We start from the raw sequence: 288,358 nt of genomic DNA, 5'->3' as shown, positions 1-288,358 counted from the left end.
ACAGGTTTTATTGGCACATGAATAGAAAGAGAGGCCAATGTAACAGAACAGAATTGCCAGAAATAGATCCAATATATATGAGAATTCGATATATGATAAAGGTAACATTTCAAGAATAAATGGTGTTGAAATAAACTATGTACCATCTGGAAAAAGATAAAGTTGGATCCAACTTTGTCCTTTCAAGTTTTCCAGTGAAATGCTCTGATGAAGAAAAAAAAAAGTTCTGAAAAAAACATGGGTAAATTCCCTTATAAACTGGGGATGGAGAAAATTTTGCTAATCATGACTCGAATTCCAGAAGCCACATAAAAGATTAATAAATTAAACAAAAATTTAATAAATTGGTATTTCACAAGATAAATGATAAATTGGAAAATATGCAAGTAATGAATCATGGAACTTTACATCAAAATCTAGGGATGTACTGTATGGTGACTAACATAATAAAAAATTATTTAAAAAAAGGAAAAGATATTTGCAATACACATCACAGAGCACTAATTCCCTAATACAATTACAAATTGGAACAAAAATGACAATAACAAAAAAGTAACAAAATATAGAAATAGAATTCCACAGAAAAAGAGATATTAATAGCCCTTAAATGTATGACAAGATACTTACTCATGAAAAGGAAAATAGAAATTACGACGACACTGAAACGTCATTTATGACCCGGCAGAAGGGCAGCAATGCAGGAACTTAACAATATCCCCTACTGGTGACTCTACAGGATAGCAATCGTCGCCATACTCTGCTGGTGAGGGTACACAGTAAATGTCCATGGAGGACAACCTGGGAATATTTATCAAAATTACAAATGCTTTGTATTAGTTTTCTAGGACTTCCATGACAAAGAACCACAAACTGAGTAGCTAAAAACAATGCTTCCCCCCCCCCCCCACCGGGGACGGTGCAGGGCATAATTCTGGAAACTAGAGGCCCGAAATCAAGGTGTTGGCAGAGCCATGGAGTAGGCTCTGGGGAAGAATGCTTCATTGCCTCTCCTCAGCTTCCAGTAGTTGCTGGCAATCGTTGGCATACTTGACTTTTAGATGCATCACTCACCAATCTCTGCCTCCATGCTCACACAGCTTTCTTCCCAGCATGTTTCTAAAATTCCCTCTCATAAGGACAACAGTCATTGGATTAATTTGGGCCCTCATTTTAACTTAACCTCAATTTAACTGAAGTATGACCTCATCTCAACATTGTTACATCTAGAAAGATCCTATTTCCAGATAAGGTCACGTTTACAGGTTCAAAAGGTTAGGACTTAAACATATTTTTCTAGGTGACAGTATTCAACCCACAACATACATTTTCCCTTTGACCCAGCAACTTTTCTGGGGGGAATTTATCTTACACGTTTATATCTATATGAAATCATGTGTGTGTGAAGTTATTCACTTCATTATTGTTTGTAACAACAAATGACTGAAAATAAGCCAGGGGACTACCAATAAGGGCCAGTTAAACAAACCATGATATATTTGCACAATGGAATATATGTAACTGCACATATGTTTGAGAAAACTCTATGAACTAATATGTACTGATCTGTAATATCTATTGTTAGGTGGAAAAAAAGCAAGGTGAAAAGAGAGGTATTTTTTTTTACGCTTTTGGGTAATGAAAGAATAAAATAAGAATACATGTTTATTTTGGCTCATATTTGTAGAAAGAATCATCGGAAATATATCTAAGAATTAAATAAAATAGGTTATCTGTTTCAGGGGGAGAAAAACCAGAAGGATGGGACAGAGATAGAAGCAAGCTTTTAAATTGTTTCATTTCTGAACCATGCAAATATATTATTCAAAATATTTTGTTAAGATTTCTGTGAAAACAATTAAAGAATGGGAGAAGACTGAAGAGTGTGAACATAAATACCCTTTCTGCAAGTTTGATGTTGGTGATTTTCTATCAGAAAACATTAATGTAAGGTTTTCAAACCAGAAGCAGGATTTATAATTTTTCTTCAAATGATCCTTAAAGCGTTTCTTTACTAAAAAGTAGACAAATCACTTTTCAGTTGAGTCTTAACCCCAGGAATGCAACCATGTTCTAACATCACAACTGCCATCTTGATGACAGAGATTGACAATGACTGTAAACTGCATCTTGATTGAATGTGGAAAACTGTGAGTCTTACAATAGGTTAAATATGATAACATAATTACAGAGCTGCACCAAGATCTCATTTGAAGTTTAAGATGCTGAGATGCCCTTCAACAGATGACTGGATTAAGAAGACGTGGTCCATACATACAATGGAATATTACTCAGCCATCAAAAAGAACGATTTCTCAACGTTTGCTGCAACATGGATGGGACCAGAGGAGATTATGCTAAGTTAAATAAGCAGAGAAAGACAATTATCATATGATTTCACTCATTTATGGAACATAAGAAGTAGGAAGATCGGTAGGAGAAGAAAGGGAAGAAGAAAGGGGGGGTTTACAGAAGGGGGAATGAACCACAAGAGACTAAGGACTCTGGGAAACAAACTGAGGGCTTCAGAGGGGAGGGAGGTGGGGGAATGGGATAGACTGGTGATGGGTAGTAAGGAGGGCACATATTGCATGGTGCACTGGGTGTTATACGCAAGTAAAGAATCATGGAACTTTACATCCAAAACTAGGGATGTACTGTATGGTGACTAACATAACATAATAAAAAAATTATTCAAAAAAAAGGATGGTGGATTCAAAGTAGAACTGGCTAGCATGATTATGTGTTTCTCTCCACCCATGTTCAAAGGCTAAGAGTAGGTGGACAATTGCATGTGGCCAGAACTGGAGCGTTACCAGGGGATGATGGCTCAAAGGAGAAGGAAGGTAAAGGAGCTGAAGGGTGTGCGAGTGGAGAGGATCATAGTAATGGAATCTAGGCCAGTAAGGAGGGAAGTGAGGGCATGTGACACGTCAGGGACAGATTTCTCTTGGTATGTAGCATATTTGCATTTCCTGAATGTATTTATTTATTCATTTTCCAAGCATTTATTGAATGCTTCCATATGTGCCACACACCATTTTAAGCACTGAGAATAAGATACTGAGCAAGACAGAAAGTGCTCTCATTTCACTGAGTTACATTCCAGTCAGGGAAAAACAGATCACAGATAACAAAGGAATGAAAACAAATAGTAAAAACAAGAATACTGCTCACAACTATGCAAAGAATTAAAATTGGGTACTGTGAGACAGATTAATTAGATAGCTAGTACATTTAGGATAGTCAAGAAAAGCTCCTGTGATGAGGGTGACATATAAGCTGAGATTTGAATGTCAAGAATGACCCAGCTGCACAAACAGCAGAGACAATAAGGGCTTGGGCTTGGGGATGGCTATATGCAGAGTTCCTAATACGGAAGCCCACTGAGTTTGTTAGAAACACATAAAGGAGACCAGTGAGGCTGGAGCGTGGTGGCTGGAGGGCAAAGTGAAAAGAGATGGGAGAGGCAAATGGGGAACAGATCATATTGAGCTTTGAAAACCAGGGTAAAGTGTTTAGATTTTATTCTATATATACATGTCACGATAGGATCTGTTTTGTGTTCATAAATTCTCAATCTACAAGCTGCAGAATGAATTACAGAACTAGTGACAACAGAATCAGGGAGACCAGTTAGGAAGTTACTGCAAGAACACAGGCAAGAAATCATGGTGTTTTGGTTATGGAGACTGACAGAAACATGGGTTTAAGATGAGTATTCAATATTGTACACATTTAGAGTGGTCAGTGCTTTATCCCTAAAATGGATCATATATGATCCGTCAGAAAAAAAGCATTCAGGGAGATGAATGAATACTTTACTCCAACATTTGAATATTGCCCCTTATTATATTCACCCTCTGTAGCTATGGGCCGCGGGGGTAACTTTAGGCATATTCATGTCTAACAAATGTTTCCAATCTACCAAAGCTTATCAAACTGCCAACAGGATATTCACTCACTTGTCTTGGAGGGCAAGAGGGAAGGTACGAGGGAGGGAAAGGAAAGAAGGAAAGGAAGAAAGGGAAGGAGAAAGGGAAGGAAAAAGACAAGGAAAGAAGGGACATTGAAAAGATGTCAAGATCCCCATGAATGAAACATTTTAGGGGAAAGGATACAGCGGATATGCAGCTAAGGTTTCATTTGGTAATTAGATTCTGTATTTTTAACATTCACTATGTCCTTTGTGTCTTTCTCAGAGGCACATTTGAAAAGGTAGCATTTCTTTTTCTCTGGGAAATGATTAAGCATGGACTTGTCCTGATTTTCTCAGCCTGCATGCAATAGGGAGCAAACCTGTCCCTGCTGTCCTCTGTAAACAATGCAGGTATCAATGCTCATGAAAATCACGGCACTGCCTTTGAGATTATGGAATTTCTCCATCTGTATTAACCTTTAAGATGAGGGACAACATCTGCCTTTGCATGAGGTGGAGGGAGGGGGAAAGAAAAAACCCCAAAGATATGAGGGGCACCAGCAAGTTGTCAATGACATAAATAGTGACTGTGTCTTGGTCTGGAATGACACTGAAGCAAAAGTTTTTGTCATAATGGACTGAAAGGAAAAAAAAAAAGGAAAAAAAAAAAGCTCAAGTTGAAAACCACAAGTATGTCCAAAGGAGTAAAGACACAGATCAGCTCAGGGGATTCCAGAGGAAGTAATGGCAATAGTCAGGGTTGGGGAATATGCCTTTAAACAAGTCCCAGCAGGACAGCCAACTCAGGAACATTGGTCCCAATACCCACCTGCATCATTTCAAAGAGGGGTCTGGGAGGAAACAGAGATATTTGAACCTGGGGACTAATCTTTACATAATTTAAATGTGCTGTGGACAGCCACACCTGTGCAATTGGCAATTGCTCTTCACAGCTCCATTTTTAGTAATTAGAATTAACTCTAACCTCAGCAAGTTGTGGCTGGTATACAGCAATTTTATTTCCCATGCCTTTAGCATGAGTTTGAAAAATTCCTGCATTTTGACCTCAGTTACTCACAAGTTACAGAAAGAGTGATACTCACACCTTTATAAAAAGTATCAAACTGGAGAAAGGATACCCTGAAACTTAGATGTTTCTCACTTGCAAAAAGGACGTTAGGGAGGTTCCTAAGAATGGATCATGGTGGGTTATCATGGACATTTTCTAAAGAGGATATACTTTGATGACAAATTGGAAATACAAGTTAATCATTAAGCAAAATTGAAATGCCAGTGAATTAATTAAATCTCTATGCATATTTGTTTCAGAAACTTAACAAGCCTGTCGAAGTGCCCCCAAAACGATGACCAGAGTTGTTTTACCTGGCACTTAATCATGTGACTCTGTATAAAATGTACCATCCGTTTTAGAGATGGTGATGCCAACTAGCAAAGATCATGAGCTGAGAAATGTTACCGGAACATGCTGTGATGAGATTAAAGCAGGCAGGATTGAGGGGTATTCTAGACCAAATTTAAAAAGCACTAGTGGAGGCAGGACTATGCTGGGAAAAGCAGAACATTCTTTCTTTTCAGTGCAAGAAAGTACAGAGGAAAAGCAAAATCTGGCATGTTTGGGCTACAACACAGCAAATCCATTTCCCAAGGAAAAGACAGAGTATGGAAATAGCAATTTTCAAATAGTTGACCATTACTTAATTTTCTTCTCAATATTCCAGAAGATCCAGCACAGTGCTGGATGCATGGGTACACAGCAAGGCCTCCATGCTGGGCTTCTGATCAAAAAATTATGATCTCAAGTTTGAGAAAGCAGACACTATATACCTTTTGTAAATACACTACCACCATGCTGCACTAAGGATGGGGTTTACCTTGTTGGTTTTCTACACTTTTTTTTTTTTAGAAAACATTTATTTATTTATTTGAGAGAAAGGGTGTGGGGAGAGGGGGAGAGGGAAAGAAAGAATCTTAAGCAGAGCCTGAGTGCAGAGCCCATCGCAGGGCTCAGTCTCACAACCCTGAGATCATGACCTGAGCCAAAATCAGGAGGTGGACCCTTAACCAACTGAGCCACCCCGGCGCCCCTAGGCTTTTGTAAATGATGGAGATAACAGTAATAATGCTCATTAAGTTTAGGTGCATTGTTCTGAAGTTGTCGCATTACAAATGCACAAAACATTGAAGAAATATTTTTCTGGTATTCAAAAGCCATTATCTGACTACAAATGTCCTTGTGTCCTTGATGAATGAATACATTTCTGACATATACCTTCACTGTGTTACTATCACCTTTCTCTCTAATGTAAAGAAAGTTTCAACCAGTATTCGTGTTAAAGCTACTGTTGTTCATCAATTACAGCAATAGGTTGTCTACAGAAAAGAGAATTCTTTAAAAAATCGACAGAATATTCTGTGAGAATCAATTGGCTGTATGGAATTTACAATAAAGAATATTGTTTATGTTACTATGACTTTTAAATTGGGTATGACGCATTCTTATATCACTAAAATTCATAAAAATCACATATATGTGCGCACGTGGGCACATGCAAGGAGAACCAATTGTTAGACCCTTACCACTGAGGATAGGGCAGATAACACCAAAAGAAAAATACTCACAGACAAAGAAAATGAGGCCTGAAATGACCAAACTTCCATATTTAAAATGTAAAAGTGCAGATGGAAATCTGGGTTGCAAGAAATCTAAAAATGAAAGGATTAACAGGTGCTGGTCAAAGCAGGAAGAACTGACCCGTCTTCTACATTTTTGAGAACACCTGTAGGCTTTGCTTACACTTTTTCTGTCTTCAAAGAAACTAGTAACTAAATAAGTACTATTAGGTAATTACCATACATCAGAAGCTACACTAAACCTATTACATGGAACATCCATTTCATGACCACAGTAACCCAAAGAGTCAATCTGGCCATTCTCATTTGCTCAGATGGGAAAACAGAGGAGCACTGTGATGTGAGGTACTTGCTGGTAGTACTGGTAGTTGTTCTGGGAAAGTTTTTTTAGACTAGAAAGAAGTGCTTATCATTTCCACTGGAAAAAAATAAATAAATGAAAGCCTCCTCCATTTGAGTAAATATTCCAGAATTTCAATCTACTTTCCAGCCCTGATCCACCACAACAGATCCACCGTACTAATAGTTCAACAATTTTTCTGTCCACCTCACCTAATATTTCACGTACATATGTTTTGTTTTCAACTCGTTTGCCTTTTTTCAAGTAGCCTTGTTTTCAATAACTTGTCCTCACATATCCCAATTCCAAAATCTACCTACCCTTTAGGGTACACTGTAAATGCAGTCTCCTCTGTGGATTCCTTGATTTTCCCAGTTTAAAAAAAATCCTTGGGGCGCCTGGGTAGTGCAGTCGTTAAGCGTCTGCCTTCAGCTCAGGGCGTGATCCCAGTGTTATGGGATCGAGCCCCACATCAGGCTCCTCCGCTGGAGGCCTCCTTCTTCCTCTCCCACTCTCCCTGCTTGTGTTCCCTCTCTCACTGGCTGTCTCTGTTAAATAAATAAAAATCTTTTAAAAAATAAATAAAATAAAATAAAATAAAATAAAATAAAATAAAATAAAATAAAATAAAATAAAATAAAATAAATCCTTTATTCTTCTCACTCAAGCCACTTTCACTGTATCTCCCATAGTACTCAACCACTTTCCGCATTGAATTAGGCAGTCTTTCCCAAGATAGAATCTGGGAAAACGCTACTCAATTGGTTTTACCATCTCCAACATCTATTAGCATATCAAAGACTTTGAGAAGTCCTTGCGGTATAAAAACATTCTGTAACTTCACTTTTCCCCATGTTATCCCATTTATTTTACCCTGGAATCCTCTTTTCCCCAGACACCCACTAATGACACATGGCTCCGGTGTTCCAAGGGATCACAATTTAGGGAATACTAACATATGTCATCACTCCTACTAAATGAAGGACAGAGACTTGGATAGCCATGGAGGCGAGGTCACAAGACCAGATTCTGTCTCTTTATCATTCAGTGTAACTTACCATTGCTTTGCATATATGAACTAAAAAAAATAATAAAATTGAATGAATGAGTAAATGAATCGGATTAACTTGTTTTATACTTGAGTAAAGAAAATCTAACAAGTATCTAACTGGGTGGCATCTCTATGACAAAGTTACTCCAAAAAACAGTCTAAAGAGCAACTGACAGAAGAGATCACAAGGCATATGGCTGGCAGCTCCACAGTTTACTGCACAAGTAGGGAAAAATAGCAGCAAAGACTTGGGAAGTATCAATATGGCCTGTCATTATCCCAAAAGTGTCTCCCACACTGGCATGCCAGAAGACTGTTTATAGAAGATCTTTCCTTAGGTTTAGACCTCCTGCCTGCACCTCTCTTAATTGCAATCTTTCCTGTAGGAGTCTCTGATGTATAACTAGCAATTTTATCCCATGATCCTCTTTTTCCAGATTGGAGAGAGAGAGGGCCACAGGAGACAATAGGTACCGTCCATGGAGAGACTCCTAGGGGTAGAGGGGAAAGGATTTATAGAAAGACCACCAAGGGACTAACTTATCTAATATAACAAGGTTCCCAAATGTGCATGTAGCTATTCATATTTGTGTGGACCTATATGTAAAAGGGTTTCCTCTTTTTGAAAGCTATTTTTCCAGCTACTAACAACCATAAAAACATTGAAAAACTAGAATGAAGTTTTTATTTATATCAAGATTATTCTCCTTTTACCTTTACCCAGAACTGCCAGGAGAAAAGCTCAGTGGAAACGTATGAAGACTGTAGACAGAGTGAACCAACGTTCAGTACAGTCTAGCAAACATGATGGAAAGATGTATCTTTATTACCTATTACAAGCTGCCTGCTGTGTTCTCTGAAAAATGATCAAATCTGTTACCCCCTGAAAGCCAGTCACTGGGACATGCTCCTCCCCTGTCCACCTACCTGGGGCTGCATCTCTCCTGCCCGGGGTCCTCACACAATCTTCCATGCCATGATTTATGGTTAGAAAGATAAGGACTGCTGGGCAGTTTGGACACTAGAGCAGAAGGGAACCTAGACAAACCAATAAAGAGAAGAAAGCAAGGGGAAGGAGTGGACAGGAGAAAAAAAATTGAATGACTATTAAATAATTCAGGACAATTGCCCAAAGGAAAACACACACTGAATGGGAATGGAGGAAATAAACAGATCAAGGTATACAGCAGAAGGAAAAAATAGAGAGGAAAGGGGGAGGAGATAAAAGAGCTCACCCAAGGGAGAAAAGCAGGAGGGCATTGCTGGGTCTTGGCAGGAATATTAATAACTGGATAAAGAATTGATAAAAACAGCTCATAATCTCTGAACACCTTCTGAAGAGGCCCTAGGCAGTGGGTATGTATGTGTATGTGTGTGTGTGTGTGTGTGTGTGTGTGTGTGTGTGTGTGTGTGTGTGTGTGTGTATAAAATAAAACACAGGTTTATAATGCCCTCAGAAAGCCTATTTAGAATATTAAATATTTTATATTTAATTTAATTTAATTTTTATTAAAAAGAAATATTAAATATTTCTCTGGCCCAGTTTTAAAGGCCCTTTGGGGTAAGGTCAATTTGGGTAGGGGGCAGACAAGGACTTCTGGAAGGAGTGACCTGAGGACAGTGGCTGAGGATGGAAAGAAAGGAATTTTAATTTCATCCTAGAACTGAGATACCCCACATTCTGAAATTAACAGTGAGGGCTAACCCACCTGAACATTTTCATCCAGCCAAATGATTTATCCTATGCCATGGATGTTATTCCACTGGGCTATTCTGTGTTCCAATGGACAGTGACAATTTTCCTTGAGTGACAAATGCAATGAATATGGGAGTCGGTGGGAATGCAAAACTTACCTGACAGAAAGTTACCTATACAGAAAAGATGTCCTGTGGCTGTACCCAAAATGGGAATTTAGGAGAGCAAACACTATTCGGCAGTCACTTACGGAGACTAGGACCCTCACTGGAGGAAAAGGGAGAACTAATAACCACGTGTCAGATTAAGAGACACAAAAAAGGCATCCGGGGATGTACAGTCACCCTATTAGAACGGTCAGTAGAATATCTGTGCTTACCAAATTTATTCCGGGCAACTTCTTGCTGTTAATGTTAAGCTAAGCTTCCCTAAGGAAACTTAAGAGTCTGTGCTTAACAAACCTCCCAGGTGAATGTCAAACACCGTGAATCAGACACTTTATCTGACCTCTCAGAGCCTCAGTTTAGTCATTAATAAAGTGGTTCTAATAACCTGCCTTATGGATTACCCATCGTTTAAAGGAGGTGCTTTAAAATGTTTGCTACCCATGTAAGTCTATATGTCCTTTCAGAGTTACAAATGGCACACTCTAAATATTAAATTACTAAATTTTTAAAAAGTCCAATAAAGACTTAAATGTGGACAGGGTTGACAAATCCCACTCCCAAGGCTGGGGTCATCCTCCGCGCTGCCCAAGACGAGGCAGGTGGGATGGAGGTTGGAGAGATATCTAGCACACGCACTATTTGTGTGCTAATAGCACCTCCAAGTATTTTAATTGATATGTATCTATATCCTTCATTAGACTGTGAGTTCCTCAAAGGCAGAGACCATGTCATCCAAATTTATTTTTCTATACCCAGCTACACAGTAAGTACTCAATTTGTGTTTGAATAAATGATCACAAAAGTTAAAAAGCCGTTACTGAGTTGTCTTGACACATAAGAAACTAGGAGAGCACTGACAGTGAGATCACTCCTCTTGCCATGTACCAGCCCACAGGATTTGTCACCAGCCCAGAGCAAATTGTTCCAGTTCCTTGCTTAGATTTCTGCATCTTTTAAAACAAAGGCATAATGCATGAGGCTAAAGATGGAGTCTCAGCGGTACATCTTTTCTGGATATTGCTATTTCAAGTTTCCTTCTGCTGGGCACATAGCTCCAATGCAATATATATATGCCTCATCGGAAACAAACTTTGTTCTGGGTTTGGTCAGTTTGAGAATTACCATCCCTTAGTCAGGTCAGTGGAAAGATGGGAAAATAAATGGTTTCCTATGACTCACTGGGTAAATTACCCCTCAATTTACAGTGAGTACGCCGAGGCTCCAAGAATTCATTCGTTGGTCCAAAGCAACATTGTACTTGAGGGTGCACTAGAATGTATGAGAGAGAGCTTTAAGCCCTCTTCTCTCTCTACATTACACTGCAAGTCTGAACACAGGTAGGGCTGTGGTCAGCTAAAGAGATGACTATTTGTCATCTATTTGTTCTGCCTTGTGACAAGAAGTTTTGACCCACGGACTTCCTCAGCTGCCCCAAATCTTTCTTCAATATATACATTCTTTCCTCTCCTGAAATACCTGCTCTGACCCAGCTTTCAGTTCCTCTCTATTTAATGAGTAATGCCTAGCATATGTTCAGGAAATATTTAATCCAGTTCTAGCCCCTGCTTGACTCCTATTTGGTTCTATCCATCTGTTTGGCACCTCAACCCAAATGATACCAGTTGTGGTTCTGCTGCTCTCCTTGGGCTACTTAATGGTCTACCCACCGCCACCCCCCAGTCTTTTTATGGTATGAAGAATTCATAAATCTCTCAGGATCTGCTCCTTACTTGATTTGTCAAAAATCACACTCCCAGTGGTGCACAAGCCAGTTCATTTTCTGCTGTCCCCTCTGCTTCTTGTCAACAGTACCTTCCTGGGAGTATTCACTCAGAGCCTTGTGTTGTTCAGGACACCATTCCCAGCTCTAACTTGCACTAACCAATGTTACTGATAATATTAATATCATCAAATCCAACAACCATTTGTCTTTCGTTATTTTTATCGACCGCTCAATAGCATTTGACACAGTTAACCACCCCCCTTATCTCCAAAAATCATGTTTTATCCTCCTGTGACCATGCCTTTCTGGTTTTCTTCCTTTCTCACTGTCCTTTACTAACTCTTTCTCCTCTATTTGAAATCTGAATGATGGGGCATTCCAGAGTTCTACTTCTCCCCTCTTCTCTCTCTCTCAGAGCTTGGATTTAGGATTTTAGAGTAGGAAAAATTCTAGTAACATTGGGATCTAAATAGATCTGAGTAAGGATGTCACTATGATTGACTAGATTAAGAAACCAAGAATCCAAGGCTTGGAAACAGTTTCCCACATAGAACTTGGAATCATCCCCAAAATGGCAAACGGTGGGGTAAGATGGCGAAGAGCCACATTTCAGATCGTTTGATGAATCTGAAGGCAAGACTGGAGGAATGGATGAGAAAGCCTAATACTAGGAATGAAAAAGGGCCTGGAGAGCTGAGAGTGTCCTTGAGACCTAAAGAGTATAACAATTTCACTTCTCAATTTCTAATAACATCAGTCATGACCTTTCTCCTTTGGACCACTCCCAGCAACTTACTGAATATACATTTATGACATGTGATTTTATATACATTTTTAATAAATATGTATAACAGATATGTACTTTTCTCTGTCTGTGACCATACTGTAACTTCTAGACCCTACGAGAGAAGGAACTGGCTCACACGATCTTTGCCACTGTTCATCGGATAACCTCATGCAAATGATAGAACGGCACCCAGCACAGGTCTGGACAAGCAGCTGTTAATACAGCTTGTGGAAACAGTATTACCTTTTCCCTCAGGATTAGAAAAGATTTGGGGTCTGTGAGATTCACTGTACCTTCTTTTCCCATGAATGACAATTACCCCATCTGGACAGATCTAGTGCAGCCATATACCCACGCTGGAAGAGGGAAATGAAAACCCAAGAATTCTGCCTTCCCCCTTTATGGTGGATCTGGTCTCAGTATCTGTGCACAGACAAATCTGTGGGAGTATGCTCAGATGTCTGTCTCTATGCTTAAGAAAGTGATAAGAGTCATCCTATTATTTTCAGGGGAATAATTTGTGGAAAGGAGGACGACATCAAGCTCATCCTCCCAGTGACTGGAAAACTCAGGCCTACCACCTCTGACCCAGGATTTTAGTTGAATTTACAAATTACATCAACCCGAGAAATACCTGAAACAGTCTGTCCAGCCCTCATCTCCTTCTACCATGTTTTTCTTTGTTTAATCGTATTGGATAATTTCTTCAGAATAGCCTCACTCAATTATTCAAAAATATGTATTGCATCCCTAATATATGCCAGATATTGTGCTGGGTAAAGAGACAACACAGATGAATAAAACTCAGGAGTGCCCTTCTTTAAGAAGTTCATGATTTAGTGTGTGTGTGTGTGTGTGTGTGTGGAGGGGAAACTGAAGTCAGCGGCCCAAGACAGTGAAACAAGTAGTAGAGTTGGTGAACATACAGGGATTTGTGGGAGCCCAAGGGAAGGACCCTATCCCAGACTGGAATGCAGAAAAATCTTCCCAGCTGGCATGACCCTTGGGCTGAGTGTTGTGGAACCAACACTAGAGTTCCAAGCAGAGCCTATGCAGAGGCAAAGCGGTGAAAAAGCATGATGCACTATGGAAAATATCTCAGTCTGGCATAGTTTCCCCCTCTCACTTATATCTGAATGTTCTGGACATGAACATTATAAATTCAACTTCATTGATGTCAACTTAGGATTTTTTAAGATGGCCTGGGACAGGATTTCAGTGAATGAATTAAGAATCACGGCTAGAAAAGACCACAAAAATAAAGTTAAAAATTAAAATATTAAAAGCACTTTAGAAAGGCAATGGCATTTTTAAAGATCTGAAATCCACTAGGACTCCAATAAAGCTCTGGTAGAGAAAACAAAGAGAAAATCCCCTCTTCTTTCTACTTCTAGCCACTTTAGAGAGGAAGGGAAGTTATTCATGTGGTCTATGCCTATTTAGTAAACTCACAGAGGAAAAGTCACAGCAGCCCATAACAGGCATTAAAAGACCTACTCAGTTCAACAAACACATGCTACGGGCCTCCTTTGTTCCAGGCACAGTTCTAGATACTGTAGATACAGTGGAAAACAAGACATGTTGTGAGCTTCTGGGCAGAATGACTCCCCTTTGAAGTTCACAGTCACTGCCATAGCCACCATCACTGAGGAGAGCCGCCTGGGACTATAGACTGGGAAGACCGCAGCAGCCAGGTTATCGTAGTCGTACCAAAGGTAGGAATACTCCCTGGGCACTCCTGGTGCTGAAGCTTCGTAAGTCACCAGTACGAAGCTCACCTAATAATTGTTGTAGGCCCAAGAAACTGAATGGAATTAGTCCTAAAATTCCCCGACATTGTGCACTTCAGTAAATACTTGTTATATATTGTTCTCTCTTTTCACTGGGACACGTGGGTGCTGCTAAGTCTAAGTGACACGCACAGATCTCCCTTCGCCCCCAGCCCCCATCCAGCACTTTCGTGCATTTTGAATTTATGGCTTTATTTCTATTAGTCACAAAAGTCCTCACTTAGATTAAAGCTGCCATCGGAAATTAGATTTTTTTTTCTACTTTTGCCCCTGAAAAGTGTAGTAAAAAATAACAAAATAAATTTGGCAAATGAGCAACACGATCTCAAACTTTAGGGCACACACGCCTATGCTGTTGGGGAAGAAAGGTAAAATTACTGACGGCCGAACCAATCAGATTACATATCACTATTTACCAGCAGGAAGGATGAGGGACAATTCTTCCATCTAAACTGAACCAAGTACACCACAACAAACAAAAAAATCTAGGGCTGGAGAACTGTTTTATTTCATATGCAGCTACCATAATCTTATATGAAGTAAGAACATTTTGAAAGGTTAAGTTTTTTTTTTTTTTTTTCACTCCAAAGGTAGAAACTTGGACAGATATGGGTTTTAGACCATTTCCCCTCATAGACTCATCGGCTGTGGTACTGAAATTGAGCTGAAGAAATCGACTTGTCCTGATTTACAGCCCCATGATTATAATGAAAGAAATATTAATTCTAAGTCCATGAGGAAAAGGCAAAGCAAGGATGATACTCACTGAAAAGCTTAGGAGCATCTAGACTGCCCAGCTTTATTTTATTTGATGGGAGAACTAGAGAGCCCTGGCCATAAGCTGGCTTCTTGTTTGGGGGCTATCATCAATAAGTTACGAGTAATCAGCATCCCTGTCTCCACCACCCATCCCTCCCTAAAACAATTCTCTTTTCAGAGAGTGGCTCATAACATCTGTCTACAGTGACTGTCATAGACGTAAAAAGCAAAGCAAAGCAAAACAAATAAGACACCTTGTTCCATAAATCTTCCTTATCAAAATACACAGGCTCGAGAAGAGGGGCTACGTGCGGACATCCTCGTGGCTTTCTTTGGAAATTCACCCTTGCACACAGCATTCATTCAGCATGTACCACGTGCTCCAAGGCTCCGGGCCCTCTGCTGGACCCTTAGTAGTAAAAGGCGTAGTCTCTGCTCTGAAGAAGTCACCAGCAGATCTTCCCCAATGGGAAGAAGCTTTGTAAATACTCTGCGTTATACCTGCAATGCATTCTTTTACCTTATTTCCATTGATCTCAGGCCTGCATTTTCATAAAAGCTGTTACGGTCCTGCCACTTCTGTGAAACCACCCCTCAGCTCTCACTCTTTCCCTTCTCTGAACATCTGGTCTGTATTGCCCTTTTGGCATTTAGTGGTAGATACCCTAACGTGTGACATAAATCGTACTGCTATCATTATATAACAGTTAACATGTCCTGTGCATTTATTTCCCATATTACGACATCCTAGAGAGCAAAGACATCTTCATTTATGCTTTTTGGAACCCTTCACAAAACTTAGATAGTACTGCATGTGTAGTAGGAATTCAATGACTTTTTTAAAAGAAGGGAAAGAAGCGAGAGGAAGAGAAAGGAGGAGGGAGGGAGGGAGAAATTGACTAAACACTTGTAAATTCTCATCTGCCAAATAAACTCCTCATTCATATTAGTCTCACAAAAGGCTACATATCTAATGCAAATCAGCACGGATGCCAGGTAAGTAAGGAAGAACGTCATAATACTTAATTTGCTCTGCAAACTAGGGCTTGGTTTAGTGGTCTTATATAATGACCGGACTTATTATTTGTATTTAGCTGTGTGTATGTGCATGAGAGAGAGGAAACACATGAATACAACAAATACATTGAAAATATAATCCAAAAATTAAAGGCCTGGCTCTTAGGTGTTCAGTCATTTCTAATTAGTGTTTTTATTTATACTTTTAGAGTCACAATTTTTTCTTCACTTGTGCATCCCTAGTCACCCTCTTTTCCCAAGACCCGCTACCACTTAACCGAAGAGGCAAAGCTTCTATGACGACTGGCAGTGGGAGTTACGAGCTGTGGGTACACGGACGCTAGCTGGCGTAAGTGCACTGGGAGTTTGTCCAGGATTCCATCTCAGCTGGTAAGAAAGGATCTTGGAAGTTACAGAAACAGCTGTAACATGTTAGGGAAGACAATGTGAGCCCCTTCCAATCGGTATGCCCTGAGCAAGGAACACGTTGACAGAAACGTACTGGCAATTCCATTGTTATTTGGATAATCTGATCAACATATACAGCTAGCATGCTTATGGACTTCCAGGCTTAGGGAAGAACTTGGGCCAGGCAGGGCACCAGAAAACCACTTCCCCATTTCATCTTCAGGCTCCAGAATTTGGAGTGAGGGGTGCGGAGAGACAGAATAGGAATAATGTGACTTTGGCTGTAAGAGGTCAACATGTTCTATACATTTTTGGGGGTGTGGGATAGGGAGGTTGTATGCATAGGGTAGGGAAGGAAAAAAAATCAAATGGAAACTTATGAGAAGTTTTCAAAAATTTAAATAGTTGAAGATCAGTAGTAATGGATTTATGGACACACATACTCTTTGTGTGGAGAAATTTCCCAAATTTGAGGGGAATTGTTACTTCCAACTTCTAAAAACTTACAGGTGTCATCAACATATCAATAATTGCCTATAGTTGATAGGTAAATAGTTGTGAATATTTTGAACTTTTGGGCAACTGCAAATGGCAAGATGTAGAATTCTCTGCATAATGGGGTATACAGCAAAGACCGAGCCTTAACCATTATTTACAGAACAGGAAAACCCTCTATTTTAAAAGATGTAAGTCATCTGTGTTTCTGGGGTTTGCCTCTGGGGCAAGGAGTCTCTTTGTTCTAGGAGCGAATGCTCTGCAAAGCCCATTAGATTGCACAGAGGTAAAGCAAGGGTTAACCATGTTTCTTAGGGGCAGCCACAGCTCTTTTTCTGGATCAGAGGATTTCTGCTGAGTCTGGATTCTCAAGTGGAGAGAACTCTGGAGATTTTCAGGAACTGGTGGAAAACAGGGATTATATAAGCTTGTTCATGTCATGTGGTGACCACCAGGGAGCCAGAGAGGGAACCTGTCCACCAAGGAACTCTGAAATCTGATTTGGGTAGATGGTCTTTAGGAATGGCCTCTTTTTGTAGCAGTTGGAGGGCCTAGTAATGTGTCCTAAGAAGTAACTCAGGAGAAAGCCAGGGCCCCTCTGTAGGCCAGAAGAGAGGTAACTGGCAATATCTACTTCCCTGGAGAGGGCGGTACAGAAGGAACAGGTGAACCTAAAGGAAGCTGGACTTAAAAAAGCAAGCAGTGACAGGCTGAGAGAGGCAGTCGGGAGCCAGAGGCTGGCTGGGACAGAAGAGAACGTCGAGCTGATTTGTGGAGGAAGTACAAGCAGACTCTGGGGAAGAACAATGTGGCAAAAAAGAGTGGACTTCCTGAACTTCTTGAACTATTGTAGACAATTATTTGGGTATCTACAATAATTTGGGATCAATGTAATTGTGTCAGTATTTTATAGGCTTACGTTTTTCAGGCCCGTGACATGTGAATTATATCTGTAATTACAGTATCAGCCCTAATATCAGGATATTCCTACCTTTACCCACTAATATAAGATACGAACAATACATCTAAAAGAATTATATAAAAGGGGAGAACAGAGACGTTTCTCTGGGTCACATAGAAATGACAGTTTCACCAGTATTGCATTACAAAAGAGATGTTAGTACTGTAACACAGTGTAGAATAATCTAGCTTGTTAGTTATAATCATGCTTAACCTATTTAGCTAATGAGATATAATTCACCCCGTAGCACAGAATCCATAGAAGAACCCTTGCTGGTTAACTTGACAATGGTTTTACTAAACTGAGAATAGTTTCTAAGGGGTTTGGAAAATCAACACAAAAAATGCCCAACTAAAATCGCTACCTCTTCTTCACAGATTACACACCCCTAAAGAGCGTACCTCTCTAAGAACAACGTAGTGGGGTCATATGATGTCTCCTTATTTTAATCACATACCAATCCTTTGGAGGCTCAACAGCCATTTGCCCAAATCAAGGGCCAAGCAGAGATACAGAAATCGGATAAGCCCAAGACAGACAAGGTGCCTATGTCAAGTAACCCTCATTGGTCATAATTGGATACTTTCCCTTACATCATTTTTTTTTTTTTTAGGTGACATTGACGTTTAGAAGTAGGACAGAATTTGAACTATCTCCTGATTTTGAGAGCTGGACCAATAAATGGATAGATGCCCTCTAGGCATCCTTAGGAAAGAAACTTAAAATAAAATCAAGAGAATTGCACAAGTCCAGAGAGCTAGTTCAGGCCCATTTTTCTCTGGCCAAGGGCAACATAAGATTTGGAGTCAAAACCCAAGTTTTGAGCCTGCTACTTAATATATGCATATGACCCTTAATAAGCCATTTAACCTCTCCAAGCCTTAACGTCTCCAACTTCAAAATGAAAATATTTATGGTAACCAGCACTTAAACTGGTTCTGAATATTAGATGAAAGTGTATTTGAAAAGTACTTGGTAAACTATATTTACTATCCGTAACAAATTATAATCTGAAAGGGGCTTGATTTGGAAAGTCAGCTGTAGACCCCAGAATAAAACCATCATGCTTTTATGGGTGTGGGCAAGACAAGAATGGTGCAATATTTTGTTGGAGGGAAAAAGACTAAGCAGCATGTGAAAAATAGGAGTCTGACAAAATACCTCTACGTCGAACCCCTACACTTGCGCTGACGATGGTGCCGGAAGAGCTTACCAGTCCAACCACCTCACACCTACACGTTTCTCAGAACTTCAGGATCTAACCTGTCCCACATCTTGTAGCCCGTCAAGGGTCAAAAACATTGGACAGATGAGGAATTGAGCTCTTGGGAAATCTATTCAACCAAATGTAAGTTTGAAAAGAGGGAAAGAAAAAAAAAGTCTTATATAAAAACTCTTTATCGGCGACCAAGGGCATAAGCTGCGGAGGTGAGATATTTTATTTTGCTGTACACTGTCTGTAAAGCAATTTCTTCTCTTAGAAAATGACGTTTCTATTGGTCTCTGAGCTATTTGTCATTCTGGGCCCCAAACAAAATATTTTTCATAAAAATATCAGAAATGCCGTGCTGGATCAAACCGGTGGTTCCTCTAGCCCTGTGTTTTGCCTTTCAAAGTGGAACCAGGAGAGGGTTCACACGAGGACACAGATACTCTATTTAACAGCTTTAAGAACATTTTGACTTGGCTCACGTTAAGAATATTCGAGTTTGAACTGTAATACAGTACTCACACACACATGCGAAAAACACATCTATTCATATTTACGTGTGTTATGTGTAACTGATACTTCGCATTCCTTTCAATTTCCTTTCGTTTTTAACTACTGGCCCCAGCCCGCTAAACTGATTTCATGATCCACTAATAGGTCACAACTTAGGGCTTGAAAAACCTTGCTCTATGAGCCGTCAGCCTCAAAGGCTAGGGACATATCTCTAACACTCCCAGTTTTCTTTAACCCAGTGAGGATCTATTACTCATGAATTTACCGAAAGCCACCTTTTGGGGAAATGTGAAACTGTCAATAGACAAGTTTCTCAGCATCTTGCACAGGAGTACATCATTCACGGGGAAATTTATTCTACAAGAATAAATACAATATGAAGTGGAACTTCCTCTCACTTGTGATTATGTAGGACATGAGATAAGATAAATGTGATCGAAAGACCTAGATGAGGATAATAGGTTGGGTTCCCCTTCCTCAGAGATTCCCTCTCTATGGCAGAGACTACAAAAAGAAGCTTGCAATGAATTAAACCTTATTGCAGTAAGAGTCACTGAGCATTTCTAGAGGGTTATTTGATTTTTATGACCAGATCCCATGGACACTGATTTATCAAATGTATACTAATTATGTGATAGGTTACATTCCCAAAAGATGGCTGCAAAAACATGCTCCACCTCACATGCTTTTCTTCTGTGCAATCTTGTCACATCTCACTACGAGGTAGTGTCCCTTTCTCCATCCCACTGAATCTGGCTGGCCTCCATGTCTGCTTTGACCACTGAAGTATCAAGGAGGTGACCAGTGTCAATTCTAGGGATAGTCCTTGACTGGCCTGGGAGCATCCCCTTCCTAACTCTGGGAGGCAGCCATCAGGTAAGGAGTTCAACTATTCATAGAACATCAGGTGAGAAGTACAAGCCAGGTGAAAAAGCCTGGAAAGTTGAGTGGTCACATGGAGAGACAGAGAGGCCAAAGAGCCACCAAACTGCCCATGTAGAAAGCAACTATCTTAGAGGAGATTCTCCAACTGTAGGAACCAACCATCCAGTCAAATCCTTCCTGAGTTCTTAACCCACAAAATTTTGAATGACATAATTAATTTTCATCTTAAGACTCTAGGTTTCAGAGTAGCTTGTAATGTAGGAACAGATAACCAAAATAAGTATCCATCTCATGTAAATCTGAAGTTCTTCTATGGACAATAAAGAGTAGACTTGGAGATTTTCTTTTGAATTTAAATTTGTATTTTCCAGTGACAAAGTAAATATGGATAACGTAATTGCATGTATTAAATATGAATTACATGTTCAAAAATACATATGTAATTTTTAATGTAGTTTTTTAAAAATAAATATTTGTATTCCACTACTATCTATCCATTATTTCCACATTTTTCCCCCTACTGGGTGCTTAGTATGTGTTAGAATTCTGCTGGGCCGTAAGGAACACAGGGGCTGAGAAACCATCCTCAACCTTGAGTGAGCCAGTTTATTAGAAAAGAAACAAGTAAATGGATTATTTCACAACAGTATCAGAAGAGTCATTTAGGAAGACTTCACAGAGGTAACTTTTAAGCTGGATCTTTGAAAATGAGTAGGTCAGGAAGACTTGGAAATGGCATGTGATAAAGACAGCAACATAATGGCATTCCAAGCAAAGAAGGCAGAATATTTAAAAGCAAGGAGAAATGAAGGTGTGCTGGGCTGGAGGTGATGCCAGGGATGAGTGATCAGTGGACAGAAAGGTATGGTAAGGCTTAGCAATGGTTGGGGCCATATCATGAAGGACTTTGGATACCATGGTAAGAAATCTAGACTCCAACCAGCAAGCGGTAAGGAAGCAAAGAAATATTTTTGAGTAGAGATCTATTCTAAACACCCTCATACTGAAGAACTCCAGTAGAAGGGTACACAAGAATGTACAATGGGAGCATGAGCCCAGGGGTCCTGGTTCTCCTCCCCCAGAAACTCCAGACTAACCCACAATAGATAAAATCATATACCATTGGGAATCACTTTCTTTCCTCATTTCCTTTATGACAATCGAGGGAGGGCAGCTACTTCTTACCATCACTGTTGACCTATGAGTGTCACATAGTAACAGGAAGCATTTTTCAAGAATAAAAGAAAGGAAACAGTTAACCAAGATCACAGCAACTCAAAGTGGGGAAATTTTGCACTGGGGATATATATTTCTAACACTAGGATATTACACTTTATCCTTATATCTAGGACCATATTTCTATCACAGTTTACAAAGCAGAAAACATCAATCACTAGCAGAGATAGAACTTTCTGAGGTGCACTTAGGGTTTTTTTCCCTCCCTTACACCACAGGATTCAGCTTCAGAATGTACACTCCCCTAACATTTAGAGAATAAGTTTTAGCAAAGACAGGGGTCAAGATGTTTGGTTTTTTTGGAGCTAATCTTATTATTACTTCAATGGAGCATCCAAGCAAAGAAAAAAGTAACCAGACCAGATTGCCTGTGGCTAAATACTGTAACACAAATGGACATCATAGCCCAAGGAATCTTGCTGCTAGAAACAAAGAGGCAGGCAAGAATCTTAACTTCCTCTTCGCATGCAAACCTCAGGGGAGTAACACAGGAAAATGAAATTCTCCTTGGTGGTGTATAATGCTTTATTATGATGACCCAGTCTTCAGGGCTATTTAAAATTCTGAACTCAGATTCCCTGAGTTCTGATTCCCTTCTCATCAAAATCGCTATCCCAATCTTAACTGCACTTCCCTGAGGGCAGAAAACATCAACTCACCATATTTATAGCCGGTGCATAATTACTATATGCAATATTTATCCGGCTATTCATCTGTTTGCGTGTCTTCTGTCTAGCTGGTGAAACTGTCAATAGACAAGTTTCTCAGCATCTTGCACAGGAGTACATCATTCACGGGGTATTTTACTCACTTGGTCCGCTTGGCTTGTTCCTTAGGTTTCCTAAAAGGGTGATCCACCTTTACTAGCCTTTTTTTGAAGTTTCTCTTGCTTCTTGGTAAGGTTAGACCCCTCCCTTTAGATCTTTATTTCTAAGTATTATCACCATTAATGTACACCAAAGCCCCAAGTATCTTTTCAGTTATTCTGTTACCTCACTTACTCAGAGCCCCTTACCTCATATAATCACGGTGCAATTTCAAGCTATGGAATTGATAAATTGGGTATCTAAGTATCCTTTTAAATTCACCGTTAAACTGTATGCATTTTGGCACTTTAATCCGTAAGAGTGCCATCACCATACTTCCTAGAGATTCTCACCTATGTGTGTATGGTGAGGAACCAGAGAAGATCTCTGTAGATTCCACTCACCTTCCACACTGAGCTAAGGAGAACATCTAGTTGGTGAGGGCAACTTTAAGTGGTCCAGCGTGGCCATCAGCCTCTTCTTAGCTCTTCCATTCTGTCACCTCTTGATACTGATAAGTCAGATTCCAACTAAGCATTAGAGCAAGTATTTGGTCCAAAACTGGGAAACTGGTATGACTGCTAAAGCTAACATGGTGACCTCATTACCATACCAGAATAGGAACCATTTTCTTCAACTTTATTTTCCAAAGCATTTGACCACAGAACATTTTGACATCTTAGACTGATACTGGCTCAGAACTAATCTCCAGCAACAAGAGAGAGGCTGTAGTTTCTGGGACTGTTTGGCTTTGTCCAAAGTATGACTTTCCACCTACCACTATTTCAGCTTTAACTCTTTCTTCCTCAACAGAAAAGACCTATGGGATCAGAAAAGCAAACTTTGTTTTGACAGTCAAATTTTCCTTCATCTATTATAAATTTTCCAAGGAAGAAATTTCGACTTTCATTTTTTCCCCCACTGTACCTGGCAGAATGCTGGAAAAAATGGTAGATAGATAATCCCTGATTTTTTGGTTAGTTGATCTTAAAATATTTACCATTAGAATTTATTGATTTATTTTTCTCCTTCAACATAGTCTTGAATTCTATTCCTCTATCTCTATGCCTCTCTATGTATCACCATTCCTATCTTCTTCCACCGTTACTCCTTTTCCTCTTTTAGTTCTTAAGAATCTCAGCCTTCCTTACATTCTCCCATCTAAATTAAACCTGAGCAATAGGGAATGGTGTCTACGCATCATGGTTTTGAAGGTGGGGGTGGAAAAGGAATAGGAGGTACACTTATCTGAACGGAGGAAACCCTTTGAGCCAGCCCGTCCTTGGGGTCCCAGCTCTCCTGCTCTGCCTCCTCTGTTGTGGATTCTATGGCAACCGTCCCCTGCAACGCAGAGATTGCCTCCAACCCTTGGCATCCATCTGTTGAAGCTCTCAGCAACCACCACTTCCCTGATCCATGTACCCCCTTCATTATCAGTGAAAAGGACAAAACCCCTAGCTCTTTCTTCCCTGCTGTTTTCAATCATTTTAGGAGCCATACTTGTCCTAGCTGTCCTGAGGAGATTGAGTACTAAGAGCTGGGGGTGGGCCAGATGCCAACTAATGACCCATAGGTTCTTTTGAAAATTCCCACTTCTCCTTAGACAGGCCACAACTTCCATTATAATACACAAAAAGGTAGGGATTGGCAAGCCTTCACCTGCCTCCTATCACTCACATCCAGGAAAAAGAAAAAAGTCTAGTGTTCTTTAAATTATGATTGTAAACTTGATTTGCTAAGTGGTAAGTAGACAGGTGGAAGATGGTCAGTCCAGAGCACTCTTGCTATTTATAGCCCACATCAGGGCTTTATTTATTACTACTGCCTCTTCTCAGAGCCACTTAAATAACCTATAAATTGCCAATGGTGTCCATGGAAGCAAATTGGCAAACGGACAGTGCATTTGAAAAAAAAAAAAAAAAGAGAGTGAGAACACAAAGGACATAAAGAACCTTGTCAAAAAATAAAACCAGTTTCCTTTATAAAATCACACCCATGTCACTTGTCGTTACACTTATGACTTCAAAAGACAGAAACCAGGAACAATTTTTTCCTCCAGCACATACATGACACTTTCTTCAAGCAAGCTAGGCAAGGCTGGCCAAGAGGAAGTAGGGCAGGAACTGCAGGCAAATCCCCAAGATGTGGAACTTTTGTCCTGAGTGTCTCCTCTTTCCATCTTCTCTGCCCACCCCCCACCCCCACCTCTTTTAGGTCCTCTCTTACTGCCACTCTGGCATCCAGTGTCCACATTCTCCCCAAAGAGAAGTTTCTTGATTACCTATTTTTAAGTAAAGCTTAAATGACTGACCACTGCTCAGGGATGTTGAGAAGCGATGCCCTAACAGAATGAAACTCTACTCTTTGAGCTTGAGGTTTTATTCCGGCAACCTTTGATTCCGTTAGCAATCACACAAATGTATAAAGGATTTAATGTACCTTCTCCTAATATTCGTGTAATTTTAGAAATCCTTAGAGGCCAATACTTTGAAAAAAAAAATCATTCGAACAGCACTATGCCATGAGTGCTTTATGTCCAAATGTAGGCGAAGCCCAAAGGAGATACCAAGAAAAGAGCCTTGCTATAAAACCAGTTGAGGAGAGGGGAGGGAAATTCATTCATTTATCCCTTACAGTACGTCTTCATCGAGCTCCTTCATATCATGCAAGGGCAAGTGGCTGGGTGATGGAAGAGTGGCAGTATATAAAAAATAAATATAAATAAGAGCTATTCTTATCATCATAGGGGAAAAACATATTTAATTATAGTAATAATAGCTAAAATTTATCGAGCATTTTTCACATGCCAGACACTGTTCTCAGTGCTCTGCAGTATAAACTCATCTCATACCCGCAACACCCTGTGCCTCTTTTCAGACCCACTTAAACAAGCTGTAAATTTTCAGTGGTTTCTATGGTAACAAATTGGCAAAGTGGACAGTACACTTTAAAAAAAAATAAAGAGATGCACAGAACAAAAAAGATCTTGTCAAAAATAAAACCAGTTTCATTTCTAGAATTGCATACAGTTCCTAGTCAATGCAGTTATGTTTGCAAAGATGGAAAGCAGGACCAATTTTCTCTCTTACATGTATATTCATCTCTTCTCCAGGGAAAGTGGACAAAGCTGGTCAAGGAGAAGGAGGGTAGAACTGCAGGCAAACAACAAACTGAAAATTTCATCTTGGGTGTCCCCTGCTTCTACATCCCCTGCACGTCCCCCCTTCTCTTCTGAGCTCCCGCTCACTTACGCTCGAGCAGATCAGTTTTATCACTCCCATTTTAGAAAGAAGGAAACTGGGACACATATAGATTAAGGAACTGGTCCAAGGTGACACAGTTGGGAAATGACAAAGCTACAGTTTGACTCAGGGAGCCTGACACCAGAGTCCATACTTGCAACCACTCAGGTAACTCCTTGCTAAAAAAAAAAAAAAAAAAAAAAAAATTCACAATCCCCCCATGCCAGAGGAGCACAGACACAAGAAAAACCTTTTGCCTGTACAGTTAAACAGGGTAGTAGAGAATAAGTGGCTTTTCAGTTGAGTCTTACGAGGTGAGGAGAAGTTCACCAAAGAGGAGGGGACACTTCACAGAGCACCAACAGCTTGTGCATCATAAAGTAGCAGGACATGTCAGACCAAGTGTCCCAATGCAAGGGCATCTCCACCCATGCATGTTTGGAGGCAGGGACACTGTGACAAGTGGTAACGCTAGGAAATTTAGCAGTGGTGAACTTACAAAGAACTTTTACTATAGTATCCCTCTCACATTCGTTTAGACTTAAATAAACCCTTTAAGATTCAGCTTAAGTGTAATTTCTTTGAGAAAGACTTCACCGTTTCCAAGAGTTCCTTAGGAGCTCTGTCGTGGAGTACTCCATGCATTCCTGTATATTAACAGCATGCGATGCTGTGATTGTTAGTTTACTCGTCTCTCTCCCTTCTGCTCTGTGCTGTCCTTGAAAGCAGAACATGAATTTTTATGCTGAATACCTATAGTTCCTTGAACAATGCCTGCCACATAATGGGTGCTCAATAAAACCCATAACCTCTTTTCTGCTCGAGGACCTCAGCCTTGCAAGTATTCCATCTTTCCTCTGCACTATCATTTTCCTTTCACTGAATTATTCTTATCAACCTAGAAATGGGTCCTCGTTTCTTCCTTATTAAGAAAATGGTTTTGACCCCATGTCTCTGCCTAGCTGCTACACTATTTTATCCTGTTTATTTTCACACAAAATGTCTTAAGAGTTGTCAGTTCTTGCCCTCTTGACTTCCTCACTTCCATTGTCCCTTTGACTCACTTCAAACAGGCTTGTATTCCTATCACCATCTCCACCAAAAATGCTCTTACCACAACTACTGATAATCTTCATCTTGCCTAATTCAAAAGTCATTTCTCTGTCGTCACCTTGCTTGACTAATTTCTCCTTCTTGAAACACTCTTTTCTCTTTCTTTCCACGACACCGCATTCTCCTGTGTGCCCTGAGATTTGGTCCTGGTCTCCGCTGCCTTTTTTCTGTATAAACTCCAAAAATGAAATCATGGTTTCTCCCTTCAAGACTGTTCCTTCATGTTCTTCTCCATCTCAGTGCCCCATCAGGTGTCCAGTTAATCAGTCTAAAAACAGAAATGCTATTCTTCACGCCTTCCTTTTGGAGAAAGTAAGACACGCTCTTAACACATACATTCCATTAATGAGTTTCATTAGCTCTACCTCGACATTATAACTGGAATCCATCCACTTAGCTCTGTTTCCCTGGCCATGATCCTGGTGCATACCACCACCCTCTGTCACACAGACTATGGCAAATTCCTCCTATCTCTGTTTCCATTCCAAACTCTTCAAGTCCATTTGCCATATAGCAACCAGAGTGATTATTTCTTTCTCATTTTTGAGACTTTTTGTCTTGAAATAAAACGCATATACAGAAAGCACATAAAATATAAATATTTAGCTCAATGAATTATAAGGCAAATATCCATGGAACCCCTCCCAGTTCAAGGTCTAGGCTCTTACGAGCACACAAATGTTAAGTAAGCTCCTGTTAAACTCTAACCATCTCCTTCCCTCCTACAAATACATGTACAGTAATAAATTACTTTTATTTATACTTTTACCACTTAATTAGGTATCTGTCAACTAAAACAGAATCAGACAGTATGCATTATTTTTAATTCTGGCTTCTTTCATTCAATATTATATTTGTGAGAATCATGAAAAATATTGTCTATAACTGTAGTTAATTTACTTCCATTGCTGTATAGTATTCTACTGTGTGATTATGTCATAAATTACCCATTCTATTGTTAATAGAAATTTAAGTGTTTCCAATTTTGGATCATTGCAAACACTACTACTCTGACCCTTCCTGTATGTGTCTATTAGTAGACATGCACACACATTTTCCCTGGATACATATCTAGCAGTGGAATTGTTGTGATATAGATTATGTGTATTTTCAAACCTAATAGAACTTTTTTTCCAAACTGATTATTCCGAATTGCAAAAATAGCACAACAAACACTTGTCTCTTCACCTAGATTCACTAATTATAAATACTTTACCGTACACTTTGCACTCTCCCTCACAGTAATAATACATATTTATATATTATTGTCGCTATACATGTTTTCTTATCATTGGCCATTTTAAAGAAGCACTTCGAATTAATTACAAACATCACAACTCCTTAACCCTAAATACTTCAGCACATATCTTAAGAGAACAATGACCTTTTCTGAAATATCACATTGTCTTACATTTATCAAATTCAGAAAATTTAACATAAATAAGATACGATTAACTAATACAGTGCTTCTCAAACTTTAGTGTGCATACAAATCATGTGGATATCTTGTTAAAATGTGAATCTAATCCATTAGGTCTGGATGGTGCCTATGATTATGCATTTTTAATAAACTCACAGACGCGGCTAATGCAGCTGATCCACAGATGATACTTTGTTAAGTATCTACTGTATACATTCAAATATTTCTGACGGTGTCAATAATATCCTTCAGAGTATTATCTTTTCTAACGCAGAAACAATCCTAGACCAAATGTTTTATTTAGTTGTCATGATCACCTTTATTTTTAAAGGACATTTCACTGGGCTAAAACTAAGGTTGCCAATTACTTCCTTTCATCACACTGAATGTACTGTTTCATTGCCCTTTGCTAATTTTTTTTTTTTAAGTAGCCTCCATGCCAAATGCAGAGCCCAATGTGGAACTTGAACTCACAACGCTGAGATGGAGACCTGAGCCGAGATCAAGAATCAGATGTCCAACCAACTGAGCTACCCAGGCACTCCTGCCCTTTTTTAACTTTTAAAAGATATAAGGCTTTTGAGAAACCAGCTTTTAATCTCAATACACTCTTTCCCCATCATCTATTTCTTTTTTAAGACAATGGTTTTGTTTTCTGTGGTTTTGCTGTGATTTGTCTAGGTATTGATTAGTTTTACTTTGTTATAGTTTTATCGGATTTCTTGAATCTATGATTCATCGGTTTTAGAAAATCATTAGCCATTAACACTTCAAATGTGATGGCCCCGTTCTCCTCTCTCCGTGGTAAGGGTATATGAGATTTTGCTTTGTCATCTTTCTCTTGCCAACTTCCCTACATCTCCTATTCTTTTGTTTCTCCATGCTTTTTTATAGATAATTTTCTCATCTATGCATAATATGGTATTTAACATATCCAATGAGTTCGTAATTTTGTTTATTGTATTTGTAGTCTGAGAATTTATATTGGTTCCTTTCAAAACTATTGTGTCACTTTTTAGAATGTCATGTTTTCTACCAACATTTTGTATCTTGTCTTCTATCTCTTTGAAGAAAGTAAGTAAAATCTTAATATTTAAATTACAGTATCTGCTGTCTTTGGGAGCGTGTTTTCTATTCTTGATGTTTCTACTATTTCTCATTAACGTTTTTTTTAATCTGCATATATCTGGTTCTTTGTTTCTGTGCCAGACACTGTATTTTTAAAAAAATATTTATGGGATTAACTGGGGCCTAGAGTGATGTTCATTTCCTTGACAGGGGACTTCACTTGGTTTCACCCAGGTGCCTGTGGGAACTACAATCAGGAATTATATTAATAAATTTACAGAACTTGAGAATTGCCAAGTCACTGAGAGGACTCAAAGTTCTGCAGTGATTGCAATAGCTGGTTTGCAAGTTTGTCCTTTCACGAAGAGGGTAGCTCTTTATGATTATCAGAGAAACTCCTATACTTCCAATCTGTTCTGCTGGCCCTTCTAAGCTGTCAAAAGGGCTGCTCCTTTTCCGAGATGTCTCTTTTGATCGGCAAATGCCTCTTGGGCAAAAGTGGTCCCCAAATGCTAGGATCTCCAAGATGCTGTTGTAATAATTCTTCACTGATTTCTCAGTTCTCCAAGGCCTTCCAGCAGATTAGAACACAAAAATTGGTTTATGTTTTGTCCTTGATGGTATAGTCTCAACTACCTAATCTACCAGTTCCAAAGGTAGGATTCTAAGTAATATTTTTAAAATATACATAATAGAATTAAATTTGAAGCATCCAACAATAGATATTAAATACAAAAGCATGAAAACAAAGAGGCAGATTTTTCAACATAAGTTTCAGAGAGCCAGTTAGACAACTGGCCTACAAGAAAGACAAAGAATGTGTTGATAGGAATGCAACAGAAGTGTGGATTTTCTCAAGCCCAGAGAAAGGATTTATGAGTTTGACAAACATTCTCTGCAGTTGGAAAACATGGAAGAACAATGCTGACTCTACATAAAAGAATCCAAAGATGAGATGCCAGCTAAAGCATCTCATAGCGGCAGAGTAAAATTCTTTATCTGGGGAGTAACCATTCTCAGTGACAGACGCATGAAGGGACCAGATATGGAACCTATGGTAAAAATATGAGCTGAGGATCATGTTAAAAATGATCCTACATCAAAAGGGTTGCTTTCAGGGCCAAGGAAATTCCAATAGAGGGTCTATGTGAAGTGGACAGCCAGAAACCCAGAAGTTCAGGGGCATAAGGAACTGCAAGTCAAAGAAGAGGTAATTCCCAAATGAAAGGAGCTACAGTCTGAGGGCCCAGGGAATCTCTGAAGAACCCACAAAGGCCAAGGGAGAGTCACTTTATGTATCGTTCAGGCATCAGGAAGCCAAAACTGTCTTCTAATATTAGCCAAATAAAAACTCTCTGTCCCACTACCCCTCTTCTTTCGTGCACTATAATCCTTGAAATGTCAGTAAGAGCATCTAGCAAGTAGAGAGCGAGCCAGAAGGATGAATCTTATTTTTTTTTATTCACTGATGATTTATTACCTTCTTTATTTGGTGGTGGCAGCATTTTTTAGCATTAAAATATTTAAACTTTGCCAATATATGGCTGTCATCATACAGTACATCCCTGGTTTCTGATGTAAAGTTCAATGATTCATTAGTTGCGTATAACACCCAGTGCACCATGCAATACGTGCCCTCCTTACTACCCATCACCAGTCTATCCCATTCCCCCACCCCCCTCCCCTCTGAAGCCCTCAGTTTCTCAGAGTCCATAGTCTCTCAAGCTTCATTCCCCCTTCCGATTACCCCCCCTTTCTTTATCCCTTTCTTCCCCTACCGATCTTCCTAGATCTTATGTTCCATAGATGAGAGAAATCATATGATAATTATCTTTCTCTGCTTGACTTATTTCACTTAGCATTATCTCCTCCAGTGCCGTCCATGTTGCAGCAAATGTCGAGAACTCATTCTTTCTGATAGCTGAGTAATATTGCATTGTATGTATGGACCACAACTTCTTAATCCAGTCATCTGTTGAAGGGCATCTCGGTTCCTTCCACGATTTAGCTATTGTGGACAATGCTGCTATGAACATTGGGGTGCATATGACCCTTCTGTTCACTACATCTGTCTCTTTGGGGTAAATACCCAGTAGTGCAATGGCTGGGTCATAGGGTAGCTCAATTTTTAACTTTTTAAGGGACCTCCACACTGTTTTCCAGAGTGGCTGATGAATCTGATTGCATTCTGCTCCCTTAAGATAGGATAAGTCTTTCCTTCCGATGAAGGTTAAAGTCTTGCTTAATATATTGGAATGGATATCCAGCTTTCTTTATTGAGTTTATATTTGTGGCTTAAGGAAACCACAGTGCTTTCTATTACCTATGAGTCCCTGGAAAATTCATGGGGGAGAGGGAGAAAAATTTTCAGTGAATAAATTTTTAAGGGTCAATGGGAGATAAAAGTAAGTTGAGTTTTTAATGAGATCCTACTTTTCTAAGAAAAAAAAATGACAGAGTTTTAGTAAACTGACTGCAAAAGGGGAAATTATAGTATAGACAACTTGGAGAAGAGGTTGAAGTCAAGAAGGCCAGCTAAGCCACTATGATAATAACCCTACATGAGATAGTGAGAGAATGGGAAAGCTTTTCAGGCTGTGGGGCACCAGGAGGTAACAGGTATTTCTGTCACCCCCAGAATTGTAGGGATGTAAAAAAAAAAAAAAAAGTCAAATCCTCTATTTCACCTCTAGTTTATTTTAGTACTGCCTTCAACTAGTTGTTAACTTTGCTAAATCTTCACTCACCTCATCTGTAACATGGGAAAAATAATACTTGAGACATGTGATAAAATATGATAAAATGTGATAAAATATATAATGATATATGAACTCACCATAAGTCAATGAACGAAATTGAGTTATCAAAAAGAATGAATAAATGAATGCCCAGCTGTGGTGTTAAAAGGAGAAGAGAAGAGACGAGCTCTACATCTCAAAAGCACAAACCAGATGCTACATTGGAGCTGAAGCTCCCATGTAAACATTTCTTCGTGTGTGTTTTCTTTTAATAATCCAAGTCATGTTTAAATATTAAACAGATGGCTTTACTGCCTCAAGGACCAGTCTGGAGAATCTACCTAGACTGGCACAAACCGGGTGGGGAAAATGATACTACTTGCTCTTCAGTTCAGCGTTTACCAGCAAGCACGCGGTCAGAGCCCCGTGCTAACGGCTGCTGGCAAACCTTCCCATGATGGCTGAGCCGAAATGCATACCGAGGCAGTGTCAGCTGCTGGCTTTCGTTAGATTCTCTTTGAGTCAAATATTAAAACAAGGCCACCTGACAGAGTCATCCTGGATTCCAGCAGGAAGGGACTGGAGGTGCCGGAAGCAAAATGAGGTGCAGGTGGGATAGCATAATAAGTTCCACAATTTACAAGTGTTAATATGAAAAATCAGAACATGAACCTCATTGGAAAGGATCTATAGGCTATTTATCTACTCAAAGTGACCTTGTAATCTATCAGTCATTAAAGTGATAGCAAAGAACATGAATGCCACCCTGTGGCTACCAGCAGAAATTAGACTTAATATAACATAATTTTACATAATTAGAGGGTAATGGGAATGTGATTAAAAGAAAGCATGCAGATGCCAGAGAAAAGAGAATCAGCCAGGATAAACAGTTATTACTACTAACGTATGACTCAAGGAACCATTACCCAAAATATTAAGGAAAAACCTCCCCAGTCTCTCTAAATGATGTAAGCATAAATAAATAAATTAATTAATTAATTAATTCTGATTATAGACATACAAAGCATTAGACAAAGACACAAATAAATTACTAGTAATAGAGAAAAGAACAGCCAAGGAAAGGTATGTCTCTGGCATCCTTATCACTCAAGCATACTAAGATTATGTGAGATCCTCACATACACACAAAGGTGATTACTCCTTCGGGTCCACATGCATCTTCCTACACACACATGTGCATTTTCCGATTCATAGACACATACATATATCCCTTTTTTTCTTCTGTGAGTTTTTCCTACATTTGACTACCGCAGAGACAATTGCTAATTTCATTCGTTTATTCACCAGATTTTCACAGAGCCAGACACTGTCTTGAGTTCTGGGGCTAAAACAGTACAGGTCCCTGCCCTCACTGAGCCTACATTCTATGCAGACCAACCGGGACAAAAAACAAACAAGTAAACACATGTCAGGTGGTAAACAATTCCATGAGACAAATTAAACAATGTAAAGGGAATAGTGAGTGCTGGAGGATAAAGGCAGGGAGGGCGGGCTGCGTGGGGGGATCTTCTTCAAGACATTGAAAAGCCTAAAGGACATAATGAGGGAGGAGGTCATGTGTATGAGGCAAGGAAATTTTCTGGCAAAGTAGAATGCCGTGCAAAGGCTCTGAGGTCAAGTTTGCTTCATGTGTTTGTGGAAAAACGAGGAGGTGAGTGTGCATAGAGCAAGTGGAGAAAGTAGGGATGAGCAGGGAGAGGTTATAGCAATGGGAGGGCAGCTGGGCTCACAGGGCTTTGGGACAGTTTTGAGCACTTCGGCTTTTACTCAAAATTAGAGTTTTCTGACATGCTATGACTTTTAAAGAATCAGTCTGACTGCAGTGTGGGAAAGGAATTATAGGAGCAAAAGGAAGGTAGCTATTTGAATAGCCCAGCAGATGATGGTTGTGACTTGGTCCAAGACAGTAACAAACGATGTGGTAATGGTAGCCAGCTTTGGACAGACACTAAATATTACAGTCAGAATCATTTACTACCGGATTCAGTACAGGTGTGCTGAAAAGAGAAGAGTTGAAGGTTTTGGCCTGAATCATCAGCAGTAGTCATTCACTGATGTGAAAAAGACTGAGGGAAGTATGTTAGGTGAGGAAATCGTGGAGTTTTGCTCGGGACATGATAAGCCTGAGGCATTTTTTAGCTGTCTAACTACAGGTCTTGGATTGAGGAGTAGGTTACCGGATTTAGCAAGTAAAACACAGACACCCAGTTTAAATCTGAATTTCAGGGGAAAAAAAAAAAACAACTTTTAATATGTCCTGAATATTGTATCTACTTATGCTAAAATGTTATTTATTGTTTATAGGAAATTCAAATTTAACTGTATGTCCTGCATCTTATCTGTCAATGCTGGTCAAGAAGGCATTTGAGTTTCAAGTATGGACTTCGAGGAAGTTCTAGATGGGGATATAAATTTAGAAATCATTATTTATAGAGATGGTATTTAAAAACTGAGACTAAATGACATTACCTAGGAATAAGCATGTCTAGAACTGAGATGAAACTTAAGAATATGCTTTGGGCCACATTCATAAATAAATAGCACAGTGTGGTTTTATCAGGTTTTAAAACATTAAAGACTTCATTAGGCTTTGAACATAAGCCACGGAATTATCCACATCTGAACCTCTCAAAAGCAGACAGAGGCCGGTGACAAAGTTGTATTTCTCTCAACGTGTCTCTAATAACACTTCTTCCCATACATTACCCCTCTCTCACATCATGAGCTTCTGTAAAAGACAGTGACAAATAAGCAGACTTCTCAGTGTCAAGATTTGAAGGGAAGAATCTCACACACTCCATCCCAGGTCACCATAGTAACAAAGGTTCTGAAATTATTTAATCTACTTTCAAATTCCATCTCCAAGGTGAGCAAAACCAATGTAAGAGAAGAAATATTAGGCCAGTGAAGGGCAGGGGAATATTTAAGTTTTAATGCCAGTGTTTTGAACTTTAAGACAAAGAGCATGAAGGTTTGTGTAGATCTCCATTTTATTTCACTTAAAAATACTTCAGGTTTCTAAATGGAAGAACAGAGGGTCACCTGGAAAATAATGGGCAGTCAATCTGGAATAAATGAAGCAGACTAGCTGATAATACGGCTACAGGAATGAGGAGCTTTATTCTCGTATACAGACGCCAGGGGTGCCTGGCTGTTTCACCGCCTGACACGCCCTTGCTCTCCTTCCTCCTTCAGACTCACTTCAGGGTCCAGCTGGATGCACCCTCTTGTCCTTGCGTAAGCTCATCCACGTGGCAGAACAGAGTTCAGAAAAGAACCTGCCTTTGCTGCCGGACAAATCACAGTTTGTGTTTTGGTTCTGCTCTTCCTGACTGTATAACCTGAGGCTTGTTAATCAACCTCTTAAACTTTGGATTTCTCCAACGGCAAACTGGGGGTACTGATAATACCTGGCATTTAAGAATTCTGTGTGGATTAAATGAGATAAGCATGTTATCTTCTAGCAGAGAACCCACCGCATGAAGAATGCTCAATAGATGTCTGATATATTCTTATAATCATTAATGCTATCGAGGCAGTAAACACATCTGTGAGTGAAAAACAGCACAAGAGTACCGAAAGCATAATGAAATGGAAAGAAAAATAACAAGAAAGTATCACCCCAGTCTTCTACGTCTCATTGTCTCCAGAGCTGCCTGCTTTGCAATATGTGGTGAATTCCGCTTTAATGGAATGACTACTGGGGGTAAAACACTGCTGCCATCCTAGGCCTCGTCCACGGCTTCAGAAATATGCCACTTTTTTCACGTGGCTTCACTGAACATAGTCCCTGGACATTGTAATACGAACATGAATTTGGAAAACTAATTTACAGAAAGCAATATAATTAATGGAAAAAAAACGTATATGAACTTTAAATAGGGAGATTTCAAGTCACCATTAAAGCCATCACCATATTCTGTTTTCATCATGAGAAGATACATAACATTTGGCGGTAAAGTGGGACTTGGGGCCAAAGACTCTGTACCCCCCAGTGTTTAGGCTTCCCTACTCTCAGCGGGTATCTTCTCAACAGTCAGAGGCTCCTCTCTAAAACACAGGGATTGCTCAGAGAAAAGGCTTTGGGACTTTCCCATACCCCTTCTTGCACTGCTACCTGGCCTGGGCCACAGTGTCATTCCTGCCCTCCTTGTCCTTTCCTCTTTACAGCCAGCAACTGCTACCCAGCTTCCCATCTCCCCAAGCACTGAAATGCTGCAAACCTGCCCGCTGCGAAATAACAATACTGTATTTCCTCCTGACTGTATCACCTGTGTCAAGTTCGTGAGCTGCATCTCTGATGAGTCACTCTAGACTGCAGAAGAAGAGGAAAACTTAATTACTTCGTACTATCTATTGATAGGAACACATGATGATATTTCTTTTTAGGGAAGCGGGATAGATAATGAATTAGTCCACATGTTAAAAGGTGAACATGTATGCAGAAAAATAATCATTTGAGATACCAGGTTGAACTATATGAAATTACTAGTATTTGACTATTTTTCCCTACAAATACAGCAGTCTCACACAGTTCAACCTAATAGACATATTACATTATTTTACAAAGTGCATATTGCCTCAGGAGGAAAGAAAGTGCTGGAACACTGAACCAGTATTTGCCATCACGAATAGACACTGGAGGCAATCAGTGTGATTCTGAGGAACCACAGAGTTCTCCAAACACCTTCTCAATATTCAGAATGAAGAGACCTGAACAAACACCATATCCCCATTTTGCAGGTGTGAAGTTTAAAGGACCACTATTAATAAATTGACCAACCATGACGTAAATCGACAGCCAATATGTTCCTCATCGGTTAGTGCCACTTTTTGGCGCGCGCGCGCACACACATACACACACACACACACACACACACACACACACACACAATTAGTAAGAAAAAAGGAGGGACCCTGTTGCAGAAAGAAAAGAAGAAAAGGTAAGGTGCCTAAGTGCTCAGAGCACAGAAGAAGGGGTTGACCCACCAAACCCGCACACACAAGTTGGAAATTGCAATCACTGACTCAAAGAAATAGTTCACTCTAAGTTTAGAAATCAGCCAATTCATCTCAATTCTCTCACCAGATTCAAAGTATGTGTTCTTAAGGCACCACTCCTGTACGGTTGTCACTCTCTCTCCCTTCAAAGACTGCTCTTGGTGAGTAGACCTCAGCCCTGTTACATAAGAAAAAAACTCCCAAGGACTTCTTTGAGGCAGGAAGAACAGAAAATCAATGAGTCACCATGAAACAGAAAACCAGGAGATTCAGTTCAAAGGGACAATCTAAAGAGTCCTTTTTCTTACTCATGAGGATGGCCAAGATGCTTATAAACCGTAAAATGGGCCAGTCATTAGATTATTTACACTCATTCAGAATCTTGAGCTTACATCAATGTATTTCTACAAAATATTTCTATATTTCTATATAATATTCCCATTTTTAATATATGACCCCAACCATTATCATATCACCCCATGAGACACGTGTAGGAAAAGTAGTGTTATCCCTATGAATAGGTAAGAAAAGTAGAAATTTTTTTGCTAATAAGGAAACTGAGGCTCATGTATTTTCACAAGCATTCCAAGAACAATGACCAGAATTTATGCCTTCTGACTGTTCCATTTCAGAAATAACATGCTTTGGATCGAGAGACTAGCATCTGAGCGCCAGTTCTAAACCAATTTCTCTGTAATCATCTGAGGCTGTTTTGTTGGCTGTGAAATGTGAACAACTGGGTCTATTTCATGGGGTCACAGGCTGTGCTTAATTACTACTGGTTCTGTTTCCCCTACCTCCCAAAGAGGGAGAATGCTATGATGGAGAAGTAAAGTGAAGCAGTGAAGAAAAGAGTTTTTGTGGGTCAATGTTTGAAACTACAAGAATGTCTTTTGCAGATTTGGGGCCTCCTACACAGTGTTGTTACCCAAATTGCTTAGAACAGTCGTTTCTATCTGAAGCTGACATCCTTAAGGTTGTTCATTTTCTCCATTAAACATGAATAATATGCTTTAACCTGGGGATTAAATATACTTTAAAACCTAATTAAAAATGAAGATTACAATCTCCTCTCCTTATCCAAAGAAAACAAAATACAAAAGAAGTTGCCCTAGAGGTTAATACGAAAAAGAACTTGTTATCTTGATTCTTCTACCTTTCTAAAATATTTAAATTCAAACCTAAATTGAATACTGGATTAGCTCTAATGAAGGATGGCAATTTCTTGAAAAATACGATGTGGTCATCTCTGAATTATCCTTATTCACAGAACAAATAGAAGAAACAAAAACCCTGAAACAGCAATCACCTCAAAGAATTTTCTCGTCATAAAGATCAGAATATGGGTGAGGTCAGATGATTTTAGAAAATACAAACTATTTCTTCATGAACATACACATCTTTGAGGATGAGAAACACAGTAAGCTATCAATTTGGTACAAATGCACCCGCTAGTTGTCACCTATATTCTAAGGGGGACATTAAAAAGAATGAGACACTGAAGTAATAATCCTAACAACAATAAATAACAATTTTTATGTGTTACCACTGAATTCAAAGGAAACAGGTCTTCCGGATGGCATGAAATTCTGAGGGAGAGGAAGAGAGATCACCAACACCAACATATCCCCATTACCTTTTGCATGGCTTGGACCCTGTATTAAAATGTGTAGGATGTTAACTGCTACTTTAAAATTTTGTAAAACAGGGGTACCTGGGTGGCTCAGTCAGTAAGGTGACTGCCTTCGGCTTGGGTCATGATCTCAGGTCCTGGAGTGAAGCCCCTGCATCGGGCTTCTGTTCAGCGGGGAGCCTGCTTCTGCCTCTCCCTCTACCGCTCCCCCTGCTTGTGCTCTGTCAAATAAATAAATAAAATCTTTAGAAAAATAAAATAAAATTTTATAAAATATATCTATTTATTTGTTTTTTTTCATTCACTAAATATTTTGGGCACCAACTTTTGCCATGTACAGTGCAAAGGCTTAGGGGGCAAAACAGGCTAATTCGTAGCTACCATTCTCAAATAGTTTAAAATATAGTGATATATAAACTTGTTTCAAAATAAGTTTATATTCCCTGAACCGCAGACAGAAGAAGCATTTGGGAGTCACCAACTGAGCATTAAAAATTAATTGTAAGCACCTCAAACTATCAGGCATTAGGTGAATGGTATATAGCACATGTTGTAATGGAATATGATGAAATAATTTAAAAATTGCGTTGAGTTTTAAGAACATAAGAAATTGTTCACAATATATTAAATGAAAAATCAGGCTTAAAATACAGTTATCAGTTATACCCCAACACTTAGTGAGTTAAAATAACAATGTGGTAGATTTCATAATCATTTGGTCAGCTAAGAAGTCCTTCTGTAACAATCTTCTGGGATCACTGATGCAGGAACCATGAAATGGAGCTACAGGCTCACCTGGGACCTGGCTTATATGGGACATCTAGATGACTGGACTTCCCTGTAAATGTGGTCTTATATCCTCATGAAGATTAGACCAGGTGGCTATCAAGCCTTCCGCTTGCATCGTACTTCCTGATATCCCACTGGCTGATAAAAGTCATAGGGCTAATCCCAAAGTCAATGTGGGAGGGATATGCATACATGGAGGGATGACCCATTGGCAGCCATATACAATCCACCACAAATTACATGCCATTATGATCACATTATAACATCACACATTTTCATATACACAGTCTGAAGGAGAGACACCAAAATATTAATTTACCTTTGGGAGGGTGGACAGTGAGTTTATAAGTATTTTTTTCAATGTGCACTTAAAAATATTTCTATAATTAGCACATGTAGATGCACTGTTTCTATTAAATATTCTATCAAAGATTCAACGAGTAGTTGAAATAAAATTTTCTGTAGATATTTCCCATCCAACAATGTAGAATTGGTTCAACCATTAAAATATCTGAGTGATGCATATTTCATAGCAAAAATACCACTTAGAGACAATGTTGCCCTTCTCTCCCTCATTCTTTTGAAAGAAATTTGCAACACTCCCATGGCTATTTTTTCACAACTTTGCTAGACATCACCCATCCATTTAGTTTTGAAGGTTTGAAAATTACATGAGTCATGTGTTATTCATCAAAGATTATAGTACTATTAGCATGCTTTCAGGCAGTGATATAAATATACACACATACTGGTAGCCAAATCAAGTTATACTTCTGAGGGTCACCTCATTCTTCAGTAACACTCCCACCACTAAAGCTAATGTGCTTTCTGTCTTCTCTGACTGTCCTCACCCTTTTTGTGGTCAATCATTTCCTCAAGGCCCCCTTTGTTCCAAAGCCTTACCTAACTAGCTTAGCCCAGGCTGATGTCTTCTTTTTGCAGCTCGTTCAATCACCTGGTTTGTATTGTTCTGCGGTGGCTTTACCTTGTGTATGTGAAGGCCCTCTGTGACCACTGTGGTTACTCGCATATTCGAAACCTCTCAGAAGCTCTGAGCTCTGTGTGTGGCACTTGAACATAAGCTTTGATTATCTAAGTGCCTTGAAATTTCAATTAGCTGAGCCTTTGGATTTTCAGAGGTAAGAAGCAATCCCACTTTCCATCTTTTCCCTTGCAGCAGGAGAGACGGGGATACACAGACCTCCTGCTTATGAGCACTCACCATTTTTCCTGAGCAGTGACACCACTTTTTGGTAAGGGAAGTTCCTTATAAGTAGAAGTTTTAGCAGGTGCGCTCTCATTTTGGAAATCTGTGAAGGGCATTTGGCAAGAAGGCAATTTAGTAAATGAAGAAACATCTCTGCAGTGGCAGATTTTGCTCATCACAAGTAGAACAAACTCATTTTGAAGACCCCTTCTCCTTCCCTTCTATCCTCCTCCTGAGTGTCCTCTCTATCACCTGGAGATGAGAGACGATGGTTTTGGCAAAGAGAAGACTCACAGTAATATTTCCTGGAGCCAGAGGGGAGGCAGGCGGATCTGGGTGCATTATGGAGATGTAAGGAAATGGAGTTGTTTCAAAAGCAGCAAAAAGTTTCCTTTATATAGTCTCCTCTTTTTTACACTGGTTGTTTAAATCTGAGTACTTCCTAGCTTTTTGCAGATGATAAAATGGGTGGAATGTTTATCTAATAAAGTGCATGCTACTAAACAAGCAATTTTGTCTTGAAAACAGTGCATCATCACTTTTCTTCCACCAGCATCCAAAGTAGGATTGACAAGCCCCTTTTCTTTTTTCATTCTTTCTTTTGTTGTCTTTTTTTTTTTTTTTCATCTCTGCCACTCCTTCAGGGTTCAGTGTGCATGTTTGTGCCCTGACACTGTCAAAGGAACATGGTGGTGGTCCTCAGTGGTTCCTCCTTCCTTATCATGATCCTCTCTTTATGGGACTTGAATAGAGTGAAGACTGCTTGGTTCAAAGCCTGGTTCCACCGTTTCTTAGGTAGGCAAACCTGGGCAGCTTAGTTTACTTCAATGTGCTTGAATTTGTTTTCATCTATAACCAAACCTACCTCGTAAGTTTGTTGTGAAATTAAATGAGTTAATACATGAAAAGTACTCTGAACACTGTTTATCACATGACAAGCACTCAATGACTGTTATCATTATATTTGTATTCATTTCTTAAACTACTTCAGAGTGGCTTCCATGTCTAATGTCTCCCTTACAGTATCTGACTGAGAGGAGCTTATTGCCTCCACGACTAAGGATGCTTGGACCAACCTAAGAAATAAAAAAGATCCATAAAAGGAAAATAAGATGACTTAAAGAACTCAATGCTGTAAAATTTTATAGAATCATGGAACTAAAAGGGAATCAGCGATGGTCCGACCAAATGTTTATCAAAGTTGGAAATGTCAATCAGAGTAACATGGGGAGATTAAATTTGCATTTTATCACCACTAACACACATATATACACCCTCAACTCTTCCACCTCCACCCTGACATCTACCAAACCTCAACCCCAGATTCTGTTAAGATTCATTGAAAGCCCCAACTATGTGTATCTTGAAAAAGGCAATGAGATGACCGGAGATATCTCCCCCCACTCCTTGCCCACTGGAGTCTATATCCTAACTCTCTCAGTTTACAGAGGAGAAAAACGATGTCAGAATAGGAGCAATGACTCTGCCAAAAACATGCAGCTAATTATTGTGGACTAGTGCTTCCCTGGCTCTTGTCCCACCCCTGCTGGTTGAAGGTATCCAGCTTCTTGTGAACTGTGCTTGTCCCCAAATAAAATAATTTCTGGGAGTCCTCAGGGGATATCCCATGGATATCCCACATATGCTCAAAATCAAACTGTCCTAACAGCCACTGTATGGTTTCTCTGCTCCTTTTCTGCCTCTCTTGGTCAGCTCTTTGAATTACTAACTCATGTTTCACGTAATGCTGGGTCCATGGCACCTGCAGGTCCTATGGCATCTTTCAGTTCCCACTGCTGCTTCTGCTGAGCATGCATGCTGCCACTGCCATCGGTGTGGCTATCTTCCATTTGGCACCACTGCCTCTCACTGGGCACTGTACCCCCACCAATGCCTGGGACCTATAAGGTACCAAAAGTATGTGCTGTGTAGTATGTCTTGCCATACAGAAGAACAAGGTAGTGCAACCTGAGTTGCAGTCTGCCCCCAGATTGCAGAATAACTCTTCCTTTCAAGTTCTGGCTTATAGCTCCTGTTTTCCACGCTTGTGTCTCTTGCTCGACTTGTGTATGAAATGAGTAGATAAAAAAACACAGTAGAGAATACAGACAACTAAGAATTAAAGGTCCTAACCACTCCGCTTTACTGCCTATGGCTAGATAGTTTGCAAGCTGACTAAAATTATATGTAAAAATGTTGCACGTATGTGAATTTTTCTTTCTGGTGAGAAGTATGAGATACTCAAAGGGCCAAAGGAGGCCATAACTTTTAAGTTGAGGTTTCCTTTACAAAGCTCTACAATCTCTTACAAAAACAGACACTTGCTACATCTACCCCATTGGGTCGCCAAGACATGTCTGAACCTCAGTAGTGGATGCAGCTTAGGCTTCCATGCCATTAGCTATATGTAGCAGAACCAGGACCACGTGTTTAGCTGTGCTGAGCTGATTTAAGCAAGAAGATCATGTGCCTCTCATTTTCCTAACTGAAGTCTTTCTGGGTACCTGAAGACCCTATGAAATTGGGAGGCTGGAGAGATGTAAACTGAAAAAATCCAATCCATGGGAACGTCAAAAAGACTATAAGCCCAGTTGGTGGAAGCCACCTTTCTGGGGGCTGATGACAAGTGCATCCCTCCCCACCTGCGTCTGCTCAGGCAGCCCCATGGGGTGGTTTAGCATGCTGCAGCTGTGCAGATTTCCATCTCTGATAAAACTTTGCCTGAGAGCTATTTGCTGATGATTGTCAACAATCAAATGAATTATAGATGATGTTGGTAAACAAAATGCTGCCTTGATGAATGATGAGTTGGCTCTATTCTGACATGACTGCTAAGTCATTCAAAGCGCTGATTAAACCCATTACGGTAAAATAATCACCATCCATTACCTTTAATGTCGTGAACTGACAACCTAGTTAAGGCAGCTGATGGTGTCAGCAAAGTGATTTGTTGTACTGCATGTCCATTGACAATAAATCACTCCGATAAATCAATGAACAGTAGCAATAAAACAATATATTTTCATATTTCTTGACATTCAATTACAGAGTGTGTATACTGACTTATTCTTAAACACAAACACCGATATGGAAGGATTCAGCATTCACCAGCAATGAACACAGGATTAATTCTATTTTAGCCTAGACTGGAGGAGGCTTGTATAATTGTGTGTGTGTGTGTGTGTGTGTGTGTGTGTGTGTGTGTGTGTGCGCGCGCGCGCCTTCTTCAGCTACTTACAATAGTTGCTGCTGCCAAGATAACACATTACAGAAGCATAATGATGATACTAAAGATGTTTCTGGTCCTTAACTTAGATAAGGAAGGCAATAACATAGAATAATGACCAATGGACAAAGGATTAAGAGACCCAAGAACCCATTTTAAACCAGCTGTTTGACCTTGCACAAGTTGCTTAACCTTTCTGGGATTTAGTTTCTTCATATCTAAAGTAGGGATAATACCTGCCTACTTTAGAGAGTGATTCTATCAACCAAATGATGAGATAACAGACATGAGAATCCTTTGCAAAAATGGGACACCTTCTTCAAAATTTAGTTTTCATTTTCCTTATTCAGAAGCCATTGTTAGCTTTAAAACTGTCAACTTATATTTTGAGGGCTCTTTCCAGGTCTAGAGGTCTTGTATGCAATTAAATCTTTGCTAACTCAATTTTTAATACAGTAATACTTTGGTTACTTAATCTTTATTTATTCACTGACACAATCTAGCACTTAATTTTTGCCAAGCAATGTCCTAGGTCTTCAGAGGAGAGTAATGAAAAAAAAAGTTCACCATTTAATGATGGAAATAGAAAAGAAAGAGGAAAATAACAGAACTTATATTAAAAAATCATTATATAAAAGTCAATTCCCCAAATACCCAAAAACCTATTTTATTTTAGCCATTATGGTAGAAATTTTGAAAATGATAATGCATACTTCTCAGTCTTCAACTCAGCTTCACAAATAGTTTTCAGACAACTATGAGATACAAGGGGGTTCACAGGTTGTACATACACATATGATTTAGACCCTCACAGGGCCTTCCTTCTAGTTGAGAGAAAAGTACTTATACCAGTAACTACAACAGGAAACAGAATTCGTGGAGAACAAAATGGTAACCACGAAGCTTCTTTATGATTAGAAGAGAAATTACACCTGATCTGGCAAATAAAGAGAAGCAAATGGCACTTAAGATGGTTCTATAAGAAGGAGTAAAACTTAAGTAAGTAGAGCAATGTGATGAGGGCTAGAGGAATGGATCATTCAAAGAAAGAAGTTCTCAATGGACAGATACACAAAGGGTAGCGTAAGAATACAGGAAAACACAAAGCGATATGCAAGTCCGTGAGTTCCCCTACTTTGGTTATGCATTAGTTTAGAGAGGCTACGTTGTGTTGTGGTAACGAATTAACCCCCAGAATCCCAATAGGTCAAGAACACACCAGTACTTGGAAGGTTTATTTCTTGCTCATAACGCATACCCATCAGAGATCAGTGGGGATTCAGATTCCACCATTTTGTAGCTGCATGATCTGAAATGTGCAGCTTTCATTGTTGCTTCAGGAGAATAAAGAAGCATGGAGAATTCATACCTGTTCCTCTGTGTTCTGGCACAGAAGAGACACATGTCTTTTCTGCTAACAGCCAATTAACCAGAACCAGCCATATGTCCTACTTAATTTCAAGGAGCTGAGAAATGTAGAGAAAGGTTCTTTGGTGAGCATTACTATCTGCATCAGGGCTGACTATAAAACATGCACAAATGAAAGTAAAAAATGAGAAATGTCAATCACTTCTAGCCATGAATGACAGGATAAATAATTTGCACTTACCTTAATAGGAAATGGCATGTCCGTTGAAAGTGTTCGATCAGAGGAATGACCTGATTGGGTTTGGTTAAATTCAGCTATAATCTTGAGGGTGGTGTCCTGGAGAGAGAAAGAGTTAAAGCCTAAATTTGGTGCCATAGCCATGAAAATGGAAAGAAGAGAACATACATAAAGAAATTATGAAGGTAAAACCTATTGGATTTGGCCATTAATTGAATGTGGGACTGGAGACGTGTGGAGAACAAAAAAAAAAAAAAAAATAAAGGAGAGATCCAGTGGCTTGAATAATGGTGATGCCATTGTACGGGTTGTCTGGAAGAGAACACACTTTAGAGATGCCACGTCTAGGAACTAAAGGTTATCATTATGAGAATCACAGTGTTGAACTGAAGCACAATCACTACAGCAGAAGCCAGAGAAGTGAGTCAGGTCTAGTGTACTTTCATATCCATTCAAAAATTGCCCAAGATTTCTAATAGGCTACTCTTCTAGTTCTTTACCAATGTTGTGGTCACACAAATCATCACTAAAAGACACCATGTGTCTCATACATCAGCAAACACGATTTTTTTTTACAAAATTAACATGTCTCACCACCCATAAATAATTACTATTATAATGGCAAATACAACTCTGAAGTTTTTATTTATAGCATAATGGAATCAGGGTGCTTCTGTTCTGCCTCTTATAGTAACTAGGTGTCATACCTCAAGGAAATTACTTCATGACTCTGTATTTCAATTTCCTCATGGGATATGTGCTGTTTGCTAAAAAGTCATCTTCTCTGTGAAGTGTTTTCTGGTCATCCGACCTAAATTTCCATTGTCACCCTCCTACCAACATTGCATATGCTATATTTTTTTTCTTTTTACACTCTAATATGCTCTGTGTTTTTCTTTTCATTCTTGTGACTAGTCTGTCTTCCCCACTAGAATTTAAGTTCCATGAAAATGGAGATATTTGTCTATTTTGGTCATGAATACCAGTACATAGAGGGCTGTCTATAAATGTAATAATAAGAAGAGTATCATTACCATAAAAGGGCTTGAAATTGGACTTGGCAGCAAATTGAATATAGCCTGTTGTACTCGGCTTTTTGAACTTAAATAAAGCATATTTCCCTGGCCCTAAATAGATTTCTACATGATCATTTTTAATATATGCTTAATATTCCAATATAGATGTCCCTTAAATTTACTTTGCCACTTCCTGTATCTTCGATAATTGAATTGTCACCTTACTATGAACCATACTGTAATAAATACCATCAAACATATAATTTTGCATTCTTCTCACATCATTTATCATATTCCTAAAAGAGGAATGTTTAGGGAAAAGCATATAAACATTTTGCAATTTAAGTGTTTTTTTGCCAAATTATCTTCCAGAAAGGCATTTTTAATTTATATTCTCCTTAAATAGAGATAGCCTCACAATGATGAATGGCCTCTTAGGTAGATGCTGGTTTCAAATCTTAGCTTAATGACCTCTGTTCGAAGGTGATGGGCAACTTACTGAACCCCTGGAGGTCTTAATTTCTGCAACTGAAAAATAGGTAACATAATGATATGTATTTCATAGGATTATTCTGAAGATTAAATGTGAAAATATACATAGAAATGTAAAATGGGGTCTGATACATATAGTATGTATTTAATAAAATTTAGCCATCGTTCTTTCAGTGTATAAGATTGTCTCTTCCCCATAAACTTATCAACACTGGATGTTTCTCTTTTATAATCTCAAAGCCGAAACATCTTTTTTATTGTTCATCAAATTAGCATTTATTTGATCACTAGTAATGATGAACGTGCTTTCTGATGGTTATTTCATTTCTCTTTTGGGGTTGTCATCTCTCACCGACCTGTAAAATTTCTCTCAGTATTAAGAACGTTGAACCTTTATCTGTCAAATGCATTATAAATGCTTTTCCAGATTGTGATTTGCCTTTTAGTTGGGTCTATGGGTTTAATTGCCTTACCAAATCTAACATTTTTTTATTATCAGACCTATCAATATTTCCCTTTTGAGTTCTAGGCAGTTCTCTTTTACCAAGTGTAATTATTCACTTATTTCTTCAAATCGTCTCAAGCTTCTGTTATTTATATTTAAAATGTCAGTCCATCTGGAATTTATTTTGGTTTAAGGCATGCAGTAAGCATCTAGATTTTTTTTCACATGCTAATTCAATTCACTTTGTTGTCTGCTCATAATTTCTGTTCTTTTTTCTGATAAGCTAAGACAGAACCAAAGGTACCAAGAATAAAAGGTTAACAAGATTAATTAAATCCACATCATTATTTTATGCAACAATCTAATTCACAGACTCTGGCCTGACTTCTCTAAACTTGTTAGTATAATTTATTAAGGTGAATGGCCTTTGTAACAACTAGTTTCCTGATTATTTTCCCCTTTTTGCATCTACCGAAACTGGTCCTCAGGCGGAGGTTGCTACAATACCACAGACACTATAACCATTATCTTTTCAACAGTGGGCACTGATATTCCACGTAGGAATGTTGGTGTCTTTGGAGAAAGTTGCCAAGAGAGTTCCTAAATCTTTAAGAGACTATGCTGTAGATACTTGTTTCAGAGGACTTCGCTTTAAAAAGTCAGTTTTACCTACCTTTCTCCCATTATCTCAAAGAGTAAAGATGAACATCCTAACTATTGGAAGTCAGAATTTGATGTTGCAAAACATAATTGATTTTAAAGATTTTTTTTTTCTTCCAGCCTACAGAGTCAATTTTCCCCCAAAGAGTCCTCCAAATTTATTAGTATTGGCAATTGATCTGAAAGAAAATAAGCAGGCCTCCTTAAGACCTCTTTCAGGCTCTGTGGTTCTTCGGGCTCAGTAAGATTTTCTCCCTATGATTAGGATCTTAGAGGAGCAGGACTGTAACACAGAATTACTGAGAGTTCTTATCTATCTAGTGGCCTCCCATCCATGCCCCATCCCGGCCTTTAAGTCAGATTCTTGGATGTCTTCCACAGGCTCATAAAAGCAAGTGTTCGTGACTAGCTGGCCCTGGAAGTTAAGGTCAGGGCCCTCTTTTCTTAGCCCTCTCTCTCTAGAGGTTCTGCTGTTGTTTGGCCTCATGTCCTTGATTTCAAACTCTGGATTCTCTATTTTGAATTTAACACCTGATTCTGGCCCTTATTAAATTTGGTCCTTCTATTTTCATGTGTTCTTTTGCATTTGTTCTCACCATTTTCAGTTTAGGCTTGTTTACCCACAGTCCCTGCTGTCTTTCAGGAAGAACCAGACCTTTCTGAGTTACAGGAGTTACTGTTTGGTGTGGGCTTTAGATGCCTGGTGCCTTTCCGGTGAGTGACTAACATATCTGCTTACACAGGAGCTGGGACAAGGTTGATGAGTCACATTTTACTTAACATAGCCACCTCTCTTTTCATCGTCCTTAGTTCCTCCTCTGTCCTTTTATTTGTGATGTTCCCCGCTCCTGAAACATCTATTTTCTTTTCCCAATTTTCTAGCCCCTCTTTTAGGCCCTGCTTAAATCCATGAAGCCTTTTCAAACGGTTATTTTTTCTTTCCTTCCTTTTGGGACTTCACACTGCCCTTAAAAATATGTATTCAACAACTTCTAGGTATATATTTTCTTGTCCAATTCCCATGATACCTGGGTCTTCAGCTGGGTTATGGTCCCCTTAAGGACAGAGACTAGAATGTTGTGTAACTCCAACAATGGTTGGCTTAGTGTCAAATGCACTGTAAGAGCTCAAGAGATGTCATTTGGTGTACGAGTATCTCCCTTCCCTAATGGAAACATGGGGTTGCCTATTATTGTAGCCAATGGAAACATGGGGTTGCCTATTCTGATTAGAATTAGCTCAAGGAGGTGAAATGGCCAATGTGCTCTTTTTGTTCATAATGTTGTCTTCCACAAAACTCATGCTTTTTCTTCCTCCAGCCTTCCTCCCAACTTTATAGATGGCTGTGGTTGTTAAACATCTATTTATTTTACTAGAAATACTTCCTGGAAATATTCACTAGTTACATCTTAATATAAGGCTTTAAATTCAACACTTCACAGTTTTAGAGATATTTTATCCATCAATCCTAAAAAAATCGATAACTGAAATATTTTCTTATCCTTAATATGTTGATGAGAAAATGGAGATACAGCAATTTTGAGTGGCTTCTTCAAGTACATATATTTAGTAACTAGCACAGGTAAGACCCAAAGCATTCATCTGGCCTAAAGCTAGCAATCTCCAGAATGAAACCAGTGCTGATTCCACTAAGCCTCACTGCCCCTCAATTACTTCAAGGCCAAATTCCAATTAAAATCCATTTCACTTGAAAATGTATATAAACATTACATAGTAGCAATGTCTCAAATCTTATAATTTAAGACATTATTAATGTCTCAAATCTTAACCATTCCTCTACATTGCTTTCATAAAAAAATAGGATTCTAGACTTCAAGGCTATGATTGTCCATCTATTTTACCCCCCAAACTAGCTATTCCCTTAATTGAGCCAATCTTTATAAAATACTTTCATTTTTCTGTCAGAGGTATTTCAGTTCCTTTTTACTGAATTGGATATGAGAACTGTGTCTGAAATTAGTTAAGGAGATAGAGTGGCAAGAGTACTACGGCTACTTGCAAAATGCAATTAAGCCCTGGGATGGTGGCCAAGAGCCCTGGCAGGCAGAGACTTGAAACCACGGGAAGGATTACACTGGAGCCACATTAGTACCGTCTAAATGCTGTTTCAACTTTCTCCTTTCAGCCATACTGGTTGTCCTGGCAGGAACTGGATGCTTCCAACACAAGAGCAAGAGCCAAAGCGAATTTATCATCAGACTGGATTTGTTTGTGTTTGAATTAGTCTGAGATCTGGCCACGAGAAATTATTTCCTTTACACCTTTGCTGTTGTTCCAGATGTTCCAGGGCTTGTGGGGTGTTACGCTGCTGATTCAACCCTGGCCCTAACACTGGGAAATGACAGCCAACCAACCTTTGAAAGTCCACCCCCAAGTCAACTGTTAATAGTTTGTATATGTTCCAGACATTGGGGCTTTAGGGGAAAAAAAAACAAAAAAAACAAAAAACCACAACATGTTGCCATTACACTGAGAGAGAAATGAGCATTTAAATTCCTCTTCATGCTAAGGGGGACGGGAACACCAGAGTATAAAATGTGGTGGTTAGTTGTAGGAGGAAATCCCTTTTTTCCGAGTATCTCCTCCATTTTTACCTGCAATTCTGTATTAGTTATAGTAGAAAGTATCATTCCCTTCAGACTCTTTTTAAAAGCAAATTCTCTGGAAATGGGGATTCCAGCTGCACCAACATGCCAGTGTGGGTGCCCAGGAGAGCCTGCGCTGGCTTGGACGAGGTAAACATGCAAGGGACGGGTTACGCAGGCTGACGCAGATCTTATGCTGAAAAAGCAGCGATTTTTTTTCCAGAGGGTAAAGTGTTAACATGTAACATCTTGAGATTTAAATACATATTGTTAAGCCAACATTCCTCAAGAGTTGGCGTCTTAAACTAGTTCATTAAATGTGTATACCAAGATATTAAATGCAATTAAGCAGACAGCCAACTCAAAGAATACCTCTTATAGTTAACTATTGTAAAATTCTCTCACTGAAGATATTTATTTCATTCAGGTTACTCTGCAAGTGCATACTATTTATTTATTTATTTATTTGTATTTGCATCTCTATTTGCAAGATGCTAAAGTTACACCTGTATCTTTGCTCTGAATGCTAGATAGAGTAGCCTCAAAAAAATCAGCATTTACTTATATAAGATAAATAAGTTCTGGATATCTACTGCATACCATAACGCCCATAGCTAACAATACTGTATTTTAGACTTAAAATTTGCTAAGAATGTAGATCTTATGTTGAGTGTTCTACTACCACTACTACTACTACTACTACTACTACTACTACTACTACTACTACTACAAATAGTAATGATAGGAAAGGGAGGAAACTTTGGGAAGTGATAAATATGTTTATGGCTTTGATAGTAATGATGGTTTCATGGGTGTATACTTATCCCCAAACTCACCAAACTGTACACATTAAATGCATATAATTCAATAGGTAAATTATTTCCCATTGTAATAACACACAACACCAACCCAGAAAAAATTCCGACAGAAATTTCTCAGTAATTCCCAACTTGGCATAAGATATGGTAATCAGACCACTTTTTACATGTCAACCATACTTTAATAAAGTGGTTTTTTAAACTTCAGCATTCTGCATTCTGCCCGTGCTGCAGAACTGGGAAGGGAAGAGTAACACCAAATTTAGAGACCAGCTCTCAAAGGTCTTACTCACATGGACATGCGGAGACCATGATACCTCCAGTATAACAATCTGAAGCAGTCTCTGTGAGGTAGCAACTCTGTCTCCCCCTTTAACCATCTGACTTCTAAGTCATGTGATCAACACAAGCAGAATCTGAGGGGAGAAAAAATGCACTGCCTGTCCTCCCCCATCTCTAGCCTTTCCTCCCAAGCACCCATACTGTGGGCCACCACCATAGACTGATCTCGCCTTGAAGAGGGAAAAGGGACAAAGAGGAGATCATGGAAGCGGGGCCCTATTTAAAGGTGAAGCATGGAAAGAAATCCGGTGCTCCACTGACTCCCCACTCAGAACTGAGGGCCTCTCTGCAGCTTTTTTTTTTTTTCTTTCCTAGCTGACACCCCTTTTCCCTCCATGGTCTTCGGAAACGTTCCTCCATTTCAGTGAGTCATATGGGAAGGGGCAATGGAATGAGATTCGTTCAACCACAGATGTAGTTTCCGTCCTTCAACCCATTTGCACTGAAAACCCGGATAATCAGATCAAGTAGCTGGATGCCACCTCTACACCACCTAGAAAACTGGTGTGCTCATTTCAACTGGAGGGACTCCAGGCCTACCCTGTCCTGCTATCTGACCATGTCTCCACTCATAGCACTCCAATGGGATTGAAGAGGTTCACAGAAAGGATGTTTGATTACCACACTCTTATCCTTAGTGAGGAACTGCCAAGAAATTTCTGTGGTAATTTTTCCTAGGTTGATGTTTTGCGTTAATACAATGGGAAATTATTTACCTATTGAATTTTGAAAAATGCTGTAGGTGCCTGCAATCTCACCATCAGACATTTCTCCTTTGTGTTAAACATTACTTTCTGTCTTTCCTTAAAATGAAATACCAATAGTATGGATCCAAGAAAATCAGTCTTTACCTCCCTCTCCCCAGCCCTTGGTAGCTGCAGGTCCTGTACACCACCACCACTGTGGTGAACTGAATAATGGCCCCCCAAAAATGTTCATGAACTAATCCTGAGAAAAGATGTATGTTTCCTCATCTGTCAAAAGGGACTTTTGATTAAGTGCAAGATCTTCACGTGGGGAAACTATCTTGGATTAACTAGACAGGATTAATCATGAGGGTCTCTGTAAGAGAGAGTTATAAGAGTCAGAGACAAAGACTGGAAGATGCCATAATAGTGACTGTGAAGATGGAAGAAGAGAGCATGCAAATGAATGCTGGCAGCATGCAAAAACTGGAAAGGACAAGGAAAAAGATTCTCTCCTAGAGACTCTAGAAGAATGCGGCCCTCCAAAACCATGATTTTAGGACTTTTGACTTCCAGAGCTGTAGGATTATAAAGTTGTGTTGTTTTAAGCCGCTAAATTTGTCGTAATTACTTGCGGCAGCCATAGGAAACTAATACAGCCACCCAGTTTACACGCTTTAATATGGATCTGTGTTGTGCTGTTTGTTCCTTGTCATTATTTTTCATCGGGATAGCTTCATTCAAATTATTCTCATTAACGCATTATCTCATAACTAGCAGGTGATACTCCTAAAGCTGGAGATTCCGACAGGTGGGTCAAAACTCTGGCTCTGGAGCCAGACATATTCTGGGCTTGAGTCCCTTCTTCGAAATATCATAGATCCGTGACCTTGAACAAGATACTCTATCACTCAGATACTAGCTTCTCATCTATCATAGTGTTATACTAATTTCACAAGGTCAATGAGAGATTAAATAAGATAATTTATATGTAAGAATTTAACAGAAGTTGCTATATAGTAAGCACTCAACAAATGGTAGCTATTTTTGTTATTAAAAAGGATGATTAAAAAATTTTTTTAATTAAAAAAAATTTTTTTAAAAAGGGATGATTCAATCAACTGAAGTGTTTAGCAAAGAGATATAGGAAAAGCACAATCCCAGTTAAGCCTTGAAGATTTAGGTAAATTTGGGCAGAGCTGTTCAAAAGTGAAGGTATCCCATTGGGAATTACAGGCTTTGGGATAGGGACTTGAGTTTGCCACTTATTAGCCAGGTCATTTTAGGCAAGTGATTTCACTTCTCTGATCCCCAGTCTCTTCAGCTACAATTTGTAAAACAACACCCACCTCAAAGGATCATTGAGAATTACATAGGATTAAGTATATGAAGCCTTGGGAAAAGCTCAGCACAGAATTCAGCCAATGTGGTTAGGAAGGCAGCAGGGACCAAGTTGCAGGGCATGTTTGTGAAACAAACAGCCAACAGACTGTGGAGCCAACAGACTGAAGGAGAGGAAGCAACAAAACTAGAGGGTCGTTTGGAACCAGATTATAAGGAGTCCTAGGTTCCTAGCTAGGATTTCCTGGCCCAAAGCACTGAAAGTTATTTTTGTAATAAAAGCTATAAAAATAAACCACAGAAGGTTTTATGTAACACTATAAATTTCTGTCAGTTTCCCCATAATGCAAATGATAGAGGACTTTATAGAGAGGCACTCAGGTAATTCTATAGGCCAATGTTTTCAAAGTTTCTTAGCATGCATTACATGTATTATAATATATTCCATCGTAGAAAGTGAAATATTGCAGAATCCCAAAATATAAATCACAAAATGATGTTTAAATAGAAATTTATACTATATTTCAAATGTAAACATATTCATTAGGTAGATATGTGTTGGCTACCTACCATTTAAACAGAGATAAAATAATGAGCAAAGGACTCAGTCACTGTGTTTATGTGTATATGTTAATTATGGAGTCTGGTCTCATCAGATAGACATGAACAGTTATACATATACTTTATATCATGTAATACATAATCACATAATATATTTGCATATTTTGTACATGCTACGAAAGGGAAGTATTAAAGGCTGTGATAACATATTCCTGGAAGACCTCATACACACTGCTATGAACCTGTGTTCCCTAAAATTTATATGTTGACGATCTAACACCACCCAGTGTGACGGTATTTGCAAGTGGGGCTGACGGGAGGTAATTAGCTTTAGATGAGGTCATGCCGGGGTGGCCCTCATGATGGAATTAGTATCAGTATAAGAGGAGATACCAGAGAGCTTGCTCGCTCTCTCTGCTATGTTCGGACACTGTGAAAAGGTGGCCATCTGCAAAGCTAGGTAGAGAGGCCAGAAACTGACCATGGTGACATCCTGATCTTGGACTTCTTTGGAAATTCCACAACTGTGAGAGAATGTCTAGTTTAAGCCACCCCGTTTATGGTGTTTTGTTATGGCAGCCAAAAAATACTAGTACAGTCTAGGGAGTTTGTATCCTTGAGATCCATTCCCTTCTCTCTCTCCTGTTAGGTAAACTCTGAAGGAAAGGCAGGATTCACTCCACCTAGAGGCTCTGGAATGGACCCCTGGTTGTGGTAAGCCAATTCAAGGCAAACTCTCCTCCAGCCTGGAACAACTGCCTCCTTCTATGACTTTCTAGCATGTCACCTCCTCATCAGCCACTGACTTCACACGCCCTTGGCAATCATAATTCTCATCACTTAGCTCTCTCCTGATGTATTTTGTTAAATGATGAGCATGACACAATCTCCTTGATTGTATAAGAACCATTTTTTCTCCTACTCTCTACAAAGTACATACTGTGGTCAGTATGTACCTTTCGACTTGACTAACATGAGAAGCTTCTTCTTTGAGCTGTACTGTGGGAGAGTGGGTGTGGCATGAAATAACAAATATTGCCTAGAGGAATCAAGGAGAGCGGGAAAGTAATAGCAATAAGAGCAGTAACAACAATAACAGAAAGAAGGAAAAGAAGAGGGAGCTCAACAGCTAGAAAAAAAGACCCCATTTTGAGTTAAACTAGACCTGGGCTTCAATAGTCTACTGAGTCAGAGCAGTCCCCAGAGTAAGGTCATGTGCCACTGTAGAGTTGAGTCAATGTCTCTAAACCAAAAGAAGAGTAAGTGCTTCAGACCAAAGAAAGCAAGTTAGTGCTACTGACTCTAGGTTTATGATCTGCTACTTTTGCCAAGCACAAAGCCCACAGATGATGTTTCCACCTGGTCTATAGCTGAAGCCTCCTCATATTCTCTCACCCTCTCTTCTCCAAGTCATTCTCCACAAAGCAGCCAAAAATGACATTTATAAACATAAATGGAATCACCTCCTGCTTAAAACCAATCCGTGCTTCCTTTGGGTTTAGAATAAAACTCAAGCGCTTCACTACGGCTTACAAGGCACTGGAGAGTCTGATTCCTGCCCACTGCTCCCACCCCATATGCTTGCCATCCTCACTCACAATGCATCTGCGATACTAGCCTTGTTTCTGTTCTTAAACATGCCATCTCATCTTCACCTTTGGTCCCTGTGAAGGCTGAATGCTGAGCCACCAATGGTCTTCTTTCACATCTTCAATCGCCTGCCTCTTTCCCATGTGTCAGGTTTCAAGCATGAATGTCATCTCCTAAGAGAGGTCTTTCAATATGTATGCTGTCATATAAGGCTTTATTTTCCTCTATAGCAACATGTAAACCAACACTGCAACATGTAAATCTTCCCAGGAGGGTCAGGGTTTGCCCTTTTTTTGTCATTATATTAACAATACCTAAGCCATTGTCCTATATATAGCAGGCCCTTAAGTATTGGATGGATGGATGGATGGATGGATGGATGGATGGATGGATGGATGGAGGGTGGGTATCAGGCTGGTATCCCTGGGGAGAAAGACGTGTGAACCAGAGAGCAGTTTTAAGAGAGCTCATTATTTAAAATTAAAGTTTAAACCCTTGAGGAAATTAAAATCTGCCTTTATTTGGCCAAGGACAGAGTCCCCAAGCCCTTCTTTTCCATGTTTTCCCTTCTTCCTGGAATCCTATAGTACTAGGGGTATGTATACTATCCTTAGCCTTGTTAAGAAAAAAAATCTTGTTCTCTTAATCTACGTGATCGTGTTCAGTGCTTTGTCTGTAGCCTCTAGACCTCTGCCCAACATCCGGTAGGTCCTTCGTAAATACATGTTAGATAAACAAGAGTGTAAATCCTTGAGGACAAGAATCATGCCAAACACCTCTTAGGCATTTTTTAAAAATTAAGCAACATGTCAAGGAAAGAATTGACATTAACGGATTTAGACACCAAAACTTAGAAAAAAATAAACACATTACAAATCTTTCTGAAATATAGGTTGTATATTTTTGTCTTCTTATATATAGACACTGAATACAATTTGACATTTTCTTGATGTTTCAGGGTTACTAATATGAACATCAATTCTTGTTTGCTTCTGCCTCTGAGAATGTGGTTTGGTCTGACATTTGCAGGAGAGGAAGGAGGCATATAAGCAAATGTAGTCCCTCACAGCTCCCTTCAGCCATCTATGCCAAATGGCCTGAAGCACGCAAGACAGAAATTCTAAGATAACCAAACAAACATCTTCCATGAGAAAGAGAAATGGATCCAAACGTGATCTCCCTCAAGACAGTAACAGGCATCTCATTTCCAGTGTGGAATGGCTCTCACATTCTCTCTTTCACCATACATACACTTAAGAAAGTAAGTTGCCAATTCTATCTTTGGGGCTTCCCACTTTAAATTTTTTGAATTATTCTGAGAAAGTGTGATTAAAAGGGTACTGTATTTAGAGTCAGAGCTGAGGCTGAATCCCAGCTCTGCCACTTCTAACCATGCAAGGGAGATGTGGGGATCGGATTATATAAGGTATATGTCATACTTGATAAGTATCTGACACACAAATAAATACCTGATTCATGGGGTTTTCTCACCCCCTCCAATGTGCCATCCACTCCCAATGACCTAACTGCTCTGTGATGTTCACTCTCCATCTACTTGCCTGGGGAAGGTACTCAGATTCCTTTCCTCTACCTTCTGCCATCTATCAAGAACAGTCCCATGGAAAGAAGCTAATTAATTTATCCAGAGGTACTGGGTTCTGAAAAGTAATTACATGTTTTTCTTTCCAGGGGCATTTGCATTTGGAAAGGCGACAATGAATTCATCCATAGCAGTGGCTCTTAAATAATAGAATAGCAGGCATCAGAGTCCAACTGGATGTAGAGTCTGTCTAGGGTCTTGGTTTGCCCATTGCTCTTCAAATCTCACCACCTGGGTAATCTGTCTCTGCCTCCATGCAGGGCAAAGCCTTGCACCAAATATTTTAATGTGTATATTTAAAATCTGTGTGCTGATATACTTGATATTTCAGATTTATATAAAAACTTTCTTCTTCAAATGTAATATGGCACAGCATAGCCAATACATTTCCTACCTGGAAAATAAGGTAACTGCTGTGTCTTTATATAGCTGCATCTCATTCTGACTTATTGACGGATTTTGACTTTTCATAGAGAGGGTTTTAATGAAGCCACTTCAAGCCTTTTTTAGATTTGAAATGATAAAAGCATTGGCAGGACTTGTAAGAGATAGCACAGGGTCGCTGTACAGACATATTTAACAGTGGAAACCTGCCCCTATCCAAAGAGAGCACTTTGCTATTTATCAAGATTTAGGGGAGAAACTGAAGTGCAAGCATGATGCAGTTTTGAAAGATCCCATCAAAAGTAGACATTTCCACACCCACTGGAAATGGGGATCATTTTATCTCAAAGTCTGCAGATGGAGTATGTTCCATTTCTGTGGCCATTAGGGGATGATTCCAGAGTGGAGGCTGACCTGAAGATCCTAAGTTCTCTTTGTAACTAGAGAAAAAACCTCTCAGATAAAGTAGTAATAGCTAAGATGATTCATTTATGTGGTGATTTCAGATAATATATAATTAGAAACCAATGTATTAATTGCAATCTCAAGAAATAAATATATATTCCAGGGTGAAAAGACAGGTGGGTTGATTTGTTTGCCTGTTACTACTGCTTGTAAGTTTATATGCATAGTCACTGAAACTAAATAATTCAGCTGTCTCTATACTACCTACAAGCCCAACTATCATAAATATTTTCCCAAGCACTAAGCGGAAATCAAGGAATACACTGTTTCTTTAGGAAAGTGATGTGGTTGGCACCTTCTAAAATGGGTTCCAATGATCCTCATCTCCTAGTATTCATGTGCTTGTGCAGTCCCTCTCCCTTTGTATGTGGGCTGGACGTAGTGAATTGCTTCTACCAAACAGAATACGGAAAAAGTGACAGGATGTCACTGCCGAAATTAGGTTATAAAGACTATGACCCTCTCTCTCTTTCTCCCCCTCCCCCTTTCTTTCTCCCCCCCTCTCTGGGTCTCTGCTTCCTCTCCTTTCTACTTTCCTCTCTTCCCTCCTGTTTGCTAAGATAAGGCCAGGCACCATACCATGCTGTGATTTCCCCTACTGTGAAACCCACATGATGAGGAACGGAGTCCCCAGCTTCTGAGTAATAACCAGTGAGGAATTCAGGCCTTTAGTCCAACAGCCAATGAGGAACTGAATCCTATCAAAAACCACGCTGAAAGCAGATCCTCCAATAGGTGAGCCTTCACACGAGGTCGCACACCAGCTATTAGCATTTTGATTCCGGTCTTGATAGACACCTTGAGGCAGATGACTCAGCTAAGCCACACCAGATTCCTGATCCACAGAAACTGAGATAAACTGTTGTCCTAAGCCACTAGGCTTTGGGGTAATGTGCTATGCTACACTAGATAACTAAATCAAAAACATTTAAATATATAATATTATATTGTATAATAATAGAAGAGTAAATAAATAAAGTGCGGTATAGTCATATAAGCTTGAAGACCATTTGGTTATATGGAAATAACATCTAGATAGTTATATATATTACCTCCAAATAAGACTAAACCAAGTTCCCCAGAAGGCTAAGAGGTAGAGAAACCAGAGCATAAGGCCAACATCTAGAAATCATGGAACTTTACCAAAAGGCATGGGAAAATCCCAATTTTAGTTTTAAGGAATTCTGTTCCTTATCAGCCAGTGGCCAGGAAGGTAAACAGAAACCTCTCGACATAGCCCATGGAGAAGGAGATTTAATCCAAGACATTAGCTAGAAAAGTATGGCAAGTTCTCAGGGAGCAAAAGAGGGACCACGGATCAAGAACCTGCTAGCGCCCTTGCAAGAACCCAAGGGACCACACTTGCTGTTGGTGCCACTGCAAGTACTACACAAGAACCATGACCCCACTTCTCCCACTGCTGGTTCTTACCCCTAAGGTACAGCAGAAGCAAAGAGGGCTTCTACTGCCCTCTTGCCTTCTAATACTCCGTGCAAGTCTCCTATAGACAGAACCTCCCCTGAGCTCAATGGAAAAGAGGGTCTGGGAAATGCACGGCCAGTAGAGAGCTGAGTATATGGCTAAGTAAACTATATCTGCCACACGTACTGAAACAGTTTAAATATTTCCCTTTGAATGACACCATTTTTCAAGACTAAAATTTTCAGGAAATGATACATGGTACAAAATTCCTTGAGTGTTTTACATGAGTTTTATAAATTGAGCCCCAGATTACCACTGTATTCACATGATGACAAGATAACTGGATGAATACATCCATTTCATCACATATGAAACTAAGGGATTCCAGATTTAAAATGTCACTCAAACCTGTTGTAGGAGTGGGTTTTAGTTACTCCAGTCAAAACAGTTTATTCAGAATTGCCTTATATACAATACTTACAAGCCTAGTATGCCTGGGTTTATATCCTTATTGCACTGAGAAAAGAAAACTTAGATATGAGTGCTTTAAGATCCAAATTTTCTTATTCATTCACAGAATTGTTTGGGAGGCCGAATATGTTGTCCTGATATATCCAGTCACTCCAGAAAGTATTCAATGTCTTGCATATTTTGCACAACATTTTCCCGGGCAATTATTTGCTTTCCTCTCAACCTGGTCAAATTTTTCAGGCATGCATGGGAGGGGAGTCAGGTTAGCAATTAATTTTCAGCTGATTATTACTCCAGCTTTCAGACCTACCTGAAGTTTCTTCTGTGTGCTCTCACAAAGTGCCTTCGCCTCGTTCTTTGGAGAACATGCTATTTGAAAGCAATGCCCATATTTTCACTTTAAAAAATATTTATCGAGGGCAATAGTTCCAAGATGTTCCAAGCACTGTGGTAATTGCTACCCCACATCTCTTCTGAGTTCCAACACCACGAGCCTCACACTCTGCCTGGCCTGAAGCTAGTGCTTTGTGAATAGTTATCAAATAACCGGGCAGCGCAAGAAAAAGCACAATTCAAGAGAACTAGGAGTTTTCAAGTTAAACCACAGTCTGCCACCTACTATTGTAACAGATTTATTTCCTATCTGCCTCCAGAATCCCTGGTAACTTGTCGATGGCATGGTTACTGCAGAGGAGAGAAAAACCTGGATGTGTTGCTTTAAGGTTTGGATTTGTACAGGTAATTGGATTCCTTCCTTCTTGAGGGAACACAATCAGAAAGACATGTCTCTGGTCCTTGTCCTTAAAGAGTCTAGAGGGCACTCAACCACAATTTGCACCCTCCTTGTAAGAGCCTTTGCTGAGCTGAGCTGAGCTAAGTGGCAGCATTAGAACTGCTTCTGAAGGCTACTGTTGGGAAGAAAGGGCAGGTGTTGACATTTGCATCTAAAAATCTATACCCAACACCAGTGTACTCCATGAGGCCCTGGAGTAGGTCAATCCCTTGTGTATTGCTCTTACCCTTGATCCTTATTTGCTCATCTGAATGAACAGTTCTAACTGCCAATGTCAACTGAATAGGCCCCGAAAGGACAACACGCCCGGATCAATGATGCAATTGGCGCAGGCACCAGTGAGAGAGAGCAGAAACGCATGAGTGTTTACCTCCGCTCCCTTTCAGGACATACTGAGATGACAGAAAAACAACTTTTCAAAAGTATAATCTCATAAAGACCAAGACAGGAGGCAACAGCCACAACACTATAGAAATTGGAAGGTAGTTGCTCAAGGGCAAACCCAAAACACTGAAACCTAAATGAAGTAGAGAAAGCGGCGGAGCAGCAACTGGATTCACACTGCAGAACCCTACAGAAGTCTTAGGAAGGGCATCCTGCCACCTCTGCGGGTGGCTGTAAAGATGGGGCTCCAAAGGAGACAATCTGATCAACTGCTTACATAGCACTTAAACCCCAAGGTCATCTCTCTGATTCAGGGACATTTGTACTCTAGCAGAAGACTAGAGATTTATTCCCTGGAGAAGAAAACAGAGGGTCTCTGCCCTAGAGGACAGAAAACAGTGGTAAAAATAGGAATGTGATACCAAGAAAAGAGAGAAAATGTGAAAGCCTACATACATAATCTTGAAACACCCACCACTACCACCACTAGATGTTTTCTTTCCTTAGCAAGTCCTCTGAATGCTATTAGTCTTGGAAATCTGACCAGCCCTATAGAAAATGATTCCCCATTATGACACCACCCAAGAAAGCCCAGAATTAACCAGTCCATGCCAACAGAGCTTCCATTATCTTAAATATGAGCAGAAAACCAAAAATCAGCAGAGAGGTAAGAAAAAACTAGCTGAAAAGCAGAAGTCAAAACAGACAGAGAAAACAACTTAGGAGAAAAACCAAAAAATAACAGAATATAAATACATCCTTAGTATCTTCATAGAATTGACAATATGTTGTACAAAAGTAACATTCAGACCAAAAATAAAAGCCTGGAAATTAAAACTGATAGCATGCATTTAAAAACTCAATTAAGAGGATAGAAGAAACAGTTGGGGAAAAAATGCCCAACAAGATAAGCAAAATGACAAGACGGAAAAAATGGGATTTGTTTTAAGAAATGAGGTGAGGCAGATAAGAGAGTTAAATCCTCATCTTCCAAAGGCATGTGTCAATAGACAAGTACTAAAACTGAAAAATCAAGAAATAGTAGTATAAGCATGTTATAGAAAGTTATGAAGGTAAACACAACAATTGGAATCCATTGTCTTTGGGAGATGAAAATGGGAGTGATGTGGGCAGACGATTGTTCTTTTTGGAAACAAGCCACAATATAACTATATACAAGCCACTCTATAACTCCCACAACGTTTTCTTGCATAAACTTCGATAAGCACGTTTTTCTTGTCTACACATCACAGACATCACATCTGGTTTTTAAAAATCTTAGTTCTGCCACTTAGAAGCCCTGGGCTTATCAATGAACTTCTTTAACGTCTCTTTATCTGTATGGTGTGGGAAAGAATATCTATCTCACGGAACTGTTGTGAATATTAAAGACAACACTGTATGTAAAGAGTTAATTAAATAGTCTCATAAATACAAATGACTTGTTAGTTATTATTATTCCCTAAGTTAGCTAGAAGTCAATTTGTCATTTGCTAGAGGATTCTTTCATTCCATCCTTGTGATAGCAGAGAAGGAAGAAGCTTTGAAAAAAGCTATATTTCTGTCTCTGGCCTTTGAGAAGGACAGTGACCAACCAAAGGTTTCTATAAACTACCCCTTGGAACGGTACCTGTTGCTATGCCTGCTAACTACCTCTTCTACATCAGAGCAAGAAGACTGGACTAGAGAGTTGACGAAGATGAAGAAGGCGGTAATGCGGAGAGCTTTGTTCCATGATAAAAACAAAAAACAAAAAACAAAAAAACACAGTTATTCTCATGGTATTGTTTAATTTCTTCTGTTAACCTAATACATTTTCCAGCCACCAAGAAATAAAATAGTGACAATATTTGTAAACAGAATGACACTCCGAAGATGTCCATGCCTTGATCCCTGGACTCTGTGAATATGTTGTATTACACGGAAAGGGGAACTTTACAAATGTAATCCAGGTTACTAACCTTAAAATAGGGAGATTTTTCTCGATTATCTAGGTGGCTAAATCTAATCATCTGAGCCCTCACAAATAGAGAACTTCATCTGGCTGGAGGCAAGAGAGAAGTGGTAAAAGGGGGAGTTAGTGACATTAGAAGGAAAAGGGCTCAACCTGCCACGTTTTCAGCCATTCAGAAAGCATGAAAAGGAATGCAGGCAGCCTCTAGGAGCAAATACCAGTCCCTGACTAACAATCAGCAAGGAAAAAGGAATCTCGGTTCTACAAGTGCAAGGAATTGAATTGAGCCAAAAATATGAATGAACTTGGAAACTGTTTCCATCCCAGAGCCACCAATGAGGGCTATAGCCCTGCTAATATCTTGAGTTTGGCCTTGGTGGACCTCAGCAGAGGATCCAGTAACACTCACCACCAAACTTCTCACCAACTAAGTACTAATTTGGTGGCAAATTCTTACGGCAGCATAGATGACTAATGCTATATTAAAACACGAGTAAAGTCTCAGCTGATTTAGAATGGGTAATCTGATCCACTGGTTCCAGCATATTTTCTAGAGATTTCACATCATAAAAACATTATATTGTAGCAGCTGTACTTAGAAAACGGTACCTTTATGATATAAATATTAAATACTTTTATCCTTAAGACATCGATGAGGCTTGACAGAATCTACATGTTTCTGCATATAAGATGGGTTCCAGTGGCTGGGTGACAACCCAGAAACCCATGATATTTCACAGTATCAACTGCTTTGCAACGGTGATTTGGTCATTCATTAACTTTACAAAGAGCTAAAGACACTAATGTTCACCATAAATTATCACATGGCATTTATTTTCTGTCATTGCTATTAGACTACTTCTTAGCCTTTATTGAAAGGTAGTAAAATACATTATAAGAGACTACCTAATTCATTTTTAAAAGAGAAGGTTTAAGTACAAAATGAATATTAACATAAGGTGTTGAAAATTGTGAATTAAGATCTTACCATCTGTGATACACTATAGCACATTATAAAGTGTCCCCATTATAAAGCAAGTTAACTTGCAAACAGCATAAAATCTCAGCTCTTCAATGTTCTTGGTAATTTGGGAGATGATATTGGATGTTCACAGGGACATAGCTTTCTGGAAAATGAAGTACAAAGGCTCCATGGGCTGGTTTCAAGGATATGGGAAGATTCCCTAAGATCCAGTATTCAATACTCTTGCCCAAGGGCAGTCAGGGTTAAAAATCACAGAAAGAGAAGTATGAAAAAAAGGAACATGTACAGGAATAGGTGAACAGCCTGTTGTGCTGGAAGCAAAGGACTGGAGAGAAGATAAAGGAGTGGAGGTAATGAGGCATCGGGGAGGCAAAGAATGATCAGACTCCGCAGGCCAGGGTATGGCTCGTGGACCAAATCTGGCCAACCATTTATTTTGTACAGCTCATAAGCTAAGAATGGCTTTCACATTTTTAGCTTGTTGAAAAAAAAAAATCAAAAGAAGGATACTGTTTCATTTATCTCTCTTATAAAGGATACTATTACTTGTGAATTATATGAAATTCAATGATCACGGTCTACAAATAAGGTTTTATTGGTACCCAGCAATGCCCAACTCTTTAGGTATCGTCTATGGCTGCTTTTGCACTATAATGGCGAAGGTGAGTAGTTGTGACAGTGACTATACTGTCCACAAAGCCTAAAATATTTACTGACTTTCTACAAAAAAAAAAATTTGCTAGCCCCTGGTGTAGGTCTTTACGTGCCACGCTTACAACATTGAACATTTTTCCTAGGAACACTCAAAGAAATAAAAGTCAAGTAAAATCAGAATTGTAACTCTGACAGCAGGGCAGAGGATGAATTAGATGAAGCAGCAGCTATATACAAATCAATCACTTAGAAATTATTGCAAGAACCCAAATTACAAATGAAAAGAGAATGCGCTTGAGGAAGCGGGGGTGGGGGGAAAGAAGAAAAGGAAAAGCATATGTGGTGAGATGTTATCATATACAGTTGACAAAATCTGGCTGGGAAAGGGGAGGTAAAAGAGGGAAATAAAAGACTGATATTTTAGTTCTGTTGGCTACAATGACATTATCTGAAGACAAGAAGGGGAGCAAAATTAAGAACAGGTAAGAAAAAATAAAAGCAAACAAGTTTGGCACTGTACGTTAAAAATGTGGTAAACCTGAGAAACAGCTATGTAATCCTTGTCTCTGAACATTTATAGTATACTCGTGTCATTGATTGCATATGACATTGTGTTATGTCTTGTTTAAAACTAGTCTTATTGTATTGTGATCACCCAAGGACACATTTAATGCCCTGACACAGTGTGTTGTACATAAGAGGCAATTCATACATATTCTTGAATGCATGGCTCGATTGTAAACCCTTTAAGAGCAAGAATATGTCTTAAATTGCTCCAGTGTCCCTCAGCAGCCAAGACATCGCAGAGAACACCAGGAGACATGAATAAGTGGTTTGTGAACAAACCTTCCAACCCACAATGCATTGCCATTGGCCATCAGAATCCCCCTTCCCTCCCCCCGCCCCACACATATACACCCCTTGCTGTAATTAGTCAGGGTTCTGTCACAGCATTTTAGATGGAGATATGGTCTGGTCAAGAACTCCTCTCTCAGCAGCTGCACACGATAGAAGCAGAAAGCCTATTTTTTAACCTTCCTATCCCCAGGGGACACAGAAAGACAATGGTTGCTATTTTAAAAGACAGGTTATTGGAAAAGTTGATGGTTCAGATGAATGGGAGAACACTTTGGCAGTGAAAGGAATAAATACGGGAGCATTAGGAGAGCCATCAGGAGATGCCATCCCAAGAGGCTAAATAAACCTATCTGCCAGGGACATTGTTCGGAACCACAGTCCAGAGTGCAACTGTTTGGCAAACAGACTCTCACATCATTAGATAAAAAGGATAGGGAGTGACAGGTAAAATTGGATGAAGGCCACCCTGTTATGTATCGTGTATGCCTGAGGGTCATTTTTGAATGTGTAGATTACCATTTGAGATTAAATCACTCACAAGTAGTTGCCAGAATAAAAAGAAAAGAAAATAAAGGGATGCTGGGTGAAGGCCAGATGAATATGGGGCTGCTGCTGAATCAACGGGAGTGATACAGAATGAGACAAATGGCAAAGTCACAAATGTACCCACAGCCACAAAGAGGAAGGTCTGTAAGTGGCACCTTGTAGAGGAGAGAAGGCCATGATGCAAAATAACTTTGGTCTTAGGGTGAACACCCTTACCTTGGAAATCTTCCCCTTATCTCTTCAGCTCACAGCCCTTCTACCTCTTACAAATTCGGGTGCATTTCAATACAGGGTACTCAATGGATACTATGGTAGACCTAAAAGGAATAAAAAATATATACTCCCTCCTTTTCCCCACTTAATAGGATAATACTCAGCCAACAACAACTTTTCCAGTAGCCTTCCGTACCACCAGGAATCCTCAATTACATTCACTCTTTAGGACTAGAAGCATTATGCATCTACTAGCCCTCTTAAAGAATAGATTTACCCTAGAACAGTAGCATTAATACTTTTTTAGGGCTGCCTCAGCATAAGGCGGCATCTCATGAAGCCAGCTGAGTAGGCCCAAAGAAAAAGTGGCTAGGGTCAATAAGAGACTTCCATGAGAGAGAGAAAGAGAAAACTCACAGTGGAAATGAGAGAACCTCTTGATTGTCCAGAGCCCACCGCACCCAGGACATTGGTATCTATGTGCTATCCAGAAGAGTTGCTGTCAACTTCTACCGTTTGGTGATAGGGCAAAAGCAACTCTTTACAGCAGTCTGGGCTGTGACAGCCTCTGACCTCATTTTTGTTCTTGGCAGTCATCATGCAGAATTCACCCATTAAAAAATAAGATGAATTGCCCTATATATTTCACGAGTAACTTTCAACTGAAGAGTCCGAAGCACCAGCCAAATTCTCACTTCTTTAGAAAGCCATTGCATATGAAGTTCTTTTTAACCTGTGATTTCTTTTAATGATTGTGGACCAGTGGAAAATAGTTTGTGGGATGGATCATCCTTGGAAAGTACCCACTGAAAAAGACAATGTTCACAGAGACTTCGCTTGGGGGACTTAGCCATCAGTGAAGCAGAACGTCATGACTGATCATATACTGTGGCCAAAGATGGAATAAATGTTGAGGAAACTAAAAGAAAAAAGAACACACTTCTGCCTCAAAGAACACAGTATAGAGGAAAGAGAAAACATGGGGCGCCTGCGTGGTTTGGTTGGTTGAGCATCTGACTCTTGATCTTGGCTCAGGTCTTGATTTCATGGTTGTGAGTTCCAGCCCCTGTTGAGCTCGTGCTGGGCGTGGAGCTTACTTAAAAGAAAAAAGAAAAAAACAGAGGAAAGAGAAAACACGTAAGCTTTTGAGTTGGGCAGATCTATATTTGTATACCGCCTCTGTTGCTGTGTTTTCTTGGGCAAATGTTTTAACCTCTCTGAGGTTTAGTGTCCTCATTTGTAAAACTAAGTGGCACATATTATCTCACAGAGTATTTGTAACAAATATGCCTGGTACATTGTGGGTGTCACATGATGCTTCCATCCAAATTTTGATTTCCCACCTCACACTGGGCAGATAGCAATTTAGTAGAGGCTGCTTGATATAATGGATAAAGCAGGAAGAAGTCAGAGGATTTGGCTCCTAGATATAACTTTGCCACTATAAGAATAATAACTGCTATTTCTGTACCAATTTTTAGTTTATAAACATGTTAACATATATTCCCAGTTATCTAATGTCAATAATATCATGTCGCTGAACTTCAGTGGTATCATCCGTAAAATCAAATAGAGCTGGTCAGACATACTCTCGAAGAATTCCTTCACCTCTCCGATTCTAAGTACTAAGCTGTGTAAGGTAATTAATATTTGAAAAAGGAGTACAATGAACACAGGAAGATCTGGTGAATTTGAGAACCTGAAAAAGTTTCATAAGCCATCAGACCCTGCATTGTCTCCTGAATCATGGGTAGGAGGCAAACAGATGAAGGAATGATGACAGAATGTCTCTAAGTGATGGTGAAATTCTGGGCAAAGGCAGGGAGTCAGAATTAAGGAAGATGTACAAGGTCAAGGGAGGAGAATAACCTGAATGAAGCAAACGAGAGTGCTGGAATAATATGAAGAAAGGCCAGGGAGAGGACAGCCAACGTTTAGATACATTGCAAAGCCAAACAAAAATGAGATTAGCTATGGCAGGAAATAGTTACGATTGAAGTTTTTCTGTGGTTTAGCCTCTCTCCTGTTGTAATATGAGTTATCCACCAGAGTAAACAACCAACGGAGTAAACAACTAACATCTCTATAAAATTTCCCATCTTTTATCTTCCCAAGTAGATTCCTCCAGGGCTCAAACCACAACTTATATTTGTCTTGTGGAAGGCAGAGAATAGACACCCAACAATCCACATGGATTGGCCAACTGGTTGAACCAAGTATAGAGCTTATAATGCCGTGATTCACACGGTGTGATACCAAAATGGAATTGTAGTCAAAGAACATGGACCATGCAACCAAAATGATATAAAAATAATTCCGTTCCAATTCTTATTTTTTCCCTAACACTTAACACCATGAAAAGAACTTGAGTGAACGTCAATACTTCTTAAAATCTGTTTCCTTCTCCAGGGCGTGAATTACATGCACTGCACCTGCTCTCAGGTCTCTTCTCAAAACCACCTGAAGGTACCCCTCAAAACCTAATTATCACCTTCTGTTCCTCCTCACTCCACTCCCCCAATTCATTATCCCCTAAATCTTAGAATAAATCCTGGGAGGAAACAGAGATACTGAATAAACTTAACCAGAATTTTTTCTTTTCTCAGCACAGAGTCAGACACGGGGCTCGATCTCATGACCCTGAGATCATGACCTGAACTGAAATCAAGAGTCGGATGCCTAACCGACTCAGCCACCCAGGCGCTCCTAAACTTAACTAGAATTCATGATAGTCAGCAGGAGGAAGTGATTTGGTAACTATTTACATATTCCTCATTTTCACATCCATTTCCAACATCTATTCTACATTGTACCAAATGTGATTGAGTGTGTTCAGTATGGTGTGTCTCATCCAGATTATACCAGGGATGGGCTTCAAAGAGCCTAAATGCACAGACAGTGAGAGAGGAGAGGCGGCAACCGCATTTTGTTCAGTGGTCTATCTCCTGGGTCGGCAGGGTCACCACATTTACTGCATCTAGACTGGCCCTGAGGGGCACTTGGGTGGCTCAGTCGGTTAAAGCGTCTGACTCTTCAGCCCAGGTCTGGATCTCAGGGTTATGAGTTCAAGCCTGGCGCTGGGCTCCATGCTGGGCATGGAACCTACTAAAAAAAAATTAGACTATAAGGTCCTGAGCCAGGAAAAAAAAGAATGGCCGAGAGTGAGATCTGAGTCAAAAGGAACAGAAAAAAGGCATTTGGGCAGCCTAGATATCAATATAAACCATAAACTCCAAAGTTTCTCTGTGAAATTTTAAGTTTCTGGTTTGGCTAATTTCAAGAAAACTAGTCTTCATTGAACTCATAAAGTTACCTTTCCCCAGTTCCTAGCTGCTGCTCCTGAAATCCCTTTATCAAAGGTCAAAATACCACTTCCCTCTTTTGTTCCTGCTGAAAATGAGAGTAACTATAATCCCAAGGAGCTAGAGGAGCCTACCTGTGGTGTCTGAGGGCAAAATTCCTGCAACTCTTTGAATAGCCCCCGGGGAAATCGAGAACAAAGCTTATCCCTCCAGGGTATGCACCGATATTCATTCTAGTATCTCTTTCCCTTTCTCCCCACTTGGCTTACGTGTCCCTTCCTATTAGTTGAGGGCAGGCTGAATCCGATTTCCATATTCCCGCATTAACAAATCCTCATCTAGTTTTTCTGAGGAGCCTAGGCCCGCCTACAAACCTCTTCCAAAGTATATGATGAAAAATCTACTTGGGAGCTATGTTTCTGCAAGTCAGAAAGATGCCCTACATATTTTTTTAACTGATCAGTCTAAAAACAGTTTCAGCCAATTTAAACCACTTTTTATAAAACAGCATTTGCATCAGGTTTGACAGCCTGCCTGCCATTTTTCTACCCCATTATGATATAAAACAGCTGAGCTACCAACTCTGGAGAAAACTAACTTTCTGCAGGAAACGACTAGATGGTGGTGGTCAGAGGCCTAGAAGCCGGCCTTAGTCCATGTTATAGAACTCAGCCTGGGAAATTTAGGAGAAATTAAATCAAGCTGAAAAAGGCCAAGAAAGAACTAATTTTCCTGTGTTACATGAGTGGGGAAAGAGATGCTGGTGTCTCTGTGCTCTGTGGGGCCTCAGGTAATTGCACCAACGCTCCTTAGCACCTTCTTATGGGCTCAACAGGGGACAGGGTCTCTGTCACCAAGGAACACTGCAGCCAGTGGCCCAACAAGTACCTGGCCTGTGGGATGAGCTCCCCAGCCCTAGGAAGCAGTAGCTGCTAGAAAACAGTTTAAAAGTTCCCTGTAATGAAAGAACTGCCTGCCTTGGTCTACACTTTGCTTTGCTGAGCTTTGCTTAGCTTTGCTGAGCTATACGAAACCACACGTCCCAACTCTGAAAGTCACAGTGGTTTGTCTACAATGCAGATAATCACACCAAGCACATGAAATATACTCCGTCTATCCCCAGATGAGTTTATAAAATGCTTCTGTTCAAAAACTGGAACTCAAATTTGTGGACAGAAATCCATAATCCTAATTGTTCTGGAATTAAGGGTGTCATGTACTTGGGCACATCCGTGTCTCGCAGGAACAAGAGGACTTTATTTACATTCAGGTAACTAGCTCTTCTTGCTACCTATTAGTGAGCTGACTTATTCAGAGGAACTAAGACCTTGGTAAGGAGCAGTCCTAGACTTTTGGAAAAGGCTAAACTCTCTGAGAGCTGTTCCAGACACTCCTCGTTCACCTCAAGTTCTGCACTTTAGCTGCTCGTCCTCTCCTGGGTGCTATTAACCTGGTTCTCCCAGGATACCTCCCTCAACCTCTCCCTCTCCTCTTGAAAACCCTCTGTTGCTCTTACCTCAATCTCACCCCTAACCCCTACAAAACAGGCTGGGATTCAGATTATCCTCCCGCATCCTAACCACTACCTGGGGGTTTATAATCTCTTCTCACTACTGTCAGCACATTCCAACTCTGCCTCACTTCATGACCTATGTGGAAAACAGTATTCACTCATTCATTCATTCGTTCATTCACTGATTCATTCAACAATGCTTATTGAGAACTCCCTGTGCTAAGCACTGTTCTAGAGCTTGGAATACAGCCCTGAACAAAACAAACAAACCCCTCCCCCTTCCTGAAGTTTATGTTCCAATAAGCAGGAATTAGACACTGATTTAGAACATTTCAAAAAACGCCACTTAAAATATTGTCCTTTAGGGCGCCTGGGTGGTGCAGTCCTTAAGCGTCTGCCTTCGGCTCAGGGCGTGATCCCGGCGTTATGGGATCGAGCCCCACATCAGGCTCCTCCGCTATGAGCCTGCTTCTTCCTCTCCCACTCCCCCTGCTTGTGTTCCCTCTCTCGCTGGCTGTCTCTATCTCTGTCAAATAAATAAATAAAATCTTTAAAATAATATATATATTGTCCTTCATCTCCTGTGATAGTCAGCAACCATCTCTACTCGGTTATTTCTGTTTCCCCATATATAAAAAGAAAATTTGTATTTTACACGAGTATGGTACCCCATACTTTTTAAGGTATTTCCAATTATTTTTGCAGGAGTTCTTTAAATAACTTTGTGAGGTACAGCTTTTAAATTTTTTATTTTGACATAATTACATATTTACAGAAAAGCTGCAAAAATAGTTCTGAGAATTCACGTAGATCCTTTACCCCACTTCTCCCAATGTTAACATTTTACCAAGGTGCATTTGTCAAAACCAAGAAATTAATTTTTGTGCAACAGTCTCAACTATAAACTCTATTCAGATTTCAAAAACTTTCCCCCAATATCTATTAATACTTTTTTTGTTCCAGTATCCAACCCAAGATCCCATAAAGCATTTACTCTCCTTAAACTTTTCCAATCTGCTGTAGGGTCTCAGTTTTTCTTTATTCTTCCTGACTGTGACACATTTGGAGAATACTAGCCAGGTATTTATAGAACACCCCCTCCCCCCACATTTGGGGTTGTCTTTTTTCTCGTGATTGGATTGGGATTATGGGTTGGGGGGGAGAATACCACAGAAGCCAGATGCCCTTTTCATTGTATCCAATTTGAGGTAAATGATATCAATATAACTTGTTACTGGTGGTGTTAACCTCTATCACAGGGTTAAGGTGGGATCTGCCAGGTTTCTCCAATGCAAAGTGGTATTTTTTCCCTTTCCATATTCTTTGGTAGAAGTTGAGCCTGAGCCCAGCCAACATTCAACCAAAGGTGAATTAGCCCCACCTCCTGGAAGGAGGAATAGCAAATAATATGTAGATGTGTTAGAACCAGCACAGCATTTAATAAATATCTGGGGGAGATACTTTGAAGTTATGCAAATACTCTGTTTCTCCTTCAAGTTTTGCCCACTGGTTTTAGCATTCACCCATGGATCTTAACTGCAGCAATCACCTAATGGTGATTTTATTTCTCTAATTCCTTCTACATGTATTTTCAGAATTCTTCTGTTTACTCCTTCTTCCTCATTTATTTATCTGATCTTTTATTTCTATAATGATGGACTTATAGATATTTATTTATGTTCCTGGATCATCTGGTAATCCCCATTCTACAAATATAGAAATTGAGATGTAGAACATTTTCATGACTCGCCAAAGATCATAGGGTCACTCAGTGCAAAACAGTATCTACAATTCGTGTTTACTCACTCTCAACTCTACCCTGCCTCTGATTTCAGCTGATACGCAACTTGCTACATAGCATGAGTTTATGAACGAAAGAAATCATAAACTTACAAACTCACCTGATGATTACAGTTGACTGCCAGTAATCTTATTTTAAGAGCACAGAGAAGCAAGGGATGTGTAGCCGGTGATGTGAATACCAACCCCCACAGAGGAATTTTACTCAACAGTAAAAAGGTTTCATCCTATTCACAAGGTGATTTTGTAGCTTTGGCACTTGCCCAAATGTTCAGAATATATTATAGTTTCCTCTGGCCTCATTTGATTTCAGAAGAGAATGAAAATATAATCCCTGTAAAGGGAAACCCAACAGCTGGTTTTCCTGATAATCCACCATGATCCCACTGTGTTGACTTAACAATGCTCCCAGGAATCTACGAACTGCTCAGAGGCAGAAGTCGTGTCAAATTTGCATGGTGCACACTCAATTAATATTGATGAATATGTATCTTTCTTCTTTGTGGTTCCTCTTAAGGGCAATTCACATCACCAAAACTCCCTTGATGAGCTGCCATAGGTTTAGTTTCTGAGTTATGGTTTTATTTTTTTCTGAGTTATGTTCTTAAATGACAACTTTTTTAAAAAAGATTTTATTTATTTGACAGAGAGAGAGCACACAAGCAGGGGAACCAGCAGGCAGAGGGAGAGGGAGAATCCCCACTGAGCAAGGAGCCCAATGTGGGGCTCGATCCCAGGACATTGGGATCATGACCTGAGCCAAAGGCAGACGTTTAACCAACTGAACCACCCAGGTGCCCCTAAATGACAACTTTAATAAACAAAGTGCATTATTAGGAAATCATGTCCTAGCAACAGTAGGGTCAATAGAAACATCTGGCACCTTGCCCAATTTCTGGCATTCAGTAATTCTAAATAAATATTTGGAGAATTAATACATGAAGAAATGAATCAGTGGACTAGAGAGTTGGGAAAGACTTTGTGCAGGAGGTAGGGGCTTGACGAGGACCAAGAAGGATTCTGATGGCAGGTAGAAAGGCTTATTGGAACACAGAACACCGTTCCTTTTATAGTTTCAGTCACATCAGCTGGCAGTAAGACGTTTCACTTTATGAGAACCCCTTGGGAGCCATAAGAGTAAGCCAACACCTCCTCATATCCCCATATTTGTCTTCCAAGTCCTTAGAGGCCCTGTGCTGGTGTGTACAATTGGTCTATGACCCTAAGAGATGGCAGGAAATCACTTAACCGTCTGCTGCAAGATTACAGAACAGTAATTCCGGTTTCCCAGCCCAGATAACAGCCATTTTATAACCAACCATACCCTCCCTGAAATCAACCAGTTCAGAATTCTGGGGCCGGATATTTGTAACGCTTCACCTCTAATGATTAATCTCTGTTTTTTCAGGAATCTGTACATACATAACAGAAACTGAACACATTCTAGCTTACACTAACAGGAGCTTACTGCCCCGTTTAACTGAGGCTCACAGAAACAAGAGTACAGCTAAAGGAATAAGAGCAGCTCGGGGACCATGGAGAACTAAAACAAGGAGTTAACACTGAGAGTTAACACTGGCATGATCTTTTCCTTGTACGTCAATCTCTCAATTCTGATGGTCTCGGAGTTCATTCTCCCCTCCTATAGACAATGGTTCCCCCTTAGGCAGGAGAGTCAGACCTCAACTCATACTTTTCTATGTTTTCTATGTTTCCCATGTTTTCTATGTTTCCAGGAACATAAGAGGCAGGGTTCCACTCTCTCCAATTCAACCAGGCACTATGGATACTACAAGAAAAGATAAGGAAATTGCTGATCTTGGTCACATGTCCATCCAAACTGTCAGTAAGGCTAGGTGCTATGACAGGAAGTTCTACCTGGGTCACAGATTATGGTAGTAGGGACAGTTTCCTCAGAAAAGAAAGCGTCAGTATGGTCCAACCCCCACCAAAGAACCACAAGTCTCGCTGAGCTGGACGAAGCAGGCATGGACAGACTTATATAGCTCGTGTTCACAACCTTAACTAACACCTGACATGTTTAGCCCTATGGGACTCCCAGTGTCCTCCCTACCTGTCCCTGCAGCTCTCACCCCAAATTCCTTACTGATGAGATAGAGAAGAAAGAGCAATGAAAGTGCACTTTAAAATTACCATTTAGGGGCTAGCAAATAAGGAAAAGAAGCAGTGAGGAATAATGGCCTTTTCTTACTAACACCAACTTCCTGCCCATACTCTACTTGGATGAACAAAATAGAAGCAAACTACAGGCAGGTATATAGTCTGTGTCTTTGAATTGGAGGATAAGAACTAGAGATAATCTGGATAATCTTCCTGGATCACATGGCCCCCACTGTGTGTAAGGCAGGCGGTAGAGTTACCCCTAGTTAAAAAGCAGCCATGACCCACTTCTCGAACCGCTGAGGCTGTATTTCTGAAAGTCAGCTGGAGGCTGTGTTGGGCAAAATGTGTGGCAGATATGTTCAGTTAGGGCTACAGTGGAACTGGAGAAATAAGACTCCACAGCTTTAAAAGCCTCTAAACATATGTGGTGTGCACCTGCACATGGGAATTAGGAAGGAGGGGCGACGGAGGTACAAGAGGGAGTAGACCACCCTGGTCAATGTCAAAGTTTATCTCCGGGAAAACCAGAAGAACCTATAAAGGAAATATGTTCTCTGTGTGTACACAGTGAGACACATTAGAGACGTGCTTTGAGGGGGAAGTGTCAAAACTGGGGAGGAAGGTGGGGACTAGGCTGGCATTGCAGGAGTTGATCTGGCATGGAGGCAGCCCAGCCAGCAGAGTGCCCTTTAAGTGAATAATGTCAAAGGTCATGTTGCCAGTACGGCTTAATACGGGGCCAGGAGCAACAGGCAAAACTCCAAGTCAGATAGTTACAAATCATCAGTCCATCACTATAGGAACTTCATGGGAAAAAAATTCAAAATTCAAGGAGAACGAACTGTAAGCTCCCCAGCAGAGTCCAGAGTAAACAGCATGACGTTCAGACAAGGCTCAATACCCAGCAAAAAGTAGAACAATAAGCAGGGAAACTAAGGCAGAAGCTCAGTCATGTGCAATGAGCCAACACGTTGGGCATTTGGAGATGCACAGGAGATACTGAGAGCTCCTCATTATATAAGTCTTCCTAAACCCTGCAGAGCAGGTTTGGAAGTCACAAAGTCCAGCCCCCTTTTCTAGTACTCCTCAGAGTTTGTGCACTCACCTGTGTACTCCCTCCCTCAGACATAACTCTCTGAAGACAGGGAATCTGTCTTAATCATCTCATTTACGGCATCGGCAAGTGGCCTAGGGATAGAAGGCAGTGAGCGGGCAGGCAGGTGATGAGTAAGTGTGGAGGCAAGATGATGGGTGGGGCTCATCGGTTACTGCAGCGTCCTGACACCGGAGGTAGAAGGCATCACTGCCGCCAGCTAAGAGGGTGTGGGCAAGTGTGGACACATAGAACAATCAAGGCTAGGGCGATCTGGGGGTAGAGCGCCTTCCTTTCTCCCTAAACACCTGTGCTTTTCCGCACTCACTGAAGAGAGAGTTCCCCACTGAACAGAGTATCTCCACTCCATTCCTCTGTGGTGCTCAGGAAAATGGGTTTTCTTCACCTGATCTGTTCTCCAGGATCCTTCCCAGTGGTGCTTGCCTTGCAGGCAGAGTGGCTGACACAACGTCTTTCCATTTGCCCTGTGCTCAGCCAAAGTGTGCCCTAGGGGCCCAGTCCATGCTTGTGCTCAGAGACTGCTCACACCTACTGCAGCTCTCTCTAAATGCTTTGGCTTAAAGGGGAGCTTAAACAACTGCATTTTCTTTCAGCAATAACTCAAATTCAGGGCATGCATCCAAAGATCTTGGGAAGCAGAGAACCCATCTAAAGAGATACAAAGGCATTTGTGTGCATTCTGCCAGTCTCTCAAACAATTACTAAGTCTCTGAAAGACCAGGGCACCTCCCTTGACCTCTCTGGGCCTGAGGTTTTATATGTTAAATGAAAACATTGGCTTTAGTAGCTTCTGGATACTTTAGTATCGTCCAAGTTCACTACCAGCAGTCTATTCCAGAAAACAGAACATAGAGATTCACAGACCAAACTGAATCATGCAGTGAGAAACAATGAGAAAGAGATGCGAGTAATTTAAGACACCTAGGACAGGGCACAAACAGGTGGAGCACCGCACAGCCTCAATCCTGGATGACACAATGATCAAATGCCCTCTCTTTCCCACTCTTCCTTTTCCCTCCCCCTTTCCCCTCCCCTTTCCTCCCCTCTCTCCCCCACTTCCTAGTAACACTAAGTTCATGAGCACTACAGTGGAGGGCGAACAAGGAAGGTCTGCCGACGGAAGGTGTCTAGAGTTGCTTGTATTGCCAAGACAAGGGGCAACCACTCATGACTGTAACAGTAAACGGCCAGTAACAGTCTGAGCAGGAGAACTGCATGCCTTGGGAAAAGGACACACAAGCCAGCACAGATGTCTATCACCAGTTCAGATATGACACAGCTGTCAATTCAGGGGTGATATGATCTGCGCTTTGGGGTGTTTAACATTTACCTGCCCTTCTATTATCTTCTATCAATAAATTACACTCTTGTTTGTGCCATCCTTTTGACCTATGTTTAACACATAAATGTTGTATTTATTCTAGTGAGGTCTGCTAGGCCTCACAGGTTACTGCCAAATAATCCGCAAGTTTCCTCTATTATTCACAAGCTACTTGCTTACTTACTATCTATCATTAGTCTTGCTTCTATCTATCTTACAGATATTTCTGTGTAACGGAATTAAATTTTCATATATAAAACATAAAAACTAAACACATGATAGCCTTTGAGATCTCTTCCTGCAAGGGCACTGTGGCACTGGATGATGGAGGAAGGAGACGCACAGCATACATGAAAGCAAGGCACGGAAGCCAGCGAAAGACAATGCCCTCTCTTCTGTTCTCCTGCCCCCACATGCCAGGCTATCCACCACCAGAATACTCCTCTGAATGCTAAGGTATTTTTGTGACTCAATGAACACCTGACGGTTAACACTTAGGTAAGTTATGAGTGTTTTCCCCCCTTGAGGTCAAAAGCAGCTCTGCAGGTGGACAGAACCTCCCAGTCATAAAGCTCGCTGGTAACTGCTGACAGGACCTCAACTACCTCCTTGTTCCTCACCACATCTGGGAAATAGTTCTTGTATGAGCTCAGTTGTCTCGGGGATTGGGCAGCAGTGATAACCTCTGAGAAAGCAACATCCATGGGCTGCAGCCATATCTGCACGAGGGCGTGACCACACACCTTGTTCCCCACATAGCTTCGTCTCTCTGCCTCGGACAACTGCAATCCTGACTGCCACCACTGTAACCCACCAAGATATATCCGGGAGTCAGGCTGACAAGCAGAGAGTGGAAGGGTAAAAGAAGAAGGTATGCTCCAAAAATCTCACTGTGCATTAACTATGCAAATATTTTTAGCCCCCAGACCTGCCCTTACAGGATGGGCTACTGGGAAAAGCAAACCCACCCATCCATCTACCTTTCAGGAACAAGTTAGTGGACACACAGAGATAACCAGGGGGATGGAAGAGAGGGAGAGGTTTTTACTTTGTAATTTGGATATGCCCAGGATTTCTTGCCAGAGCCAACTGATGGGGACCGGGTGGTTGTCCGACAGCTAGGTCAAATAGAGGCTTCGTGAACAATGCCTCGGATCTGTGGGACCAGAAATACAGTCAGCAGTGCTGCTATGGCACGCGTTTCTGTTGGGCATCTCCTGCAGGCAATGTCAAAGTGCCAGCACGTCATCAGAGCAGTGCTGGTCTCCTGCTGGCTTCCCATTTTGCTCGTGACTCCCACAGCACCCTGTCCAGCTTCTCCTCTCTCCTTGAGCACAGACAAGTTCCTGCTCACTTCGGCAGGGGCGTCCCAAAGAACTCAGCAGGGAAGGCCAGGGAATTAGCATAAAATTTGTCTTAGACCAATAATGCTTCTCAAGTGACAGACACAAACAAATTAAAAACTGCCCCATAGGGATACATCCTCGATTCAAGTCACACAGGATTTCTACAGATAAACACCCTCCAAAATGAGCTCAAATCCCAATTACAGAATAAATAAGTTGACAGTCTATCATAAACGGTCAGCAAAAACAGCAAAATCAGATCCTCCTCAAAACCTCAAACCCTTGGAATATCAAATATATACCCCAAAATGAGTATTTTCAAGTAATTATAGAAATAAAAAGATTCAAAAACATGTAAAAGAATAATACAGATTTGAAAAGAATCAAATCAAGTATAAAATACAGTGACAGAAATTGAAATTGCCCAAGCAAAAGAATTATTACAGTTTTTCTGTGTTTTCCTAAGTTCAATGTCTCATTACATGACTATCTGCCTTACGTGTTATAACTCTTTTATCTTCTTCTATGATCTTCACAGTTGTAAACTTTTTTTGCTATCCTTGATCAGGAAAACTGGAACTGGTCTTTTAAGGAGCTCAGTAAATAAAGCACAATTGATTTTTCTAATACAGAGCTAATAGTTCAACTAAGCTAACCGTTCTTAGTTTGCTTTACTTCACGTGTCTTTTCTAAAGACTCTGGCTTTACCTTGAATATCTGCTCTTAAACACAAGTCTCAGACATCACAGGTAATGGAGTGTGGCTTCTCTGTCACTTTCTGCTTTCTTATGTCTACTGGCTTCTTTCTTATGGTGACTGGTCAGCTCAACCACTATGGCCTTCTGGTCAGTTGGGCCTCGTTGTAACATCCCACCAATCTGGACCCTAGACAGAAACGATGTGATGGCCAGCAGTTGCCAGTGGAAATGCTTACCCACAACTTTGCTAAAACCCCACACCTACATGAAAACTTTTTCTAATGTTAAGATAGAGGAAGAAGACAAGAAAGATAAACTTTAGGACAGCCATCTGTGGAGCAATAAAATATGAATTTTACAACACTGTTTTGATGCTCATGGTATACCCTCTGCTGGGCTATACTCTGTTCAGATGAATAAAGTAGGGACTCAGCCACACATAAGTGAGTCCAACCAAAAAAAATCCAAAGTTCCTAAACTGGAGAGAGGAAGCAACCACCTCCTTTGGTCTCCCATAGTACTACTTTAATATTAAAATGTAGAAAGCCTTTTTTTAAAAAGATTTTATTTATTTATTAGAGAGAGAGAATGAATGGGAGGAGAGGCAGAGGGTGAGGGACAAGCAGACCCTGTGCTGAGTGTGGAGCCCAGTGTGGAGCTAGATCACAGGACCCTGAGGTGATGATCTGAGCCAAAATCATAAGTTGGTTACTTAACCAACTGAGCCACCCAGGCATCCCATGTAATAAGCTTTTTAATCAATAAGAATTACAAAGATCATTGCTTAACTCCAGATACTACATCATGCCTCCTGTGGAGCCACAGAGGGGTGCATTATGTGGAAAAGTGATTGAAGGTTCAGAAGATTCCAAGTCACAGGACTGAGGGAAGACACCAGACAATCTGGTCTGGTCTCCATGATCTCATGGTCACAGAGCACATGGACAGGACTAGTTATCCCACTCCCCTTCTGCCTTGGTAGATGGCAGTAAGTCTCCAGGAGAGCCTTTTGAGAAAGACTGTTCCACAATTTGGTTTCCATCGATCTAACAGATCAGAAATCCTACAATATACTGGTTATAAAAATGTGAAAATGTTAGACAAAATATTGTTAAAGTACCTTTGTAAATCAATGAATAAACCTAGAATAAAGTAAACGAAGTTCAGAAAAAACGGGAACGAGAGTCTGGGGAGATAAGCCAGCACTGCAGCTCTTGCACACCCAAGACGCATCTAGAGATCCATTTGGGTTGGAGCATCAATGGGCAAGGGGAAGGTTAGTGAAGCTTGTGCATCTGCAGAACAGGGCACCAGACCTTAGATCACTCCAGACAAAGCAAGGGCTCAGGAAGGGGTACATGTAGTGAATCAGAAGAAAACCCACCCAGTAGAGGCTAAAAACCAAGGATGTGCCATGTCCTTTGCTGTGGATCCTGAGATCCATGTGAGTTTGGGATTGAATTTGCATTTTTTTTTCAGTTGAAGAAACCACAACCTGAAAATTTCAATTTAAAGTTAACCTGGTTCTGTAGTAGCGCCCTGAGATGCCTGAAGCATCAAAGGCACATCTCTCAGGAGGAAAACGCTTCAGCGTGGGCCCCTTACATTTTACAGATAATGAAAGCCAGTATAAATACAAATAAATAAGAGGCACAAAGCCCTCACATTAAAGAAATAAAAGAGGACACAAGAATAAGAGTAAATATCAGGAGACTATCAAAAATCAACAAACTGGCTTGATAAAGAATCAGATCTCTTAGAATTGAAAGACAGGATCATTGAATAAAAAATGCAATTGGAGGGTTAAACACTAGAAGAGACACAGTTGTAAAGAAGCTGACTGGAAGGGAGAGACAATGAAACTGAATAAAATGACACAGACTGAAAATAGAAAAGAGAGGTTAAGAACATGAACAACAGAGGGACACTTAACCTAAGTGCTATGGCAGAAGGGACTAGGAAAGAAAAGGGAGAATGGATCGTAGTCAAAGAGATAATGCCTGAGCCTCCCAGAATCCATGATAGACATGAACTCCCAGATTTAGGAAGTCATTAAACCCCAAGGAGACTAAATATTAAAAAATCCATTTTAGGTACAGCGCAATCAAATTACAGCAAAGATAAGGAGAGGGTCTTAAATGCAAGGTTAGACCAGGCACAAGGAACAATACTTAGACTGACATCTAACTTTTCGTTGGGAACAAAAACAGCCAGAAAGTGGAGGAAGAGTACCTTCAAATACTTTCCAAGTGTGAGAGAACGGTCAATCTACATTTGTATGCCATTGAAAAAGTATCTTTTAGGACAAGAATAAAATAAAAATATAGTCACATAAAACAACAAAAAAGAAATGAGTCTGCCACCTACAGACCTGCAGTAACGCTTACAAAGGATGCTATTCAAGACGAAAGAGAAGTTACCCTAAGGACGAATAGTGGTTAAAGTAAAATACTAAACGTGTAGATTAAACTAAATAGTTATTGCACAAAATAAGAAAAACAGTAATAAACATTATTTTAAAAATAGGAGTAAAATAATTAGCGAGGTTAAAAACAAGAGCTTTAAAAAGCTAAGCAACAACGTCATGTAAGTTTGGAATGTGTGGCTGCCGTTTAACAATATTTGGTGAGCACTTCCTGAAGCAGGAGCTATTTGAGCCAGGGTACACAGACGAGTCAAAAATGCTTATCCCTGTGAAATTTGCATGTTAGTATAGAAAAAGCAGGCAATAAACAAACGAATAAAGTCAGATGATTATAAATTCTGTGGGGAAAAATGCAGGAGACAGAGTTGAGTACACAAGCTGAGAAGCCTTCTTATCCCTTCATATCTATCATACAGTCCATGTATTATTTCTATAAATTTATCTTATGATAAATAGAAAATTATTCTAGGGCTTTTATATTTTTGAAGGAGAGTAAAGCTCAATTACATTTAGGTTCAAGTATATGAAATCTGGATTTCAAAGAGGTAACATTCTTTGAAATGTTAAAATTTCAAAAATGAAAAATAGAAGTAGACCAAATAGGTATGAAGAGGGGTGGATAATGGAATGATGTGGGGGGGGGGGGGACGCAATCAATTCAAAAGGAACCAAGAAAGGAGGAAAATCTGAGCAAAGAAAGAGTGCCACAAATAGGAAGCTTGAAAATAAGATGGTAAAAATAAATCAAAATAATTTCAGGTATTATGGTAAATGAGAATGGACTGAGCTCTGTGAGTAAATGGCATGAACTGTCAGACTTGATTACAAAAAATCAAGCAATATATGCCCTTTAGATGAAACAAGCCTCACACATAAAGACAGAGAAATACTGAGGCTAAAAAGAAATAAATATACTAGGCAAATATGAGACAAAGAGATCTGGTACACCTATATCATACCAGTCAAAAGAGGCCTTACCACAAATATATATATAAATATATGAGTATATAAATATAAATATATATCTCATAAATCTAAGTCTATATATCTGAAACAGGAATTAATGAAGATCATACCATAATGGGAAAAAAAGTTTAAGTTTCCTGGAAAATGTAATAATTCTAAATTTTTATTGCTCTAAGATAACCCAAAACATGTAGAACTAAAACTGAAAGGACTGTGAGGAAAAACTGGCAAATCTATCAATCTGTGTCCGGTATTAAATCGTCTCTGAGTGATTTACAGATCAAGCAGGCCCAAAATCAGTACCCATAAAGAAGATTTAAATACTACTATTAACAAACTTTGATAATAAATAACATGAAAAACGTTGCACTAACACTTTATTTTCAAGCTTACATGGAATCCTTATAAATGTTAACAGAGATATTGTGGAGCTTATATTCTCCTGGAAGAAGACAGACATTACGTCAGTAAATAAAGTCAATAGTATATTAGGTAACTATAAATAATAAGGAGAAAAACAATAAAATGATAGAACTGGAAATGAGGCAAGAAATTAGAAGAGCTAGAGTATCATTTTCAGGTAGGTAGGTCAGGGCAACCCCCCTGAGAAAGAACATTTGAGTAAAGACCAGAAGGAGGTGATGGAGAGAGGAGCAATGTGGTATCAGGAGGGAAAGCATTCTCAGCAGATGGAACAGAAAATGAAGAAAGTCTGAGGTCAACTTAGGCCTACATTGTTCCAGCAAGGTGGACCATTTGTCCGGGGTCCCAGCGGAATACACCTGAGGGAGAGCGGTAGGAGTGGTAGGAGAGGAGATCAGAGAGGGATGCCAGACCAGGCACAGCTTCTTAGCCACTGTAAGAAATGTTGCCCTTTACTATGATTGAGAAAGGATAATACTGGAAGAGGATTTGATTTGACTTGTATTTTAATAATAACCCTCTATTATGTTGTGAATAGATGGGACAGGCGAAACAGATACAAGGAGACAAGTCAGGAGGCCACTGCAATAACTGAGAAATCACAGTAGCATGGAACTCAGTGGTAGTAGCCAAAGTGATAAGAAATAATGGCCAGATTCTGGATTTGAGGTACGACCAAGGACAAGTATGACAGATTGGATGCAGGGTATTAGAGTCAAGCAAGACTTCAAAATTCTTCAGTCTGAACAACTAGGAGGAGGAAATCTAAAAGGCGAGAGCTGTGGGAGGTGCGGAAGCTCAGTTTAAGTGTGTCAACCTTTGGATGTCCGCTAGAATCTAGGAAAGAGATCATATAAGCAGCTGCGTATATGGGTCTGCAGTTCAGAGGAGTGGCACAGGCACAAGATATCCATCCGACAGTCATCAGTATATGGATGGTTTCTAAAGCTGTGAGACTACAGGAGATCACCAACGGAGTGAGTGTCGTTAGAAAAGGGAAGAATCCAAGGATTGAGTTTGGGAGTCAACCCACACTGAGAGTCAGAAAGCTAAGGAGGAGCTGATGGTGCAGACAGAAGAGTGATCCGGCATGCAGAGGAAAACCAGAGCGGCCAAATGCATCAAATGCAGTTCACAGGTTAGGCAGGATAAGGACTGGATACAGATGGAAAAATCTTCAACACAGTAATAGCAAATGGTATCAACAGTGTTTGAAAATGAAATCTTGTAATGATCCAACTGCATTTAACAACCGGGATGCAAGACTAATACAGCTTTAGAAAATCGATTACAGTATGTGCTATATTAACGTTAAAAGAGGAAAATCAAATGATCATATTAAAAATGCAGAAAAGCACTTAATAAAATTCAACATCCATTTCTAATAAAAGTTTCCAGGAAACTAGCAAAAACTGAGTATCTTTTAGCCTTATTAAGGCTGTCCACCAAAAAACCTACAAAATATCCACCAGATAGTCCAATAGTTGGACTACCTTTTAAAAATAAAAAAATTAAAAAAAAAGGCAAGGATGCTCACTGTTCAACATATTCTATTAAGCATTTTATTGAAGGTCTTAATGATCTTAGAAAGTAAACATAAAAAGTAAGATGGGAAGGACTGGCTGGAAGATACAAAATCTCATTATCCAAGAATTATATAACTACCTATAATGAAACCAAAAAAGAGCATACAAACAAGATATTAGCATTTATAAGAGTTTTGAAATAAAATTAAAGAGTGATAGAAAATTAACTGAATTTTTCTATATCAAAAACGGTTGAAATGTAATGTTTAAAAGACACTCTGTAAATTAACAGTAATATAAACATATGTATTTTACCAAGATTACAATTTATAAATGCATTGTGTAATTAAATAAATGATCTTTGAGGTCAGTGATATACAATGATCTCGGATTAGAATACTAAATATCATGAACACACACAAATTATACCTAAGGTTTGAATGCAGTTTCATCAAAAGCCCAACAAATTTTTTAAAGAAATACAACAAGCTAATTCTAAAATGTCTCTATTAGACCAAAGGCCAAGACGAGCCAATGCTCAAGGAAGAGAGGTTCTGCTCTATCAGAGAAAAAGATTTATCATAAAGCTCTAATAAATAAAACCATGAGAATTAGATCAACGACAGGCAAATACGATAGAACAGAAAAGAGAACCCAGAAACAGTCTTAGGTAGATGTAATTTGCCATATTGATGGATGTAGCATTACAGGTAGGGAAATGAGGAACTGTTTAATAAATGATGCTAGAAAAAATGGTCAGCCATATAGAAAAATTGAAATTCTATCTCTAAGGTCACAACACACACAAATCAATTCCTAATGGATTGAAGACTTACAAGTAAGAGGGAAAACATCAAAACTTATTTCTACGACTTCAAGGTAGTGAAGAAAGGGCTGACCATAAAAAGAAAATATTTTACTAGATCTAAATAACTTTAATGACCACATTAAGAACTTTTATTCATCAAAAAGATTCCAGGAAGAAAATGAAAATAGAAGCCATAACCTGTGAAAAAGATCAGAACAAAAGTTATTTTTTAAAATAGCTTCAAAAAATCAATAAGGAAAAGGCATGCAACCACAAATAAAAATCTTCACAAGATACTAACAAGCATTTCTCAGAAAATAAGTGACTGATATATAGGTCAGAAAATATCCATCGTAAATAGTAATCAGAGAACTGCAAGATAAAGAAACATGATTCACAATCACTAATATGACAAAAATTCAAAAATCTGACCATACCAGTTATGACAAAAAAGTGTAGCAACGATTATACACCAATGATGGAAATTCAGACTTTTTTCCACACTTCCCTTACCTTTTTCCAGGTTCTACTATGAATGGATAACCAGCTCTTACCAATTAAAACTAGTTATCAATCTAGTTGTTTAATAACAGCACACCGACTTAAGTACAACCAACTCAAAATACAAGTGACATCTTGTAAAGCTGATGAATGTAGCCCTATGACTCAGAATTCCACTCCTTAGAATATCCTAATTATACCCTAAAGCAATGCTGTCCAATAAAAATTAAATGCAAGCTACGTATGTAAATTCTTCCAGTAGCCACATTATAGTTTTTAAACAAGGTGAATTTATTCTTAATAAGATATTTAATACATTTTATTTAAAACAATTTATCTAAAACATCAGTTCAATCTGAAATCAATATAAAAAAATGTTAACTTGATATTTCACATTATTTGTATTAAATCTTTAAAATCTGGTGTATATTTTATACTTTGATACTGTTTTATACTTACAGTTTTACTACTTATATTTTAAACTTAGACATCTATCAGTTCAGACAGGCCACATTTCAAGTTCTCTGTAGCCAGAAATGACGAGTGACTACCATACTAGACAGTATAATTTAGGGAATCACAGCAAACACGTATGGCAATGCTTACTTTTATGGCAGCTCTGTTCCTAAGAGAAAAACCCTGAAAACAATTCAAATATCCACTGACAAGTGAAGGATCAATTTAATTGCAGACTGCTCTGCATTTAAATTTAGTGGAAAACTACGTAGCAATAAAAATGAAATAGCCCCACACATCAAGAACGTATCTTAGAAACAAATGCTAAGTGAAGGGCACATGGGTGGCTCACTCAGTTAAGCATCCCACTTTTTTTTTATTATTATGTTATGTTAGTCACCATACACTGCATCATTAGTTTTTGATGTAGTGTTCCATGATTCATTGTTTGCGTATAACACCCAGTGCTCCATGCAATACGTGCCCTCCTTAATACCCATCACCGGCCTATCCCAATCCCCCACCCCCCTCCCCTCTGAAACCCTCAGTTTGTTTCCCAGAGTCCATAGTCTCTCATGGTTCATTCCCCTTTCTGTTTACTCCCCCCCCTTCATTCTTCCCTTCCTTCTTCTACCGATCTCACTGCTATTCTTTATGTTCCATAAATGAGTGAAACCATATGATAATTGTCTTTCTCTGATTGACTTATTTCACTTAGCATAATCTCCTCCAGTCCCGTCCATGTTGCTGCAAATGTTGGGTAATCATTCTTTCTGATGGCTGAGTAATATTCCATTGTATATATGGACCACATCTTCTTTACCCATTCGTCTGTTGAAGGGCATCTAAGCTCCTTCCACAGTTTAGCTATTGTGGGCAATGCTGCTATGAACATTGGGGTGCATATGGCCCTTCTCTTCACTACGCCTGTATCTTTGGGGTAAATACCCAGTAGTGCAATTAGCTGGGTCATAGGGCAGCTCTATTTTTAACTTTTTGAGGGACCTCCACATTGTTTTCCAAAGTGGCTGTACCAACTTGCATTCCCACCCGCAATGTAAGAGGGTTCCCCTTTCTCCACATCCTCTTCAACATTTGTTGTTTCTTGCCTTGTCAATTTTTGCCATTCTAACTGGCGTAAGGTGGTATCTCAATGTGGTTTTGATTTTAATTTCCCTGATGGCTGATGATGTTGAACATTTTTTCATGTGTCTGTTGGCCATTTGTATGTCTTCATTGGAAAAGTATCTGTTCATATATTCTGCCCATTTTTTTATTTGTATTTGTTTCTCGTGTATTGAGTGTGAGAAGTTTTTTTATAGATCTTGGATACTAGCCTTTTATCTGTAGTTTCATTTGCAAATATCTCTTGATTTTGGTTCAGGTCATGATCTTTAAAAAAAAGAATATATACATATGTGGGAATATTGTGAAGAAAAGACAGAATAAAAACAAAGACAGAGATTACCTCTAAGGGAAGGCAGAGAAACAGAATCAGGAAAATTCATAGAAGTTTTAAAGGTTTAGGCAACTTTTTATTCTTCACGGTATTTTCACTGCTGGTTTTTTAGTATTCTAATTCATACCTCATATGTGTTCTGTTTTTATTTTGCATGTATTAAACTCTTCATAATAAAATGAGAAAAAAATAGAGAGGTTGTTCTGGAAAACACCAGATCACCTTGCCCACGGCCATTTCCCTCTTCCCTCAATACTTTTTGCAACCTTGTTTCTAAGCTGTAGAGAAAGTAAAGAATGGCCAGACTTAATGCATGTGAGTTGCAATTTAAAAACAAATATTTATTAACTGTTAAGCCCTGGACTAAATACAATATCTTATTTAGTCATCCCCCCCCTGCAAAAAAATTGGGTTGGCACTTCTATGGTCTCCATTTCACCTATGAGGAAATAAGCTTAGGGGCATGAAATGATTCACAGACGAAATAAATTGCCCAAAGTCACGGGGTCAAGTGGCCAAGACAGGAGTTGAACTCAAATCCGACAAGTATCAGAGCCTGAGCTCCTCTAATACCTGATGAGCGGCAGGGCTGCAACTGCTGGAGCAGGGGCTAAAGGTCACCTACTTAGACCACAGATCGTAAGGACACAACTGCCACTGACTCAAGAAATTATTTACATCATTACTTAAGTACTTTCTCTATGCTAAGTGCTGGGTACGCATTAAGTCTCTAACTTTCACCATGCTGCTAGACAGGCATCCTCTGTTTCCGATGAGGAACCTGAGGCTCAGAAAGTTCCACCGTCAGGGGAAAGTCATTCATTTAGCTGAGGGCAGTGCTGGAATGCAAACCTCAGCGGCGGGTGCTTCCTAAATCTTAATGAACACTAAAGGCATGAGGGTTGGCGGTCCATACCTCTGTCAGTTGAATTTGCGGCTGGGCGGACACTGTGTGAGAGAGAGAGGACATCTTTCCAGTTGTGATCGTGAAAGCCTTTAACATGTAAAGGATGACATTTACATGGAACATGACTACGTGTGTAAACCACAGCCTTGAGCAGGACGTGCCTGACACAGGACAGATTGAGGTCCTGTCCTGTTACCTTATTGAGGTGGGGTGAGTCGGGAAGAGACGTTGCATCAGCGGCAAGCTAGCCAGGAAGGAAGGTGAGTCGTGAGTCTAAAGATGCTGTCCACTTAATGAACTCGAAGGTAGAGGCAAAGCATTGGGTGGTTCAGGCAGTTTTACTTTTTAAAAAGTACACTTTGAAGCCTGATGCTATATACAGTGAATAATTCATGCTTTCTGGGATCACAGAAAGGCTTTGAGATGCTCTAGGAAAAGAAGTGGGGAAAGCTCTCCAGAGGGGTTTTGTAGGTTTGGGAAGAGAGGAATATGTACACTACATACTAATGCAACTCGAGCCAGGTGTCCGGATCAGCAAAGCTCACTGTAGGTCACGTGATAAGGAATCAGCTTGGCTGGCTTTCTGTGGAAGCTCAACCAGCTTTGCAAATGGTTTTTAAAAAAATCATCATACAGTGAACATTCTGGGAGGTGTCAAAGCTGAAACAGCCTGCCTTTTTTCTTCTCTTTCATATCCTTACAGGCTTCTGCCTCCTTTCTCTCCAGATCAGCTTTACCCACTGGTGTCCACTGCCCACCCCTGAATTGCCAGTCAGTAGCTCTCAGACGTCTGGACTAAACTGGAAAAACTTGTGATCTGACAGTTGCACGGGGAACCTAGAGATGACGGAACCCCACTGGATGACCCAGTCAGGACTTCTGTTAGTTCTTTAACTCAGATATATTTCCACAAATCCCCGAACACTAAAGAAGGAGAACAATGGTAGAATATAATTTATACTATGAAATGGCTCATGCTAGCCATCTCATTCCCAGAGAAAATCTTTGGTTTCCCTCATTTGGATTTGGGGGAACCCACAAGGAAGGACAGCCAAAGGAGTCCCAGACAACATAATACAGGAGGCTGGATGTCCCTCGAAAGGCCACAACAGACATAATCTGAGCAAACTCAGAAAACCCGGACCAGCAAAACTATATGAAGGGTCAGATGCAAGGGGGAACTATGAGAGCACAGGGCAGGCAGCCATGCTGAGCATGTCAAGAAATTTCTGGAAGCAACAGTCAAAGACACAACAGAGACTGAACCATGGCCTTTTTTTTCCCTCAAAGGTGACCCATGCTCCAGGGTTGTTAGAAAAGGGTGAGACCTTCAGGTAACGAACTCTTATCAGACTGACAACTTCACCCGCCTCTGGGGACCTGTGTGCTACTTTGGTGAAAGCTGCTCCCTAGGAAAGTTCCTGAGGCTGCTCCAGCCCAGCAATGTCTTAAGAGACGTTATCAGCCTTAACAGTAATAGCTCCCAGCAGCAGCTCCTACACAACTCCCATCCCCTTGACTGGTCCGGCCATCTCCTAGGCCCCTCAAAGTTTAAAGACTGATGATTCGGATGATCATGATAATGACGACGGTGGCGATGACGGCCAACATACCATGTCCCAGAGATCGTGTACGGAGAAGCCATTATTTTATTTATTCCTCACACTAACCCCAAGGTATTTCTCTACCCCCTTTTAATATGTCAGGAAAATGAGACAGAGTTCAGTTAAATAACAGACTTATTTTTACTGTTTAAAGTGCCGAAGCTCGTATTCGAGCCCAGGTCTCTCTGACTTCAAACTCTATGCACTCAGCCCCTATAACAATGTCTCTCAAATTGAATGATGCACAGACCCCTTTAAGACAAAAAAATCCTGTGCACCTCCAGTACTGACTTGTTCACTTTTATTACAGTTTTATTAAAATGTGAAAAATGTAAAACTAGCTATAACTCCCTTAAAATCATGAAACCAAAACCAAACATATATATTAAAAACATTTAATAACTAAATTTTAAGACCAGTAAAATTCAAATTTAAAACATTAATTCTATGTGATGAAGGACGTTGTTCTGCTGAAACTAGACCATCAATGTGGGTTTTAATAGGAGAAAAATGAGCCTCAGGTCAGGTTTTGCATTTAATAATTTTTTACATGTATTTTGGCTTCAGTGATTCAGATAATGCCTGTTAGCATAAGTACATTAATTATTTCAAGGCCTTGCTTGCTGGTTCACAATAAATAGACTTCACGTGTTTCTAAAACGCTGCCAACAAACAGTCAAGTGTCAATTTTAATTAAGTGGCATTTGATAACTCTGTAATGCTGTCTTGTTTGCCTGAAAAGAAGGTTATGATGGCAACATTGAAATTTTCATTAAGTAATTCTGACTGCCAGAAGCAGATCTCGTTTCTTGTGTCTGGCCATGCTTATGGCGAATGAGCGGTGGCAGTTTGGCTTATTCAAAGATGGGTTCTGCAGTGGGTGTCTGTGCAATTTGGGATTGCCTGCCCAGGAGCACATGGTTGTGAGCGCGATATGCATATAGCCCTTGGGCCCTCTGATGGCTCAGTTCTCCCATCGCATTTCTTCCTGTGAAATTCTTATTAGTGCATCACTCCCTGAAGTCATTTGACTTTCCTCTAGTAAAAATAAAATTTTTAAAAACAAATGCAAATGTCCACATAGAAATTGTGTGGCAGTTCCTAGAATGTGTGATTTTAAAATGATTCAGAATGTATCTGTTAATTTATCAGAACATCGCTGAGATGCAACACAAACTTTAAAAAATTCTTTTATGAGACATCTGTCCATGGGTTCTAGCTTGAAAAACCATGACGATGGCTCCTGATTTCCCAGCATCCAGTCGGTAGAGAGTGGTCCAGACCCTTGAAGGATTCTCCGCTATTAAAAAACTGTGGTCCTGAAATCATCTCTCAAATCCACTCAGAAGCTCTATCCTCAGCACCTCTCTCTAGACCCTCAACACATCCCCACATTTCTGTTTCTGTAAGTCCCACCAACATTCACAGACACTCTTGTTTCCCAGCACCTAGGTCTCTCCATGCAAGTGAGGAGACTGATGGACCTGAGCCCTATGTTAGCTTGTTATGTCTGACCTTGTAGCAAAACAAGCGTCATCACCCTCTTTGAATAGATGAAGAAATTGGAACATAAGGAATTGACCCGCTGGACCTCACTGAAAGAAGTTACAGATCCAGAATGCAAACCTATGATTCCTGGGCTCCTGCTTCATGCTGTTCTCATTAAAACATGCTGCCTCATCCAAGTAACACACCTACCCACTTTGTAACAGCAGAAGAGTCCCACATTATTGGGACTACAGAGAAAAGAGGGTGCACAAGAACAAAGGAAGAATCAAGAGCCACTTGGCATTTCTATTAAAATATAACACTGGAACCTCCTATTTTATGAATAGCGACAACATTACTGCCGATGCAGAATTTTATTTATTTTTTTTAAAGATTTTATTTATTTATTTATTTATTTATTTATTTATTTATTTGGCAGAGAGAGAGAGAGTGAGAAAGGGAACACAAGCTGGGGGAGTGGGAGCAGGTGAAGCAGGCTTCCCGCTGAGTGGGGAACCCAATGCGGGGCTTGATCCCAGGACTCTGGGATCATGACCTGAGCCGAAGGCAGGTGCTTAACAACTGACCCATCCAGGTGCCACAGATGATGCGGAATTTTAGATTAACTTCTCTATTGTCATTTGCTCTATTTGCCATTGGTTTAAAATGCAATTATTATAGGTATTTTTTTTAATCACAAGACCCTAAAATTCATTTACTAATTCAACAAATATATAATTTGGCACCAATAAACACAAACTTTAAAAGTTTTCATTTTATTTAAATGGGAAAACTTCTATTTAGAAATTGTTAGAATCTTTTGAAGCCAACTTCCTTTGGTTTGGGAGAAACCAACAGGGCGGACCTTTCCATTACACAAAGAAAATGTAAATACCAAAGCCAATAATCATTCTCAGAGAAAATGGATTTCCCCACAAATGTGGATGGAAACCATGTAGGCCCAAGTTTGCATATTTTCAGTTGGGTAAATTGGGTGCATTCATCGTAAGCCAGACTGGGACCTGAAAGATTCAGACAAATTAGAGCATCTCAGACTTGGGGAAATATATTGCTGACTATTTCAACTGCCTTTCCTAAGGTTCCCCTGAAACAAATGTGTGTTTGTATTACAGAGGGAAATAAATTCCTCCACAGGCCCGGAGACGTGTGCCAAGGGTCCCAGGAGTAGCCAATGCTTGTGACAGTGCATATCACACTTGGAGCTGTCCTTCCACTATTACCCCAGCAATCTATCCATGAGCCTGCTCTTGGCTGTGCTTTTGAAGACCTAATGGAAGAGACGGTGCCCATCCTTAGTGAAGAGATCCCGCAGTCTGCAGAAGTGAACTGTAAGGTAACATGACACTGTGGCATTTGGAAGCAGCAATGGTTTGGAGCTGAGGTTGTGGACAAAGTAACGAGTGACTACCAAGCTGAGTTTGCAGAACATGTAAGCATTCTCTGGGGTCCCACTTCGTCGAGAAACTTGGGAGAAAGATGGACTCCTGAAATTTGGATCAAGAAACATTACTATTTCAGGAGCAAAATAAATGGGATTTCTGGTTACATTTATTATTTATATATGCCAGACACAATGCCTGGAACTGGGGATCCAGGTAAACAAAGCATGGCCTCTGCCTTCAAACCTCTTAAAATCTAGTGGGTGGTCACTGCATGTGTATGTTGGGAGGGTGAAGGGTGGTAGGCCGATTAAGAGGGTCACCTTTCAGCAGTAGGAGGTCAAAGTAGAAATAGTCATTTCCAGGTTTGTAATCTGTATGTGTAAGAGGAAAGGATTTGGTGCCTCCAAGGGTTCCTCCTGTGTCATAAGCCCCTGGCTAACCTGGAACAACGGGCAATGATAGAGCAGAAGCCAAACCTCACTCAGTCACCCCCCCAACGAGGCAGCGGTTGCTTCCTGCCAACTGTGGTTTATGCCACTCTTGCTGAAGTAAATGAAGAGATTTAACAAAAGGAAACAAGTTAACATTTGTTAAGACATCAGGAGAATGCAAATGAAAATATGAATCTCTGTGAACTGAATGCCAAAAAGGAGCGAAGACAGGATCCTAGAATAATTTCATCTACTAATAAGGAAGAGGATGGTTATATTCTGGGTTTCAGCCTCTGTGATCTTTCCCTTCAACACGGCAAAGTGGCTTTAGCTTCCTCCTCGAATCACCTGGGCCTATGGCAGCAGCTAGAATTCCTACAGCAGACATTGATGGAGAATCACCCCCATGCGTTATGTCTCAGGAAGAAAGATGACGGCCCTCTCAGAGAAATTGGAAAACATGATTTTTGACTGAAGAGGCAAAAATAAAACAAGCATCAGATTTAGGAAAAGCCATCTCTCTTCCCACCTCTCTCTCATCATTATTCAAGTTATTCACAAAGTATTGAAAGGTTGTAAATGGTCTAGCACTTGTAAGAGTCAGAATTGACTTCTCTTCAGGGGAAATAAGAGGTGGTGGGGCCTGAGACCTTAATCAGTGTGTTTTCTCGTATGTTTGGATGAAGCAGACTCTGTGCATGAGGGGAAAGGAGCCGATCACCGGGGCTAAGAACGCTTTGTTTCCTTAACTGCAGAAGCTGACGGCACGTACCACAGGATTTTCTCAGGAGCTTGTGTCCTTAAGGCTAGTAATAAAACAAACATAACTGGAATTCCTTTACCTATGGTTACCAATGATATGTACATGGTTAAAAAATAAATAAATAAATAAATAAATAAATAAATAAATAAATAAATAAATAGGTAATTTTCTGTCCTTCAGATTTCATTACACTCTTCACCACTTCTCTCTCTTCATGTCCTCCCTGCCCCTTTCCACCCACTCTCTTCTGATTGTCCCTTAACTTCTCTGACTCCCTCTTCTCAGCTTTTCACAACTCTCTTCCTTCAGCCCGTTCGTTACAGGGTAATGCTCTTCCCCTGCACTAATGAGCTCACATTGTTTTGTTTACATTTTAACTGGGACTGATGCAAAAGCCTCCTTCCGGGTCCTCTCGCCCTTAGTCTTGATTCTTTCCAATTCAGCTTCTACATAATCGCCAGAGAATTTCTACAAAAGAAACCTCATCAATCGTTGCCTCGTTTAAAAGTACTCCAGGGTTCCCCATTATCCATAAAACAGACCCCTTGGCCAGGCATCAAAAGATTTCATGATTTGGCTCCTGTCTCTTTTCTCCAAACTTTCCTCCCACTACACCTTTCAACACATAACTTATGATCTGATCACATAGAATTATTTGCAGCTCCAAAATGTTGTGTGCCATCTCTTCGGAATGCTCTACCATGCTTTACCAGGCCAGCCCATTCAGGTAACCTTCTAGACCATGTCTGTGGCGCCACCCAATGTGGGTGAGATACCATTCCTTTCTCATCTTCCTTTGTGCCCACTACTTGCCCTCATTTAACATCGTCTTGCAATGGTTTGAACAGGAGTCACACAGGAAAGCAGAACCACTCTAAGTACCATGGGTTTATTATATGAGTTAGACTACACAAATATGCAGGGAGCTGGGAAAGAGATGATCTGGAAGGGGAACCTGGAGGGTTAGAACAACAGTCACTAGTCAAATAGTCAAAGTACGAGTGGACCAATGAGAACTTAAAGAGAAATCCAACAGTCACCAAAGTGGAACCACAAAGAGAGAACTCATGGAGAAGTCTCTGGAAACTATCCTCTTCTGAGGAAGAAGTTTGCCTCTGCATAGCTGCAGGCTTGATGGGTCCCCAGCCAAGCACCTGGTGGTGGGCCTACAGCCAGCCACTGCTGAAGACAAGGTGGATGAGGAGGGAAGGGGAAAACTGGAGCCTACCAGGCACCTCTCTATCTGTCCATTGCCATAGTTGACAACAAAGACCTTCTGAGAGCCAAAGGGTCTGCTGCACTTCCGTCAGCCAAATTGCATGCAAGTTTTGGTTTGGGTTTGGGTTTTGTTTTGTTTGTTTTGAAAGAGCAGCCAGACAAAGTTATCTGGGGAAATAAGCTATAGTTCTCAGATTTGGCCAAGTTGACCTAACACAGTCCAGCACACCTTAGCTGTCTTTTTCTACTCCAGACTATGGTATCAGAAGACAAGGAGTGTGTCTCATTCATTTTCAACTATTACACAGCAAGCACAAGGCCTAAAACATAGGAGAGACTCAGGACAGTGGCCAGTGAATAAAGGATATAGGTGATATGGCATTTGAGTTTTCAGTCATCCTCAGAGTAGATAGTGGGAATGGTACAAAGCATTCTTGGGACCAAAATCTCTCATGTGACAAGACTGAATTCCAGTGACTAAATAAATGTAGAAGGAGTCCACTGTGCAAACTAAATTCGATTATCTACATCAACACATTTACTTCAAATTTAAAGGAAATGGAGAAATGTTTCCTAAAATCAATTTTTTTCCTTTAATGTGATCAACATTTTCAGCTTTACTGTGTTTTATGTTGGTTTTGGAGATGTCATTCGTTTTTGTTGTCGCTATTTTCTGTTTCTTGTTGTTACTGTTTTTAGGATGCTGACAGTAATGTTTAGGAAAGGCCTACATTGTGTCTATTAGGAGGGTAACTGTGGTTAACTCTGTTCTTAACATAAAGTCAAAACTGTTTGAAAGTGCGTTGGTTTCTTAAATCTGCTTCAAGCATACCAAAATTCATAGCCACCTCTCTTTACCTCAAAGAAGGAAAAACACATCGTCACCAAGAAGAGAAAAGCAAATTTCAAGTCACATAAAATAGTGTACCTTTATTTTAATCCTACTGTATCTTGAAATCCCAAATTTTAAACCGCCCTTCTCATAAAAGCCAATGAACAAGTAGGGGTGATGGAACCATATGGAAGAAAAGAGCTACTACAGATTGTACTGGGTCAGTATGATTGTGGTAGGAGATTTCTCTCCTTGTTTCTCCGTCCAGCTCTTTGCACATCCATGCTGTGCGCAATTACATCATCAGAGTAACTTCTTTACCTCATACTCTATCTCTGGTCTTCTGAAGTGTTTGGAGGAAAAACAAAAGTTTGAAATAAAGTCCAGGTTTTTATTTGACTTTTACGATCAAAATTCTAGACATAGGACTCCAAAAATAATGAACTGAATTCCTCCCTGCTGTCAGCTGCTGTGGGGTGGTTTTCCATTCCCTCATTCCCAAAATGGAGGATGTGGTGTGATGCCAGAGGTAATGCAATCCTGCCGAATAAAAATGGCGTGTCTCCTTTGCCTCTCACTCTTATTAAAGATATTTGAGAAATGTGAGAGCAAAACCGTGTGAACACAGATATTGTCAAACAGAATGTAAAATTTATATGGATTTAAAATATAAGAGGTCCCAAAGAAATGTTGATTTTATTGGGGATCTTTTTGGAAGACCCACCCCTGTCCCCCAATGAGGGCTGGTTAGAGGGACATTGCTGAGGAGCCTGGCCTCAGATCAAGCATTATCTTTGGCATTAGTAATGAAAAACACTCAGGTTTTAGACTAGGGAAATTTTCTGTCAATCCCAGAAAGATTTAGGATGGGAAGCTACTTTCTAAATTGATACTGTCAAGTTAATCCAAGAAACATTTTTATGTTTCTTTATTACCAGACATAACACAAGACAACATGTCATTTGATCAATGACACTGTCACGAATCAACACTCATTTGTCAGCCCAAAGAGAACAAACGACAAGAAGGTCAGGGATTGAAAGGAGGAGGGGTCTGGGTTACAAGTCCATCCTCACAATGGAAGACATTCCTGGATTTTATTGGCTTAAAGCCACCTGGATGATCTTCTCTCCCTCCCTTCCTCCTTTCTTGACTCCATTTCTTCCTCCCCATTCCTCAGCCCCCTACTTTAGAGGCCCAGACCAGCAATATGTGTTATTTTCCAGATTTACGTAATGTCTTTGGTTAAATTACCTGTTAAGAGAAATTCCATCATCTCTGGTTACAGTCCAGTTTATAAATTTTAAGCAAAAATATTCAAAGGCCTTCAAGAGTAAGTTCTTTAATTGCTTTAAGTTAGAACAGCCCAAATTCACTAACTTTGGCAGTAATCAAGAAGCTTCCACATAATAGTGTCACGCTGACATGGTACATCAGAGCTGCCTTGGCTTAGTAGGGGGTAAGTGAAGGTTGATGGGCAAAGTTCACATTCAGACAGGATAGAACCATTGCTTTGGTAGAGGAAATTCACTTCTGTGTGGCTGTTCCCTGTTCTGAAGATGTTCTTGTCTGAGTAATGCAGATCTTATTTCCTTGTTAACTATACACCTCAATCCCATATTGGTAGGGTGATCATAAGCCTTGGGTGCCCAGGATAGTCCTGGCATAATTACCAACAGAGTGCCTTTTTACTCTCAAATTTGTCCTGGTTTACATGATGAATTATGTGTTTAAAAAAAAAAAACAAAACCTCACTGCAAAAACTGGCCTTAAAACTGAGCTATTCCCAGCTAAAGCAGAGCCACAGAAATGAAAATGTAGCATTAATGCAGGTAATTTGGCCACAAGGGAGTTGGAATGATTAAGCAAGACCATATGGCAGAAACATGTGAGGGACCACGGCCTTCCAGGGTCACCGAGGCAACAGAGGGAGGAGCTCCTCTCCCCTGGAAGGGCAGCTGCGCACAGCCCAGCAGAAGTGACACTGCCAGCTGGCCAGTCAACTAGCCTCAGCCTGCTGCTTCTGGTCCCGTCCTGGACTACCCACCCCCCTTCCAGAGCAGTGCTGCCCCTGAGCAGAGGGGCACTGGCTTTAGAGCCACCGCGCTCGCATTTCAGTTCTGGACTTATCACTTATCAGCTGTGTGATCTCGGGCAGATTCATTTAACTTCTCTAAGCCTCAGTCTTTCCATCCACAAAATGAGAATAATCAGAGCTGCCTTATAGGGTTGGTATGAGGATCAGAGATTATGTAACAATTTAGCCTGGGGTCTAGCTGCAAAGTTAGCACAAAATAAATAGACACTGTTCTCATAGCCTATTTCTGAATTCTGAACAATCTAGTAGATATAAATGGGTCCCTATTTTTATATGCCTCACTCTCATTAATCCTATGAGTCAGCAAATCCCTTAAGGAAATCTCCACCTTATTCCTCAGTTTTCCCCAAGCACCCACCATTCCATGGTGAAAGGCACAAAGCAGCCCCTCAAGACATTCCTGATCAATTACTCGGTTGCCTCCAGAGCCCAGCGAACACTGAGGGCCAAGGCCTGCCTGCTGGCCCTTTCCATTGCCCTAGAAAGCATCAAAATCTCACAGCACCAGGGTTGCTCCAGGTATCCGCAGGGAAGAGGACATCACTGTGAGGCAAAAGCACGAGGCCCTATATGGAGTCAAAATAAATTATTCTTTGAAGGCAGAGAAATTTCACTGCTTCTCTTTTCTTTAACCATGCTCATAAATAATGGAATGTCAGTATTATTTTTCTTCATTCCAAAGAATGAAAATAGAAAATAGGCCTTGGGTTTCTAGCTCGCAGTGCTGGGTTGCTGGCAATCGGCACTGACGCTTTCCTAAACAATAGCCCTACCCTGAGATGCTGTTACATTTCGTGTGTAGAAACTGCACATACGTAAATACAGATATGTAAAATATTTTGTTTAATTAGGGTTTGACTGAGTTGTGTAAGTGGGTGCAGGAAACAGGTTAAGTCAGAAAATTGCCTACTCTGCTGCTATGGAGACTCAGCTTAAAATCAGCGTTTCCTCAAGCACAACAACATACATAGTTTGAAACTGAGCACCGATGCTCCCCTTTAATTCTTGATTACATTCCTGTGCAGTAAAGAACAATTAATATTGCTAAAATGTCCATACTACCCAAAGTAATCCAAGGAGTCAGTGTAATCCCCATCACATTATCAGTAGCATTTTTCACAAAACTAGAGTAAGTAATACTAAAATCTGTATGGAACCACAAAAAACCCTGAATAGCCAAAGTGATCCTGAGAAAGAAAAAGAAAGCTGAAGGATTCACAATTCCAGATTTTAAGACCTACTACAAAGCTGTAGTAATCAAAACAGTATGGTACTGGCATACAACAGACACACAGAACAACAGAACAGAGATCCAGAAATAAACACATACTTACATGATCAGTTATCTATGACAGAGGAAGCAAAAAAAATACACTGGGGAAAAGACAGTCTCTTCCAATAAATGGTCCTGGAAAAACTGGACAGCTACAGGTAAAAGAATGAAACTGGACCACATTGTAACACCATCCACAAAAATAAACTTAAAATGGATTAGAGATCTAAATGTGAAACCTGAAGCCATTAAAATCCTAGAAGACAGCACAGGCATTAACTTCTCTGACATGAGCCAAAGCAACATTTTCTAGATATGCCTCCTCAGGCAAGGGCACCAAAAGCAAAAATAAACTGCTGGGTCTACATCAAAATCAAAAGCTTTTGCAAGAGCAAAGGAAACCATCAACGAAACATAAAGGTAACCTATTGAATGTGAGAAGATATTTGCACATGATATAGCCACTAAGGAGTTAATTAAAATAAAAAACTATATACAGTTGAACACCAAAGAAACAAATCGTCTGTTTTAAAAATGGGCAGAGGACTTGAAAGGTCATTTTCCCCAAGACATGCAGTTGGCCACCAAGTGAAAAGATGCTCACCGTCACTAATCATCAGGGAAATGCAAATCAAAACCGAAATGGGATGCGTCAGAATGGCTAAAATCAACAACAGAAGAAACAACAAGTGTTGATGAGGTTGTGGAGAAAAGGAAACTTCATACACGGTCAGTAGAAATGTAAATTGATGCAAGCAGTGTGGAAAAAACACTGAGGAAAAATAGTCCTCAAAAATTTTAAAAGAGAATTACCATATTATCCAATAATTCCACTACCAGGTATTTACTCAAAGAAAATGAAAGCACTAATTTGAAAATATATATGTATGCCTATGTTTATTTTAGCACTATTTACAATAGCCAAGTTGTGTAAGCAGCCTAAGTGTCCACTAGTAGACAAACAGATAAGGAACATGTGCTGTGCACACACAATGGAATATTATGTCGCCTTTAAAAAGGATGAGATTGTGCAACGTGCAGCAACATGGATGGACCTAGAAGGTATGATGCTAAGTAAGTCAGACCGATAAAGGCAAATACTATATAATTTCACTCACATGTGGAATCTAAAAAAACAAATTAATAAAAAAAAAAAAACAAAAGCAGAATTAGAACTACAAACGCAGAGAACAAACTGGTGGTTTCCAGAGGGAGGGGGGTGGGGAATGGGAAAAATGGATAAAAGAGAGTAGGAGATACAGGCTTCCAGTTAGGGCATTAATAAATCATGAGGAAGAATGGTATAGCCTAGGGAATATAGTCAGTGGTGTTGTAAAAACAGCGTGTGGTGACAGATGGTAGCTATGCTTGTGGTAGGTATAGCGTTACCTATAAATTTGTCAAATCACTATGTCACGTGCATAGACCTAATGTAATGTTGTGTGTCAAGTATATTCAAATTTTAAATTTTTGTAAAAGAATGCTATAGTCCTGTTACCATAACTAGATGTTTCACCTCCACAAGTGAAGGGGCAGCTTATTAGAATGGTATACACCAACCCCTAGGGCTTACCTGGTAGGTATCAGGTGTATATCTCTATTCACACTGGCTTGGCCACCAGCATTCTTGAGAACATTCATTTACCTTAACTTTCTCACGGAACTTCCCACGATCAAACCAGAGACTAGATACAGCCACCACCACCCCCTCTCCTGGGCCTCTGTCTGGGATCTGAATACACGAAGCATCTGGGCTCCATATTCACATGCCCCATTTCCCAAGCATGCTGGCTTTCAACGTCTGCCTTACTGTAAAACCTTAAAAATGTTAGAGGTCAAAACTCTGACGCAAAGACCATTTGCAATAACTAACATGTGATTTGGATTTTCTCCATTTTGTTTTTTAAAAGAGATGAAGGCTCTTTGTCTCTATGAGAAATTAAACTAAAGCAAGGATTTTAAAATCCACTTTCTTCACTCAAAAGCAGCACCAACATGCCCATCCAAGTTACAAAAATGCCTCCCCTCCACCTATCATAGTAACATTTTTGTTGATATTAACTTGACCGTACAGTTCATTTGTTATCCGAAGCAGTCAAGGACAAGTCAGGGAGGGTATGTCATCTCTCTGCCCACATAGTCAGCCTTGAACTCCCCAAGTCCTGACTGACAGAAAGGGTCTGAAGCGGGGGACGGGGGTCAGTGAAGCCCCGTGTTGCCAATGGCATGATTGTGGTGACTGGCTGCGGCAGGGTTTGAAGAGGAGACATGTAGGTTTAAACATTCGTGTGACCAAAGTTGCCCACATGCCACTGCACCACATAAACAAACTGGAAAATTGTCATTAAAAAGATTTGCTCTCCCACTGATAAGCAGTTTACTTTTCTCCCCTTTTACCACAATTGCTATGAAGAGAACAGCACACATTCCCACCAGCTTCCCTCCCAGTGTTCCACATGCATATCGCATTTTGTCCTCAAAAAGCCCTGCAAGTTACAGGTTCATACTCACATTTTAGAGAAGAAACTGACTTCCAAATGATGGAAAACCTCCCAAGATCCCACAGTAGTGACAAAGCTATGACCAGAGCCCAGGCCTCCCAACTGCACTGTACTGCTCCTTCCTTTGCTGGCCTTAGTTATAGGTAATACAGACGATCAGCTGCATAGAATCCTAAAGGGTGTTCCCCTGCACAGCCTCCACTGCCAGTGTCCGATATGCTTATCCTCACTAGGTCAAGCACTCGTCACTGTCACCCACCCAGAGTCCCCAGTGCAGGGCTGCCAGGTGCAGTTGTATAAGTTGTGAACTGCTCAACCCAAGAGGATTCATTAGCATTGTGGCCTATATGTCCTGTCTCAATATGCAAAATGTATGCCATGGCCCATCAGGTCACGTATGACTGCTTGCAGAGCTGGTGTCCTAGGCCCATATGTAATGCCTGTACTTCACTTATGTAATCCCATATAATTCTCACTGCAAACTATATTACAGAACAGCAAAATATCAATAAATAAAGCCTAATGTGTAAAAAAATAAGTATAAGAGAAACTATAATTAATATTATAATATTGACAAAATAGACTCAAGAATGTTGTTAGCAAGATTTAGTGTTCCAAGATTACCATGTTTAGTGAAAATTCACAAGCTATATATTTATGCTCTTTTCCTATCACAAAGAATTTTTATTCCTGCCATGAGTCTCATAGCATACTTCACTAGGGCCTATAATATTATAGCAAGTCTACATTAAAGTCACATCAACAACTGAAATCACAGCACAATAATGTATAAAAAGAAAAAAGGAATTTGTTTTTTAAAAAACAAACAACTACCAAATATAATTTCTGAAGAGGGAACAAATACCTTTGTCATTTTATAACATCATAGTTTTAAAAAGATCGGCCAACATTATTTTCCCTCTTAGGGTAACAGCATGCTTAAAAACTGAACAAACTACTAAAAGCTGAAAATGAATCTGCAATATTATCATTGCCAGTATCCCTATTGGTTGACCTAATTTGTACTTTGGAAAACAGTAAGGGAAAAAATTCCCTAGCATAGACAATAATGTCCTCTCCAAATGCTTAGGTGCCTGTGGTAAATGCTGGCAAACGTGACTGCAATGATTTCCACTCGTGTATACCCATCACTTTGTGTTCCTGTCATTAAGAGGTAAAGTCTGTTTCCCCAGCCCTTGAATCTGATCTGGCCTTGTGAGTTGGTATGACCAACAGACTGTAATAGAAGTTACAGTGTGCCAGTTCTGAGATCCTTGGCATGTCACTATGTGAATACCAGCAAGCTATCCTTCTGGGGGAATGAGTGATTATGTGGACCAGAGCTAAAAGATCCCAGCTGAAGCCATCTTGGACCATTGAGCCCGCACTTGACCCTATAGCTGACCACAGACATATGAAGGAACTGGGCCAAACCCAGAACTACTCAACTGAACCCAGACCAAAGGGCTAACTCCCAGAATCAAGAATAAAACAAATGGTTGTTTTAAGACATGATGATCCGTGGCTGGTAGTTAAGCATCAAATTCTAACTGCATACATAAAAGAGGAAAAAATATCATTTTATATTTATATCTAGTTTCCTTTTAGCAGAAGAGTCTCTAGTACAAATTTTCTACCTCACCTCATTTTACAGTCTTGCTTGTAGGACTTCATTCTTTCTGTGGCTACTGTCTCCACCATTAGGACATCTTTCTGCCCAGACAGCAAGTACACAGGTACTCTCCCACTGACCCCAGACACCGTATCTTCATGTGACCGCCCTGAAAAGAAAATTGGCGTGGCAATTAGTTTTTCCAATTTATTTGTCAGCCATTTCAAATTTCTAACCTGTGACAAAAACCTTCCTTGGTAAAGAATGGTACACAGTTGTGTGAGACCATCAGAGTCCACAGTGTAAACCTGCTTGAAGAAACTGCCCTTAGTCCTCCAGTCTAATGGTGCAAAGACATGCTGCTAACTCATCTTTGAGATTTGAGAAACTTTAGCTTATTAAATTATGAAACTAAAAGGGACCTTGAGTTCCTAAGAGATTCCTAAGAGAATTCCTAAGTCCATCCCAGAGACACATTATAATAATAATTATCATCACCTGATATTTACTTAATTCTTAATTTCTAGGAAATCTACAGGGAAATCTGAGCAACCTGAAGGCAGTGTCAAATATAAGGTGTCCTCTGGTAAAGGAAGAATAGAATGAAATAGAATACATGAAAGAAAAAATGGGGAAGCTAGTGACAGGATTAAAAGGATTACAAAGGTCAAGTGGGAGATTTACTGTGGGAGAAAAAGATCTGTATTCCACACCATTTTTCAGGGCTGAACATTCAGTAATAAGTCATTTAATTCAGGTTTATCACCACTAATCTCCCGGTAAGCTGTTAAAGTCTCATTTTCCATATCTGACTCCATTTGGTATTAGAAAAGCACCTTTCCCTTCTGTCTCCAATACCACTGCCAAACACTGCTGCCACGACTGCTATGCCCAATTCTCTAATTAAGGTGTAAGTAGCCATTTCGCTTCACTTTAGGAGAAGAGTGCAAACCAAATGGCTGCTTCTGAGAGCATGCCATATATATTCACACCCTAAAATGCTTCCTTTCTGCCCAGATTCTCATAGAACCCAAAGAACTCATGATGGTTCTAACGAAACAACCCGAACAGCACTTTCGTCTTCAGCCACTGAGGTAAAGCAGACGATGTCGGAGATTATTCTAAAGAGAAGATTTGGATAAACTGTAGCACGTGCAAAGCTGTGTCAGATAAGGAACGGCTGTAGGAACTGGGGATTACCCCGAGAAGAAGATGATTCAAGATGTATAAAATAGCCAGTGATGTGTTAGGACCAGCTCTTACCAGCTCGTAAGAGCAGATGGATAAATGTTCAGGTATTTTACAAGCTGGCTGACATCACATTGGTAGCTTGATATAATCTATAGTGGGAGAATTTATACCACAGAATTAACAAATACAACAAATAAGGACTTTTTCTCTGGAAAGCTGATTGTTACACATTTGCCAGTTTATCACTGAAAATAGCTGTCTTCCACTATTTTAAGGCTTATCTTTCCAAAGAGATTATATTTGGTCATAAGCAATGCTTCTGAAAGCTTTCTAACACAGTATCCACGAAGGCAAGTGAGAATAAAACAGACTCCTTGGAGCTCCAGTGACATGGTCCAAAGTGGCAGAGAATCTAAGCAAGTGTTAAATGCATAAGATAATGAGGATATACAATACTGACAGAAATACTGGGGAATAATAAGTGCATTTTATCTAGCCTGTGAGTAGGCTTAAACATTTAAAGTTCATGCATTTTTCAGGGAGGTATTAGGAATATTGATAAAATTAAGTTTTTAAGTAAAACTACAGGCATAAAGTAAAACTGTAAGGTACAAATTTGGGAGTAACTATTAAAATTTGTAAGGAGAATATGTAATGTCCCAAACTTTACATGGGACAGAATATAAAAAGCCAATGAAATAAAACAAGAGGAATAAAGAAAGCAAACACAAAAATTCAACAGATAAAAGAGAAAAAATGGAAGATGTAAAATTAGAACAAAATAGAAAGTTACATGGTAGAAAAAAATCCACATATGCTGATCACTAGAAAAATGTTAAATTATTAAGGTCATCTGTAAAAAGGGGTTTTAAGAATGGATTAAAACACAAAATCCAGTTGATAAGTGGTTACAACAGATATGCCTAAAACACTGTGACATAAGGGTTGAAAGCACAAAGGTAGAAAAAATACACTAGAAAAATATTTGTCAAATGAAAAGCTGGTGTATCTATATTAATTTCAGATAAAACTGGCTTTAACCTAAAATATTATGACTATAGTAAGGTGCTATAAAGTGACAGAAGTTTCAACTCATCAGGTATACCACTCTAAACTTATAATCCCCAAACAGGATTTAAATACACAAAGAAAAATTGACAGGGTACCGAGACAAGTTTTGCCATCCTGTGAAATATCAACAGAAATCCCTCAACTAGATAAATTAAAATTTAAATTGTTAGTAAATATATAGAAGATTTTAGAAAAAATAGTAATATGCTGGATTTATGGGACAAATGTTAAACCTGTCAACAAATAAATAGAGAACATTGATTCTTCTGAAGCTCACACTGAATATTTACAAAAATCAACTGTACTAAGCCATAAAACAAGTATCAACATGTTTCAGGGGAAAAAAATCAATACAGACCACATTTTCTATTACGCAATTAAATTAGAGGTAAATAACAAAGAAATAAAATTAAATATTTCTGGTAGTTCATAAATTTAAAAAGAGTACATCTCATTTATTTATGTGCCAAAGAAAAAATCAAATGGAAACCTGGAAAATATTTAGAACTAAGCTAGAATGAAAAACTTATCAATATTTGTGGAATAGAGCTAAGGCAAAGATTATAGGGAAACTTATAGCCCAAGTGTATATATTAGAAGGAAGAAAGACTGGTAAACTACTGAACTGGCAACAAATAAGAGGTTAAAAAAAAGAAGGAAAAAAAAAACAGAGCAAACCAAAAATAGAGGAAAATAAGAGCAAAAATAGTGAAAAGAGAAAATAAAGGCATCAGCAAAAGCAAAAGTAAGTCTTTTGAAAGAATAAAATAGAGAAAATTCTGGCTATATTGGTCAACATAAAGAAAATGGACAGAAATAAGCACTACAAGAAATTGTACACTACAACAAAAACTTATGATGCACTCTTTTGGCTAACTCAATATAATAAAAAAAATAAATCATACGATCATCTCAATAGATGCAGAGAAAGTATTTGACAAAATTTAACATCCAATCATGATACAAATTCTCAACAAAATGGGTTTAGAGGGAACATAACTCAACATAATAAAAGCCACATTTGAAAAACCCCCACTTAGCATCATTCTCAATGGTGAAAAGCTGAGAGCTTTTCTTCAAAGATCAGGAAAAAGACAAGGATGTCCATTCTCACTGCTTCAATTCAAGATTGTACTGGAAGTCTTAGCCACAGCATTCAGACAAAAGAAAGGAAGAACATCCAAATTGATAAGGAAGAAGTAAAACTGTCACTATCTGAAGATGACATAATATATATAGAAAATTCTAAAAACTATTTTAACTAATAAATGAATTCAGTAAATTTGGAGGACACAAAATTAATATATAGAAATCTGTTGTGTTTCTATACACTACTAACGAAGTAGCAGAAAAAGAAAATAATTCTATTCACAGTTGCACCAAAAAGAATAAAGAGGTGAAAGACCTATACACTGAAAAGTAAAACATTAATGACAGAAACTGAAGATGACACAAACAAATGAAAAGACATACCATGATCATGGATTAGAAAAGTCAATGTTATTAAAATGTCCAAAACAATCTACAGATTCATTGCAGTCCCTATCAAAATACCAATAGCATTTTTCACAAAACTAGAAAAAATAATCTAAAAATTTGTACAGAACCCCACAAAAGACTCCAAATAGCCAAAACAATCTTGAGAAAGAAGAACAAAGCTGGAGGTACCACAATTAGGTTTCAAGATATATACAAAGCTATAATAATCAGAACAGTATGATCCTGGCATACAATAGACACATAAAACAATGGAACAGAATAGAGATCCCAGAAATAAACTCACACATGGTCAATTAATCTATGATAAAGGAGGAAAAAATATATAATGGGGGGAAAGACAGTCTCTCCAATAAATGGTGTTGGGAAAACTGGTTACCTACATGCAAAAGAATGAAGCTGGACTACTTTCCAACATAATACACAAAAATAAACTCAAACCATATTAAAGACCAAAACATATGAGACCCAAAACCATAAAATTCCTAGATGAAAGCATAGGCAGTAATCTGTTTGACATCAGCCTTAGCAACATTTTTCTGGGTAAGTCTACTCAGACAAGGGAAACAAAGGCAAAAAGAATATACTGGGACTATGTCAAAATAAAAAGCTTTTGCGCAGCAAACAAAGCCATCAAAAAATGAAAAAATCAAAAATCAAAAAATGAAAAGGCACTGTACTGAATGGGAGAATATATTTGTAAATGATATATTCAATAAGAGGATAATATTCAAAATAGATTTTTAAAAAAACTTCTACAGCTCAACACCAAAGAAACAAATAATCCAATTTAAAAATGGGCAAGGAGCTGAATAGACCTTTTTCCAAAGAAGACATACAACAAATGCATGAAAAGATGCTCAGCATCACTTATAATCATGCAAATCAAAACCACCATGACGTGTCACCTTACACCTGTCAGAATGGCTAGTATCAAAAAGACAAGAGCTAACAGGTGTTGGCAAAGATGTGGAGAAAAAGGAATCTTCTTGCACTGTTGCTAGGAATGTAAATTGGTTCAACCACTGTGGAAAACAGTATGGCGAGTCCTCAAAAAAAAAAAAAAAGAAAAAGAAAAAGAAATATCATACCATCCCATATTTCTATTACCAGGCATTTTTCCAAAGAAATAAAAAGCACTAATTCAAAAAGATAGATGTATCCCTATGTTTATTTTAGCATTATTTACAATAGTGAATATATGGAAGCCACCCAAATATCCATCAATAGATAAGGATAAAGAAATGTGGTATATATGTGTAATGGAGTATTAAACAGCCATAAAAAAGAATGAGATCCTACCACTTGTGAGGATATGGATGGATCTAGAGGGTATTATACTAAGTGAAATAGGTCAGACAGAGAAAGAAAAATACCCTTTGATTTCACTCATGTGTGGAATCTAAAAAGCAAAACAAATGAACAAACAAAAAATTTTAACACACCCGCAAATACAGAGAACAAACTGACGGCTAACAGAGGGGAGGGGTGGGAGAATGGCAAAAATGGGGGAAGGTGAGTGGGAGGCACAGGCTTCCAGTTATGGAATGAATAAGTCCTAAGGATGAAAGATACAAAAAAGGCAATATAGTCAATGGTATTGGGGTAATATTGTATGGTAAAAGATGGTAGCTACAACTCTGGTGAGCATAGCATAACATAGAGGTGTTGAATTACGTTGTGCACCTGAAACTAATGTAACGTTGTGTGTCAACTGTACTTCAATAAAAATAAATGGACGGAAATAAAATTGTTTTAAAAATATTTCTGAGAAAATCCTAAAACTCTTTGACAATAAATTTTAAAACAAATGAAACAGCAAATTTCTAAAAAAAAAAATTATAACAAGAAGTTTAAGAAAAAATATGAAGCCCAAATAGTCCAATAACAATTTTTAAAAAGTGAATTTTTATCTTTAAATACACACACACACACACACACACACACTAAAACCAAGCTTAGATGGTCTTACAGACAAGTAAAGCCATACTTTGAAGGAAGAGATTATTCCAATCTGTAACGGTTTTTCCTAAGAACAAAATAACAGAGATCGTTTCCCAACTCAGTCTATGAGACAAATACATCCTTGGTACCAAACCACATAGGGACAACGTAAGTTAGAAATTACATCGCTCACCAAAAATTACTCATTACTAAATTATAGATACTTAAGCATAGATGCCAAAATCCTAAATGAAACATTGGGAAATCAAATCAATGTATAAAATGACAATTACTCATAACCAAGTTTGTCATTCCTAAGAATATGAGTACTTTAAGTATAAAATTATCAGCATAACTCAACAAATTAATAGGCTGGGAGGGGAAAGAAATGCAGAAAAAGGCATTCAACAATAATGATCTCCATTAATACTAAGAAAGAAATTCTTAGAAAACTTTTCTAAGATCCTTAACCTGATATCTATCCTGGTATGCACCAAAAACCTATAACAAAAAAATCATGTGAGTAGTGAAAAATAAGAAAATATTTTCTTTAAAAGCAGGAACATGACAAGAATGCTCACCATAAACTTCGAATCATCATTGCCCTTAGTATCCTAGCCAGAGAAGAAAAAGAAGAAAAAATAAATAAATAAGAGAGGTGGATAGGAAAAGGAACAAAGAATGAAGAAGGGAGAAAAAAGAGGAGGGAAGGAGAGAGAGAGAAAGAAGAACAGGGAGGTAGGAAGGACTTAAAGAAGAAGAAATAGACTCATATATACATATTACATATATAATATGAATATTATATGATTGTTTAGATGTGAATGATATTCTATATAGGAATGTAATAAGGCATTAAGATACAAATTATAAGATAAATATTCCAAAATCAACTGCATTTTTACCATGTGATAACCAACATAAAGCATTATTTTAAATATTGATATTATTTACAATAGCAAAAAAATGTAAACGTTGTCTAGAAATAAATTTAAGATATTCAGACTTTGATGAAGAAAGTATCAAACTTTATTGAAAGACATCAATGAAGACCCTAGAAAGATGGTGATATACCACAATTAGGAATAGGGAGACTTAGTATCTTCAAGGTGACATTTTTCTCAAAATTAATCTACACAATAAATGTAATTCCAAACAAAACTCTATCAGAGTTTTTTTCAAGAAGTTTAACAAGCTGATTCTAAAATTCATATGGAATAACCAAAGTCCAAAACAGGCAAGATACTACATAAGAAATAAGATAAAGGTATTTTCTTACAATATATCATATATCAAGACTAAGACTTAAATTTCAACTAATTAAGTATAGCATTGGTGCCAGTTAAAATGGACAATGGATGGTAAAAGAGTTTAAACACAAACCCATGCAAAATAGTTACTGAGATAAGAGAAAAACAGTTTTTACAGATGAGGGGGAAAGGGTCTATTCAATAAATGGTTCTGGGACAATTGTTTACTCATGTGATAAAAATCCTAAGTCATTGGGTAACACTGAAACGGTCAAACAGATTAAAGACTTAATGTGCAGGGCAAAACTATAAAATTTTTAGGGAAAAAAAAGAATATTTTCCTGACCCTGGGATAAAGATAGATCACATGAGAATGAAGACATAAATTATAGCATATTTATACTATGGAGTATCACACAGTAATGTAAATTAATTAACTACAGCTACCTATAACATAATAAATGGGTGATTCTTAAAAATATCAAGTTAGAACAAAACAGGATCATAGGGGGAGGGAGGGAAAAATGAAACAAGACGAAATCAAAGAGGGAGACAAATTGTGAGAGACTATTAATTACAGGAAAAAACTGAGGGTTGCCGGAGGGAGTGGCACGTGATGTAATGAGTACTGGGTGTTACATAAGACTGATGAATCACTGAACTCGACCTCTGAAACTAATAATACACTATATGTTAATTAACCTATTTTAAATTTTAAAAATATTAAAAAAGGAAAAGAAAAAAATATCAAGTTAGTCTAAGAGCAAGTAACAAAAGACTAAAGACTCAAGAGATTTGTATAAAATCAGAAAACAAGCAAAATCATGCAATATGTTGTTTGGAGCTGCATACTTTGGTGATAAAATTTTTAAAAATTTAAAACACAAAATTCACATTAGTGGTCACTTCTAGGCATGGGAACATCAGAGGAAATTGGAAGGAGCAACTAAGTAGATGCCGTGGCATTGGTTATGTCCCATTTCTTCAGGCCACAGCTATTTAATTATTTTGCTTAATAAGTTACATTTATTTTATTTATGTGCTATAAGTTGTGAACACGATGTAGTTTTAAAATCAAAATCTCAATTTTAAAAAGATTTGTGCTCATGGCAGAAGGTTTAAGTTAATTACAATTGGAGTTCTACAAGTCGAAGTGGCAATTTGTGGCACAGGGGTATGGGCGGGAGTTTTAACTGGTAATGAGTTTGGGGGGGTTTTGTCACTGGAGTGAGTCAAGCATAGGTAGGTAAATCCCTTTAAATTTTTGTGACTATTTTAGAGTAAACTTAAGCATTAGTTGGCTGATTGCATTAAATCCCTTCCATATCTGAAAGACTATTATTCTGTGGATCAACTGTTGAGTGAAATAATTTAACTATTCATGTTAGCCAAAAGTGGAACCACAGAGAGTCCATATAAATACTGCCCTGATCTTCCAGTACTGCAATCAGAATGAATCAGTTGCTCCCAGAGGAAGCTAGGAAACAGTTTCACCCTAAAAGTCACTTGCTTCTCTTTTCCCCTTAAAGATAATTTAATCCTTTCTTTTTGAAAAAAAAAAAAAAGATTTTATTTACTTGACAGAGAGAGACAGACACAGCGAGAGAGGGAACACAAGCAGGGGGAGTGGGAGAGGGAGAAGCAGGCTCCCCACTGAGCAAGGAGCCCGGCCCTGGGATCATGACCTGAGCCAAAGGCAGACGCTTAATGACTGAGCCACCCAGGAGCCCCTAACCCTTTCATTGCCTTTATTCTTGGTGAGGTAAGGGTAAGGAGGGAGGAGAGGGAAAAATATATACATGTTTAGTATTTTCACCTAACTCAACTTTAGGCAACTAATTACTTAAAGATAGTGCTGAAACTAATTTTAGCAAGTAATAAATTGTAGTCAGTATCTTAGAAAATATTCTGCCTTTTAATCTTCATAGATTCTGGAGTTGGAAGTAGAAGGCCACTTTCCTGAAAGTGTTACCAAATGTTTCCAGATCCCACACCATCAAGATGATTGATGGTGCCAGTCAAAGTGCCAGGACTGTCACCTAAAGGGTCCATTTAAACGCATAGATTAAATAAATTCATTTGTGCCAAGGTCCCAAAGGCAAGGGCAATCTCTGAGCCTGAAAATGAGAGAAACCAGAAAGGATCCACAACAGAGGGTGGAGTGTCCACTAAATCCACAGTGAAAATACAGCCCGTTCCTCAAATCACTCAGATAAGTCAATTATCTCTGTGGACACCCTCTCGCGGTGCCTTCTACCTGCGGTTATCTGCCCAGAACTCACTAGCCCACCTATCTGTCTTCTAAGCAACATCATTTTTGGTTATTAATTACAGCAAGAAGTTCCACTTTTATACTAAGTGGGCTGGAGGAAGATATTGATGCCAAGACTAGAAATAAGTCTACACCCTTCACTGAGTAACGCTCTTATTGATATTTCACATTGTAGATCATGTCTTTTTGGGGGGGGGGAGTCAATCATACCACCTTCTTGAAGAGAGAATAATGATCAGCAGGGACACTTCTACAGTAGAATTAAAGTAAACTATTCCAGACATGCATCCAGGTTCTATTTCCTGTCTTCCTCAGGTCAGGGTGGAAGAAATCCAATAGAGAGGGATAAGGGAGTAGCTTATGTTGCCCTGGAAATCACTACTGACACACAGGAATTTTGCTATTTATCTGGAAGTGACAAAAAAAAAAAAAAAAAAAAAAAAAACGCAGCAGCAGCCCTGGTGGGTCACGTGACCCTGGCAGATCGCTTCTCATAAGGGCACTGTGTGGAGCTTCTGCAGGAAGAAAGCAGGTGGATGGATGAATAAATATGGCCTTGCTCCTAGTCGCTTTGCTGGCATTCCTGAGCTTAGGCTTAGGATGTCATCATCGGATCTGTCACTGCTCTCAAAGGGTTTTCCTCTGCCAAGAGAGCAAGGTGACAGAGATCCCCTCCGACCTCCCCAGGAACGCCGTTGAACTGTGAGTATCAGAGACAGCGGGAACAACGGTGGGGCTGGCATTTGTGTGTTGTATGCTATTACTATTTTCATATTAGCTGATAACTGTTGGGTTAAACTATTTCTGCCCTGACCAAAGGCTTGAGTAAAACAGACTCCCCCAGCCTAACACCCCTGCTTGCAGCTCTCCCAGGATCTTAGAGAGAGTTTGTCTCGGCAGCTGCCAAGAAAGGGCAGTGTGGAAAGCTCAATGCAAAGGCAAAAAGAAGACGTTTGAGTCTTTTCAACACATTTGCTCTTGGGTTCCAAACGGTCTTTGGTGGAACCAGAAAAGTAAAACTAAGAAAAACTAGATACTTTGAAGACCTGGGATTGGTCGTGATCTAAGTGGCATATACAACATATCTCCTAAAGACACTGAATTTCAAGAAGGGACAGGTCACCGCCGCTCTGGAGGCACCAGCAAATAATTCCTGAACTGAGGTTCTGCTTCCTGGGGAAACAGGGAGTTGGAGGAGAGGGGAAAGGGTGTGAAGAATGAGAGAAAGAAAAAGGGAGGCAGAGCGTACAGGAAAAATATAGCATCCTCTCTCATACAGCTGGGAAAATGTGATTCACAACTTCAGAATTTCTCTGAACTATTTTAATAGGAAGTCAATAGACTCAGAGTTGGACAAGATCTTAGACATCATTTCACTCTATCTCTTCATTTTACAAATGAGGAATCTGGGGTCCAGAGAGTCAAGAGATTTATCCAGTCTCTTACAACGAGTCAAGGCACAGCCAAAATGAGAAATCGGGCCTTTGGACTCATAGTCTACTGTTCTTTCCCCCAAACCCTAATCTGACTGTCCAATTTCTACTTCCCCTCAGTACGAGCAAGTTGTGAGGCTCAGAAGTGTAGATACACTCGGTCTATTTACTCCAAGAATTTTAAAAAGAAGCCACGATTCTGGAAGCCTGTTTCGCTCTTGGTCCCATAAAGCTAAGGATGACTCTTATTTGACTGCAGAGTATGGTCATCTTTTCAGTTCACAATTACCAAAGCTACACTCAGATATGGTGGTGCCTTTCAGACTGTCACTCAGGGACAAGTGGTCGCACACCTGGTTCGTTGCACTTGCTACTTTTTCCCCGGACATCTCAAGTCCTCAGTTCCTACCCAGAGGCTGCTGCAGTGGCAGAGAAAATAACTAGTCAGCTCTGTGCTTTGGCTACACGGCTTCCAATAAGACAACTATTCCTGACTATGGGGAAGAACGTGTCTGTGCACAGTTGGGTTTATTAGGTCATTACAAACACAGGGGAAGGCCAGTGTACCTGAGCTCACCTGCTCCTAAGCAACTTCGACTAATTGCTTAACCCCTTCCGAACCTCAGGTTCCTCGCTTCTAAAGTAGTTTTAATACAACCAGTTTGGTTGGATTGTTGTTAACACTGAAAGATATAGTTCCCTCACAAACATAGCCATTTCTACCTCTCTACTTCTTCCAATGTTTCTGGATGAGCCAAGCAGTGCCACCCAACTGCTAGAGCAGACAACCCCTGACAAGGTTTAATTTGAGGGTGATTCTCATCCATCCCATACTCCCTTCTGCACTAGGCCACCTACTTTCTGACAACTCTTTACCAGAAGGTTTTTTTTTTTCATTCTGCATAGAAAACATGAAGAAGGAAAGAAGGGAGGAAAGAAAAGAAGAAAATCCATTCCCAAACCCCAAACCTTAGGGAGTACGTATGGTGTGGGAGGAGCAGGAGTATGATTTTTTAAAAATAATTCATACTAAGATACAAATGACTAAAACATGTCTCTCCCCAAGAGCACTTTGTAACTGAGAAAGAGACTGTGGGAGAGCGTGTTTGTCGCTCTTGACAAAGGCTAGCTCTGGGTGAACCCCTCCCTTAGGTATATATGCTAGAGGACAAAGTCGCAGAAAACTAAGAAGGGGAAAGAAAGTATTTGCCTGTTACTGGCAGCCCCCTCAACCCCCCCAGGACTGAGTATAGTTGCTTGAGAGTTTTGAGGACTAAAGTTTTCCCAGATATCTAATCTTGAGAAGATTCTTTTCTCTGCATGCTCATTAACAGGGTGTGAATTGGGCCAGTCTAGAGTTCAGCTTTGCACTCTTCTGGGCAAGGTGTGTAGAGGGAAAGAAGATAAATGTTGCTTTAGTTGTTAGGTGTATAAAAATTATTTGAGGATATTTTTGAGGTTAGGTTGTTCATCATCGAAGAGCAGATAAAATGCCAAATGAACTAGAACTCAGATGTTGAGTTAGAATGCAAAAACAATTATTTTTATTTGTTTTTCAAAAGGATTGGATTGGGTTTATCTGGAACACAGGCAGAGGAAAGATGAAATGGCTTGTTCAACTACATATTTCTAATTTACCTTGCAGTCTTCTGCATTTGGGTGTGGACTTTAATGGTGATCACATCAGGTGGAAGTGGATGGAATAGCCGGGCTTCAGCGAGGGCAACTGCTTAATCCCTCAACACATCACAGCTTCATTGTTAGTCAGATTCACTCAGGGCAAACCAACTGCTACATCTTACCATGTGCAATTATCCTATCATTCCATCTACCTTGCGGCACTTTCATTTTATATATATATGCCAGCTCTCACGAGAGATTTCTAATTCCCAACCATCTGCCCATGTTAATAGTAACACCAAAGCAACAGGAAAGCACCACCAACAGGCAGGTACATTCCATTTACCGAAGGGCCCGTACCATTTGCCTGAAGCTCTACACAAAATACTTGATTAAAACTTCACAAGAGAACTGCAGGTTTGGTATTGTTGCTCCATTTTTCACATGAGGCAAACCAAAGAGCCCAACAGTTCAATAACTTGGACACCAGCCCTGTGGCTCCCGGATGGCAGAGCTGGAAACCAAACTCGAGCCTGTGTTCCTACCTCTTCTCTAGGCTGTGTATAATGAAAGCCTCTTGACTCCTTTCATTTGTTCCTCTTCAAACAAAGATGTCCCTTCGAACTTGCCCAGAGGTCAGCAGTTTTTCGGTTAAGAGCCAGTAATAAAGACTTTCGGCTTTATGGGCCATGAGTCTCTGCTGTGACTACTCAACTGGCAGAGTTGCAGGAAAGCTGCCACGGACGAAATGTAAACGAGTAAGCATGGCTGTGTTCCAACAACATCTTATTTTTGCCACTGAAATTTGAATTTTATATAATGGTCGCATGTCACAAAATATTCTTCTTTTGATTTTTTTTTCATCACGTAAAAGGTGAAAAATAGTCTTAGCTCATGAGCCACAGAAAAACAGAGGGCAGGCCCGCTTGGACCCACAGGCTATCGATTACCCACTCCTGACTTCGACTATAGCTAAAAGTGGCTACATCTTACTGGCTTGAGTGGGGTTGAGTCAGCCGGAAGCAACATGGCACCGTGGAGAAAGTACTGAACTAGGTGAGCTGGGGCAGGAATGGAGGGAATTCTAAGGCAATATTCACAGGCAGGCCTTTTACTCTTTTTGACAAGTCAGAGATGGTATAGTATTGTCTTTAGAATCCAAGAGACTGAAGTTCGAACCCAGGCTATGACACTCTTTCTTTGCTCTACCACATGGGCTCTTGGCTGTATAATGGAAACTATAATGTGAGCCTTTCTTAGATTGCTGTGAGTCCTACATGGGACAATGGATATTTAACACCTAGGACAATGCCTCTCAGGTGGCGGTGGCAATGGTTGTTGTTGCTGTGATCATCTGTCAAACACTAGGAAGAAAACACCACAGAGGGCGTTCGCGATGACCAAATGAATCAATAGGTCTGAGAATGCTTTCAACAATTTTAACTCTGAGATGGTTTATAATCTCCTACTTACTAAGACCAGTCTCCTCTTCCTCCCAGTGGCTGGAGCACTTACTCTCTGTGCACTTATTTTCTGAGTAAGAAAATGCGATTTTTTTAGGCTTTCGATATTTGCCGAGAACTCAGGGAAGTTCCGTTCTGACCATAGTCAAAGGAATTTTGATTTCTGACCTACCCTAGAAACTCAGTTTCAATTGGAGGCAGTCAGTGAATCTAGAAAGGACACTTTGATCTTGCTTTATTCTTCCTGGACTTAAAATTTCTAAGGAGAATGTGAACACCCATTCAAAATCTGAAATTTTAGCTCTAAGTGACGGCACAGGTACAGCCATGTTTTTCTTCAGCAGGGTCAGATGACCACAATACTAAGAGGAGAAAAGGGTCCACTGGTGGTCCCTGTTGACTCAGGGAGATCTGTATTGAGATTTTATGATAGGCTGCCCGTGTTGACCCCTCTCTTCATATCAAGTTCGGGTATCTCATTGCAATCTCAAATGACCCACTCTTATAAATATCTACTTATTATTATTTTTGTTTGTTTATTTTACTTTCTCCCTTTGCCTTTTATTTCTTGTTTTGCTGCTTTGGTATAGATCATTCACCTTATTCCAGAATCACAGATTATTGTTCAGCTAGGAGGTACTTTAGTCTTTCCTTAGTTCTGAGGGATGTATCAGCACTGTGTGCCAAAAGAGAAGACTTTTCCTGTGCCAGTAAAGTTCTGTGATCTTCAAAAGGGAAATGCAGCTTTAGGTGTTTGTGAACAAATTTAATTGTGCATTTTTTTTCTCTGAAAGTATATTCTGGGATTAATATTCTGCAGAACACACTCTAAGAAAGGTAAGCCAAAGGCTGGTCTATCCAATGCCAGCCACCAGAATGAATCCCTTGTCAAGTCTGAACTGCAGCCTGCACCTCCTGACTCCCAATTCAGTGTCCAGTATCAGCTGGAGGCAATCTGTGGCTGGGCTTTCAGTGCTTTGTGCCTGAGAAGCTGTTTAAGAATGTAGTGTGCTCTCATAAGGAAGATGGTCGTGAAGACTGTAGCCATGTGGAAACTAGGTGTTACTTATACTGAGGTGAAGAAAGGAAAGGTAAGACAATGGATTACGAGACAAGTAAAGCCACTCCTGACTTTTGGATTTGTTGAGTATCGATGGCTCACTTTCTTGATTGTCCATATCCAATCAGTTTTATAAACTCCCTTCATATTGCTACTACCGGTAATTCTTTTTTTTTAATTCTTTTTTTTTTATTTATTTGAGAGAGAGAGAGAGAGTGTGCACATGCAAGTGGGGGAAGGAACAGAGGGAGAGGGAGGGAGAGAATCTCAAGCAGATTCCCCGCTGAGTATGGGGCCCAACAGGGGGCTTGGTCTCACAACCCAGAGATCATGACCTGAGCAGAAACCAAGAGTCAGAAGCTCAAATGACTGAGCCACCGAGGTACCCCAACAGTAATTTTTTCTTTATTGCCATCATCTGTTTGGGCCCTGAACATCTAAAGCCAGGATTGTATAATTATGTCCTACTTTATCTCCTTTCAATCAACTTATCTCTCTCTTCTCCAAACCAGCCTGTATGCTGTCAGTGAATTTTTCTCCATAAAATACCATTGCCACCAAGTTATGATTCCCCCAATCAAAATCACTCAATGGCTCATTTTTCTGACTGCCTCTCACTGCTCTCCAGTAGGAGCCATCTACTCTGCAAGGCTGATGAAGACTCGCTCTTAAGCTCTGTTTGTGCGTTTCTGCTTCCCTGTGTCTTCATGTTATGCCTCCTGTTCATACTATCCTCAGTTTCTTCTTTCTTGCCTCTTGAAATCCAGCCTACTTATCATCTTGCAAAGGTTGCCTCCTTGATGAAGTCTTCCCTGACCACTTCATCTTTATTTAATCTAAATGCTAGTACAGTTCATTTCACACTTAATCTTACTTTGTCCTTATTTTTTCATGTGTGTCCTATTTCCTCCACTACAGCAAAAATTTCTTTTGTATTCTTTATTGTGCCTTGTTCAATGCAATGTATGTTCTGGGCCCTCAATTACATGTAGAACAAATGATACAATAAATCAGGGGGAATTACATCTGTTTATTTGCTCCATTCCTCAGTACTAAGGAAAAGATTCTTATAAAAGATAATTATTGCTCCCCCTGTGGTGAACTACTATAGGATTTGATAGTTTTCTTATTTTCCTTGCCTTTTTTATGTGTTTTAAGAAAATGCCTGTATGTCATTCTAGAATCAATCAATTTATTCAGAAAGATACAAAGATCAGAAACAAAGTCTCCTAAGTTAAAAAGTTTAACATTCTGTATTCTAAGCACGTCATCCGACTCTCCTGACATAAGTAATAATACTTGCCTCTCTATACCTAACAAGAATATTGAAAAGATAAATGACATCGCCTAAACAAAATCACTTTAAGCCAGGCAGAAATGTTCAAAGAAATATAATTTTTTGCCAATTAAGGTCATATTCCAAACCCTGAATGTGAGGTTTCCTGTGTTCCCCAGATGTGCTTTGATTACTGTAGCTCTATCTGGATATCAAAACCAAACATCCCACTGTGAAGATTGCCCCCAGTGCCCATATCCGGAGACTCCCACTGTCTTGTTTAGATATTTCTTTGAAAGAAACAAACAGCACAGTTTCCATGTTAATGCATACATAATCCTTTCTCTCGAAACAAAATCTTGCACCTACTTTAGTGAGAAATGGTATATGTATGTCCAACATTTGGAATTTAATTAGGCTGGGGGTAAGGGAGGTTTATATTCCCTGTGGAGGAATCAGAAAAATGACCAAAGGGAGAGCTATATAATGCAGTACCTTGAAAGGGGAAAAGTCGAAATTACATCACAGGGAAAGAATCCTTTAAAATACAAGATGAACTCTACCCTGAGAATTGGCTGAGAGCTATAATTTACAGAGTCATTATCAGCAATTGAAGAGTAGGGGTTTGAGACAGCAAAATTCCACTAGCTTGCTGATGATAAAATTCCTTGTTTACCCTAAAGGTGAGAGCTGTCCTTCCTCACCCAAGTCCTCTACCAAAGAAGCCTAAGCTTCAGAAGCAAGACATGTCGGCAATAAATAGGAAATTCATTTAACTTTTGATTATCCTTCCCCAAAGCCACTAATTGGGTTATCTGGTCACTATGGTTGATTGGACTATACTTTTTTTTTTAAGCTGTTAGATTTAGACTCTCCAATTTAGCTTCATTTAGACTAGACTCTAGCTTACATATCCCACAAGGTCAGCTAGGAAAGAAAGTAATTATTTTTAATTGCTTAGGATCTGATTATAACGAGATCTGGATGTTTGTTCTTAATCTGACCTCCCCCTGAAATATCTCAGAGCATGTTTTGTGTCTTCGACCTGAACGTGCCATTACCTTGTTCTTTCTTACGGAATATGCCAAGTGATCTGAAAAACTTCAAGTGATGTGCAAAAAAAAAAAAAAAAAAAGAATAAAGTAACCAAACCCTTGCCATAGCCTTGAACTCAATGATATTTTTAGTCTTAGGAGTAGCTTGGGTCCACTGTTTCATCCCTTCTCCCAGACCTTTCCAGCAAGAGCTAACACTGAGCCATCACAGAATGCTATGTCAGAAATAGTGGAAAATAAACAGTATGAGCCAATTTTTGTATCCCCCTAATGCCAAGCTTGATGAAAACCTCTAAAAAATAGGAACCCAAAAAGCTCAGCTAAGTTTAAGTGACACAGAGAGATCAATTAATAAAAGGCGTCAGAACAAAAATTCATCAGTACACTGGTGGAAACTTGAAGTAAAATAATGCCAAAGTTTCATTCAATTCTAAAATGCTCTGATGTGACAAACATCTTCAGGCACCAAACTTCCCAAAGCCAGTAAGCTTTTTCTAGGTCTCAGAGTCCAGAAGGTATATAATTCCTCCACTCCTGTGATTTCAGTTGTGGGATTTTGGGGGGTGGGGGTTGAGCAGGGTTCCTTTAGGCTCAGTAGACAGTTTTGTTTTGAAATGCAGCACGGGAAACCTCACACAGATACCCCTCTCTCTTGTTATTTTCAATTTGGCAAGGGGTTTTAAGCAAAGATTTGTGGGAGAGCCCATCTCCAGCAATAACTGTAACTCAATAAATGAGGGCTGATGGGAGGTCACGGAACATTTCATCCACAGTCCTCCCAGAGTAAGAAGGGCATGAAAAAGAAAGGTCCCTCATAAGGAAGGGCCACAGTCTGGAACACTAGATTTTTCAGGAGTGGCCCCAGTTTAAAATATTCTGTCCCTGGGGCGCCTGGGTGGCTCAGTCGTTAAGCGTCTGCCTTTGGCTCAGGGAGTGATCCTGGCGTTCTGGGATCGAGCGCCACATCAGGTTTCTATGCTGGGAGCCTGCTTCTTCTTCTCCCACTCCCCCTGCTTGTGTTCCCTCTCTCGCTGGCTATTTCTCTCTCTGTGTCAAATAAAAATAAAATCTTTTAAAAAATAAATAAAATAAAATAAAATAAAATATTCTGTCCCTTCTGATAAAGTCTACTAAATTTTGGTTCAGATGATGGATCACATCCCTGGAAGACAGGCTTGCCTCTACTCAAGTGTTCCTTACCATCTCACAGTACAGCTTCTGAACTGGTTTCTGTGCCTTCCATCGTCTGCCCTCCCAGATCCTTGCTCTGAGCTCTTGCTCTCATTTAATTCCCCTGTGGGCTCTAATACCCAGAGTCAGGACAAAAGCCCCAAGTCTTAAGTCGGACATTAAGGTCTTCCATATTTTGGCCTCAGATTAGCTCTCCGGTCCTCTCTTTCATCTTCCATCCCCTTAACTCTTTGCTACATACACTACTTTCTATTCCCAGATAGGTCTTCTATTCCTCTATCCAAATACTATTATCTTCTCTAACCTCAAGTAGGTTACTTCAGTATTATTCAGTTTCTGAGTCCAAAGTAAAGATGCTTATTTTTGATGAAGTTTTCTTTCAATAGCAAATATTTGATTATATTTGTACAAGGCATTATACTAGGCTCTCGGAAAAAAGGAAGCAACAATCAACAGGAGAGACATGGTGCCTGTTCTCATGGAATTGTTCAAAGAGAAGAACATCAAAGAAATAATGACAATACTGTTTTTCCTCACTTTGACTCACAGACATCAAAATCCCCATTGGGAACCCAGAATAGTCATTGTCATATTTGATCATTTGACAATTAATTGCAAGTTGCAATCTGAAATCATAGATTGTGTGAACTGGAAGAAACGGATGCCCAGTAAAAGCCAATGAGAAGATGCTTGCGTGCTTCATGCCGGAGGCAAGTGGGTGAGAAGCTGGGCATCTGCCTGTCCCATCTAGATTTGCCCTTTTGACCACCTAGCGTTGATTTCAGGAGTGAGGCAGGGCCACTTCTGCAACAGCCGAGGTCAGAAAGGTCAGAAAATCCTTGCTTTATGTTTCAAGGAGAACGCAGACCTCAAATAAAAGAGAGTGACAAAAGAACACCAGGAAATTTATGGTAAGGTTTAACTAACTGATGTCCAAATATTTAAATGTGGGACTGGAAGTTTTCAAATTGTGCAAATACAAGGGACCAGGTCCTTTGAATTGAGACAGAAGAGAATAATATAGAAGGTGGAAAACAGCACCAAAAGGGAAAACGTAGACTGCACTGTTTTCTTTGCCAACTTTATAATTTTCCCCAAAGTGGCTGTGTTCATGAGTACTATTATGTGGATGCTAGGAGAGAGTAAGTTAAAGGAATATATGAATCAACAGACTGTGTATGCCAGCTTTTCCCCGGAGAAGCTGAGTGTCATCTCTGAAGTCTGGTAATCATATAGACTTAGTCTCAACAAAGCCCAGATGTCTCTTCTGAAAATGACGCAACTTAAAAATTTCAACTTTGGCAAAAGGGGGAAGCTAAGAAGGAATTCTTCAGTGCTCCTGAACTTGTAAGCGATTTTCTTTTTGTGTAAATTTCAAGCCGCTTTGCATGCCTAGGTTAGCTTTAGAATTGAAAAACAAATTGAATGAAAAAGAATGATCACGCCATCATCAGGTAACACCTGAGCAAGTATCAAGAGTCAGTCCAAACCCTTTCCACTGCCATACACCCACCAAAGCTGATCTCTGGTCAAGCCAGGAACAACAGAAACCTTCATTTAATTGGTGTTTGTTTTTTGAGCAAGCTGTGTAGAATTTCCGTAAGTAAATATGTTGGGGGCAGGGGAGAGGCCACGGACAATGCAACAAGAAACATCTTTTTAATTTAGAAAACAAACTGAAAAAGGCAATGAAAGCACCTATGACAATATGGTGAACAGCAAAGAGGTCATCTGAAATCCTACATACAGTAGCAAAATTGCTTATCAGGACCCTGATTGTGAAAAGCTGTTGAGCTCCTTCCATAAGAACATACAGTCTTGGAATGGCATCTGATTCCCCCAAACAAATACTAAAGACAAGAGAAAAAAGAACAAACAGTTTTGAGAGCCAGATAGGAAACTTACAAAGTAGCTCTGGAAGCAGAGCTCTCCAGTAAGATGCCAGGGGAAGAGCAAAACAGCAAAGGAAGCAGGAAGGAGGGAGGGGGTACAAAGAAGATGGGGAGGGAAGAAGGGAGGGAAGGAGGGGAGAAGGAAGGAAGGGAAAGAAACAAACAAATGGCTGAGCTATTAAGTTGGGAAATCACTGAGTCAGTATCTAAATCTCACCTCTTGGGTTGGTCAAATTCCCTGGATAAGATTTTCCCGAGCTTCTACCCAAAGGGTGAATGCCAGCATTCTGGTAGCTGAGGAAAAGGGCTAGGGCCTCAGCCATCATCAGTATTCTCTGGCGTCCTCCAGTCCAGAAACTATCTATTCTACTCTCTTTAAAGAGTAAACCTTTGCTGTTTTGCTCAGGTGGACAGCACTTGCCTGACTGCTGCAAGTGGGAAGTCTGGCTCCCTCTTCATCTTTCTACCAATCCTCTTTATTTTAGCCACCTGCACCTATTTCCTCCCCACTCCCACTTCCAGGGACACCAGTGTCTCCAGTTCCTGAGAGTTTTAGGGACTGTGCAGTGTGGATCACATCGGTTTAGGATTCCACTTTCTAGATTCTGCCAAGTCAGCACTTCTCAACCTTTAATGTGTAATAAGCAAATCAGAAGAATATATTGGGAAAATTCAGATTCTGGCTCAGTAAGGTTGGGGTGGGGCCTGAAAGCCTACATTTCTCACCAGCTCCCAGGAGCCTTTGTGGCCTTATAAAAAGCCTTTTTAAAAAATGGCTGTCTCCTCAGTGGGATTTCAAGAGGTAACAGATACTTATTTAGTTATTTGTTTATTATGCAATCTCTTCTCAGGAATCTCCACTCGTTACTCAACCCACTCAGTCTGGCTCTCTTCCCACAGGAACCACTGAAAATTTTCGTGTCATAGGTACCAATGAACTACTCTTTATTTTCTGTATGTTTTATACTGTGGTTATATCATTTTTCAAATAAATAAAAATCTGAATATAAGAGGAATGCCACACAATTCAGGTGCCAGACGTAATCCATGGTCACTCCCCTACCCACATGTTACATGCCTCTCAGGAACACTCCACACAGTTGACCATCCTCTTGCTTGAAACAGTTTTCCCTTTGAACTTCCAGCTTCTGGGACACCACACCAGCCTTCCTCCTCCATCTCATGCCAGACCTGGGACTGTGCTGAGTTCTTTACCGCTACCCCGTCTTTAAATGCTGGAGTTCCCCAGACCTCATCTGGACATTCTTCTCTCATGCATCTGTACTCTCTGCAGGGATCTCATCCAGTCCATGGCTTTCAATATCACCTCACCTACAATCGAAATATATATGCTGTCCCTGACCTCTCCATTAAGCACCAGGCCAGTAATATCCAGCTGAAACCTTGACATCTCCGCTTGGATCTCTCTTACTGGCATCTCAAAACCAAACAAGTAGAAAATACTACAATTAATCACCCTCCCCTAAACCTCTCAAAATCTCCTCTCACAAGCTTCATCATCTAAGAAATGCACATATCACCAACCCCCACAAATCCAATCCAACACCAAGTGCTGGAGATCTGACCCCTAAAATATAGCACAAATGTCTCCACTTCTTACCTTCCCTACTACCACTCTAGCTCAAACCACCATTGGCTCTTGCCTGGACTACTGCAATAGTCCCCACCTCTTCTGTCCCCTGGTTCCACTCGAAGCTACAATCCAGCCCTCACACAGCAGCTAGATAAAGTTTTACAGAGCATGGCATATAATTACTTAGAATTGCACTTGGAATAATATTTATTCAACCTGTGTTTCATGTCACCTCCTATGGCAGGCACTGTTCTAGGTACAAGAGATCCAATATTGAGTAAAACAAACAAAATCCCTTCTTTGTTGGAGCTTCTATGCTTTGCCATGGCTACAAGGCACTCCATGATCTGACCTCTACCTGTCATTTCTATAGGCATCGTGCATATCATGTACCACTTGCCCATCATCACTCATCTTACTACCCTGGGCCCCTTTCTGCTCTTCCAATACACCAAGCTCTTTCCCACCTAAAGTCTTTTTTCACTTGCATTTTTGTTGTCTATAATGTCTTTTCTTTTCCCCTTTCTCATTGCCTTTCATCTTTCTAGTGTCTACCAAAATGCTACCTCCTTAGAGAGGTCTTCTTTGACCACTATGCTATAGAAGCAATCCTCTAGCATAGTACCCTTTTCTTTTATAAGGTTACTTCAATTTGAGTGTTTTTACTTACCTATTTATTTTCACCCACTAGAAAGTAGAAGTAAAGTTTCATGATGGCAAGGATTCCAGCATGTAGAATAGTTCCTGGTACAGAGCAGATGCTCAATACACACATGAATGAGTCGGGGCACCTGGGTGGCTCAGTCAGTTAAGTGACTGACTCTTGCTTTTGGCTCAGGTCATGATCTCAAGGTCCTGGGATCGATCCCTATGTCTGGCTCCATGCTCAGCAGGGAGTCTGCTTGAGATTCTCTTTCTCCCTTTCCCACTGCCTCTGCCCCTCCCTGCTCAAGCTTGCACTCTCTCTAAAATAAATCTTTAAAAAAAATACATACATGAATGAATAAATGACAGTCCTTTCAAGCAAATAAAAACTAGAAGGAAACACCAAATTTAACAAACATCTAGGAAGTCCTACTACATCACCACGCTGTTTATTTCTCATAATATCTCAGCTAACAATCTTGTAGTATAGCTATTACTGTTCCCATTTTTGGAAATAAAGAATATGTAATTGAAGAACTAACCCAAAGTTATTTAGCTTCGAAGTGTCAGAACTGAAATTAATATTCCTGATAAACCTAATTTAAAGATGCCTAGTCTTTGTACCAACCATGAAAAAAGACAAAGATGACCCCCTGTGCTCTGAACTTCTAAAGCAAAACAGTCTAAACTCTTCATCTTATGCTTAAATGTTTACAATTCTGGAGTTATCCATAATGTAAACCTTACATATTATCTTATCTCTCAAATACAGTAAGCTCTCTGAGGGCCAGCATTCCACCCCTCTCCTGCAGCCACCCAGGGTTGGGTACTCAGTAACTACTCAATAGGGAGGACACACACACAGACAGAAGATGAATGAACAAGGTCATGAATAAATAGAAGGAGGACTGAAAAGTGAATGTCAATGGCCATTTCCAGTGATAGATTGCAAAATAACCAGAAGTTGTCTGATAATGCTCAAGAGCCATTTGAGCAGTTCGTGCGTGACTGTGGGAGAGGTGACTGGCGGGGCTAACTCCACTCTCTGTTGCCCCTTACACATTTCCTATGAAGACAGTCCCTCAGAAATAATTAACTGTCAGCAGGTCGAGTAGCTCATCTCCTGTAGGCGTAAAGGCTTAACAAAAGTGAATGCTATGTGAAAATGGAACGCTTGATGAAGGCTTGGAGAGCTCTGTAGATCCTCCCCAAATTGTCTTCATGTAATGAGGATGAACCTTGCTGATGATGTTACCAAAGCTTCGCAGAGTTCCAAAAAAAAAAAAAAAAATTCCTTAGTGATCTCCTATGACCTCACAGCCTCTTTTCTAAGATTTCTTCTAGATCTGAGGAACTGTACTTGCATTATCTCATCTCTAGTCCACATCTTATGTAATATGATTTGAGAAGCACCAAGCTGTTTCAATTCACACAAAATATCTCCCCTGCTACTTGTCGCAATGTCACCATTAATAAAGTAATTCTGGGAGCCTTCAAGATTTCCTTAATTTCTAAGACTCTGCAGTTGAAATATAAAATCCTCTTGGAAGAGAAATATCTTAAGCTTTTGAAGGCTATACCTTTGCTCTAGCATTTTTCAAAATATATTCCTCATACCACTACTTTTTTAAGACACTCAAGAAAAAGCAAATTTTAAAAAGTCTTCAATGATCAAATAGGTTTAGAAAATCTACATGCTATATCCCCATTCTAAAGATTCACAATGCACATAACATGTTACAGGCTCTCAGAAGCATTCCAATTTTATATAACCTGTAAGTGTTCCACAGAATACACTTTAGGAAACTCTGATTTAGTGAGATGCAGCTAACCAAGATTATGCTTTGGCAAATGGGCCTCCATATATACCCAGAGGAGCTGGAGAGTTGAGAAAGGTAGTATATACAACCCAATATTTGTGGTAGACACCAAAAACTATTTCCCCTCTTTTTAAAATTCGATGTCAAGTCTTCATCTGTGCAAATCTGCTTTGCTCTTCAAATCAGAGAATTTTTATGCTCGAAGAACTTTAGAGAGCATACGCTCCCTCTCTCCCCTTGTTTTAGGAATGAAAAATAAGGCTGAGCAAGACGAATGACTTGCCTAAGGTCATGCAGGTAACTAAAGGTATTGTCTAGCCTCTATTTCCAAAGCCAAAAACCTTAAACCCACAATTTATAAGTTTCTATGTCTGGCTCCCTGATAAAACATACCTCTCTACTCCCACAAAGAACAGACACCCCTCCACTACCACCTCTGCCTCTCCCCACACCCAAGGCAACACCTTCCAGATATTATGAGCATCAGAATCCTACTGCTATTCTCCTTTTACCTTCACCCGCTTTTGAAAAACACCTTTATTAAGATAGAACATAAGCACACAAGTCATTCGAAGTATACATTTCAGTGGTTTTTAGTATATTCACAGGTATGTGCAACCGTCACCATAGTCGATTTCCAAACATTTTTATTACCTCAGAGAAAATCCTTTATCCTTCAGCTATCACTCTCCTCCCTAACTTCTTCGACCCAGGCCTGAGGAACCACTAATCTACTTTTCGTCTCTAAATTTCTCTGTTGTGGACATTCATATGGATGGAATTATACAAGGTCTTTGTGACCAGCCTCTTTCCCTTAGCATAATATGTTCATGGTTCATTCAAGTTATAACAGGTATCAATACTCCATTCTTGTTGTGGCTGAAAAATATTCCTTTGTATAGATACATCACATTTCCTTTGACCATTTGTCATAATGCTACTCTAAACATTTGTAAGTTTTTGCGTGGATATGTGTTTTCATTTTTCTTGGTATCTACCTAGAAGTGGAATAGTTGAGTCATATGGTAACTGGATGTTTAATACATTGGGGAATCACCAAACTGTTTTCCAAGGTGGCTGAGCCATTTTACGTTTCCATGAACAGCGTGCGAGGTGCCTACTTCTCCACGTTCTCATCAATCCTTGCCGTTACCTGACATTTTTTATTCTAGCCATCCTAGTGAGTAGGAAGTGATATTCCATTGTGGTTCTGATTTGTATTTCTCTTATGAGCAGTGACCTTGTGCATATTTGTATGTGTTTATTGGCCATTTGTATCTCTTCTTTTTTGAATATCTATTCAGATTCTTTGCCCATTTTTTAATTGGGTTGTCTTTTTATTATTGAGTTGTGAGAGTTCCTTGTACATTCCAGAAACAAGTCCCTAATCAGATGTATAATTTGCACATTTGGCCCATTCCTTGGGCCCAAACCTTTGAAGTACAAAGGTTTTAATTTTTATAAAATCCAATATATATTTTTAAAACTTTGTTATCTGTGCTTTTTTGGTGTCATATCCATATCCAAATATCCCTTGCCAAATTTAGGGTCATAAAGATTTACCTCTCTATTTCTTCCAAAATTTTATAGTAATAGCTCTTACATGCAGACTTTGATCCATTTGGAATTAATTTTTATATATGATATTAGGTAAGTGTCCAACTTCATTCTTTTGCAAGTAGATATCCAGTTGTCCCAACACCATTTGTTGAAAAGACTACTCTTTCCCTATTGAACGGTCTTGGTACCTTTGTTGAAAATTAGCTGACCATAAATGTATGGATTTATTTCCAGACACTCAGGAAGTATGAATCCTCCAACTTTGTTCCCTTGCCAGATTGTTTGGTTTGCATTTCCATATGAACTTCAGAATCAACATGTCGATTTCTACAAAGCAATGAGCCATTTCTAAGGGATTGTACTGAACCTATAACTCAGTTTGAGGATTACTGCCGTCTTGATGTGAAGTCTTCTGATTCAAAAACATGATGATTTTCCATTTATTTTGATCTTCTATAATTTCTTTCAATGTTTTATAGTTTCAGATTTACATTTTATACTTCTTTTATTAAATTTACTGTTTTTTTCTTTTTGATACTTCAATTAATGAAATTGTTTTAATTTTATTTTCAGTTTGTTCATTGCAAGTATATAAAAATACAACTGAATTTTATATATTGATCTTGTAACCTGCAACCTTCCTGAACTCATTTGTTAGATCTAACAGGTTTCTAGTTGATTCTATAGGATTTTCTATATACAAGAACATGTCATCTGTGAGTGGGAATATTTTTCACTTCTTCCTTTCTACTCTGTATGTCTCTATTACTTTTTATTGCCTACTTGCCCCACCTACAATCTTCAATACAATTTAAAGTAGAGGTAGCAAGAGTACACATCCTTGTCTTGCTCCTTATCTTGGGGAAAAGCATCTAGTTTTTTACCGATAAGTATGATATTAACTGTAGATTTTTCATTGATACCCTCTATTGTGTTGAGGAGGTTCCCTTCTATTCTTAGTTTGTTGAATATTTTTTTTTATCAAAAAAGGATGTTGGATTTTATCACAACTTTTTATGTATCAGTTGAAGTGTATAATTTTTCTTATCCTATTGGTATTATGTACGACATTATAACACTGGGATGTTAAACCAACTGTGCATCCTTGGGATGAACCCTACTTAATCATCGTGTATAATTCTTTTTACATGGATTTTGTTTGCTAGTATGTTGTTCAGGATTTTTTACATCCATATTCCTTCGAGATATTGGTCTGTAGTCCTCTTGTGCTGTCTGGTGTTGACATGAAGGTAACCTGACTCATAGCATGAGTTGGGAAATGCTCTCTTCAAGTTTTTTAGTAGATTTTGTGATTAATTGGTATTAATCCTTCCTTAAGTATTTGGTAGAACTCAGTAGTGAAGCCATCTGGGTATGGAATATTCTTTGGGGTTCTTTTTTTTTTAATTACTAACTCAGTCTCTTTACTTGATATAGATCTGTTTGGATTTTCTATTTTCTACTGAGTCAGTTTCAGGAGTTACATCTTTCTAACAAACTTCTCAATTATTCTAAGTTACCTAATTTGTTGATGTACACTTATTCATAGCATTCCTTATTGTTACCATAAAGTCAATGGTAATGTCCCTTCCTTCATTTCTGATTGTAGTACTTGGAGTGCCTTCTCTATTTCTTGGTCATTCTAACTGAAGTTTGCCCATTTTTTAAAAAAATCTTTTCAAAGAAGCAGCTTTAGGTTTCATTTTTTTCTATTCTCCCTTTTATTAACTTCTGCTGTATTCTTTATTATTTTCTTCTCACTTTAGGTTTAGGTTGCTCTTCTTTTTCTTATTATCTCAAGGTGGGAAGTTATTGATTTAATGTCTTTTTTTTAATATAGGCATTTATAGCTATAAATTTCCCTAGAAGCATTGCCTTAGCTACATTTCACAAGTTTTACTATGCTATGTCTTGATTTTCATTCATCTCAAAGTATTTTCACAAGTTTTACTATGCTATGTCTTGATTTTCATTCATCTCAAAGTATTTTCTTTTTACTTATGATACTTTGGTTATTTAGTAATACATTCTTCAATTTTGGCATATTTGTGAGGTCCCCTTTTTTTTTTCCTGCTACTGATTTCATATTTCATTCCACTGTGGTTGGACAACATACTTTATTTCTAACTTATCAAATTTATTGAGGATGTTTTCTATGGCCTAGCATATGACCTACTCCGGAGAATGTTCTATGTGCTCTGGAGAAGAATCTGTACCTGCTGGTGTTGAGTGTTCTGTACATGTCTATCAGATCTAATTTTTAATAGTGGTGTTTGAGTGTCCTATACAGTTGTTGATCTGTCTAGTTTTTCTATTCGTTATTGAGAGTAGGGTGTTGAAGTCTTCAACAATTATCATTGAATCTTCTATTTCTCCCTTAATTTCTGTCAGTTTCCGCTTCAGGTATTTTGGCGCCATGTTATTAAGTGCCTATATGTTTATAATTGTTATATCTTCCTCAGGACTGAAACTGTTTTCCTCATAAAATATCCCTCTTGATGTCTACTAACATCTTTTGTTTGTTTTAAAGTCTCTTGTCTGATATTAGGATAGCCACTCCAACTTTCCTGTGGCTGCTCTTTACAAGATCTATCTTTTCCAATTTTTTTACTTTTAATCTATTTTTGTCCTTGAATGTAATCTGTGTCCTTTAGAATATATAGTTAGATCACGTTTTTTATATCCAATGTGACAATCTCTGTCTTGTAATTAGGTTAATTCATTCACATTTAATATTATTGATATAGTTGGATTTACATCTGCCATTTGACTTTTTGTTTTCTATGTCTTTTTTTTCCTCTATTCATCCTTTACAACTGTCTTTCACATTAAGTGGATCTTTTCTAAGGAGACTATTAATTTCTTTAATGATCTCTTTTACCGTTTTTGAGATTTTTTTAAAGCAGTTGCTCTAATGTTTACCATCTATCCCTTATCAGAATCAGCTTTGGGTTTACGCTAGATTCATTCCAGAGTGAGAGCAAGAATGAGAGAGATAATGTTACACCTATAAAGCTCTATTCCTATCAGTTAAAAACAAAAAAGAAAAAAAATATGCATTCATGGAATCTTTTATAATCACATAATTACCTTTACTAGTGCTTTGTTTGTGCGGATTTGAATTACCATCCGGGGCCACTTGCTGCAGCCTGAGTCAATTCCTTTAGTATTTCTTGTAAGGCAGGTCTGCTACCAACAAATTCTCTCAGTTTTTACTTACCTTGGAAAATCTTTATTTTGCCTTCATTTTTGCAAGATAGCTTTTCTAGATATAGTACTCTTGGTTGACAGGTTTTCTCCCTCTGAGCACTTTAAATGTGTTATCCCACAATCCCAGGCCTCCATGAGGAGTGAGCTGCTAGTTTTATTGAGGTTCTGTTGCAAGAAATGTCATTTTTCTTTTGTTTTCAAGATTTTTCTCCTTTTCTTTGACTTTAAGCATTTTTACTGTAACGTATCTGTTTATAGGCCTCTGTGTGTATATCCTACTGGAGTTTATTGATCTTACTAATTGTGTAGGATATTGTTTTTCAATATATTTGGAAAGTTCTCACCCATTATTTCTTTAAATATTTCTTCTTCTTTCTCTCTCTCCTCTCCTGTACTCTCATTACACATATATTGGTGTCCCTTCTTTGGCTCATATTTCTCTAAGGCTCTCTTCATTTTTCTTCATTCTTCTTTCTCTCTGTTCTTTGGCTTGAATAATTTCTATTGATCTAATTTTTCTAGTTCTTCTGCAGATTTAAATCTACTGTGGAGACCCTCCAATTTAAAAAAAAAAATTTTCAACTGTACTGTTGAACTCTAAAATTCATATATTTTTAAATAATTTCTCTTTATTAATAGTCTCAATTTGATGCAATATTGTCATTGTACTTTATTGCTTTAATCACGCTTTCTTTTACCTTTTTGAACATATTTACTATAGTCATTATAAATGACTTTGAAATATTTTTCTGTTAAATTTGGCATCTTGTTACTCTGAGTCAATTTCTATTGCTTGCCTTATTTTCCAGTCTATGGGTCATACTTTCCTATTTATTTGTATACCTCATAATTTGAGGCTGGGAAGTTGATATTTTAGAAAAGATATTGTAGCATTCTGGGTACTGACTTTCCCTCCCTGGCTTGCTGTTTATTTATTTAGTGACTGGCTGGGTTATTTTAGTGAAAGACTCTAGTGTTCTCAGGGAAGCACAGCTTTGCATATACCTACAGCCACCCTGGGAGGACAGTGGGACTGGGAGGGCTCTCTTTCACTTTTCCCTGACCACACCAGGATGTTAACCTGTACTACTTGGACGCAGACAATGTTATGATTTTTAGCAATCCCCTGGAGACCTAAGTTTCTTTACAGACTAATCAAATTATGGCTCCTTCATTGAAATCATTTTTGAGGTCAGTGTTTGATATTTGTTCTGCCCTGAGAGGCCTTCTTCCAGCTGTCTTATTTTCCTAGTTCTTTCCTGCAAACTAGCCAGCCTACATTAGATACTTATTAGATCCATCAATCTCCCTTTTACCACACCTCTGCTGGTGTTGAGAATGCTCTTAGGCTTAAACTTCTCCATGCTCCATTGCAAATGAAGTCCATTCCTTTGGGAAGAAAATACCAGATATCTGTTTTGTAGTATGCTTTCCCCCTACCTCCCTAGACAAAACCTCGGTCATGGCACTGGAACTAGGGGTGGATTCAGCGGCAACTTCTCTCTGAGATCCTCCTCCTAGGAGCTAAGCACTTGCTGGAAGGTAGGGCAGCCACCTAAGATCCTCTCAGTCTGATTCTTCTGCCATGGAACCAGCACCTCATGCGCCCAGGCAAGAGCTATTGGGGCCCCAGGATTCTCAGCAGGCTACACCCAAGACAGATCTCTGATGCACAAGTGTGGCTTGACAAGAAGAAAAAAGCCCCACTTTCTAACTTCACTTGCCCAGGACATAGCCTCAGCAACAGGCAGCTTGAGGCAGAGTAAGATAAGCTGAAGTTCTGCTCCTCTGGGGAAGAGGGCCCTCCAGCCGGAGCGGGAAGGAGAAGGAACCCATGTTCTTGGCTGCAACAGTCTGGCGTAGAGTCTCTACCTTTCTGAGATGGGAGAGAAGAGAGGAGGAGAGAGAAGCAATGATTTTGGTTTAAATGCTACAAACTCTTGCCTTTTTCATAGGTTTTCTTAAATAGATGTTTCCTTCTTTGCTCTTTGCCCTTAGGAGCATTTCCAAAGGCTCTGAATAGTTTTTGTTGTTGTTTTCCATTGTTTTTATAATTTTCACCAGTTTCACTAGAGAGCAGGTCAGCACAGCTCCCCACACTATCATGCCCAAAGTCAATCTCACCACTGTGTTCCTGACCAGGCAAAACAGAGGGGGAGTGGGTTGTCAGAGAAAAGCAAGAAAGCAGTCTGGTACCCAGGATTATCATCTCTGAGGTTCTTTGTGTGCCCTTGAACAAAGGGAACAGTTGGACAAGCCAGGAGGAAATAAATGTTATCACAGTGAAGTTTTTCATCCCATTTTTTACTTTAATGTTTTCCATGTGCATTATTAGTTTTAAATAATTCAGTACGCATGTTCTAAATATCGGTCTGGTGAATGGTAATGGCTCTGTCACCTGCAAAGTAAGGCCACTAACAACTGCTCTTCCTGTCGGGCCTGTTTCTTAAAAACTGTGATACGGTGTGCAAAACAGGTGGAAATACAATTACAACCGAAACGGTGCTTTCCAGGTTTGCTTCAGTTTGGTAGATCCCAGGAAAAGAACAGATTTATTTTCTCCTGAGCAGAATAGAGACAAAATGACCTTCTCCCTGTGTATTTACAGTCCTGACCATTTGACTTAAGTAATTTCAGCAACGGAGAGCGTTCAGCGGTACCCAATGAAAAACAAGCCAAGAGAGTATCAAAACCCTGAGTTCAGCACCTTCGCAGAAAAATCATTGTGACCCTAAACCAAACAGTACATCACGCACGACCTGCTACTCCAGCAACACACCTTTACGGAACACTTACTGTGTATACAGCCATTTGCTGGGATAGAAGAGCCAAAGATACCGCCCTGACACATGATCTCTTAACGTAGCTGAAGAGAGTACACGCACACACATACACGTGCACAGAAAAAGAGACGGCTTTTCAGTTTATCTTGTGATGACATAAGGATAGGATAAGCAGAACAAAATTGGAGCACTGCGTAAGTTCTTTGAAGGGACACATCCCTATGCTTGGGATTAAACACAGGACCCTTCCTTGAAAAGGTGACACCTGTGTTAGATATATTTCGAAGCTGTAAGTATAGGCACACTAAAGGAGAATGCACGGTAGGCAGGAAGAGCACCTGGAGAGCTAGGCACACAGCAGCAAATTAAAGAAAGAGTTTCTTCTCCTGAAGGAAATACTACTGCTGCTAAATCAATTTCATGTCTAGAAACGTGCCAGGTATACACTCAGGTGAGGGTGGAGGGAAATTGGAGCATTTCCATTTCACATCTTCAAATTCAAGAAATATTATCTAATAGGAAGAAAATGAAGTTCTCTTTTAACAATCTGTGGAAGTTTGGGTAAAAAGGATCAAGGTATAGTTCATAGAAACTGATTGGGTGGCAATGAAAGGTTTCAAAAATCTCTATAACTGAATGTAGAACAGATGAGACCCTGCCTTAGTTTGTAGTTAAGAAATACAAATTATTTAAGTCACTTGAAGTCTTTTCAAACAGAATTAGTTTTTTATTCACTTATTTGTTTCAAGTGCCTGGAGTGGGGAACAGCTGAGATCATATTATGCCTGGAAGATCTTTGGATCTAAAGCCACATGTTTCTAAAATAAATAATTTCTTCGGAGAAACTTATTTAAACATTAGCTTAATTTATTCTTCTATACAATAAGCAAACAGGCTCCAGTTAGATCTAGACAACTTTTCCTAGAATTAAGCTGAATTTACCATTTTGTTTGTTGATCCCCAACTTTAAAAAAAGAGATGAAATGAATGAAAGATTATAGAAAAATAAATTCAAAGATGTTTCAGACATCCTGCCTCCCCATTTACTGTACTTTTCTAACTTTGACTTCAAAACGAGCAGTCAAAACCAGCTACTGATCTGCAACCCATCTAATTTCGTCTTTGTCTTACTCTAAGTTGTCTCCTTTCCAATAATCATTATGGTCTAAGTGACAGTCCAGGGAAAATCAGTTCCTTCTGACGAAATAGAAAAGCCCAGTCTTTGTTTACTTTGCTGTTGTTTGAGCCCTGCAACAGCCACCCTCTTGTTTCCAGCAAAGTTGAATAACTTGTCTGTTACAGCCTCCAGGGAAGATTTGTCAGTCTTTAGGAACCGTCCCCCACCCCTTGAGTAGGAATAATTAGAACCACTTAGATATCAGAACTGCATTTCCCAGCAACTGGAATTGGCTAGATGTTGTTTACTTCAAGACTGCTTAAAGGAAAAGTCCTTTAAACAAACCCATAAGGGGATAGGGTCTTTCTTATTTTCTCTCCTCAAAGAAAGATGTGAAGCTATAGAAAGCATTCACATTTGTAAAACCCGCAGAAACAAGGATTCCCATGCCTTGTTTCTGACTTAGGTATGGCAAGTATTATGCATGACTTAGACTTCAGGAGATATTTTTGAATAAATGAAATGAACGAGTTGCTCTAAATTCAATTGACAAGATGAACTGAATTGGATTAGATCGGATTGGAATGAACTGAATTGAGCTTCTCTGGACTGACAGAGTAGTGATCATGAAAGTAGAAGGAAGGTCAAGGTGTCCCAATCACCAGCTAATCAAAGCCAGAACTTGGAACGAGCAGGAGTCCTCCTGGCTTTTGAGAAGAATGAAGTTAAACGATTTCACAAAGGCAATAGCGCAGTGGGAGACAGCTGAGATTCCAGACGTAATAACAACATACTCAAATAACTGGGCTTACACGTTTGAGTATGTACTACATGCGCCAAGTGTTTCACTGTATTATCTCATTTATTCCTCAGAGTAACAGGCAGGCAAGGCCATATTATTATGCTCACTTGCAGATGAAGCAAGTAGGCATAAAGCAATTAAACAACTTGCCCAAGGAGGACATCCAGGATTGGACCCCAGAAGTAAGACCCCAAGACTCTTAATCATTTCAAGAATCATGGGAAGTGGAGGAAGAGAGTTTATAATATAGTTTAAATAAGAATTTTTTAAAAGGAAATACCATTTTAAGAAAATGGAAAAAGAGAAGGATGATTTTTTCTTCTCCTGAGGACTTGAAGTTATAAACCTGTTCCAGTCTCCTTTTTTAAAACACTTTTTAAAAGCCCAAATTTCACATCCCTTGGGTTACCTGAAGTTAGACTTTGGTAGATATGCCAGATATACGTACAGAGCCTTGTAGGTATGTCAACGTTCTAATTTCTGGGAATGTCATTATGTAAAGCCTTCTTAAAAACAGTACATAGTTTCATATTTATATTTTTCTACGCTTTACATTCCAAAACATAGCCCCATAATGTTGACAATATTCAACTAGGGTGCCTGGGTGGTTCAGTCGTTTAAGCGATTGCCTTCAGCTCAGGTTATGATCCCCAAGTCCTGGGATCGAGTCCCACATCAGGCTCCCTGCTCAGCAGGGAGTCTGCTTCTCCCTCTGCCCCTCACCCCACTCTCATGTTCTCTCTCGCTCTCTCTCTCAAATGAACAAACAAAATCTTTTTTTAAAAAAAAGAAAATGTTACATCACAAACTAACGATGTACTGTATGGTGATTAACATAATATAATAAAATTTTTTAAAAAGAAAGAAAATGTTCAACTAATATCTTAGGACTCAGAGACCCTAGTCAATGCTCGATGCCATCCTATGCCCTCACCTCCAGATGGACCGGGAACCCTGACATGGCACTATCTCCCTGCCCTACATACTGAAGTCCTGTTCACCTCTGAATTTTCTGTTACCATCAGTGAAGAGTAACCAAATGCTTCCACTGAGCCTGGCACATAGAGGCATTCTAATCATCCTACTAGAATCAGAACTACCCAAGTGATTCTAATTATTCACTACTCTAGTTCCAACCATCTGAGCTCTTTAGATCCTGAACAAATAGAACTCATTACATACGGTTTTATAGGCCACTTAGCAATCTCTGATCACTAAGAATCAAACGGGAATCAAGCCGTCGGGATGGCTATCGATGCAGATAGGCAAATGATGACTCAGAATCCTCAGATGTGAATGATGGATTTGATGTGAGGTGTGAGGCCGAGGGCAGTTGCAGAATAATGCCCGAGTCTAGCATTTGCCATCTAAAGGACGGCCGTGTCATTTACTGAGTTACGTGAGGAGCAGACTGGCAGAGGATGGGGAGGGTAAGAACAAAAGTAAAGTTTGGGACATGAATTTGACATGAGTTTGAAACACGTGAGTGAAGATAAGCAAGCAGATGAATTTTCTAGAAGATTCAGGTGCTTTAACCAACATGTGGGATGAGAACATGAAATTAGGATTGGTCATGTCACGTTCTTAACGAATCCAAGCTATTTTCCAGTAATTTTTAGTTTTGTTTATCTGTTTATTTTTAAGCACCTCACCAACCACAAATGGCCAATCCTAGAAGAAACTACTACTGAAATTGATGTTTTCTGGTCTATAGTTTCTACAACCTGTTTTCCATCTTTCTGAAAAAAATGGATCGTTACTTTTACTCTCCAGGCTTCTGATACCACTCTTGTTCATAATTCTTCAAAGATCAAGGAGTTTCCTCTTCATTTAACCAAGTCTTTCCAGAGCCTTGAGATCCTACCCTTCTCTGTCAGGAAGTAGAAACTCAACGGAAGCAGCTCGCTCTTCCCTTTCTCTCCTCTCATTTACTGAACTTCACTTCCAATATGACAAAAGACTATTCAGCACTTTCCAGGACTCTTCTCCATGATTAAGAAGGTAGAAGTCAAATAGGAGTCAGTTACGTCTGTGTTCTCTTGTTATCTCTGAGTGTTACAGTAGCAGCAGGTTGGCCAGTAGCTCTTGTCCTGAATGCAGATGGAAAGTCTTTTTAGGTCTTAACATTTTTCCCAAGCCCCAACATACGCTAGGATTTAGGTTCCTGTCATTCTTTCATCTTTACTTGTGATTTAGGGTTCCTTTCTTTTGTATAGTATAACCTTTAGTGCAATGTTTTTCAAGATGTTTTCTCAGCCATTTTCCATCTGTTCATGTGTGTGTGTTTAATATCCTCTATAAATACTTATCATTTTATTATTATTACTTAACAAAGTGCTTCCATTAATTCATTTAACAAGTACCTTTTGATCAGGCGCTGAAGTAGTTACTGCGAAGCACAGAAAGACTAACCAGACACAGATCTGAGTTTAGGAACTTAACACACCAGCACGGGAGTACGCCATGTACAAATCACAGATACCACAAGAGAGAGAAGTCTTGTGGGAATTCAGAGAAGGAAGACACTACAGGCAGTATTTGTGGATGACATGGTGGATCAGAGAAGGAAGGCTTCACAGTGTAGATGGCAGTAGACCTGCACCTTGAATAATTTAGATAAGGGAAGATGAAGTATGCATGCGTGTGTGTGCGTGTGCGTGTGTGTGTGTGTGTGGCCTTTGTCGAGGGAGAAACAGGGTATTGCAGAAATAAGAAAGAGAACATCATTGAAAATCCGTTTTTAATTAACACGGGAAACTTAAATGTAGATACTCACTCCATTTCTTATTCCTTCTTTTTTTCCGTGGTGCACATTTCTTACAATTTCTTACCTATATTCTCTTAAATGCTCAGATATTTCAATTATTTTTGCCACCTTAGGACTCTTATTCACCCAAGATCATTACTTTCCACCTTTCCCCACCTCTCTCTTCTTCGAGTTTACCCAGACCATCCTTGTTTGCTCACCGTTTCCCTGCCAGCTTGACAGAGGTAGACAATCTCTCTCTCTCTCTGGTGATTACAGAAAGCAGAGACAAAGGATGGATACCTCCCTGTAGGGCAGGCTTGTAGGCCCTCCCTGCAACCCTCAAGTTCCACCTGCTGAGAGGTATGTCATAGGACAAGGAAACCAAAAAGTAGTAAAATGACCCCAGGGCTTGCAAGGAAGAGGCCTGGGTTCTGGTTCTAGTCCCAAGAGCACTTCATTATATAATGTAGGAAAATCATCTAAAATTTCTGGAACTCAGTTTACTCCTCTATAATGTAAAAAAACTAAACCCAGTGATTGCCAAAGTCATGTCCAACTCCACAAAACAGAAAGAAAACTTGAGCCCTGGGAATGAATTGTGACTGAAGTTATTCAACCATTTAATAATCAAACCAGCTTCATGTCTGGTTCACTGTCCTCCTCAGACTGCTGCTTCCAGAGACCCTTTACAGCTTTGTCATTTGTGATTCTAGAAAACTCACATATGCAGTGAAAATTCTTTTTTTTTTTTTTTTGGCAAGCCACTTTTTTCTAGTTTGTCATGATTAAGTGGCAGCAGGAATAAGCTACAGGACCAGGGTCTTTTTAGTGACAATTTGCCCTCTAGACCCTGCCCCGGAGGAGAGGTAGCAGAGGTTAACAGGCTCACCAGCCATCTGCAGTTTTCTAGTCTTTAGGTCTGTTAGCAGCTGACATTTTGTCCACACCACTATAGCCAGTGGCAAGACTGGGAGTGAGGACCACTTCAAATGCCTGTGTGTGATTGTTCCTGGCTTTCTTTGTCTAAGCCTAATATTCAAAACTAACGGTCCTGAAAATTCAAGGTAGCAGATGACCTTAAATTCCTCCAGTAACTAAATATCATTTCCTAAAGAAAGAAGGAAGCAAAGTTTGGTGACCACCAGTCCATTCATTCATTCAACAAAACCCACTGATTGCCTACGGCGTGTCAGACAATGCTCTATAGAGACAGAGCAGATAACAAAACGGACTGCAGAAAGAGATAAAAAGCTCTTGTGGAGCTTATAGTCTATAGCAGATGATTGATAATGAACATAAAAAATAAGTAAGATGTAAAATATGCTAGATAGTGATGTGTGCTAAGAAAAATAAAACAGGAAAAGGAAGTGGGAAAGGTCAGAAGTGGTAAATACACTGGCTTGAAAGCCCTTCAGAGAAGGAACCAATTGAGTCAAGACCTAAAGAGGGTGATGGACTGAAGTACATGAACATATTAGCGAAGAGGATTGCAGGGGAGAAGCCAGCAGGAACAAGGACTCTGAGGCAGGGACACACTAGCACATACAAGGGAGGGCAAAAAAAAAAGTCAGAGTGACTGGAATGGACGAGTTAAGAAGGTGTGGTGTAAGATAAGGTCACAGAGTCACAGAGAAGTTTGCATGTAATGAAGGATGTGTAGACCCTTGTAAGGACACTGGCTCTTGTTTGGGGTGAGATGGGAAGCCAGGGGAGGTATGTGATCGGATTCAAGCTCTCACAGGATTACTGTTAAGAAGAGACTGAAGGATGTCTCAGCAGAAGCAGGAAGACCAGTTAGGAGGCTATTACAATAATCCACGTGAGAGGGCATGACGGCTCCGATGAAGGTAGGGACAGTAGAGATAATGAGAAGGAGTCGGATTCTGGGCCTAGTTTGAAGGCAGAGACAATAAGATCACTGACAAACTGAATAGAGGGTATAAGAGAAAACAGTGTCAAAGATGGCTACACGGTTATGAACCGGAACAATCAGAAAAATGAAGTTGCTTCCCAGGATGAGGAAGAATGCAGGAGAAACAGGGCTTGTTGGGGGGAGGGCTGGAGGTAAAGACTATGAGATAGACCCAACTAAAGGAAGACCGATCTTTATCCACTTAAAAATAATTCCATAGTCTAAAGACTTGATTTGGATATTATATTCTTATTGTCTGATGCTGTCCAGGCTAAACTTCTGTCTATCCTTTGCCCTTAGAATGTTAACACGAAAACCTTACGCTTAAAAAACAAAACTGAAGAGCTTCTAGATTACATTATACTTCAAGACTAGCTTTTAAAAATGCCTCCAAATAGCTAATAAGTTCTCTCAAGCTTCTAATGTAAACCATGTACCCTCTTCTCTAGTGATGATGCAGGGAAGACCCTCTCCTCCCTGAAGATAACTACCAGATCTGTTCCTTTTATCATCAACACTCTGTACCCTTCCTCTTTGCTTTGTCCTCACCCTTGGCAAAGTCCTAGTGCCTCTACAAATTCCCTCTCTCCCTCTCCACCCCCTCCGCCAAAGAGCAATAGGATTATGAACCTTGCTTGGAAGGCATGGCTTCTTTTACAATAGTTTTACAGACACGATATGGAAGACAGAGTCTCTCTATATATTACTCAAGTAAATAAGTCACTGAAATTTGTCATGTTCTGGGTTTGTTTTTTTTTTTAACCACAAATCAAAATGTGAAAAAAAGGAAGAAGGCGGGGAAGAATAGAGGGAGGGAGGAGCTGACAGAAATGAAGAGAGAGAAATACTACAGTTCTTAGAGAATAGGATTATAATGGCCAAGGCATATGGACTCCAGCATATCTACTGTATCCTTCACTTTATAAATGTAGAAGATGAGATCCAGAGAGCTGAGGGGACCTTCCCAAAGAACCAGAGCCAGGATTTGGCAAAGCCAGGAATGGAACCCAAAATTTTGGACCTTCATCTTTAGCAAAAGTGAGCCTTCTTCACCAGAAGGGACATTGAGAGGTGGAGGATTGCAGATTCAACATGACAGGCAATGGGAAGCCATTGTGGGCCCTAAAGCAGGAGCAGGAAGTCATGTTTGCAGAGTGTTTGCTTGAAGGTAAGTGTCCAAGACAAGTTAGAAAAGAGACAAACTGGTGAGAAGGAGACAGAGCAGAGGCTATTCAGTCATGAGGTGAACAAGACTCTTGACCAGAATAAAACTAGAAATGGAGAAGAAAGGGTGAATCCAAGAGAATTTTCCAAGGAAGAAGCAATCAGACTTCTGAGTAATGGGGTTGAAAGCAAGAGACAAGTCAAAGACGACTCCAACTGTCATAACCACGGAGGCTGGATCACTGTTTCAAAAGCTTATAGTAACCCTGTGGATCCATTCCTAGAGGAAGCCAGGGCCATCCCCCATCCCTGCAGTTGGAGGATGACAGTTCTGTCAGCATAATCAGTAAGGCACCAGCTCATTCCTGTGTAAGCCAAGAACATGCCCACATGGGTCTGTCAGTCTATTCTCAGTTCTTTTTTTCCATCTTGAAGGTACAAAGAAAAATGCTCAGAGCATGCTTTAGGCAAAGCATATTTTATCCCCAAGCTGAGAAAGAAAAAAGTTCACTCTCGTACCATCAATACCAGGATTTTTAAAGCACCAAGAAGTGGATAAAGGGAAATAAGCTACAGCAAGGGCTCTGATTCCTTAGTTAGGAGCATTTGCAGTGGCATGAATGTTGCCTGACTAAGCAGGCTGGGGGGGGGGGCAGGGCAGGGAATACGGAAGGAGATTTGATTTAAAAGCTTTGGATGAAAATGTTCTCAAATAAATAAACAACTGGAAAAGAATCAGGTTCAAGAGAAAGGGTATTCATTTTTTTGTCCTGAAGAGACAGATCATGAAAGGATGAGGCAGAGAGGAGATGCTACTTTATGGATATTTTTCTTAAGAAAAAAAATCTTTTTTATTAAAAATGCAAGATTTGCGAATTTTGATGTGGTGGTCCTCAGTCCTCCTGTGATGAACTTCGATGATGGAGTCTGGGTTGCTTTGCATGTACCTCTGCCCCTGAGCTGCTCTTTCCATATGCACTGAGGCATTCAGAATAACTTACGGGCAAAATCCAAATTATGTAGGAGTCTATCACTGATGCCCAGAAACTTCAACCAGGTATGCAAAAGCCCTCAAAGAGTATCTGGAATATAGTAGGTATCCAAAAAATAATTAGTCCCCTTCTAGTGTTGCTCTCAGTGATAGCAATGTTCAGGGCTAGGGACTTTTTAGAGACCTCAGAACAGGCCAGATTTCTGTTCCTGGGAGTTCTTCTACTTCTTCACAATAGCTAACATTTACAGAGCACTTTGACAGGCGTTATCTCACCTGCTTCTAACAATATACAAGCGTCTTTGTCCATTTGGGCTCCTAGAACACAATACCAAAACCAGAGACTGGGGGTTATTAACGACAGACATTTATCTCTTATTTCTGAAGGCTGGGGAGTCCACAATCAATGTGCCAGCAGAGTCAGTGTCTGAGGAGAGCCTGCTCTCTTTCCACAGATGAGATGACAGCACATTCTCACTATATCCTCAAATGGTGGAAGTGGCAAAGGAACTTCCTGGGATCTCTTTTATAAGGGCACTAATTCCATCCACGAGGGCTCCATCCTCATGATCTAATCACATACCAAAGGTCCCACTTCCAAATATCATCACCAGGGGGGTTAGAATTCAACATGCAAATTTGGAGGGGACACAAACATTCGGACCACAGCAGTAAGGTAGGGGTTACCATTCTGAACAGACAAGAAAACTGGAGGTCAGAGAGGTTAAATGATTTGCTCAAAGGTATGCACTTTATAAATGATGAAAATGGAATCCGAACCCAAGGTTGTTGTGAAGAGCAAAGGTAGGTCATGTCAACAGCTCAGTACCACGTCTGACGTACGGATGCCTCTCCGTAGAGTACCTATACCCAAGGACACGAGAACTTCACCAAAATCACTTGTCAGCCACTTGAGCAATTCTTCCTTCAAAGGATGACCAGGAAAAGTAGAATGATTTGGTTCATTATCACTCAGTGTCTCAAAGTCTCACAAGGACTTCCATTCCTGCTAATTTATTAAGCCAAGAAGAAAAACCCCAATTCGCCAATGTCTTCCTGGTACACTGCAATGCATTTTGCTTTCACATTCTAATACCCGATTAATTTATACTGATAGAACACTGGTTTGGAACTTAAAATGTGGAAGCAGAGTAGAAAGAAACCAAGATTTGCCCAACACTTGCTACAGGTCAGCAACTGCCATAACCCTTTCAAAACAACTCCAGTAAGAGAGCTGGAATTACAGTCTCTTGGTACGGAAGTGAGTAAGGCACAAGAAGGCTGTATGATTTGTCCATGGTGTAACTGGTGTGTTACTGAGCCAGGGTTTGACCCCAGAAAGTGTGTCTGGCTCCAAGTCCATCCTATTTCAACAAAAGCACAGTACCTTTTGCTTCCATAGATTGCCAGGATGCTATTGTTACTTAAACCAGCGAATTCTAGCTCTGTCAAGACACAGTATTACATCACTACGTCAATATAATTCAAAGTGCCAGATTCTCTCCTGAGTTATGTTAAAGAGTCAGTTAGCCACAAAAGGCCATCGAGTCCAATGACAGAAACCAGAATCCATCAGTATTCATCCTCAGAGAGCCACAATACATTTTCCCCAAATTTTGATTCATAATAAATTCCACTACCATCCTGACTTAGAAAATGAAATTCGGCACTTAGTGTAACAAGGAATTATAATCATTTCTTTCTTCTCTGAAGAGCTGTCATTTCTGGGCCTCTCCGTGTGCCGGCCACTGCAGTGTGCGGTGACCACGCTCTCTCATATTGACCCTATGGCAGAGAGACTATCTCGTTAGTCCCCGTCTGCAGATGGGGAAACTAAGGCTCAAAGTGTTTGTGCAACATGATGGTCCCCACAGTTCTAAGTATGAGACGAGACATAAACCCTGAGTGTGTGGGCTCTTTGCTCCATTGGTATGCTTTTGTCCACTGGTTTTAGGTTGAAAATCACCTCTTATAATTCTAACAGCAGCGAAAAGAGTACCTAAGGAGAATGTATGGCACTCAGGATTTCAATGAGGATCTATGATAAATGTTCATATAATATTTGCACAAGAATCCTGTAAGATAATTCAATGCTAACAGATTTTTTTACAAACAAAACAAACCTGTAATATTTGCCATTGCAACAAAAACGGACTAAACTGTGCAGATGTGCAGTAATTTGAATTGGTGGGTTTGAAAGGGAAATCAAGGAAAAATTTCAGGTTTCCAGCATGGAACTTTCTAGAGAAGAGAAGGTGATTGGGATGACCAAAAAAAAAAAAAAAATTAATTTTAAAAGGATTTTTTTTTTTTGTGGGGGGGGGGGTCTGGCCAGACTACGTATTATTTGCTTATGGAACATCTTCTAATACAAGTAACCTAAATTTTTTCAAACTTCACCAGCATAGTAGAAACAAATTATACTGTGATCAGAGCAAATTATAAAGTCTCTGACTTCTTGCCCCACTCTCTTACTCCCCAATCACTTCAGCTGGCACTCTGCACACCTGCTCACCAGCTAGGCCCCAACACTGCTAAATCTGTAAGTGTTCAAGTCATCCGGATCCCAACATCCGTATGTCACCCTAGTTCCTAGTCCCGGGTTCAGCAGTATTTGCTAAGTGCCACTTCGTTGTTCTCTAAAACAATCCTCTAACTCCCTTGCACTGGGTTCTCTACCTCTTTGCTGTGATGGGTGAGCCCACATGGCAGTGAATAAAAAAGTTAAGATGAGACCAGGTGAAAAGCTGGGATGAAATATTTTACTTTCAAGAATGGTCAAGCAAAATAAACAGTGAAGACAGAGATAGGGGCACATAAGAAATGTGAACTACAGAAAGACAGCCGGGAATGAAGAGGTTAAAATACCTCTTGGTGCTATACTCCATCTAATTCATTGCTACACATTTATCAGATTGTTAGTATCACTGAGCCTGTCTTCTTCTTCAGCTGCACTGACCTATGCTTCCAATAAAGACATCCTGTGATGTGAAATAAAAACGCTACTCTTTCGAACTCTTATTAGTCTTCAGCATAGGTAAACAGAAGCAACTGCTAATTTCTATTTATCAGATTGAATTCCAGAATATGTAAAAAGACTATCCATGTATAAATTTATTTTTCTTTGCTTCCACTTGGTCATCAATGGACTATTCCGCAGATACTCAGAGACAGAGCAAGTCCTATCAGATTAAAGGTGTCAGGTGGTATGTCCCATTCAGTAAAGTCCCCTTACTGGCATACCAGAGGAGCAAAGGTGTATGTGTGTGTGTGTGTGTGTGTGTGTGTGTGTGTGTGTGTTGTGTGTCTGAGTGAGAGAGAGTGAGATGTGGAGGGAGGGAGTTGCTTTGATCTGGGAAAATCATCCCAGAAGCCTGGAAGGGTGAGGATTAAACACAGAAGCCGCACATTCCCATACTTGTACTCAGTGATTTTTTTCATGTAAAATTAAAGTCAATTTCTCCTGTGAACCATTTTTCTTGTCTGTATTTTGGGCTGGTAGCCTGCAAACTCTGACCTAGCCAATGACAACAACCCCAGCTAGCACTGACTGGGTGCTCACAAAGTGCCAGCCCATGCTTTACACGGTGGCACCTGAAGAAGGGAAAGAAGCTTCCACCTCCCCTGCTCAACTTTTTCATGTGTTTTTCTTCCGCTTAGAGCTAGCTCGATGGAAAATGCTTCCACCCTTATCAATCTCAGGCAGAAATAGAACAGGGCAGGGGGACTGTTCCCTTGTCTGCTTTTTGACTTCTAAGTGAAGCCAACAAAGCAGGTATTAGGCAAAGAGGCCAGAATCTTAAACTAAGAACATTACTCTAACAAGCGCAGTAGCAAAATGTGGATGGATAAAAACCTATCGCTCACAGAATTGGAGGTTATGAAAAACTCCAGCTTCCTTTTTCAGCCATCATTTATCAAGTACTTAACTGTGTGTTAGGTACTGTGCTAAGAATTTTACATGCATTTATTTCATTTAATCCTCATAACAACCTCATTAGAAGCACTATTTTACCCTCATTTTACAGACAGACAAACTCAAGTTCAGAGGACACACAGCATGTAAGTACCGTAGCCAGGACCGAGACCCTGATCTGTCTCACTCTAAAGCCATGCCCTTGATCTCACCATGTTGCTTCTGGGCAACACCCTTGTCAGAGCCTTCAAACTTATCAACCTGTCCTGCCTCGGTCTCATCCCTCCCTCCCTCTCCACAGAGCAATGAAGGGAACTGTGAATCTCAACTTTGATCATCTTACTCCCATGCCTGAAACTTCTCAGGGCTCCCTAAATTCTCCAACATGGCTTAACAAGAGCCTCCTGACTGGACAGTGCGCATTCACAGACTCCATTCCTGCCAACTCCTCACTCTTCTCTGCCCACGAAGATTCGGCCACCATTCCTGGCAAATGCCATATTTTCCCTTATTTGCTGCAACTGATGTAAGATGACTCCCCCTATCAATAAGAGTTTGGGCCCCGATGACCTGTTTCACTGTAATGAAAACACACCTACAGGATTCGACACTGATTTACTGCCTCAGAAGAGTCCCGAAGGCCCCACGAGCCCCTTGAGCTGCCCTTTTTCTGGGGTCATACAGCCACCCCTGCAGCTGTATCATTGCACTGACCCCACCAAATCAGTTTTCTCTCCATCCCCAGATTGGGTTCCTGAGGGCAGCAACTATACCATAGTCATTGTTTGAGCCCTTGAACTTGGCACCACTCCTGGCATAAGCCAGGCCTTCCATCACTCAGCTCAGTGAGTGAAAAAAGCCTTGGTGCTACAAGTGGATTTTTACTAATGGTGCAACATGAGCAGCACATCCTAAGAGTATGGTTTCTTCACCCTTTTCATGATACGATACAGCACGATTTAAGGGGATTGTGTCTCCAGCGGCATGTGGCTCCCTAGTTTCAAATCCCAGCCATTACTAACAATTCCCTAAAGGGAGGCACCTTCAGGAGAAGCTTCACCTCGACACTTCGCTCTTTTCAGTAACAGCACTATGTCTGTTTTCACTGTAGTATTGAACCCAAATTACAATCTTCACTCCACCAGACTGCGCAGTCCGCATAAATCGGGACCATTGCCAGCCTTGCTCTTCCCTCTTTCCACTAACCTAGAATAGTGTCTGGCACACAGAAGGTGCTCGGAAAATCTGTGTTGAGTGACTGAATACTGTACCTCTTTGACCTCGTGTAAGACCGTAGTACCTATCACAGGTGACCATCACGTGGCACAGGCACAGAGTGCCAGGTTCGGAGTTGGTGTTCAGAGCGTATCTAGAGGTAGCAAGGAGCTGCATCTGGCTGCAATGATCTCTCTCTGCTCTCAACCCTCCGGACGTGCTGGTTGGACCCAGTGAAGGGTCATGCTGTGGCCACCCTTCTTCCTGTATGCCAGGTGTTCTCCCCTCACCAGTTTGGGGTTTGAGGAAGCCAGCTGCTTTCCTAGTACATGCTGTCCACCAGAATTGGGCTTACATTGGGTCTTTCCCTAAAGGCAGAAAAGAGGCCAAATAAACTATTCAACCAAATGACTTAAACCAAATTCTAGTCCTTTGTGTTTTGGCATTAGGTAGTAACACCTTTTCTGCACATCTTCTTAACTTTCTAAGGATTCTCAGCACATCACATAGTTTTTTTTACCATGACTTTTTTGATCATTGTAACAATACACAGCTGAGCCTAGTATGTTTTTAATGCTCCCTCCCCACCAAAATTTCTGCTTTCATTAGAATTCAAGATGCATCAGCCTCCCTAAGGCTGAGTGAGAAAGAAACCATCCCAACTTCTTACTTTTTCAACAATATAAAGTACTGTGTTTGTTGCTATTTCCTTAATTCACTTTCTGAGGTATTTTCATATGTATGGTCCATTTTCAGTACCACAGTAACCCTCTGAGGCTTCTTCCTTTGTTCTTTTTTTTTTATAGTTGTGGCTACTGAGACTCAGAAACAGTAACTCGCTTACCTAAGGTCACACAGCTGTTAAGTACTGTAGCCAAAGTTTGAACATGGGACTCCAAATTAATGTGCAAACCTTCTCATTGATTTTTTTTTCTTCTGAGCACGTCCCCCAAAGACCACTGTGATTCATAAACAAAGGAAATTATAGCATGCTTGTTCTGACATGTTATGTCAAAGCAATGCATTAAGAGAATACGGTCTTGGGCTAGAAAGGATGTTTGAGTCCACAGGGGCTCCCCAGGATGCAGAATTGATTACTCCCCCGTCACCACGTTTAGCATTTAGATAGCACTCAGCCCTGTGATGCGAGACTCAGCAAAACTTCCCTGAGTGCAGGTGGTTGTACTGGCAATGGGGTGATGCTGGGGTTCCAAAGTTAGTCATTTGCACAGTGGTCTCTGTGTCACCCTCTGATAACCAAGGAGGGAAGTGAAAAGATGGCTTTGCTGGAGAGCAAGCCTGCCGTGAGAGAGGCATGAGAGCATAACCATCCTGCTGATTGGAAGAGCAGCATGTTTTGCTGATGCGACCTGGAATCTGAAAAGATGAGATCTTAACCAAGTCTGCCATCTCTGTAAGCCTTAACCATCCCTTCTTCTAAATGGGGGTAGTAAGATTTACTTGAGACAACTCACAGGTGACTTGAGAATGACAGAAGATAATGTGTGTGAAACATTAAGGCACTTTGCATATCATCAATGGAAATTCAGGGTTTGCTGCCAACACGTCTGGCCGTGCATCAGGGCCTATGTACCTGGGCTTCTAGGCTTCTCTCAGCGTGTCCTAGAGTCCTTTTCTGCACAGGTTTGGTTCAGAAACCACCTCCCACAAAATATTGTTGTCAAAATAGGAAAACCGGCAGCCATGTCTCCAACAGAACTATTCAATTCAATTAAAACTGGGTGGGGGGGGAGGGGGACAAACTTGTGTTCTCACAGGCCCTATTTAGTTATCCTGGAGTTAAAGGGGAAAAAGGAAAAAAAAAAAAAATATATATATATATATATATATATATATATATATATATATATATGCATGCAAAAGGGAAACAGACAAACAAAAAGGCTTGAACGGTTTTCGATTTAAATCTTGTCTCCTGACCTGCTGAGTTAACATCAGTTTTCTCCCTGTCTGGGTAAATCCACAGCTCCTGGAACATAAGGTAGGGATATTGCTGGATGAACTGTTTTCATAAATAATCATTCTTTTCCATTTTGGCACTGAGGAGACAAGAACTCACAGGGGCTCAGAATGTACTTTTCTCAGGGCTCAGCCTCTCACCTCCCCCCATGCCTTCCAGACTTGCGCAGAGCCACATAAGGCCATCTGCACAGAGATCTCCAACCCATATTTTGCCGGCGGAATAAACAATGTGTTAAAATGGCTTAGCCTTGTCAGGCAGAACTGGCTCTGGGAGCTGCCAGCATCACGTGTCTGGAGGTGTTGGCATCCCCTCAAGGTCACTGGTAGTTAAGGCCGGTGGTGAAGGGCGCCCTTCCAGCGCTGTATCCACCCTCGCCTCTCAGGTCCCAGCTCCCACAGTGCTGTCCTACCTCCCCTCCTTCCTGCTGCTCGAACGTGAGGCACCAACTAGCCTGTTTTCTTTCCCTCTTAACGCTCCTGGAGGCTTTTTTCTACCCCTCTGATTGCCTTCTCCCAACTGGGCATTTGGATTCTGTCTCAGGAATAAAAATTTTCAGGGCTGGATCCCTAATGGCCCATTTTGCATTAATGAGCCTTTCAAACACACAGCATTACTGTCTCATCAAAATACCTTGGTGCAACTTGAAAAACTAAATAAACAAATAAAAACAACAATAATAAAAGCTTATAGGGGCAGGAAGGGTTTACCATCCCCTTTATTTAGTTGAGTATTGGGAAGTTTCTCTCACTGAAATAAAAACCCGGTGCCAGTCAGTATTTGGTTCAAATGGTTGCAGGGGTGATCTTACGCAGCGTTCTCTTTAATATATTCACCAAGCGGTCATCTACTTCTGCTTGAGGATTCCAAAGGCAGGGGCTCCTCCACTATCCATGCATCTTTCTATATTTAGCATTGTTATGAAAATTTCAAAATGTTCAAAAATGTGCACAAAGTAAAATAACCCCTAAGACTCAGCTTCAACAATTACCAATAAAGGGCTGATCTTGCTTCCTCTAGGTCCACCACCTTCCTCCACAACCTCCTCTACCATACTATTTTAAGACAACCCCAGATATAACTATCTGATATCTATAAATATTTTTATGGTTTTTATTAGGAAAAAGTTACATTTCCCTTTCCAATTTCACCTTCTTATTACAATGCATTACTTTATCCTGAAGCACTTTGGGCGTACCTGCTTGCAGCTTTGGGAATGGGAATGTAAGGATTAGAATGGGAGTTTTCTCTTTAACCAGCTTGAGGACTCCAATTAAAGGAAGCACACACACACATCACCAAGGCACTGATCTCGTTTTCTACGAGAAGTGGCACAACGAAGCGGAAAGAATGTGTACAAGATTCTCACTGCTACCCTATCACTTGACAGCTGTGTTACATGAGTAAACGACATGCCCTCACTTTCCTCTTCTATAAATTGGGGGTAATTGTGCCTGCCCCACTTGTTTTACAGAGCTGTTGTGAGAATCCCCCTGGGATGGTCCACATGGAATCACTCGGTAAAGACAATATAGTGTTCAGGTGTAAGAAATAATTACTGAGGGGAAAAAAACCCAAACTGAACTAAACAAGACACATTGCGGAATCAGAGCTCAGCAGGAGTGGAGAGAATATGGAGATTTTTCCCTGCCAATGTTCCCGTAATGGTTTCTGGAGCCTTCTTTGAAAGCTCGTAACGCACCCTTGCCGAGGAGCCGTGGAGAGCACCAGCTGCAGAGCTCTACCAGGAGACGCCTCATCATGTATGATCTCAATCAGTAAACCTGCCTCGTCCTCCACTGTGTGGGATGTTCAGACACAAACGCCACCAGAAAAAGTCTATTTTTCACCTTCTTTTGAGACCTGAACAGAGGAACAGATCACTGCTCTTTCCCCTCAGAGAGAAGAGAAATTGTCTAATAATAATACTTTCCCTGGCTGGCCAGAGAAATAAAGTGACCAGCTGAGCTGCAAGTAGCTGATTATTCTTTCAGCAAAAACTATGATCGGTCGGAATTCAAAGACCAAAGGCGTTTTAAAGGCAAAAACCCCTGGGGAGAAGAATGGTCAGCAGATTAAAACAAAAATTTCCCTCACCTGTTTTCCTCACAGGGCCAGCCAGAAAAGAACAGGAGGCAGAACAGGCACTGGGAAGGAATAAGATAATGGTTGGTTATACAAAGGCCCTTTGTCAGAGAAGTGTTCTGGGGCTGCCTTTCTTGCAGACATTCAGAACATGGGTTCTCACGTGTCCTAAAGCCTGCATGAGAATAAGATGGCAACAGGTAACCAACCAGGACAAAGACAAGTCCCCGGGGGGTGGGGGTTCTGCCTCTGCTTAAGTTCCATGGCCAAAGGCTACACGTGAAACAAGACTCAGGAGGCCATTTTTTTTCTGAATTTAAAGAAATCACTGTGTATTCATAATGGCAAGCCAAACTGCTACTAAAAGCAGCTTAGCCAAATCACAGTGGCTTAACTTGACAAAACTGTATTTCTCCTTCCTGCATCGTCCCTGGCTAGGTGGCTCTTTGCCTAAATTCTGCTGCCAGTACTCTGAACAGCCCCACCAGGACGCAGGGGACTGTAAATGTTGTCCCTGGCTGGGCAGCCATCTCCTGGCAACAACCCCACACACGGAAGGGTAGCAGAAGAAGCAGCTTTTGACTCTGACAAACCCTGGTATGATTACCAACAGTAGAGAACTGCTCAACTGAGGCATTGATGATCACCTGCTTGTCAGAAACCCACCTGGAAAGAAATGACTTACAATTTAAGTGTCACAGAAAGCTATGTGGAGGAATTTAATGATCAGAGGCACATTAAGACATATTAAGTGGTTAAGAGCTGGCATTAGGGCCAGAGTTCCTGTGTTTAGATATTGAGTCTGCTACTTGCCAAAATTCATTTGCTCTGTCCCTCAGTTTGTTTTTTTGTTTTTTTTTTTACCTATGAAGTGATGGAGATTGTTCCTACTTCACAGGTTACTAGAAGGTTTAAATGAGTTATTAAAAGGTAAAGCACCCATAAACATGAGAATTCTTGGGGCGCCTGGGTGGCACAGCGGTTAAGCGTCTGCCTTCAGCTCAGGGCGTGATCCCGGCATTCTGGGATCGAGCCCCACATCAGGCTCCTCCACTGTGAGCCTGCTTCTTCCTCTCCCACTCCCCCTGCTTGTGTTCCCTCTCTCGCTGGCTGTCTCTATCTCTGTTGAATAGATGAATGGAATCTTTAAAAAAAAAAAAAAACATGAGAATTCTTGACTTACTCTGTTTGTAAATGATCAACATGCAAATCCCGCTCCCAAATGCACTCTTCTTAGCCCATTCTTGCACCTGTCCGGGCCTGCCTCTCAGGTGATCTGACGCACCTGTCACCTGTATGGTCCATGCTGTCATCCTAGACAGCTCCTTTCTCTTACTCCTTAACTCTGGACCTAAACAGATTTGTCCTGATTTTCTAGAAGTGGAAAAAATTTAATCTTTTTTTTTTTTAACTGAAGAATACCTTATCCTTTTCCTAATTTTAAATTTTATTTTCATCTTCTTCATGTGGCACAGTTGCCTCTCATCACCCCCCCCCCCATCATGGAGAGAAATGAAGGAGAAAGCAATGACTTTCTGAGGAATCAGAGGGGCTTCTTGGAAAACCTGATATTGAGCTGTGCGGGACTGTGACAGGTGCAGGAACCTTTCCATGGCAGGTGGTTTTCCCTTTAGTGGACCAGCTCTCACTATGTCTGGTCTATACACCTAAGCCTAGATTTGCCCTGTTTCCTCTTCCTCTCCCAACTTCTGTAAATATCGCTTTGTTCCCTTCCTGGAACATACTGGGTTATAGATGTCTACAGAATGAATGCATGCATGACTTTTCAATGCCCCATATCCAGTTAGGTATCTAACCTTTGACTCTCTTAACTATCCCTGGAGTACATGCCCCTCATCACCACTCTCCCCATCACAGTTACCTTCTCCTCCAGGCCACAACTTGCCACTCTATTCCAACCTAGTCTCAATGTTCTCAAATGTCACACATGCCACTAAAAGCACAGGTCTCCTTATTGTTCCTCGTGGTACACCTCACTTTGTTTTGCTTCCATTTCTGAAAACCCCATGCTCAGCTTTCATGTAATGCATTCTTGGCAGGAGAATTATGGACAGGACATTGTCAACATTTAATGATCCCCCCATCCCCAGCCCTTTCCCTGCTTTATAACCAGATCAAAAAATGCCAAAGCTCTAAGGTGGGTTTCACTGGCCAGAAGGAAGCAGAGCAAGGAGAAAGACAAAAGGCATGTGAGACTGGGAAGGCAAATACATTCAGGTACTGATATGAATTGATGTATCCAGGTAAGGAATGTGTACTAAAAATATATCTCAATATGCATTCCAATGGGGGGTGGGGAAGAAAGAGCTCCATCTTTGGAGTTAGAAGTACCTTGCCTAGAACTCAACTCTGCTACTAAATAATTGTGTGAACTTGAACAAGTCACCTAGCCTCTTCCCAATCTCATTTTCCTCACCTGTAAAGTTAGGGTTAATTGTTCTTCCTTTGTAGGCTTATTAAGAGGACTACAAAGTAGGCATATAGAGACCCCCATACAGTTCTTGCCACACAGTAGATTCCCAATAAAAGATAGTGATTATTACTAAGAGTTTTGTGATTAACCATCGTTGATCAGTTTTGCTTTGAAAACTCAATAGTTTCTCTTACACCATCACGGATGGATCAATTATTCTCCAGTAAGTACTCACTAAACACCTATTATTTTTATTTTTTAAAGATTTTATTTATTTATTTGACAGAGAGCACAAGCAGGGAGAGCAGGAGAGAGAAGAAGGCTCCCCACTGAGCAGGGAGCCCCATGTGGGGCTTGATCCCAGGACCCTGGAATCATGACCTGCACCGAAGGCAGACACTTAACCATCTGAGCCACCCAGGCACCCTGAAACACCTATTATTTTTAAAATACAAGATGAATGAAATACAGAGCCTGCCTTCCAGGGGCTAATTATAAAGGGGTAAGCAGCCAGGTCAGCAAATGATCACAGCAGTAAGGAAAGTGCTGTAAGATGGGTATGAGCAAGGCAGCATCTATGCTCCAGAAGAAAAAAAAGGCCTAGAGGAGCCTAAGAAGGCCAGAGGCCAGAGACATCCACGCTGAGCAAGTGATACCAGAGAGGACTTTTAAAGGGAACAAATCCCTTGAGAACTAGCAAGGAAGCACAGGGAAGAGTAGCATGATGCCTTCGGGTAACAGCAGGCAGCTTAAGGTGATCAGAACCGGGGCCTGGGAGACGCAGCAGCAGCCTGATGGTACAAGACTCGTTCACAACTGTCATTCTCAGGAGTCCGAACTTTATACTGTAGGTAATAAGGAGTCATTGAATGGCAATGACAGAGTAGGATTTGTATTTCAAAATCTTTCTTTGGATAATTTTTCTTTCTACAATTAGAAAATGGATTAGAAAAAAAAAGAAAGAAAATGGATTAGAGTAATGCTTTCCTTTTCTTTTTTTTTTTAAACATCATGGCACAACAGACACACCACGGCACACACAGAATAATAAAGGAATGGCTCATTGTCGTCAACGGCAAGACTGCTTTAGGTGAGAGGCTGCCCTGGACCCCACACATTGCTCAGAGAACCGAAAGGGTCACCATTTTACACATACACAGCAGCCTCGTACCCACCAGTATGAGGTGGCCCATGAGTTGGGAAGATACAGATTCAAGGACAGGTGAGATGATCAAGCAAGAAATGTCTCAGAGAATTAACTACATTGAGGTTATTTGTCTGGGTGAGTCCTAATGAGCAAAATGTGAGTAATAGCCAGTGACAAAGATTTAGTGTCAAGAATGTTGCTCAGTGCCAATGGGCCTGGGGTTTGGTAGAGTTTAATAAAATGTCTCTTTCCATGGCGTAAAACCTCCTAAAGAGCAGGATGGGAAAAACCATTTCTTTCTTCTTCCTTGATAATTTCAATCTGTATCTCTGAAGAAAAGCCCTGAGTGGCGGGATCAGCCTCAAGCCAAACTGTAAAATTGGTGACATTTATCCTGGGAATCTTGTCTTCCCTCGTCTCTAACCTTCGCTACGCACCCACGTCCTTATCCTTGAGCCAGCTTCGGGGGCGCTGTCCTTCCCTCCGCCTATCAAGCCTGCCTCTCCAGACATCCCTGATGCAACTACTCATTCCTCAGTGTAAATGTGTCATTGCACATCTTCTCCCTAGAGTATGGGCACTTCGGATAGCATCTTTCTGTTAAACATGAAGACTTGCTTCCCTTTCAAGCTATTTCAGGCTCTAGGGCTCAGGAAAGAGAGGTGGACAGGTAGAGAGCCTTATCTTCACACTCCTGAAATCACACTACACTAGGCAGGTGTCTCTATAAACACCTGCATGGTATTTAATAGCCTTATTTGGTCTTCCTAATAACGTGGTCAGAAGGCAGAGCAGATGATCATATAGCCATTTTACAGAGGAGAAAAATGAGAGCGGGAGGGGTTATGTGATTTGCTCAGGGCCTCACAGTTCTCTTTAGCACTAAGGTCTAGCCTGCCAAATGGTGGTAGGGAGGAGTCCCTCAGCTTGCCATGTAACTCTTTGGAGTTAGTGTTCCCCAACTCCCACTTCCACTTGGGAGATCCAGCCAGCCCCATATGGTGAATCGAGGTCAATCCATCCAGACACACCTCCTCCAGGGTTTTGTCTGTCTGCCTGTGGCCTTGAGTCTGGCAGCTCCCAGCTGGCTGCCAGGGGAGCACAGCTCACAAGGACAGAGATGCTTGGTCCAGAAAGACTGCATGTATCAGTGTTGAGACTAAGATGGGACATGTGGGGACTGGGAACCAACAGGCATTGATGAGAGTCACTTTGCAGGACCTGATCTCTCTGAGAAAGCGGAAACTTCAACTGTTTCTCTTATTTAAATCTTTTCCATTTATTTATTTTTTCTCAGGCTCCTGACTTTTAACATGTAATTTGCCAACGTTTGTTTTTTTTTAAGCACAAAAGGGAAAGTGTCCGGCCTTCTAATGCATGAAGCGAGCTAAAATGAGGTTTCTTGGGACCAAAGCCCTTTCACCGAATTTAGGAAATAGGGCATCCAGTCTCAGGAGTAAGTGGGGGTTGGGGGGGTGCAGCAGGTGGTAGAGGAAGCTAAGGAGGAGTTCGCCAACAAATCATGATTAAGGCACATAAATACCAATAGCACTCCCCCAGCACACCTAGGCGAAGAGGAGGAAACGGCCCCTGCTCCTTCAGTATAGCCTGTTTTTCTTTGGTTTGGTTTGGGGGTTTTGGTTTGTTCTGTTTTTTGCGTTTGGTTCTGTTTTGTTTTTCAAGGCTGTTCTTGATACTCAGATAAAACAGGCTGCACTGGTGAAAATACACTCAATCTTCATGCTTTGTGTTCTTCTTTGATTCTTTGAGAAGCAGAAATTGTGACCGGCCCCAAACCCCCATCTCCTGCCCTTACCCCATCCAGGATTCATGGCTTTTCCCCAACATCTTTGTATCTGTGGATTTTTCTACTCAAAACAGGTATTTCTCTCTGTTATCTGGATTTACCACACTTTAATTCTGCAGTCCCGACTGCTAAGCCCTTCTCACCCTCCACGTGCCCCAAGTAGTTTTTGGAAGGCTGGTCTCTTCTCTGCTACAGATGGATGTATTCTACCTTCTCTTCATCTCCTGCACCCTGACGGGAGGAGCTTCCAGCACCTGGGAGCTAAGCAGAGCTGGACCAGCGGGAGTCCTGGTGACTGCTCCCTCTATACTCTGCTTCTTTGAGGAACACAGTCAGAGGGAGACAGGAGCAAAAAGAAAGACCCAACTGACCCAACTGAAGTTGCTCCAGTCTTCCTCACATTCAAGGAATGCCCCAATCCTGAACCACACCATGGGCCCTTTGGAACACAGTATCTTTCTGCAAACTTTGCAAATTGACTTGCTTCTGTCAAGGTTAAAGCTTAACTAGAAGGCAAAGAAAAGACTGAACAGAAACATTTTCTCTTTCTCAAACATTTCCCCTTTTTCTATGTAAAAGAAAAAGCCTTGATGGATGTGAAAGAGAATGGAAGCAGAATGGCTCTCAGGGCACTTTCCATGGTGACTTTTTTGAACTCTGAGCAGCAATGGAACCTCCATGCTTCTGCCCCTTCCCTCCTTCACAAAGAATGCTGACCCGGGCAGCCTCTCCCCAGCACCACCTGTTCCTACTCAATGCAATTCTCTGTCTTCATGGAAAATTAATGGGACCGGAAAGTCAAAGTGAGCCTGTTAATCTCATCGGCCTGCTGGGACACTAGAGAAATCCAAACCGTTAGCTTCGAGGACCACCCTTTTCTTTGAGTGGTCGTTGGGCATTTTGCAAGCATTAAATCTACTCTAATTTTCCTCCATTTGAGGGTTTGCTTCCTCCACATGAAGATTTGCTCTTTTCTGTTGTCAAAAGAAAATTCAGAGAGCCTTTCTCAACATCACTATTTTATTGAGCAAAGTGCTCACGAACACTGAACACATCTGAAACTGGTATGACTCTTAGAGGTATGACACCACAGGGTGGCTTATAAAATGAAAATGAGGATGTTATTAAACCTTTACAACCATTGGTTATTGCAGTGGAGGTTTCCATATGGCAGGGGATTGGCTAAAAGTGATCACCTTATATCATTTCAAGAAGATGACTTAAGTTTCCTTTATGATTATCAGAAGCACTTGTAAGAAATAACCTAAGTTAATTTTCACTTATGTCCATGAAACATGCTAGATTAGGTTTCATTTATGTGGCTTACTTGGTTTTGTCTGTTTGAGGGATCTTCAAACCTGGTCTCCATTTTATTTTAACATTGTCCTCCTCTCTGGCTGAACTGAAATTGCCATGACAATGCTAAGTTCTTCCAACATATCTTTAAGTAATACGGAAAGTGTAGCTCACCCTACTTAAAATAACCCATGGCATTTGGACTTAGGGGAAAACCAGTGGGTACTCCGTTCACTCTAAAAGAAAAAGACAGCTCTTGGTGTCCCCTACTCACCTAGCTTTAAGTTGACCTGTCTTAATTCCAAATTCCATCCTAAGTAGTGGTGAGTGGTGAGTGTGGGGTTTCTTATGTCTCATCTGGAACATCATGAGTGGGAAACCTCAGCCATTACGTAGATTATTATTTCAGTAACAGTCAGATACACTGGCTTAGAAACTCCTGCTATCCCCCTTTCAACATCGTTTAACCTAACAGGAGCAGAGACTCTCTTGACTGACAAGCCAGCCATTAGGCAGGCCACCAGCTCTGTGGGGACACCATCTCAGAATGTATCCTTTGTCCTGAGATTGTTAGGTACTACTTGGCCCCTGCCCCAAGACCAGTGCTGACATCCATTTCTTGTGACAAGGGGCTTTATAAAGCAGTTTCTGAGTTTGCAACTTTGGAAAGGGTGAGCAGAAGTAGACCTATATGGTCTTATCTGAAGAAGGCATCACCTTTGTTTCTAAATCTCGTCATGGAACCCTGTCATGATAGAATTGCAAGTCCTACTTTTTATGTGAGCCTGAGTTGATGTATGATCTTGTAATTTCTACAGAAGAAAGGACCTGACAAATTATTAGAGAAGCCATGACAACACCTCAGTATCAATCCTTCCATACAAATCCTCAGTGGCCCCCTATTTCCTCTCAAGAAAAGTTCAAACTTATTTACCTTGAACATTTCTTCTCAATGGGATATTACTCCTGAGGAGGCAAAAATGTGTCCTTGGCAGGGCAAAGGGAGTCAGTTTTTACTCCTTCTATGTATAAAGAACAGATACACATATAGTACAAAAACAGATATACAGTGTATCTATGGTATTAAAATTTCATGAGAATGAGAACAGCAAGAGAGGAAGATTAGGAGGAAAAGTGTCTGTCTGACAAGGCTCCTTCAGGAAGCAATAATGAAAGCCAAAGTAGATCCACATTGACCTAGAACAAAAGTTTGACAATCGCCTTTCTGTCCTTTGTCTGTCTGGCCGATGGTTTAGAAGGCAGAGACCCTAACCATCATGGGATTTTTGTGGAAATACTTACATGTTGGAATTAACATGATAGATCTATAATATTCTGTTATATCAGCTAAATTGACATAAGAGTTTGAGCTACACTACTTCATACATCACCTTAGATTTCAAGGTCCATGTAGCTGACTCATTCAACAATTAACCTCCTATTTGCTAGATGACTCTAAGGACTCTCACTGTAGTTCTGCAGCCATTCCCAGGGACACCCTCATTTCACTTATTGTCCAGAAGTATCCACCACAGTCAGCATTTAACCCCACTTGTCATTCTATGACACACAACCTCCTATTTTACCAGCTCTCACCACACTTCTTGATTCTGACCTCTTGGCTCAACTCCCACTACGTGATCCTTTAATTTTCCTCCAGGATGTCACCTGCCTCTTAGCCTTCCTCCCTTTTCTATCCAGACCTGGTTGCACTTTTACTTTATTCTCTCATCAGAACTATTGGTTCTTTGCACCCCTATCCTATCCCGACACCTTCCCAGCAAAGAACCAAAGGGAGAAGCATCCATGAAAGAGAATGGCTCTAGTTAACTGCTACGACACCATCTCTTCACCCCTGCATCCAAGAGACTGTGCCCTAAGAGTAGAAATGCACACACATGGGAAAATGGCCAATGAAACAAAAAAATACAGTCCTGGACTACAGGGCCCCTCTCCACTGAGCATCATGCTTAGCTGTCCGTGGTTAGCCGTTTTGTCCATTCTCTTAATCCAGAACCCAATCCTTATCATTCTCCTCACATGCTTTTCTCAATCCCACTCCCCCACTGAAGCCAGTGCCCTTGACCCCTGTATAATTTATTATATAGAAATTTCAGTGTATCTGCTTAATCTCTCTCCCTCAATAACTCACTCTCTAACCTGGAGAATTAACTATAATCTATCCTTTCTCGACTTAATTTTCTCTAGTCTCACAGGACAAGGGTCTTTCAGACATGTTCAAGATCAGCCCCTCTGCTAACAGCTTTCAACCCCATCCACTCCCACTTTGAAGGGACCCTGCTCTATCACACTTCGTCCCCCACACACACTTGCTCCTTCCCAGCCTACAAATATGTTTGTGTCCCTCACGATGGGGGTAGGGGAGCTCTTCTTTGACTTTCCCTCTTCCTCTAGCTACCCTCCAACATCTCTTCCCTATTTATTCAAAACTGTTGAAAGATTATTTTACACTTGCTCTCTTAGTTTCCTTAACATCTCCACATCTACTCTCGATTCAGTGCAATCTGAATGTTTTCTCTAACAGTCCACAGAAATTGTTCCTTATAAGGTCACCATGACCTCCCAATAATCAAATCCAAAGTATACTTTAGAGTTCTTATCTTACCACATCTCACTGATGTACTGGCCATTTTTTTATCTTTCAGGCTGGGAGACTGGAGAAGGGTGATGGTAGAAATACTACTTTCTACCCTTGAGACTTTTTTTTTTTTTTTCAGAAGGGGAATCCTTAAGAACTTTCACAAGAAATGTCCCACATGGCCACCTCAAGCTGCAAGAATAGCTAAGCAGTAGACTATTTTCGTTTGTAGCCTCTGAAATGAAAGAAATGAAGGAAAAAGGAGGTTGTGAATTTCTGGATTTTGATTAGCTAGGCCTCAATGTCTGCCACACAGTATAATCGCACTTTCTGTCTTGGTGTCAATTAACTTTCACACGCAGAAAAGCAAAGCACCCAGAGCATGGACACTAGACTTGGGAGTCCCTACAACTGAATTCTGGCACTATCACTTTCTAGCTTTGTGACTTTAATCAAGTCACTTAAACGCTCTGTATCTTGGCTTTCTAATTTAAAAATTGGGAGTAGGTGATGGTACTTACCTAATAGGTTTGTTGTGAAGATTACATGAGTTAATTTGTGTAAAAGATAGAACAGAGCCTTCCACAGAGTAAGCACTAAAAAAAGCGGTAGCTATTACCATTTTTATCATTAGTGCTTACACCTCTCTACAACTTCTTTCCCTCCCCTAGCCTTGGATTTGTACGGCTCACTGCCCACTAGACACTGGCTTAGCTGCAACGGGGCTGCCATGACAAAGTACTACAAACTGGCAGATTAAAAGAGGAAAAATTTTTTCTCTCGCAGGTCTGGAAGTTACAAGTCTAAAATTAGGGTGTCTGTGGTATGCGTTCCTCCCAAGGGCTCTCAGGAAGTATCCGTGTCATGCCTCTTTCCTAGCTTCTAGTGATGACAAGCAGTCTTTGGCATTCTTGGCTTATAGGCACATCACTCGAATCTCTGCTTCTGTCTTCGGGCAGCTGTCTTCTGAGTGTCTCTGTGTCTTCACACATCATTCTCCTCCCTTTCTCTCTACTTCCCTTCCCTATAAAGACATCAGTCGTATTTGATGGGGGCCTACCCTAATTAAGTATGATCTCATCTTAACTCGATTACATCTGAAAAAATCCTACTTTCAAAATATTAGGACTTCTATATTTGGGAGGGGGGACACAATTCAACCCACAACAGACAAGCACCAACGGCTCTCACAGAGGTACCTTCTAAACAGTACAGGATATCCATGATTCTTCTCGATCTCACACTCCCCAGAGTCCAATGATACACCAAACACACCAAGTCCTGCTGGTTCTAGTGCGTGCATGTGTGTGCGCACGTGCACAGTAGTAGATATACATGTAGGTATATATGTGTGAGTGCACGCATACACTCACATTATCCCTTCCTCTTAATCCCTTTCCTTCTACTCTATTTTGGGCCCTCCTCCAACATTCAAATGCAAAGATACAATCTCCATAAACTGGCATTTAGGACTTCCAAAGTCTGGCACCTGTTTTTGCTGAAGACCGTGTACTAGCTCCCATCTCCCTGAAACATTTCCCTTTGCCTAATATCTCTCTCTCTCTCCTTTGCTCCCTTCCACCTGGTTACATTCCACTCGCCCTTTAGGACTCCACTGGAGCATCACTTCCTGCAGAAAATCATCTCTCTCCCAACCCTATCCCTCCAAGACTGAATCAAATAGCCGATCTTCGCCTTTTCCTCAATATTCTGTACTTATTTCTATCACTGCATTTATCGCATTCCATTTTAACTATCTTCATGCATGTACTGCATATCGCTAACCTGGAAAAAGATCAAAATTCAAACTTGAAAGTACAATTTCTACTGAATACATATTGCTTTTGCACCATTGTAAAGTTGAAAAATCATTAAATTGAGCCATCCTAAGTCAGGAACTGTCTCTAATGTTATAGGAAGGTTGAAAATAAAAGGATGACAAAAGATATATTATGCAAACACTAATCCAAAGAAAGCTGGAGTGGCTGTATTATTATCAGTCTTCATAGCAAACAAAACTACCAGAAATAAAAGAAGGCATTACATAGTCACAAAGGGTCAAGACTTAATTCTAAATGTATATACACCTAATAGCTTTGCTTCAAAAATGCATGAAGCAAAAGCTGACACGACTGAAATGGGAAACGGACAAATCTAAACTATACATGGAGGCTTCAACACTCTTTAATCAAAAGAACGAGTAGGTAGCACATGAATAAGGATACAAAAGAGTGAACATCATCAGCCAACTGCATCCAAATGACATGTCCAGCTCATTTTATGAAGCCAGCATTACTCTGATATCAACCCACACAAAGACCGTGCAACAGCAGAAAATTATAGACCAATATCCCTCGTGAACACGGATGAAAAATCTTTGACAACATATCAGCAAACCAAATCCAGCAACACAGAGTAAGAATTATACACAATTACCAAGTGGGGTTTATCCCAAGACTGCAAGATGGCTTTAGTGTTTGAAGATCAAACAATGCTATCCACAGGCTCTAATTAAAGGACTAAAGAAGAAAAAGAGGATTATTTTAATTAATACATAAAAAGCATTTGAAAATAATCTCGAATCCACTCACGGATAAAACACTCAGCCAAGTTGGAATAAAAGGAAACTTCCTAACTTGATAAAGGGCATCAACAAAAATACCCACCACCAATATTATACTTAATCATGAAAGACGGAAAGTTTTTTTCCTGAGATTAGGAATAAAGCAAGAATGTCCACTCTCACCACTCCCCTTCAAGCCTACCCAGTGCAACATGGCAAGAAAGAAAAATAAAAAGCATTCAGATTGGAAAAGGAAAAAACTGTCCATGGGGGGGGGGGGGCGCCTGGGTGGCACAGCGGTTAAGCGTCTGCCTTCGGCTCAGGGCGTGATCCCGGCATTCTGGGATCGAGCCCCACATCAGGCTCCTCTGCTGGGAGACTGCTTCTTCCTCTCCCACTCCCCCTGCTTGTGTTCCTTCTCTCGCTGGCTGTCTCTCTCTGTCGAATAAATAAATAAAATCTTTAAAAAAAAAAAAAACTGTCCATGGGACACCTGGGTGGCCCAGTCAGTTAAGCGTCTGCCTTCGGCTCAGGTCATGATCCCAGGGTTCTGGGATCGAGTCCCCACATCAGGCTCCTTGCTCAGCAGGTAGCCTACTTCTCCCTCTGTCTGTGGCTCCCCCTGCTCGTGCCCTCTCTCTCTGCCAAATAAATAAATAAAAATTTTTAAAAACTGTCCCTGTTAGATGACAATTGTATATGTATGTATCAGATCCATGAAATTTCAAAGAAAAAAAAAGATTCTAGAACGAATCAGTGAGTTTAGCGAAGTTGCAGGATGCAAAGTCAACAAGTAAAACTCAGTTTTACTTCTAAATTAACAATGAACTAGAAACGAAAAATAAAGTCCAATGCCATTTACAATCACTTAAAAAAATCTGAAATACTTAGGTATAGACCTAATAAAACAGATTCACAATCTGTATCTTGAAAACCATGAAATGTTGATGAAAGAAATCAGAGACGATCTAAATAAACGGAGACATATACTCTGTTGTGTTTATAATTGGAAAATGTAATACAATCAAGACGTCAGTTCCCCCCAAATTGATCTGTAGGTTAACACAATTCCAATCAAAATCCCAGCAGTATTTTTTGTAGCTACAGATTATCTGATTCTAAAATTTATATGGAATGGCAAAGAAATTAAAACAGCCAAAACAATTTTGAAAAAGTATGAAGCCAGAGAATTCACATTACCCAGTTTCATGACTTACTATAAAACCTACAGTAATCAAGAAAATATGGCATTGTCAAAGATACAGACACACAGACCAATGTCACAGAGTCCAGGAACAGACCCACACCGTGTGATTTTTGACAAAAGTGCAAACTCAACTCAGTGGCACAAGGTGGAGCATATGCAAAATGAAATAATAAAACAAAAAACACCTTGACCTAAACTTTACATCTTATACAGAAATTAACCCAAAACCCAAAATGAATCATAAACCTAAATGCAAAACAAAGAACTATAAAATTCCTAGAAGAAAACACTGAAGAAAATCTCTATGACCGGAAGTGAAGCAAAGAGGTTTCAGACATGACATTAAGCACTATCCATAAAAGAAACAATCACTCGGACTTCATCAAAATTAAAAACGTTTGCTCTCTGTAAGACACTGTCAAGAGAATGAAAGATTGGGAGAAAGCATTTGTAAACCATGTATCTAAGAAACAGCAGGAATTCACAGTATCTTTTTAAAATCTCAGAACTTCACAGAAAGAAAACAACAAAAAGGTTGGGTAAAGATTTCAACAAACACCTCACCAAAGAAGGTATACCAAGGACAAATAAGCACATGCAGAGGGGCTCAACAGCAGGGACCATTAAGGAAATAATTAAACCTCAATATGATAAAACCGCACACTTATTGCAACAGCTAAGAACAAAATAAAACTGATACTACCAAGTGCTTGGAAGGTTCCAGTGTACTTGGAGCTTTCATATGCAGCTAGTGAGAATATAAAATGGTAATGGTGCTCTGGAAAACAGTTGGTAGTTTCGCATACAGTTAAATTTATATTTGCCATGTAATCCAGCAATTCCACTCCTAGGTATTTATCCTAGAAAAATGAAAATGCATATTTATACAAAACCCTGCACATACGTGTTTATAGTAGCTCTATTCATTATCCAAAAAATGGAAACAATTCAAATGCCCTTCAGTAGGTGAATAAGTAAACTGTGGTATATTCCTACAATGAAATATTACTCAGTGATAAAAAGAAACAGCTGACCTACACAGCAAAATAAAGGAATATCCAGGGGCGCCTGGGTAGCGCAGTCGTTAAGCATCTGCCTTCAGCTCAGGGCGTGATCCTGGCGTTCCGGGATCGAGTCCCACATCGGGCTCCTCGGCTGGGAGCCTGCTTCTTCCTCTCCCTCTCCTCTGCTGCGTTCCCTCTCTCGCTGGCTGTCTCTCTGTCACATAAATAAATAAAAAATCTTAAAAAAAAATAAATAAATAAAGGAATATCCAATGAACTATTCTGACCAAAAAAAAAAAAAAAAAAAGCCACTCTCAAAAGATTCTATACTGTATGATGCCATTTATATGACATTTTACAAAAGCAAAAATGTAACAGCAGAACACACATCAGCAGTTACCAGGGCCTAGAAGTCGGGGTGCAGGAAGTCATAAGTGACTTCAAAGGAGAAGCATTTGTGGTGATGGAACAGTTCTGTATCCTGATTGTTGTGTTGATGGTGGGGGGGTTTACATAGATCCAGACATGGAATTGAACACACATACACACTCGCTGTACTACATGTTAGTTTAAAAAAATGAACTTCCTTTGTTACACGGCCGTGAGAAATCAAAGTGAGACGTCATGCGGCGAACAGCCCTGAACAATGGCTGTACCAATCGAGTTCACTGCCCCCCACTCCTTGTTTTTCTTAACTAAGGCTAACCCCCTTTCCAGCAGTCAGTGTCCCCACACCCTAGCAAGAATCGTGTCTTTTGCACAGTTCACAACTAGAAAAGTCTGGTGGGGGCTGTGTGGATCTGAATCTCACCAGCAGAGACCTGGCTTCTCACCACCAAGTTCTGGTCTTCGATTAGTGCAAGGATCCTGTTCTTAACAGGAACATTTGTTGTAAACAGGAACATTTATTTCCTAGATCAATGGGTGTTTTCAAAATAGAAAATGTCAAATGTCAAGATACAGATTTCAGTCTTAGAGTAACATGAAATATACCCTACGTTCCGGAAATTGGAGACAGAGTCCACTTGGTTAAATATAAAGTATCAATACTATAGTGTCATTGTTGCAAAGCTGTTGCTTTGTGACAATCATTCTAGAAATTATCATTTGTAGATTTTGGAATTTTTTAATGAAGGAAAAAGTCCTTGTGTTTCTATTGACCATTGCTACTTATCTCTACCAGTTAAGTATTATAGACAAATAACATTTTGCTTCTTTTACAACGTGTGAACTATTCATCCAGGATCAGCTCTATGCTAGCAGTTAGTATCTAGAGAAGCATAAGGTATATCATTACTTCATATTCTTCTGATGCAAAGAAAAGATATTTCTTGATTTCTGGTAAGATCTCTGATCCACAGTCAAAAGAACTAATGCTAATAATGCTTTATTCTCACCCCCCGCCTGAGGAAATTAAAATTTTCATGAAATCTCTCCCTCTGTCAAAATTCATGTTGCTCTTAAGGATTAGGTATAGTTATTATCAGGTTATCGCCTTAAAGACTAAATAAATTATTCTTCAGAGTTCTATAATAAATAACATTTATTATCTTAGGAGTGATTGGATACAGGGTTACCTTCTGAGTGCTGTCTTGTTTGCTTTTCTCTGAATCTATTTTAAACAGTTTTATGCATTCGTCTCTAACGGAGTTCATTTGAACATTCGACATTTGCACTTTACAGAGTCAGTAAAAGATAATTATTCAACGCATATGCTTTCTGGTTAAATGTGTGAAACTTCTAAATAGAAAATGGAAATTGGTTTAAAGTGTATTACAGAAGACTTAAATTTATCTTTGGTTCATGGAGCAGCGATCAGCTTTTCTCCTGGTGTTCCTGTGATTTCATTCTCAGTCATTGTCAGTCAGTCAGAGCCCATAGATTCCAGAACGGAGTTTATCCCCAGTTAATCCTCCTCTATCTGAGCAGAAGTAGCCCCAAACTGACCTTTATGTGACAGTCACCTTTCATTATTGCATTTTGAGCTAATGTTGTCAATAAAAATCACAGTTAAGTCAGGCTGACATTAACCAAGGGGACCAAAAGAACTGCTTTAGAGGCAAAATATATTTGCCATGTTATCAGATGCTGAGACCCTAGTGAGTCATTAAAGTAGAATTCTGTTTATTAACTTTGACAGAGTAAGGGCAGCTGTGAATTGTATCCAGAGCAAAATCCAGAATCTAGAGTAACAAAAACCCAATTCTGAATTAATTTAGTAAGACTGGCCATCAGAGAAATTTGTGGTAAAATCTCTCCTTTCACTTTTTTGAGGTTTCTCTGTGTTTTTCCCTTATTCCCAGCACAATCTCCCCACTCTGAATTCATTTACCACTTTTACTGCTTTTTAGAGAAATATCTAAGCCCCAGACCGGTTTTGCTCTTATTGGTCCCACTGTAAAACTCATGCCCTCATTAAAACCTTACCAGCCCTGCCAGCATAATCCTGATACCAAAGCCAAAGACACTACAAAAAAAGCCAACTATAGGCAAGTATCTTCAATGAACATGAACACAAAAAAAAAATCCCAATGAAATATTTAGAAACTGAATTCAATAATCATTCAACAATCATTCAACGATCAACTGAATCATTCACCATAATCAAGTGGGATTTACCCTGGGGATGAAAGTGTGGTTCAATATTTGCAAATCAATGTAATATATCACATTAACAAGAAGCATACAACCATATGACCATCTCAATACATGCAGAAAAAATATTTGACAATATATAACATCTGTTCATGATGAAAACTCTCAACAAAGTCAGTTTAGAGGGAATATCCTTCAACATAATAAAGGCCATATATGAAAAACTCACAACTGACATCATACTCAATGGTGAATAACTAAAATCCTTCTAAAACTAAATTCCTCTAAGATAGAAATAAGACAAGGATATCCATTCTCACCATTTTTATTCAACATAGTACTGGAAATCCTAGCTGCAGCAATCACACAAGAAAAAGAAATAAAATGGATCGAAATTGGTAAGGAAGAAGTAAAACTGTCACTATTTGCTGATAACATAATACTACATATAGAAAACTCTGAAGATACCACCAAAACAACTATTAGAGTAAATAAATTCAGTAAAGTGGAAGGATACACAGTTAATATATAGAAATCTGTTGTATTTCTATACACTAATAACAAAGTAGCAGAAGAGAAATTAAGGAAGCAATGCTATTTACAATTGCAACAAAAAGAATAAAATACCTAGGAATAAGTTTAACCAAGGTGGTGAAAGACTCCGTGCTCTGAAAACTGTAAGACACTGATGAGAGAAGTTGAAGATGACACAAATGGAAAAATAGACCGTTTTCATAAATCGAACGAATATTGTTAATACATCTATACTTCCCAAAGCAAACTATGGATTCAATACAATCCCCATAAAAATACCAACAACATTTTTCACTTAACTAGAACGAATAATCCCCAAATTTGCTTGGAACCACAAAAGACCCCAATAGCTAAAGCAATTTTAACAAAGAAGAACAATCTCATATTTCAAGATATACAACAAAGCTGTAGTAATCATACAGTATGGTACTGGCACAGAAGACACATAGATCAACAGAACAGGACAGAAAGCCCAGAAATAAATTCACGTGTATACAGTCAATTCATCTATGACAAAGGAGGCAAGAATATACATTGGGGAAAAGACAGTTTTTTCAATAAATGGTGCTAGGAAATCTGGACAACTACATGCAAAAAGAAGAAAGAAAAGAAAGTTAAGAAAGAAAAAGAAAAGAAAGAAAAAGAAAAGAAAAGAAAAGAAAAGAAAAGAAAAGAAAAGAAAAGAAAGAAAGAAAGAAAGAAAGAAAGAAAGAAAGAAAGAAAGAAAGAGACTGGACCACGTCCTTACACCATACACAAGAATAGATCAAAGTGGATTAAAGATCTCAATGTGAGACCCAAAGCCATAAAACTCTTAAATGAAAGCATAGACAGTAATCTCTCAGACACTAACCTTAGCAACCTATTTATGGATATGTCTCCTCAAAGGAAACAAAAGCGAAAAGAAATTACTGGGACCATACCAAAATAAAAAGCTTTGCACAGCAAAGGAAACCATCAGCAAAATGAAAAAGCGATCTACTGGAAATAGAACAAGATATTTGCAAATGACATATCCAGTAAGGGGTTAACACCAAAAATACATAAAGAACTCCTAGAACTCAACACCAAAAACCTCCAAATAATCCAATTTAAAAATGGGCAGGTAACCTGAATAGTTTTTCCAAAGAAGACATACTGATGGCCAGCAGATACATTAAAAGGTGCTCAGTATCACTAATCATCAGGGAAATGCAAATCAAAACCACAGTGAGATTCACTTTACACCTGTCAGAACGGCTAGAATCAAACTGACAAGAACAAATGTTGGCAAGAATGTAGAGAAAAAGGAACCCTCATGTACTGTTGGTGGGCATGTAAATTGGTGCAGCCACTGTGGAACAGTATAGAGGTTCCTGAAAAAATAAAAAATAGAAATAGCATACAATCCCATAATTCCACTACTAAGTGTTTACCCAAGGGAAAGAAAGGCACTGATTTGAAAAGATATATGCACTCTTTTTTTTTTTTTTTAAGATTTTATTTATTTATTTGACAGAGATAGAGACAGCTAGCGAGAGAGGGAACACAAGCAGGGGGAGTGGGAGAGGAAGAAGCAGGCTCATAGCGGAGGAGCCTGATGTGGGGCTCGATCCCAGAACTCCGAGATCATGCCCTGAGCCGAAGGCAGGCGCTTAACCGCTATGCCACCCAGGCGCCCCTGAAAAGATATATGCACTCTTATGTTTACTGCAGCATTATTTACAACAGCCAAATTATGGAAGCAGCCCAAGTGTCCATCAATATATGAATGGATAAACAAGATGTGGCATAAATATACAATGAAATATTACTCGGCCATGAAAAGGAATGAGATCTTGCCATGGGACAAGAGGGTATGGAACTAGAGGGCATTATGCTAAGTGAAAGAAGTCAGACAAAGACAAATACTATATGATTTTATTTATATGTGAAAGCTAAGAATGAAATATGAATAATAATGAAACAAAAACAGAGAACTAAATACAGAGAACTGATGGTTGCCAGAGGAGAAGTGGGGTGGGGGATGGGCAAAATAGGTTAAAGTGAGTAAGAGGTACAAACTTTTAGTCATAAAATAAGTAAGTCACAGAGATGAAAAGTACAGTCAGTAATATTGCATTAACATTGTATGGTGATAGGTGAGGACTACACTTGTCGGGGTGACCATTGAGTAATACAGAGAACTATAGAATTGGTATGCTATACACCTGAAATATACCTTTGTATGTCAATAGAGAGCTAGTGAACATGGTCTTCAGGGACCAGACTTGAATTCAACAATCAGGTTTGCTACCTACTAGCTACCTGCTTGATCAGTTACTAAACCACTCTTAACTCATGCCCTCATCTCTAAGTAGAGGCAAGTATAATTACTTTTTAAGGTGGTTTTGAGGATATTGGATAATGCAAATGAAATATTTGGCATAGTATCTCACACAGCAAGTACTAAATCTGACCACTGTCATCACCACACACACTGCACTATAATTATTAGATTACATCTGTATCTCTTACAACAGAATTAACATTGGTAGAACAGGAAATGTATCTTTCTTACCACGCTTTTCCTAAAACCTTAATGTGTGTCATGTAGGTGATCAATAATTAATGTATAAAGGAGTAACTGTTCAGACGTCTGTCTCTCCCTCTTCCTTTCCTGCCCCCCTCCTCTCTATCTACCTATGCATAGGTATACATGTAATTTTTAAAGTAATGTTTCTCCTTTATCCTGTGAATTTACACATAACTGACCTTCTTTTCATTTCAAGCAATTGTCCCATGACTGTACCTTTTTTCTAATCGTTTCCCATTCCTTATTTTCCTGGCTAGACTATAAACTCAGTAGGGCAAACACTTTGTCTTTTTTACCATAATGTCATCAGGGCCTAGAACAGTGTCAGACATACACACAGGAACACAATAAATATTTGTCAAAAGAACAAATAGATATTCTCTGCATCTCAGGATCTGCCTTTGGTCCTCCTTTAGATTGGATTCCCCACTCTGGCTTGTCTCATCCCCATTCAATGCTCTCCCCTTCTTTTCTACAATATACATTACTCTTATTCACTGCATTACACACTTCGTGGTAGAGTCCTCTCCACCCTGACAAGTCCTAATACCAAAAACTTAAGTTCCACTGACCCAAGCAGGAAGTCTCCAAAAGAAGGTGCACACATCCTATTTGTGTTGTTATGCCAATGGATCCGGACGATGTGTCAATTTAGATTATAAGGAACCCCTTAGATTATGCCTCAACCTTATACTGAGGGAAGTGGGATTTGGAAAGAAGACGCTTTCTAAAAACCTTTCCCATCATGCCCATAGGTAGTTCCCAACTCCCTCACTACTCCTCAGAGCAACTTGCTGCTGCTGCTGTGCTTTTATCCTCCCTCTAAAGCTGCTGCTCCCAATCTTTAACCATGCATGAGAATAACCTGGGGGGGGGGGCTTTAAAATAAGAATGCCTGACCATGCCTCCCCCCTCCTCCACAAGGGTGGGGTTTAGGAATTTGTATTATGTCAAAATTCCCCTACGGGATTCTAATACGCCTCCAAGGTTGAGAACCACTAGGTTCTAAAGAGTTCAAGCCCATTCAGACTAGTTGTTCAGGTACCAGAAATCCCAAACTCAAAGTCTTCAGGCACAAGATGCAAGACTAGACCAGGAACGAGTTAGCCAACCAGTAACTTATGCCATGTCTAAGCATCAGTCATCACTTAACTGTAGCCAGTTGTAATTATGTGGGAAAGCAGCCCAGTATTGCTACATCTTCTTAATCTTCAAGAGAAGCCATAAATCTGCAATTTTAGATGAACTTTCACAATTTGAAGTGCTGGCAACCAATTCAAATTTCTTTAAAATACTGTGTAGGGTAAACAAAACATGTCTTGAGCTGGATTCCATTCATGGGCCAATAATTTGAAGTTTTTACCAACTGTTCCACAATATCCTGAGAAATCCTTTATATATTCTTCACCAAGTGTCTATTAAGTAAATTCTTAGAAAGCTAGATTCCTTCTCATCATTCATGTATGCTCTACGTGTTGTTGGGAACAAATCTGAATGTGACTGGAATGACTCCAAAGGGCAAATATTGTGTTATTCAGAGTATGTGATGCTCAAATGCCTCAAACTTAAAGTTCTTGGCAGTGTAAACAACACTCCCCAATCTACCGATCGTATTAATACCTGAAATATGCAAAGCACTGACTAGGCTCTTTGGAATAGAGACAAGCGGCATAGTTCCTGTTCTACAGAGCCATTCCATATACTTAGGTAGGATATAGATTCATGAGATTTTAGCAAAAATACAACATACCCATTTACTAATAGTGAGGGCATGGCTAGATCTGAGTTTATCTGCAGGAAAGAGAACATTTCACTGACAAGGAAATGGAGGCAGATAGTGGAATGCCTCAAACGGACGACAAATTAATTAAGATTCCTAGAGGCAATGTCAAGCAACTGAAGGGGCTTTGTGTGTTTTTTCTTTTGTTTTGTCTTACTTTTCAATAGCAGAGTATCATGGCAAGTAGTGTTTAGGAGGACTATTTTGGTCATGGTAGATGAGACAGATTGGACAGCAGAGAACAGAGGAAGACAACCTGTTCTTAGGTCAGAGCCAAGGTTGCAAACATGAGAAGTGGAAGGGAGGATGGTCTGGCCTGGCTGGTGGCAGAGGGATGAGAAGAAAAGGGTAAGCTCAAAGTGATTTTGACCTTTACTAGAGAAAAAGGAGGGCTAGCAATTATTCAGTAAGCCCCTAGGATGGGCTTTATTCCACGTTGAGTGCTTAACATAAAATTATCTCTTTTGCTTTAAAACAGAATATGACTGAAACGGGAGACCGCTTGAAGATTTCACTATATAACCACACTGTAAAATTTATCTTATAGGGCCTTAGAGATCATCCAGTCCAACCCCCTCACTTCACAGAAGGGATCTGACTTTTCCCAGTCGTTTACATACCAGTAGCAGAGCCACAATAGAGCCCAGATTTCTAATTTTTCACCCTAATGATCTCTTCTCTTCACCATGGTGCTTCCTCATCCTGAGCTTTCATACAAATGGGCTATAAATCAGGCATCAGATTCAGGTAAGAAGATGCAAGTGAACAGGTGATAAAATGAAAGTGAACAGGTGATAAAATGCGGTGTAGAAAGTAATTCCATAACCACTCAATGCAAACAAGGGAGGGGGGAGCCAGAAAAAAAGTCTCCACAACCTTGATGCAAAGGTTGCACAGAGGAGGAGATAAAGTCAGCAGTGATATACAGTTAGCAGTAGTGCCTACATCCCTTCTATCAGCCCAGCACAGATGTCGAGATAAGAGGACATAAATGGAAATAAAAGGAAAGCAGATCCAAAATAGCTATTAGAAAGCCTTGTTCGCTGGAAGATGATAAAAGTGAAGAATCGCCACTCTGGAAAGGTTGTTGAGGGGAAATCAGACAGACTCAAGGGACAGGGAGGTGTCACTGGAGCTGCGTTTGGAATGGTGCCTGCCTTGGTGAGTTTCTATCTTGTGAACATAAACTTTTTCGCCTAAAGAAAACGTCATGCATCGTGAGTTGACACAATGGCACATGGCAGGGTCTACACCAGAGAGATTATCTAGGAGTTCAACTGAATAGATGGTCTATGGAAACTGAAGACAACTGGATCTCCCCTCTTGTAGCCAGCCATTCTGGTATTACGTAGACAATTATTATGGCTCGGCCGCTGAGCCAAAAATGTTTCTTGGCTATCATAAACTGTGCCAAAAGGGAGAACCAAATTACCCACTCTGTCCTACATTGCCCATCATCAGCCCATGTAATAAGAGCTAGGTAAGGACAGCAAGTAGGAATAAGAATGTTCTCCAAGGCTTTCCATTCTTTGCCCTATTAAAGTCCCTAGCACTTTTTCTCTCACAAATAAAGCATTACACAGGATGACTTGGGAAAAGTTTTCACCAATTCAGAAATCATATCTATCAAGATGGATTCAGTAAGGTCCAACCAGAAAGTAGCTTTCTTCTTCACTACCACTGCCAGACAAAATCACTCTGTTGACTCCTTTTTCTTCACCACAGATGAAATTTGGGGCAAGCATCATAGATGTTCCAGCCTCATAAATGAAATGCAAGTGCAGGGTCATCCTACAGCCTGCTTCAGACCCAGAAACTCCCAGCTGAGGACGGGGTTTCCTCATTCCTCCTTATTTCCCTTCCTCTCCAGTTGCCACTCTTTCTGGCTTCACCTGGGTTGGGCCTAGGAGGCAGGGAGCCTGGAGGGAAAGCAACTGGGTCCTGATGCTGCAGTGGCCATCTGGCTTTGGAACCCCCTGGTTGTGGGAGATATTCAAATGCCAATTCTTGTTCTCACTGGAGCTCACATGGGCTCCTCACGATCCCTCACGCTGGAGGCCTCCATCTTCAGGAGAACGATTCCTCTTCCCACTGGCTTCCAGCACCCCATACTTGGGGCTCTCTTCTGGGGTCAGTTCACTATTCAGGCAAGCCCATCTTCCTGAGGTGAGCAGTCCAGCTTCCTTCTTCTGGCTCTAGGTCTGGCTCACAAGAAACCCACACCTTTCTCTATAAAACTACAGCTCTCTCCTAAAGCAGCTGGATACTTCCTACCTTTAGAGGTCAGCCTTGAATCATGTCCCAGTCTTTCTAACTCCCCCAAATTGCAGGAAATGCATGTCACCCCCTTAACTGGTTCTATTACTTCCCACATTTGGCTTAAGATGAAGAACAAGCACACCCTCTATACCATGGAATAGGAACACAAAGAACACTGACACATCTATCCCAAGAAATCCTCATGGGAGACTTTGAATGCCAATGAATCCTTGGCATATGCTTATGACGCCTGAAGGTGGGTGAAGGGCTAATGCCAGCTGAACCCATTTCTCTGTATTTACAGTGACAGAGCACCTCACATCTAGGCAGTTAAGACTCATGCCAAAATGTGAAGAGGCTCTAGAAAAACAAAGTAATTTAAAGTCAAACGATATGGAAACCATCCCTTCCTACCTTCCCACCTCTTCCTTCTTGCTATTCCCTACCCCACTGGCTTCCAGACCCACGTGTAACAAAATGAAAAATGCAACCAATTAAATGCACACATGATTTGGACAGTGGTGTAGCCGTCTGCTGGATCATGGTAAACAGCCAAATCAAGTTATTTAAAGTCTATTTTTTCCGGATGATTTGCTCATTTAGTTCAATCCACCTCTTTGGATAGTTTTCCTAAACACATTCCCGGAAAGTTAATTAGGGTAAGAGTTTGATCTAAAGAGTGTGAAGCTCAAAACTCTTGGCATTTTGAGGTCAGGAAGATGATCAATTTCTTTTTGTATATCCTTTGCCAAGCTGTTCTCACTTTAATTTTTAAACTTGTGTGAAATTCAAAGAACACAGAGCCCAGTGTCATTTACACTTGGGCCATCATAAAAAGGCAGCTTTCTCAAAAAGAATATTGGCTGTTTTCCAGGCTGCCAGAAAGCTTTTTATAGGCTCTTTTAAACCATTCTCCTTTAAGCCAAAAAGGGAAATTAAATTTGGCCAAGGGTGAATGGACTGCCCAAGATATGAATTGCTTCTAACAGAGACAGAGTTCAAGGGAATCCTAAAGCTTCCCAATTTCAGGGAAGAAAAAAAGTAAACCCCACCTACTCCATTTATCATGGAAGAGACTTTAAATAACCTGCAATATAGTGAAGAAAATTTTCTTTTCAGAGCCATTTTGATGAATTGTGCATTTTTTTTACAGAAATCATTCAGACATTTTATGCCCCCTTACAGAGGAACGGTGCCATCTGACAAGAACAATATGATGATACTTTCAAATTGTTCCCTCTGTTTAAAAACAAATAAATGATGCTGTGGATATGGCCTGGTGAGAATTTCAATCGTGAAAAATTATGAAATATTTCAAGTATGAAGTGTAGAGAATTATATAATCAACACTCCCAAAACACTCAGCTTTGCTGAATCTTAACATTTGGTCATAATTGTTCAGATCTTTTTTAAAAATATAAAATATTTTAGATATGGCTGTGTCCTACTCCTTTTCCTCTTGTCACAAAGGTAATACTGTGCTTATTATGGTGTTGATCATTCTCAGAAGTTTCCTTTTGACACATATATACGTATCTCTAACCATGTTTTTAAATATAGGTTTTATCATTATTCAGGAATGGCGAGGCCACCATGTTGATCAGGAGATAAATGATACTGAAAAGATACTCTGTTATACTCACAGAGCCCACACTATGGAGGGACACACGGGGAAGCACCAGGAGGCAGAGGGGACAACGTGGCAATAGCTTCTACTGTGGCTTCCGTGGCAGGAACAGATGAAGCAGGATAAGCAATTTCAGGATCATCTACTTTAAATAACTTCCAAGGACTCTGGGGTGTAGGGTCTGCTGTGGGGTGGTCAGGGCAGGGGAAGAGAGTCTAAGGGCTCCTTGAAGGAGGTGGTTGGCCTTAAGGACTCTGGATTAGTTGGTTTGCGTATGAAAGGCACACTCAAAGGCCAGTCCTTTGCCGTCTCTAAGAATTAGCTAGCACTGGCAGGAGTAGGCCACCAGAGCCAGCAAAACCCCAAGATGTCAAAACATCAAAAACATAGAATAAAAAGATGTGATTTACATGCAGCTGTATATTGTTTTAATTTGCATGTTAACCTTTATAAAAAAAAATCACATAGGGTACATATCGTATATATATGGCACCAACTTTCTTTCTCAACATTACACTTTGGAGATTCTTTTTTTTTTTTTTTTTAAGATTTTATTTATTTGACAGAGAGAGACAGTCAGCGAGAGAGGGAACACAAGCAGGGGGAGTGGGAGAGGAAGAAGCAGGCTCCCAGTGGAGCAGGGAGCCCTGATGTGGGGCTAGATCCCAGAACCCTGGGATCACACCCTGGGCGGGAGGCAGATGCTTAACGACTGAGCCACCCAGGTGCCCCTATGCTTGGGAGATTTATCGGGATTGCTTCATGCAGATCTAGTCAGTTCGTTTCTTTTTACTGCTTTATCATTTGGCACTGTGTCAATATACAACACCTTATTAATATTTATTCGTTCTTTTGTTCATGGGCATTCATTTCCAGTTTTTTACTATTATAAATTATGTTGCAGTAATTAATCTTTTACCTATCTCCAGGTACGCAAATGGCAGAGAGATGTGGAATAGCTGAGTTCAAAGGCATTTCTATCTTTGACTGTAACACATATTGCCAATGGCTACTCAAAGAACTTGTAGCAAATTACCCTTCCATCAAGACTGTAGAAAATGCCCTGTTTTTTCCACTGTCTCACCAGCAGTGTTATTGTGAAGTTTTCCTTTTAATGTTTGCCAATATGATGACATGTAATGGTATCCCACTATTGTTTAAATTTGCATTTTCCTGATTACTAATGAAGTTGAGCATCTTTTCATATGTTTATTGGTTGTTTGCATTTCCTCTGCCATAAATTGCCTGTTCACATCTTTTGACAATGTTTTTACTGTGTTTTATTTTTATTATTTTGTAAAGTTCTTCATATTCTAGATGCTAACGCTTTGTTAATTTTATGTGTTACAGATATCTTTCCCCAGTCTATAGCTTATCTTCTCAATTAATTTATGTATCTTTAACAGAAATACTAAGTTTAATATAGTCAAGTTTATCAACTTTCCAATTTTGGTGTGCAGTTTTTTGTGTACTTTTTAAAGCTATTTTGAACAGGGGGCACCTGGGTGGCTCAGTCAGTTAAATGTCTGACTCTTGATCTCGGCTCAGCTCTTGATTTCAGGGTAGTGAGTTCAAGCCCCACATAAAATAATAATAATAAAAATAAAAGTGTTCTGGGGAAAAAAAGTTTTCTGAACAGAGTCTTAAATTTTATTTAAAAGTTTTAAGCTTTTGACTTTTCCCATTTATAAAGATCTTTAATAAGCCTGGAATTGCGATTTTAATATGGTAATAAGCAAAAGTGTTACCTTTTTCTACAAGGATAATCAACAGTTTCGGCACCCCTTGTTGATTAATCCACCTCTTCCTCCACTAATTTTACTGCTACTCTTCCGTTTGCCATTCCCTTTTGTGTATGATCTAGTTCTGTGCTCTTTATTCTCTCCCACTGGCCAATTTCCTAATTTCTGTCAACACCACTGCATCTTAATCACTGTAGCTTTCTAAAAATTGTATTTCCTGGCATGCCAATCGGGGGGATCTTGTTTTACACCTTCAAAACTATTCTGGCTATTCTTTGAAACTTGCTCTTCCATATGAGTATTAATCAGCTAGTCAATTTCCACACACACATACCAAAATAAAAAAACTAGTGCACCTCAGATGTGCCATACATTTAATTTACATATTAATGTGGATTAAAACCGATACCTTCACAATATTGAGATGTGGCATTTCTGTTTGATCAGGGTTTATAATTTGATCAGGATTATAAATGTGGCATTTCTGTTTGATCGGGTTTTTTTTTTTTTCTCACAGTTTGTTTTTTAAAATGTTTTTCAGTTAAGTATTTGATTATTCTCCATATAACCCTAAGTCTTTCTTTCAGATTCCTTTTATTGTGTAAGATTTATGGCCATGATAATTGATATACTTTGAAATAAGAATGTAAATTATTTTTGTGCACTAATTACACTGCCAGCTACCTTACTAGACTTTCTTAGTTCTACTACTGATCTCAGATTCAAGTAGAGTTTTGTTTGTGTAGACAATAATGTTACCTATAGATAATGTTACCTATAGATAATGACAACTTTTCATCAACAATACTGCTATCTTTTTTTTTTCTTCTCTTACTGTCTAGGCTAGTACATCTAGCACAATAATGAATGGAAGAGGCACTGGCAAACATCCTCGCCTCATTCCTAATTTTAAATGGAATATATCTAGTATTTCACCATTGAATGTGCTATTTATTGCAGTGTTTGATAGATTTTTACCCCTTACAGATTGGGAGTATTCCTCCCTTTCTTTCTTTGTCAAAAGATTTTATCATGAGTAAACTTTTATTAAATATATTTTCTATGCCTCTTTTAACTTCTCAATGTGGAAATTTTAATAGATCTAATATTTAGCAACACTTGAATTCTAGGACAAACTCAAACTAGCAACATTATTTAGCCTCTCTTCTGTACATACTGTCACTATATTATTTCAGATTTTTTCCATTTACATTAATAAATGAGATTGGCCTAATCTTTCTACTCTTCCGTTGTCGCTGTCTGGTGTTATTACTGATGCTATAGTAGCCACATAAAATGGATTGGAGAGCATTTTCTCTTAGCTAGTTTCTTTTTTTTTTTTTTTTTTTAAAGATTTTATTTATTTATGTGACAGAGAGACAGCCAGCGAGAGAGGGAACACAGCAGGGGGAGTGGGAGAGGAAGAAGCAGGCTCACAGCGGAAGAGCCTGATGTGGGACTCGATCCCAGATCGCCAGGATCACGCCCTGAGCCGAAGGCAGACGCTTTAACGACTGCGCCACCCAGGCGCCCCTCTCTTAGCTAGTTTCTGGAATAGTTTGTATAAAATTGAGATTTTCTATTATTCTAAAAAGGCATAACTTACTTCTAAAATCATGATGGTGATCTTATTTTTGGGCGGATAGATTTTAAACTACCAACCCAATTTATTAACAGTTTTAGATCTATTCAGTTTTTCTATATCTTCATTAATCAATTTTGGTAAGTGTGTATCTCTAGGAAAATTGTCCATGTTGTCTGATTTTTCGAATTTAATGTTTTGAAATTGTTCCTAGGGCTCTCTAATTTAAAGCCGGCTTATCTGAAGGAAATCATCAACAAAATGAAAAGGCAACCTACTAAGTAGGGGATATTGGCAAATGATATATCCAATAAGGAGTTAATACCCAAAATATATTTAAAAACTTATACAACTCAACACCAAAAACCAAATAAGCAAATTAAAAAATGGGTACAGGACGAGAACAGTTTTTTCCCCAAAGACACACAGATGACCAGCAGACACACAGAAAGATGCTCAGCATCACAAATATCGCGGAAATGCAAATCCAAACCGCAGTGATACACCCCCGCACACCTGTCCGAATAGCTAGACTCAGAATGACAAGCAGTAGTAAGTGTTGGTGAGGATGTGGAGAAAAAGGGACCCTTGTGCACTCTAGGTGAGAATGTAAACTGGTACCGCCACTGTGGAAAACAGTAAATGTGTGTATATGTGTGTGTATGCATGAATTCACATACACACATCACACACATGCACAGACACAATGGAGTATTACTCAGCTATAAAAAATGTGATTTTTGCCGTTCGTGACAGCATGGATGGACCTAGAGAGTATTATGCTAAATGAAGTCAGTCAGAGAAAGTCTAATACCATATAATTTCACTTACATGTGGAATCTAAAAAGCAAAACAAATGAACAAACAAAAAAGTACAAACAGACCCATAAATACTGAGAATAAACTGATGGTTGCCAGAGGGGAGCAGAGTAGGGGATGGGAAAAATTAGTAAAGGAGAGTAGGAGATACAGGCTTCCAGTTATGGAATGAATAAGTCATGGGGATGAAAGGTACAGCACAGGGAATATAGTCAGTGGTACAATAATAGTGCTTTATGGTGACAGATGGAAGCTACACTTCTGGTATGTATAGCAAAACATACAGAGTTGTTGAATCACTATGTCGTACACCTGAAACTAATGCAGCATTGTGTCAACTATACATCCAAAAAAAAAAAACTAACATCTTCACTTAAGCACCATTTTTCATGACTCTCATTTTTTTTTCTTAAAGTGAACAGATTTTTTTAATTCTATTGATCTTTCAAAAAATTGGGGGTTTTTTACTGATTTTCTCTTATCTTTAATTTCTGCTCTTATCTTTATGATTTTTTCTGTATTCTCTTTAGGTTTCTTCTCTCGAGGCAGCGTTAAATTTTGAAATGTGTTTTAAAGTTAATCTCTTAGATTCTCGTTTTTTTTATTTCTAAAATGAAAATTCATCAAAAATCATGTCTTTTCCAATATTCCTGATTTAAAGGAAATCTGAACACTTTATTAGAGCTAGATCAGTAAAATCATAAAGAATCAATTATCAGAAAGTTGCTGGTTAAAATAAACATGTATGTAAAGTTCGCAGCTTTAAGTGATGAATGGTTTCCTTCAACAAGCCTTCAGATAAGTGTACTTTTCTAAAACAGTCATTTTTAGCGTGAGGTCGTAAGTCAAAATTCTTGAAACTATTCTAATAAGCCTTTCAATATTCTGAGAAAACTCCTTATCAATAAACTTATGAAGAAACTTAACTTTATAATAAGTGAAACACGTTATTAAACTGTATCTATACATCAAGTGTTAATGTCTGAGTGTTTATCTTCTCAAAACGTCTCTCGCAACAGTCCCTACATTTGCCTAATTTTCTTATTAAGTTTGTACCTAAAGTTCTGGCCAGAAATGGAATAAATATTAACTTTATAATTTTCTGTTTCCACTATTCTGTTGTTCCTTCACTAGTTTCCTGTGTTGGAAATGTAGCTTGTGAATTTTCCACCTTCTTTATTTTCTTTCTGGGTAAAATAATTTAAAGCTATTCATCTCTCTGTATGTAGTGGTTCAGCTGCATCCCATAAGTTTCATGTTGTAATTTCACTACAGTTCAATTCCAAACAATTCCTAATTAATATGTAATTTCTTCTTTGACCCAGGTGTGACGTAAAAGAGTAGGATTTTTTATTTTGATTATTTTGACTTTCTAGATGTTTTTACATGTATTGTGGGGTGGGCTGTTAATTATTGCCTCTCATAACTGATTTTTAAGTAATTTACATGCACCATGTTAAACAAAATTATTTGTTCTACACCAATTTGCTTTGTGACCTAGTTCTTGGTCAGTATTTTTTCCAGGGTTCTTTATTGAATAGGTAAGTTTTCCAAATATTATGATAATCCATCTATGCAATAAGGCACACTAATTTCTCTGTTCACTATTGTTTTTTGTGCCTTCCTACTAGATTAAATTTTCTTACTTCTCTAAAGGAATTCCTTTGTTAAAATTTCATTAATGACTAATTAAATTCGTCTAAAAGAGTCTTTATTTTACCCTCACATTTGAACGCTTATTTCTGGGTATAAGATTCTAAACTGGCAGTTATTTTCTCTGATAATTTTGAAGATATTTTTGGAAAGTTTTCTAATTATTTTTCTTTGAAGATAATATATCTTAAAATAGTTTCTTTTTTTGGCTCCACAGTTTTAATTCACAGGTATCTGACAATGGATTTATTTTTGTTTCCTTTCCTAGGACTTGAGATTTCTAAATTTGAAATTTAGAATCCATCTGAGGATTGATGTCTTTTATTAAGTTATGGAATATTTCCAGAGATCATTTCATTAAAAATTGCCTGCCTTCCCTTTTCTGCACCTTTTTTTTCCTAGAATGCATGAGATAGACAACACACAGAACTAAATCTTTGCATTTCATCTTCTTTATCTCATCTCACCCAACACCTTAGCACAAAAATTCAAAGTGCTTGGCTACCAAGTCCAGAAACTGACTTCCGCCCTGAATACTTTAGCTTCAGTTTACCCTCCTCAATTTCTGTTCGCATTCACCACTCACAGTTCCATCTGGTATTCAGTTGCTTATTGGGCCCCTGGGGATTTCTCATACTTTCTTATAAGCTCAGCTATGCAATTAAAACAGTATTTGTTAGGATTTATAGAAGACTTCTGGGTGATTTTTAGTGGAAATATCTTCAGGTTATCTAGTTTGTAACATTTCAGGAAACGGAAGTCAAGACTTTTAATCTTCAATAAAAAGATTTAATTATGTTAATATGTTTGAAACATTTAGTACAGGTATAGGTGTTGACAATTTTAGAAAATGTATCTGCTACTAGGGTTGAATCAAAAGCGCTATCTCACTGACTTGTTATTTGCTTTTCTAGTTTGCTTTCATCATTCCTCTGTCTCGTGATAAGCAGGAACAAAAGGAACTTTTCTATGTTAACTAAGATTAAATGAGTACCTTAACCTTGATGCTTTTCAGATGGGAGTTCCAGAAGTTGACACTCTCCCAGAAACATTGCCCGCACTCCTAATTTAGATCTCTTTTCATTTAAATGGTTTCATATAAACTATGCTTTTAGTATGACCTGATGGTTTTAAGACCCAGACTCAAATTCGCCCACCTCTTCCCATCTTCCTTTTATATATTTATGAACTTTGGGATCTTTCTCACTTCAATGTTCACATAACATTTATAGTGTTTACATCAACTGTAATCCACAACTGTTTTCTGGTGATTCCAAGGTTTCTGGCTTTACCTTCCCACATAAACAAACCCTCCAGGGCAAAAACAGTACTTAGGATTCTCTCTCATGCTTCTTCCCCATAGAGCTGGCCCACATGCCAGCCAAAGGCAAACAAACGAAGTTAAAGAACTGTTTGCCTACATAACTTTATCTGTAACAGGAGTTTCACTAACACCAGTAAGTAATAGGAAACTGAAGCAACGAAGGTTTGTGCAACTATCCAAATCCTCGGTGTTCCACCTTGTGGAAGGAAAGATTTAAGGTTGGGGTGGGGGTGGGGGTGTACCTATGAATCAGTTACAAAGCAAGAGAAAGCCAGAGGAAGGAACAGTATTCCTGTTGTAGAGATTCCAAAAGGGTCACTTGTAATTCCATCCTCAAGCTTAGAACTCTCAGACTGACTAAAGGCCATTTAAGAAAAAATATTTGAGTACTTGCTACATACCAGGCAATGTTCCAGGGCATTTGGTGTACAATAGCAGACAAATTATACACGAATTCTTGCCCTCACAGAGTTTGTGTTCTAGTTATAGGTTAGAGATAAATAAATACACAAATAGATGAAGAAATATAATATATAACATGTCAGAAGTGCTGTGAAGAAAAATCTGAGCAGGAAAGGGGCCCAGGGGCTAATAAGGGGAGATTGTTGTTTTAAATAAGATGGTTAGAAAAACATCACTAAGCAAGTGACATTTGAGCCAACAGCGGGCTGGAGGAGGAAGCCACGAGGATATCTGAGAGAGAAGTGCTCAAGGCTGAGAGAATTGCAAATGCAGAAACACAGGCAAAAAGGAACCAGCGTGTCTAAGAACTAGCAAGAGAGTCCTGCGATAAGAACAAGATAAACAAAAGGAGAAGCTGTCAAAATGGAGGGTAGAGGGTTCATGGAAAGGGAAAACAGACAGGTCCTGGAGGGTCCCGTACACCACTGTATACAATGCGGGTTTTTCCTGACTGAGGTAGTAAGGAGCCATTGGAAGAAACTTTGGGGTAGGATAAGACAAATGTTTCAAGCAGAAGAAAACGGCAAAAACTGAAGGTGTCTGAGGTTAAGAGTCGAGGTTTTTTTGATGAAATAAATTATGGCATGTTTGTATACTGATGGGCAGGATCCAGTAGAGAAGCAAAAATAGGTGAATAAAATGTACACAAGAAAGGGGGAAATTGCCAGAGTGGCTACCTCTCCTAAAAGAGAGGAGGAGAGGTCTGATGTGGATTGGAGGGGCTGGTCTCAGCCGGGTCCGGAGTGCTGGTCACCCACGGGACCAGGAAGGAAGGCCGGGTGTACAAGTACAGGTGGCTTACTGGCTGCGAGCTGTGAGAGGGCGCGAGCAAGTTCTCTTCTACTGCGTTCATTTTCTCTTTGAAATAGGACGCAAGGTCAGCTAAGAACGACAATAAGGGAAGAGGTTTTGGGGGTTGGTGTAGAGGAAGAGAAGGCACCTCCCAGAAGGCTACAGGAGGCAACATGGAGTACTGATGAGAGGGTTCATATTCCAGCTCTGTCATCCCTCACCCAACAGCTGAGTGAGCCTAGGCAAATATGTCAACTTCACTAAACCCGTGTCCTCTTCTGCAAAGTGAGTATCACCGCTTTGTGGTGAGGATGGAGAGACATCGTGTTACTGACTGAGTACACTTAGTACATGTTGGCTGTTGACTGCTATTCTATGTTAGGCGCTCAATTACGTATCAGTGAAAGGACAGGTTGTGATATTTTATGTCCACTCTCTTTTCAGGAGGTTTGTCCTCACCAAGCTTCGAGTCATCCCAAAAGGAGCGTTTGCTGGATTTGGGGACCTGGAGAAAATGTATGTACCTGACAATGCTGTGTGTGAGTGCCTCAGCCGGGCTGTGGACAGCAGCCTCACATCAGATCCAGTGTGATGCTCTGTGCTTAGAAGCCAGAGAACCTTCTGAACCCCCTCCCATTTACCTTCCTAACAATGGGGAATCTTTCAGAATGTGGCTGTTGAGATGAACATAAGGTCAGTCTAAGCAATTCTCACTTTTTCTTCTCTAACGTGTTGCTCCAAAGTGCCTGTGAGCCCAGTTTTCATAAACCAAAGCCGATTTTCTCTGCTGATACCCATTCTTTTTCAGGGATATTGTTCATTATTTCTGGTTAATTTTTAACTGACAGCAGGGCCTAATGTTTGTGTTTGAGATTCTAGAGACTTTGCTTTCCCAAGCGCTGCTGACAAGTGGTAATTGATAAATCAACATTTAAAAGCATTAGGAAAGTTTACAGCTCTGAAGGAGATGTCCTTTGAAAAGAGAAGACCCCTCTGCTGATGCAAACACATTCACTCCTTACTGAACTAGTTTAATGTAGGGGGGGTCTCCCCCAACAGGCTTTTATCAAAATGAGGCACCGTAGTAAAAAGCAGAATACATTCTGCCATGTTTAAAGCAACCCACTCTTCTTTTGAAGGCTCTTACTTTGACCCCATCTCCCAGGCCTCAAGGGCCAGGAAGATCTGTTCTTTACCACAGTGGCAGTCAGAACTTAAACACCAATACAGACGGATGGATTACACAGAAGAGAATGATTTTTTTTTTCATTTTAAGAAGAAAACAACCCCTCAGGTTACATGCAGTTCTCTTTCTTATAGCCATTCCATTTTTCCTCTTGGTTTGTTCACCCCCATTTAAGAATACTTGCTGAAGTTTTCAGCAAGAAAGAAATCCAATAATGAAGGAAACGTAAAGCAGAGAGAACGGCAGTGTGTCTCTGCAATCACATCACCCGCTTAGAGGAGGGCGCTCAGAATCCTAGATTAGAGAGCGAGCTGTAATATAAACTTACTGTGTGACCTTGATTAAATCACTGTATCTCTCGGGGCCTTGGTTTCCCCATCGGTGGGTCAAGGAAGAAGTTTTAAAAGAAGGAGATAGCTTATGTGATCTCTAATTCCTAAGTGCAAGGATCCCCAGTTGGGTGAGAGCCCAGTTTAAAACTTGCAGTCTTCAGGGTTTATCTTCTTGGGGACATTCAACACTCACAGAAATTGGGAGATGGGGCACCCTTTGGAGCAGAGCTCACCAAGGGAAACAAGGAAGCAACAGAGTGGGAGAGCCTTCTACTCAAGGTGTATTCCTGGATGGGTTAGCCATTGCCCTGCCTGGAAGTGACATGAACTAAATAACTCGACTATCCGATATGCCTTGTCCCCAAGCAGCCCTAAAATTGCACAGAAATTGTTCTAAAGGCAGGAATACCGGATACCACAAATAATCCACCTTAATCAAATTCAATCCAGCAGGTATGACTGACCCCCCATTGGGTGTTCAGCATCAGAAGGGACCTTCTGATAGTCATATAAATCGTTAAGCTGAGCTGATAAAGCAGTAATTCCAGAGACAGGGCAGCTGGCTCAAAAACTCAACTTCCTCAAACACAGCTTGTCCATTTCTACTGCATGTCTTTATTAATCAGCCTATACTGACACAGCAAGATGCCTAAAATAAAATTAAAGTGATCTCATTTCTTTCCAATGCTTTTTGTGTCCTAGGGCTTTAAAAACATTGCGTAGAAGGCCTGGCACCGAATTCAACTCTGAACAGAGTGTACCCTTCAGTCTCTATGCTCCCCTTCATCCATTGTCTCACCTTCCACTCTTGGTCAGTGATGAGTTCTCATCTTCTTTCTCATCTCCTTTCCTGATCTATCCCCTGTATTTCTGTTCTTCACTCAGTTTTAGCCAGTTTCCTGAGCATGGTCACTCTGCACATGTGGCAAAATTTTACCTGTCCTCTTTCTTGCCACTCCCACTCTTGTGAAAGAACATGTGCATTCACTGCCCCCTTGTCCTCTCCTTTCACTCACTCCTCAGCCAGCCCTCTTGCTATTGGACCACAAATTTTCTAATACCATGTAATTATTCTACGAAAGGCCCCAACGATGATGAACTGCCAGAACTCATGACTTCTCCTTTGTGTTCTTAGTACTCACGTGCAGCTTCTGATATCATTGACTATTCCTGCCATTCTTCCTAATACTTTTTCCCCTTTTCACTTCAGTGATACCACATCCTCCTGCCCACTCTGCTAGGCTCCCACACTACTCCATAGACAGTTCTTCCCACCTTCCTTGTTCCTCAGCTGCCGCCCCAAAATTCAGATATTCCAGGGCTCCATTTTGGCCATTTTCTTTTTTATATTATTCCCAAAACCCCTAATCTTTATTTATCAAGGGATGTCTTACTATCAGGGCTCCTAAACCTTCATCTGCACCCCCATCTCACTTTGAGGCCGTAATTCTTGTTTTGAAATGGAGAGACTCCTAAACACCTACACTAATTAAACCAGTGTCTCAAATTTAATACATCCAGATTAGCTCATTGTCTTTACCCTTAAATTTCTCATCTTCTCATATTGCCCAGTGAATAGCATTACCACCTGCCCAGACTGCCAAGCAGGAAAATTCAAAACCTCCTTGACTTTCTATCCTTAAACCCAGGCCCCTTTCCAGTCCTATTGACTCTTTCTCAACAATATGCCTGGAATCCAGCCCTTCTCTCACTCCTGCTGCTATTAGGTGCTATTAGGTCCAAAGTCTCAACAACGCTTAGATAGCCTGTTACATAAGGCTGTCATGCCTGCCCCAGCTCCAATCTTCCTAGCTCCCTGCTGCCAGACCCACACTGTTCAAACTCTCTTGCAGAAGAAAAGACTCTCTCTGCCATAGGCTTCAGTCTTAAGTGCCTAGCCCAAAAATCAAAGCCTTTTATATTTCCACTATATGCACTGCACACCCCCTCATTCTCACCAGGCAGGAGAAATTGCCATTTCCCAAGTATTATCATTACCAGACATCATACTTATTTAGAATGTGATGGCTGGTTCTTTGGATAATGCCAGGCACATAGAGGGATCAAAAAAAAAAAAAAAAACCAGTTACAGATGAATTAACTAATTAGCCAATTAACTAATTAACAAAATACACTTGCACACTGGTCTTATGTAGATGTTGTCCCTCTGCCTAAAACTTCACTTGAAATTGGAAAAGGAATCATGCTAGTCTTCCAGGGTCCATATTAAATGTTTACTCCTCTGTACAGCCTTTCCAGAATTCTCTCAGTGTTTCCAAACCATAATCTTGTGTCCATACTATCAATAGCACATTTATCACATTGTATTCAGAATTTACAGTTTTTCCAGATCCCTTGATTGTTCTTTAAGGGTAAGGTCAGAGTATAACTTTTTATTAAAGTACAACACCAACTCCTACTGTTTTTATCTCTTGCTAAACCTCTAATCTATCCACTTAAATCCTTCTCCAGCTACCATAATCTTTGCCTAGGTAACTGCAACAGTTTTCTACTTGTGATGCCCTATCCCCCAGCATGCTCTGCGCTCACCCCCATCCATTCACTACATGGCAACCAGAGTGATATTTTCTAAATTCCTATCAAATCATGTCACCTTCCACATCTGTCCTGCCATATACACATACATACCATGACTTAACACTGCTCTTAACATAAAAAAAAAGAAATAAGACCCTCTCACAGCCTCTACTTTGCTCTATTAGCCCTTTATCAATTCACAAAATGTACTGTATTATCTGCCCACCATGAGCCTTGGTTGGTACATTCCTGACTAGAACATCTTTTCTACTCTGCGCTTTTAATTTAGTTGGCTCCTACCCATCCTTCAGATTCCCATGCCACTGTCATTAGCCTAGAAAAGCCCTCCCTGACCTCTCCAACTAGGGCAAAACCCCCTACTACACACACTCTCCTATCGCTAATCTCTCTGTGCTGATTTTCATTTTAGCAATATATGACACTTATTTATGTGATAATTTAATTTCTAACTCCCCTATTGGACTGTCCAAGGACATGTTTGCTTTTCTCAGTATTGGATCCTCGGTGCCTTGCACAATAAATAACTGATAAATGCATGAATAAAAATGAATCAACAAATATAATTAATTGGGAAGACAAGATATCCAGAAATACAAATACTAAATAATATGAATGACAGTGATAAATAATGTAGGAGTTGATAAGCATACGAACCCTGGCTGGACTCTACTATGATCTAGGTACGCATGGAGTTATAGTTTAAAATGTAATCCAGGACAAAAATGCACAAGATAACATGTTCAAAGTAAGTGGTACGAACATTGTATTTGTTAGGACACTTTCTGTTGTGAGAGGCCAAAGAAAATAAACCTCAGATAGGCCTAAGGAAAGGCAGGAAATTTAATGGCTCATTTAACTTGATGGTCAGAGAGAACGAATGACTTTAGAAACAGCTCTATTCAGGTTCCATGTCCTTAGGACTTGGCCTCTCTCCCTCTCGCAGGTCTCCCTTACACTATGTTAGCTTCAGCCCTTCGTCCCAACTTGGTGACAAGACGCCAGCAGCAGTTCTGCTTGCTCATCTCCTGGGTTCCATTCAGGAGGAAAATTTTGACTTTTTTTTTTTTCCCTCCATCTCATAAAAGTCTTAGGATTTAGTATGACTCTTTAGATCACACAACCATTCCTGGACCAACCACTACAACTAAGGGAAGGCAATGCTCGAAGTGGCTGTGGCCTGGGTAACAGGTTCCATTCTCAGAGTTGAAAACACCCACCCCAACCACACTGGCTTGGAGTGGGGGAGGGAGAGCCGCTAACAAACCCTGAGGCCACTGCTGGGAAAAAAGTAGAGAGTAGGTGTTGGTGGCTGGGCCAACAACTAATGTTGAAAAAGAAAATTCGTCCTGTTCTCATCCCCAAGAGAAAGGTCTCTAAACTCTGCCCAACCCATGCCTGATGATCCTTCTTTCATTAACCCAGCCCCTCTGCTTCTGTAAGAAGTCACAAGGGAAAGGAGTCTCTGGTAAAAGGAGAGGCACTTGCTTCTCCCTTAGAAATGATCACTGTTCACACCATAGCTTTACTCAGCATCACTATCTCAAACCTCCCTACTCTTCACTGCTTTGGGAATGGCTGGGGGAAAAGGAACCATTAAGCTCTCTGCAATGTGAAGTGGCTTTGCAAAGTGCACTGTAAACTGTTTACATTGTCTTTAATTACTTCAGAGCCATATGTCAGCTTGGTATAAAGTGTGAAGATTACACTGAATGGGGTGGGGGGAGTAGGTGACAAGGTGGTGATTTATGGTAACCAGAAAAATTATGTATGGAAATGAGTGCAATTTAAAAACACATCTACGTGCTATTATAACACTGGAGGGGGAAGAAAAGCCAGTTTATAACAAAATATCTTTGAAAATAGGAGCATGATGAATATGTAAATGAGACCAATCAACATCAGCTGAGATATGGTATATGCAGATGAGACGGCAATGAGCCAAAATGTGAAATAGCTCCCAAGCCATAAATATGAACCACATAAAATTCATTTGAAATATTCATGATAACATAAGGACAAAAAATATAATCAAGTGATTTATTTACATATAAAAATGAGAACACTAGTCTAACACTTCAGCCTCCACCCCCAGATCACTGGGGAAAGAAAGTTAACTTAACAGAGGGACTTCTAAGAAAAGAAATTTATTAAATGAGACCTGGTGCAAGCACACTAAAAATGTTGAGGATCCTTCGATTTCTCGGTTCTTTGGGCTCGAACACACGTTAAAGGAAAGGAAACAAATCAGGTAACCAAGATGATAATGCTACAAATTTGGGCTCCAACCTGCTTTGCCTCCCTGAGCACCAACCTGTTAGATAATGTAAGCCCATTCCAACCCCCAATTCCTGTGTTTCTGAGTTAATAGGCAAAGGAGCCTTGCATCCCACCTAGAGAAATAAAGCAAGAGGGGGGTAGGCTGATGATGTGCCAGACTCCTGGCTAACAACTGGAAGCCAGTTGGTGGAGCGTTTAGACCCGTGAATGGGAAGCAGGGGTATGAATCGCTGAGCATAAAAAGGATAATGAAGTTCAGTGGTTTTCATCTCAGATCGCACTTTAGAATCCCCTGGGGGGGCTCCTAAAATAATCCACAGGCCTATCATTTCCAGGGATTTTTCATTTGTCTAGGGTGGGGCCAAGCAGTGATCATTTTTTAATGCTCCCTTGCTGATTCCAATGTACATCCACTGTCGAAGGCCCTGAGGTAGATGATATTCAAGTCTGAATCCAGTTTGTAGAAAGAACATAAACAAACGTATGTAGTGTGTCTACACAGTGGGGCTGGCGAACAAACAAAAGGAGGGTGGTAGAGATAAGATCAAAGAAGCAGCTGGGGCGAGGTCATAGAGCCCCTGAGAGGTTATGGGGACAAGTTTGGATGTCATAGTTAATCATGGGAATAAAATGGGTTATTTGAACAACCAAGTGAATGATTTGATTTATGTTTGTTAAGTATCACTCACACAGAGACTTATCATTCAGGATTTTTGTCTCTATTTGTAGTTATTAGTCTAGACAATACTAAGTATCGGTCAGGCTATGGAGCAACTGGAACTCTCAGACACATCTGGTGAGAATGCAAAATGGTACAACCTCTTCGGAAAAGAGTTTGACAATTTCTTATAATGTATTTCCCCAAAAGAAAGGAAAACATATGTCCACCCAAAGACTTGTTGGAGAATGTTCTTAACAAATTTATTCATAATAGCACAAAACTGAGAACAACCCCAGACTCATCACCAGGTCAGGGGGGTAAACAAATTGTGTTTTACCCATGTGACAGACTACTACTCCAAAATAAAAAGCAATCAACTGCTAATACAACAACATGGATGAATCTCAAAAGCATGATACCAAGTAAAAAAAGCAAGCCAGATGCAAAAGAATATATACCATATGATTCTACTTATATGAAACTCTAAAAAAGATAATCTACTGTGGTGCCAGAAATCAGACCAGTAGTTGCCTAGGGCCAAGAGTGATAGTAGAGATTGTTTGGGAAGGGGAACAAGGAACTTTTTAGGCTGGTAGAGATGTTCTATATCTTGATTGTGGTATTGTCACAAAATATATCCATGTGTAAAAACTGGGACAGTTAAAATGAGTGCATATTATTATTCGTCAAATTATACTTCAATAAAGTTGATTTTTTTAAAAACAATTACATAGTGCCAATTTTGGGCCAGTTTTAAATACCACATCTCTGTTAATCTGTTCTTTACAGACAGGGAAACTAACATTTAGCAAGGTTAAGCAACTGAACAGCATCAGAAGATCCTTTAGTGGTAAAGCTAGGATTTGAACCCAAGGTAGTCTGATCCTTTCTGCTACACAAGCCTTTCTTTTTTGTTGGCATCTACCATTTTCCAGAATTATTCTACTAAAATGAAAGAGTGACCAAGGGAAACATTATGGCTGTGAAAGCTTCCTTTGATGTCATTTATAATTAGAAGAGGGGATTTCTATACCTAAGCACTTGGAACTTCCATAAACCAGAACCCAGAGTCATTTTCTAACGGGACAACCATAGAAGGGGACAAAACTCTTCTTGGAGCATTTTCTGCCTTCAACTTCCTATGTGCTAACCCAGTTCTGGGTAGAGCTCTTGCTGAGACTGGCTTAAGTCCAAGGGTTTACAAACTGAGCTGCCTGTTAAGTTGCAAATTAACTTAGTCAGCAGTTGGGAAATATAAGATTAAGCCAATTAAGTTGTCATTATTGACCCAGGTCAAACACGAGTTAATGTCTAGAAGGTGAAAGTCCTTGTCTCATTTCCTGTTCTCCATAAATATTCTGAAAATAAGTATTTTTTATATTAATTGCTTCAACCAAGAATGCAAGAAGCTGTTTTCTTGTCACATTTTGGGTTGATGTGGTTTTAGTAATCCCTTAAAATAAACTCTACAATATCTAATGGCTGTCCAGCTCAGAAAGAATAATTTATTAGTTTCATATTCACATGCTTAGGTTTTTGCCTGTTGGTTTTGCTTTGATTTCTTTATGTGTTGGGGGGGGGAAGTAATAGGGGAAACAGAGTTCCCGAGATATGGTGATTTTATGGATTCCCTCAACACGGTATTCATTTTAACTCTCCACATCTCAGTCCCTTAAGCTTTATTCATGAAGATGGTGTAGGGTTTCCTTGCTGGACAGGAATACTGGAAGAATATAGATGAAAGCCCCACTGTCTTAAGTCTGCTTGGGCTGCTATAACAAAATATGACTGGATGGCTTAAATAACATTTATAACTCACAGTTCTGGAGGCTAGAAGTCCAAGATCAGAGTGCCAATATGGGCAGTTCCGGTGAAAACCCACTTCTTGGCTTGTAGACAACTGCCTTCTCACTGTATCCCCACACGGCCAAAAGAGAGCGCTGGTCTCTTTATCCCAATATATGGGCACCAACCCCATCATAAGAGCTCCACTCTCAAGATTTTATGCAATTACTTCCCAGAGTCCCCACTTCCAAATACCCCCACACTGGGGATTAGGGCTTCAACATATAAATTTGGGTTGGGGATACAGAGAGAAAGACACAAACATTTAGTCCATAGTGCCCATTGTGAACTAGCAAGTTTATAGTAATAAAGATGTGTATTATAGATGCTCCCTTGCTTGGGAAAGCACAGATATGCTGTTATTTACATATTCCAGCTCTAAGATCCTCCACCCACTTGACACTCCGAGGCATTCATAGTCCTGGTGACCTCCGCTTGGCATCTTTCGTGCAGCAGCTAAGACTTCCAGGTAGCAAGACTTGACAGAGGTTACTAAAACAAGGCTTTTCTGGCTTGCTGTCAAATATAGTTTTCTTCTATTTTCTAATCAACACCAAGCAATATCATCTTCTCTATCTTTTAAGACTTTTACTTTAGCCATGTTTGCCCTTCTGACCTTTCTTGACAAGGCAAGTTGTGGGAGGGACTTTCAAATTTGTTATGTTTGTCAGTGCTCACAGATATACCAGAAAATGAACAGGGCTTTTTTTTTTTTTTTTTTTCCTCCTCTCTGCCAGTAACTCAATGTTTGTGTCTACTCAGAGAAGATACAATTAAGGCAGCATAATACTTAAGTTAAAAATAGCCTCGTGGCTCTGCCCTGGAGACTCCTGCTAGGTTTTTTTTTTTTTTTTTTTTTAATAGAATGGTATTAAAATAAAAAGATGCAATCTAAATGCAAGCTCCAATCGATGCACAAACTACTTATTTTTATTTCCTCATTTAGCCCATGCCCATCACAACCACATCCATCTGGACCGTTTATGACTTAATAAGACGCTTTAAACAGTAAAAGACTCAAATAGGAGGATATGGACCCACTTGCCTGCCCACCCCCCGACAAATAAACTACCCGAATCTTACACTTCATAAACCTCTCCTGTGGTGCTCGGCTCCACCCTGGCCAGCCTGCATGGAAATCAAATGATCAGAGATGTGTTTTTTTAGTTCAGACCATTCCAGAAGTTAAACAGGCAGAGAGGAAAAGCATAAGAGGGATAACTGCCAGAGGAGCCCAAATGAATAAAGTAGAAGTTAACCACCCCAGTGGGTCTGAGATTCTGAGAGAGTCTGGGCACAGAGAAAGCAATTGTTGATGCCAAATGTTTTATAAACATGTAATTTGCACTTGGATGTGAGCGTGCTTTGAAAAGTTAAAAGTGCATACAAATGCAAGGTACGAATTATAAAGAGAGACCATTTGCTCTGCTTCCCACTCATGGTATCTCAGCTCAACTACACAATGATTTTCTCTCTTCTCATTCTTTCAAAGCACCAAGCACAGGACTAGGCACAAGTGAAAGATAACAGCAGGTAAAGTTTGTGAATTTCCCCAAATAGGGTCTCAATCTATTTTTTAATCCTTTTCTTTATTCTTCTTTCCCAGTAAAGATAAGGGCATCTGAAGAAAGTACTGCCATAGAAATTTATGGAGTTAATGAATTGGATCCTCCAAGACAATTTCCCTTTTTAAAAAGACATGAAGTGGCTAATACCTATTTCAGAGGACTAAATTGTTAATGGTGAGATTTTAGTCAATGTGGCACGTGTCCTTAGGGAGATGCGCTTTAATACATGAAAAACCCTATCTAGATTGGTTTATTTTTTGGACTGCAAGGGCCCATGTGTACATGAACTGAAGTTTGAAGGAAGGATGAGCTTCCTGTAATCTGACATTAATGCTTTCAAGACACCATCTACTGAGGATGGTCTCCCTCACTCACCAATTGACCAGAAGAAGAACTCAAGCTGGTTGTTGTTGTTGTTTTTTTCCTTTAGTGAACGTTAAAAATTGAGGTGCCAATCTTCATGTATTTGTTTCAAGTGTGCCCTTTTATACCTTCCTTTATATTGTCTTCCCTATTTCCTCTCATATGTACATATAACATCTCAGTCCAACCAAGTAAGACCCTTAAGACAGGACTTTTCATTTAGTAAAGTAGACATTTGCTTTGGGGGGCAACAGGATGGTGGCTTCCTGTAGCACCAAGTTCCATAAGAAAAAAATCCTGGACAGAAAATAAGTTCCACACTGACTTCAAGGAAATGAAGTCAAATCAGAGATCCGTGTTTGGGCCTTTTTAAAGAGAAGAGATTTATAGACTTCAGTCAAGTACTCAAGACAAGTGCAGGCTGATGGATGACACCAGCTAATCCATCAAGTGATTTATCAGGGTTCACAGAGTAAATGATTGTGAATTCCATCACTCCCTGAACACCAGGGAGGATGAGGCCTGTAGAGCTAATGAACTTCCTCAAGCCAGGGACACCTCCTTCTGACTAGTCTATGTGCTGTTGTGTTTATTCTGTTCTATTCGAGAGCAACTCTGAGAGAGACCAAGCAAACTCAGAGAAGCATAATCCATCCATCAGTCAACAATTCCACAAATTCTCCTTGAGCCACAACATATGTGTTAATTAGATGAGCGAGTGATTTGATGAAGCTTATGGGCCAGTCACTACTAAGATGTTCTGTGCAATCAAGATGAAGATACGCAGTGCCTGCTCTCGAGGAGTTCCTGTAGTGACCAACAACAGTGATAGCTGTCACTTGTGGAGTGATTATTTTGCCATAAACGGAAGTAAGCCACTTTACAGGCATTAGCTTAATTATCATCCCAGTTTTACAGTGAGGAGATTGGAGCCAAGAAGGGTATGTGACTCGCCTAGCATCACATATCTAACAAATAATAGAGCTGGGATTTGAACCCAGGCTTTCTGACTCCAATGTTCACACAGCAATCTGTCATTCTATAACACCCATGAGTACAACAAGGGTATTCTGGATCAATATATGATATAGGAGAATGATCATCTTTCTCTCCAATGGAAAAGAAGAGGACATACACAAATTCACCGAGTTCCCACTTATTTGAGTTGTGGTAGTAGCAGTAGTTTGAATATCTTGACACTTGTTACCTATTTTATAATTTCTAAATACGTCATATACATATAGCTCGCTTAATCTCTTACACCAATTCTTCAATGGCAACAGGGGCAAATATTTGTGCCCACCTCAGAGGAGAGAAAATGAAGTTCAGAGAAATTTGGAGACTGGTCTAAGTTCAACAGCTATCAAGTCATGGAGGTGGGATACCTCCCATGCCTCATTCTCTGCACTTTCTCCATATAATGCTTTGCTTTTTACAATGCTGCCTCTCTTTTATTAAAGATAAATTACATCTTAAGAGTCTTATGGTCACTTCAGTACAGGATAGTAAAAGTGTCCAAGTCAGAAGAAAAAAAGTAACCCTTATATTTCTGCCAAATACATATCTTCATACGCAGGTGTTTCTGCTCAGTGTTATCAAACGTCCCACTCAGTCCTGAGCACTTGGTGGTAGTAAAGAAGGATGCCCTAGAAGCAGACAGATATCTGACCCCAATAGTGAAAATCCAAGCGCAAAACTGGCCTTTTCCATGCCAAAGAATCGATGCTCCAATTGGGTGTGTTATTAAAAATTGGCCCAAGCTATCTCATCAAAGCATATTTTTAACGGAAATTTTTAAAGTCAGCTCCATTTATAGACTTGTTTTCTTCCTGTTTTTGCCTACTTCTGCCTCTCCTTAGAATCAACATTCTAGCAACATATAGACTCAACCAGAAATTCTTAGTTAAGATATAGGATTTCATCGCTGCAAGAGAGCATTTTCTTTTAACTAAGTGCAATGCGCATTTTATGAGCCCCTGCTAAGTGTCTCCTACACCACCGCATCTGAGATCTTAATGGGCACAAATCACTTGGGGATCTAACATGGAGAGTCTGACTAAGGTGGTCTGGGTAGAACCTGAGATTCTACATGCTAACCAGTTCCCAAGTAAGGCCAACGCTGCTGGTCCATGTTCCATATGGAAAACAAGATCTCAAAAATACTAGTCCTGTGTAAGGTACTGTATGGTGGAGGATCCAAGAGAAATGGGCCACAGTACCTGCTCCAGTGTAATTGTCAATAAAATACACATGACACAATTAGAGAAAAGCATAGAACAAAATGCATAAACATGTGTTCCATTACTCTAACCAAATGATAGATAATGGGCAAAGTTTTCTTACTCTCTTTGTCATTGTCAGATCGCATTTAACAGTTAAAATAGTACTCAGTTTTTAGTACAACTAGTCACTTATCAAGGTATTGTCTCAGTTTCTGAAAGCCCCTTTGTTGGTGCTCTGCGAACACAGCTAGACACTGAAAAGTAGAATTCTCACACAACTATTTCAGGACCAAACCCACCGTAGGCTTCACCTGGGCAAACTGAGCTTCAGCACTCCTTCTTGTGGCAAGAAATTTGCATCTCAGACAAAAAGTAGAGGACTAAATATAAACATTTACGTGCTGGCAGTATCAGGTGGGCAAGGGTCAGAGGGAAAGTGCAGGTCAAGGCAGCACCTAACGTTTCAACCAGAAGAAGCACAGCTAGAATTGTGAGTGAGGTGGGTTGGGGGAGGTGAGATGGAGGAAAGCAGTGAGAAGGCTGGAAGGAAACAAAGAGGGTTTCTTTTCTCCTTTCCCCTTCCAGCCAAGACCCAGAAACATTCCTGGCACAACCAATGGGGCTCACAGGAAACCTAGAGTAGAATGAATGCTATGCTGGTCTGCATGAGTTCCAAGGGAGAAATGCTGCAGAGCTAATCACTGGACTGAGATTGCCATTTAATGCCCTTCCTCTACAAGCCATTCATCAAGTTTATAGCAGCAACAAGAGTTCATTACCATGTTCCTGTTTTGCACATTCTTGAACAAGGTTATGCCTCCAATTTTAAGTGTGGTGTATAAAAGAAATGAGGGAAGGTGGGAGGGTGAGAGGCTTCCTGGAGGGAACAGTAATAAACAGAATAGGTGCTCCTCACCAACTGGAAATGAGAATCTCCCCCACCTGCTTATGACTTTGTATAATCAGAAAGAACAACACATCACAAACTCTCAGCTTCATTCTTATTAGAAGTTCCTAAGCTCCTTTTATCGATCTATCTATCCATTCTTCCTTCAATCTTCCATAGTAGGACCTGAAAGAAAAGACTGTATTTCATTCTAATGCTCAAGAAGTTTGTGATGTAGTTACAGAAATAAGAGGAATTCATGTGAAAGAGAAGACACAAACGAGAAGATAAGTAGCCTCTAAATGTTGCTGTCCAGACTCTGGGTGCTGAAAGCAGTTCAAATTGGTGGGAGTTAAACCATTATAGAGCAAAAAAGCCAGGGAAGCTTTTATGGAGACAGTAGGGTTTCCATAATCAAAAGGGAGAGGGGAAAATGTTCTGAATGGCAGATATGAATGAAACAGATTCAAAGTCATACTGGGGATCTGAGGTCTCTCTAAAGAGGTCTGCTGGCTTCCACAGTCCTTGTTCTTTGATCACATTACGTACAATGGCTCCTACTGAGCTCTGAAAGTTCCAATAGGAGAAGAAAAGAAACTCCATGCACTGGGGTAACTTCACCTGAATTCACCAGGATACTGACTTCTTTGATGTCCCATCCATGATCCTATACACAAGATGCCAGGTGCTTGTCCATCAATGTCCTGATAGTGTAATGGTCAGTGTACAACAGACAAACTCAAATTACATTTAAAACTGCTTAGTGTCACTGATTTGGAGGAGCCATTGTTAAGGAGGTCAGCTCTCCACAGAGTAGATGTCCCTTAGGCTGGGCTTACGTAGAACCAAAGGAAATGGGAGATTTATACATATCCTCTTACCTCACCCCAATTAGATAGTCAAATTAAGACACACATAAAATTCACTTCGGGGCCTTAATTGTTCAATTTCTCCATTTTCATAGACTGAATTCATGGAGTAAATAATAAATATATACCACCTCCATATCCCAGTCAGAAGCACAGGTAGAACTGGCAAACCACACATTGGATAATCTGGTAGAACTCTACCTCCTAGCTCCAAGTCCTTCTTCCAGAGGATGAAGTAAAATTCTTCAATGCTCTCCTAAACTTGTGCAGGAACGAAATCCTAAAGGAGAAGATTCTGCTCCTACCCAAAGAACAACAATACTGTTTTCCTGATCTCGTCTGGGAAAAGTCAAGCAAATGCTCACTTTCTCAAGTCTAGTTTTCTCTATTATAGGAAGAGGAGAAGGTTTTGTATGCCTTTTTAAATGCTCTAAGATCTGATATATCCTGCCTTTTTTCATAAAATGTTGTCCATGTCAGGATAAGGAACAAGCTATGTCTGGTCAATGAGTCCATGGGTGACACAACACAATAGTGGGTCTCTGCTTCTTGTAATTCTCTACTTAAACAATGCAAATAGCAGTATTTAACTAAAGTAAATATGCCCCTTCCTCAGTCCTTCCTCATTGTCTCTGTGGTTTTGGTCCTAATCTGTTCCAGCTCCTCTCCCTGCAGTCCAGGCATGACCAACCTTACAGATCCACTTGGTTCTTTACGGCTTAATATGCCACATTTAAAGCCATAAAAATAAAAAAAATTTAAAAAGGAAATTGCCATTCCAACGTTCACTACTGTATGATTAAAAACTATTTCCTTTGAAAGGCTTCAAAAGATACAGTAACAAACATATGTGTGAGTTTTGTGGCCATCCTATACAGAGGAAAAAATGTTGAGGGCAATGAATTTTTCAGTTCTTTATCAAGAGCACTGATAAATTTTGACTCCCTCTTTGTCAAAGTCCCCCTAGCCTTTTTGAGACTTACCACACTGCTCTAAAATCCTATTTTAGGTTTCAGTGTTCTCTGCTCTTGTTCTATCATTCCTTCTTTGGTACTCAAAATCTCTTTGTATTTCTCTTGACACCTAATCTGGCCTGATTCTTACTCTAAATAATTCTTAAACACAGGGGTAAATGATCACCTTTAAGTCACAGGTTAAATGTCCCAGAATCAGGCCACTGGGCAAAATTTGGGAAGGTAAAGTTTCAAAACACCAGCTCTAGAGTCTACAATATAAAATATGCTTGCCTTGCCAATGCCCCTGGAAATATTTCCAAAATCAATTGCTATGGCATGGTGGCAAAGTTGGTAATGTGCTTTACGCCACTATCATTGCACCATTTCTCCAGTATGTTTTCTTCCTCTTCACTTCTTAAAAATGTCCCATGATTAGACAGGAAGAAAGCTCCCTTTTAGGTTGAGAAAGTCTACCCTCTTCCCTTCAAGCAAGGATGGCAAAGGTTAATCTCAAGAAAAAAATACATTCCCCAGTCTAGAAATCCTCAGATCCAGACTCCCTTTCAATTCTAGATTATTTCATTGTAATCTTTCCCAGCATTTGGGTCTTCCTTAGAATAAGTGAGAAATTTAAAAAATAAGATAAAACCCTCTAGGGCCATCAATCCAAGATAATATGAGGAATTAAATAGTTTTTCATAACGCTTGGACATCTTAAAGACATGCACATTTCTAGAAAGGAGACAGGATCTCTGTTCTGCCCATCCTAATTACAATTTCCATTTTCCAGCGTAACAGGATTTCTGCATGGCAGGAGGAGCTCTCTGACATGTCACCCTCAGAAGGTGGGCTAAGCAAAAAGGCATGCTGTCTCTTCAGAAACAGCAAAGGCGTGCTCACTGTAGCATGTAAACATTTTATACTGAGCGAATTTCATTTCTATCCATACTCATCACAAATGAGCATCACAAAAATGCTCAAATACATATTCACGGTGTGCCTTTCAAATGCATTGTATGAAAAAATCAGAGCTAAGCATGAGGCACAGATCCGTTTCATTTAATTAGAGTTTCAGAGAAGCCTAAGTGAAAAAGTCTGTATCTCCTTAAGTGTTCTGTTTCTGCACGAGGATAGCTGTCTTGCATTGTCAGTGGTTTGAATTGAAAATGATTCCAAATGCAAAGCCTTTAAACCCTGAGTGTTTGACTCAGGTAATATTATCACAGACAGACAATGAAAGAAACCATTTTGCCCATTCTTCTTCTGAACTGTACACCAGTATCCACTTTTCCTTTCTCGTAAATCAGAGTGAGAGACTATTCCCTCTGTCTCAGTGGCCTAACTTAAGGCCAGAGAGCCCTAACTTAATGCCATGTTAGGAAATCTTCATTGCTCTCGGCACACCCCTTGAATGCTCACTCCTTATTTTGATTTGCTCCTTTTTACTTTCAAATCCCTTTTAGCATCTCTCCCCAGCCCAACCATCCAACTTTGCTACTACTCACCTCCAAAGACACTCCCTGACAGCCAGGCTAGGCTCCTCAACTCCCCGTATACGTGCCATCCCCTCTCTTACCTTCCAGTTTCTACTGTTGCCCAGCCTTCAGTGTTACTGCTGCTCTCTCCGTATTTATGTAACCGATTAGTGTGTACTCCTTCCTTCAGCACGTATCTACTGAGAACCTACAGTGTGCCGGACACCGGAAAGAGAACACCAAAAAAACAAAGATCCTTGCCTTTGAGGAGTTTAGATTCTTGGAGCAGGAGATAGACAATGGACAATAAACTCCCTAAAAATCATGTAACCAGGTGAAGGGGATTAAGGAGTACACTTGCTGTGATGAGCACCAGTTGATATATGGAATTATTGAATCACTATATTATATACCTGAAACTAGTATTACACTACCTTAACTGGACTTTAAATCTTTTTAAAAATCAAGTGACTTACATATAAAGTAAGATAAATTCCAAGTGATGGCAGGGGAGAAAAATTACAGCAGGGTAAGGGGGATCAGGAGTGCCTCTTCCAAGATACTCAACTTCCATGTTGGTTTTGCCATACTAGAATATCTCTATGGCCACCTGTGCAACACTTCTGTGGGCTTATTCCTAAAACAAACCTAACTGCAACTGAATAGGAAAAACAAAGTTGGCAACAGCTGTTTTTCAAGTAGCTTCTCAAACCACAGCATATATTATTTCAAAGGCTCTGCGTACTTAAATACTGTCTGCCTTCTTTTGGCAACCTATACAGTCACCCGTCCTGTGCAACCAGGAATGCTGTCCATGATGGAAATGGTCTCATTTTTTATTTTAATAATTAAGATAGACATTCTTATGACTTTAAAAGCAATGCAGACTTGCTATTGGAAAAAACACACTAAACAATGCAGAAAGTTAAAAAAGAACAATGATTTTACATAATTCTACAACGATATACCCACTGTTAGCATTTGGCGGACAGCTTTCCACAATTTTTCTCCACTGACATGCATTTTTATAAAAATTAAAATGAGATATTACACATGCTCTTTTGTAACCATTTTTTACATAACTGTATGCTGACAAAATGTTTCAGAAGATACTGATGGCTGTTAAAGTATTAAAGACAAGGGCAAGAATCCCTAATTCAAAAAGACCAGAACTCATCCACGACTACAATAAGTATAAAGAATCAGATACTAGTTTGGGAAAAAGTAGGAGCCTGCAAAGAACGTTTGAACTCTAGTTTTGAACATAAAACCTTGCAGAATCCACAAGAGAAAGAAAGAAAGAAAGAAAGAAAGAAAGAAAGAAAGAAAGAAAGAAAGAAAGAAAGAAAGAAAGAAAGAAAGAAAGAAAGAGAAAGAGAAGAAAGGAAAGGAAAGGAAAGGAAAGGAAAGGAAAGGAAAGGAAAGGAAAGGAAAGGAAAGGAAAGGAAAGGAAAGGAAAGGAAAGGAAAAGAAAAGAAAAGAAAAGAAAAGAAAAGAAAAGAAAAGAAAAGAAAAGAAAAGAAAAAGAAAAAGAAAAAGAAAAAGAAAAGAAAGAGAACAGGCACTTAAACAAGAAAAATACAATTTTATAATCACTTTGGAAAGAAGAGGAGAAAGTAGAGAATCATTTTCCTTTTGCACTACTCTATGCCTGCCTCCGTGAAAGCTGAGCATGGAAAGCATTTTAGATAGAGTCCTCTTTGAAAGGAGCTCTGTGATACGCTGTCTTTATCAATGGATGTTAACTATCAGTAGGAGAAAGCCGATATCAAAGATGTCAGGTCTTTAGAATATAAGCCTGCAAACCCACAAAAAGGCAGATTTGGGCTCCTTCAAAAACTGACCAGAAAATAATATGTAGGGGCTCCTGGGTAGCGCAGTCATTGGGCGTCTGCCTTCGGCTCAGGGCGTGATCCCGGAGTTCCGGGATCGAGCCCCACATCGGGCTCCTCTGCTGGGAGCCTGCTTCTGCCTCTCCCACTCCCCCTGCTGTGTTCCCTCTCTCGCTGTCTCTCTGTCACATAAATAAATAAAATCTTTAAAAAAAAAAAAAAGAAAAGAATATGTAAAATTTCCCCTAGAAGCACCTGTACCTGCAGCCTGGTTTCTCAGAGACAATCTGTTGACTGTAGCGATATATACAATTGTACTTGCTACAAAAGAATAGCCTAGAAAATCTGTCATTCTGGGTATGCATGTGTTGAAACTTTGCCTTCATTTACAACTAGGAGATACACACACACACAGGGTTAAATGAAAATAGATTTGTGAGCTATGTGAAGACATTCAGCATCCAGCACATACAAACACACATGCAATAATAGAACCTTTCCTGATAGTGCTTGAAAAGTCACCATACAATTTCTTTAGTCTTCCTTTTTTGCTCTCTACTGTTCTGGAAGTTGTATGTTCTATTCATATTATTTTATTGTTACTGTACCATTTTTAAAACATTTATCAAACCCCCAAATTAATCAGCATGTTACTCTACCTGAACACAAGAACCTCCAAATGCTTTAGCTCTGATCTCCTCCTTGGAACTTTCCATGTCATTTTGGTCTAGCACTTTTTAAAAAATACCTCCCAATTAGCATTCTTTAAGAGCCAAGGATTTTGCTCTTAAACTCTATTTCTTCTGGGTTTCATTCTCTTCTTGTTGATGAAAATTAAGAATGGTAAGCTCGCATTTAAGAATGGTAAGCTCTCTTCACTCTTCATGTATCTGAAAAAGTCTTCTCTGCCCTCTCCTGAACTCTTTATAGTCTAGGTGCATTTATAAGCCTGGGTTGACCAGAATTTCCACTCAGCTATATTTACTCTATCACCTTCTATTGTGTACTGTTGCTTCTGCGAAGTCTGCTGTCAGTCTAATTTCTGGTAGTCTTACCTCTTTGATGAGTTTTAAGATATTCTTTGTCTATAGTTTCACTGTTGGGTATGGATTTTTATGATTTTTTTTATGCTTGTGGCTTAGTGGTTTCCTCAAATGAAGGTAGTCTTTTTGCAACTCTGGAAAAGCTTTCATTGTCATCTCTACCCTCTTCATCATTCTTTCTTCTTCATTCTCCATCATCTTCCTGGATCTCCTATTAGATCTATGTTGGAACTTCTTAAACAATGTCTCTCCACTTAGCATTCCTGTTTCCATCTTTTTGTCTGTGAGCTACATTATGAGTGACTGCCTCATCTGTGGTCCTATTCATTCCCTTTGTTTTTCAATATATCTAGTCCATTCCTTGATCTATGGAGTTTTTAATGACCTTGACTGCGTGTTCTTGTATCATTATTTTTTCATTAGTTCTTTTTAAAACTCTGTCCTTTTTCACACTTTTCTGTTATAACTTCTAGACCTTTACCTTTGAACATTTCAAATATGCTCTTTGTAAATCTCTTATAGACTTATTTTAATCCTTAGTCATTGAGGTACAAATATTCTCTCTGGGGTGCTCTTTGTATGATTTATAACACTTACTCTCAAGCCATCTTAGAAGGGATGAGGTGTGTTCAGTTGGAGCCCCATGCTCTAGATATAAAAACACCCGAACACATAATCCTCATTTGCTGCTGTCAAGCATTTTCATTTTCTCCAGTTATGATCTTCCTATTAATTTCTTGGCCTGAGCTCACTGTACCCAGTGGATGGTATGAATTCTCATTCATACAATCATGTATCACTGGCCTGGTGTTAAATACTTGCAGGTGACTGTTTCTACCCAGGGCCTAGGCCACTTCTCTGATGATTTCCTTAGTCACAAAGTGGAATTTTAGAGTCCCCATTTCTCTAATGGGCACTTTTCCTATCTCTTGACTTTATGCAGATAATTCAACTCTAGCTCCTCTCAAAACTAAATCTGCAATTTGGGCTCATCTTCCTAAGTGGATTTTGAAGCTCCAAGACCCAGCCATAAAGCTAATTAGAACTTTTCCTTGGTCCTTTGGCTCCCCTGTACATCAACCATTTTGACCAGGTTAAACCATTTTGACCAGGTTAAGAGATGAAGTCACTTTCACTGTTTCCAAATAAGCTGTTTTGTAAATGTTTATCCAACATTCCTATGTGTTTGAAGGTAAAGAAGCCCTCCTTTCCAATTTCTCAAATACCCAGAACTCCCAACATCACTCCTTTCTTTATAATAGAATATCACCCTCTCCTGGCTCTCCTTTGAAAACACCAAGAGGTCAGAGGGAGGTAATGAACATCTTAATGGAAGATTTATTTTAGGTACCTTCTGCCTTGACAAACTGGGGTTTATCCCATATAAGCAATATCTAAACATCAAATGAATTCAACACCAAAAACTGAACAAGCTAAATCTTGTCATTCACATGTGAGAATAGCTGAGAATTTAAAACAAAGAACAGGTAAGTATCTTAAAACTATGGGATGAGTGCCATTTGTGAGGGTTTTAGAGGGTTTTCTCTCTAAAAAGAATAAAAAATATTGATACAAGAACATGCAGTCAAGGTCATTAAAAGCCTCTAACCCCTGGGGGATGGGCTAGCCCGGTGATGGGTATTAAGGAGGGCACGTATTGCATGGAACACTGGATGTTATATGCAAACAATGAATCATGGAACACTACATCAAAAACTAATGATGTACTGTATGGTGACTAACATAATAAAATAATAAAATAAAATAATAAAATAAAATGCCACAATAGTTCTAGGGGAAAACAAAAAACAAAAGACTATGGGATGAGAAGTTGGGATTGGGATAATGGATCTAAGAGTAGTAATAAAGTCCGGTCACCAACTCTGTGATTCATACCACCATAGCAACTCCAAGGCCAGGTAACATTATGACTGCTTTAGTTTTATACTTTGCCTTTAAAAAAAAAAAAAGTTCACTTTTCAAACACTTTTCTACCTACCATTCATTTATCTATTCAACACGTGTTGCTAAGTTGATCCTCACATCATCTTAAAAAGTGATGAATAGGTATTCACATCTTCAGGTAAATCATGAGAACACTCAAACTCCATTTATATTAGTAGCCAATGCGCCAACAGCTAGTTTGTAGGAAACTTAGCTTAAACATAGTTCTAACTCCTGATGTTTTTCCCTGCCTAGCAGATAGCATTAAACTGGCTTTACTGGTTCACAGAAAGGTACTCTTTGAGAAAAGTTGGTTCAAAGATCGGACAGAGGAGTATCTGGTTGCTCCCCTTCTGAGTTTGACTTTCAAGTTGGTTCCATCCTTCCCCATTCCCCAGCAGCACTAAGCCTATTCCAGGTTTCCCTTCCACTATCTCTAAGCAGGTTACATTTATGAGGCCTTTGTGTCTTGGGACAAGCATTAGCAAGAATCATATTTTAGACTCCCAGAACCATAAGCAGAATATACAGTTCAAGTGTTAACCAGCTTTTGAGAAACTGAGGTATCAAAGTAAAATAATGTTGAACTGATGGCTGGCAATAAGAATCCTTAGCAAGAGAGTCTATCCAAGCCTTTTTGAGCAAATCTTGGGGGGGGGGCAATCAAAGCTTCAACATGTTTAAGTATAGGGTAGAGACCAAATATACAAATAATGAACAGAAAGGATGAGTAGAGATGATGAAAGAGAGATCAAGAACAATACATTTTTGTTTGGCGATAATAAATTTCAGACCCCTGAAGAAGGAAATAATTTTCTTGAGCAGCAAAATATCAGCCACTGTTTCTCTCATGACAATTTGTAGATATAGTTCTGGTAGGAAGTATGAATAGTAATCAACCTTGTTGAAAGTCCATTTAATATAAATGAGAAAGGAGGTTGGTTAATGTCCACAGCAGAGAATCTTAAATGTATGGTAACATATTTACCTCTGCAATCCAGCATATATAATATCTACCTGTCTGCATTGACTGTGGGTGGTGGGATGAGAGTGAAAATGGGAGGAAAAGAAGTGTTCCTCAACTTTTAAAATTAAAGCTGCATGCTTGAACTTGTTGGTGATGTTCACCTTAAAGAGAATTATCAAGTTCTGCATCTTGTGATCTAAGAAATACCTAAAGTCCTACTTGCTCAATAATCTCTCCTATTGGCCTGTCAGAGGGCTTGAAATTCCCATCTTACTCATGGTTTAAAAACTGCAATCCTTTATTAAAATGCAAAGCTGATGCCTGGAAATATAAACCACCAGCACCCATGTAAGTCTAGAGCAGTCACCCTCTTGTGGTCTTAGATTCCCAAGAAAGTTGATATAAATGATCTCTCAGATTTCTCCTTTCATTGGGAAAGTCTGTAGTTCTCTAATTCTTCAACATGATAAACTCATATACATATAAGTTTTGACATAGGACTAGGAATCAGGCTAAATTCACGGTCTTAAGTCCTACTTGGGGCAGGTGGGGTAAAGGGGTGGTTAAAGCCAGCATAGGCAACACTATGAAGTTCTTCGTGATCCAAAATGCTTTCCTGGTGGTACTGCCAAGGAATTACACCCCACAGCTTTGCACCTCAGATGGGCATGATGTTAATGTATAGAAAGAGCTCCTTATTCTTGATCCCTTCTGTCATTGATAAATACCCTTTGAAAATCAAAGGCAGTATGAAACCAAATAAAGCCCTAAGAAAACTATGCCAACAGGAGCAAGTTGCATACAAGAACCTCCTTAGGACATTGTTAGTATTTCTGCCCTCTCCCTTATCCTACAAACCTGTGATTTGTCTTTCCAGCAGCATATGAGAATACAATTTATCTGCAAAATAGCCACCCTAAGTTCTAAAAGAGCAATGCTTTGTATAAAATATACACCCTATAAAGACCAGCATTAATGCCTGAAGACACTGAAAACATGTCAAACGTCACAGTGAAGAGCTACCTATATAAGTAAATGAAGTACCCCATCTGCAGCTTTGGGGGAGGGGCACTAGAGGGGGTCATCCCCCCAAAACAGAATTTTAAATGAATACAGCTTCTCACATTCATCCCTCATGCCTAAATTTTACCTCCCAGCACCATGTTATATGTTAAATGTCACCCTCTATCTATTTCGCTGCGGGAGAGAAATGCTGGGTGTATAGTAATAGCTTGGGGGTCAATTTATCAAATTGGTTATGAGTTCTACCTCTAACACTAAGGAGAAAAAGCATAATGGAAAGGAGGAAAAAGAGTACAGAATGAGGCACGGAGTGGGGGTATCCTTAAAGAAAAATAATAGTAACAACAGTAGTGATAATCATTCTAATCATTTCAAAAACATGGTTATGTGTCTAATGCTTTACTGTTTCACAAATGCTTTCACCAATATCACTTAATTTTGATTTTGATGATATGAAGTAGATGAGAGAATTGTTTACTCACTTCACCCATAAAGAGTCTGTCCCAGGTCACATCACTGTAACAAAGTGGGAACCTAGAATCAGATGCTAGCTGTTGATTCTGCAGACACTGTTTTGTTCTAAAGATGTCTCAAGGTAGTCCTGGGCGGCTCAGTGGGTTAAGTGTCTGGCTCTTGGTTTTGGCTCAGGTCTTGATCTCAGCGTCATGAGACTGAGCCCCATGCCAGGCTCCTGGCTCGATGAGGAGTCTGCTTGAGATTCTCTCTCTCCCTCATCCTCTGTCCCCCACCCTACCCCGGCCACACTCTCTAAAATAAATAAATAAATCTTTTTTAAAAAAAATAAAGATGTCTCAAGGGCCACAGAGACTCTTTGTTGGAGGAGACATATTGGGGGGTGCTAACCACAGGTTTAGCAAGTCAGCTCTCCTTGAATACTCAGGATCTCGTTGGCACCAGGCAATACTCTAATATGCTGATAACACAAGGCCTCATCTCACCAGCTCCCAGGAGCCCCTCCTTGCATACTCTCCTGTCTTAGAACTGGCTTCCTCCCCACTCAGTTCTCAGGCAGAAAATAGCTGGGAAAGGGTAGCGGAGGGGGAAAGGGAGTGTCAGGCAGTTAGTCAGTCCAAGCTCTCCTCCTGGGCATTAAACATTTGAGCACTCCAGACTTTGGGTCTTGTCTCCTCAACACAAATGCTCCCAGACAGTGCGACTTTATGTTTGCTTTCCACGGCATTGCCTTGTGTTTCAGCTGCACCTACAATTTGGCCACTAGAGCAATGACCTCATTAATCAGCCTTCTATGAAATCAGGGTAGGTCACAAATGTAATTTAAGGGGATCCAGAAAGGCCCAAAGGCCCCAAAAGGACTTCAGCTATGTGCTCACTGTCCTCAGTGTTCATCTGGACTCTCTGGTTACATCTTTGCTCCCTGTTAAAATGTAACGCCCTCCCCCTCAATCAAGACTGCCACCAGTTTTCAGAGACAGACACTTTGGCGTGAATGAATGTTTCTTCTTTAAAGCAGAGACTAATACAGGGAGTGGGACAGAGAAGAAGTCATTGACACAGGTCCAGATGATGCAGGGTACGAGGCCACCTATACTTCCCATGATGCCTGGAGCCAAGCTCCGCTCCCATGAGCCACCAGGCAAACTTGGTTGTGGACCATCCCACTTCCTCTCAAATATCCTCATTCCCTATCTGAGCTGAAAAGAGCTCCCCTGTGTTTGCCTCTTTGTTAACAGCCCCCTTCAGCTACTCTTTATCCTCCCTTTCAAGTTGGTGATTTTCAGTCTTTAGTTTTCTTAAGTTCTGGGAACTGGAAGAAAAAACTACCTCAAGTGAACATCTCCCGGCCTCGGTTCCCCAGTTCTTGTTGGCAGATTATAAACTGTTGCTACTGTAAGGCATCTCTTAAGGTTACAGAAGCAGCAAGCAATAAAGGTCTCACTCTCAACTCCAGGGAGAGATTTTCCAATAATTTTCTCATTTCCTCATTGTCCCTGCACCTCCCAGCTCTCTTTAAATACTACGGAGCATATTCTGTCACTGACCTTGTCTGATCATACTGATTGTCAGCAATTGCAGTCTAATTGGAAAGCAAGTTGCTATGTTAATCCTTGTGTCTTATGTCTTACATTTAAAGACACAGTGATCCTAAAAAGGGGTAAATTGCTTGTGGTTGGTGACAGAGGAAAATATACAAATTGTGCAACTAATATAGTCAAATGAATTCTGGAATCTAAAACAGGATTAGATGTAATAAATTGGTCCTAGAATTTCTACCAAAAACACATTTGGTCAGAATTGTTTCTTTTCCTCCAAATACTTATATTTTTAGGGGGAAAAAAGTATCCTGGGCAAGCAGGAAGGAGGCAACTATTACAGCTAAACATTAGGTTTGAGATCATTAGCACGGAGATCCTGCATTGTGAGCTTAAAAGAACATCAGATGGGAGTGGGCAGTCCCAGGTTCTACTTCTCTAACTTGGTGTACGGCCTTCACCAAACCTTTCTGTACTTTCTCATTCTTCCCTCCTCCACAAGACAACAGCTTTTGCTTCTTTCACTACTTCAGTCAATCAACAGTCATTTGTTCAACAGGAAACCCCACAATCAGTTGCACTGAAGACATTACAATTTCCTACTGGATTAGAAGTTCCTTGAACGCAGAAACTGTTTTCTCTTGAATATGTCTGAGGAAGAGGCCTGTGGAGGAATTTGAGATTTGGTGCCAAAAATACTAAAACATTGTTAGTGCCTGTTCCCTTCAGCTCAGTACACTTGAAACCCGTGTATGTGTGACGTGATAGGTTCAGGACTATTGAGAGTGTGACAGTGGCCACAGATCCAGCCTTTGAGAGCCTACAGAAAGAAGCATGGCCGGCATAACTACAAGTCCAGCAATGATAAAATACTCTGATAAAGACACAAGGAGTACGCTAGGGACTCTCAGAGGAAAGCAAATGTCTTAATTCCGAGGATTAGAGAAGGCTTCCTTGGAGAAAACTATAAAGGTTGCCCTTAAAATTGATGAATTCCTTCCTGCTCTGATACTTAGGTGTGAGGGGTAAAGTTTACTTTAATCAATGTAAGGCAAAGGATCTCTAGTCCTGCAGATGTCATCTGTCCAGTCAGCACACATTTGCGGAGTGCTGGCTGGGTGCAGAGGTTACAAGCTATGAATATAACAAAGCCCTTGACCTCAAGGAATATTAGAGTCACTAGGCCAGACTCCAGAGCAAAATAATAATACATACCATTTCTTTTCTCACTTACTAAGCTTTAGGTACTTAACATGTAATTGTGTAGTATTTAGGCCTCACAAAGTTTTGTAAGGTAAATACTATCGTCTTCATTTCAGGTATGAAGAAACTGAGGCTCGGAGAATTTCAATAACTTTGCCAGCTTCACACAGCTTGGATAAGTCTATGAGTACTTATATGGGTCTACAGTACTAGCTCTGTTGCCTCGTTCCTACCATAAATACCCCTTCTTCCTGCTTAGCCTTGATTCAGTTTCTACAGCCCCAGCAAAAAGCTTAAGTGGATGAATGAAAATGCACTCCTATCATCATAAAGAACATCTTCACCTAGACCAGCTTAGTTATGAATTACCCATGTAAATACAGCTTCTTGTTTCTTTGTCACTCTATCCATTTGAGAAAAAAGGAGAGGATGCATGTGTAGGACATGAAAATCTAGTAAATCTAGAAGATAACTACTCAAGGGCCTTCCTTACTTTGCTGATACTCTGAATTATCCTTTCAGGCATATTACAAAACAAAAAAATTCCCTAAAAGAGGTCCTCCTAACAAGATGTTTGTTACCTGAAATTTTATTAGTAAAGGACAAGTGCACATTTCACAAATTACACACATGCTTAGGAGTACAGAAATCCCCCCCAGAAGCAGCTAAAGGGGGGAAGGAAATATGGGTTCTTTTCTTCTGCCCCACAGCCAACACCCTAGACTTCAAGAGGAATAATCTCACCATTATTTGTTTTGCCACTCTCTAAGTTTTTGTTTAAACAAAGATTTCCAAGGCATAGAAAAGGCCTGAATATATACTGAACTGGGTTGATGATTCCCAAAATCTTGGGTGGTCTTAACCAGCTAAATCAGACTCATGTCAAAAGACGGTCCACTCTCCTCCTTTCTTAAATGATGGCATTTTTCTCCAGGCACTGGCAAAGTCTCATAACATAGGAATCTCTTTCAAGAATTACTTCCTTCTTCCTGAACATACAGGTCTCTTTGCTGTAAAAACAGGGACACATTCAGTACCAACATGAGGCAAAGGTAGCCCAGGAGAAGGGCTTTTGACCACCATTTGATGTGAGATGGAGAAATCTGCTCAGAAATTGACATAAAATCAATGAAATATGTAGTCAGTAAAAATGGAATTTTTCAAATTCAGAAAATATAGCAAAGGGCAGGATGGTATCAGTTTTCCATGCAGGATGCTTATGAGGGTGCTACACTCACGCATGCCAAAGAGGAAAATACGAATCAATCCAACTCAAATTCAGAAGTGGCCAAATGTGATTTCCTTCTTGTTCCCTCACTGCAGCCCATAAAGGAGGCACTTTTATGCCAAAAATAAGAGTTAATGAGGCGGAAAATGGTGGGGCATAAAAGGGAGAGTAATTATGAATTACAGAGTGAAAACAGAGACAGGAAGGAGGATGAAAGCCATTTGGGGAAGGGCAGATTATGTTATAGGTATGGGAAGGGTAGCAAAAAAAGGCATAATAGACCCCAGAGATAATTACTAAGGAAGCTTTTGGGGTGCTGTGGGGTGACATAAGCATACAGGAAAGCCTGAAATAATTGCCGCAGATATGCGCCCACCCCTCCGCGTGCGCGCGCGCGCACACACACACACACACACACACACACACACACAACTTGGTGTTTCTCTTGGTAAAGAGGCTCAAGATCTATGACAAGGACGAATTCAACACTGACTTAGAGGGGGATCAATGGAGCCCTCTTTAAGCCGACAATAAAACAAGCACCATCTTCAGGAGAATAATGGTGCAGACTAGGGGTACCTTCTCCCCTTGTCCGGGGCTCAGGAAGAATGGCCTTTGGTGGCTATCTTGCAGAGCGGCTCCCAAGGAAACAGGTGCAGTGCCTTAAGAAGGATACTCCACGGAGCCCTTCACCCCAGCTCGTTAGAAACAGAAGCTGGCTGCCATGCAGGACTGCTGACGACGTGGCTGGCTGCCTTTTAATAACAGAATCACAGAAATAATTAAAATCACTGAATTTTGGGCTAGAAGGGGCCCACGAGATCATCTGGATCAACAGTGTTGTTTTATAGATGAGGAACAAAGGCCCAGAGAAGGTAACTGATTTGACTTAAGCAGAGTGGTTAATTAGTGGCAAAGACTAGAACCTAGGTCTCCTGACTCCAGTGAAGTAATAAAAATAATGGTAAGCAGCATGACCTTTGCATAACACTATGTGGGTTTTTCTTCCTCTTGCATGACATACATTATTCATATGATGTTCAATAGCCCAACCAACTACAAAGAATCGAGTATGAAATGTACTGAGATACAGAGGGCCTTACCGACATCTTACTGCAGGAAGTGGATCTCAGAGACCTCTAGTGATTTGCCAAAGTGATGAAGGACTTCCTCTTACCCACTCAAGAGACCTTGCCTCATGCAGCTCCACGTCGCTGTAGCTTAGAGAGCTAGAGGTTCAAATGTCTTCATCTGAACACCCCTCCCCGGCTCTGTGTGCTAATGGATTGAGTAGTCTCCATTGTTAAGAAGTTGTTCTTTCTGGCGTGCTGGTGTATCTTCTTATGACATAATTGAAAAAGAAAAGAAAAAGCCAAGGGACCGTAACTCAGGAAGGAGCAGCCATCTGGTGTGCTCCCAGCGAGAGGCCACACAACTCCATCACAGGTAGTCAATACTGTATCGCTAAGATCGCAAGAGCGGTCTCTGGTAAACGAAGTCAAATAGTCACTTAGTTTTGAGAATGTTTGTGGTTGTTTGTCTTCTTCCAATGTGGCCAAGCAACACTCCTACGTGATTCCTCATTAAAAGGCCAACAAAAATTTAAACACTTAGCATATATACCCATTTTTCACCAGATGGTAGGTGTAACACTCATACATGCCCTGATGGGAGGAGACTTGTTGGGCAAATATTAGATACCATGCAGGTTGTTCTCATAGTCCATAGTCAAACTGAGGGCTTCAGAGGGGAGGGGGGTGGGGGAATGGGATAGACTGGTGATGGGTAGTAAGGAGGGCACGTATTGCATGGTGCACTGGGTGTTATACGCAACTAATGAATCATCGAACTTTACATCAGAAACCAGGGATGTACTGTATGGTGACTAACATAATATAATAAAAAACACATTAAAATTAAAAAAAAAGAAAAAAATATAAAATTACAAATAAAAAAAAAAAAGATACCATGCAGGGTGCTAGAGTCTTAGGTATGAGAATGGATAGACGGCAACAGCAAATTCCAAAATGCCAGGGACTTTAAAACTAAGTTTCTCTCTTTGTCACCTAGTAGTCACACTTTATTTAGGGTGTGAGGGCAACAGCAGCTTCACCATCTTTAATCACAGCTTCCCAGGTTGCCCTGGACGGCTCCAGCCAAGTTGGATGGAAAGGAGACAGAACATGGAGGAACACACATGAGGGACTATGGGCCAGGCCTAAGGTCGCACACAACACTTCTGCTCACATTCCGTGGGAGGAAGCTTCTCCTCACAAGATGATGCCTAACAGCAAAACTGGCCAGAAAATGTAGTCTAGCTAGGTACCCAAAAATAAGAGAGGAAAAACAGATTTTGACAGACAGCTAGAAACCTCTTTCACGCCATGTATTCTATCCATAATTCTCATAAAAACCCTAAGAGGTAGTTATAATGATCCCCACTGGATTAAATAAGTTTCATAAGGGTTAGCTGCCTTATCTAAGATAAAGGCAGAGTTTTAATTCAGTTGTCTTCCAGGTGTGTGCTCGCATACACTCACATGTGAGCTAAGACAAATAAAAGGCGGCAGGGCCTTAATAAAACAAGGTCATTAGGGATATTAGCCATGTAAAGCGTTTCACACTACGCCTGCTATACAACAAGTGTGTAATAAAGGTTAATTACTACCACTAGCATTATTATTGCTGCAGCCTTGAGTTACGTAGCTCAAACTTCCATGTGCCCCAATCCTACAGATAATTTATCATGGCTTGTGTGTCAGAAGCGTCACCTACCTTCCCTCCTCCCCTTCTTTGGCCTCTGCTGAAGTTGGCAAAACTACACTGAAGCCAAGGGACCCAATCAACATCCCTTCCCTTTCCTCTTTACACACAGTCTCCACTCCCTTATAAGTTCCCAGCATCTTGTCTTCCATCACTTAGAACTCAATAAATGCCTGTTTAAACAATTTCCAACAGGCATACAGAGTAATAAAGGAATTGTCTACCTTTTTTAACTTCTAACTCCAATATCATTCTACCTCTAGAAAATCTCTTTCCCTTTCCTCCTGCTTTCTCCCTCCTTCTATTTTTATCATCCTCTTAATTCCATTTGCTTTTCCAAACAACAATCCTCGTGGCTCGCAGGCCGAAGTATGAACTACCCTTCTGTATTCAGGCCGAGATGGACTCCCAGGGCATCACTTTTTCCTCCACCTTTGTGTCCACTAGCCACTCCATTTTTATTTCTTTGCATATTATATACATAACCTTGGATTTACTCCAAAATTTTAAGTAAATCATTGGGACATTTAACTGTTTGAAAAAAGAGGACTCATGACCCACATCAAACCACCCCTGAGTCCTCACATGACTGTTAATAACTAATGGTCTAGCTGAAATTGCAAAAAGCCATAATTACAATAATGATGGTGGGGAATGAAAACGTTAGCAAGAAACACTGAAAAAAAGTAACTGAGAGGACTTAGGATCTGTTGAATATTGAAGAGGAGTTAGAGGTGACCCCAGGATTTAAAGCTTGGGGTGGTCTAGTGAACCAATAGGGGTGATGGAGCTGTTGGCTGGAATTATTAACTGGGGAAGGGAGGAGAGTTGGGGGAGGCAAGTAATGAACCTGCTCTAGACTGGCTGTCCGTGTAGTGTTCACAGAACTCGTAGCAGAATACGGCTCTGGTAGTTGCATACACGGACTCTGGGCTACGAGAGAAATCTGTCCCAATAACGTGTGAAGCATCAAGAGGGAAAGCTGGAGAAATACAATGACAGAACTTCAGAAATGCTGACATTGAGAGGGCATGAGAAAATATGGTAGATGAGAACAGAGAATAAAATGTCTTGAATCCCTACTCTGTACCCTGCTCTGCGTTGCTCTACATTGGACATCCTTCCCACACTTTCCTCCACTTCTATTCTATTGACTCTGCACTCAGAACATCTCATGCATGTTGCTTCCTTCCAACTAAGCTGCTAATTCTTGGGAGACGGTTCTTGCTTTTTACGTGCTCTTACACGCTCTACACTTGCATAAAGAATGTACTAAAAAAAGCACTTATCACATGAGTCACTGCTTGAGACTTCATCTGTGAAAGGTGAACTTGCACGCTGACATATAGCCTTGCCAGGACTCTAGTACGATGCAGCATGGAGGACTGGGGTGGTATTTAGTTGTTTTATAGGCATATCACTCCCAAAAGGATTTCTACTTTAACAGGATTTTCTGAAGTGGAAATAGTTTTCCAACTTACTGGAAATAGGCCTACCTGATTTCTGCCATCTTTTTGATGCCCCAAAATCATATCCAAGGTCGACGTTACTTACTGGCTCTGTGGTAAATGGGGAAATTACTTAACCTCTATACGCCTCTTTTTCCTCTTTTGTAAAGGGACTAAGAGTGATACAACCCTCATAGGGTTGTTATGATGATTAAGCAATTTAATAAATATAAAGCACAGAAAAATTGGCAAATAAGAGCATAATAAATGTTAGCTATTATGACTGATTTTTAGTCGTTTTCCTCATCTGCTGCAGGAAGTGAGGTAAATACGTTACTTCAAAATACAATTACTCAACATCTTAAATTAAGACAAACCTAAAAATGGACACAATCGCTTGCTGTTGATGTATTTGAAAGTGAGTTGTATTCAACTGTCTCCGACTGAGTCATGGAGGGTTCTTTTATCGGTCTCATTTTGGGGCCATATTTAGAGCTTCTTTAGCAAAGACTCACCTAGTCCAGGAGAAGGAAGCAGATGTGACAGATCAGAAAAGGAAGGCATCTATCTGCTGCCACTGAGGAAGGAGGAGGAGCCCTTTGGCGATGTCCTTACCACATACTGACAGCAAGCCCCGCTCCACATTGACCCTGTCCCAAAGGGAACAATATCCTTCTTAGGTTATGCCTTCAGTGACAGAGACATCCTTATTGGGGCACCTTTGTGCACTGTCCACTCTTTTTTGATGGCCAATAGACCAGTGGTGAGTCTCTGTAGGAAAAACTCAGAATGGAGGTTAGGGCAATGCTATATATCGCCTGGTTTAAGAATCTAATCTGTAGATGGGGTTGAGAGAACTGTTTCTAGGACCTTTGCCAGCATCATTTTCCTAGCACAGGGGTTGGCTAGCTCAGTATCTCTCAGCTGCAGAGGAATTCAGCCCTAAAGTGCAGAAGGCGGCAGGTTGTCTGGCCGGCATGGTGACATCTGGAATTCACCATCTTATTTAGACCCTTTGACAACCCTGTGAGGTAGTCATTATTCCATTTTATAGGCAAGGAAACTGAAGCTCGGTGAGATTCCGTAACTTGCCCCCAGTTAAACAGCTGGCAGGAAACGGAGGCAGCATTCAAACTCAGGTCTATTTTAGCCTCTGGATCTGACCTTAAGGGAATTCTAAATGGGAGGGTTAAAGTATGTGTTTGGAGAACCGTTATGAAATTTTCTGGAATGCATTTCCACTGAAATTTTCACCTGTCCTGTTCTGTATTTTTTTTAAAGTATATAGCATATTTCCAGAAGAATTTGAGGAGTAAACATAGGACAGAAATACAGAAAATCACATTATGTATGTACACACACACACACATAAATGTGTTATGTGTATTATGTATAATCACATTTAACATTTAATTTGTAATAATTATATATGTAAAAGTATATTATTCATACATCTGCAGCTATATTCAAATGCAACATACCAACCATCCTTTTTCTTTTTTCCAGTGACTCAGATGTAGCCCACCAAATAAAGATAGAACCCAGTTAAAGCCTAGAATGCTAGACTGACTTAGAGACGACTGCTAAAACCTAGGACTGATTTTATTCTTTTAGATCCCCAGCACCCAGCCTAGTGCCTGAAACACAAAAGCTGCTTAATCAAAATCTGTCGAACATTTGTTGAATTTGTTCTTAACTCTTTTAAATATTCACTCCAAGGTTCTGCTAAACAAGAAGCTTCCTTCCTGTGCTAATACACAATCTGATTTGTAAATACTCTGTTTACTGCAAGTTTTCAAGAACACAGCTTTCTTGTGCAAGAGCCAAGGTGGAAAATCTTTTATAATCTTTCAAAGGTAATTCATTCATTCAGCAAACATTTGGCTGGTAGCAGGAATACTAAGATAAAAGGCAGTGTCGCTGTCCTCCTTGCGTAGTGAAGGAGACAAACCGGAGTGCAAATTCAATATAGCATGTGAGCGCTACGACAGAGGGTGTATGTGGGGGTCCCAGACCATGGGGACTCAAGGAAGGAAAACAACCAACTCAATTTAGTCTGAGGTTATTAAAAACAAAAGAAATTTGATTTAGTGAATATTAAAAATACAATTGAATCCCCTAATGGGCCCAGTTAGGGAAGGGTATTTTGGATATATTAGAAGAAAGTGCTCTGTGGAAAGTCAAGGGAGGAGGGAAAAGAAGAGGCAGACCCAGTTGGAGAATATCTCCTATGTTGGGAGAAGGGAAAAAAAAAAAAAAAACCAGCAAAGTCATCTCCATGGGTATTTAATTTCTTATTACATTCCAATTTGTAGATGTCATTGACATTCTAGTGAGACCTTTAACTTCTGATGACGGTTTTTTAGTTCTTCCTTATCCTGTAAACCCAGAGCAGCTCTGCTCTGAATCAAACAGTCCCAGCATTTAGCAAATCAGTATCAGGTGAAATGGTGGACAAATTAATACCCCTCTGAGAGTTTGAAATTTTATGCTAGACCTGGCTCAATTCTACATGCTCATTCATTCCCTAAAGTCCCTCCTACTGAACACCCCGCCCCCTTCAATCAAGTGTACCTGTATATAAATACCACTCCATTGACCAGAAGAATGCATGTCTGGAATAGAATTTGTGGCTCAGAAACTCACTCCAGAAACAATGCCCTGAAAACCCCCAGTATCTCACAAAGGCACATCTCCCCTTCCTTTAAGGAAACATGGAATTTCATGCACAAAAGAGACCTTAAAAGTCATCTTTTCTATCCCCCAATCATAGAATCATACCAGTCATCTCTACTCTTTCCTCCTCCATAGGCGTCTTGTCAATTCAAAAACTTCATCTGGGAGCCACAGGAAGCTAGGAAATGCTGCGACCCAGAGAAACACAGCCAAAGGCATCCAGAAGCTATTAGTATGGCAGACCAAATATACGTATATGCCCTCTATATGCTGTGTATTAAATGTGAAACTCCCTGGAATAAAAGCCTAACTCACAGACAAGTGAGCCTTGGCTGAAATTTGGGCATGCTGCCTACAGAAAAGGGGTGAAAGACACCGAAGACAAGTGTCATCTCCTTTGCAGTTCTGCAGATGCCATTTCTGGATCTGACTACTTTTCCTCCATCTACCCATCCATCCACTAAACATTTACTGAGTATCTATTACATGCCAATTTACCACTAGATGCCAAAGATACAAAGACAGATGAATAAGGTACCATCAGGAATTCAAAGTCAAGTTGGGGAAGCAGACAACGACCACATACCCCCATCAAAAAAAGAGCAATGACAAAACAATGTAATTCCTTTAACTGACCAATCAAATAAGTCTTGTGAGAACTAGAAGGTAGGAAAATTTCAATGAGAAAGAAAGGGAGTCTTTCCAACAGGGATGCAGGGTTTTTAAAATCAAGTGCCTCACTCCCCTTGGTTTAATTTAATTGAAATCCTCTATTATGCTTTTCACATCCAACCCTGCGTGTGATGTGGAAAAAGGTCTGGTGGGGTGTTACTACCATTCTTGTAAAGAGCCTTGCAGTCAAAACCAGCTCCATCCCCATCACATGAGGTATTAGAAACGAAGAATCTCCAGCCCCACTCAAGATCTTCCCATGAAGAATTTGAACAAGATCCCCAGGGGACTCATCTGTGCATGAACATTTGAGAAGCGCTATCCTAAAAGATGAGTAGAGCCTCATCTCTGGAAATAAGCTTTCCACAGAGTCAAGATCTCTCACCCAAGAAGAACTGCATTCAATGTCTACATTGAACATTTCCCAAACTTTCTGATCTCAGAATCCCTTTGCACTCTTAAGAGTTATTAAAGCTACCAAAGAGATTTTGTTTATGTGGGTTATAGCTACCAACATTTACCATACTAGAAGTTAAAACCAGGAAATATTTGTCAGTGCATTTTAAAACAATAAATCTCTACATGCTAACATAAATAATTGTCATACAAAATAACTGCCTTTTCAAAAAAAATTAGTGTGTAGAGTACCATGGTTTTACATATTTGCATATTTTTCAGCAACTGGTTTAATAGAAAACAGACGGAATCTCATATCTGCTTCTGCATTGTAGCTGTTGCCATATTACACATCAAGGAACCCCTGGACTCCACTGTATCCTCAAAGAACGAGAGAGAATCAATTCTACTTTAGCATTATTATGAAAATACTTTTGGCCATATAGGCCACAAGATTACACTTTGAGAGCAGCTGATCTATCACATGCCTACAGCTCTCCTCTCCTCACAAACCCTTTACCTGTTGCCTCTAAGAAAACGCCATCGCAGCTGGAATTGTGCCAATTGCAATGATTAGTCACCATTGCAAAGAAAATTCTTAACTGAAGCTATTGAAACAAAGAATGGTTTCTTAATGATATAAGTTCTTTGGATGTAAAGATTCCACACCCTCCCTTCAAAGACCAATCTAATGATCCTCACAGCTGCATGGTTAGCTTAGTCAAGTCAGGTAACCTTTTCAAACCTCACTGGTGATGGCATTGGCCACTCCACTTCACATAGGTATACTAAAAACGAAGGGAAGCTATGCAGAATAAAAAATACTATCAGTTATCAATACTAAATAAATGTTCTTACATATTTTCCACAGCAGCTCTTGCTACACATTTAACATCGGAAATGTGACTTTTTATTTAACTTTTCTTACTTATGATAAACCAAATCTAACTAGGGCCTTCTCTGTTTTACTCCGGCTTCCGCGTTAGATTTCTAGTTTATCTTTGCTACAATTTTGCCTCATTACCTCTCATTATCTTGTGCTCCAAGAACCTTATTTGACTAATTTATTGTCTCAGTAACCAAGGGAAAATTGGCCCTTCTTGTTCCTGAAGCAAACTTTAAGACAAAGTTCATACATCTAAGAAGGACCTTACTGATCATCTAGTCCAGCACTTCTCAATCTTTCCTGTATATAAGAATCACCATTGCTTGGAAAATTAAAGGGAGAGAAAAAGAATACCAGGGTCCCTCTCCAGACTAATTAAATCCAACTCTTAGATGTGGACCCAGGCTTTGGAATTTTTTTAAGGTCCATCAGAAGATTCTAAGGTGCACTCAGAGTTGAGAAACTATGATATAGTCCAAATATCCACTTTACAGATGGGGAGCAGAGATGGCCAAGAGGGGAAGGACGCTTACTTAGAATCACCAGGACAGAACTAGGATTTGAGTAACATCTTCTGGCCAAACAACATGACCAAGATTCTTCTAGTAATTCTCTTAATTCAGAGTTCTCAAAACACAAACAAAAAGTTGTTTATTCTCCTCCCCTTGCACCTGTCAAATAACTTTATGTTCTATACACAACAAAATAGATGCACCTACTTTTTAAAGATTTTATTCATTTGAAAGCAAGCTCTTGTGCGCACATGAGTGGGGGGAGGGGCAGAGGGAGAGGAACAAGCAGACTCCTCGCTTAACTCGGAGCCTGACGTGGGGCTCAATCCCAGGGTCCTGAGATCATGACCTGAGCCAAAGTCAGATGCTTAACTGACTGAGCCACCCAGGCACCCTGAAATGCACCATTTAAGTTTAAAGTTTAACAAGTTAGACAAGCATGTATGCTCATGTTACTACTTCCTCAATCTTGACATAGAACATTTCCATCATCCCAGAAAGTTTCCCCTTACCTCCTCCCCATCAGCATCCTCCATCCCAAACCCCGGGTGACAATTACTCTGATTTCTATCACTATTGATTAGTTTTTCCTGTTTTAGAACCTCATATAAATGGAATTATACAGTATGCATTCTTTTACTCAACATAATTTCTTAAAAATTCAACCATGCTCTATCCATAGTTTGTTTCATTTTATTGATGAGTCGAATTTCATCATATGGATATTTCACTTTATCCATTGGGTTGTCCCCAGTTTGGGGCTATTACAAATAAAGCTGCAATGAACATTTGTCTAAAAGTCTTTGGGAGGGTATACATTTTCATTTATCTTGAGTTAATATACAGGAATGGAAATACTGAGCCCAAGGTGGCCTGGGAGGCAGGATGTGTAAATCAAAGTGTTCCGACCCTGCAACCAGCCAGAGGTGGCTCTGCATACAAGTGGGGCTGTTTATGAACACGGAGATCAAAATACTTTACAGGCATGTCAAAAGGATTGGAGACAATGTATATGGAGTAGCTGGTAAATAAAAATATGTAATAAATGATAATAGGAACAACTAGAGATGGCACTGGTTTGGACTGGAACAAGATCCCTGAATTTCTCAGTGATGTGCTTTTCTACTCCTGCATACTGTTCACTTCCCCTCAACCCTCATCCAATCAACACGCCCCTTCTACCCCTACAAAACCCCAACACCCTCCCCTGTATTTAAGGTGAGGCTATAAAATACGAACTACCTTCTGAAATAATTTAGAAGTGTTCTTCGGCTTGTTCATTCTAATAATGTGTAGTTCTCTTTGACAAATGAACGGAAGGAAGGGAGAAAATCCACAGAAGGGAACTCTCAGCACATGAATTCAGGAAAGGAGAAATGTCTACCTTTTAGGCAATGTTGGGCTGAGATATTACCATGAGTGGTGAACCAAACCAACTGGTAGCAGTAAGTGAACCTGGCAATCATTTCTGGAAGATATGGCCCCATTTGGATTTAAGCCCTGTCACCTCGTTCTTCCTCCATCACTTACCTTTCCCTGTGCAACCTTTTCACTTGATTCCTTTAAGTGTTCAAATTAATGTCTTCTTTTTCTAGGTCTACCACCCCCTTCCTACTCCTTCTCATTCCTGTACCTCTCAGCACTCCTTCCACTTGTAGGACAGAGGAGCAAAATAAATGGCCAAGGGCCAACATGTTCTATCACATGCGCGTGCACACACACACACACACACCACCCTTATCCATGCTCATCTGTAAAAGTTGTGAATACTTAAGTTGACCAAGTGAATCATGAAAAATGCTATCATAGCATAAGAAGGCTCTTTCCTCTCACAAAACGTCTCCCCTCAGAGGGGCTTGTGAGAAGTGACCCACCACCACTGCGTTGACAAGCTCCAGATGTCACCAGCCCCCCTCGCTGAGATGGCTGCTGCTCATCACACCTCCCCTGGTAAACTTCCTCCCTGCTCTGCCCTCCAGGCTTCTCCCTGATAAAGAGCTTTCTAGAGCTCTTCAGCTAAATCCCAGGCCAGCAGACAGTGCTTCTGCCTCAGCCAATTTGAATGCACGCTGCCTCTGAGATTTCCTGAGACACTCTCAGCTGCTGCATTAAAACTGCATGAGCCTTCCTCGGGAGGCCTAATAATAGCACGTTTCATCTATGAGCCACTTTATAAACATTAAGTGATTAAGCCACCCACTATCTTCTCAAGCTCTGGGCTTCGGCACAGTGGACTTCACTCTCCACTGCCCTCAAATTACTCCAGCAGGAAAAAAATACAAAAAACAAAACAAAACAAAACAAAAACTGAAACCTGAAAGATCTTTTCTGGGTATTTTAGGTCAAGACATTAAGACCAAAGGCCTTGCAGTAACAACCCCTACTTCGGTAATAGTATGGAGGGGGAAGGTATTTAAATTCACGCTCCTTTGAAAAGAGACTGAATTGAGGTTCTCATTTACCAAGGCGAGATTAGCAGAGAGAAGAACCTGATTCCACGGTCTAGAGCAAGGTCACTGAACTAGAGCCCCTGGCACCAAATCCAGCCTGCCATCTATTTTTATAAATAAAGTTTTATTGGAAGACAGTCATGGAATCTATGGCTACTTTTGCACTGCATTATCAGTTGAGCAGTTGTGATGGAAACCAAATGACCCACAAAGCCAAAAAATATTTACCAGCTATCCCTATAGAAAAACTTTGCTGACCCGTGCAGGGTCTAAGGAACGTAAAGTTTATTCTCATCCTGTATATTCCCTAAATATCTTTAATCAATTCTCTTTCCCTTTCTGGGCTTTAGTTGTTACATCTGTAGACTGAATAATCTCTAAACTAACTGAGCCATCACCTTAGGCTCATTCTCTCATTGTTCTCTGAGTATTAGCATCTCATGTGTTAGCTTTGTCTCATTATTACAGCTGACTTCTTTGAGGGCAGGAATAGAGTTGTCTGTGTCTCACCGATCATTGTAGGCAGGAGGCTCTAGGCTGAGCCCTAAATCCTTCTGTGGAGTATAACTGAACTGACTTGAATCATATGGTTTGTTTTTTGTTTGTTTGTTTGTTTGTTTGCAGAGAGATCTCACAGAATGAAGTCTTGGAAGCGATCGAGGCAAATGTGTTCTCCAACCTGTCCAAATTACATGAAATGTAAGCAAGATCCTGTGGGGTTTGCTCATGATCGTTGGCAATAGCCTTATATTTTGTGTATATCCCTGGAAGGCCCTATCTCTGCTCAATCCTCTGATCTCTAGAAATTCATTTCAAGGGGCACCTGGGTGGCTCAGTCGGTTAAGCATCTGCTTTTGGCTCAGGTCATGATCTCTGGGTCCTGGGATCGAGCCCCACATGGGGCTCCTTGCTCAGCGGGGAGTCTGCTTCTCCCTTTCCCTCTGCCTTTCCCCTGCTCATGCACTCACGCACATGTGCGCGCGCACGTTCTGTCTCGAATGAATAAATAAAATCTTTAGGGAAAAAAAATTAATTTTAAGATGTCAAAGTCAGCCCAAAAGGCACTGTCATGCATCTCTCTGCCTGGTGATCCAGGTACCAGCCCAGAACCTAGTCTTGTCCTGCTTCCTCCCTCCCAGATTTTTTTCAATAATAGACCCAAGAACCTTGTTCTGTGACTGAAGATACCTCTAGCTCATCCTCTCCTTTAAAATTATTCCAAAGTCCAAAATAAAGCCCACATGATGTAGTTAAAGATAGGCAATCCTCACTTGAATACTAGCCCATGCCATGTATCACCATGAAATCTTGACCAAGATACAAAATCATTCCAAGACTTAGTTTTCTTACCTGTAAAATGAGAATAATAATAAAAGGGCATGGCATAGGATCACTGTGCTGAATAAAGGAGATAAATATAAATTAGATCTAACACCTCAACTGGCATAATGTATGTCATAACGATCCTTGGTTCCTTATAATAATCCAATTTGCTTTCTTGACCTTCTAGTTTTACACACCTGTCAATATTCATACCAGCCTATAATTACAATAAATTAATTCATAGACTCATACAATGTCAAGGCCAGGAGAGACTGGAGACTATCTGGTCCCAATTTTTCCAAAGTATATTCTGTTTATCATTAAATACTCAGAAAATTATTATTTTTTTTTTAAGGGAAACGATTCTATGGTCAAATAAGATTAGGAAACACTGGGCAAATAAAGTTAGATTCACATACTATAGGAAAACTCAGAATCTCTAACATGCAAACATATATTTAGAATCTCCAAGGAGGGTATTTTATTAAGGATTCTCAACCAGTATCACTGGAAAGGTTTCTTCTGTGGGGCACATATTAATATCTCACAAAATTCCCATGCAACACAGTTAGGAAAGCCACCAAACCACTTTCTTAGTATTACAGCCAAGGATGAAAGACACAGAGAAGTTGCAAGACTTATCTAAAGTCACCCAGCCAAATCCACAGCAGGATAAGGACTTGAAAATAAATCCCAATTCTGGTATTTTTTTTTAAAAAAAAAAAAAAACCTCTTAGCATTTGCGCACGCACACACACACACTCACACATATATGTACATATATACACACACATTCACATAATTCATATATCTGTTTAGCAGGGACACTCGGTCTGTCTGTACTGTCAGACTGCTCCTTCCCTTTTCCTTCCTTCTACCCACTCTGCCTCCCACCCGCATTATTCCCTCAATGTCATTAAACCTCTGCAACTGATGCCTTCCCTCTCTCTCCCCCATTGCCCTCCTGTTCCTTCCTTTCTGCTCTGTTTGGTCTCTCCTTATCCTAGTTGGGAAGAGAGAGTTGACCAGGGTCTCAGACCCACAGGGAATGTCAAAGAAATGAGCCAAAGGGCAGCCGGCTCTCTGGGCGGGGTCAAGCAAGCATCCCTCTCTGTGGTTCAGTGGGCTGCGGAGCTAATACAATGGCTCTTTCATCTCTTCCCCGCACAGAGAGGTGCTCACCCCCATGTAGCACTGACCGTACTTAAAATAATTAATTACCTGGTGCTTGGATCTGGGTAGCTACAGGTTACTGCAATATAAAAGCTAATGAAACAGGGAGGAAGTAATTAGCACAGAGCATGTCTGCAAATATACATTGATCCAGCAGGATGAGGCAAGGGCAGTCTCTTTCTGTCGGAGTCCAAATATGAGCATGCTCACCTCCCGACTACTGATCAGGACACAGCAGAACCAACGAGGGCTGACGTCACCACTTCTCGTGAGCTGTGAGAGTAGCCTTGGTCTACGGCATGCAGGCAATCACCAGCACGTTCCCAGCCACTGTCTGCCACGATTTCTTGGTTAAAATCAGAGATGTCCCCTGCTTTTCACCGGATCTTTGTTTTCCTTTGCCTCTTTACTTTTTCCCTAATCTTCTGCCCTTTACCCTTTCCCTTCCTCCCATCTCCTTTTCACCTTCTTCTGTTGTTTTCCATCCCCGGCTCTCTTGCCTCCAGACCAGACAAAAATCTCTTTTCCCCATATTAGTCTCATCCCTGCCCTCTTAGCCTCCTCAAGGAGGTCTCTGTGAGACACTTCCTGGTTAGAGATGCAGTATGCTGGGTGAAAAGGGTACACTCAACCAGCGCTTTGTTCGGCTTTGATTAACAGGTGCCAAGAGGACATCAGTTACGAAAGCCAAATGGGTTAATATTTAGTTTGCACAGATTAGTGTAGTAAAAGCACTGCGTGCGGTCTCAACTCTTTGTTGAAATGATGGATGGAGAGGTGGATGACTGATATACCCTTTGCTTAATGTGAAAAATACTACAGCATTCCTTAATGTTGAGTTCATGTGCGTGTTCTTTCCTGTTTTACAGTAGAATTGAAAAGGCCAACAACCTGCTATACATTGACCCTGATGCCTTCCAGAGCCTTCCCAACCTCCGATATTTGTAAGAACTCTTATATTCTGTTGCCCCCTCTATAAACAAATTGTGTATTTCTGTTTCAGCAAAACGTCCACTTGCTACTCCAGGGAGAAACTGCTTTTTATAATAGATGTGAGTTAACACAGACGGGGGGAGACACTTGCTGGTGAATTTTATTTTAGTTTAGTAAGTGAGTTCCACTAATATCACTGCATTTTTGTTTTCATTTACTAAAACAGACATTTGCATTAATGGAATTGTCACATGGACCTCTTGCAGAACTCAGTCATAATTTCGTGTTAATAAGATGCAGCCAGAATTTGTGCTAGCATTTAGCTTGTGACCTTGACCTCAAAGACATCTCGTCTGTTCCGCATATATGCATTTTTCTCTGATACATTATGGTGTTTTATTTTGTAAGTTTTAGTTAATAACAGACACGGTATTTCATCAGCCGAGAGATTCCTAGCGTTTGAGCTTCCTCCTTTGGGCCTGCCCCATCAGCAAAAACACTGCTGCTTCCATTCAAATGGCTTCCAAAATAGCTGAGTGCTTGAGAGCCCACAGTGCTATGATAGGACCCCATAAAATCCCAGGTAAGAACTTGGGCTAGAAGTCACACTAAGCCCATATACTAGTCACTTATCACAGGCAGAACTTAATCTCTATGGCTTATTTCCCTGTCACACCAATGAAAATAATGATACATGTGTATCAGTTACCTAGTAACATAATAATGTATAACCACCACCACCCCAAAAAGTGAGTTTTAAAGCAACAGCTCTTTATTGTCTCTCATCTGTCTGTGAGTTGATCCGTGGAATGGGTCTGCTGACCTGGACACTGTTTGCCTGACCTCAGCTAAGCTCACTTAAGTAACTACAGTTAGGTGGCATGTCAACCAGCGGCTGGCTGCTGTCTATGGTCTCAGTTGAGAGGCCAGGTCTCCACCAAGTGGTGCTCATTTCCAGCAGGCTAACATAGGTTTGCTCTACTGGCAGTCTGGGGTTCCAACAGAGAGAGCTCAAGCTTGCAAGCCTCTTGAGACCTACACCCTGGATTACCACATTGTCTCTTCTAGAGCATTTTACTGGCCAAAGGGACTCATGAGGCCAGCCCTGATTCAAGAGTAATGAACCACACTCCATTTTGTTATGGGAAAAGCTGCAAAGTCACAAAATAAGGTGTGTAGATACAAGGAAGGATAAGGAATTGAGGCCATCTTTGCAACCAGTTTAAAGTATGTAAAAAGTTTTACACGCTGCCTGTCACGTGGTAAATGCTCATGTTAGTATTCGCTGCTAGTGATACTTTGACCCTAAATTTTGATCCACAAGAACCGGAGTTTGCAGGTAAAATGAGCAACAATGGGCCATTGTATACCTCAGCTCCAACTAAAGGAATAAAAGATTTAACAGAATAGAATCTATATAACATGGAATTTCCTCTCGCTGATAGGAGCCCTGGAAAGGATCTGAGAAAGAATCAAGGTTGTTCACTCCTGAGTTAATGTCAGAGGCAGGACCGGCTTCATTGGCATGCTGCCCATGCAGTCACACAGGGCTCCATGCTCAAAAGCACCCCTCCTAGAGGGCCTCCCACTAGGTTTCATTCCCTGCTGCCACTGTCGTGAAATACTTAAACATTGCTTTTTAACAAAGGGCCCTGCATTTTCATTTTGTACTCTGCCCCACATACGTAGCCACTCAGGCTCAGAAGTCAGGGTTAGGACCTCTTCTAGTTTTAGACCTGGGGGTCTTGGCTCCCTAAATGGACTTTGCTGTACCGCCTGCCGAAGCTAACCTGGACTAGGCACACAAGAGTAGAGGAAATATGGGTTAACAGAGAAGGTGTGGGCCTTAGAATTAAACTAAAACTTCATCTTCACCCCACCATCTACTCTTGGGACAATTGCTGGACTTCCGAGATGCATTCGCATAGGACCCTGAGGTGAGATTTAGGTATGAAAATATTACATAAACTATGAAGTATTCAAAAACATTAATAAATGTACTGAGTATTTTGCAGGATGATTATTTCTGCCCAAAGTCTACCAGTCCACTCTCAGGAAAAGTCCATTAAGGGCTGATTAAGAGTTATGGTGGCCACCAAGACCTTCATCTTTTACCTACACTGTTTGTCATGAGTTCAAAAAGACAAGTTTGGGAAATGCCTTTACATTTCATGGAGCAGTACAGAAAAGAAAAAAAAAAACTCTATATGATGGCAGAAGGACTGGATTCTGGGTAGGATACTGATATTTATTAGGTAGACAGCAAAGTACCTTCTGTAAGCCTCAGTTTCCTTATCTGTAAATAGGGTGGGTTGTGAAAAACAAATAAGATTATGCCTGTAAAAAAAACATTGCCAATTGTTTTTCAGTACACAAACTATAAATAACCATTCAAATAGGAGTGCCTGGGTGGCTCAGACGGTTAAGCATCTGACTCTTGATTTTAGCTCAAGTCGTGATCTCAGGGTTGTGAGTTCAAGTCCTGCATTGGGCTCCTCTTTCCCTCTGCCCCTCCCCCTTTCCTCTCATGCGCACGTTCTCTCTCTCTCTCAAAAAAAAAAAAAAAAAAAAAAAGGCTACACAAACATAAAATTATTAGTGCCTGTTACCCAGCTGGCTTATTTCATTCCTTCTTTTCTTCTTTCCCTCCCAATGTCCATCTTCCCTTCTTTCACTCCCTTTCCTCTTAGAAGAAGTCTGAATGGAATATGGGGACCACAGAGCCTTCAATAACAGAATAAAATCATGTTACGGCATGCAAAGGCATCCGCAGGAGGACTGCCACTCACACACATGTAATGAAAAGCATTCCTGCAGAGGATAGATCCAAAAAGAAAACCACCCCTTCACATACATAGTCCATAGCGCTTGATAATAGCAGCACACTAGTAGCCTGGATGGTGGGCTGGGAGCAGGTGAATAAGGGATGAGGAATCATTGCAAAGTTTGACATCAAGAGATCTAGAGTTAGACTCAATATTGGCCCACACCTTATGGCCAACACCATTCACTCTTATTAATAAGGACCCTCAGCCTTCCCTCTAGGGTGTGAGAGCTGGGGAGGAGCTCGGGAGGATGTGGGCATGGAAGGCACAGCCCCAGCGGGGAGGAATGGGAACTTTGACCAAATAGGCCAGGCTATGACTTTGACTATGACTTTAGGCAGAGACCTAAATCTATGCCATCACTCATCAAATCCATCTCCCCCCACCCCGCTTTGTGTCCTTTTCTCACTTTGAGGTGTTGAGTAGTCCCCAGTCCCACCTGGCTCCCCCATCAAGTTCAGACAAAGCTGTAGGTGACCAATTCGAGCCACATCCTTTCATAAGAGGAGGTTATTGTTCTCAGAGCATTTGAGAAAAGAATTTGTAAGCAATTTGGAGGAACTATGTCATTGTCAAAGTATACTCCTTGATTACGCTGAGAAAAATATTTATATAATTCTACAGTGAGCAAAATTCTTTCACATCCACTGCCATGCTGATCTCCATCAGGAAGTTAAGAAGAAGAGTGTTCCATCTTAAGTCTTTTGACTTATTGCCAAGGGTGGGCTTTTCCTAGCTACACATTCTTCTTTCGTATATGGCACATGGTGACCCTGGGAACCCCAGCAACTCTGAACTCCAGAGGCACTTCTGCTAGCAATACTTCTCTTCAGGGCTCAGGCTATGGCCCTTAGAAAAATTCTCCATACTGATATCTAAATTAGTTGGACCTCGAAGCTGAAAGAGTCCGTAATGGAAACAAAGCCCAGCTGAGCTTCCTTCTCCTTCCACGTTTATTTGCGTCTGAGCAGCAGTCATAAACGGCCTCACAATCCAGCAGCCAGGTAGAGGTAGATGGCAACGATTTCAGATATTCTTTGGGATGATGAACTACTTGCTTCAAGGCAAAGAAGAAACACAAAATGGATGAAGGAATCCAGAGGGGACCAGTAGGATTGAATAGTTGCTTATTTCCTGAAACCAGGATAAATGTTTATCATCACAGCCACCAAAGCAGGAAATTACAAGGGGTTAGAGGTAAGTTTCCATTTGACTTGAGCATCCCAATTGTCACACACATGCACGCGTGCACGCACACACAGAAATGTTGTTTTGAAATTTTCAGCATTGATTCCATTTCATGCTGATCATTTGATGGTACAGAATTTAAGACAACTAGAAATCAACGTTCTTCATCACTGCCTACATACTTCACTGAGGAGCCTAAGTGGCTAGAAAAAAACTCATGAATAAAGAAATGTACTTTGACTAGAAGAATATACATCAAAGGATTCATCTGGGTGCATTTTTTAAGTCAATATTGTATTTGCAGGCGATATTTCTTTCTTTACTGCTCTGCCTTCCTGGAGCTGACCTTTTGTGTATGAAAGATTATCTATTGATCTGTAAATAAGGTTTACGCAATAGTCTCTCGCCTTTGCATCCTGTCAATGCAATTCTCAGGCAGCTGGATGTTGCTCTTTACTTCTCAATAAACCCTAATTCCATCTTAGCAAACCCTTCACACGGCGGGGGAGGGCCCCTCCCCAACTGACAACCATCTTCTACTCACAGGCAGGTCTGTTAGACCCTCCTTAGGCTTCCTGTTAACTGTAGCCACACCATCTGCTTTCTCCAGCCAGGGATAACTCCAGGAGAGTCCTCAAGGGGACTCACCCTAGCAATTCAGGTTGTTTCTTCCCCAACCCTCCCCTAAGTCCCTCACTCTGTTCTGTATTTCTCCCTCATTTCGTTTAGTAGGAGTAATGAAAGTAGTTTCTCTGATGATACAAGTTGAACCATATGTCGGACATCTCCAAGGACAGACATTAGGGACTCAGGAAGCAGCACAGAGTAGTGCCACCTGTCTGGGCTCAGGTCTTGGCTCCCACCCTTCTCGTCTGTGTGACCTTAGGTAATGGTCTTAATTCTCTAAGTCTCAGTTTTCCTCTCAGTAAACCAGGAAAAACATTACCTGCACCTTTGTATTGTATGAAAGAAGTTACTGAGAACAATGACTGACATTTAGAAAATCCTCAATAAGTGTTATTAAATTCTTATTAAACACTTGACCCTGTCATTTACAGCTAAGAGAGCCCACACAGGAGACTTCACCTCCTTGTACCACAGTTCTCACCTACGCTTAAAGAAAACAGTAATACCTCCCTCTTGAGATTGTTGCGAGGATTAATTTGATGATGATAATGACAGTAGTGGTGATGGTGGGATATTTTCCCCCTCCAGTATTCCTAAAATTTTTGAAAGCCTTTTTAACTTTTTCCTTTGCGAAGAATCTACTGACCAGTATTCAAATGTGAAAAACAAAAACATTATTTGTGCTTCTCAAAGGAAAGAGGCATCCTTCTTACTAAACTCCTGACATATCCAGAAAGGGCCTTCAAACAAGCAAAAAACTTCACTATCCTTCAGAGTTCTAATGGAGAGCTCCTGACCACTCCTCTTAATGTTTATTTTCAATACTCGTTGTCCACAATATCCCTTTGCCATCTCCATAAAAATTAATTCCAGTTCTTCACACCACCAGCTGGTAGGATACTGCTTCCCACTTTTACGTTGATTTACAGTTTAATTCCTTTTATCATACTTTATGGCATCTGAACCTCACAGCAATCGAAGAAGTAGGCAGGGTAGTAGAAGTCCACGCATTTTGCAGTAGTAAGCTGGCCTTGCCTGTAGTCCCTGATTGCAGGGCTCTCCTGACAGGAATGTGCAATGTCCCTATGAATTGGAGTATTCTGGGTATACAGCAAAGTCTGGCTCTCTGTTCTGATGGGAGAAGGACCATATGAGGGTTCAGTTTTAGAAGTTATGGCAGCCATGTACACAGAGGAAAGGATTGGTGCCTCCCCTTTTCTTCTCCATGATTTTGGATGTGAACAGGCCAGTACATAAAAACTCATTCATTCAATCACTCAACAATCATTTACTGAGGTCATACTATAGTCTAGGCTTTGCAGTAGTTTTGGGGTATACAAAAGATACGAAGATAAATGAATTTCCTGCCGTTATGGAGCCTTACATTCTAGTTGAAGAGACGACGTTGGATAATGTTAGGTGGTATAAAGAAAGATAAAGCAGGCCAAGCAGAGAGTAATGTTTTAGAAACGGGGCGGTTGAGAAAGGGTGGAGGGGATGGCCTTGCGGGAGATACAGGAGACATCTATGGACAGCGGTCAAGGAGCTCAGTCTTCCGTGGAGAAAAGGCTAGCCAGCATCCATTAATCCTTGGCAATAACACATCTGTAGAGCTGTGTGGTACTGGTCACATATGAGCGGACTAACCCAATGCCTTAGGCTCCAGTAGTCAGGGGACGCTTCATGGGGGTAGGCAGCCCTTAGCTGCAACTTAAGGGATAAATAAAATTTGGAAAGACAGAAAAGAACGAATTTCCTGTGAAAAAAAGAGATGAGCAAAGGCATTTAAGGTAACAGGACCACAGAGCAGGCAGATGACGGGGAGAACTGAGTCCCAGCTAAAAAGAAGATACTCACTGAGGTGTAGGACTGCATTAAGATAGATTGGGTTTGGTTAAGATTAGAAAAAGGAAATTAAGGCAGGGGAGTTCAGGCCTACTACCGTGGTAAAGAGTAAGCTATAAAAGATTTTGAGCAGCAGAGTGACAAGAAGATAATGATTTGGGCTATAGATTGACCAGGAGCCGGGTACAGACTATACACTCAAGGGAGACCTGCTAAGGGGCAACTTCTGTAATCCCAGGGTACAGTAATGGTAGCACCTGGAGGATTGGGAAGGTGTGGTTCAACTGGGGACACATTTCCAAAAAGGAGGTATGTGATTGATGTCTAGGTGAGACACGGACCCAAGTGACTGCACTGATTTTTGCCCCACACCTCTAATAACCCTCAAAGCCTTCCTTCCCCCGTGCCTCCCCTAAGCACCTCCCACATAGAACCATCCTGCAGATGGGGCCAGAAGTCCTTTTACACAGGGGCTGGTGATTATTGGAAAGAAATTATTAGCTATCTCCCTAGCTGTCTGTTGTAAGGATCTAAGGATGTTGTCATGACTACAGAAATGTTTCAGCACAATAGAAATTATACAATTGCTTCTTTCATCAGTTAGGTGTCTAGCAGAGCCAACTCTGCCTGCCATTGTCAATGCTAGCAAAATATGGCCAGATTTTCTTCTGAAATGCTCAAGTTCAGGATGAGACTTCAGCCTGACCATGTAAGCTCAAGGAGGGCAAGAACCTCCTCTTAACCAAGGGCTTGACCATCAAGAAGGTGATGTTTTCATACTGCTCACCTCCCCTCCTCATTCCTCTAACCTGTTCACTGTGTTTTCTCCTACAAGAAGCCCAGGTCTTTTCCATCAGCAAGACTATTACTTGACCCATCAGTATACATCAATATGTTCAGGTCTTGATGTTCTTCTTCCTAGAAGAATTTCCAGTTTTAAAAGAGAGGCCTAGAAAAGGCAATGTGAAACCCAAGAATTGATAAAGACAGACTCTAAGTATGGAGCTTTCTGGAGGGGGAGGTAAGTCCCAAAGGATCCACTCCAATAGCATCTAGGCGACCATACTCAACTCACTTGCAGAGTCTCTGAATTATATTTCCATATGAGGTAGTTGTGTCCTCACCTCATTAACTTTGAAATAAGTCCTGCCTGTCATCACCAGAAGTCAGACGTAAAGACAAGTCTAGCAAGGGTTCAGAGAGAAACAAGTCTCAGGTGAGCTGTGTGAAGCTCAGCCCTGATTTCTTGCTCAGTGCTAGCATAGCTCCCACTTCCCCCGACAGTGATGACTGATCCTTTCAGGTCTCAGCTTCTTCATCGGCAAAATGGACATAATATGCTTAAAGAGGTTACTGAGAAGAGGAAACTGGACTACACATCCTCTAAGATCTCTTCTAACTCTCCAGTGCTTAGTGTCTCAACTGCGATCCTCACAAATCTGGGGCCCCCCGGTGTTGCTGCCGGTCCTCAGACCCAGCACGAGGCGAAGGAGAAATTCGCTCTGCAAGATGGGAAAATACAGCGTCCTATGGAACACTCTACTTCCCAGATCAGGCTCTTCTTCCCCAGGATTCATGTAGACCTTTCAAGTGCTGAGATCCTTCAGGTTCATAAGAACTTAAACCAGCTACAGATTTGCTCTTAGCAGAAGCTCAACTCCTGGAACTAAAGGACGGGTATAGGATCCGCCCCTGCCACCAGCCCCTCACCCTGAGCACAGCCAGCCTCGGCAGAGGCCGGGAGACCACAGAAGTGGGGGCAAGGCTTAAAAGGCAGACGGCACCCGGCAACCGCGGGAGCTGGCCTGGGAGCACCAGATCCCTGGCAGGGGCTGCCTCAGGCACAGGCAGGAGGAACGACAACTCCAACAGCAAACCCGAAGGGCATCAGGCAAAGCGCCACCTCCGTGAGAAATGAACTCCTGCCTCCTCTTCCACCACTGCAGTCTCGGTGTTGGGAGATTTCAAGGGTGTTTTTGTCTTCTGCAGAACCTTTTACATTTGCAATTATCCCTGGGAGATGCCACGGGTTAAGAGATTAGAGCTAACACAGGACTCTCCCTAAGGATCAGGGGCAGCCCCTGGAAGCCAGGGTGGGCAGAGGAGGCAGGGCAGCAGGGGCAGGGGGGACAATGACGGAGGGAGGGTGACACAAGGGAACTCTAGTTACCAGATTCTGTGCTACTCTAAGCTGGGGACCAGACTGTCTTCATAGCTAGATCCCCAGCTCCAGGCATTTAATTAATAAATAAATAAATAAATAAATAAATAAATAAATAAATAAATAAATACAAACAAACAAACAAAACCAGGCACTCAGCTCGGCATTTTTCCTTTTAGAGCATGCTGGCTGTGCAGCTCTCGTGCACCTGGTTCTCGCCTCCCTCTAATACCTGTTGTGGGACCCACTTTTTCCTGGCTGCCCTCATTTATCTCCTCTTTCTCTTTCACAATGTGTGTTCGTAGGCTGTCCGCTAAGAACAAAGACCTACGAACACAGGCATGTTCTAGCAGAATGGCCCCGCTGCTCCCCAACGCTCAACATGTCCATCTGGGAAGACGTCTTCCCCGGGCATGGGTGCAGAAGGAACGCAGCCCAGGGGACTCACCAGCCAGCAGATCAAGTGGCTCAGGACTGGGGAGCAGTGAAGTGGTGGGAGATGTCGCCACCTGATTCTGCCGTCAGGGCTGTGTTGAATTCATCTCTGGGCCCCCAGAGGGCACAGGGTTTGCACACAGTAGGCCCTTAATGAAAATGCAGGTCTGAGTTTCAGCCTGTCTATTTGGGTAGGGGAAGGGAAGCAGCTGCTCTTTTTAGAGGAATATCTGAGGGCATTATGGAGTGTGAATGCTGAAGTAACAAATGCTCTAAAGAAGAATATCTTCGTCTCCAGCAGACTTTACAAAAATGTTCTGCTGTGGTTTAATCATGAGTTCACCCAGAGCGAACACCCTGCAAAAAAAAAAAGTCGAGTTCAAGAGGCAGCGAGCTCCTCCCTCACCAGTGTGGGTTTCAAAGATAGCAGTGCAAGGAAGACAACAGGATGTTTGGGGGGCTGTGGGGAAGAAATCAGGTGCCCCCCCAACAAAGGTCACCCATCCGGGTCCCTCTGGACAAGGAACAAACCACGGGAACCAAGTTGACACAGATTCACTAGGCAAGACATCAAGAAGAGGCATAGAGCCAGCTTCCAGCCCCAGTCCTGCCAGTGAGAACTTGTAAGCAAGCAAACAGACCCCTCTGGGCCTCAAGCACAAGGAGGAGAAAAACCATATTCCTCTCCCCTTCTAAAGGCTGTCGTAAAGAAAGAAAAGAAAGGGAAAAGCTGAAACAGGATATGGGACTGCTTTTCAACTTTAAAGCAGCAACAAGAGCACGAACTGCCAACTCGAAGAGGCTCTGACGGATGATACAGGGGCAGGGAATAGGAGCCCTAACTTATTAAGGAAGCTCTTGCCCTTGGTATTAGTTGATACAGTCTTACAAAAGCCCTGGGAGGTATTTTCTGACAGCTCCACGTTATGGGCAGTAAATTTGAGGTTCGTGGGTGGTGACTGAATTGCCCAAACTCACAAAATGGGATTAAGAAACGAACCTGGAGCATGAAAAATAGGGAAACATATTTATTGAGTATCTATTCGTCTCATCTTCCAATCTTCCAGAAATAGTATGCATGTAACTTGCTTGATTTACAAATGAGGATTTTGACACTGAGAGATTATGTACTTGATAGAACGGAAGCCAGGAATGTCTGACTCCCACCCAGTTCATCCCACTTTCTGGCACGCCGCAGCGGGGCGGTTGGGGGGGGGGGTTGTAGAGCATGGACGAAGCCAACACAATGTACTCAGCTCTCTGAGCACAACACTGACATCTTATTAATGTTTGCCATTTGGAACTTGTGATCATCTACTCAGGCTAAGTTGAAGTGTACCTAAGAAATAGCTTCCTGAATAATTAATGTTAGAAATGAGTTGTGAGGAAGGGTGTGCAAACTGTTTAAAATATTAACTCTTTTGCGATTCCCCTATGTATTTTAAAAGTAACTGCTTGCCACAAATTGGTAGTTTGATTAAAGTTATTTTTACACTGGCATCCAAGCAGGTCCCAAAAGCTTGCCACTTGACAATGCTCTGTTGGCAGTGGATCTAACCTAGAGAGAACTTGAGATTTTAAAAGTCCTTATGTAGCCAATGTGCTATAATTGAAAGAACGTCACAGGAAACATCACCCGCAGCGCCGAGTTCAGATGCCATTTCTTCCACTTTCTAGCAGACAAGTCAAGGAAACGGAGGCTTTGAAAATTTCAGTTATCCATAAAATGGAGCTAATAATACTACGTTTCTTCTAGAGTGTGGACAGGACTAAAGGACTTCCATACAGGAAGGCCCTTACAATGTTGCCTAACACTTGTTAAGGTAACTGGTATGTGTTAACTATGATTCTTTCGAGTTTCGGTCTAGAAATACAAGTGATTTTTTTTTTTTAACTCGCTGTGAGCACTGCCTCTTTTATAAGATGAGAATCATAATCATGCTCCTCTCAAAAACTCACTGTCAGGTCACATGAGACAACATGCAATAGCTTTGTCAATCATATGTGCTTCCCAAGTGTAAGGAAAGGACTGTTCCAGTCCTTCCTTCATCAGAGAGAAGTCTGGGTCAGAACTGTGATCCATGTAACCAGCCCTTAGGACTTCAGTTACCTCCCAAAGAGCGGTCTTCTGGTCTACTGCCCCTGCAGCCAGCCTCTCATTTGGTCCAAGTCAGACACTGGTCACTATGCCCAACAGGCAGGAGGAGATTGCTACGAAACCTGCCACCTGCTCTTCTTCAAGTCCCTTTCTCAACCTGCATGAAGCAGCAAGCAGGGCCCACACTTCCTCATGGAGGGGCATGGGAAGGGCTTACTCACAACCATTCCCAGGAGCCCTTCTCACAAGGGCTCTACACCATTTTTGTGTTCAATTTGCATGAGAGGTTAAGAACTATGTAACTGGAATGTAGCATCTCTCAGTCCTTGGTGTCTCAGGCAAAACCAACGAGGATATCCTATTTCACTGAGATGTGCCCTAGCCAAGGATACAAATGTATCCTACAGCAGGCTCTAAATTGAAAGCACAAAGTACATCAACAGTGACAGCTAGGGGCACATTAGCCCATCATAGACTTTAATTTTTTTTTTTTTTTTTTTTTTTACATTCAGGCCCATTTTGTCTAATCTTTACCTTCAGTTTAGTTCCCTTGATTCAGTTTGCCATTACAGCACATGATTTCTTTGTACCCAGACATGGAATGTGTAGAGGTTAATTACTGGGCTGAGAGCACAAGTCTTACTCTGTGGCTAACATATTCTATACAGTTCCAGAGGAGTTACTCAGGGGCTCCTCTTACCTCTGAAGATGCAGGTAGAAAGTGAGCCAAGGTTCACTTGACACAATGATCCCTCCTTGGGTTCAGCGAACTTGCTGGAGTGGCTTATAGAACTCAGAGTAACATTTTGCTTCTAGTTACCAGCTTATCATAAAGGGACAGAACTCAGGAACAGCCAGATGGAAGAGATGCACGGGGCAAGGTGTGAGGAAAAGATCCGTGCCCGCCAACTGTCCCTGAATCTCCACATGTTCGCCAACCCAGAAGTGCCGCACAAGGAAAGGGGACAAACATGAAATATTCGTTTCTTATTACGAATTACAGCATCATGCCCCTCGTGAAGTGGCCCTTCCGGGCATTTAGTGGGACACATTTCCAGGGGTAAGGAACCAAGTGCTTAGCTATACAGTCCATTCATTCCCCGGTGGGCAACCTTCATGAGGAATGACAATCAGTCATTATACTAAGCCTGATAATGTTAGCAGTGCAAGCTTTACAGAGTCAGAAAGATGTGGATTCAACCTCTAGCTCTGCCCTCCTCTTGTGTGGCTTTGTGAAAATTACTGGACCTCTATCAGCTGTGCCTCCCCCGCTCTGATATGAGGATGGTAATGATACCTGTCTCCTAAGGTGGAGAAGAGGAATAAATAAAACGATCAATGTTAAGTGCTTGGTGTGGTGCCTGGTGCATAGGAAATGTTCAATAAATGTTGACCATTATTATTATTAATCCGATACCTATCTATAGCAACACAACACAGATCTATTACCATTTCCACCTGGCAGCCCTTCAGAATTACAGGCTTCTCTTTCCAAGCAAAATATCCTACACATTAGACAGTAAGGTCTTAATTCTTCACCCCATCAGGAAAGAAAAAGAAAGCAAGCATACACCCCTAAATAATCTTATTTATAAAGCAGGTACACATACAATTGCAGTACTAATGTGTACATTACAAAATATACACAAAAATATTTTAAAGCATGAAACCAAGATGAATAAATAATATGCTTTTACATTTACGTCTTGTCTCATTATATAACATGTTATACGGCACAAAAAGCCTATTTTGCTCTAATTATAATAAAAATATTTTAGAGAAAGCAATGTCATAGGATGTGCTTCATTATTTTTTAATCCTTAGTTTAACACTGGAAAAGCAATTCACAGGTCCTATCAGTACTAGATTATAGTGTCTGTCAAAGCTGAGAACAAAGTATATCACTAAACTAAGTAGATCCCGTGGAAGACGAGCCTACAGCAGTACTCGGAGTCATCAGACTCGGTGGTTCAGTCCTATACTTTATGCTAATGTGTTTATGAAATTTAGCTAGGAAATTTTCTTCCCTAATGTCAATCAGACGTTCTTACAAACTACCTGGAAGATAATGCATTTTTCTATTTCCAGTGAATGTGTTCAAAACCCAATGAAAAAAACTCAAACAGGTTAGAAAGTTATGTTTCTGTATTTTAAAATGTATAATATTAAAGTTTTCATGAATGATGACATGCATCATTTTCAGCAACAAATTAACTATTTCCATATTTTTTCCCAAATGGTCTCTACATAGCGAAGATTTCTTTCAAATGCATTGTTTTCCTCATTTTTAATATATCACCTTTCCCTTAAAGAGACAAATCAAATGTGCCTAATTTAACAATATCTGTTCTGTAGCATTATTTCTGAAGTCACTTGTTATCACAGAAAATATCAACCAATTTGGATCACTTGTATTTTTCTTAAAAATGTCCAAGTCTTCAATTCTGTCAACTCTTTGCAGTAATTTTCCTTGAGATGACCCACAAACCTCTAGGTGATAATATAATCAGGACCCAGAAACTACACAGAATCAGACAGGCAAGAAGGTTGATTCAGGCATGTTTATCAGAAGTAGCCGAAGGAAATTAGAGACAGGGAGCAAGAAGAATCTGGGAAACGTAGCTGTGGCTTCCTGGTGTTGCAACAGATTACAATGAGGAGCCTCGGGCAGCAGATAACAAACCAGCCCGCTCTGGAATCATGATCATGGGGACAGCATTGACGGGGACAACATTTCAGTACCCTCGAGAACTGGAAAAAAGCAGGACATGGTAATCAGGCCAGGTCTCAGTGCAACTGGAATACAAGGCTCGAGAAAGACTAAGAACAGTGCCTGAACATGGTGGTAAGGTTTCCTGTAAGGTATATGTTATCATTTCCCTGAGTACGAGATGAAGGATCACAGTCGTAGAGAAACAAACTAATACTCTTAAAGCCACATATCTTAAGAGGTGGTACAGGCAGGACTTGAACGCAGATCCTCTAGCATTGAAGAGGTTAGTTTCAAAAGCTCTGCTCTATGTGCTAAGAAAGGACCAGAGCCTGATTATTAAGCCAGGATATTAGATCAAAACAGAACATGTAGCCATGTTGACAGGGCGAGTTCTTTAAAATCCTGCTTTGGGGCTCATTAAATTCTCCATGCCCCCGCCACCCCCAGATTACGAAGGAGTCTATTGTCCATGGAGGCTGAGGGGAGTTTAAGCTGAATATGAGTTAAGTGGACCCAATTTTGAAGTTATGAGATGGGGAAGGCGGGAAACCAGACTCTCCACTCTCTCATGTAATTCCTTACACAACGTCATCGTGCAGAGAAACTGAGGCTCTAGAAAAGCAAGTGAAGTACTCAGTATCATCCAGCTGGTAAGAGGAAAGGCATTAAAGTCCAGGGTCCCTAAACGTAAGCACAAGCCCTTTTCCATTCTACCTCAGCTTCTTACACACTGCCATCTAACTCCAAGATTGTGGGCTTCTACACCTAACCCATCTTCAGCTAGTGAATCAGAGAGTACACATTAACTAGCAGCACATGGATAGTGGTGATGTATGTAAACATGCAAATTCTCAATCAGTAAGGCTCTGTGGTCAATAGAGACCTTGGTATCTGTGAGCCCAAGGTAGGAAGTCTTTTCATGTATTAATCAACCACAGTCTATTCTCCGCTTATCCATCATTGGATAACTATCTTCTCCCAGAGTAGTCAGGAGGAAGAAGTTCATTTTATCTAGGAGACTAAATAATATAACTAAAAATGTAAAAAAGAAAAAAAAAAGACTATCAGGTGCAAACAAATTCTGTATCATGGGAAACCCAATTAGAAGGTAGAAAAAGGAGTTCAAGTTCAAACACTCAGCCTTAGCTTCTAGGAAATGTGCTTTAGCAAAAATTATAGACTCCTAACCTGAACACATAATCGGCAGTATACCCTTCCTAAATCAAATTTGCCTAAAGCATCTCAGTGGACCCTCCAGTCCCTGGCATGAACTCTATTTCGGCCTCAGTTCACAAATTAAAAGAGCTGTTTCGCACAGTCTCAGAATTGAGCATTCCTGCCATAGTGGATTTGGGGTGGAATACAGATAACGAATTGCATTCTTGGTCAGCATGTGTGATGGAGAGGGTCTTTCTTCCCTGACTTTTCTCAGTTCAGTGGGTTACGCAGTAGGGTTTCAACCACCAGTTGGTTTGTCCTGACCACCACTATTAAGCTCAATATTATGGGATGGTGAAAACATGGGCTACCTCTGCTCAGAGAGTCCTCAAGTCATACTTCCCCTTTCAGCACCTTACAGTGACTTCCAATCACTTACCCATCAAGTTCACATTCCCCTACATAGTTGTAAAGGTTCTTAAGACACTGCCTCCGCCTTCCCTTTCAGTTCCATTTTCCTCTGTTCCCCCATGGCCCTCCTGTGGTCGAGCCACTTGCATTCAATTCTCTCATTCAGGCCAATAAAGCTCTATACTTACTCAGAAATCTGGTGTTCTTTCCTTCCTACAAGAAGTCCTCCATGACTGTTCTAACCCACATTGTTCTCCCCTTCTCTGAATGCTTAAGATGCTCAATAAATAACAGTTTAGCGCTACACCAGTCTGAGTATTTCATCTGTACTAGCCTGAACTCAATTCACCCACAAGATTTCTGAAGCCAGGGGATGGTCTTTGGTATCCTCTCTCGGGTGGGACAGAGGTTGTCCCTCTGGAAGGCATATAGTCCAAAGCAATACAAGTGAGAACACACACAGTTTCAGAGACAATAACTCACCAGCACTCTTAAAGATTAATAAAAGCACTAATGATGTTGACAACAACGAGCCTCAGAGCTATGGGGTCACCTCTCGTAAAAGGCAAGTATAGCACTTGCTTCACCAGCACATATACTAAAAGGCAAGTGGATTATCTTGTTACATGGTAGCACGCAGTGGCAATTTTTCCCAGAAATAGAAGGGACCTCACTAAGTTCACCCCAACAGAAGCACTGCCCATTTTCATTACTGTAACCTAAAGATTAGCAACAGTTCAGCATGAAAGGTGTTAACACCAGCTCAGAATGTAAAACTTGCTGTTGAGAGGGGATAACTGTGAGCTTTTCTTTAGAAGATCCTTTTGCAGAACTTAAAGTTGCTGACATTTTACCCTCAGGCCTTTACCTGTTTTTGAAGATAAACCACAGTTGAGTGAATCAAAATAATTTTGCAGCAAACACTCATTTGACCAAAGCAAACCCATTGAGACACAGAGCTCCTAGTGATTACCCACTTCCAGCCTCCATCAGCCATGAATTTATTGATCTAAGGGGAAAAATGAATTGAAAACTAAGTGTTCATCCGAACTCCATTTCCTGAGTTCTCTTGGGGTTATGGAGAGTCTTAGCTATAGACTTATCACCAATAATCCATCTCACTAGATGGTCACTAGATCTTCTTAAGTGTCTAAAACCTAGCATTACTGGAATAATTTTAGCCATTTTGCTGTGTATTTTCTATAAAAACCAAAAATTTCAATGTGCAACTATAGACATTCATAGATATCCCTTAAGCATTGTGGCTTCAGAAGCTCATGCTATTGATATTAAATAATGTACCATTCTCATTGACAATCATAAATTTTTCCCTCCTTCAATGTTGTAAAAGTCATACTCATTCATTAAGAGAGAGAGCCAGGTTACTATCCTTATGATGTCAAATCCATTAGGCATGAAGAACAGAGACAGCGAATAATTCCTTTTTTGTGCTCATCTCTTGACAGCACAAAGCACATTGCCTGGCCTGATAAACATCAAGCACATTCTATGTGCCAACCACTGTGCCAACAGTGAGTTTTCAGGAAAAACATGATTTTTGTACTCTTGCCATTCACAATCTAGTTGAAGAAACTGATATTGAATAAATAAACACTAAATGTATAGTTTAGAATTTTGATGGGTGCTAAAGAGAAAAAATGCTAAAGAAGACATGAGTATACTGGGAATAAATCAGGGGCCTTAATTTAAATTGGCTTTGGGAGCTCTTCACTAAAAAAAACGACATTTGCAACTGACCCCTGAAGTATCAGTTGAGAGGGGCCAAGCAAGGAGTGGGTGGTGAGCCTTCCATACAGAGCATGCCCAAATGCCTGGGAACAGGGAAGAATTTAGTGTGTCTGAGGAACTGAGTGAAAGTCACTGGTGCTAAAGTGTAGTGGGGGCATGGCATGAGATAGGGTCTGAGAGTAGGTAGTAAGAAGTATAAATTCTATATTGGAAATGAACGAAAAAGAAAAGCAAAAGACTGAAGCAATCGGATTTACATTTTTTTAAAAGAATGCTCCAGATGGGGCACCAGGGTGGCTTAGTCGGTTAAGCATTTGCCTTCAGTGCAGGTCATGATTCCTGGGATCAAGTCCCACATCAGGCTCCCCGCTCAGCAGGGAGTCTGCTTCTCCCTCTCCCTCTGCCCCTCCTCGCCACTTATGCGCTCTCTCGCTCTCTTTCAAAAAAAAATAAATAAAATCTTAAAAAAAAAAAAAAAAAGAAAAAAGAAAAAGAATGTTCTGGTTGCCATATGGAGAATGTGTTAGAAAAGGGCAAGACTACATGTATGGGAAACAGGAGTCTATTGCAGCTATCTAGAGGAAAGATGATGGTGGCTTATTCTCGAATGGCATCAGTGGTGTTGGAAGAAATTGTATGGACTCAAGAAATCTTTTGGAAATGGAATCTAAGAGGATTTTTGAGATGTACTGATGTTGGGGAGTGAGGGTGAAGAAGCCAAGCTTAACTCACGTTTGTAATACACAATTGATAGATGGTAGTGCCATTTATAAGGAAGAATTGAGGAGGAGAAGTTTGGTGGAAGTGGTGAGGGAACAAATTTAATTTGCTCTGTCAATGAGACATTCAGATGAATATATAAAGAAATTTTAATTAGAGATAGACTATAGCAGTCAGAAGTCAAGTATGAACCTATGAGTTGTCACCATATTGACAGTACCTAAAGCCATGGAAAAGGAGATCTTCCCAGCAGGATTATAAAGAAAAAAGGTAAAAGACTCGGAGTAAAGTTGGAGGGGGAGTCAAAAATAAAATAAAAAGGAGTAAGAGGAAGAACAACAGAAGAGTGCAAAATGACAGAAACTAACAGGAAAGGGGAAAAGTAGTGAATTCTCCTAAAAGTGGTTGTAAAAAGGAGAGAATTTAAATTGCTCATTAGATTTATTGGTTATGGATTCGTGCATTCGGCACATAAAAAAGTAGTTTTGGTACAGAGATGTACCATGAAAAATCTGAAGACCGAAGAGGAATGGGATAGAAGAAAACTTTACAGTAAAGGAAGGAAGAGAAACAGGGCAGACTGGGTGGCAACTGGAGACAGATTTGGGGTAAAGGGTAACAGCAACCATCAGGGAATCTATGTAAATGTGAGATTCAGTGCAAGCTGGTATTCGTCTTAGCCTAGGTGCTCTAAAACATGTCTGAGGAAGAACTTACATGGGAGTAGTTTATTTTTATACCCAAACCCAGAGAAAGAGACTAGGAGGACTAAGGAGAAGAAAACAAAGAGGGAAAGCCACCTACGAATTTATTATCAGCTCATCACCACCAGAAAAATGGGGGTTCAATCATGCTAGAGTCCCTCTTAAGTGTCATTTAGAATATATTCAGAATTCTTCACCCAAAGAATAGAAGAGAGGAGTCGACCACTAGTCAAAAGTTGCCCTATGGGATATTAACTCCCTCGCACTTCCTGATTTGTGCATGTCTCTGAACGGTAGAGCAGATTCCTTTCAGCATCCCACTCAGAGGCGGCAGAGAAGTCCAGGACAGAAAATGAGACAATCAGTATAACTGCAACCAGTATCTGCCAAGTTAAGTCTGTATGTAGCTAGTTGCTACGGTAACAGCTAGAATAAAGGATGGACCAAGAGGATGTGGAGCAGGGCACAAAGGTGTCTGATAGAATGTCTACCTTGATATTCATGCACTCCACATCCTTTCCAGTCTAGAGAGATGAAATGCATTGTGTCTAGTTCATGACAGAGTTGGCACCTAGGTTCTACTGATTCCTGGCCTCCAGACTTCCCTGTGTCTGTTTAAGATTAATTACTCTAGGTAGCAGCGATACTGGACAAATAAATTAACTGAATAAGGATTTCCATACATTCTTGGTGACAGATTCAAGAAACGTTTTAGAAACATCAACCAATCAACTCAATACTTTATGAGCACATACTACATTCAAAATCTGCACCTAGTAGTACAGATTGTCAGAATATTAAATATGGTCCTTGCTTTGATATCTCATTAAGGGAATAGTGTACAGACACATAAGAAGAGATCTAAAAATAGCGGAAGACCGGATATGATTAAATAACAAATGTAGAATAGAACTGTGTCAAGCTAGTATATACTTATTTATGGCAATGCTTCTGTTTAGAATGAGTAGAATCTCAGAGATTATGGAAAGCAACTATGAAAGCCATTTGTTTTGGTAGAAACATCACACCCCCAGTATTAGCAGAAACTATATTTGGGTAGACAAACCAGAGGTGATTTTTACCTTCTTCTGTAAATGTTTCCATATTTTCCATAATTCCCATGATAAAAATTTATTACTTTTATATTCAAGGAGCATTTTTAATATAACAAAAGGATTTAGAACAGCTAGAACTCCCATACATTGCTGATGGCAGTGCATAATGGTACAGCCACTCTGGAAAACAGTTTGGTGTTTCTAATCAAGTTAAACATACATTTACCATACAATCCAGCAATCCTACTTACAGGTATTTACCCAAGATAAAGAAAAATGTTCTCTCTCTCCCTCTCACATGCACACACACATGCACACATACACACCACCATCACCACCATAAATGTTTAAAGCAGCTTTGTTTAATTATCACAAAAACAACCAACATGTCCTTCAACTGGTGAATGGATCAATTGTGGTACATCCATACAATGCACTACTACTCAGCAATAAAAAACAATGAACTATTGATACACACATGCGTGTCAAATGCATTATACTTTGTGAAGGAAGACAGATTCAAGAAATTGCATAATATATAATTGCATTGATGTAACATTTTGGAAAAGGTAAAATTAAAGGAACAGAAACTCATCAAAACAGGAGGACCATATCAAGGGCTGCTGAGTAATAAAAAATAAGAAAAAAAAAAAAAAAGACCAAGATGGTTTCTACGTGGATCATTGAGAACCAAGAGGGAACAAAATATCTGAGAACCATTAGAGAAGCCATAGGCAGAATTCACTGACTCTAAATATAGAAGCAAAGATACCACAGTCTACTCCAGAGTCATAAACCCAAAAGAACACATGAGCCTTCACAATCATGACTGTACCAGGGAACGTCCTTTAGACTACAAGTGACCAAGACCAACTCTGGCTTGGGTAAGCCACATAGAAAAGAAAAATGGTAGTGAGGAGGTATTAGAAGGATTTGGAGCAACTCACAACAGAGAGAGAAATGCTGAGGACCAGGGTCAAAACAAGTCTCATGTGCCTTGAAAACCTTCACCACTGCTGTGAGAGCCCGTTTCACCAAATTTCATCAGCTTGATGGAGGTACAACTGGACATCACCTAGCCTGGCCTTGAAGACCTCTCATTTCCTGTCCTGGGTCTCCTCACTCACTGGGCACTCATCTAGCATGCAAGCTGTAAGTAGGGAGTTAGCACCATGGGGACACACCTGACCAATAGGAAATAGTAGTCCATGAATAATTGTTTCCCCTTCTCTCCTATTCACAGCAACAGTACTGAGATCCATTTTGAAAGTCTCCTAAATCAAGTCTTCTGCATTAAGGACCAGTAACCAGTAGCAGTGGCCAATTCAACAACATATCTTTGTATTGATTATTTTTCTTCCCTGTTTCATTACTGATGTCACAAATTCTCTATAATCATTATCAAAGAGACCATCTACAGGCCAGGCTTCATCTCAGTCTCTGCTTCCTGGGGAACCCAGGCCACGATAAGCAGACCCTGGGAAGGATCCATGTATAGCTCTGGACATTTCAGCTATAGAAATTTATGGACTATCTCTTAAGGGTGATGGCATCATGGACTCAGCCCTAACCAACTTCCAACCATTTCCCAGGAGATAATCTGATTCACCGGGATTAGGTTACTTGCATTCTCTGGGGTCAAAGGGCATGGAACCTCATGCTTAATCTCAACAGAATCACCTGGACTGGGGAAGGGGCAGTTCTTCAAAGACTATGAGAAGGCAGGAAACAAGGAATGATTTAGGAACATTTTGTTATCTAGTTACAATTTGCTTTTGGATCATGTTAACATATCTTAAAAAAAAAAAAAAAGTCTTGTGCATTGTGTTGAAGTGTAAGTTTCTTTTCTCTAAGGAATCAGTATTTTGCTAGACCTCGGTTACAGCCTTAAAATAGAAAACGTAAGCATGAGTCAGGTGTATTATGGGATTTTCTGGTGGGTTTTTCTGATAGCTCAAATTTGTTACTTTGAATTTGGAAAACTTGTACCATAGCAATTGTTAAGATAGCCAAGTTCATTTTTTCCTCATTCTAATTTTGTCTCTCTCTAGGTTAATATCCAACACAGGTATTAAGCATTTGCCAGCTGTTCACAAGATTCAATCTCTCCAAAAGGTTCTACTGTAAGTTTTTCCTTGAGTGTTGACCTACTCAGTAGATGTCTTGCCCAATGGCCTCTGGGCCTGTAATATGCATTGTTTAGTCTAGATCCTCCAAATATGTCACTCTGGGTAAGCAGAGGTCGGAAGGCAAACAGGAAGCATCCTTGGTTTTACCTGAAAGCCAGCTACGCTCAGTTTGGAGACAGTCAGCAGTCTCCTCAGTAAGACCATTATCAACAGAGCCAGCTTGTAGCAAATCAAGAGGGATCTCCTTTCTTCACTATTTAGTGCTCTTTATACCTCCCCCCACAACTACCTTCCTCACCCCAGTCTTCCCCCACCCTCACCTCTTCCCTCCTGAATTCTCATACTACCCTAGGCATAAAGAAACCAGGTGACAAACAAATTCACGCTGTTAGCAAGATAATCTATTGGCCTTTTCTTAAGACATCTGTATTTTCAAAAGAGGAGGAAAAAAGGCAATGTGAAATGCCAAGTTTACTTTCAATAGTGAAATTGTAACAATCTGGACAGACCCAAAAGGAAATTGTAAGTAAGGGGTATAAAGAGCTAAGGAAAAGTGGGAAGAAAGAGGAGAGAGGGAGGGAGAGAAAAAGAATCTCTCAACATTTCTCAAATTGTTCCAGGCAGTTTACTACTCCTACATACAGTGTATTTGTTAAATCCGACCCAACAGCGAAGGTTGATGGCAGGATGAGGGACACAACCCGAAAAATGAGACTTTCTCCATCCCTCCATTCAGAAAGAGAAAAATCAATGATAGAACTGTTCTGTGACCCAAGGGGAACAGAAGGAAGTACAGTGGCTGTGAGGGGGGACTGAGATGGGAGGAAGCTGAAGGCCAAGTACAGTGAACGGAGAAGTTCCACATGGAGGTGAAAGGTCAGTTCTAGTGGCTTTGTCACAGTCAGCAGGCAAGGATGATAAAGGAATAGATCAGAACCTTAACACGGTGAAATTAGCTAAGAAAACGTCTAGAGACAAGAGACTACGAGAAATTGTCTGCAATTTCATTTTTAGGAACTGATACATTGAAGATAAACTAGATGTCATTTATTTCCTTAACTTTGAACTCATCATCTTTCAGAACAATAACTGTTCAAACATTGCCTCAGCTAAAGACCACATCGTGCCCAGGAAACTACATGTGGGGAGGTTACCCGAGTGGAGCTGGCATCAAGACCTAATGTATCTGTACTCTTCTTCTAGAGACATTCAAGATAATATCAACATCCACACGGTTGCAAGAAATTCTTTCATGGGGCTGAGTTTTGAAAGTATGATTTTGTAAGTAAAGAAAAAACTCCCATGGAGTAACATTTGGTTTCTGATTTAATCATCTTTCTCATAACAGGATGCTCCTTTTGTGTTTGGGTAACTTTGGCGTTTCACCATTTAAATTCCTCTCTGCTTCAGTATTTTTCTCTCATTTCCCCATCTTTACATTTCAGAATCACAACATGGAGTCATGTTAATAATTTATGATTCTGTGGTGCGATTCAAATATTTAAAATTGCTCTTTGAATGATGGTCTCCTGTGACGCAACATCTGTTCTGAAGGACAGAATAACTCATGCATCAATAAAGCTAGTTACTGCCTGGCAAGGCTTTTGTTGCCCGAAGAAAAAGACCAAGGAGGAGGCTCAATTCAGAAGATATTCCCTCATAACCATGCCAAGCAGCTCCTATTCAACCCCATGCTGGGCATGAAATGACTTCTCTTTTTCTTGGAACAATCACATTTTTTAATGAGCTTGAATTACTCCCTCTGACTTTGGGGAATGCTTTTTAAATGCACTCAGTGTCATTAATGGACTACTTTGTAATCTTTTGTGCTAGTAGCCTGTGTGGCAACTGCCCGAGAAGGCCAAGAAAGAGAGAGCTTGGGGCTACCCAGGTGTGTGTGGGGTCCACGGAAGTTAGATAAAGAGAATGGCATTTGGGAAACTGGTAACCATCATTACAACTGTAATGTACATCTGTACATCTTTCCACTCCACAAACTGTTGCATTTTTTTAAAAATATACCAGAGTGTGTGTTTAAAATATGCCATTATGTACAAAAGGTAAGCTCCAGCCAAGGAAGAATTTCAGTCATTTTCAAAGCAGTAACATGATTCAGAGACTACCCAGCAGTACAAAAAAGAAAAGGGCAGGGGGAGGAGAAACAGTAGAGATGAGGACATGCTAAAGATTAAAGCTAAGCATAACATTTGATGTAAATTAGAGAGAACAATAGGAAAGGTTTCGAAGAGACTAGCAGAGGTATTGCAAGTATGAAGGAAAAATATTTAAAAAATCAAAAGCACGGGGCGCCTGGGTGGCACAGCGGTTAAGCGTCTGCCTTCAGCTTAGGGCGTGATCCCGGCATTGTGGGATCGAGCCCCACATCAGGCTCCTCCACTATGAGCCTGCTTCTTCCTCTCCCACTCCCCCTGCTGTGTTCCCTCTCTCGCTGGCTGTCTCTATCTCTGTTAAATAAATAAATAAAATCTTTAAAAAAATAAAAAATAAATAAAAAATAAAAAATAATAAAAAAATAATAAAAAAAAATCAAAAGCATGTATTCAGAGTACACAGTATTAGGACAAAAATTTTAACTGAGTAATACCTAATCCTTCCCTTTAATACACTCACAATACTTGGAATTTATATGCACCCGTATTGGAATGAGTCGATAGGGTATGGGAATACGAGAGAAGGAGAAAGCAAAAGAAATGAATTAAAATATAAAGAGAATGAAAGTGTGTGAGATAAAAGCAGTTATCCTAAGAATGAAGAAAGGACAATTTACTCTGACTGGCCTGGGATGTGAGGGTTGAAGGAACAGCTGAAGGAGGGATAGGTGGCCCAGAAAGGAGGTTATGTCTAAGAGAGGGCTTTAGCAGGTAAGTGGGATATAGCCAGGCAAAGGGCAAGAAGAGGAAACAATAATCAAGGCTATGAAGCTTAAAAAAAAAAAAAAAAAGAGGAAGAGGAGGAGGAGGAGGAGGAAAGATGGGGGTGGGGGATATGGAAGACCTGAGTAACATCGGCCTGCAGGTTAGAGCACGAATAACAGTGATCGAATTGTCAGGCCACATTATGGAAGGAGACTAGTGATAAATGCCATCAGTTGTACCTGGATATCCCGCGCTGCTTTTAAATCTTGCTCTAAGCATCTTTAAATATAGTGATTATAAGTTACTTAATGTTATGCAGCAAATCTATTAACAGAATATTTTATAAAAATATAACATTAAGTGAGAGTGTGCAGATATGCTCAGTTTTCTACTTCAACACACATTCTTTTTGTCCAGAACATAAGACAGAAGGCAAGAATCCTGACTTAAAAAGGCCTTACCCCTCCCCAAGTGTAGGCAAAGGCCCCGAGGAAATCAGAACTTAGGACACAAACCCAGACCTACAAAGGAAACGTGCAGATCATGGCTGCTCCTCTCGGACTTCTGTTCATGGACACTGCGCGGCTCCCCGGAATTTAGAACACACTCTCCTAGAGATGAGAGCTTTTTTAGGAGTCTCTAAAGGATAAATTCACTCTTCTGAGAACTAAATCTATTTTTCTTAACCTCGGATGGTCCTTAATCCATAGATAATGGAATTGGAAAATCCACACTCGACTAGAACAACAGTTTAAGACTCCAGTTGTTCTTAGTTGGGGGGACACATCTGGATGCAGGGGCACCTTCTCCCACCAGGGACAACCAAGTGCACTCAGAAAAAGCAGCATGGCTGACGGGCACTGAGGACGGACAGAGTTTTCTATGCATTGGCACTTTTCAAATCTTAAGTCCCTCTTCTAAAGAAATATTTATCATACACACACACATACATACACATATATATCACACATGTCTATACATGCACACACACAATTTTTTTTAGATAGCCCAATAATGATGGATTATCAGATACTGGGCTAGTGACTCAGGAAAATGAGCAATAACGGTCCATTTGCCACCCCATCCAAGCCCTTTCCCACCCCCGCCCTGCAACCACAGGCTCTGAATGGGGAAAACATCTAGTTATGACCGACCAAAAGAATGGCCTCAATTCAGAAAAAAATAAAACGAGTTTCCGCGTGTATCAGCTCCCACCGTGTCATAGCCATAAGAGAGGCTTACTCCATGTGCATTTCCTCATTTCTTCAACTGGCTTCCATCTCGCTTGCCTGCCCCAGTGAGCTTGAATAGGCTGGATCCCCCCAGTCCCCTCACTCTTCAGGCTGAGGATGGATTCTGCCTCTGGAGCCTCCTGGCCCTCTACTGAGGCCATGAACACATCAAGATTAAATAAAACCATGACCCAGTTATTCTTTAGCTGACGCTTTGCCCAGGTTGTCCTTGTCATTGTGGGTGTTGTCATCATCGTCACCATCATCACCATCATCATCATCATCAGGTTTTAAAACCAGCACTGTATCTCTTAAGAAACTACGAGTGTACCTAATGAATGCCTGCTATTCTTCACTAGTAGTTTGACTACTACAGTCTAATGTAAATCCCAGGGCCAGAGTTCTGGACATCATTGTTTTTCTGTGTAATGATCCATCGTTGACATCAAAAACTTCCACCCCCTCCCCGTACGATGGTATCTGTTGGCTGAGAGAAATCTATAAAGACAAAAGGCTACTTTGAATACAGTAATTCTTTTAAATTCATCTGCGTGTTATTTAATCATAGCAAGATTTGCAGGAAATTTAGGCACAGAAAAATCGAGTCTACAGAAACATAGGTGGAGCCCACCTGGATTTATATACCCCTTTGTGTTAGATGAAGGGTCAGCCAAATCCGGCCCATGAACTAGTACTGGTTTGTACAAGTAAACATTTTGATGACAGGGAACACGGACACTGAACTGAAATTAAGCAAGATGGTATCCTGTCCAGAAAAAAAAAAAAAAAAAAAATCTATGCTGAAAATAGACCTCTATTATAAAAAAAAATCATATTCTATTATTATATTTTAAGTTTGGTCAAAACTTTTGTCAACAGTGTTTTATAAGTACCTGTATAAAATACCTATAAAGTATTCTCCATTTTGTCTCTTGGCCCACAAAACCCAAAATGTCCTGCCTGGCCCTTTACAGAAAGGTTTGCTGATCCCTGTTGCTGACTGAAAATTCCAGGTCATCCCACAGGTCAGGGACAGCTCTTGCAGCAACTCAGTACCATGGACCGGCTGACCAAGCCTTGAGCAGGCCAGAGAGCTGGGGCCCAGCCAGGTAGCTGAAAGGCAGGTGGGATGTGGGGGTGCACAGCCACTCTTTGGCCATCAGAACCCACCAACTGGTTGCTGATGTTTTAAAAAGATTTACCTCGTTCCTGTCTGGATTTATGTAAACTGGTTTTCAGGAGGAAGAAAAAAAAAAAAAATATGGCTGCTGCCCTGTGATTCTAAGTGTTTCTAGCTACCCATTGCAGGCTGGGAAATAAGAGTCCAGAACATGCAGGAGTCTCTCTGGGTCAGCTTTTCAAACACTGTTATTTGTAAACCCACTGAGCCTGACAAGGAAAAGAACCTGACAGCAAATCAAGAGCAGGTGGTCAAAGGCTCTTCAGGCTAAGCTCTCCCGACCTTGGATTTTGTTTTTGTTTTCAGATCCACCCAGGAGCACAGCAGTGCAGAGCTGTCGGCCCAAGGTGTCCTTGAGCTCCCCTAACCTGCTCGCTGTCCTTTGCACAATCAGGCTGACTGTTCCACATCCAGCCCCCACCAACCGCAGAGCCCCCTCCTGTCCCCGCTCACACTACTGCGCCCTGCCACAGCCCACAGTCTCTGTAATTGATTTCTCTTCCTCTCTGGCTTAACCCAGAGCCACCTCCACAAACCTCCAATAACCAGGTCCCTGTGGGTCACAGGAGATGTTCAGGTTGTCTGACAGCTTAATTAGATCACTTTTTGAGGACAGTCAGGCCTGCTGCTATGGGTGAGCATGGATGAGAGGCTTAAAGCCTTAGAGAAAGGAGATACAAAATGTTCTTTGTCTTATAAACACTTGTCCAAAGATGGCAGGTTTCGGTCCTTCAGGACGGGAAGGATCTTTGTCTTATCCCCCCATGGTACCATCTCTGCACACTAATGATGGGTACGAAGACCGTACAGGATCCCGGTGGTAGGCCTAAGTGTGCCTTTTCAAAATTAATTTTTCCCCCTCTGGATAGGTAATACATGCACATAATGCAAATTTCAAACATCACAGTGGTCGTACAGTGATAAACCAGCCTCCCTCCCACTCCTGTCCCTGAGCCTTACGGGTGGCATTTTATTTATGCCAATAACCTGCAATGTCTGACCTTGCCCCAGTGCTTCCAATTATGAAACCCCTGTATTGTTTGCATCTGACATTATTGGTTTTTTAATGGGCCTTTTATTTCAGATGGCTGAATAAGAATGGCATTCAAGAAATACACAACTGCGCATTCAATGGAACCCAACTAGATGAGCTGTAAGTAGCCCTGACTATTCTTCCAGGCCATTTAGAGGGAAATGGCTCTTACAACAGTGATATTTATGTGGCTTTGTGTTTCCCTTCTTCTCTCCTCAACTCCATCCCCAGGAATCTAAGTGATAACAATAATTTGGAAGAATTGCCTAATGATGTTTTCCACGGAGCCTCCGGACCAGTCATTCTGTAAGTAGCTTCCGCCGTGTCCATGTGCTAGAGATCAACGTGTACTAGTTAGAAGTCGACTTTCTCCAGTTCAGAGAAGCTTCCCATACAGGGGTGGCAATTAAGGTCAGTTTTTATCTGTGTTATCTATGAAGACTTCCAGGGACAATTTCAGGGTGATCTGCATTCTGACTTTCAATAATGTAACAGCAACAATAACAGCGACTAATATTTAACGAGCACTTACCAAGCCCCAGACTGTGTTTTAAAAGCTTAAGACACATTTTCTAATTTAATCCTCATACAACCTCTGTGGTAGGAGCTATACTGTTCCCCTTTTAGAGAAGGAAAAACTAGTTTCCACGGAGGGATTAACTAACTCATCCCAAGTCACACAAATTTTGGAGCATGTGTTTAACACCAAACTGGTCTGACTCAGAGCACAGGCTCTTAACCACTCCGCCATACATTTCTTCCCTGGGAGGGAAAGCACAGGTCTCCTTTCTCACCTTCAATGTTCAGGAGTTTCACCCCTTCAGAGATGCCCACACACTCTGATTTTTGGATCTTCTTTGCCTCGATTCAGATCTCTTGGGCTCCATTCAGTGCCCCACAGCCCTGCCGCAGCATCCCTCCTCCCGGCGCTGCTTCTGCGTCTCCGTTTCTCTCTCTACGAGGGGCCACCCCGATTCTCTTCTCGTGGGCCCCTGACCTTCCACTGGGGTCCGGCCGGCTGCCACCTCTTCCCTGACCACCTCAGCCAACAGTGAACTCTTCCTCCTGTAACTTCTACAGCCTTCACTGTAGCGGGGATCCCCAGCTCTGTGAGATTTTTAAAAAGGTGTTTTCCTGGGCTCTCAGCAAGACCTCCACCATCTACTGATGAAATGAACCTCAGGAAGGAAGGAACCAAGAAGGCACAAGTCAGACACAAGAAGAAATAGCACAGAAAAAACATAAGGAAGAAAATCTCAAGTTTTACTAGGTGATCCTTCTATGGCCTGCCCAAGGTCAATTTGGGCATTTGAGAGCCACTAGACTACACCTCTTATTTGGCAATCGATATAGGCTCCCACGTGTGGTTACCTCTCTCCTTCCCTCCCCTCTGTCAACAGCACTTTCCTTTTCACTCAAAAGCCTATATTCTCCTTCAGGCTGGAACCTAATACATCTCTAGAACCTTACTGTGTGCGGTAGAGCAGAAACTGCACAAATGGTTATTATTGATGATAGCGCTTGTACTTGACCCATATACAGGACTCTGCCTCTTTGAAAAGTTCAATGATTATTCTAGTATGCCTGCCCTGAGATGGGCAATATATGCAAAAGAAGGAAGTGTCAGCAGGATTAAAGCAGAGGCCAGAGCAGACTACCTTGATTTAAAACCACTCCTTCGTCCAAGCCTCGGTCTCCTCACAGAAAGCTTATATTCTCGTAAAAGAGTCAAACAATAACTAAATATACACCTTAATATAACAGGTCACGATGTGTGCTACGAAGTACCAGGGAGTTGCCAGGCATGACAGAGAGTGCCAGGCATACGGTCCATGTGCTTTAATATACCAAGTCCTTAGAACCTTCAATGCTTCATGCTTCCTCCTCTTCAAGGACTTGGGAGACAGACAGACTTAGAGACAGTGCTGTTCAGGTCTCTGACAGCCGCAAGAGCAGTCTGTCGAGTTCCCCGACCTGAAAGTCCTAAGGATTTTGAATGTTCCTAAACAGGATTCTCTATCCGTTATGGCAGAACGTGTCTGTGGTGGGACAGGTTGCTGTATGTTTCTTGTGCCGGGTATACTATTAAATCACAGCTCCTTAACCACTCCGCTACCGAGAACATTTGAGTTGGACTGGATCCTCAACTAGTTCATTATCCAGGAAACCAGAGCCAGAAATTTAAAGTGACCAGCCGAACATCAGACTGCCACTGAAAGAGGCAGAGCTTGGACCAGAAACTAGGTCTTCCGCCTCACATTCCATGATTCCCACCACATCATGTTGTCTAACGCGCATAAATACGTCTGATCAAACATCTAAAAGTGATACAATTGGCTGCGAACTGAAACAGAGGCGGAAAAGAACTGTAAGCACCAGACTCGCAGCCTAAGAATGCCCGTAAATGGTAAGCACGCACAACACGGAAGCAAGTCTCCTCCAGGTGCACAAGCAGGCCCCGGGCTGAGGCACCGCACCATGTGTATCATCCGAGCATCTAATGGGGAACACGGACATGAATCCCTCAGCCGGTCCTGCCACGTGTGCCAGCAGGAAGAGGATGTCACATCACAAGCAGCTCCACGGGGTCCTCCAGTTACAGGTGCATTTTTCAACCCTTTACCACAGGAGCAGATCGGCCAGAATGAAGTAAGCAACATTTAGAGAAAATCCAAAGGAATTATGAAGCACTTGCTGTGACTTAGAAGGGCAGAGGGTGATAATACATTCCCCTATCTTTTCATCGCAACGCATGAGGATATATGTGCAAGATCCCAGCCGAAAGCCCAGCCTATAATTGCTAGTCTCCTCCTCCTCCCCTTAGGGGCAAGAGGATTGATCGCCTCAACATCAAGCCTCCCTTTCTGGGGCTTTCAGGTTAGTCTGCAGATGTCTTTTCAGTCTCTGCTTGCTCAACTAGGATTCTATGGCCTATTCCATCTCTCACTTCCACAACCTGATGTGCCAAGCCCAGCCAAACCCTGGCCTGAGAGCAGCTTGCTGAGGTGTGTGCAGAGAACGAGCTCACCCCAGGTACTACGGGTTGATGAGCTGGAGGAGTGCAGGTGGCACAGACCACTCAGTGCACAATGTATGCTTGGGCGAGGGCTTTGATTGTGCATTGGGTCGGATTCCTGTTCCCCCAAATAAGACTGTGATACGGATGCTTGCATGCAGGAGGGTCACTGGGGAGTGCTATTGGAGTATGTGGGAACTACTTGCTGGGAGTAGAATCAGGCTAAGAGGGAAGTCAAACTCCAAGCATTTGCAACAGAAGCCTCAGCTAATCCCACGGGAGCTGCGGAATTAAGATGGCCCTTCAAGGTTTTACTGATTTAATGAAGGCAAGGGGCCAGTCCTCTTCATCAACAATCACGTGGTGCAGGCTGTCCCCCTAAGTCAAGAGAAGGCAATTCCAGAGGAAAGCTCAGCTAGGAGCAGCTCAGCTGCTAGTGGTTCTAAGTCTGACCATGCATCACAGTTACCAGGCATGCTTGTAAAACCCTGGAATGCGGATCCCCACCCCCAGAGTCGGACTCATCAGGTCAAGAGTGGACATGAGAAGCTCCATCTCTAATAACTTGTCCGGTGAAGCTGATGTTGCCAGTCCAGAAAGCACACCGAGAATCACTGCACTAGAAATAATGCTGGGAACTGGGAAGCTCTGCCCTGTCTCCGTGGTGTCTCTTCCCGAAGCTAACTGTGGTCAATCTTCCTCGCCAGCAGGCTCAGTCCTTTGTCCCCAGTAGAAGGATGCAAAGGGTTCCAAGAGAGTGAAGGGAAGGGAGCCCAAACCAACGATAACTCCTTTACTGAAGGCAAACATTTTTAGTAGAGTGAAAAACAGGGAACCTCGGAACACCTGAGGGTGCAAGGATGAGCTGTTCCACCGCAAAAAGAAGCAGATGTGGAGAAAGCCAGGGGCACGCATGCATACACACCCCTCTGAGTTTCAGAAGAGGCTGAGCATCTCCATTTCCCCCTCAAGAGTCTTGACCTTGAACATCAGTGGCCATATGAGTTTTCACCTGATATCCTGAATTCACTCAAGTTTGTGGGGTGGGTGCACGGTGTGTGTGTGTGTGTGTGTGTGTGTGTGTGTGTGTGTGTGTGTGTGTGTGTGTGTGTGTGTGTTTTAAGCAATCAAGCAATTGCTGTTTCCTTGGGAAACTGTTTCCTGTGGGGAAAATTTAATGCATTGCCTTTGCAGGCTGGAGCCAGTACAATCATATTCTGATGGTTTATCAAATTGATTTGGCTATAGCTCAGATTCATTTGATAGTTCAGATTCAAACACTGAGTTATTTGTATAAGAATGATTCTCTTCCATTACCAGTGTACCCACAGTCCTATAGATAGTAAATTGCCTTTTTATTCCGCCTGGGATCATGAAAGAGAGGTCTTCTAGCCATCTGTCAGTGTAGTATACACCAGAAATGTGCTCTCACTTATGGAAATGATTGACCTGTAATAACATCTTTGCTGGAAAAATAGAAATTGTTCAAATCAAATTTGTGGCACTGGCTATAACACACTTTATTAAATGGGGCACAGAGTGCAATTTAACTCCTGCCTCTCCTGACTCGGTGCCTTATTACTGACAGCTGTCTCCCTTCTCTCTTTGTGTCTCGGAATCAGGAATCCTAACAATGTTGAAACAATTTAGGATTACTAAATCTCTTCAGCGCCAGCCATCATCCCATTATGTCTCCTGTTAGTACTTTTCAGGATTTAAATTCTCAAAACCAGTCACCGCCAAATATAGCATGTGCTGAAATGTTAACCAAAGTGACATCTTAAAAAAAGAAAGACTGCAGTCATTAGACCAGCCTGAAAGACAAGGATTAAAAACACCAGCACACGACTAGCCCTCCCCCCTTGTCCAGCCCACCAGCCCGAGACACTGCATCAGCGATAAACCTTCTCGGCTTCTCCCTCACCGTATTGGCTCGTACATGTCCTACATTTAGATGTTGACTGAGCACCTACTGTGCACCCGGTACTCTGCTGGGTGTAAGAGACGGAGAGATTTAAAAATAAACAGTGTCTGCCCTAAAGTATCTCCTTCTGGTCAAGGGACAAATGTTACTGCCCGAAACAATATGCTCTGCAGAAATTTTCCTCGGGAGGCTATAGTAACAGAGCAGATGCCCAATAAATCTTTGTCATGTGGTACAGTGACTTTAACAGATGAAGTGACAGTGTGTGGGGAAGAGAGCCGCTTATGCCTAACTTCCTGCAATAGTCACTTGATTCCCTTCTACCTTCAATCCTTTCTCCTTCCAGTGCACTTAGCAAGGATTTATAGGTACCTACTATGTGCCAGGCTCAGGGTTCTCAAGACTAATCCTACAAAAACACAGCCTTCAGGAAGTTCTTATTCTGCTCATTATAAATTCTGGAGTCTTCTACCTCGCTATCAAGGCTCAGAGATCTAATCCCATCCCTTTATTCCTCAAAATATGGTTGCCCAGAGTAACCACTCTGAAAACGCCTCACTTGCCAAGCTTTGTGTTCCGGGCCTCTCTCTAAGCCCACCTTTTGCCAATAGTCATAATAATCCACTTCCATGAAGATGTGAGTAACTGATAAGGTCTTATTTTGTTACCCCCACCTCACACACACACCCCCAAGATATTTGCATTCTAAGCACGGAAAGTGCTTTTACAGAGGAATTGAAATAGAACATTAGATTTCCAGTCCACACAGAAAGATCGTAGCCAGGGAAAAGAGAGATCGAGTTTTAGGGGAACAGAGAACAAAAGTGGGAATATTTGTAGTTAAGTCTCAAACCACACTCAACACTGTTTTTTGTCCCTTATTTTTGTCCCTGCTGATATAAATTTCTATGGATTTTTCTTAATCCAGAGAAACATTTTTCTGCCAGTCCAAAACTTGGAAGTCTTGATAGGTCCCATGTTTACTCACTCCAGCAAGTATCCAGCAAGATCTAAGTCAAGCCTCTTTAAAGATTTTATTTCCCTATCACCCTGGAATCACTTTGCCGAGGACTGGCTTTACTGGACGGTAAGTGACTCCACATCCCTCTCCTGCCAACCACTCCCTCCTTTCAGATCTGGATCACAGGGCTCTGACAAGACCTTAGCCTCATAGCAGCAAAGCCACCTAGTGCTAACGACAACAGCTCACATATTTTGTAGCTGTGATAAGGAGGAATCTGCAATACAAGCTAGCTCCGCACCACTGAGCGGGCAGAAAGGCACCAAAGCTTCCCAAGCAGGCTTCCCAATCTAACACGGAGGCACTGGGCTGCATTCAGGTCAATCCACGCAACACATTATTCTGCTGCTTCTCTCGTACATATCTATCTCCCTGTATACTTCGCACAAGGTTGCTCCCTTCCTTGGTGTCTTTGATGCTCTCAGTCACATAGAATTGCCTGCTATAGAACCACCGTTTTGCTGAGCAACCTTGAAATTCAGATTTCCTCTCTCAGTCTGCCTTGCAGTCTTCTCCCTTTAGAATGGCTCTCCTGGAAGACTTGCTCCAGTCTCTCATCGGTACTCTGAAGCTAATAATGAGGCATCTCTGCTCATTAGAGGACTATCTACTGAGTAGATTTCATGAGCCCAGCCCTGAGCTCGATACAATGTATAACACAATAGTATGTTAATAATCCCAGCTCTCAGAGCATCTGAACTCTGCACAGACAAAACAAAGATACATGAGAAGCCAAACAATAGAAAAGATAACACAAGGTGGGAGATTCTTTGAAACCGCCGGAAGTCAGGGGACATCACAGTTGGCCGGGTGACCTAGCTCTGCCTCTACCCATATCCTTGTTCAGTGTCACTCCCCAGAGTCTCTTCAAACAAAGCAACAATTTTCTGGGGGCTTTCTATGTAAAAGGCACTGCTGAGAATGCAAAGCGCCCTCTGCCATCGAGAGAGAAAATGCAAATACAAGGAGCTAGTATATAAAACAAAAGCTAGAAAGTGGTGAGAATGGCATAAAATATACAGAATATAATGCTATTGCACTCTTAATAGCTTTCAAGGAAAAATACCTCTATAACTGTTAAGAACAACGGAGAAGACAGACTTACAGGGACTTCAGTGGGAGTCTGGGATCCCTATTATGGCATAAAAACGATCCTAAAACTTAGTGGCTCAAAACAATCATTCCGTTTTGCTCATAATCGTGTATTTCAGATATGTGGGTGGCTTGTCTCGGATCCATGTGGTATCAGCTCAGGTGGCTAGGGGATCTATGCCCAAGTGGTCCCTTCCACTCCCATGCCTTGTGTATCTGTGCTCGTTATTTCTCTCGCTCCCTCTCCCTCCTCTCTCCACCCCCCCTCCCTACACACACACACACACACACACACACACACACACACACACACAGTGCCTCATCCTCCAGGACCTCTACACACAGTTTAGATTTTTTCCCAGCATGGCGGTTTCGGGGCATTCAGAGTTCTTTCATGGCAGCTTAGGGCTCTGTGAGACCAATACAGAAGCTGTCAGCACTCTTAAAGTCAAGGTCCAGAGCTGGTAAAGCAACACTTTCATCATACTCTATTATAGTCCAAAGGCATCACAGCGCAGCCTGAACTCAAGGGAAGGGCAAGTAGGCCCTGTATGGGAAAAGTGTAAAGAATTTCCAGTCCTCTTTAATCTACCACAGTATATAAGAGCATAACACTGCATGGAAAATAAAAATTTGTTTATTTTTAGAAATCTTCACTTAATGTGATTTTTTTATATATATTCTGAACTCAAGGGAGGAACATAAGCTAAGAAAAACTAGTCCTCTGTTTTATATTGCTTGCTTTTAAAAATATGAAAAATGTTCATGGCAGGTAATGATTGCCCTGGTTTCAATTGTTCCTGAAAGATTTTTTTTAAGGCTTCATCTCATTCCTCGCATGGAGCCTTGAACTGTTTTAGACAAAACAGGCAGTCTTTGCTTTCTTTCACATTTGAGGGGGCGAGAAAAGCCAGATGAGAGAAGAACCTGGACACAGAGACCAGAGCGAGTATCAATAGCAGAACTGGTCAGTGGAGCAATGGTGTAAAGACAGAAACTAGAAGAGATTTTCCAGGGCGGAGAAGGATGTTGAGAAGCTCTGGAACAACAGGAAGTGTAAGCAGAGAACAGGCCAGGCCAGCTGGATCACTAAGCAGTGGAGAGTCAAGACTTAGCAGAGGGACAAAGGTTCATCACGGATCAGACTCCTATTTCCAGGGACCGCAGCTCTGAAGAATCCCAATACTTAGGAGATAACCAGAAAAGCCACCTTGGAACACCAGAACTTTTACCCACTGGTGATAGCAATAAATGTTGTGAGAAGTGGCTGATTTGTTCCAGACATATGTGGAAAGTAAAGCCAAGATGTTCTGCTGAGAGCTTGCATATGGGGTGTGAAAGAGGAGGCAAGCATGCCTTTCAAGTTTTTGCAATAACCACTGGAGAGGCTGCAAGTGGAGCAGGTTTTGGGGGGCGATCAGAAGCTCACTTTTTAATACCCAAAGTTTGGCCTTCCCATTAGACATCCAAGTAGAGATTTTAAGGAGGCAGTTGAATTTAAGAGCCTGTAATTCAGGAGAGAAGAATCATCTAGAGATAAACATAGGGGATCCATCAACATATAAACGGTGCTTAGGCTGTAAGACTAGATGAGTAAACCTATAGATTAAGTGAAAATAGAGGAAAGAACACTAGCCTCTGAGCCCATGGGTACTCCAACAGCTGGTGGCCGGGGAGGAACCAGGGAAGAAGCAGCATCCAAAGCGTTAGGAGACGAATATTACTAGATAGCAAGCAAGTCACCAGGAAGATCTAAAACTCCTCAATTTGTGTGTCCTAAAATATTTTCATAAATACATAAAGCAAAAACACAAAACTAGAAGTAGTAATATACAAATCCAAAATCGTAGTTGGAGATTTTAATGCACTTCTCTCAGTAGTGATAGAACAAGCAACCAAGCAAAAATAATAATAATAATAACCAGTAAGCACACAGAAGTATCTGCATGACAGACGCCAAGTTTACCAAATTTGTCAGCGCTAACAAGGAAAGGACCAAGTGACACATACGCAGGTATTATATAAAGGTAATCATTAGCTCTCAAATGTACATTTGCCCAAAGAGCAAGCAGAGGATAAGCCATCCAGGGAGGAGCACTGGTAGGTAACCACGACTAGAGGTAGGACTTGAGGCGCACCTGAGTAGAAGCTGGACCCTCAGCAGATCTAATGGCGGTTGTGAAAAATGCCATAACTTTTACCCCTCCTCTTACCCTCCAACCTCCCACCAGTTTCATTTGCTGAACCCAGCAACGCTGACTGACAAGGGGATCTCTAGGAAACGGAACGTGCCGAGGCCATCCCTGCTGAAGTACAAAGCAGAGCATAGAGAAGGGCACAGAATGGGTGCTGGAGAAACCAGGCCAAGGATCCACACACCACATCCAGTGCTTTGTACTTCAGGGGACACGGGGAATCATTTAAAGAGTTTTAAGCAAGAACCCACAATCTGATTGGGTGATATTTTTGTAAAAATGCTGATCTGCAGTGTAAAGATTGCATTGGAGAGGGAGAGAGAGGATTATGATGGTTCATTTTATTTGCCAACTTGACCCGGCTCTGCGATGCCCAGATAACTCGTACAACATTTCTGGGTCTACCTATGAAACTGTTTCCAGAAGAGATTAGCATTTGAATCAGGAGACTGAGTAAGGAAGATCACCCTTCCCAATGTGGGTGGGCATCATTCAATCAGCTGAAGGCCCCAAAAGAACAAAAAGGCAGAAAAGAGGCCAATTTGCTTCCTTTCTTCTGGAGATGGACTGTCCGTCTTCTTCAGGCATCAGACATTGGAGCTGCTGGTTCTTGGGCCTTCGGGCTCTGGGACTTAGACCAGTGGCCTCCCCGTATGCAGGCCTTTGGACTTGGACTCAATTATATCACCAGCTTTCCTAAATATCCAGCTTACAGATGGCATGTCACAGGATTTCTCAGCCTCCGTAATCCCCTGAAGCGATTCCCATAATAAATCTCATCCCATTTATCTCTTCATATCCTACTGGTTCTATTTCTCTGGAGAACTCTGACGAATGCCACGGTCACAAGAACAGTTATGAGACTACTGCCTTTGTCTACGTGACCTAAGGTAAAGCAGTAGCAGAGAAGAGGACTGGTTTGAAACAGATGTAAAGTCAGGCCTAAGTAGACAAAAAACCACTATCCAAGTGAGGCGGAGGGAGAAGTCAAAGAGGACTTTCAGTTTCCATCCTGAACGACGGGGGAAAATAAAGGAGTCATTTTCTGAGATGGAAAAAAACAAAAGGAGGAACATATTTAAATTTAGGAAGTCGGTAAATTTAGTTTTAATACTTGAAAGTCATCAAAATGGTGGGGTCTGGCGGACAACTGATTATCTGCGCCTGGGGTGCAGAAGTAGGATATGAGCTGGGATATCCATTCAGAAGCCATCAACATATCCCTGGCATCTGAAACCAAGAGCTGGGTAAGATCACCTGGGAAGGTTATACACAATCAGAAGGGTACCTAAGTTTGGAGAAACTCCAATATTTAAAGGAAAGAGAGAGGAGAAAGAATAACAAAATCACAAGTCAAAGAATCAGAAAAAATTAAAGAATGTAATGCCATGAAAAAGTCTCAGAAAAGAGGAATGTTTTACATGTGAAATATAATTGAGAAATCGAGACGCTTAGAATGAAGAGACAACCTTGTTGAGTATTGTTTCTCTAGAGGTTGGGAAGAAACCAGGTTGGATTATGAGGAAATAGTTATCAATAAATGATGTCACTATTTTAAGCTTGATTGGGAAAGAGAGGTGACAAATAGAGAAGCAGTTAGGGGTGGGCTTCATCGGACCACAGGAAGCATTAAGAATTTTGGAGAAAGCAAATGAATGATGCAATGACAACAAAGTTTTGAGAATGTAATTTTCACCAGACTGTGAGAACATATGGGGTAGCAAATATATTTCCATTCCCCCAAGTTTCATTGCTCTGAGTACCCACGGCTTTGACTTAGAGGAAATGCAGACATTAGAAGATTCTCCTTCCCCATGTATATACGGGTGTGCTGAGATGAGTCCATCCTGGTCATCACTTGCTACCACCCCCATCAGAACTCGTTCATGGCCAGCCTGCTGGCCCCAACAGGTCTAAGCTGGTGCCGTTGAAAGCTCCTTGCTCCCACCAGCTGGACTTGGTTGTTTTGAGAGTTGCAGCTGCCAACCACGCTGCCAGAAATCACCCAACGTCACTGATGTGGGTGCCAGAGAGGATGGGGCTTCAGAGCCAGGGACACTGACCTGATTAAATTGTCCATGTCTGGGGCTTCTGTATATCCCCGCTGATTTGCCCGGGGCAGAGACTCCTACAAAGCAAGAACAACCGTCTACTCGAGACAGAGAGACAGGCAGAGACAGAGAGAGACAGACAGACAAATGTCTACTAAGAATAGCTACGAGTCATTAAGTGCTGTCCATTGGCCAGGAAGTTTCCCATATACTATTAACTCATGTAATTGTCCCAACAACCCTCTGAGGTAGCTAGAATTATTACCATTCCTACGGTATGGCTGCGGAAATAGACATGGAGAAATGACGTGACTTTACCAAGGTCACAGAGCTAATAGGTTGAGGGGCGGGGCACACAGACAGGCTAGTTTGGCTGTGCTCGTACCCACCACTCTGTCGCCACTTGGACTTCATGCTGAGGGTGCCTCTGCTGCCCACCAGACTCCTCTTCCCCTTATAGTACATTTTCTTCTTACCCTTTTCTGAAATTTGGCCACAGATTCCACTCCTAGCTCATCACAAATATTTTTATAGCTCACTTTACAGTGGGGAGGAAATGGCTTCAATCTCTTTGATATCCACTAATTTACAGAGGTCTATTTCAAGACAGACTCTAGAAGGGGAGATGGCTGAAGTTAAGCCCCAGGTCGGGCAGGATGTGAGCATATCCGGGAATCGGAGAGGCCTGTTATCTAAGTCCCCCTATTGCAAACACAAGGGCCAGGGCTCCCGGAAACCAAATGTCCTAGCAGCTGTATACTGAACCGACAGAGGCATGTTGGATCAGCTGGCATCTCCCTCCTCACCCATGTAAGACTATCACTACTGTGTCTGCCATTTTGTCTCCTAACCAAGCAGACAATTCTAGGTCCATAATAATCATGTTATATTTACATTTGATCCTTCTAGAGACATTTCAAGAACGAAGATCCATTCCCTGCCTAGCTATGGCTTAGAAAATCTTAAGAAGCTGCGGGCCAGGTCAACATACAACTTGAAAAAGCTTCCCAGTCTGGATACATTTGTCGCACTCATGGAGGCCAGCCTCACCTACCCTAGCCACTGCTGCGCCTTTGCAAACTGGAGACGTCAAATGTGAGTCTTCCCACATCCATCCCTTGAGCTCCACTTGGGCATTTCTCCAACGTGGAACTTGGTCCACAACTTCTATATATCTGTGGCCGGATGAGAATCCACTCGGAGATTGGCAGAGTGGCAGAGACCTCCCTAGTGAAAGCCCTTAGGCATATTCTAGATCAAATCTTCAGTATTGTGAAGGGTTTCTAATTTTCTTGAGAATGGGCTCACAACAGAGGGCTACCCACAACGGTAGATCACCTTCCAAATAGGAGAAGAGGTAACATGGAAAACTCCAAACATAGCACCAGACTCACAGATGATGCTTAATGAATATTTGTTCCCTTTTCCCTTGGAACCAATATGGATTTATTCTTCCATTCCCACACTCTGCCACTTATATGGGTCCCAGAAACCAGCTAAGTCCACTGTGGAGGGGAGAAGTACAAATGCCATACCAGAGACTGACGCACACAACATGTATAATACATCCCACCCCCTCCAAGACTCCCTAATCCACCGCAGGGAGGACACCTCACAGGCAGGACAAAGATGGGGACATCTGTTCACTTTGGCTTTCAAGGTTGGTCAAATTTGAAGAAGCCCAGAAAAAGAGGGTAATCCACACAGAGACAAAAACCAGGAGGCAACTAGTTTAAAAAGATGAGGAAATCATACAGAGAATGTGGATAAAGTAGAGAAGGAATAGTTTGGCACATAAGCGTTCCAGACATTGAAAGGATCCACTGCAGATAGAGTCCACTGGATATCAAGATTTCTCAAACCCCGCGCCCTCCCTGAGCTCACGGACACAATCCACACCACACACTCTCACTCAGAGGACACCTTGCCACGCTCTTTACAGCACCCCAGCACTAACACAACTTCCCTGTGTTCCCACATTCACCTGCCCATGGAGACCTAGCCCCTGCTCTAAAAGATAAAGCCAAAACAAAACAAAACACAGTATATATCTCAAATATTTTCCAAGTAACCAGAAGTCCACACTCATACCCATTTGAAGGATTTGTAGAAAAGGGGCGACTTCTCAGAAATACCATGCATCAGGGAAGAACTATCCAGAATTGGACACTCCTCACACATTAGCACAAGGGTCAGGAACCTCTTCTTGATGACTAGAATGGGTAAGGGCTTGGGCTGAGGCACAAGTTTGCCTCTTTTATATTCCAGACAAGGGTTATTCCAGCCGGGGCAAGAAAGATACCAATTTACCAACGAAACCCTGGAACTCCATACCCTTCAGGAGGAATCTCAAAGGATGTCGAGATCCCTCTCAGAGCTGCATGTATGGCGCTGTCGGGCCCGGTGCTAACACGCCACAGGAGTACGTTACCTAACCGTGCTGCTGAGACTGCTGGTCTTGCCACCCGCTGGTAGCACAGGATGCAGCTCTGCGGTTCTTCCCAACCAGAAATCTCTACGTCTGTCTTACATTGTCCCAGGACTTGAAGCCTTCCCCGACTGCCCCCAGAATCTCACCCTTTCTAGACCCCTATTACAATTTACCATCAGAGCCTGTCTGGTAGAGCAAAGGAGAGGCGCACCCCTCTCCTAGCAAGAGGTGCACGAAACAGGGTAACAAGACTGCAGTGAACATTCAGTTGCTATATTTAACAAACTTACTCCCATAACACAAAATGAAATAGGTACGCTCTTCATAAGATAACCGCAGGGGTCTCTTCTTTATCGGTGTCATTTCACCGAGTACCATTGTAGGTGCGGTTTAGCGACGAGATTCAAGTTTCAAGTTGTATGACACAATTATTCTTCCAATCCTCATTTGGCAACAATGCCCAAGATGTAAACGTTAGGCTCTTGTGACCGGGAGGTTTTGGTCAAGGGCCTTTCTGGACTCTCCCCAAAAGACCTTGTTAACAACACGCCTCATCTGTCCTTGGACCGCACAGCCCTTTGTTAGAGTTCCGCACTCGGCCGGCAATGGTATTTTGCTCATTTTGTGATGTTGGTTTTACTTAGGCCTTTTCTTCACAACCAGATTTTAGATTGATACACTGTGGCAGAGACATCTAAGTACTCACCCAGGGCCTGGCCCCCCACATGAACTCAGGAAATCACCACGGTCATCCGTCTTGATATTGCTCATATTGGCCGAGTTCTCGCTGCCCGGCTCTGTGATACTTTGCAACTTTATCTCATAGAATTCTCGCAAAGGCAGTAGTATTTTTATTCCCTCCTCGCAGAGGCAGAAACGGAGACTCAGAGACAGTAAATAACTTGACCAACACCAACCAGAGTCAGATCCAAACCCTCTGCTTTGTTTCCAAAGCCAGCCTCTGGGCCACTCTGCTACACACATCCCAAGAACTTGTTCAATGAATTATCAAGTCCAGAATATCACTTTTTAAAATGACCCTAAACTAAATTCCAAACTCTTTATGATGCTTATTATTTGCTAAGGTGCTACAAAGACAAAACTGTTTCCCTCGTTTCTATTTTTGTTTCTATTCTTTTCTAAGAGACATACATTGTTTACCTTTTCTACACTCGTGCAGTTGGGTCATTTCTGTTTCGGGAAAGGGAAGCATCAATATTTAAAATAGATTAGTAGCATTATCAACAGTAAGAATCTTCACAGAAGCCAACAGAAGCCCCAGGAAGTGAAGACTGTCTCTAGAAGGTCAAGTCAGATCTGTTTCAGTGAACAGAACGGCCATCTGTAGGCACCAGGTTACTTACTTTCTATTCCTAGAATTGGGCTGCTGATAATCTGATGACAGGGTTTAGGGGTCATAAGTTAGATGAAGGACCATAGTGCTTCTCTTGTACCCCCACTTCCCTGCCTCAGGCCCATCTTTGAGCTTTGCCTCACCTTTCTTCTAAGATCTCCGATGAAGCCAAGAGACTTTCTGGCATTTTCAATTACACAGATGCTACTGTTTTGCTCCTTTAGTGCAACCTGTGAGTGATGGGAGAAGCCCGAACAGTCTCTAAAAGGAAAGATGAGACATTCTATAAGGGGGGGTGGGGTGGGGAACAGAGTCACTTGGGCCAAGGGACGATGACTTCCTGGAAATCTAATTCACTTTGCAGAGGGGAGAAAAGAAAGGAAAGCATTCTCCCTAATAGCCTCTTCTCATAGAGGTTGATGGGGGAAAAGTTCAGTCTACACATGTTGAAACACTTGACCGGGACCCCTCCTTCAGTATCAAATGCAACCTTTACCCTCTCCACTCCCCCAGCTACTCTCTCCTTATGAGGGATTCTTTCAGGGGTTTAACACCTATTTCCCTACTCATACGAGACGATGTTAGGGTTTGAGAGAAATGATGTCACTTAACATTGCTGTAAGTCTGCTTCTCAGGGAGGGAGAGTGGGACGAAGTGTATGTGTTTATGTGAATTTTTTTTTCCATCCAAAAAAAGATACAGTGTAAAACATCTCCTTTCCTTAAGCCTGTGCTTCAAAACAGAACTATTACCCCCTGTCTCTATATGCACCATCCACCCATATAAGATAGAATATTTATCATCTGATTTTCATCCAAATCCCTTCTGAAAGTACCTCTATTTTGTTGACTAAGCCTCTTATACATTTGGGTTTAAAGGAAAAAACCAAGACAGAAAAGTGAGCCCAAGAAGAGCCAGTTCCCCAGAGAATGAGTTATTTAATCTTGGAATGAGTTAGACATCTCACCCATTACAACCCATGTTTGCTCTCTCAGAACTCACAAGGGAACTATTTAATGTGAGAGAGCCCGGTTTACCTTGCAGACCGATATATACCTGAGGCCCACTGTGGCTCCTGGGAAGTGAGCTAATAGAGAATAGGACACTCAGAGACATTTCAGGCAAATCACAGACCTCCCACTAGCCTGAGGAGCAGAGAGCCAGGGAGAGGTGCTGACTGGGAACTGACCACAGACTCCGCTTTAAGCTCTCATTTCAGTCAGCAGATAGTCCAGATCTTCCAGCAACTGGAGTAGAGAGTAGAGGAACAGCATTATATCCTACTCAGGCACATTAACAGATAGCTGAATAGAAAAGGGGAAGGCAAAGGGTGGAGTAGATATTAGGTCTGTAAATTATTTGCACTTAACAGCAAAGCTTAGCTAGTCCCAGGCGCCTTCCTCCCACATTCAGGTTGTGGCCAGATAGTTTCCCCAGTGGGCCATCCAACTCTAGGAATATATACACAAGTTGTTCTGTTCATTTACAGTAAGCACCATTAACCCTTGAGCTTAGCCTCAAGGGCAGACAGACTGTGAGAAGAGAAAAAACAAAAACAAAAAACAAAAAAACAAACCCAGGAAGAAACCCCATCCTTTCTACCCTGTGCAAAAACAGTGATGTATTTGCCATTCTGGATCCAGGATGTTGATTCTGTTCCTTTCTGTATTTTTCTAGCTCTGAGCTGCATCCAATTTGCAACACATCTATTTTAAGGCAAGAAGTTGAGGATATGACTCAGGCTAGGGGTCAGAGAGTCTCTTTGGCAGAAGACGAGGAATCCAGTTACGCCAAAGGATTTGACACGATATACAGTGAATTTGACTATGACTTATGCGATGAAGTGGTTGACGTGACTTGCTCCCCTAAGCCAGATGCATTTAATCCATGTGAAGATATCATGGGGCATGCTATTCTCAGAGTCCTGATGTGGGTTGTTAGCGCCCTGGCCGTCACGGGGAACATCACCGTGCTGATGATCCTGGTCACCAGCCAATACAAACTCACGGTCCCCCGGTTCCTTATGTGCAACCTGGCCTTTGCCGATCTCTGCATTGGGATCTACCTGCTGCTCATAGCGTCAGTTGACATCTACACCAAAAGCCAGTACCACAACTACGCCATCGACTGGCAAACCGGAGCAGGCTGTGACGCCGCTGGCTTTTTCACAGTCTTTGCCAGTGAGCTCTCAGTCTACACTCTGACAGCCATAACGCTGGAAAGATGGCACACCATCACCCACGCCATGCAGCTAGAATGCAAAGTGCAGCTCCGCCATGCTGCCGGTGTCATGCTGCTGGGCTGGGTCTTTGCCTTTGCCGTTGCTCTCTTTCCCATCTTTGGCATCAGCAGCTACATGAAGGTGAGCATCTGCCTGCCCATGGATATTGACAGCCCCTTGTCACAGCTCTATGTTATGTCCCTCCTCGTGCTCAACGTCCTGGCCTTTGTGGTCATCTGTGGCTGCTACGCTCACATCTACCTCACAGTGAGAAACCCCAACATCGTGTCCTCCTCCAGTGACACCAAGATCGCCAAGCGCATGGCCGTGCTCATCTTCACGGACTTCCTCTGCATGGCGCCCATCTCCTTCTTTGCCATCTCTGCCTCCCTCAAGGTGCCCCTCATCACGGTGTCCAAGTCAAAGATCCTCCTGGTCCTGTTCTACCCCATCAACTCCTGCGCCAACCCCTTCCTCTATGCCATCTTCACTAAGAACTTCCGCAGGGATTTCTTCATTTTGCTGAGCAAGTTTGGCTGCTATGAAATCCAAGCCCAGACTTATAGGACAGAAACTTTATCCACTGCCCACAACTCCCATCTGAGAAATGGCCACTGCCCTCCAGCTCCCAGGGTTACCAATTACATGCTTGTCCCTCTAAGCCACTTAGCCCAGAACTAAAACATTACCTGCAAATATAGCTCAGTGTTGAATGATAATTGAAGTCTCACCTTTGAAGTATATGCCATGGCATACATACATGCATTTTTTTAATGGAGCTACTAGAACATTTAGAATTATTTACATGGGACAGAGTACTTCTACATACTCCATTCAATTTAATCTTCCTGGCACACCTAGAAGGTAAATTGCTCAGGAACTATTACTCCATATGATCGATTACAAAACCCAAGCAGTAACAACATTCATAATTAAAACAATACAATGCTACATTACATTTGTTTTATTCTGTATAATGTTCACAGTGCTTTTGTTCAGATCATCTCAACTGATCCCTATAAGAGTTCTATTAAATAGGCAAAGCAGGGATTATTCTTGGAGTTTTATAGACAAATAAACCAAGACAAGGATTAAGTGACTTGTTGCAAATGGCTTGGCTTGTAAGAGGCAGAACCAGGATTAGGTGTTCTGGTTTCCAAAGAACTTCCAAGGGAAGCAACACATTATTCATTCATTTGTTTAACAAGTATTTACTGAATGACAGCTTTGTTATGTGTCACCTTGAATAGGCTGAACTACATTACCCAGAATTCCCTTATGTTTTTCCCATCAGGGTGGGCCACAGGGAAGATTCTTGGGAAAAGAGATCAAGGGAAGCTCTAGCCATGGTGTCACTCTTACACACTTTGTTGCTGATCAGCTGAGTCAGCTCACTGCTATGAAGCAACTACTGGGCCTGCAAGTGCTCCACCTTCCCCTGGATCCTCCTTCAGGTTCTCTGACTCCTGGGCCAGGTATATGTGCTGCATTCCACGATGAAGAACCCCAGCTTCCGCAGAATTCTTTTATGACCAAGGTGAGAGGCAACAAGATGGAAATGGGGCTCAGTTTGATCTCATCGGGTTCCAGCTCATGCTCTGGCTTCCAGCATGCTCGGCATCTTCTCTTTATCACTGCCTCCCCTGGGGACTTAAGCTCCAGCATCAGATGTAGAGAGGACATCCTTACAGAGACTGCTTCGCCAAAATCCAAAATTGCGTTAGCCAAGTCCCTATAACAAACATTTACTGCACACAGGCATGCATGCATGCCTGATTCTGCTTCTTCAGTTGAACCCTAATTCGTAGAAGATAGAACCTACTATATGGTACGCATAGAGGTTCTCACGTAAAGAACATAGCAGCTTTGGAATTAGAACTGAGATTTTATCTTAAATCTATGATAAGCCAGGACACTCCCTCTCCAGGCTCCGTTTCTTCCTCTGTTAACTGGTGTTGGTTGTAATTCCTACCTATTGGGCTTATTTTAAGAACTGGGTAAGAAAATGGGTACTAACAGGCTTGGTGAATTTTAGTTTACTTCTCTTCCCCCAGACCAATGCCTGGACTAGTGCCCAGTTCTCCTGACCCTCGATGTAGAACTGATTCCATTATACCATATTCTTCCAGATAAATAACTACACTTCCCGTATCTATTTTCATGAAAGACACCATCTGGATAACCTGGATCATAAATACCAACCATAAATCTTCACCAAGTACTGTGCCATGACCACCTCACAAAGCTTTGAGTCTCCTCTCAAGAGCATTCTCTTTCCATGGTCAAGCCAGTGCTTCCTCCTCCTGCCCTATGGCAAACATTTTATAACTCCATCCCAAATGCATTAACAAGGAAGTCCTTATAGAGCTAAGAGAAAAGGCGATCGTCTCTGCCTGTGTGCCCTGGCACCATTTTGATCTGTTATGAACAAGTGAAAAATAGAATGATTATCTTTAGAAATAGCCTAGACCTGTGTTATTCAGTGCAGTAGCCACTGACTACATGGGGTTACTGAGCACCAGAAATATGGCTAGCCTGTACTGAGATATGCTGTAAGTGCAAAAGGCACACTTGATTTCAAATAGTGACAAAAAAATAAGATAAAGGATGTATCTCGGTAATTTTTTATACTGACTATGTATTGTAATAATAATACTTTGGACACATTGAGATAAATGTATTTAAAATTAATTTCATCTATTTCTTTTTGCATTTTTTTTAATGGAGCTACTAGAACATTTAGAATTATTTACATGGGTCTTGTGGCTCATGTTACATTTCTACTGAAGAACACTGGTCTAAAACTATATGAAAATACAGCATTTTTCACTTAGCATTTTCCTTCCCGGTCCCCATAGCAGTTTGCCACACTATGGGGCTGTCCCAGCTCCATCTGCAGTCAAACTTCTTCCTTGTTTTTGTCCAAAGAGAATATGTTTCTGAATTTGGACTCAAAACCAAGTAGAAGCTAAATTAAAAATAGGATACAATATTAATTATCTCACGACATAGCTGTGGATGACACACTGGTTTAACAGATAGTGGTTCTGAGAGACAAGGATATGTTTAAAGATGAATACATAAGAAGAGAAGCTCGTAAGACTCTTGTTCCATCACTCTATCACAACACTTCCTGGTAAGAGAGAAGATTTTTCTCAAAAAAGCAAACATATTTATAGCGAGCTAAATTTAGTGCTTCTAAACTCTTAAGACAAGTCTTAAGGGAAAAGCACTTCCTACATTTCCTGTATTTGAATAAAAACAGTTGGAGTCCAGTGTACCAATCACTCTTTTCCCATTTAAAAAAAAAATGATTATACAGGTAACACCTCTAGGCTGTGCCTCCTGGAGTGATGCTTCAGTCCCAGAGTAGTAACTCATATTTTAAAAATATATACGTATACACACCAAGAGAAATTTAAATGTTATCCCAAGTTGTTTTTATAAAACTTTTACTTCAAATCTCAAACACTACAAAGGACCTCTACCTCCCAGAGACTTTTCAAATACCCATGACTCCAGAGGTGATATTCAAAATATTAACTGTCACAGTCCAGGTACTGAGGTCTCAGAATGAACACTGGCTGTCAACAATCCGTTTGGCCATCCTTGTGCAAACTGGGTGACTGGCAGTCCTAAGTTTCTCTCCCACTCTTGGACCTCAACCTGGACCTGCTCCCATGGCTCTCTCCTCAAACTTTTACCTACCATGAATTCCTTTGGTCCCATCCTGGCCAGCCTCTCATATCACCTTCCTCCCCTCCACCTTTGCTCCGGATTCTCTTTCACTGCCTAAGAAGCAGTCAGACAATGTAGAATCCTCCTCGGAGGGATCAGAACAGAGACTGAATGAGTAAATCCAGAAGCTTTTAGTGAGCAGAATGAAATGATGAACCAGGTACCCAGATTAACACAATTTTTATCTTGCCACATACAGAAATTGGACTGGTGGGGGAAGGAGGCCATGGCACTCAAGATCGTATTTTACTACAGAGCTCACTGTATGGAGAACCCTTCAGACCTTGTTTCTGGAAGGGATACATGGAAGGAGGAATAAGACAAGAAGAAAGACTCTTCTGTACTTGCATCACCAACATGTTGCAGATCTTATCAGAGTCGCCACTCTGCCTTATTTAGTCCAGCATCAAACAGCATTCATGAGAAAAATCAGAAAAATATTACTGAAACTAATTTTTTTTTACTCTAGCGTGATGGCCATATGCTTTGGATTCACTACATATTTTATTAGCCAAGATTATAAAGACAATCAGGGAATGAACTTTCAGCTTCTGGATAGTAAAGGGCATTGGAGAAAACAAATATATAGGATGTTTTGTCTAATATGTAACATTAAAGAGACTGAAAGTTAGCATAAAATAAAGCCCAACCATGAGGCTGTGCTTCCTGGTTCCTAGCCAAATGGTTTCAGCTCAAGTAGCAGAAATCCCGACTAAAAATAGCTTAAACCCTTAGGCCAATTCCCTAAGGTGCTCCAGCCTTGGACGGGCAGCTCAGTGGTCTCAAGAATCCAGGGCCCGTCCATGTTTTTGCCCTGCCATGCTTTCAGTGGTCAGTCATAATTCTTCTTTGGTAGAAAAGCTGTAGCAATTCCAATGCCACGTGCAGATGGGACCAAATCTAGAAACAAAAACAGATCTTTCCTTCCCTGTATTTCACTTTTCAAAGGGAAGAAAATTTCTCCCACAAGACCCTTAGCAAACATCTCTTCCTACATGTTATCCTAGGTTACTACCCTGGCAGCCCAAGGGATAGCAAGATGAAACCTGCCACTTTTCGCCTCTGTAGTGCAAGGGCAGCTCTGCCAGCTAGGAAGGTGAAGGCAAAGCTTCGGTGGAAGGAATGGTGGATAGGCAACCTCATCCTACAACCTGATTTGATCCAAATCCTCACCTAGGAGATGAAGCCAGGGAGGTTAAGGTCAGGAAGCACAGGACACCTTCACACCTCACATTTTATGTTCTCATCCCTCACTCCTCTCTCCCTGTACCCATAGGCCATAGCCCAGTTCCTCCTCCCCAAGTTAGTCTGTCCTCCCTAGAACAAACTCTAGAAGTTGCTTAGATCTAAAGGCAACCACTGGAGTCTGACATTACCTAAGAAATGTTCATTCAAGGCGAGATATGGAAAATGAAAAGGACAAAGAGAAGAGATAGAAGAAAAAAAGAACTATAAGGACAGGAAGAGGGGAGACATGAGAAGAGACAAAGGCAAGACAAATTAAAGAAAGGGGCGGTGTGGAAGGGAGCCAGGCCTGGATTTTATCTTTTTAGGGTAGTACTTGCCCATCTCGGTCTTTAACCCTTCTCATCTGTTGCAAAGAGTTCAACTCAAAACACACAATAGACTCAGCCTTAGATCCCAGTAGAAAGGTCCATTGGTCATACCATCATGCTCTAGACTTCCCAGGATTCCACATAGAATGATCTGGCGCCCAGGATCTAGTTTAAAGGATGAGCAGTAAGAAAATATTTCTGAAGGTCTTCAAAGGCTCCTCATTTCAGACATCAGAAAAGGTAAGGAAAGCTCAATCTTTTCACGACCCAAGATCTTTCTAATATTCTGTTCTCTCCAATAGCATTATCCACAGCCCCTGGGCTCTCTTCTTGGATACATAGGCCTCAAAAAATGTACTAAATACCAAAATTATAAGAGCACTCATTTGTGTGCTTTTGCTTCCTTTTCTTAACATAGAATTCCTTGAATCTTGAAACATTCCTTATAAACAAATACAAGAGGAAAAGAATATAAAAATCGTCTTAATTTAATGGTACTTGCCACATGAGATACAAAGAGCATTTTGGCTCAGGTCATGACCTCACGTTAATGGGATTGAGACCTGAGTGAGGCTCTGCACTCAGCACGGAGTCTGCTTCCCTCCCTCTCCCTCTGCCCCTACCCCAGTTCATGCACGTGCACTTCCTAATAAATAAATCTCAAAAAAAAAAAAAATTACACTACCTCTGTCTATAAAGTGATGGGAGCACTTTATAAGCCACATCCCTTCAGAAATCCCAACAAAATTCTCCTCTTCATCTATTCCAAATAGAGCACGGGATGCTTCCAACTCAGGCTCCCAAATACCACAAGCAAAAGTAGTACTTCCTCAGAAAATGGCCCAGGAAGACCACTATCCACCTTGAGCTAATAGGGCACTGGCTAGTGTGGTAAGCCCATGTTTTCCTAGGATATCTGGAGGTCTTAAATCAGCTTCGTTTTCTATGTGTTTCTATAAACAGCTTTAGATCAAAATTCAAGAACGAAGCAGGGTAGGGTATGAAATGTCAGAAGATAATTTAAAGGCCTCCCTTGAAAAGTGACTTCTGACGAAAGACAGGAAAGAAGTAGAAACTGGGATACGTGGATATTGAGGAAAGCGTGTTCCAGCGGGAGCAGCAAGTGCAAAAGGCTAGGGCGAGCTTGCCGTGTTCCAGAAAAATAAGGTCAGTGTTCCCAGAGCAGAGAAAAGGGGGTGGAAGAATGTAGTAAGGGACAAAGACAAGAAGTATACGGAGCCAGATTATTTTATTTCTAGAAAAGGTCAAGGCAGAGTGATAGAAAAAATATCTGAAAGATTGTAGTATTAACTGAGCTGATGTATACAGTTCGCCTATCCTAGTACTGAATACTAGGAAATCTTGAATCCCAGTCACTTTTCATTTCCCCTCACAGTGTGCTCCACCTTGTTCTCCTGGTTCCCCCAGCCCCACTTTACCTGTTCTACCCTCATCTCTCCACCCTCCCTCTGGCAACGAGGCTCTCCTGTAGAGCTGTCACTTTGCAAAGGATATGATTAATGGTTCACACCATGGTGATAATAATCTCTTAAGTTTCAATGGGCTTCACACATTCTAGAAGACTTTGACTTGCATTGGCTCATTAGATCCTCAAAATATTCCTGTGAGGTAGGAAGGGTTATCTTGTTATAAAGGAAGAAATTGCCATTCAGAAGTTAAGTGGTCTGTGGGGGGGTCAGGCAGGTAACAGAAGGCAGAGTGAAACTACAGTTCAGGTCTCCTGCTATCCCCTTCCTAGAGTTCCATAAAAGTAAAGACACTGCACACCCCGGTCTTAGCATGAGTCAAGGGCAGCAGCCTTTATGAGGCATCTCTAACAGCAAGACGGGACCCGCAGCTGAGCACCTGCTGCGTTTTCAGAAGCTGGTGATCACTGGTCACGGTGAAGCCTTGGCAGTGTAAATTTAACCAAATGAACAAGAAAACTGGAATCACAGAGCAAAGCCCAGCTTTCAGGTGAGCAGACATTTTCCTAATTCCCTGTAACATCATTTTTCCTCCCGATCCTAAGCACAGGGTCACCCTGACTGCAAGGCAGCTAAGCTCAGCAAAAGCCAGGGGAAGACCAAGTCCACGACGTACACTCTAACCCAGGACAGCCCTAACTCATGGGCCGCACTTGGGCATGAGCCAAGGTGGTTAACACGTCTGTTTCGAAACTCTAAGGTATTTCCTCGAGAAAGAAATAACCTTTAATTTACGTGTATTTTTGTTTATCCTTAGAAGAGTCAACTTTTTTGAAGAGAGTAAGACCACTGCATGGCCTGGGCCCCTCTCTCTGCCACAGTCATTTCACAAATGAAACATCAGGGCAAAAGTGCCCACAGATCTGGGTAGCTAAGTCCCTGCCCTGACACCACACTGGAAGGCCCCACCCTGGCCCTCCTGCAGCCATGCCCCAGCCCTGCTAAAGAGTCTCGGAGTCCACAGGCCCAGGGGACAAGACCTCCCAAGCCTACACTGAACATGCTGAAACTTGGGGCCCTGACACCTCCTGCCCAAATAATCAGGGTCTGCCTTGTCCCCCGCCCATGGTCAACTACACCCCCAGAGGGCATACCACAAGGCCTGAAGATTGCTGTTTGCAGGGTGCTAACAGAGCTCAGAGTGCAGGCTGGAGTGTACCATGCACGCTGGATGGAATCAGGATGAGAAGAGATGGGAGGAGCTGCAAGTCAGTCCCTCCATTTGCACACTTACCCTAGTTCTGCAGATGTTAATGGTCTACACAAGAAAGTGGAGATAAATGGGTGGTGCCCTCCCATCCCCACCACTAAGAGAACTATTCAAGGTTTTCAAGCTTTTTTCCTAGATGAAGTACTTTTTGTTTTTAGACCAAATATACTTAATATAAAAATCTTTAAATATACAAACTGCAATCACAATAGTGTCTACATAGCTATAAGGAGATGGGGTACCCTGGTTAATGAGCGGAGAAAGGTTTTCACGTCCCTCCTGCTTCCCTTGCCCACAGTCACTCTGTAGTCTGGGAGAACATGAAGTCTCAAATCTGTGAGGGCAGATCAAGGCAACCAGAGACAGACCCTGATGCTGACACTAAGATAAAGCAAACATAGCCGCTCCCTCTGACATGCCATCTCCCCACCGTGATAGCCCCCAAGTAAAGCCCAATCTCATTAGGAGGGAACAAGCAGGCGTAATGATTAAGAGCAGAGTCAACCATCATTCTTCGGCATCCTTCTGATCACACCTTTGGGAACAGTTTTCCAAGGGCTGTTGGATTGAAAAGACCTAAATATCATCATAGTCCTACACAGCTGGCAGGCACGTATTGTCAACTTTACTTGGGACGTATTCATGCTGACCCTGTTTTCTGCCCTTCAGTGACCTCCACCATGTTTATCAAAATCCTTGGCGCCTGTCTCCATTTCCTTCCTCAATCCTGCACCTTCCTGGGGACCGCAGCATCCTTGTGGGTCCCCCAGCCCGACCTCAGCTTCCCAGTGCTTTGACTTACTCATTCCCAGTGATTACCTCCTGCCCTGTGTCATATAGCCATAATCCTTAAGAATTTCCAAAACTGCCCCATCCCTCTGAGTCTTCCCCTTCAGAGACCTGCTCCGTGATGCTCTCAGTAGCTTACTGCCTTTCTCAAACCTTTCCTCCTGGAATATGCCTTGTCTTCCAGGCTGTCATGCCTCTGCGTGCACTATGCCTGCTGCCTAGGAAACGTCCCAGCATTTTCCTGTCTGCTGTGCCTACATATCTATTAAAAACATGCCTTTTTCATTCAACACAAATTTATTAAGCACCTGCTAGGGAGCAGGCACTGTGATAGGCAGCAGGATTACAAAAAATGTGTAGGTGGTCTTCTTTTTCCTATAGATACTTGTTCAGGAAACTGACAAGGGAACACTTAATTCCATCCATACAGGAGTTCATCACCACTAGACCTGCCTTACAAGAAATGCTAAAGCGCATTCTTCAACTGGAAATAAAAAGATGCTAATCAACATTGTAAGAACCTATGAATGTATGTGTAAAACTCACTAGTAATGGTAAATATATAGTCAGAGTCTGGTTGTCTGATTGTGATTCATAATTCACTTACAATTAGTTTAACAGTTAAATGAATGTTTTAAAATATTAATTTGTTATTGGTTACACAATACAAAAAACTATGTAAATGGTAAAATCAGTAACCTAAAATTTAGGGGGTGTGGTGGAAATCAAGAGGATAGTATTTCTGTATGCTAACACAGGTGTTTATCAGCTTAAAATGGGCTACAAATATAAGATCTTTTATTTTACCTTCATGGTAACTACAAAAGAAAAACCTATAGTAGATAAAATAGGTTATTATGATAATGAAGTGAAACATACCACCACAATAGTCATCAAATCACAAAGGAAGAGAGCAAGAAGCAAGGAGCAAAGCTTCTACAAAAGAGTCAGAAAAAACAAAATAGCAATATTAAGTCCTTACCTATTAATAATTACTTTAAACATAAACGAGTTCAATTCTCCAACAAAAGACATAGACTGGCTGATGGATAAAACAAGATCCAGTAATATACTGCCTACAAGAGACTCACTTTAGCTTTGAGAACACACAGAATGAAAGTGAAGAGATGGTAAAGATATTTCAAAAAAAAAAATTAGGGGTAACTATACCTATAGCAGACAAAATAGACTATAAGTTAAAAATGGTCAAAAGGGACAAAAAAGGTCATTATATAATTATCAAGAAGATGGACGATTATATTTATGCACCCTACATTGGAGTGCCTCTATTAGTATTTGCTTTATATGCACCATTTGCATATAAAGCAAACCCTAGAAGAACTAAAAGAAGAAACTGACAGTAACAGAATAATTAAGAATTTTAATACTCAGGGCGCTTGGGTGGCTGAATCAGTTGAGCACCTGACTCTTGATCTCAGCTCAGGTCTTGATCTCAGAGTCCTGAGTTCAAGCCCCAGGTTGGGCTCCACACTGGGCACGAAGACTACTTTAAAAAATAAAAATATTTCGGGGTGCCTGGGTGGCACAGCGGTTAAGCGTCTGCCTTCAGCTCAGGGCGTGATCCCGGCGTTGTGGGATCGAGCCCCACATCAGGCTCCTCTGCTGTGAGCCTGCTTCTTCCTCTCCCACTCCCTCTGCTTGTGTTCCCTCTGTCGCTGGCTGTCTCTATCTCTGTCAAATAAATAAATAAAATCTTTAAAAATAATAATAATAAAATAAAATAAAAAATAAAAATATTTTAAAAATTATAATAATTTTAATACTCAATTCTCAACAGTGGATTCATCATCTAGACAGAGAATCAACAAGCAAATTGTGGATTTGAACAACACTGAGAGCAAATGGACTTGGACATATACAGAACATTCCATCCAATAGTACCAGAATATACATTCTTCTCAAACACACATTGAACATTTGCTAGGAAAAATTTGATGTCAGGCCTCAAAACAAGTATCCACAAATTCAACATGGTAGTAATTATATCAAATCTCTCTGCTTACCACAATAGTATGAAACTAGAAATCCGTAACAAGAGGAGAGCTGCAAAATTCACAAATACATTGAAGTTAAACTACGCACTCCTGAATAACCAATGTATCAAAAAAGAAATCAGGGGTGCCTGGGTGGCTCAGTCATTAAGCGTCTACCTTCAGCTCAGGTCATGATCCCAGGGTACTGGGATCAAGCCCCACGTCAGGCTCCCTGCTCGGCGGG

The 288,358-nt window shown here is 40.6% G+C and overlaps 1 protein-coding gene across 1 annotated transcript; it reads left to right on the top strand.

Moving 5' to 3' along the window:
* Nucleotides 1–114,443: 114,443 nt before the first annotated feature.
* Nucleotides 114,444–279,952, top strand: FSHR (follicle stimulating hormone receptor). The gene is made up of 10 exons (XM_045788387.2): nt 114,444–114,601; nt 188,658–188,729; nt 229,092–229,166; nt 231,833–231,907; nt 253,637–253,708; nt 254,918–254,995; nt 260,087–260,155; nt 260,267–260,341; nt 272,244–272,429; nt 276,797–279,952. Exons 1-10 carry the CDS (start codon nt 114,450–114,452, stop codon nt 278,019–278,021), a joined length of 2,079 nt encoding a protein of 692 aa, XP_045644343.1. The 5' UTR covers nt 114,444–114,449; the 3' UTR covers nt 278,022–279,952.
* The last annotated feature ends 8,406 nt before the right edge of the window (nt 279,953–288,358 follow it).

The sequence above is a fragment of the Ursus americanus genome, chromosome 7 (assembly GCF_024610735.1).
Source record: "Ursus americanus isolate L20-20 chromosome 7, mUrsAme1.1.p, whole genome shotgun sequence".
NCBI classification, from domain to species: domain Eukaryota; kingdom Metazoa; phylum Chordata; class Mammalia; order Carnivora; family Ursidae; genus Ursus; species Ursus americanus.
This window is presented reverse-complemented; position numbering and strand designations above follow the sequence as displayed.

Coding starts and splice junctions, on each gene's coding strand:
- FSHR (XM_045788387.2), top strand. CDS start 114,450: ATGGCCTTGCTCCTAGTCGCTTTGCTGGCATTCCTGAGCTTAGGCTTA. Junction 229,167..231,832: donor CTGTCCAAATTACATGAAAT/GTAAGCAAGATC, acceptor CCTGTTTTACAG/TAGAATTGAAAAGGCCAACA. Junction 253,709..254,917: donor TCTCTCCAAAAGGTTCTACT/GTAAGTTTTTCC, acceptor CTCTTCTTCTAG/AGACATTCAAGATAATATCA.